General features: G+C 43.4%; 3 protein-coding genes and 2 long non-coding RNA genes across 11 annotated transcripts in view; 2 read left to right on the forward strand and 3 right to left on the reverse strand.

The window, feature by feature from the left end:
* Window positions 1–3610: 3610 nt before the first annotated feature.
* On the reverse strand, window positions 3611–13105 carry LOC148687509 (uncharacterized). The gene is made up of 2 exons (XR_015947891.1): window positions 12967–13105; window positions 3611–5445 (listed from the first exon to the last, which is right to left on the reverse strand). It is a non-coding gene; the product is annotated as an uncharacterized LOC148687509 (long non-coding RNA).
* An 83-nt stretch (window positions 13106–13188) lies between these two features.
* On the forward strand, window positions 13189–72980 carry DPP4 (dipeptidyl peptidase 4). The gene is made up of 26 exons (XM_035132551.3): window positions 13189–13411; window positions 14426–14513; window positions 23828–23917; window positions 25288–25379; window positions 25889–25963; window positions 27927–27979; window positions 28187–28259; window positions 29365–29485; window positions 31331–31491; window positions 32468–32571; window positions 33190–33325; window positions 33535–33579; window positions 37568–37678; window positions 37767–37834; window positions 39039–39092; window positions 40976–41094; window positions 42249–42296; window positions 44350–44448; window positions 47813–47888; window positions 54965–55159; window positions 55614–55668; window positions 56309–56408; window positions 62007–62071; window positions 69860–69932; window positions 70173–70246; window positions 71691–72980. The coding sequence occupies exons 1-26, from the start codon at window positions 13406–13408 to the stop codon at window positions 71787–71789; spliced, it is 2280 nt and encodes a 759-aa protein (XP_034988442.1). The 5' UTR covers window positions 13189–13405; the 3' UTR covers window positions 71790–72980.
* A 601-nt stretch (window positions 72981–73581) lies between these two features.
* SLC4A10 (solute carrier family 4 member 10) lies at window positions 73582–239061 on the reverse strand. Of its 5 annotated transcripts, none has more exons than XM_088661094.1 (26): window positions 238685–239061; window positions 173866–173947; window positions 158232–158372; window positions 148904–149042; window positions 144752–144912; window positions 136129–136317; window positions 132186–132277; window positions 121768–121925; window positions 121007–121094; window positions 120540–120686; window positions 119027–119127; window positions 117990–118164; window positions 117309–117442; window positions 116589–116834; window positions 105877–105982; window positions 98131–98292; window positions 97305–97418; window positions 96360–96521; window positions 93029–93280; window positions 91387–91455; window positions 89814–89987; window positions 87681–87803; window positions 85050–85117; window positions 83499–83615; window positions 81638–81676; window positions 73582–77780 (listed from the first exon to the last, which is right to left on the reverse strand). In XM_088661094.1, the coding sequence occupies exons 1-25, from the start codon at window positions 238730–238732 to the stop codon at window positions 81664–81666; spliced, it is 3261 nt and encodes a 1086-aa protein (XP_088517220.1). In that variant the 5' UTR covers window positions 238733–239061; the 3' UTR covers window positions 73582–77780; window positions 81638–81663. The 5 variants fall into 5 exon arrangements, with proteins under 5 accessions (XP_088517220.1, XP_034988413.1, XP_088517228.1 ...); XM_088661102.1 differs by lacking the exon at window positions 81638–81676 and adding an exon at window positions 129395–129493 and having other exon boundaries at window positions 76249–77780; window positions 132186–132274; XM_035132522.3 differs by lacking the exon at window positions 81638–81676 and having other exon boundaries at window positions 75571–77780; window positions 132186–132274.
* LOC148687510 (uncharacterized) lies at window positions 147105–148988 on the forward strand. Its single transcript, XR_015947892.1, has 3 exons — window positions 147105–147225; window positions 148154–148205; window positions 148851–148988. It is a non-coding gene; the product is annotated as an uncharacterized LOC148687510 (long non-coding RNA).
* Window positions 239062–281449: 42388 nt separating the features above from the next.
* Window positions 281450–288358, reverse strand: part of TBR1 (T-box brain transcription factor 1) — an 11306-nt gene continuing 4397 nt past the window's right edge. For 2 of the 3 annotated variants that reach the window (XM_035130690.3, XM_088656471.1), the window contains 2 exons: window positions 287777–287838; window positions 281450–282410 (listed from right to left, as the gene is read on the reverse strand). In XM_035130690.3, the coding sequence (XP_034986581.3) occupies window positions 281450–282410; window positions 287777–287838 (1023 nt within the window). Of the gene's footprint in view, window positions 282411–284539; window positions 284621–287776; window positions 287839–288358 lie in introns of all 3 variants that reach the window. The other variant, XM_088656470.1, reaches the window with a different exon arrangement.

The following is a 288358-nucleotide window of genomic DNA, read 5'->3' on the forward strand; positions in this document are numbered from 1 at the left end:
TGCTACTATCATGTGCCCAAGGAGCACAGACACAAACTTGATTCCAGAGCGAAGGCAGGGATCCTAGTTGGGTACGCTTCTGGAGGAAAAGGATATAGAGTCTTGGATCCGCAAACTGGCAAGACAAGTTCGCAGCATGTAATTTACTTCGATGAGCAAGGCAAAGTTGATACAAAGGACACTGCCATTGATTGTTCCAAGGAGCCACAGGATGAGGAATTTGTGATTTTTCCTTTTGAACCAATACAAAGTACTAATCCAACTTCTAGTGTCGTAGCACCCCCTATAGGTGACACCCGAGAAGACGTGGAGGTCCAGGCCCCTGGCAGCACCAGAGACGAAGATGATGACGAGCAGCTGTATGGGGATATGCCACTGCTGGAGGAGGATGAGGAAGCTGATGCGGTCGAAAGACCAGAGGTCAGACGCTCATCCAGAACCAACAGAGGTGTTCCACCATTACGGCTGTCCTACCTTACAAGGTCGGCGTCTCCACAGGAACCTTCCAAATGGGAAGAGATAGAGAGGATGCCACCAGATGAAGCCAGTCTCTGGAGGAAAGCTGCTCAGGAGGAGATAGATGCACTTCATCGGAACAGGACCTGGACACTCACAGAACTACCTCCTGGTAAGGAAGCAATTGGAAGTAAATGGGTGTTCAAGGTTAAAAAGGGTTCAGAAGGGGAGGTGCAACGCTACAAAGCTAGGCTTGTGGCACAAGGTTTTTCCCAGAAGTATGGAGAGGATTACGATCAAGTGTTTGCACCGACAGTTCGATACAGCAGTGTCAGACTACTTTTAAGTATTGCAGCATCTAAGCAAATGTCAGTTTACCATATTGACATTGCGACAGCCTTTCTTCACGGCGAAATTTCTGAGCAGATTTATATGAAGCAGCCCAAAGGTTTCATTAAACCAAATGAGGCACATCTAGTGTGCAAGCTGCAGAAAGGACTTTATGGTTTGAAGCAAGCAGCGAGGGCTTGGAACCAGAAACTCCATGAGATGCTGGTGCAGCTTGGGTACAAGCAAGGGACTGCTGATAAGTGCTTGTACACCAAACAAAGGAATGGACAGTTTTCGTACATTTTAGCCTTTGTTGACGACCTTTTAATTTCTACGTCAAATGAGAAAGACTATAAAGACATAGTCAAACACCTCAACAGGGAAGTAGAGGTCAAGGAACTTGGAAAAGTGAAATACTACTTGGGAATTCAAGTTGAGAGAGAAGAGGATGGATCGTTCTTACTCAGCCAAAGGCAAAAGATAACTGAACTGATTGAAAGCATGCAGATGCAGGACGCACACCCAGTTGCGACACCGATGGCCACAGACTTCTTGAAGAATCAACAAGGTTCGAAGTTGCTGCCAAACAACACGCAATACAGGTCAGCGGTCGGCAAACTTTTGTATTTGGTTACCACATGCAGACCTGACCTGGCAAGTGCAGTGGGGATCCTAAGTAGGAAAGTAAGTTGTCCCACTGAGCATGATTGGGCTGGAGTTAAGAGGGTTGTTCGTTATCTAAAGGGAACCATGGACTGTAAATTAAAACTGCCAGCTGTCAGAGACCCTAAACTGCTTGGGTACACTGATGCGGATTGGGCTGGGGACAATAAGGATTATAAATCCACAAGTGGCTATGTTTTTATGTATGGGGACGGAGCTATTGCATGGGGCAGCTATAAACAGAAATGTGTAGCTTTATCGTCCACAGAATCTGAGTACATTGCGGCTTCGGAAGCTTGCAGAGAGATCCCCTGGCTGGATCAGCTCCTGAAGGACTTTGGCGTGCCAAGAACGGGACCTGTCAGCTTGATGGAGGACAATCAGAGCAGTATGAAGCTGACACAAAGTGAAAAGTTCCTTGCACGCACCAAACACATTGGGGTCAGGTACCACTACATACGCCAGGTGATCGAGGATGGACTTGTTGAAATGTGTTACTGCAACACTGACCAGATGACTGCAGATGTCCTAACAAAGCCCCTGCCAAGAGAGAAGTTCCAGGATCTTCGTGGCAAGCTGGGACTCTTGGGTGGTTGATTAAAGTTATTTATGTATGTTTTTGTGTATGTTGTGAATTGCCTGAGAAGGGGTTTGTGGGATGCAAAGGGTTAAGTGCAGTCAAGTCACAACAATCCCTAGATAGTCCACTTGGAGGACTGAGGAGGAGGATATGACTAAGCGTAGTTTCCTCTTCCTTCACATGCAAATGAGTTGAGGAAGTGGCAGATAAATCCTGAAGGAAACAGCCATTTTCCCTCTCTTGGACCAGACCTCTTGGACTACACACATCTTAGTGAGTCTCTCCCTCAAGGCCTCCAGCCTAGAGAGAGAGATGAGATGGAGTCTCACTTCTTATAAGTGAACTTCACAATGTATATATTACCTTTTAACTAAGCAAGTCTACCTCTTGAGTGTGCTGTACCTCGAGATGCTTGTAAGTAAACATCTTTTATACTTTTAAGAGCATTGTGTTGTGTCTTTTCTTTTAAGAGGGAAAAAGGGGAAATACCAGGAAAATACACTTTATTTTAGTGGCTTAAATCAAGCCTGCGCAAACGTTCTTCTGCTGTGTATTTTGCAAAAGGGGAATGTTTTACTCTGCTAAAGTTTTGTGCTTGCTAGCGCAAGCGGGGATAGGATATATTAAACAATATCTCCTCATCCACATTCCTGAACATTCCCACAAATGAAACTCGACTGTAGAGAGGCTGCAACGGAAACAAAATCTAAACCCTAGCAGTTGCCTTGAACTCATGTCAGGATTGAACACAAAACCACTTCATAATAAGCTGTTCTGTAAACTGTCTATTGACTGCAGCAAGAAAGGGCTTCTCTATCTGTGTGTGTCTCTTCTAACCTGAGAAAAGCAGTCAAATAAAGACATTATTTCCCTTGGAGAAATGCAAACAGGAACATAAGACACCAATGTCCTGTGGTTCCTTTCATTCCAAGGACAGGCTGCTCCTCCATCTGCACTCCTAGATTTACCTGGAAGTAAGTCCCATTAACATCAGTGGGTCTTACTTCTGTGTAGATGCATCTGTGAGGACTACTTTGACATTTCCTAGAGCCATACTACTAGCAATAAATGAAGCGAGGCTGAGGTTTCAGCGGAAAATGTCTGTTATCTCTTTCAGACTATGACCTCAAGCCGCTAAATTCCAGGAAGCAAACATATTGGACCTCATCTAGATCTCTTTTAATTATCAGCAAGCCTCATCAGCAAAAGTGATTGTCAGAATTTCCTTTCTAGATAAGATCAAGGTTTATCAAGTTCACCTTTCTGTGCGTCCTTTTTGCAAGTCAGATGCTCCTGGAGACTCACTCAAGGAGGTCATTCAAGAGATTCCAGAAGTGCCTGTACTTACCTAGGGCACAGTTTCCTTGGAATGATAGTCAAAGGAGACTGTAGTAAGTAGGTTTAGGATACAGGTGGTGACCATTTCGCACAAAGGTTGTGTTCCCAGCCCACTCACACATTGGTGGAATGCATATAAGTGTACCCCACTCTGGCCCTGTTCCACCCCCATTCTGCTTTCTTCCGGGTTCAAAAGGACCTGTGTGGTGGCAATCACACGTCAAATGGACACACGTCAAATGGTTGCCAGCTGTTTATGGATTTATTAACACATATATAAAACCTGATCATGGGGTGGAAAGAGTCACAGCATTAACACTCCAACAGATCTTGCTTCTCCATAAGGTTTCCAGGGAACCTGTCCACACCACAGCTTTGCAACAAGGTGCAAAGCTTTGCAAGCTTTGCAACATTTCAAGGTGCAGGAGACCATCCAGACATCCTCCATAGTCATGCCTCCAGGAAGAGTGTCAAAAGCACAAAAACAAAAACCACTCATGGAACTGTTTTCATCCATTACATTGGACTCTGGTGTCAGTTTTGGAATAGCAGGACAAACTCAGTCTCAAACTATGCTAATATATCACAGGCAACAGAAAAACATGGACGCCTCAGTATCACCTCACTCAATCAACAGGACAATGAGGGTCTTTCAGTCATCCTTGTGATGGCTTGTTCTGGAACTGCGAAGGTGCCCACCAAGTACCACGGAGAGCTCCTAGTGAGCCACTTTCTCTGACAAGGATTGGCAGTGAGCCGAGGTCTTTGGAGCCTCTGCTTCCAGTCCACCCCTCCTAGGCTCCACCACTTCAGCAGAACTAAGATCTCTGGTCTGAAGATGGGCATGTCTGCTGTGCTCTGTGGCTTTCTGCCCGGGAGCAGTTGGACTGGTGTGGTAGCATCTGGTTCCTCAGGCTCAGGGAAAGGCACCTGTGAGGGTCCTGGTTCCAGTTCAAGATGCTTGGGTGCTGCGGCATCTGTTTCAATGAATTCTGCCTGTCAGCCTCAGGTCTGGTGTTTCCCTGACCAGCAGCAGCAGGCTTAGAACCAGTAACCCGGGCTGGCTCATTAGCCAACTCAGTGCCCTGACTCCTTCTGGACTCTGGAGTCATGACAGGTGCTGCAGTATATGACATCATCATTACTGTCCAGGAGAAAGTCCTGGAACTATGTTCCTCCGTGTTGGCCCTCCTCTACATCATTACTTGTGTCAGGAACTGGGTGAGTGGTTGTGCAGTTGTTCTTACAGGGCAGAATGGAGAGGTGGCAGAGGTAGTGAAAGGTGGAACATGAGGTGACGGATTCTCGAAGCTCATACAAACAAGGAAATTTATCACTGGGAAACAAAAAATTTGTTGCATTAAAACCTGCAGTTGTTCTAACCTAATTTCAACGTGCTGGTTTCATATCCGAAGTTGGTTTTGTTCTGTAAGCTCTAGCTTTTTGTGCAGTTCATGTTTTTCACTTTTCACCATAATCTTTGTTTTTCACAATGCTAGAATCCAGTATTTTATTAAACACATAGCCAAAGTAGTACAAGATGAGTATAATGTAAGTGACTTATATAGCATTCAACATGACATGTATAGCATTGAAAATGACATGTATATCTATGTACAGTTGGAGGTATGCAAAAAAAATGTATTTCCTTGGAATACACAGTATCTACAAGCTGTTGTTATTCAGGTAAGAATTTGTGCTTGTAGTTCTTGCGTTTGTGGAGCCCATTTCTTGTCTTGGTCGCCCAGGGGAATTTCAAAATAGCTTTTATAGGCACACCTCACAAACGCTGTTATATTGTGTCTTTGACAAGGAAGTGCATAGCAGCCACATATATATTGTGTTGTAAAAAAAATCTGCCCTTATTCCCTTATGGGGTACACAAGAGCCCTTATAGAGTCCTTTGTAGGTTCTCCATCGGTAGGAGAGAATAACAGAGACCAACCAGAGAATATTGAGAAGCAAAGCAGCTAGTAAGGGCAGGCCGCCGGCCAGCCTGGGTAGGCCAGGTCGTCCTCTTATATACCTGCTGGGATTGATAAGGCCAGGTCATCCTCCACAGTTTTGGAAGCAGCTCCCTACAAAAAGTACAGAACATAATCTGTTAGTTTGCAAACAAAGGATTCAGTGATCCCAACTGAAATGTCAGGATGCCTATTTTTCTGGAGCTTTGCCATTAATATCAGTGAAGAAGAGGAAACAGTTTGACCTTTGGCTCTTGCATTTTTTGCAGACCTGCAGAAATCTCTTCCATGATAAAGGGAAACAATTGACCCTTGTTTGACTGCTGCTGCCCCCAGCCTCATTTTTTGCATTAAAACATGGGAACACCATGAAAAATGCAGCAAGGCATTACCTGGAATGTTTCATTTCATAAAGCTGGTGGCAGTTAAAGAAAATCTCACTAAAAATATTTCCCACAAAAGATGTTTTTTTTCCACATTATGCCTTTACATCTGGAGCATTCCTCTGCCTCTTATGTTCCTTCTTTCTGGGTTTTTATCCTCAACGTATATTTCAATACTAATGTGCTTCTTTCCCCCTTTAAGCCATTATTTATCCTGCATCTTTTCGGAGATAAGCGCTTTTGCTTCGTTTTTGTTCAGACATTTTATAGTGCCTTTATATATGCCTGTCTACTCAGAAGCAAGCTGCATTTAGTTCAGTGGGATGAGCTTCCAGGCCAGTGTGTAAAGGTTAGTTGCCAGATTTACCAAGGCTTTGTGCTATTTTGTAGTGGATGATACCTGCTACCATTCTGTTGTGAATGAAAGAGTGAAATGACATTTGAGTAGCAACCCTTGAAAGCAGATTTAAGCAAGCATCTATCTGAACTGGTTTACGGTTCTGCTTAAGAGTAAGGGGACAAGTGATGAGCCTGTAACAATGTACTGTATTTCCCGTTCCAATTTTTATGGCTCAAGCACTGGACAGATAGCAGAAAAGCAGGACATGGCATATGCACCCACCATTTCTAAAAAATGCATAATTTCTGAAACTTGAAAAATTAGAGAAAATGCTTTTCATTTTACTAAAACTCAGTAAAAATTGCACAGGTATTCACTTCAGTTGCCCTGAAACTTGCTCATTAGGAAATACAGTGTGTATCTCATAGGGTTATTTTTTGGTAGTGTTTGACAAGAAATGTATTTTGATAATCAAAAAAGTAACCACAGCAGAGGTTTTATATTAGAGACACATTTATCTCACGGAGCTCCTGGATGACTAAAACCATTGTTGTCACTGATATGAAACAAATGGAGCATGCTGATCTTCTGTAAAGTGTGGAGAAATCACATTTCCTCTAGGTTCATTTGCAAAACCGGTTTATCATCAACACCTGTCTATTACTGTGCATTCACTTCTATACCACAAACTCATATTAAAAAATATCAGCGTTGTGCAGAATCTCAATTAAAAGCAAAGCAACATAAATTAAGCAGAATATTTTAAAGACACAGAAAGAGAAAAATGGATCAACTTACAATGAGGTTATAAAAATAATGTATCATTTTTATAAGAAGGCTCTCTTGTCTCGAGCTCATTGCAGGTGATTTCATTAAGGTGAGTGTTACATAAACCCTGTTTCACTGTACTAAATGATCCCTTGTTGGTGACAGTCTGATGCTGCCAGGTGCCATCGAAATGTACCTCTGTGGCAGATTGAAAGATCAAAGTGCAGCATTAAAAATGGGGCTGCATACACAAGAACCTGCTTGCAATACAAAAATGTAGCTTTTCTCAATCTGGAATCATTCATGCTCATTTTCAACATACCTGCTTTCAATCTAGGTTGATTCTAAATCAGGCTTCCTCAACCTCGGCCCTCCAGATGTTTTTGGCCTACAACTCCCATTATCCCTAGCTAGCAGGACCAGTGGTCAGGGATGATGGGAATTGTAGTCCCAAAACATCTGGAGGGCCGAGGTTGAGGAAGCCTGTTCTAGATCCTGCCATCCACACAGGTGCTTGTGGTTTTCTGATACATATTTGAAAAACCTCCCTTTGATTTGGTGATGTCTTTTTCTCCCTGCACATGCCACAGGTGAATGAAGTCAGGACTGTGAGCTTGGAATACGACCACATCATTGGGCAGGTGTGGGTACATCCACAATTGCTGGGACCACCTAAACTTTCTAAGTGTAAAGAAATGATGTTTTAAAATGCCATGCCACATTATGCAAGCACTGGACTCAATATATTGTCATAGCTGCCAAGTTATCCCTTTTTTTAAGGGATTTCCCCTTATGCTGAATAGGCTTCCTCGCGAGAAAAGGGAAAACTTGGCAGCTATGTATATTGTTCTCCTGTACAAGGATATGAGTGTGGCTGTATGTCCAGAAGAATAAGAACCTTCTTCCTTCTTCTTCTTTGTCCACTTCTTAGGGATTTTCACATTGTACATTCAACAAGTGTACAATATGTGTACACAAATACTTGAGCTGTACATTTGTATGGCTATTCACATGCAGTGTTCAATTACTGTGTGTGGGTGTGTGTGCAAAATAGCTGAGCTGAACAAATCAGTAAGTGTACTCTCTTTCACACAAACACTTGTACATGTGTAGCTAGTGAGTTTTGAAATAAATCACACTTTTGTGTCTCTTCATAGCATTTTGAATACCAGTTATTGTTTTCAGGTAATTAAATGAAATGGAAAACTCTTTAAAGCTTCTCCATGATAGATTTGCAATAGATTTTAGTTCTCGTTATCAGAATGTGTTCTAAATATTTTTCTTCTTCTCATTATTAAATCCTGAGTTCTCAGAGTTTTGTTTTTTTTAGACATATGCTTATTTCCTGGCAATGAACATTTGTGCCTATGCCTTGAATATATGGGTGCTTGCTTTGAAAGCTTTTAAGGGTGCAGGAAATTGTGCTTTTTGTTTACCCACATTTTTCCTATCCATTTGGGCATTATTAAAAAAAATTCGTACATGCCTTCCCTCATAATGAACACATTATCAGGTTCGGACATGGAAAAAATAATCAGCCCTTTGTCATAACTTTTTGGCAGGGTGAGGTGGATGGGGGAACGAGAAACAACAATCGGTGCAGAGGTAAGAGAAGAAATCTCGAACTTGCTGAAAGATTTATTGCGGCTGAAACAAACCAACTTTCCTTCCTGTTGGCGCTTATTATCAAATTGCAGGGCCAATACAGCTCTGACCAGAAAGCAGCTGCTTCCACTCCTGTTTTTTAAAGGCTGATCATGATGGCGACTGTTAAACAGAAATTTTATAAAAACCACCAGGCATAACGTTGACCTTAATCTGTTTAGCTACCATACCCTCACAAGGCATGATTAGCCAGTATGACATAGAATCATAGAGTTGGAAGAGACCACAAGGGCCATCCAGTCCAACCCCCTGCCAAGCAGGAAACACCATCAAAGCATTCTTGACATATGCCTGTCAAGCCTCTGCTTAAAGACCTCCAAAGAAGGAGACTCCACCACACTCCTTGGTAGCAAATTCCACTGCCGAACAGCTCTTACTGTCAGGAAGTTCTTCCTAATGTTTAGGTGGAATCTTCTTTCTTGTAGTTTGAATCCATTGCTCCGTGTCCGCTTCTCTGGAGCAGCAGAAAACAATATTTCTCCCTCCTCTATATGACATCCTTTTATATATTTGAACATGGCTATCATATCACCCCTTAACCTTCTCTTCTCCAGGCTAAATATACCCAGCTCCCTAAGCGGTTCCTCATAAGGCATCGTTTCCAGGCCTTTGACCATTTTGGTTGCCCTCTTCTGGACATGTTCCAGCTTATGTGTATCCTTCTTGAACTGTGGTGCCCAGAACTGGACACAGTACTCCAGGTGAGGTCTGACCAGAGCAGAATACAGTGGTACTATTACTTCCCTTGATCTAGATGCTATACTCCTATTGATGCAGCCCAGAATTGCATTGGCTTTTTTAGCTGCTGCATCACACTGCTGACTCATGTCAAGTTTGTGGTCTACCAAGACTCCTAGATCCTTTTCACGTGTACTTCTCTCAAGCCAGGTGTCTCCAATCCTGTATTTGTGCCTTTCATTTTTTTTGCCCAAGTGTACTACTTTACATAAAATGTTCAAGACAATCCCATATTTTCTTTATGCCTAACTGAATAGCATCTGTCCATGGTATTTCAAGCTGGTCTACTTATAGAGGTTGATTACAAGGCAACTTAAGGCAGGTGCAACTATTATGGCAATGGTAAGAAACCAAAAACAAGCCCCCAGAGGCTTTCTACCTGGCCCCTGGTTCCAAGATTCTCATCATCTTACAATTATTATGCACCTTGGTGGCTTTCTCTCAAATGGACACAAGCAAAAGGAATCTGCTGGTGCCCTTTCAACCCTTCCTCAGCTGAAAATATGCCCATATTATAAACTTAGTTGCCTATTAAGGATTTATGTCCATTTCTTGTCCACCAGGGTCATAGGTAAAGGTAAAGGGACCCCTGACCATTAGGTCCAGTCGTGACCGACTCTGGGGTTGCGCGCTCATCTCGCATTATTGGCCGAGGGAGCCGGCGTATAGCTTCCAGGTCATGTGGCCAGCATGACAAAGCCACTTCTGGCAAACCAGAGCAGCACATGGAAACGCCGTTTACCTTCCCGCTGTAGCAGGAGCTGGGACCAAGCAATGGGAGCTCACCCCGTCACAGGGATTCGAACCGCCGACCTTCTAATCAGCAAGCCCTAGGCTCAGTGGTTTAACCACAGCGCCACCTGGGTCCCACCAGGGTCATAGCTGCACCTTAATTATGGTGTACCCTCCCAAGAGGGGCTTGCCCTACATAGTGGTCCTTCTCTGTGCTGGCTAGAGACTTCATTTTCTCAAGATTTCAATTACATGCTTTTAGGCTGTAATGCTGTACACACGTCGCTGGAAGAAAGACCCTCTAAATTCAATGGAACTGTATGGAACTGCAATTTTATCTATTGGCACTTATTGCTTTCCCCTCTGGCGGGTTTTTAGGCAGCATTATATTCTGTGCTTGCTTTAAAAACATACAAAAATACCACAAACTTTTAACGAGTAAAAAAAGGAGAGGATTCTTAAACTCGTTTTGCTGCTGCTTTCTAATTTTATCTGGGCTGTAATAATATATGAGGGTGGCACTGTGGTCTAAACCACAGAACCTAGGGCTTGCCAATCAGAAGGTCGGCGGATGAGCTCCCTTTGCTCGGTCCCTGCTCCTGCCAACCTAGCAGTTTGCACATCAAAGTCCAAGTAGATAAATAGGTACTGCTCTGGCAGGAAGGTAAATGATGTTTCCATGCGCTGTTCTGATTCGCCAGAAGCGGATTAGTCATGCTGGCCACATGACCAGCTGTACGGTGGCTCCCTTGGCCAGTAAAGCGAGATGAGCGCCACAACCCCTGAGTTGTCTGTGACTGGACCCTTTACCTTTACCTTAATAACATATGGTCTACTATCATATTGTGTTGTGACCCACTCAGAAGACTTAATTGAATGGTCAGTATACTAAGGTCATGTCATGTCATGTCAAAAATAATGTGACAAATAGCTGCCAACCCCATGTCAGCTTTTTAATGTCACAGCACTCCTGACTAAACAATATCCTTTTGCTTGCACAAGTGCTAGATGCAAATACACAAACTTACAAATGAGGATTATAATCTATGTTCTATGGTAGTTATTAGAATAGGAACAGGGGGTGCATTGATCAATTAATGTGTGTAAAACATGATCTTACATATGTCACTTTCATCACTCTTCCATGTCACTTTGCATATGTCATTTATTTCACACGTGCCATTTCTGGTTATATAACCATTTCTTGCATGTGTCATTTTTTATAGACTTTTCAATGTGGTATATAATACATTATCTTGCATATATCATCCCACAAAGTTCTTCTGAAAAACGTACCTGGTTTTTATACTTTTCTTTTCAAGCTCATCCCCATTCAGAGGCTTGTGTTCTGTTAACATTTCCCAGGTATCTCAACTACTACCGTACTTTCAGGGAACTTCACACCCTTGGACTCTGAAATTTGGAATATCTATCCCGTACAACTCAAATAAGGTGCATTTCAGGAGGGGGAAATCCAAAGACAAAGATCATTTTAATGTTTCTGCTTCTGAAAGTTGAAGAACTGAAGGTTGTGCTTCTGTGTTTGCTTAGTGCAGGCATCCCCAAACTTCGGCCCTCCAGATGTTTTGGACTACAATTCCTATCTTCCCCGACCACTGGTCTTGTTAGCTAGGGATCATGGGAGTTGTAGGCCAAGACATCTGGAGGGCCGCAGTTTGGGGATGCCTGGCTTAGTGCAACCAAAATCCAATGTCATAATGAGACAGATTCATGCAGCATAAAAATCAAAGAACTTCCTCTGTGATTCAGTACATGGATTCTGTTTCCAGTGGAAAGAAGTATGCAGCCTCTTTTTAATTATTTACCTTCTAACTTCCTCTATGCTAATCTGCCACAACATAATAAAAAAAACCCTTGAAGGTCTTGTTATCATCTGAACCACTGGCTAGAGCAAGGTTTCCCAAACGTAGGTCTCCGACTGTTTTGGACTACAATTCCCATCATCCCTGCTAGCTAGGGATGGCAAGAGTTGTAGTCCAAGAACAGCTGGAGACCCAAGTTTGGGAATCTCTGGGCTAGAGCAAGGTGAATCTCTCACTCACCTGGAGCTCTGGCCAAGAACACATAGTTTCTGGGGGGGGGGGTAGGAACCGCCAGGAGTTGCACTCCCCTATTTTCCCCTCCACTACATCACAGCATTTTGGGAGGCAGGTGGTGCTGTGGTCTAAACCAGTAAGCCTCTTGGGCTTGCTGATCAGAAGGTTGGCGGTTCAAATCCGCATAATGGGGTGAGCTCCCGTTGCTCTGTCCCAGCTCTTGCCAACCTAGCACTTGAAAGCACGCAAGTGCAAGTTGATAAATAAACTGTGACGGGAAAATAAACGGCATTTCTGTGCGCTCTGGCTTCTATTGCACCAGAAGCGGTTTAGTCATGCTGACCACATGACCTGGAAACCTGTCTGTGGACAAACACCAGCTCCCTCGGCCTGAAAGCAAGATGAGCGCCACAACCCCATTGTCGCCTTTGACTGGACTTAACCGTCTAGAGGTCCTTTACCTTTTCCCCATGACAGCCTCTACCTCCATGATCATTCAATTGCCCATGAAGAAGCAACTGAACTGAGCTCAGAAGAATGGCTTCTTAGTGCCATGCTAGCCAAGTCTATTCATGCGTAAGTCCCATGGGGCTTACTCCTGAGTGGGTGGAGGAGTGGAGCCTAAAGAGAAATGAAAAAGAGAAAAATTGTCCAGTAGCACCTTATAGACCAACTAAGTTTGTTCTGGTATAAGCTTTCGTGTGCGTGCACACTTCTTCAGATACACATACCTGAAGAAGTGTGCATGCACACCAAAGCTTATACCACAACAAACTTAGTTGGTCTACGGTGCTACTGGACAATTATTTATTTTATTTCGATTTCGATTGCGTCAGACGACGGCTACCTACCTGAATCTGAAAAAAGGGAAGTCAGCCAGGCCCTCCCACCTCATTTTGGAAACCGAACGCAGGGGCGTGGCCTAGTCGCCTGCGCAGAGACTTGCGCCTACCTTCAACTCGCGCGCGAAATCCGGGCTTCCCTCACCTCAGCGCCCGCACTTTGAGGTCCTCCGCTTCGCACAAGCTCTTCTCTTGCTTTACCTCAGGCCAGCTGGACTGGCGCCCACGGGGGGAGAGACTATATCCCGCCCAAGCGCTCTCTGACCGCCTCGCCTGCCTGGGATTCCCCGCCCCGCCCCGCCGGGCTCCTCCCTCCGTCCCGTGCGCCTGGCTCCCTGTCCCGACCCGAGCGTGTTTGTGTGGCAGCCGGGAGGTTTTTGCTCCTTGCTTGGAAACCTCACTAATATTTAACGGGGCGCCGCCACTGCTGCTGACGGAGAACTTCTGCATATCCGGGAGCAAAGTCTTGCGCACTCGAGGCGAAACCGTGCACTTCTAGCGCTTCCCGACCTCAGCAGCTGCTGTTTCGCCCCTCGTCAAGCTCCCGCAATGAAGGTGAGTAGGCAGCGAGCCGTGTGGCTCTGGGGGCAAGTTTGGCCGCTTCTCTGGCGCGCGGGGCGACGGGAACTCGCCTCGGCCGCCTGACGAGGCTGTTCTTGTGCGAAGGCGGCGGCGGCGGCTCGGGCGCGCCTGGAGTTTGCTCCATTCCGGGCGCCTCGTGTATCTACGCGCGCGCGCACTCCCCCCCCCCCCCGGCTCCCTGGAAAGAGATGCTGGCTCACAGACGTACGGTCCTCGTTTTTCTTTCTCGCCAATGAAAACGCAAGGTTTCCCGTGGTCGCTCGTGGGGCTGGGCTGCGGGTGCGGATTCAAGAGCGGAGCTTTGGGCAGTGGTGGAAGTTGCTTGCCTTCCCATCTGTTCTGATGCGATTTCAGGCGCGTGAAACACAAATAACCCCGAAAGTCTGCAGAGAGGGGCTGGGATGTTTATACTTCTGAAGTAAACATCAGGGGAAACGTTCTGAAAATAACAGCTGTTGGGACAGAGGTTGGATGACCATCTGTCATGGATGCTTTAGCTGAGATTCCTGCATGGCAAGGACTAGAGATGTGTGAAGACCTGGGGGGGGGGGCGATGGAAGATATGCGTCCAAAACCCAAGTCGAAGAGCCTCCACTAGTTACAGTAGGGATGCAGTTCGAAAGCACATCAGTGCAAGTAGATAAATAGGTACTGCTGCAGCTGGAAAGTAAACGGCATTTTTGTGTGCTCTGGTTTCCGTCATGGTGTTCTGATGCACCAGAAGTGGTTTAGTCATGCTGGCCACATTAATAAGTAAATGTGAACTAAAAAGCGTTGCATCATATTCAATGTGGTGCTAATGTGAATCAGCATAAAGATATATTTTCTTTAAAAAGACACAACTCTTTAAGAAGGCACCATATATGGTAGGCCAGTTGTGGGTTGGATTTGATGCATGGGCATAATTGTCTATGATTGCCATGAAAATATATGTGCTCTTTATGCACATTACAAACTTCTTAACTTCTTTCTTTTTTCCCTTCCCAGACCATAGTGAAGTATCTGTTGGGATTTCTTGGTGTTGCAGTTCTCATTACAGCCATTGCTGTTCCTGTAGCTTTACTGACAAACCAAAGTAAGTTTGCAGCGTTAATTGTCTCTTGGTCGGTGATAGGAAGCAATTTGATACTCCAAGTGGCATGGAAAACCATAGGAGAGATCAGAATGTATGCCATTTCGTATCATATGAATGTATAACTTGAAAGTTAATATTCTCCAGGCATCATTTCAATTTAATGTTTCCGTCATTCAGTAAAAGGGTAGAGGTAATTTGGTCTGTTTGGGATGCTCTTAATGGCCTCACCTACAGCTTGTTTCCCTAAAATTCATCACCCTGGGCTCTTTTCTTCTCAACCTAAATCTGATCCTGCACTCAGTTAGGAGAAAAGCACTTGGAAAGAGCAGCTGTGGTGGAGAGGGAGGGGATAGGATAGAGGCAACTCCCCATTTATGCTGATACACCATGTGTATCAGCGGAAGCCATGTAAGCCCACTCCATTCCGCCCCCTTATGCCCTTGTCCCGTTCCACCCCTGCCCCTTCCCCCTTCCAGTGCCAAAAGCAGCATGCACGTCAGTGGTTGTGTGCATGCTGAGTGTGTGCAAACGGGGAGTTGCCCGTGCATTTTGCACCATGGTTGTGAATGATGGAGGCAAGTGGCATCCCATGAACTGATTTATTATAGCCTAAACTTGCATATGGGATGCGGGTGGCACTGTGGTCTAAACCACAGAGCCTAGGGCTTGCTGATCAGAACGTTGGCAGTCTGAATTCCCGCGACAGGGTGAGCTCCTGCTCGGTCCCAGCTCCTGCCAACCTAGCAGTTCGAAAGCACGTCAAAGTGCAAGTAGATAAATAGGTACCACTCCGGCGGGAAGGTAAACGATGTTTCTGTGTGCTGCTCTAGTTTTGCCAGAAGTGGCTTGGTCATGCTGGCCATGCTGGCATGGTGCTGCATGCTCTCTCCTTACTTTGTGATAGATTCAGTGGGCCATTCTTTTGGAAGCTACGCATTAGATTGCATTTGCAAAAAGTACAAAGTAAAAAAAAAAATCCTTCCTTACAAATGAAAATTTCATGACTTTCTTGACAGCAAACTTGCTGGAATGTATGGCTTTGTACATTTCTAGAATTTGTGGATCGAAGCAAGGTTGTAAAAAGGACCGAGACTGTAATTGGAGATAAATATTTTTAACGTTATAGAGGTCAAGCAGCAAACGATGCATGTGTATGCTTATAAAGAATGTGTAATTTTCTTTACCCTTTGTGCACTTCGTAATAAATATATTTTACAGTGCAGTGCCAAACATGGAGATGAAAGGCAGTTGCAATTTGTAGCTGATTTAAGGAAGTTTGTACTTTGTAGATTCAGAGAGAAAGTTTATATAGATACATAATGTTTTACACACACTAGCATTTGATGGTTTAAGAGCAATTACTTGATACATCTTTTAAACAATGTTTCCATATGAAAAAGTGAAGTGGAGTAAGAATATATGCTATAGTTTGCATAGTGGTCTTGGTGTGCAGACTACTAAACTTGTTCACATGGTTCCAAATGCTGGCTTTAGGCATTGGAATTCTGAAATTGCAGGAACATCAATATTTCTCCTGTAACCTTTGACAGTTTACACATTTTGGACAATGTCTATTTCAGTAAATTGGCTACAGATGTAATTACATATAATTGAAACAATTTTTTTATTTATTTTGGCAGTTAAAAATTATGGCAGCTAATGAGTTGCTAGGAAGTTCATAGCACTGTTAATTAACTCCTGGAAAGCTTTCCTTCTGAAGGCCAAGCTGGTTGTGATCGTGCCAGATCCGGGTGGTCACAATGAGCCCACTTGCACCCCAATCCTGTAAGAATGTGGGTGAGTGGTCCCCTTTCTGATAGCAAAAGGCATGTGGGGGGTATGGGAGTCCATCCTCTTTTATAAGTCTGAATACTCAGATTTTTCCTTAACCATTCAGCTGAACAAGCACTCATTAAATAACAGATACACTGACATATAGTTGTGTTTTCAGCTGTGTAACAAGCCTCCATTGATGTGAATAGGGAACCCCAGCTGCTTCGCCTGCATATCAGTCTGCTTGCAGATTTCTAGGCAATGAGCATGGTGTGTTGCAGGGCTGTAAAAAATTATTTTAAAATGTAAATTGCACATATTTTGAAAAACAACAACAACAACAAATAATATCCACTGAAGAGCAAACAGGAGACAAAACAAAATAAGAATCTTGGGTGTGTGTGTGTGATATTTGTGGGCAAGCCAAACCAATCCAGATAACCTGGAACACATTCCACCCTTTGAACATTGGTCCAATGTTCTTGATTAAATCAAGGTTAAAAATGCAGCTGTAATCTCAAACAAGCCTTAAGTAGGATCAAAGTCCAGTCTAATTATGTTTGGTACAGCTTTTCAGTTTAAACGTTTTACTCTGCTTTATAAGAAATTAAAGCACTGAGTCCAAAAATTGCGAAGGAAAAAACCCACATGTGTCACAGGGGCGTTAACGGCTACTCTAGAGTAACGACTCTTCCACTCGTGGCCTTTTCATGATTTTATTGGTGCTGAGTATTTACAGTGCAGAGCAGTGCTATGTACATGATGTCAGTTATTTTTCTTCCAGCAAAATAGTCTCGGGATACTGAATCTCTGCCCCCGCCGTTTCCGGCGCAATTCTGGGGTTGGTGGGATGGGCCTTCCCCCCCCTTGCCTCCCACTTCCCATCTCCCGCTGGGCATGGGCTCCGCTACCTTGCCTGAGCCTCGGACCCCACTTCCTGAGTCACCGCTTGAGCTATCCCCCTCCCCACTACTACTGGCGCTGGGCGATGAGCTGGTGTGCAGAATGGGAGGGACCTGCCTGTATCTCTTGTCCCTCACAACATGGTTTTGCTAAAAGAAATAATCCTCTAGAAAAACAGAGACACTTCCTCTAGGATAAATTTCAGACTGTAGTCAATCGTGGCTTGAAGGCAAGTGCACGTAGAAGAATAGGATTTACTCTCCTGTAAGTATGGATATTTGGGACGCGGGTGGCACTGTGGTCTAAACCACAGAGCCTAGGGCTTGCCGATTGGAAGGTCAGTGGTTCGAATCCCTGCAACGGGGTGAGCTCCTGTGGCTTGGTCCCAGCTCCTGCCAACCTCAGAAGTGGCAGAGCTTCATGCTCTGGCACAGCGGACGGAGAGCAGGCGGGGGCAGGGCTGGCACGCGTCCTGGGGGCGTGGCATGCAGCCTAGTACGGGCGAGGGCGCAACTGCGATGGCACCCACTGGGATCGCGCTGTCGGGGGCAGTGCACTCCCCCCGCACTCCTCTTCCTCCACCAGTGTCCCTTGGCCAGTGAAGTAAGATGAACGCCACAACCCCAGAGTCGTTCATGACTGGACTCAACTGTCAGGGGTCCATTACCTTTTAAGTATGGATAGGAGTGTATCCTGAATCATGTAGAGTCGCAGTGGGCAACTGCCTTTGTGTGAGTGCATACTTGTGGCTCGCAGGGGCTGTCAGTAAGTTAATTTCTCAGAGTGTGCACAGTGACAGACTCCAGTGGCTTTTCTGTTTTAAGATCAGTTTTAACTGCTGCTTCTCTGTTTCTCTTCACTGCTAGTTGAGTTTGTTGCTGATTGTTTAATTTCTGCTGGATGTTATTATGTGAAACTATGATAAGTTGCCCTCTCCATCCTGTAGCTGTGGTCTGCAGAAGTTTCAGGGTGGATATACTGCCGCAGTGCTAGAGATGTGAAGGGCTTGGGCCAGTGTGGTGTAGTGGTTAAGAGCAGTAGACTCGTAATCTGGTGAATTGAGTTTGGGTCTCCGCTCCTCCACATGCAGCTGCTGGGTGACCTTGGGCTAGTCACACTTCTTTGAAGTCTCTCAGCCCCATTCACCTCACAGAGTGTTTGTTGTGGGGGAGGAAGGGAAAGGAGAATGTTAGCCGCTTGGAGACTCCTCCGGGTATCAAATTGGGATATAAAGCGGGATATCAAATCCAAACTTCTTCTTCTTCTTCGGGGTGTGTGTGTTGAAATAATTGTGTGTACTGGGGAAGTTTTCCAGTATAAATACACTACTAATGCACTGTTATCACATCAGTAACATGTTACAGGTGCCCTGCTACGAGTCTTCATTGGGCATTCATTCTGTTTTGTTTGTGGGGAGGTTACACAATAATTAGCATTCATCCTGATTTGCTTACAGGATGTTTATACATCCTGTGTATTCCCATTATTCATTCATTCCACACTTCTCTGTGCATGTACACATCACTTTCTGAGAAGGATTGTGTCTGTTTCTTTTTTAAAGTGGAATCTGAAGGCAGCCCTGTATAGGGAAGTTTTTTAAGGTTTAATGTTTTGTTATGTTATATATATAGAATGTTGGAATCCCCCCCAGAGTGGCTGGGGAAACCTAGTCAGAGGGGCAGGATCTAAATAAAAAAAAATGTTGTTGTTGTGCTCCTAGAGGGATGGAGTGCTGTAATCCACTTGAATTGTGCAAACCTTAATTTCCTGGTGTGTGCTTGAATCATTTCTGTGAAATGCTGTCAATCTGGAGATGTGCTAGGCTTTGGGAAGATTAAGAACAGTCTAATATGAAATGTGCTTCCTATCAAAGGAGGGTTCTGATTTAGTACAAGGGGAAGTAAGTTTAAGTTCATGGCCACAGAGACGTGTGTGTGCAAGCCTCAGACTATGTAAGGCATTGGTAATTATACCTTAATGCTGTTTTGTAGATTTACAGCACCATAAGTGCATGTAAGATTGCATGAATACTTGAAAAAGTGAAACACACTGAAGGAACATTAAGGCTGTAATCCTTTGCCCACTTACCTGGTAGTTAGGTAAAGGGGCCCCTGACCATCAGGTCCAGTCATGTCCGGCTCTGGGGTTGCGGCGCTCATCTCGCTCTCAGGGCTGGTGGGTCCATTTAGGCGAACTAGGCAGTTGCCTAGAGCGCGTAAATGGAGGGGGCGCAAAACCTCGCAAAAACCCCACGCCGCCGCCGCCCCACGGCGCACGCTCGCGCTCCTCCCGCCAATGGAGGTCCTATGGAGCGCGAGCCAAAAGGAGCGCTCAGCGCCCTCCCGCCTATGGAGGGGACGCTGTGAGCTCCTCAGCGGCTGCAACGGTGAGCGGTGGCGGTTCAGCTATGGGCGCTGCTGCCCACCGCCGCTCGGTCGCTTGCTGCAACTGCCGCTGAGGAGCTCACAGCATGCCCTCCATAGGCGGGAGGGCGCTGAGCTCTCCTTTTGGCTTGCGCTCCTCCCGCCTATGGAGGGGACACAGGGGCGCCAGGAGGTGATTTTGCCTAGGGCGCAAAAAGCCCTAGCACTGGCCCTGCTTGCTCTATAGGCCGAGGAAACCGGCGTTTGTCCACAGACAGCTTCCGGGTCATGTGGCCAGCATGACAAAGCTGCTTCTGGTGAACCAGAGCAGCGCACGGAAACGCCGTTTACCTTCCCGCCGGAGCGGTCCCTATTTATCTACTTGCACTTTGATGTGCTTTCGAATTGCTAGGTGGGCAAGAGCTGGGCTCACCCCGTTGCAGGGATTTGAACCGCCAACCTTCTGATCAGCAAGCCCTAGACTCTGTGGTTTAACCCACAGTGCCACCTGAGTTCAATGGGTTAGGCCCATTGAAATAACTTCAGAGTAGATGTGTATAGGTGTTAACTATAAAAGACTGCAAATTGTATACTGATGATGTCAATAATATGCTGCCCATATGACCGGGTTACCCCAGCCGCTCTAGGTGGCTCCCAGCAAAATATTAAAAACACAATAAAACACCAAACATTAACAATTATATGTTCAGATATTGCTATTTTGTTAACAATTTGTTATTTGTCCTTTAATTGGTGTGCCGTTGCTGTTAGAAGACTTAGATGGTGCAGAGATACCTAGTGTTATATAATAATGTAACATGTTATTACTTTAAATTGAGATAACACTCTATCTACCTCACTATGGCAACCGTGACTTGTAATGGCTAATCAGAATTTCGGTTGCATCCTTTCCTAGCTCATCTACTTGAGATTCCTTACCTGATATTTCCAAAACCTGAACCTGGGAGCTTTTGTGTGCATTATATTATGGAGCCCCACTGTGCATGTCTTCTCACTCCCATATACGAAGTGCTGCTATAACCAAGTCAGAAAAGTTTAGCTTTGCAGCTACCAACTCCAGCTGATGGCACCTCCACAAGGCAGGGGCCTTATCCCATGAAGCTATCATAAAAGGAACCTGAAATACATTTTGGGAGTCGCACTTCTGTGTTCACAGACAGTAGAGACAGTAGATAATACATTTCAGGTGCTACTTGCTAGCCAGTTCTTGGTGCTCTGCTCAGAACAGCCTTCCTGTTTTCTGATTGTGCAGTGAATTGTTGACATGGCATTAAAAAAAATAGAAGAAAGATATGAGTGACAAATATGTACATTATGTAGAGTAGAACATTTGCATCTTACAGTGCTTTAAAGCTGTGTTTTGAGTATGCAGTTTTGTGTGAGGCATCTCCTACTACACCACTTCTCCTTATTTTTGGTATCAGTTCCTCACACAAATGTTCTTAATTTCCTGCAATGGGTGGGGCGGAAGAATGAAAAATGAGAGAGAAATAGTAATCAGCTGAATGCTAATACAAATTAGGATGCAATCAAAGGCATAGTACAGAGGTGCTCTGGTGCTCTCTTTCACCCGATAAACATCATATTTTTGAGGTCAGTGTCCTAAACAGACTTGCTTAGGAATAAATTTGCTTGACAGTGAGATTTCTTAGGTATCCTTTACCATGAAGTGCCAGTTAGTCACCAAACAAAGAAATTATAAAAACAGTTTAAAACTCTTCTATAATTAAGAAAACAGCTTAAGTAGTTCCAATTCAGATGCAGACTGGAATACGTTACACTGAACCGACTAGACATTCGGATAATTGGGCAAATGCAACAACAGACAGAGTTCTTGCACCTTTAATAGTTGAATAGAAGACGAAATTTCAGTTTGCAGCTGCTGAAATCTTCTCTTCTATACAAATGTTAAAGGTGCAAGAAGCCTGACCATTTGCACAAGACTACTCTATTTTCTTTACTTTACAGATTTTATTTACTTTCCAGATCGGTGTCACAGATAAAATCCAGGAATCAATATCTGAGATAAAATTCAGAACTCAGGTATGCAATATGTGCATAAGCAGACTGGACTTTCCATAGTTCAAACCATGCTCATGGTGGCACACACACACACACACACGGAGAGAGATAGAGTATGCAATAACTATGTATGTTTTGGTAGCCTGCAAAATATCAACACAGAAACTAAACATAGTACCAGACAACAAAACAAAATGGCACAGGCTTAACCATAAAAAGACAAACAAACCTCAATCAGGATGAAATGCCAATTTAAATATAAGATGCTAATCTTATATTTGCATCCCAGTTGAGTAGGAATATCGCTGCAGCTCATGATGTATTGATTAAATTTAAGATGCCTTGTATTGTTTACCTGGTATTGTAAGACCATTTAAAACTTAAAAGCTTGGTTGGCACTAGTTGTAGCCAGTGAAGAGCTGCTACCTGTTTATTCAAGTTGGAATTGGTGTTCTGATTTAGGTAAGCAGCTAAGCTTGTTTGGTTTTGGTAATCGTGTGAGTTGCTCGCTCTCTTGAGGGTGCTATCTACTATCAGAGAAGCTCAAGTAGGGATGGTAGTAGACTAAGAGAATGTGCTTGCTGCTTCAAGAAGAGCCATGGAGGGTCCTGATTGCTGGGTGATCTGGTCACACGGTATTGCCACAACATAAGATGATGCACTGTGGATGGGATGCAATATACTTTCATTTTCTCATGACCTACACTAGGAGAAAACTGAATATTTCTAGGCAACCCTTCTCTCTCTCTCTCTCTTTTTGCTATAATAATATCTGATGTAGGATGCTGAACTGCAAAGGTACCAGTAGTTCTTTGTAATTCTTTCTGCTACTCCACACCTGGGGCAATATTATCTGCCAAATATCTAGTGGTACTTAAATATTGCAACCAAATTTTTAAGGATGGTTCCTTATATCAGAGAGCAACTGCGGCCCGCCCCCTTCCACCCAGCTAAAGGCTACTTTGAATCAGTATGGTGGACTGAACCTTTCAAGTCTGCATGGACTTTAACCAAATTATGCATGATGGTTCTTGAGATCAAAGAGCAGGTTTTTGTCTGTGTTTGGAAACAACTCAACACCATTTGGAATCAAGATAGCAGACTGAACGTTTTCAAAACTGCACTGATTTTTTTTTGGTGTCTTAGAATTCCCAAGCAGCACTGAGTACAGTACAAGACTGCTAGCCATCTATAAATAGCAGAGAGTGCCCAGCTCTACTTGGGAATTAGTAGGAGAAAAAAGTGACTTGAATAATTTTTGAGTTTGGACCTAACATAGCAGACTGAAGCTTTCAAAACTGATTTCTTGGTTTCTTAGAGTTCTTAAGCAACACCATATATGACATCTCATTACTAGCAGCCTCACATGCTCATATTAAGCATAAAGTTTAATGGCAGCAGAATTTATATGAAAAATGGGTATAAACAGATTTGCATGTTTTTCTGCTGCACTATACTTTTGTCCTTATCTTAGTCCAAAGTAGTTATAACCTTTAGTACTTCAAAATAGTGCTGTGCTACTCATCACATTTTTGCCTTGCTATCTAGAAATGCTAGGTGATTTTACTATTCTTGGAATAATTAATGAAGGAGAGGGAAGTTGAACCTATAGATTATTAAAATTCCTTCAGTAGCACCTTAAAGACCAACTAAGTTTTTATTTTGGTATGAGCTTTCATGTGCATGCACACTTCATCAGATACCTGGACTTCCATTTCATGTGGCTCAATGTGGTGCCTTCCATAGTTCTAGTTACAGGTAGGTAGCCATGTTGGTCTGAGTCGAAGCAAAATAAAAAAATTCCTTCAGTAGCACCTTAAAGACCAACTAAGTTTTTATTTTGGTATGAGCTTTCGTGTGCATGCACACTTCGTCAGATATACCATATACCAGCTCATACCAAAATAAAAACTTAGTTGGTCTTTAAGGTGCTACTGAAGGAATTTTTTTATTTTGCTTCGACTCAGACCAACACGGCTACCTACCTGTAACTAGAACTATAGATTTTTCTTTGACTTTTTCAATAATGCTTTTTTTTTTTTTTGGTGGGGTTCAATCATGAGAGACCATAGTGATGGTGCAAACCACAAATCTCAAATCATTGTTGCAAGCATGATTGTAATCAAGGCATTTTATTTGCAAATAGTATATTCTGTATTGGGCTATAAACAGATTCACTTTTGATGATGATATCGAACACAAGCAATCTTGCCTTTTTCCTTTTATACACAGGTTCTCCTGACCCCCGCAGGACATTTACTCTACAAGATTATTTAAGTGGCAATTTTCAATACAAATCTTTCAACTTACAGTGGATTTCAGGTAATGGGCATGCATTTCTTGTCTGCATTAGGGCTACTAATGATACATGATACAAAGAAAAAAAGTTGTTTGCAAAATATGTGCAAACACAGAGAATGGGTACTGGGGCATATTTTTACTTCTGAATACATTAACTATGTATTCAGATACAATGTTAGTATTTATGATAATACTTTTCATGTTTATACTGCCTTTACTCCAACAGGAGGCTAGGGTAGGGAACAACACAAAAATACTAACCATGAGATCCAATAATTAAAAACATCTAAAAATATATAGAATCTAAAATAGAATAAAAAACAATGCTAGCTGATGACATTCCAATAAACATTCATGTATCAAATGCTTGGGCAAACAGGTAGTGTCTTTAAGTTGAAGCAGCATCAACACACTTCCCCAGGAAACAAGAAGTAGGCATGGAGAACTTTGTGCCCCATGAGTACTACTCATCACTGAGTCTTACTGAATGGCTTCCTATGTTTTCCCTTGTTGTTGTTGTTTAGTCATGTCCAACTCTTCGTGACCCCATGGACCAGAGCACGCCAGGCACTCCTGTCTTTCACTGCCTCCCGCAGTTTGGTCAGACTCATGTTAGTAGCTTTGAGAACACTGTCCAACCATCTCATCCTCTGTCGTCCCCTTCTCCTTGTGCCCTCCATCTTTCCCAACATCAGGGTCTTTTCCAGGGAGTCTTCTCTTCTCATGAGGTGGCCAAAGTATTGGAGCCTCAGCTTCACAATCTGTCCTTCCAGTGAGCACTCAGGGCTGATTTCCTTAAGAATGGATAGGTTTGATCTTCTTGCAGTCCATGGGACTCTCAAGAGTCTCATCCAGCACCATAATTCAAAAGCATAAATTCTTTGGTGATCAGCCTTCTTTCTGGTCCAGCTCTCACTTCCATACATCACTACTGGGGAAACCAAAGCTTTATCTATACCAGGCATCCCCAAACTTCGGCCCTCCAGATGTTTTGGACTACAATTCCCATCTTCCCCAACCACTGGTCCTGTTAGCTAGGAATCATGGGAGTTGTAGGCCAAAACATCTGGAGGGCCGCAGTTTGGGGATGCCTGATCTATACAGACCTTTGTCGGCAAGGTGATGTCTCTGCTTTTTAAGATGCTGTCTAGGTTTGTCATTGCTTTTCTCTCAAGAAGCAGACGTCTTTTAATTTCGTAACTGCTGTCACCATCTGCAGTGATCATGGAACCCAAGAAAGTAAAATCTCTCACTGCCTCCATTTCTTCCCCTTCTATTTGCCAGGAGGTGATGGGATTAGTTTTTTTGATGTTGAGCTTCAGACCATATTTTGTGCTCTACTCTTTCACCCTCATTAAAAGGTTCTTTAATTCCTCCTCACTTTCCCTTAGGAAATCAGTATCTCCACACAGCAGAAAACAACCTTTTACTCTTCAATGCTGATGATGGAACAGAATCTGAAATATTGTCAAATGCCACCTTAGTAAGTATCACAGTCCTTGTTTGTCTACTTCTGATAAACTAGTACCACAGCCATTCTGTCTTTAAGGCTTTTATTTTGCCTGATATTTACAATGTGATTCAGTATCAAGAATACATGTCCTATCAGTCTGACGAAGATTATCCCAATGCCTGGCGTCTGCTCCTCCCCCAGCATAGTAAGCGTGGGATTCCTGCCCTCCTCCCTTTGTGCCTGCACACCTTGGAATGTCTTAAGTCAGGCATGAACTTAAAAGGGTGAGGCATCTCCCCGCTGGACACTTCCCCTGATCCCTCCCCCTGATGTCCTGTCTGAGGTTGCAGTAAGGGCTCTAGGATGCTGCCTGAGCCAGGGTGCCTCTCTTCTGCGATTGTCAGGGAATGCTCACTGCTAGAACAATCCCTGACAGTAAGTTTTTATGAATACCACACACTTCTTCCACTCAAAACAGCTACAGTTTGAGTATTTTTTTAATGTGTCTTTCTATTAATGCCTTTTTCTTTCATCAACAGACCTATTACAATAGTTCAGAGATCATATTGTCCCCTGACCGAAAATTTGCTCTTCTGCGATACAATTATGAGAAGGTACCAGAGACAGCCTACTTTTCTCTTTTGTTTCATCTCTTTCATATTAGTAGAAAAGTTCCAGGTTTTGTATAATATCGATTCACTTGGGCCTTTTGGTATATCAGGACTAGGGAAATGTTTTTAATGCCAACATGCTTGGGCCAGTTACTTTGCATTGCACACATCCTGCAGTGTAGTCCAGTGTTGGATATTTGTTTTGATTTTTTGGGGAAATGCAGTTGGGAGGGATGTTTATTGTAGTAGCAACAAGAGGGTGACTAATTGCTTTCTCGTTCATTGGGAAAATAGGGGGATTCTTTGGGGTGGGCTGTTGCTGCTGGCATAAACAATTAAATGAATATATTTACTTCAAAAATACAAATCAATTTTGCTAAAAAGGGTGGGGGGGTGGTTGCTGATAATACAGCTGCAGCTATGAAAAGGTATAAATAATCATTAAGTGCAAGAAGCACGGGCAACTAAACCTTAGTTGCTAAAAAGCTTATTGTCTCTTTTGACCCACACCTCTAGACATCTATCTGTATGCTTGATTTTGCACTGAATGTCACACTGCTATTTTAAGATTAACATATTACCAGCAATAACACAAAGGACCCATACCTGTCTCTCCAGCTCCATGATAGGATAGGCAGGGGGTACAGAATCATTCTTGTCAAGCTCATCTTCATAGTCTAGTAGCGTAAGGAGGTGGGGAACAACCAGCACAAGTCTTTAAATTGTACAGTCATACCTTAGAAGTCGAACAGAATCCATTCCGGAAGTCCATTCAACTTCCAAAGCATTCGACTTCCAAAGTGCAGCTTCAGAAGCCCCGTTGGACGTTCAGCTTCCAGAAGAATGTCCAAAAACCAGAACAGTCACTTCCGGGTTTCAGTCGTTCAAGAGCCAAAACATTCGAGAACTAGGCTGTTCAAAAACCAAGGTACGACTGTACTCACAGAATAGGCACATTTGGTAGTGGGGGAATAACCTAACAGAATGTAATAATAGACAGTACAGGTAAAGGGACCCCTGACTGTTAGGTCCAGTCATGGACGTCTCTGGGGTTGCGGCGCTCATCTTGCTTTACTGGCCGAGGGAGCTGGCGTACAGCTTCCGGGTCATGTGGCCAGCATGACTAAGCCGCTTCTGGCAAACCAGAGCAGTGCAGGGAAACGCTGCTTACCTTCCCGCCGGAGTGGTACCAGCTTGACTAAGCCACTTCTGGCAAACCAGAGCAGTGCATGGAAACACCGTTTACCTTCCCACCGGAGCGGTACCTATTTATCTACTTGCACTTTGACATGCTTTCGAACTGCTAGGTTGGCAGGAGCAGGGACCAAGCAACGGGAGCTCACCCTGTCATGGGGATTTGAACTGCCAACCTTCCAATCGGCAAGCCCTAGGCTCTGTGGTTTAGACCACAGCGCCACCCGCATACGGAGCCATTGTACAGCCATTGGTGCTAGATTACTCTGACCACCCTATGAAAGCTTTGGGTTGTGTGGGCAAATACACTTACAGCCCTTAGATGAGAAACCTGTTCCAGCTTGAGGGCCACATTCCAGTGGTGCGAAGGGCCAGAGGCATAAGCAAGCAGAGAAATGAATGTGAAATGTTGTATTTGTACAGTAGGCTAGTTTCAACACACACTCATGCATCCCTCCACCCTCCAGCCAGACAAGCAAGAGTCTTACTCAGAGTTCAAGAGCTCATCAAAGACAGGTAAACCAAAGCACAAGGGGTGCAAAGCAGGGCTGGTGGTAGGGTGTTGCCCTGGGGCAAGGCCTGGTCAGTGTTATGAGGGCCAGATAATGTTGCCTGGAGGTCTGCATGCAGCCCCTGCCAGAGACTTTGGTTTTAAGATTGTTAAATAAAATGTAGATAAGAACATGATTAGGAAAAGGATTTTGAATGCCAGCTTGGTGTGCCTTCCAGCTTGTCTTGGTGCTTTCCTTATGTGCAAACATTTCTCTTGCAGGTGTGGAGGCATTCATACAATGCGTCATACTACATCTATGATGTATCTGCTAGGTCAGTACTACTACTACAACAACTGTGTTATCAAAGTGCTGTTGTTACCCTACAAAGGGTTTTTTAGTTCATGCCAGGCTAGCCAGACTATAACAGTATTATTATTATTATTATTATTATTATTATTAGTAGTAGTAGTAGTAGTAGTAGTAGTATGGTTGCTTTCCCCCTTTTTCTTTTACCCTTTGTGTTTTTCTTTTCTTGTAGTACCTTAGTACAGGTCAACCCAATTCCCGAGGAGATCCAGTACATATCCTGGGCACCTGTTGGTCACAAACTGGTTAGTGAAACACTTGTAGCCAAACCCATACCATAAAAGTTAAGTGGCAAAATTCCCATTGATTTTTTTTAATGGCTCTGGGTTGCACCCAAGAGCCTTTGCATATTGGCAGCAATGTTTTAAATATTTCAGGTCCACATATTTCTTTAAAAATAAAAGGGTTCACATATCTATATTCTGTACATTAGTTACTTTTCTGAGAATGTTGTACGTTCTCTGCTGGATCTTGTCCTTGACAGCAGATTGTACAGATTAAGGGCATTTTCATGAATTTTACTTCCTTTATATAGCATTCTTTTATATTTCAGGTTTTGAAGAATTAAGGTTTTTTTGGGAGGGAAAAGAAAAGGACAGGGTGAGGGAGATTAAGCAAGGGGAGAAGGAAACGACATGGTCATTGGTCAGTAACCATTGTAGGACACACTAGCTTCATTCAGATATGCCTAAATTATACCGAAGTCAACAATGTTCATATGTGTGATAGTAGTTTTCGTATTGTCACCATGTAGCCTAGACTATCAATTAGTTAAGCAGATGGCAGATTTGCATTTGAGCTGCATTCAGTTGCCTTGAATCATAACAGCTTAAGAAGAGCTTGCTGGATCAGGCCAAAGGCCTGTTTTGTCCAGTATCCTGTTCTCATAGTGGCCAACCAGGTGTGCCTTTGGAAAGCCCCAAAGCAGGACTTGAGTACAATAACACACTCCCCAGTTGTGAGTCCCAGCAACTGGATTCTGGAAGCATACAGTCTCTGATATTGTCCGGGAGCCACTGGCATCTTTATCCTCTGTGAAATTATATAATCTTCATGAAAATGATTCAGGCGACTCTTTTCTCTTCTTCCTGAAAATGATTATCAGAACTAATGGTGCTCATTAAACTGTTCAGCGGGGGAGAGTGTGGTTTGACCCTAAATGGCAGCTTATAAATATTTTAAATAAATCATTAGGTGGTGGGTGGGGGGAAACCAATCAGTGTGTCTACAAATGTGTCAGATGAAAGGGAGAAAAGTCATTCGGTTGATAAAAAGTGAAGAGCTATGCAGCTAGCGTTATCTGACGGTGGTTTGTTTTTTTTAAAAAAAAATGTTTTTGTTTAATGGCAGGCTTATGTTTGGCATAACAACATTTATGTGAAAACAGCACCAGATGCCCTCGCTGTGCAGATCACTAAAAATGGAGAAGAAAACAAAATTTTTAATGGAATACCAGACTGGGTTTATGAAGGTAATTGCCATATTATAACCTAAATACAGAATTTATAAGAGGCAGTGACTATATTCAGATGCAACCATGGTTGTCTTTAATGAGAATGAGCTGCTGTGACCCTCAACCTCATGTTCTCCCCACTCATCCTCACACAAGTGGGGGAGATCAGAAGCTTTTGTTTTTAAATTTGTGGCAACTCATAGCATGCGATAAAATAACCCCAGTCATGCTTTGGGTTTGCTTGTTTGGCGAAAGAGCAACTATGGTTTGCCTCGGATTGGAAACGGAAACTTCTAATCTACTTGCACTTGTCTGTACTGCTTATCAGGAGGGGAATGGGGTGATTCAGCAGATCAGGACTGCACAGGCGCACCAAAAGAGCCCAATCACACAGCCATGAATTTGCTACCCACTTCACCTTGCCCCCACTTCTCTGAATAAGCGGCACTGCTGCTGCTGCTACTGCAAATAGACTGTTGCTGTGCTGCTGAGCAGGAAGGGAGAGAAGGAAGGACACTGTTGTGATCCTCCACACCATTGTTCAAAGTGTTATTTGAAATGAATCTTGCATGATTTACTGACATCCAGTGGTTCCGATGCATTCGCCACATTTCATGTACACGGGGATACCTCACTCACTACTGTCAGTAGTGATTTGGCACTCGTTATTAGTCACTTCAAGAAGCATCTTTAATTTACTAGACCTTGTGATGCACCTTGTGTTTGTATTACACACACACACACACACACACACACACACCAAAGCTGCCAAGTTTTCCCTTTTCTCACGAGGAAGCCTATTCAGCATAAGGGAAAATCCCTTTAAAAAAGGGATAACTTAGCAGCTATGACACACACCGGGGAGGGGTGGTAAGATAAAACAGTGCAGCATCCATGTAAACAATTTTGCAAGCATTATCTTTGTTCCTATCCATCCTTTGGAGATAGAAAATACTCAATGAAAATCTGTTGTGTCCCCCAATTTTTTGGTATTGGCAAATTCTGTTCCAAATGAATGCTGAGTTTAATTGCAAAGCACATTTCTAAACATTTTGGGCAATCTTCACTCAGGCCTAAACTACAGATGTGGCAGTGGCTCTGTTTTTAAATACCTGTTAATTCCGTTCCATGATGCCTTTTCTGTTTTGCTGGCTTCTGAGATAAATATAACTGAGAAAGAAAAGTGTTGGTGGTAGAGGGGCTGCGGAGAAGTCAACAGGTGGAAAAGAGAGTTGAACACCATTTCTCCTGCACATCCCTTCAACGTTTTTAGTAGAGCCATATATGTGATCCCATCTAATGCCAGGGGTCTTGCATTTTTACTCAGCTGTTTACTCTGAAAAGACTCCCAAGGCAACTTGGATGGGATCAATACACAAAAAATGCCCCCCCCCCCTGTGCAGGATTACAATCTAAAAGACATAATAGGGAAGAAGAAGATAATGTCTGGTATTTCCCTTACGTTTTAAAAATGTTTGGCTTATAACTGGCACTAGAACTGTTTTCTTCTCATTTGACTGTGCCTTATTTGGAAGGCTGCATGTGGAAATGTTATAGACTAGGAAAGAAACAATTGTCTTTGGTAAACTGTTTGGATTTTCAGTGTCAGAATACATGATGATTTTGAGTGCTAGAATTTACATTAATTATTGAAGCCAGATTATTATGACACATTTATTTCTGTAAAAAGGCATTTCTGAGGCTTTGGTTATTGTGTTGGTCGCAAGACAGGGCAAGGCACCTGAACGTTAGCAGCTACAGTTCCATCTGAAATTGTATACAAATTAATAAGAACAATGTTTCAGAGGCAGAAGCCAACTCAGCGACTATTGCTTCAAAAGAACACATTTGCATCTTTTTCAGAGGAAATGTTTGGCACCCATTCTGCTCTGTGGTGGTCTCCAAATGGCAGCTTTTTAGCATATGCAGAGATTAACGATACTGGAGTTCCTGTTATTGAGTATTCATTTTATTCAGAAGATACACTGCAATATCCAAAGACCATTAAAATCCCATATCCTAAGGTCTGTGTTATTTATTAAACATAGTTGTTGAGCATTTTGATTAAGAGAATACTCACATTTAATCAGTTGCTGCTAACTAAAATATTGTCTGTCTCTCCTCAACAGCTTGCTGTGATTACTGCGACTTAAGTCAATAGCATCTGGCAGCATTGAAGTATTTTATTATCTCTAGGGAAACAGGAAATAAATGCAATTTAAGACTTTGGAATTTAAGTTTCTGAAATGGCTTGTCTTGGGGCGGAGTAGGAATGTGATAAGGGCAGATCTTCATTGGGTGTTAGGTCTGTTACCTTCGGCAAATGCATTTGAATGGTCATTAGAAAAGAAGGAGAGGGAGAGAGCTTCCTTACTCCTCCTCCAGGATTCTGGGGCACTCATCTTTTGCATTTAAAATAGTTGGGGATATTTGAGACCTCTGTATTAACATGAAACTGGGCTTAGATCATCATATTGTCCTATTTACTACTTGGGATTGCATGCCTGAATGTGTTTGGCAATAAGTAGCTGGAGGCTTTTTCCTTTTTCAGTAAAATTGACTGTTATAGGGCATAAGCTACATGCTAGTTTGAATTGTGTGTGTGGTTCCAATGATAATAGCATCCCCACAAGCCCCACATAGCTGTTATTTCTCTCAAGAGAAAAAACTCAGAAAAAATAAATGAATAAATAAAAATGTCTGGCTGCACACAAAAAAGGAGGGGTGATATTGCCATGCCTCCTTTTTTGGAATGGAACAAAGCTTTCATGTTTTCTAAGATCAGAAAGAGATAAGGGAGACACATTCACCTGTAGAACCTCAAAATTCTGTAAATCCGTAACTTACCTGGCATATTTCTGAATACCATGCTATTCTGAATTCTAACATTTAAATGTTGAGCTGAAGAATAATTATTTTTAAGCTTGCTGTGCTTTAATAAACGAGCATTGCTGTTATGTACAGATGTTATCATGATATAAAATGTATTAATTCTTTCAGGCAGGTGCAAAAAACCCAACCATAAGGCTATTTGTTGTGAATACCCAGTCTCTTCCCCAGATCAAGTCCGATGAAATTATTGCGCCGAGTAGCATATCATCTGAGTGAGTCCAAATAATGTAACAAGCCTTGCTTTTGAAACTGTTATAGTGCTGTTTCCTTTTTTGAGCAACAATATATAATAAAGCAGAACACTGATTAAAGACAGCAACGTAAATGTAGTAAAAACTATTTCTGGCAGAAGTTTTATATGTAAGAGTTGTCTTTTCAACATTTTTTATAGTTCCATGTTATTAATACTATAGCAAGCCATTATTCTGCCACAAGAGGTTTCCTATAAATAGTGATTCCTATTGCTATAATTGGAATTTCAGCTTATCTATTTCAACATGCTGGAGCAAATCTGCACACATTTTTTTAATGGCTCTGAAACACTTAAGCTAGCATTTAAATGTGCAAGAAGGAAAATATAACCCTTTTTAGCATCCTCTTTTGAATTGTGAGAATGTCAACAATCCTTGTTCAGTGTTTTGAAACGTGCAGCCTAAGACTAGGAGATACTGTTTTAAGAGTTGCAGCCTAATGTCAAGGGTCTGTAGCCAGTATTGCAATTGCGATAGTATTTGATGCTCAGGTAAATACAAATGGTAGCTATGAGTTTTTAGAATTCAAGCTTGTGTACGCATATCAATAGATGCCTAGCACCATCTTATCCTTTCTAGGGATCACTACCTGAGTGTTGTAACATGGGTGACCAATGAGAGACTCTGTCTGCAGTGGCTCAAAAGAATTCAAAATTTTTCAGTTCTTGGAATCTGTGACTACCACACACAGAGTGGAGCATGGCAATGTCCACAGGTATGAAAGGGTAGGGTGGGAGTCAACTTTCCTTAGGAAGCCATTGGGCAAAGAAAATCCTGTAACTATTTACATTAGAGTAGGGGAGGGGGTCACGAAGAGTCGGACACGACTAAACGACTAAACAACAACAGGGGAGGGGCAAGAAGGGTATTGCTTGGTAGGCACCTATTATAATGGTGGATATTTCTTTTCTCTTCCCCTTTCAGGACAAAGAGCGTCGCTTTGAGAGTAAAACTGGCTGGGTTGGCAGAGTAAGTACTGTATTTTGGGGAGCCAAACTACATGCTACACTGCAGCCATGTGCAATGATATCTCCATGGGTCCTTTTCCATTGCAAAGCATAGTTAAGAAGGTGCTTTTTGCAATGAGGAAAAGGGAAAAGATAGACTTAATTGCTGTCTTGCCAGCTGTTTTCTTCCTGAAACTTTCCCCGGCTTTTTTTGTCCCCTGGTGGAGTCCCAAGGCCCATATTTGTACCTTAAACATGGGTCCAGAACAGTAGTGGAGCTAATAGCAACTGGGAACTTGCATGTTCCAGATGGAAGGACAACTTTGTCTGCTGCTGCTTCATGTATTGGTGGACCTTATGCCGATCCTCCCGCAGTGGACACCCTGCAAGACTGTGCAGCCCAGTGCACTGGTTCAGGAACAGAACTTCAGGAACAGTAACTTGGGTTCCAGTTGCTTTTATTATATACAGAAGAGCAAAACCAAAAGCAAAGTATTTACAAGTTACCATACACAGCTTTCTCATCTAACACACACCAACTATCTCCAGACTCCCTCAAAACTCCCCAACAACGACCTTGCAGTATCATGCTGCTTATCAGGGAACTTTCATCATCCAATCACAGCCTGTTGCTAGGCCTTTCAGTTGCTGCGCAAACTTTAGTCATGTAGTCCAGCCAATTTGGCTGCTTGCCAGCTTTCTAATTGCTTCTCCAAAGCTGCCTTACTTTCTCAGACTTTAACATCATGACATGCAGTTTAATAATCAATTACATATTACATCTATAGGAAGGCTGGTCCATTCCACCTCCGCCCCGCAGGTGGAACACTAAGGATTCTTTCCAAGTTTCTTCAGGATTGTCATTGGTCTACAAGGACTGGAAGGGTGTAGCTTAGAAGTAGGAAACGGGTGACCCTCCAGATGCTATTGGACTCCCAACCCTATACATATCTCCTCAAATGTATTTCCAATAGATTTAATGAGACTTACTCCCAAATAAGTGTAAATGGGATTGCATCACTTTTCCTAACAGTGGAAAATAGAATAATAACCCTTCAGGTGCGTAGTTAGATGAGACCATTGGGAGACACCCATTCCAAATAACTGAGACAACAACACTTTAAATGATATTGCCACTTTTGTTCTATCGAGAGGCCACATCTGTGGCCTTATGTGCCCAACTTCTCTCTTTTTTGGGGGGGGGGGGCTGGAATTGAGGCTGGTAAGATTACAAAATGCATGTGATATTTCAAGCTTTCCCATGCATATTTACAATTTTTAAATTCCTCTCGTCCCCTCCCCCCTGGCAAAAAAAAAAAGAGCTTTCAAGAAACACAGTGAGGAAGGAGACAGCAGGGATAAAAAAAAAACCTACCCTACAAAGATGGGAGATAATCCCACCTGCTGTCAAACTTGATCAGGAAGACCTTACAGCTAACACATTTTGCTTCTATATCGTACAGTATCAGTAAGTAAAGTGATGAGCAGACTGCATTTGCGGCGAACAGTTATGCAAAAGGAAGGTGGGGAAAAAAACGAGCGTGAGTGTAATATAAACTAGAAAGGAGGGAGGGGAATTGATTACCCCACCATTGTTGGATAATGTTCTTCTGCACTCCAGCTGACAGCAGTTCATCAGCAAAGCACAGCTAAATTTCACTACGATATATCAAAGGTTGCTTTCATGCCACAGGGGCAGGCAACTGTTTCTAGCTGGCAGAGCCCTCAACCCTTGCAAGCCATTTCAAAATCAATGCACACTGGTAAAGGCTGAACACTTGGCAGGCACCAGCCATCAGCTGACCAGTGGCACTTGCAAAGTTGCAACAGGGCTTTAAAGCTGCAGCCTATTGGCTAATTCGCAAGCCTTGCTTTCATTCATTCCTTTAAAAAAACCTCCAGTTATATAGATTCTCCACCAATGGCTTTGCATAATACCTTTGAATGTACAGCTATGGATAACAACAAGATTTATTACAGGAATGTTGTGGAGGCTGCTTAGAAATAATGGGAAACCTTGGACAGCTATGCTAATGAATATTTTCCTTAGAGCAAATAAGGGGAACTTCCAGATGTTGGACTTGGTCGGCTCCAGCCAGTAAAGTCAATAGTTGGGGATGATGGAAGCTGTCGTATGACAGCATCTGATTGGCTGCAGGTTCTGCATCCCTGCCTTAGAGCAATGGATCCAGGTTGCCAGACATGTTATTGAATGCCACTTGCTGCTGTATGGATCTGCTTTTTTGGACCCTAGAAATGCAGCTGCCAACATTCTTTGGAATGTGCATAACTTGGTTCTTAGGAGGGGTATACCGAATGGTGGTGGTGCATTTTGTATTGTTCAAGTCAGGGCACTTGATTTTCACTTATCCCGCCTACCTTGCGGACTTCTCTTTATCATATCCTGCTCTGGAGCATCAGCTTATTCCTCAGCAGCAGTTTTTCAGAGGGGATGGTAGCTGAGGATGGTAGCTTAAGGGGCTTACTAGCAGAGATCAGTGAAAACTTGGTTCCCTGACTTGCAAGAATTAAAGGTATTCCTACTGAGGTAAAGGCACATTGGAGGCAACCTGGAGTGATTTTGGATAATAAAATACGTTAGCAAAGGGAAAGTTGTGTTTGCATTGTTTTATGAATAGGGTCTTTTTGCTTTCATATTGAAAACAGGATGTTTTGCCATAAAAAAGATCTAGTCGTTTTATTGAACTAGCAACAAAACTTGCTGATGCTGTATGTTACTATTAATATTTCATCCATTTGCATTCCTTTTGTCACCGCACATAATAGACTAATATTTTGTCAGTTTTAGCAGTGTGTGTGGACATAAATATTAGGTGCCGATTGTGTAATCCAGTTAAATAGGCTCTCTGGTAGATGGGAGTGCACTGCAAAGAAGCAATTCCCCTATTGATCACTTGCTTGACATAACTAAAACAATTATCTCTAGTAGTTTTTGACAAATGACTCCTTATTAAATAATTTGTGCCACACATGAACAATGCTGTAGCCAGGAGACACTTCGGGAGCATTAAAATAAATAGAAGTCATAAACAGAAGTATAATTTGCCTGCTCAACTCAATGCAAGGCAGTACTATTTATTTGCAATTACTCCCCTGCCAGGACAGCCTCCTTCATCTAGAACACAGCATTTCAATAAGATGATAAATCTAATTGCTTAGGGCTCATTATGAAATATCTTGGAATAATATTGCTACCAGAATAGGTCTTGTTTGAGGGGGTGAAGCCAGGTTATAAATCATAACTCACTTAAAACTTTAGCCATGATATATAAATCCGATTTTGTTCTGCTGACACTTTAAGACACTAGCCTTGAAGAATAAAAACAGATTCTTCCATCATGAACTGCAAAAACTGCTGCATTTTCCAGAAACCCTTGATCACTATTCAATGAATAATAATAATATTTTTATTATTTATACCCCATCTGGCTAGGTTTTCCCAGCCACTCTGGGTGGCTCCCAACAGAACACTAAAAACAGAATAAATCATTTAAAACTTTCCTAAACAGGGCTGCCTTCAGATGTATTCTGAATGTCGGGTAGTTGTTTATTTCCTTCTGATGGGAGGGCATTCCACAAGGTAGGTGCCGCTACCGAGAAGGCCCTCTGCCTGATTCCCTGTAACCTCACTTCTCTCAGTGAGGGAACCACCAGAAGGCCCTTGGAGCTGGACCTCAGTTTCCAGGCTGAAAAATGGGAGTGGAGGCACTCCTTCAGATATACTGGGCCAAGGCTGTTTAGGGCTTTAAAAGTCAACACCAACACCTAATTGTGTTCAGAAACGTACTGGGAGCCAATGTAGGTCTTTAATGAAGCTGAATATTTAAAGGATTCCCAAAGTTTATATTATTTATTGAATTTATTGCTCCTTTTTTAAAAAAAGAAAAGTGACCCAAAGCAACTTACAAAATGATATAAACAATAAAGTCATTTTTTAAAAAATCAACCTTGTTTATCTACTGTAAACTTTTGGTTGTTGGTTTCCCCAGTTTCAACCTTCTGAGCCTTACTTTGCACCTGACGGTGATAGCTACTACAAAATCATCAGCAACGCAGATGGCTATAAGCATATCCACCACATTGGTATCAATAGCACAGGGGTAAGTAACAGATATATAAATAAATCATTATGGATTTAGGTTCTTGTATCATATAATTCCATTTTTATCTACCCATTTTATATGTTAGGAAATGAAGCCCATTACATCTGGAAAATGGGAAGTAATCAGCATAGCTGCTTTAACGAATAACTTCATGTGAGTATTCATCAAATTTAGTTTTAAGTTTAGTGGAGAAAGGGAGGGTAATGTTTAAAAAGCCTATTATGGTTTCTTAGTATCTGCTGTAGTGATGTCTCTTAATTAGAAGCAGAAATTACCTCTGCATTTATTTATCTGCAACATTTGCATGCAGCCCTATAACAACATTGGCGGCTTCCAATGAAGAAGGAGGTAACTGCAAATACAAATAGCACATGAAATTATAAAACTAAAAGCAAAAATGGAACAAAAACCCATGGTACCCTTGAAGTTTACACAAAGCTTTAAAAACTGGCCAACATTAGTTATTTTAAAAGGCCTGGATGGCCTCTGAGATGCAAAGTTAGTGGGAACAGATGTAAAGTTTCTATGAGGAAGGGGAACCAAGTAGTATAGGGGATTTTGTGCAAGAATCCCTTTTCTAGCCTGTACCATACTAATTCTGCATGCCCCAAGTCTTCCCATTTGGATTAGCAGGAGCCATCTTGGAAACCAACTCAGTTGCCTAGCAGATAATGTCTTTCAGATAGGCTGAACGTGGATGTCCCTTGATGGGTTTTTTTTTTGGTGGTGTTTCAAAGCCCTCTAGCCAGATGTAGCTAAAGACAGGGATATGTTAAATTGCAATTGACTTAAGCACATTGATTTCAGTGAGGTTTAAGTACCACTAACCTTTATTGAATTTGGAGCTTTTGTGTTGAATCTATTTCACCTAAGCTTAGTATTATGCTGGAACATGGATCACTGAATGTTACGGAGACCCAATGCTTAACATAGCATTTCTCTCTCTTTTGGAAGTGCCCTATTGGCTCACAGACTCCTTTCTCCATCCACTATTCAGTGAGATTCATGGAGATCAGTGAGTGCTGGAAATTACTTATTAAATAAGTCATGCAGTTTTGTTTTGTTTTGGATCTGCTGCATTCCTTATGGGATCTGGTGCAGTCCTTTCTTTATTCCCAGGTTAGAATTACCTTAGCAATGATAAAAACAAACTTTGCCAATGCAAGTTAGTCTTACAGCATTGCTATGGTTAGGTATTATATGTAGGTTGATTTTATAGCTGTCTTTTGTATCTGCTTGTGCATTTGAATAATTTCATATTTTGTGTGTCACCTCAGGCAATTTTTAAAATTGGAATGGTGATTCCACGATTTATTGATCAGTCAATCAGTTGGTAACTTGTTTGCTTGTTTCACAGATACTTTATTAGTAATGAATTTGAAAATACGCCAGGAGGAAGACACCTGTATAAGTAAGATTCTGCTTCGCCACATTTTTATTGTAATCCAATACGATATTTTTTCTTTAAGACAATATCATATTTTTAGTTTTTAAGTGTTATTTTTAGCATTAAGCCAAGATAGCTTGTTTTGTCTTGCTATTTTTGAAGCTGTGGTAATGATCTGAGAATGTTTTGAAGTTTACTCCATCTGCTCTACAGAACATCAGTTAAAGAGCTTGGGATATACGCAGAAGGCTGTTAACCACTGAGGCCTGGCGATGCTCAGAATGGGGTATTGATTGATTTATTATTACGGTTCTTGACCAGCACACATAAATATGCAATACATAAAAACAATAAAAGAAAACAAGAATATCTAAAAATAGACAATAAGTATAAGTTTTAACAATTGGTTAAAAGAAAACTAATTAAAAGAGTATTACTACTTGGAGAGGTAGACTACAGCAGTTAATATCACTGGGGTATTTTACGATCCTCTGGTCTGGCCAGTCAGTGGGTTTGATCTAGAAATACCCAAGAAGTGGAAGATTTCATGCAACACATACTTGATGGATCTTCAGACTCTATACAAGACTCTGTGCAATATTTTGTGCAAAGCTTTCTTGCACTAATAGAAAGCTTCTGCTCGATTTCAGTTCCCTTTTCTCATGGAACGATCTGACAGTACATCAGAAAAAAGCCCACCCTGTGCAAAGAGGCCTTCCACTCACAGAAGAGCACCTCTGAACACAACCCTATATTTCTGATAGCCAAATAGGGTTTGCCTTTGGAATGCGTTCAGTTATAAATGTAACAGCATATGGTGTCAAGATTTGATGGACTTTGCATAATGGGAAATTGTACGGCTGTTTTTGCTTCATTTTGCTGGATGTGTAGGATCTGAGTGATGAGGTTTATCATGACACAGTCATAGGGTAGCTAGCCAAATATGTGCTGTGATGAACTGCTAGCAGACGGGTGCATGGCTATCTTAGAAATCCACATTTTCCATGTAGTAATGGAGTGATCTTCAATGGGAAGAAGGTTGCTGTAGCTCTTAAATGATTCATCAAAGGAATAAAAAGTATGTTTACTGTGATACAGATGGCACAACATGGAGGAACTTGGAACACCATGGAGACAGAAAGTTCTTCATGCAGCTGAAAATAATATAGCAAAACTTTGAAAGAAAAGCATGCAAAAAGAGATATGCATGCAAAACCAGAAATTATTCAGTGTGAAAGAAGCCAGCTAGCTTTCAGGGGCCCACTCTATGGCACCAGGAGGCAGTCTCCTTGTTTTCTTTACTGTAGGACCAAGGGCTGGGAACCAATCCTGGGAGATCCCCTGCCCACCATGGGTGTGAACCTTTCCTACCCTGGATGTTGGACTTCCGGAAATAATTTCTTGCTCTTTTATGTATCCTTGTGGAGGTGCTGTCCTGGCCTTTCTGGGTTTGGCATAGGTCTTCCTGTGCCTTTGCTGTCTCCGGATTGATAAGCAAGGAGGACAATAATCTGCTGGCAAGTGAGGGGACAATTTGCATCTCAATCAAGGCACAGGGCAGAAAGGCTTAAACTTCTCAGCACATTTCAGCACTGTGTGTATGTGTGTGTTTTTGCTGTAGCCCCCCAAATCAGTGGGTGTTGGAAGGGGCATAAAATTTGCTTTAGGGAGCCAGATTATCCCATGGAGATTAGCCACTCCTGTTATAATGGAACAGTTGTGCTATAGTAGTTAATTCTTACTTTAATATCTAGTTGAAAACAGGACGAGATAGAAAGAAGTGTTGCCAGTTGTGTAACCTTTTAAACTGAAATAAAGTTAATCCAAGCCAATTTGGGTGGAGTTCTTCATAATTGCGATTTAATGAAACTAACTTCAAGTTAATCTGTTTTTTATCTTTTTTGCAGAATAGCATTAAATGATTTTAAACAAACATGCATAAGCTGTAATCTAAACAAAGAAAGATGTCAGTATTATTCAGCATCCTTCAGCAGAAATGCAAGATACTATACCCTGAATTGCCATGGTGAGTACAGCCTACCCCATCTGATATAAGTGTGACTTGATACCTGGACCCCAGTGCTTATACCAGGCCTACAACTCCCATTATCCATAGCTAGCAGGACCAGTGGTCAGGGATGATGGGAATTGTAGTCTCAAAACATCTGGAGGGCCAAGTTTGAGGAAGCCTGATTTATATTAATCATAAGAAGAAAAAGCAAATTGGTTGTTCTTTAGCCTTAATAGAAGAAAGAAAAACATTCAACTAGACATATAGCACCAAAAAAGGACAGAGCTCTTGCACCTGTTTGACAGTAGAACAGACTTCCATGAGAAGTCATATGGTAGAATCGCAGAATTGTAGAGTTGGAATGGGTCAAAGGGGTCATCTAGTCCAACCCCCTTCAGTGCAGGAATAGTTTGCCCAATGTGGGGCTTGGATCCACAACCCTGAGATGAAGAGTCTCATGCTCTATCTACTGATCTATTGGTGGGCTTGCCTTCCTTGGAGGTTTTCAAGCAGAAGTTGGATGGCCATCTGTCATGTATGATCTAATTGAGATTCCTTCTTTGCTGGGAGATGGGACTAGAGCACCCTCAGGGTCCCTTCCAATGCAATGATTCTATGGTTCTATGAATAATTGTGTAGGAGCCTTATCATTTTTTCTTTTCTTTTTTTTTGCATCTGGTTACCCTAGCTCAATTTTGTTATACTGATAATATTGTCATGAATTTAACTAGCTGTACAGTGTTACCCCAACACACACTTCCACACAGATTGCCAAAGCAAATGCTGCATATTTCCCCAGGATTCAACCTACAACACATTTCGTTGGCTAATGTGCACCTTGGACATCATTTCTAAAAAAAAGTGCTGAGCAATGAGAAGAGCTACCCAGTGAACTGTTGTTTCTCCTCCTGCTGCCTAGAATGGGAAAAAAAGATTGAGATACAAATTTTGGGAAGCAGAAAAAAGGCTAAAGGGAAATTGTTGCCTTGAAACTTCAGGCAGCGAGTACTGGAAAAAGTACTTGAGGCAAAGTTTCCCTCACTCTATCTTTCCCCCCAGAATAGGCCCCTGCCTGAGCAAAGGGTTTGGCTTAAGTTGCGTAAAACTCTCCATTAATGCCTTGATTTAAAAGAAAATAACTTGAGTTTTTAACACTCTGTTCATAACAGGTCCTGGTGTGCCATCTTTCACCTTGCTCAACAGCAGTACAGATGCAGGTACTTTTCTGTTTTTGCTTTAGACATCTGCAAATGCATAGAAATCTGTGGATGTTTACCACCTGCTGGTAGAATGAGTTGGGCTGTAATCCTATGCATACTTATCTGGGGTTAATCAAACATAATGGTCTTGCTTTTGAGTACAGAAGCGACAAACAAAGTCAGTGGGACCAGTAACATACCCTGTTTCTCATATTTTAAGACATACCCATAAAATAAGCCATAGCAGGATTTTAAGCATTCAAGGAATATAAGCCATACCCCGAAAATAAGACATAGTGATAGGCGCAGCAGCAATGCCGGCCGCGGCAGGAGGAGGAGGAAAAAAATAAGACATCCCTTGAAAATAAGCCATAGTGTGTTTTTTTGAGGGAAAAATAAATATAAGACATGTCTTATAATATGAGAAACAGGGTAGAATTAGAGACAATCACTGCAGTCGAATAGATATAACAATACAGCAGTGGTGCATAAGAACACTTTTGCAATACACCAATGCGTGGTGGGGTAGAGCTGCAATGCTAGCTTCCTGGCCGTGGTGTTACCCCAAATGGAACAGAGGGAGGGATGAGGCAATGGTGAGGTTGGGGCTCTGCAAGCCCACAAGCCCACTGGCAGAGCCAGCCTGATTCTCCTGCCTGTGTGGCTGCATGCTCCTTGCCTCTCCCTCTCTCCACCCTGGTAGGCGGTGGCAACACCACTGCCAAGAAGCCGGCACTGTAGCTCCACCCCACTGGGCAAGCTGCTTCTATTGAAATGCACTCATATTACAACATATGGGGAACAGGCTCACATGGTAATGGGGGAAACAAAACTACTAATAGGGAACCTTTGCAGGGGTGGGTGTTGCAGGTTGGGTGGGACCAGAGGCAAGAGTGGGTGGAGCAATGGAGGTGACATGTATTCAGCCACACATAAATCAGATGTTTCTGCTCTCTGGTGGATCTTTCCATTCTGCATTCAGGCAGGAAACAGTCATCATAACAGCAAGACACACTAGAGGCCACTTGAAGGAGGACCTGGAGTCCTCCAGCACCAGTGAAGTCTGTGGCCTGGGGAGGAGGCATGGCATAGGGAGAGTCCTAGGGGCTGCATAGAGAGCTCCATAGGGCTACATATGGCACCGAGATCTGAGGTTCTCTAGCATCTGGTTTAATCCAATGCATGTTGGTTTGGAAGTTTGATGGGATTTTGTTCTCAAGGAACTTTCATTAGGACTGCATTCTTAGAGGTGTAAATCTAGTGATATAATATGATTTGTCTCAAGAGGAAGTGCCCAACTTGGCAACTTTCCTTTTTGATGGCCTATTGGTGGCATAACCAGAAGATATGGGTTGGGAAAGGAAACTGGCAGAGTGATAAATCCCTTTTAGTGTACAGTGGTACCTCGCAAGACGAATGCCCTGCAAGACTAATTTTTCGCAAGACGAATGCATCTTGCGATCTGAAGGTGACTCGCAAGACAAATTCGTTTTGCAAAAAATTCATCTTGCGAATCGCGGTTTCCCATAAGAATGCATTGAAATTTAATCAATGCGTTCCTATGGGCAAAAAAAGAAATTTCAATGCATTCCTATGGGTAACCACGATTCACAAGACGATTTTTTTTTGCGGAATGAATTAAATTCGTCTTGCGAGGCACCACTGTAGCTCATGTGGGGAACTCCTGTATATTTGGGTGCTAGGATGGAGTGACGAAATAATATATACCACATACTGGCACAGAGACTGATAGCAATTAACAAAGTGGACAGGGAGAAGTGACTGTGGGGGAAATCCCTTTATGTGTGAACTGGCAAGCTGGGATGGTTGCCAGTTAGGCTCATATTTGTGAGCCTGTTCCTTAGATCTTGAATGCTCTAGGAATGGGTAAGGAAGGGGGTCGTATTGGTAGGAAGGAGTTCAGATCGTTCTTTCTGTTGCTAATTCCTCTGCCCCTGGTTTCATAGACACACCTTATTGTACTGCTCTCCAGTACAGTAGAACTTGGGATTTTAAAAGTATTTTGTCTATATGTAAACTCATCTCCCGTATTCATCTGTTTCATGTGTAGTTATTAAGGACCTGGAAAACAATACTGAATTTGATAATATGCAGAAGAATGTCCAGATGCCCTCTAAAATACTAAAGAACATCACATTGCATGAAGAAAGTAAGTTTACAAACCAGTTGTAACTTTGATTGTGGATTTTTTTGTTTTGTTTTTTTACTTCTTCAGATTTATCATGAAATAGATGTGCATTCAGAATTTCGGAGGTCCTAATTTTGCAATGTATTTATCAGTCACTTTTGTTAAAAACAACTCATTTGCATTTAATGCTCAGTGCTGTTTCTGAAGAGAAGGTGAAGCTGCATTTCCTCATTTGACGTGGAACTAGGTATGAGAGTTTGAATTTAAAGCCAAATTTGCACTTTCTGAAGCAATATGAGAACCAAAACAGCCTTCCTTTGAAATGTGCACTTATCTGAATTTTTTGGTGAAGTCCTTCAACATTTACAAAAGTGCATATATTACGGTTGCATAAAAATGAATATGTTAGTGAAAATAACATAAAGAAGTACATTATATTAACAACATTTGCTTGCAAAAATGTGTACATTAGTCAAAATTGCATACAAAAATGTGTTGATTAGGAAAAATTCACAGTAAAATGTATGCTCAACTTTACCTTATCCTTCTTTATCTTACTGCTACCACCTCTCCAGGGTAGAAGCTAATGGGTAAGATAAATTTCTTTGCTTTCCTACACAGGTCCAGACATTTGAGCTCAGCATGTTTTCAGTTACGGTAACTTTCCAGTAGAAAGATAGCCAAGGATCCTATTTAGAGAAAAAATGTTGCTCTCTCCTAGATTTCAGACCACATAAAATTACTCCAAAGGAGCATTTCTATATTTCTGAACAAATAAATTGTTCTGCATTGTAAATGACTATTTTTATTCCCTTTGCTAAAAATAAATAAATGGGGGAGGTGGCTGTTTCATCTGTCTTTATAATTCCTCCAACTATCCCACACACTTTTAAAATACAGAGTTCAATTACATCTTGGCTATATAAAACAAAAACTTTTATATCTTTAGTTTATTTACCCATACCCCCACCTCCACTGAAAAAGTACTGTTTTTAATTTATACCAGAATTTATATCCTGCTATCACCTCCAGAAGGAGTCACTCGGAGATGCTAACAAAACGTAAAACAATGTTAAAAATCAAAACAACATTAATCCCATTGTTTTAAGCAATTACGCCTAACAACCCAGAAATAAAAGCATTTTTAAAAAGGAGGGACCTTTGAAGGGCAAAGCTTGACAACAAATAAATTAATCAGCAGCCCAGTGCCAAATGGAAGTTTTTAGGTGGTTTTTGATGGCAATCCTACATCTACCAAGCCAAGCACATGACATTTGTCCAATCAAGGTGTATTTGGGTCACGTCTGAGCATACTAGGAATTTGTAAACGGCCCAGTAGACCTCCACCCCCATCGTTCAGCCAGGAAACTGAGGTCCAGCGCTGAGGGCCTTCTGGTGGTTCCCTCACTGCGAGAAGCCAAGTTGCAGGGAACCAGGCAGAGGGCCTTCTTAACAGAGGCGCCCACCTTGTGGAATGCCCTCCCACCAGAGGTCAAGGAAATAAGCAACTATCTGACTTTTCGAAGACATCTGAAAGCAGCCCTGTTTAGGGAAGCTTTTTATGTTTGAAGTTTTATTCTGTTTTTAATGTTCTGTTGAAAGCTGCCCAGAGCGGCTGGGAAAACCCAGCCAGATGGGCTGGGTAGAAATATATTATTATTATTATTACTACTACTACTACTACTACTACTACTACTACTACTACTACTACTATGCTTTTCAAGTTGTTATATCACCTAAGCATAACTTAAAGCTTATTTTCATGTTGCATGCCCAGTCATGATTTTCCAGGGTGGGGGTGGGTTTGTGTTGTGACAGACAAAAACTTTATCCATACTGTATAAACATTCTCTTAGTCTGCACATGATCCGTTTCTGAAACACCCATTCATAGCATCAATTCAGTAGCTTGCACAACTCCCCTCCCCCAAATTGAATTCAGTAAATTTACTTCTGAGTAGACATGGGTAGGACTGCAGCTTTAATGTTCTTTTTGGGGGTTTTAAAATTGGGTTATTGTTTTTTGGTTTGATTTAATATGTTGCGGTCTTGTTTGTGAACTGCCATGAGACCTCCGGGTATAGGGCGGTGTATAAATTGAATAAATAATAATGCTATTTAAAAAATCTGTTAAATAAAATGGCACCCACTTCAAATGTTCTATTGAACATGTCCTGGGCTGTGATAGGTTTGATTTCCCGATACAGCAAAACTCCAACCTTTTTCATAAGAAGGAAGAGTCATGCCGAAGAGATCTACGCCTGTGGAGATTATGCTACTTTTCCATTTTGGAAAATTTCAGACTTTCTATGGTCTGAGGAAAGATGCTGATGATTGCATAATTGTGTCATGTAGATGTCCCCTAAAAATGTAGGTGAATGAATTACCCTTGATATCTTATTCTATCTTGAAGGCATTTCCATGCATGGAAATGGCTCTAATGATGAGGTTGCAGAATCTGTGGGCAGTATTCAGTGCTAAGTTTTACCTGACCCATTGAAATGAAGGAACCTGACTTGGTTATGTTCAATACCACCCTGTGTGTTTACAGGTACTGAAGCATTGGCATAACGTATCTTGGGTCAGTTTGACCTGTATTACAGTTCTTGGACATATAAAAATATGAGGAGGCTAGATTTTTCTCATATTGTCCCAATAGCCTTGTCACGATTTTTAGGCATAGGGCTTTCAAATAACTTTTGATGGTTGTCCCTGTTTTAGAATGAAATACAAGTGAAGACGCGGGTGGCCCTGTGTTCTAAACCACAGAGCCTAGGGCTTGCCAATCAGAAGGTTGGCGGTTCGAATCCCCACGACGGGGTGAGCTCCTATTGTTCGGTCCCAGCTCCTGCCCACCTAGCAGTTCGAAAGCACGTCAAAGTGCAAGTATATAAATAGGTACCACTCTGGAGGGAAAGTAAATGGCATTTCCATGTGCTGCTCTGGTTCGCTAGAAGCAGTTTAGTCATGCTGGCCACATGACCCGGAAGCTGTCTGCGGACAAACGCTGGCTCCCTCAGTCTATAGAGCGAGATGAGCGCCACAACCCCAGAGTCGTCCGCAACTGGACCTAATGTCAGGGGTACCTTTACCTTTACCTTACAGGTGAAGAACAGTGCTGTAGTAGTTTAGAACACTCCGATTCTCCTATAAAAGAAGAAATGTTAGGGCATTGTCAAACAAAATTGGAAACTCACTGCCAAATTAATAGTTTGCTCAATCTGTAGTAAGTATGCTTTGCCCAAATGCTTATATCTAAGAATGTAGGCTTTTGCTTCAAGCCAGAATTGGAACTCACTCTAAACCAGAGTCCACTCTTTTATATGAGTGCATCTTTCAGTTATTAGTTACTTGCATCAGTGAAATGTTTTCATTCCTGTTTTCAGCATTCTGGTATCAGATGATCTTACCTCCTCACTTTGATTCGTCTTCATCAAAGAAGTATCCTCTACTTATTGATGTGTAAGTTGAAGTACTTGAGCATATTATACTTTATTACTTGTCCAACTGGGTTCTGTATGAAGGTGAAACGAAACAGCAAACGCAATTGTTCTTATGATCATCAGCTTGACTTGATATGGTTCAGGGAGGCGAGGAGCCATTTAGTCAGGCCAGTGGAGTTGTCCCTGCTGCTGTCACTAGGTGAAATGGCTAATAGTAGATGACTATTTAGGGAGAAGAGGAGCTAAATAGTTTACTAGCAACCCTTTCAAAGACTATCATATAAACATAAATAACAATTTTGGCCTTTTAAACAACAACTACCCACCAAATTTTCATGTACTGTAGTCAGATTGTCTTATTTCATGGTATCAGCATAGCTGTCAAGTTTTCCCTTTTCTCGTGAGGAAGCCTATTCAGCTTAATGGAATTTCCCTTAAAAAAAGGGAGAACTTGACAGCTATAGGTATTAGTGACCTACGAAGCCCCATGGGATCCTTGCTACGAAGATACTGCTACTCAAGATCAGCAGCAATCGCCAGGAAGGCCTCTCAGCCTTCCCAAACTAGGTGTATGGATGAAGAGAAACCAAGAGAGAATCTTTGGTTAATTTGAGAGTTCACATTATTCTTTATAAGCTTTTTATTTGTGCTGCTGCTAAGTAGTTTTTATGGCTGTTTCTTTCATCAAGATTGGGGAAATGCATAAGAAAATATTTTCTAAATAATCCAAAACAAAAACAAAAATGGGTTATCCCCATCAACTACAGAAAAGAAATGTTAAGATGTGAGCAAAATCTTGTATATTCTGATGTACGGTGATAATATTTCCCTTGAAAACTGCATGCTCTACAGCAAGGGAAGAAATCTTGGTCTACATCAGAGGTCAGCATCCTAAGGCCCATGGGCCGGAAGCGAGCCACCCGCTCGGCGAGTCCCCGCGCACTGCACTAAACCGGCACAGCATGGCGAGGTGACTCTCTTCCGCAGCTCCGGAAATCGCTTCAGCGCATGCCGGAAACCATGTCTGCACATGTCCGTGGCACCAGAAATTGCTTCTGTGCATGCCCAGACACTGGAAATCGCACCTGTGCAGAAGCTATTTTCGGCATCTGGGCATGCGCAGAAGTGATTTCCGGCGCTGCGGACATGCGCAGACGTGATTTCCAGAGTCGCATTGCACCAGCCCGGCCCACAGAGGATCCCTGCAGGAGTGATCTGGCCCATGCCGGGTAAGCCTTGCCGACCCCTGGTCTACATGCACTCAAATGTCTTTGTAATCAAATACCTAGTTGTTGCAGATACAGGAAGAACACTCTACTGTTATATGCCTTCTATCAGGCTATTGAGGCTCCTTCAGAGCTTCCACATCTTGGAGAAATGGTGGCTATGTTGCTTCCTGGCTTTTACATCTAAAGTATTGGCAGAAGATGTTGTTTCCCCTCCTTACCATGCAATAAATAAATAAATAGTCTAAATATTGTTGAACATATCAGAACAAAATATTTGGTTGAGTTCCAAGCAATTGAACTCTGGCCTTCCTACTCTTGGGAGAATATTCCAACTCTCCCTGGTGTCTCTAAGACAGGGGTTCCCAACAAAATTTTCTCGAGGACCCCTCATCGAGCCGCTATTGTGACAAGGACCCCCATTAATTCCTAATCCTAAAATTAAAAAGTGAGAGCCAAATTAAGAGTCTTTTTAGTTACAACAGAGTACTCCAGTTAGTTTAAATTTTCAGTTCTTAATGAGTTGAGTTAAATCTCTCCTTTGAGTCCATTATTTCTGAAATATTAGGCTCCAAACTTGAAACTTTCACTCTGAAATCCGACTGCATGTCGAGCCGATTCCTATATTTGTTTTTCATGAAACACATGGAAGAAAATGCTTGCTCACACCGATATGTGGTTGCAAATAGAAGGATCTTTTTCATTGCCTTATCTCCAAGTTTCTTGTACTCCTTGCGTGCTGATGCCCAGAAGTCTGTAATTTTATCACTGATGAAAATGTTTTTCATCGTACCACAGCTGGACAGATCCACAAGTTGACCTCGCTCTTCTTTTTTTGTGTATATCTTCACAGCTGAAGGGATTTCGAATCCATCTGTCCTCAGGGTCAGGTTCAGGGAAATACTCTCTAAAAGTGGTGGCTAGGCTGCGTAGATGCTCGGCTACATTGATCTTGATCTGGTCAGGCAAACTCTCCTCTGATGACTCCAAGAATTGTTTTAAAGTAGAAAAGTTAGTTAGTGACTTGTTTTCTATCCTTGATGCCCAGATCTGACACTTTTTGACCATAGCACTAATCTTATCCTCAACTTTGAACATGTCTACATTTTTTCCTTGTAAACTCAAGTTTAACACATTCAAGTGTTCAAACACATCAGCTAAGTACGCAACTGAGCAAAGCCAAGAGAAGTTAGTGAGAAAATCTGCGTACTTTGTGTCAAGAAGGAAGAGACGAACCTCGTCTCTAAGTTCAAAAAATCTTGACAAGATCCTACCTCGAGAAAGCCATCTTACTTCCGTATGAATAAGAAGTTGCTCATGCTCACTGCTGATCTGTTTACACAACAAAGAAAATAATCTGGATTGTAGAGGTCGAGTTTTAATGTAGTTGATGATTTGAACTACTTCTTTAAGTATCTTTTGCAAGTCTACACAAATCCAGACTGGAGTCCCTGAGACGGTGGGATAGTGTCTTGCACACTTCCTTCTGGCAACTCCTGCCGCCCAACTGGTGCCAAATGTATTGCTCGGCTTTCCTTTGGACCACATCAGCGAGGCTGAAAAGGGGGTGTCTTATAATTTGGGCAGCCCAGGACCTCCATATACACAAAGTGACCCCCAGGGAGGTCACTTTGGTGCAGAGGCACACTCCATTGCCTCTTGATACAAATGGATGCCAACAACAACAATTAATTATAATATTGCATTTTATTGTATTACACTTTGAATACTATGGAAGTAAAAGAAGCAAAGAAAAATACAATTAAGGAATTATACAGCATATCACAATTTCTACAACTGCAATAAAATTTACTAAGTGTTCCCCCAAGACCGTCAGCAATATTAAGGTGGTCTGTTGGCACATCGCCCCAAGGAATCCTGGGAATTGTAATTTGTTAAGGATGCTGGGAAATTGTAGCTCTGCTATGGGTAAACTAGAGCTCCCATAATTTTTTGGGGGGTGGGGGATCGTGTTTTGAATCTGCTGTAAAGGTATGTATCATGTTTCACAATGGGCAAAATGAATGCTTGCTTTTTTGGGGGGGGGAGTAATATCCATTTCCATTTGGTTTTTTAAAAAATGTTTTTAATACTGAAATATTGCACACAGTGATATTTCTGTAACAAAGGCTGCCAAGACCTCTTTATATATAAAAAAGAATTGTGGCCCGTATTAGTTAGTACAGTATGATGGGCGTTCCTTTTCGAATTGGATATTTTACATCAGGCTCCAACATGTCTTGGGCCTGACCTGATCCCACCCAGATCAAAGCTCCATCCCATTGACCCACACAGCCTGTTTGCTGTCACTTTCCTCGCTGGGCAACATTTGCTGGAACTGGGGGAGCTGGAGGCACGAGGGAAGCGGCTGGAGGAGGAGGGGGAGGTCCTGATTGTTCCTGCGTCTTTGTGTGTGTGTGGAGAGAGAGAGATGTGTCGTCGGCTTCTCTTCTCCTTTTGAGAGGCTCCTGAGTTGCAAGGTGCGACGTGAGCCGCAGACAATGGGCGCTTTGAGAAAGGAGGCGGGGAAGCGGTGCGCGCTTTGGGTCTGGCGATCTCCAAAAGCTACGGCGCAGGGCCGAGTCAGAAAAAAACTTTATAAAACACCTTTGCATCCATTTAAACACCACTGCATTCCGTTGATTCAAGCTACAGGACCGTGACAGAACTCTAACAGTGACAGAACGCTAACAGAACTCTTCCAACAGAGCAAAGCCTCTTCTCCCTCCTCCCTATGTCCCAGTGAGGGAGAGGGTGGCAGCGGCAGCGCGTTCGGGGGCCCTCCGATGTGGGCTTCAGCGCGCTCGGAGGCTCGGGGGCTCTCTTTCTCCACCGGAGCGTCGGCACTCCGCGATGTAGCCTGCCCCAAGCCCCAAGGCCACGGCCGGGCGTCCTCGGCGCCGATCTGGCGCGGTCGCTGGGGGGGGGGTTAGGCTAACAACGCAGCAGCGGCTGCGGTTTGGGTTGCTTTTTACCGTTTGGGGGCTGATTTGGTGGCGCTGGCACGTTGGTTGAGTTTAGGAGCTCCACGCCAGCGTGCCTGCCGCCATCTTGCCTCGCCGGAAGGCCCCGTTGCGGACCCCTCCGGCATAGCTCGCGGACCCCTGGGGGTCCGCGGACCACCAGTTGGGAACCTAGGCTCTAAGAGACAAAAGGAAAAAAGGGATGCAGGGACTGTGTGAGGCTGTTGCTGTTTTTGCTAAGCTTGCCTTTGTGTCAGCAATATATAGTGCCTGCCAATAACAAAGAACAATGAGAAGTAGCCTCAGGTAAGTTCTTAAATGTGACATTCCTAGAAGGTGTTGCTTTTCCATTGCACTCACTGCTATCATTAGGAAACAAAGTACACAGGAGGTGCTCATTAGCTTTGAGGACAAGAAGTCAGGATTCTGCTGAAAACAGCTGGTTTGTTAATTCTCTTGAGAAGTAGACCTGAGCTTATTGAAATCAATTGAAACATTCTTACTGACATCAAGATATGACCTCTAGATCAAGCCACTGTGTGCAGTAGGAAAAACTCTTAACTAGAAAACAATTGCCAACTGATAGTTACTTTAAAAAAAAGAATATGTGGACTAGGAAATACTATTGTATGTTGCACAATTGGTTAAAAAATCAGTCTCCCATACTTATCCTGAACCTGCAAAGGCAGGTCAGAAATATAACAAAGGCACATTCACTGGATCTTGAACATATGCTCTTGGTTGCTTTCTTTCTCCACACATCTCTGCACATATTAATGTATTTGCATTAATTACCCTGCCTCTTCTAATTGTGGATTACAAAAAAAATTGCTTTTCATAGTACAATAAAAGCAAAAATACTGCATTTGCTGAGAATTGACTCTCTGAGGGAATATACATTAGTTGTAACTGGGTTTTCTATGATCCTATTGATTTGCATTTTTAAAGCTTAATGGTGTTACATAATTATCACTGGAATTATTAATTATTCGCCTACTTAAAATTTCAATGAGCAGTAATGAGCAAGGCCTTTTGCTTTTTAAAAAGTGGTCCTTGTTAACTAATCTGAAGTCTGTTCTATAGTTTTTTAGGACAACATGTGGAAAGAATAATGTGGCGGTGATTTTTAGATGGCTGGCATGTTTTAATTGCAGAAACTTCAGAAAGGTGCATAAAAGCAAATCTAGAACTAGTTGGTACTACTTCAGTACAAGCAAGAATAGTTCTTCCATCTTCTTCTTTGGTGATCACTCATAGCCGAGTAAGATTGTCTTCCATGACCATGGTTTTAACAGTGAGTCCATAAGTCACTGTGGAGGCCAGTTCTGGATCCGCACGTCCCTCCACAGTGGGGATGTAGGTTTCCAGGCGGGAGGTGAACACAGTGATGGTTTGCCAAAAATGCCTTCCTCTTAGCACGTTTCTCCCTTTTGTCCTGAGTTTGAGCGTTTCCAAAGCCCATGACACCTTTGGGAAAGGCTGTTCTTCCATTGGAGCACTCAAAGGCCAGTGTTTTCCAGTTGTTGGTGTTTACACTACTTTTTTATAGATTTGCCTTGAGAGAGTCTTTAAACCTCTTTTGTTGACCACCAGAATTATGCTTTCCATTTATAAGTTCGGAATAGAGTAGTTGCTTTGGAAGACAATAATCAGGCATCCATACAACATGACCAGTCCATCAAAGTTGATGTTGAAGAATCATTGCTTCGAAAGGAGCATAAAAGCAAATCTAGTAGTAGTCTGGTACTACTTCAGTACAAGCAAGAATAGTTCTTCCATGAATATACTACTAGATTCCAGAACTTTCCGGGGCTTATAGCTACTGGCCTTGTGAATCGTTATTTTGAGTGCACTGTCAAAGAGCCAGTAGGCACAAGGTGATCACATGGAAGTATTCATGGTAGCCTCTACCACTAATCCTTTGACACAGTGAGTTCTTGGTGGTAGTAGCAATTCCCAAGTCTCATTTGACAATTAGGGTCAGTGCTAAGCTTCAGTGGAACTTTGACATTCTGCCATTGCTGGTGCACCTGATGGCTGAGCTGCGCCCCACCTGCCATGGTTACTGCCACCTGCTGCTCCTCAAGCCCCCCAATGGGATTGCAGTTTTTAGTCACTCACCTCCTCCTTCTGGATAGGCTTACCTGGTAGCCATGTTCTCAGGGAATGGGGGGGGGTGGAGAATCAAATTGTTAATAATTTATATATTAAGTGAAAACTTAAAAACAAAAGATGCTTTGTTTTGCAGCAGGAACAAACTAGTGCACATTGAAAGGTAACTAAATGCAAGTACTATTGTACTTGTTCAAAGACTAAAAGTGACTTAGGTAAGAAACATAGTTGCTGAATATTAGGGTTCCACTGGATCTGGGCCAATGAAGCATATTATTTTACAACAGAAAGATTGAACAGAGGGCAAAAAGCAAGCTAAGCTAAAATTCTGACCCACAGAGTTCATAAATTGGTACATGTATTAGCACAGAAATGCCATATTGTTCAACCTCCATTTTTATTATATTTCACTATATTTAACATGATGGTAGCGTTGTTTTAAATAGTGCACAACACTGGGGTCTTCTGTATAAATGCATTTTAAAACAAATCGAGAGCTGTCATTCTCAAATTACTCTTCATTGCTTCGGTTGGATTTCTCCTTTGACTCGTTACAATTAAATAAAAACTTCATAAAAACCCTTCAGTAAAATACTTAGAAAACTAAAATCCCTCCACCCCTGTATGACACTAGCTGTTGAAAGCAAATGACAATTTCCTAGAGTGCACAGACAAACCAAGCAGTTCGTGAAATCTTAAATTCCAGTTGTATTTTCCTGTTTGTTTAGAAATTTAGTAATGCTGAAACAAATATAAAGCAGCATGCGAAAGCTTACCTTCGACTCATTTTACAGGTATGGAGGACCCTGTAGTCAGAAGGCAGACTATGCGTACCGGATTAATTGGGCAACATACCTTGCAAGCACAGAAGAGATTATTGTGGCTAGTTTTGATGGCAGGGGAAGTGGCTACCGAGGAGACAAAATCATGCATGCAATATATCGAAGACTTGGAACCTATGAAGTTGAAGATCAGATCGAGGCAGCCCGGTAAGCACACCTCAACCCTTTCATTTTAATGCTGCATATTTAAGTAATCTTGTTGTGGGAAAGTGACTTTTGTATGTTATTATGTACTTATTATGCTATGCTACTATGAAATTGTTACTTTGTTAGTGTTTGTTTGAAATGCATTCCTGTTTCTTAGCTGTAAGCTGCTTTGAGCAAGATTTTGTTTGTGGGAAAGTGGCGAACAAATAAAAGTAATGAATGAATGAGTGCAAATGTTGGGGAACAAGTAATACAAAAATAAACTTGGGCAGTGAAGGATTTGTTCCATAGAAATACATACCAAATCTTAAAATTTATTATGTTCGTAATTTATCTGGGAACAAAGGGCAGGTGAGTTAAAAACTGCTTGGGAAGCAATTGAGGGGCAGAATAAGTGGTGCTTTCTCCTGGGTCTCTATGTACCTCATTTATTTATTTTCTGTCTTTTTCTTAGAGCATTTGCTAAATTAAGCTATGTTGATGAGAGCAGAATAGCTATTTGGGGCTGGGTAAGTATTAAAGTTAACCCTATTTATAATCACCAAGTTAAATGATTAAAGAGATTCTGATGTAACTACGAGAAACATTTACACTTACTGGGCCACTCTTATCTTGAGAAATAGAAAACTATTATGGATCTTTTGCTGCAGCTATGCCCTATTAAGCATTAGCTTGGCTGCAAGTGTCCTTTATTTCAACCATTATTACTTAGAACTTTGTTTCATTTAATATATTTATATGCTGCTTTTCATAAAATGTTACAAAGTGGTATACAAAAGGTGATGCAAAATACGCAATCACAAAATGCTAATAAAAGAACTGTACTATTAGAAAATTCAACTCATAAGGACATTGGCAATATTGGGGGCGGGGGGATATAATACTCCAGCCCATCATTTTTATCCCATTCCTCCTCCAGAAGGAGACTAGAGTAATCATGAACAAGAATCTGCCATAAATATAACAAATGACAAGTCTGCTAAAAATATTGGGTACCAAATGCCAGGAAGAATAAGAACGTTTTCAGAGGTGTGTGTGTGTGTGTGTGTGTGTGTGTGTGTGTGTGTGTGTGTGTGTGATATCAGGCTATAAGAATAACAACAATGGGCTCTTGATGTGTTTTAAGCAATAGGATTTATTTTCTCCTAGTCATATGGTGGTTATGTGACCTCCATGGTGCTCGGATCTGGAAGTGGTGTGTTCAAATGTGGAATAGCTGTTGCCCCCGTGTCACGATGGCAATTTTACGGTATGTTCTGTTTCGAAATAAAATAGATAATTCCTCTGTAAAGCATTGCAAAATCATACTTGTTTTTTTTTTTAATATTTTTATTAATTTTCCAATTAAAACCAATTATATCACATTCAATATTTCAAATTATACACATATATATATCAATCAAACCGAATGTTATGCCAAATCATCTAAAGAATTTTTTATTTGGGTTCCCATGCTTCAAGAAATTGGGAATTCCTCGCAACTGTCCACTGCCGTCTTTTTTCTAAAGTTCAAATCGTCCTCCAAGTTCATAATAATCCAGATCTTCCCCTTACAGTCACATAGATGTTTTCCACTTTCATCCGATTGTTTCCCAGCTGCTGAGATAAATATCAAACAAAGTTTCACAGATGTTCTTTCTCCTGTGTGAGTTAATCAGTCCAGCCTCCCCATAAATCTTCTTAATGGAGCTCCCTGTTGCGTCGAAGCAGCTCGAAGTAGCGCCATCTTAAAAAACTCAAATCACTTTCGTTTTCTCTCATAGCCATGAAGATTTACGATCTTTATAGAATTTACAGCTTTTTCAGGCAGGAGACCCAAACATCAAACCATAAACTCTTGGTAAATTAATGGATCTCCTTGCCCTATAGCTGAACTTAGCTTCAGGTCGCTGCTCCAATTTAAAGTGCGTCACAGCTCATAAATCCTCCGAACGCGTCCAGAACTCCTTCCGTCCGACTAGGGGGGGGGCTTTTCTCATCGGCAACTCCACATCTTTAAAAAATATGCTCAGTAACAACAGTTATAAAGTTCAACTCACACAGTCTTTTGCTTCTCTTTCACTCCAAACAAGCCAGGACATCGCGTCCGGGAAGGTACGAGGCAACAATATGAAGAAAAAAAAATAAAAACTCACTTCCCTTATCGCTCCGTCCCCATCAATCCTTCTTCCAGATGCAGTACAGTCTTTGACTCCTCATAAATTTCTCAGCAGTAAATTTCTCAGCAGTAAACAGCGCTTCTTCCCCTCCTTCTGAAGTATGTCCATAGATTTAAGCCTAATTATCTTCTTTAACCATGGAAATCCCCGCCATGCAGATTAGCGTCCGGGAGTCCTGGCCCTTGTAAGTGCTCAGCCCAAGCTCCCCCCACTCCAAAAACAGTCGGAGTGGGTCTGGGGGCATCGCGGGCCAGCGGCCCCTCTCCGTAACCCCCGGAGAGGGTAGGGGGTTGCCATTTACTCCCCTAGCAACCGCCAAATTCCTTACGAAGGTCAGAGAGATGGAAAACAGGTCCGCCATTCCTGCAGGCGGAAACCGGAACCTCGCAAAATCATACTTGCAGCTGCTATATATATTCATAGGTATATTATCTTACTAAATTTGTATACTGTACTCCCCTTCATTTTCACAACAGAAAAATTAAAAGTGCCATGAACTCATGTGAGGTATTAACACAGTGTCTCCAGATCATAATTTCCATTAATAAAAAATAAAAAAGCAACTTGGATGTGGAAGAGGGAAAAAAAAATCTGCTTAACCTTTAAAAAGCACAAAATCACTTAATATTTGAAATTTTACTATAATGCAAATGCCTGCATTTGCATTCCTCAAAACTGCCATGTGTTCCAAAGTGTTTCAGGATCATTTCTGAATGTCATAAAATTCATTGGCACGGCTACTAACTTACTTCTACTTCCAGTGAGCTCTAAAAAGAGGGGTCATTATATTTAATCCTTGTCTGCTAGGAAATTTATCACTGCTGATTTAATATGGTATTAGGGTTTTTTTAAAAAAAAAAATTGTAAAAAATTATCTACCAAAGCAGAGTTGGGGAACTTATTGCCCTGTTGTACCTATGTCTTTAACTCTAGTATTCAAATTGTGGGATAGCCAAAGGGGTTCCATTTCCTTAGCTTTGGGTTTTTGTTTCTTTTTAGAAATCTAGGGAAGAGGAGGATTTGGCTAAATTTGTTGGGAGATGGGGCTTGTGAGTTTTTTTAAAGTGTTCCCTACCTTTCCCCCTTACATAAGCACTATTTAAACTCTCTCCCCACTTCAGCAGAGAGTAAGGAGGGGGCAGAATGGCGGCAACACCATCCCAGGTTACAGAATGACAGAAAGCTTCAAAGCATCAAATCAGAGGAGCTCAGGGTTGGTACCAGTGGTGTACGCCAACCCAGAGCTCCCCTGGTTATGCCACTGTCCCCGTGAGAGGCAGCACCAATTGGAGGGCACCTCAGTGCACTACTGCTGTATAGAGTAGCATTTACTACTACCGTGTTTCCCCCTTTTTAAGACGTAGCCATAATATAAGACATAGCAGGATTTCTAAGCAGTTGCGCGATATAAGCCATAACCCGAAAATAAGACATAGTGATAGACCCTTCCCCCCTCCCGCCAGCCAACTCTCCCCCATAAAAATCTCTCCCCATTTTACTGTCGCTCCAAAGACACGCATTTCTTTTAAAAGCTTGTAAAAATGCACCGTAGAGCCGTTCCTGCAGCCTCGTGATTCCCCCTCCTGTTTCTGTAAGCATTTTTTAAAATACCTGTAAAAGGATTCCAAAATATTTTTTTTTAGCTAGGCTGTGTGAGCTCTGCTTGCTTGGTGAAGAGGAGAAAAGTGGCATTTGCGGTGGGGAGAAGATGAAAGCACGAGGGAAAAAAGAGGGGCGATTGAAGACGCTGCCTTCCCCTTTAGGGAGAGACTCTGTGTGCGCGTCTCTCTCTCTCTCCCCCCCCCCCGCCTCTCTCTCTCTCTCTCTCTCTCTCACACACACACACACACAGCCCACCTCTCGCTTCCCCCCACCTTTCCCCCTTTTAATAGCCTTTTAAAAAGTGAGGATTCTTTTTTCTTTCCATTGCTTGTCTGTAGAGCTTCCCCTTTAAGGATTTGTACCGGTACCGGGATCGCTGCCGGTGGCGCAGTCCTTGCCTTGGGGATTAAGGACTTTCCCCTTCTCGCTGTTTAGGAGCTGCTAAACACTGCCCTACACCCTACACAAAAGTTAACATTTTGTGGGTAAGAGAAACACGGACGGGTTGTTAGGACCAGCAGATTATCTCACCCCGCTTTCTGCTGGCTCAATTGCTACTTAATTGCTACCATTTACCATCTTAATTGCTGCTCAGCTGGCTGCTTTGTTTTCTACAGTATCTCAGCCGGTAGCCTCTTTGCTATCAGTGCTACAAAGTGCTACATTGTTGGAACTTTCGCTCTTAAGTCTTGGGCAGTTGGCTGGCTGGTAGAGATCCTTATTTGCTTTAGTATAGGCTACTGCTACGACTGCATCACACAGATAGATTCCATTATACTGTACTGGTTTAAATTTAAGAAGCTCCAGTGTAGCAGATTGCTATTAAGTGAGTCCCCACCTGTGAGGGGAGAGAGAGAGAGCAGCCCTTCGGAGGAGCTCCTTCCCTCCCTCACGAACATCCCAGGGCCAGGGAGAGAGGGCTGGGCCAGCGATGCACACACCTCCCTTCCCTCAGACTCCCTCTCATGGAGCTTGGTGGTGGCTGTTGCCCGTCATTTTCTTTCAGTCAAGAGTCCTGCCCCGCAGGGAGACAGGGAGCAAGAGGGGCACTGCTCCTGATGTAATAAAAATACCGGTAAGACATTCCCTGAAAATAAGCCACCCAGTGTTTTTTTGAGGAAAAAAAGTGATAAGACGGTGTCTTAAAATGTGGGAAAGACGGTAGGTGGGTGGGAGCGAATTCAACCCGCAAACATTTTAGGACACTTCATTTCTCATATAATTGCATGTGCTTACACAGTACAATCAGGGTACCATTAGTTGAAATTTCTGAAGTTGGAGTACTCCAAATGTGGTATTGTGTTTGTGCAGACCAGAGACGGTCAGTCTTTTTAAAAATAAAATTGAAAGAGGTTTGACCTCCTGTGGTGTGATCATGCACAGCTTTCTTTGCCCTGCTGATACCTCTGTCAAAAAAGATTTTCCAGGTTTTTGAAACAATACCAAAACCTGTTCAGCAGGTGTGAAAAGCAGCATGACTGAACAAGCAACAATTCACTCCTTCAAATTGCCCACAATTGTTTCCACCTTTTGGAATTTACTGAAACTCGAGAACTTCCCCACCTCCAAATAAGACACATCTGGCAAATGCTGGTGTAGGGCAGAAACCTACTGGCCCAGGTGACCTGTGTCTCTACCCTTAAGGAAAAGGCAAGAGCTAGCAGCTTGGCATCATGGTAGCAGGGTAGAGTGAAGGGTCCAATATCTATTAGTAAGCTTTAGCATATGAAGACTTGACTGGGAACATTTGTAGGGTAAAAGCAGTGCTGTGCTGAAACCTGCCCTCCAAAGCTTTCCTGGTCAGTAAAAGAGGCTTTTGGTTTTTCTTCTGTTTATTTGTTTTGCATGGAGTGCTTTGGAATTCATATTTTACCATTATGAGGTTATCGGATAGTGTGCATGTGTATTTATTCTTCTTACCGCTGAACATTTTCCAGCTCTTCTGAAGCATTCCCAGCAGCCTATGATCTCAAAAAAAGCCCTATGACAGGTGTTGCCTTATGCTGTTCCAGGTGTTTTCAACTGAAATATGGAATACTGGGGAGGGTGGATACTGAATACCTGAGGTCAATCTACTCACTGATTTTAAGGGAAGCCTTTCATTTTAGCCTTTCTTTCTGCAATGAATGGCAATAGGCAAGTACCCTGCCTTCTTATAGGAAAGCCCAGCTGAGGATGTCAGGAAGTTTTCAGGAAATGTGGGGAACCTAGGAAAGTTGCTGAGTGCAGGCTACTGTAGAGATGATTTGTAGAATGATAGAAAGGACGCTCATGAACAGCTCTTAACCACCTCAAAAGTAAGATACGTTCAACAAAAACTCCACCCCACCCATCAGAATTTCACTGAAATTTTATCTCCCATTTGATATTTTCTGGATATAAATTAGTTCCTTATTAATTAATGGGGAAAGTTCAGGGGGGAGGGATGAAAGAGAATTTTTTGGCACACCGCTAGATATTGATCGCTTGCTTTTGCAACAACAACAAAACCTTAAGTGACCATCTGCTGTGTATGTATAGACACTTAACTGTTCTGCTTGTTCTTGATTGCTACAATAGCCTGGGAAAGTGGAGGCCTCCATCTTCTCCCAGTCATGAGGACAAAGTGGCAAAAGTAGAGGAAATGGCTTGTTATGAGCCTATGTATCAGGTTAGGAGGCCAGAAAGCAGAAGGGTTAACTGCCTATATATGATACATGACATCTCTTTTTTCCCCAGGTGAAGTTTTCTGACAAAAATGGAAATATATCAAGGCAATAAAATGTGCATGTATAGTATGAATGAGTTGGGTTTGTGTAACTGGGTTAATAAGTTCATAAGAGCCTGGGAGGGCCAAAGGGTGTTGACCGTGAAAAAATAATGATTTATCATTACATCTGGTAATTTTGCTGATTAGAAATTGGTGTCTACTGACATCTGATTTCCTGATCAGGGGTTACTCGCCCGACTTGTTTCCATTTTCTTCTTTGGTTTATCTTGTTTGTTTCTTCTTTTTCTCCTCAACCTGCATGTTGTATGCAAAACTGCCCTTAAAATAATATCATTTTACAATATTTATTCGCATTTTCTCCTCTCCCCCCCCCCAGATTCTATATATACTGAACGCTACATGGGTCTTCCTGAAAAAAGTGATAACCTGCCTAACTATGAGGTAAGCATGTAACCCATGGCAAACCCTAGTCCTTCCCACCTCATGCAGCTACTAAGCTCCATTTTCACCTTCCTATCCCCATTTCTGAAGCCACTTCTCTTTCCTATTCTGCAGTCCCCCTTTCAGCCCTGTTTTAATCTTCACACCACAACCTTGCACATAGAGCACCATCATGTTAACTGCCTGGATCTTCCTCCCTCCCCCAATTCTGAAGCCATCCCTCCTATTCCGCAACCCTCTTTGTATTCCCATTTGTACGTTCACTTCCACTGAAGAGACAATCCATTGTTTGTTTGTCTGTGAAAAAAACTTGAGGTTAGTTAAACAATGGTTTAGTGTTATGTGTGAAGCAGACCAACACTGGCATGTAGAGTTTAGTTCTCACCAAAGATTGAAAGTGAGAGATGTGGGGCAGAGCCCAGGGCTAGAAGGTACTGCTAAACATTCACCCAAACAACTGTGATGCTATCATGGTAAAACTGGTATCTGTTTTTATTAAAGGACTCATTATACTACTAAAAACCACGAAGTAGAACAAATTACTGGGTGGCTTTGGGCAAGTTTTTCCCACACCCCCACACCCTGTCTGAGGTTAAGATAATGAAATAATCCTGCATGCTCTGCCCTAATCTCATTTGGGTGCAAATGGGATGCTAATAAATACCAGGAGAGTAAATAGTATTAGGTGCAGACTGCACAAACTACAATAATAATAATAATAATAATAATAATAATAATAATTTATTATTTATACCCCGCCCATCTGGTCGGGTTCCCCCAGCCACTCTGGGCGGCTTCCAACAAAACAGAAATTCTAAAATACAGAAATCCATCAAACATTAAAATACAGAGATCCATCAAACATTAAAAGCTTCCCTAAACAGGGCTGCCTTGAGATGCCCTCTAAAGGTCTGGTAATTGTTGTTCTCTTTGACCTCTAGTGGGAGGGCATTCCACAGGGTGGGAGCCACTACCGAAAAGGCCCTCTGCCTGGTTCCCTGTAACTTGGCTTCTCGTAGTGAGGGAACCGCCAGAAGGCCCTCGGAGCTGGACCTCAGTGTCCGGGCAGAACGATGGGGGTGGAGACGCTCCTTCAGGTATACCGGACCGAGGCCGTTTAGGGCTTTAAAGGTCAACACCAACACTTTGAATTGTGCTCGGAAACGTACTGGGAGCCAATGTAGGTCTTTCAGGACCGGTGTTATGTGGTCTCGGCGGCCGCTCCCAGTCACCAGTCTAGCTGCCGCATTCTGGATTAGTTGTAGTTTCCGGGTCACCTTCAAAGGTAGCCCCACGTAGAGCGCATTGCAGTAGTCCAAGCGGGAGATAACTAGAGCATGCACCACTCTGGAGAGACAGTCAGTGGGCAGGTAGGGACTCAGCCTGCGTACCAGGTGGAGCTGATAAACAGCTGCCTTGGACACAGAGTTGACCTGTGCCTCCATGGACAGCTGTGAGTCTAAAATGACTCCCAGGCTGCGCACCTGGTCTTTCAGGGGCACAGTTACCCCATTCAGGACCAGGGAGTCCACAAGCCAGAACAAAATGCGCACAAATCTGGATAAATCCACATAAAAGTATGCACTTGAGATCTCAAGTCTGATAGTCGTATGGGCCTCTTTTTTTGCCCTTTTCAGGAGATAAAATAACAAAAAGGGTGGGGAATCCTTGATACAGTAAAATGAGTTTTGGACCTTTTTGCTGCCTCACCTTCTCTCAGTGATTTATGGACTCTGTGTAAACTTCCTCATCCAAATAGTTTTGACGTATCACCACCTTCCTCCCTGCTCCCAACCCCAGTCCTTATTACTTTTCTATTTTGACTTCCTGTTTGCTGAACATCTTGGGGTTCTGTTCAGGCAGCCTGAGGGGTAGCAGATCCGCACGGCAATTTTGCAAATGAAAAGTCTCTTAACTTGCTACAGATTGAAATGTTAGTGCTCTGGGTGCACAATGTCACTCTGCAACTTCACGGCACAGATGGCACCAGAGGACTGTATAATCCTTTTCTGCCAGGAGTCGAGTTTTCTTGGCGCGGCATCTATTGCTGGCAGTGTCCACGTTGAAACTGCCAGTACCAAAGAGCTAAAGGTTTCCAATGTGTTACTCAGAGGATTAAATTGGAGAGGCTGCAAACTAGGAGGAGGGAGGGGTACATATACTGATTTGACTGTTTCAGTGCACTTTGTTCAACTCATGTTACAAGAGTCAAGTGGGAGGGGGAATGACTCTTCTTGCCATAGGAAGTTAACTAGGGTGGATTTCTCTTTTCTCCTCCATGACCCCCAGTATCTTTGTTCTAAGAAAACAACGTTTCTGCCTCCCCCTCCAACTAAGCAGGTCATCATGTTTAGGATTATATCCCTCCTCTATTAAAGAATTAAACATGGGGATGAATTTGATTCAGTTCACATTTCAAAGCTAATCTATCCAATTTGCAATTTCTGAAACAACAAGCAACCCTAAACATAGCCACCTTTTGAAATTTGCCCTTCCTTAAAATTTTGCAATGTGGTTCTCCGGAGAAATAATGAGTTCCAAAATGCATATACTAGGGTAAACGGTGCATGAAAATGCATTTATTTGTGAAAATAGCAAACAAAAAGACATTATATTAAGGGGAAACTGCTTTGGGGAAATAATGTTTGCATTGGGCAAAATGTGTATGAGAGGAGAAACTCACATAAAAATACTGATAAATTTTCACGAGGTGTGTGTGTGTGTGTGTGTGTGTGTGTGTGTGTGTGTATGGCAGACCAATGCAGAGCACAGAAAAATGAGAAATGAAGAGAAAACAAGATTGACTAGGGATGGGTAAATCTGTCAAACATGGTTTTTTAGGTGGCAGTTGCTTCTAAAGGCAATCAAGGAAGAGTCCAGTCAGATGGATTAATTGTAGCACAGTTGCACTTTAGTTGCTGTGGCTAACCATACCAGAGAGGCAAAAAAGAGGCACCTGGCCATGGCCGTCTCTAGGCCCGGGTCCGGTGGTGCAGGGCACCAGGGGTGCAGCTGCGCCCGCTGAGAGGCACGGCGGAGGCTGCCCCAGGCGCACCTCTCAGCTTCAGGCCGCTCTCCGGAGGCGTGCGGGCCTGGGGCCGCCTCTGCGCGCAGGGGCATCGCAACAGGGCCCAGGGCCAGCCCTACGGCCAGACTGGGTTGCGCAGGGCTCCGGCCCTCTAGGCGGCAGCCACGCTGCGCCCGCCGGCCGCGCTGGGAAATGGGGCAGGGTGGGGGTGCCGGAGGGATCCGTCGCGCCAGGGCGCCAGGTATGCTTAAGACGGCCCTGCACCTGGCATTATTTTACCTGGCCATTTCATTTGTTCTTGGCTTTCCCCAAGATCCATAGGATTCAATGGTTCAGTGGTGTGGTGTGGGGCAAGTAGCAGTTCAGCAATGGCAAGGTACTGGGAATGGAAATAGGATCTGATCCTTCATAGCTGGACTAAAGAGTCAGGGCTCTTAATCCCCAGTTGTCTGTCATCTCATTGCAAACTGCCAGGGAATGGGACTGGACTGCATGCCAGTACAAGGAACACAAACAAGGCAAAAGTTTGACCTTTTTAAAAAAGAAAAAAGTGAAAGCCTGTGACAATGACATTACCAGTTCTCTTGGAACCTAAATTAACTGAGGAAGTGTGCTGCAGGGTGACAGTCTAGTCCAGGTATCCCCTAACTATAATAATAATAATAATAATAATAATAATAATAATAATAATAATAATATAATTATTATCATTATCATTATTATTTATTTATACCCCGCCCATCTGGCTGGTTTTCCCCAGCCACTCTGGGCAGCTTCCAACAGAAAAATACAATACAATAATGGATTAAACATTAAAAGCCTCCCTAAAGAGGGCTGCCTTCAGATGTCTTCTAAAAGTCTGGTAGTTGTTTTTCTCTTTGGCATTTGATGGGAGGGCGTTCCACAGGGCGGGTGCCACTACCAAGAAGGCCCTCTGCATAGTTCCCTGCAACTTGGCTTCTCGTAACGAGGGAACCGCCAGAAGGCCCTCGGTGCTGGACCTCAGTGTCTGGGCAAAATGATTGGGGTGGAGACGCTTCTTCAGGTATACTGGACCGAGGCCATTTAGGGCTTTAAAGGTCAGCACCAACACTTTGAACTGTGCTCGGAAACGTACTGGGAGCCAATGTAGATCTTTCAAGACCGGTGTTATGTGGTCTTGGCGGCCGCTCCCAGTCACCACTCTAGCTGCCGCATTCTGTATTAATTTTGGCCTACAACTCCCATGATCCCTAGCTAACAGGACCAGTGGTCGAGGAAGATGGGAAATGTAGTCCAAAACATCTGGAGGGCCAAAGTTTGGGGATGCCTGGTCTAGTCGAGGCATCCTCAACCTTCGGCCCTCCAGATGTTTTGGACTACAATTCCAATCATCCCTGACCACTGGTCCTGTTAGCTAGGGATTATGGGAGTTGTAGGCCAAAACATCTGGAGGGCCGCAGGTTGGGGATCCCTGGTCTAGCCACATTTATTTTCATGTCTTCTTTTTTTTAAAAAAAAAAAATCAAGCCACAGCATAAAATGCAAGACCTGTATAAGTGTTCAGAAGAAGAACAAAAGAACAAAAATCGAGGCATGCCAAATTTCAGTTTTGTATACATTCTTGAATTCAGGAAAGAAAATGGATCCAAGTGATAAGATTGTCTTTTATTCTTCCCACTGCTACTCCTATCCCCAGCCTTGGCCATATATCAACCTTCTCTTCAGCTATCCAACTAAACCAAATAAGTAGTAACTCGAAGCTGGTACTGGTGAGGCAGTATCAGTGCCAGAATAAGCTTACTCCGTTTTGACTGTATGTGCCCTCACCTGGGGTTTCCCCTCCCCCATTAAGCCAGCTTTGAGAGTAAATACACATCGGGCTGAACTAAACAAGTACAAGTTTTAAGTTGTCTATTATAGACAGTGTAATAATGGTATGGTTATTGTAATCTAATAGTTACAGAGGCAGAAGTCGTTTCTGTGAAGGTGTCACTTTCCCTCTCAGCAACCAGCAGTAAACCACCTCTGTGTTGTTGTTAAATGGGTTCTCTGCTTAGATGAATACGCGAGGGCATCTTCAGGCAATCTTCCCTAACCTGGTGCCCTCCAGATGTTGTTGGAGCTACAACTACCATCAGCCCTGCTCAGTGTCCAGGTTGGCTGCAGCTGATGGGAGTTGTCTAAAACACCTGGAGGGCACCAGGTTGGGAAGGGACGTAACAAGAGCCCCTGCTGGATCAGGCCAAATGTCTGTCTGCTCCAACACTGTTCCCAAAGTAGCCAACCAGCTGCCCGTGGGAAGCCAGAGAACAGAACCCGAGTGTAACGGCAGCCTCCCTACCTGTGATAGCCAGCAACTGTTATTGAGAGGTGGAGGAGGTAGAATATAGCCTAAAAGGCTGATCTAGGACCTGGTTCACACATGCACGTGCATCACTTGATTAACATGCACTTGATGCCTGGCCACTGAGTGTGTGAACTTCCATTGGAAGCCATTCTTGTTTTGAGATGATGTAGGGTGTTGTGACAATTCTGTCTGTGGTGTGATTATCTGAGATGGCCTTTTTGCATGTGCAAGTCATAGCTTGATATGGCAGTTATCAGATGACAAAACATGTGTGAACCAGCCCTAGGAGAAGAGCAGGCTTGCTGTTAATCTTAACAGGATGCTTACCCTCTTTAACGCACAAAAAAACCTGCACTTGTGCTGAAACACCAGCAGTAATAAGGCCTGATATTTTGTATGTATCCATAGGCTTGCATGTGCCTAAGAAGGTTAAACCTAAATTGCAGCCCTGTCCACATTAAGCAGCTTTGTAAAAGAGAGGAAGGTGATGAGAAAGGTCAGTTGCGGTGTTGTGTAGAAAAAGCAAGGAAGGACACAAAAAAACAGTAAAAACTGTGTAAACCATCCCAGAAAAAAGAGAATGCCTGAAGGAAACTGGACTGACATGTTAAGAGCTGGAGGGGAGGGGGAGACAAAGCTGATGATTTGGGGAGGGGAGGAGATGGTGATGTCATAGGCTACCAGGAGAGCGTGCACCGGGGGGGGGGGACTGTTAAACTTGTGAAAGAGGTTGTTTTGCAGCTCTCTCTGAATTTGAAATGCTGTTGGCAAGTATTTGAAGCAGTCATAGATTTGGCAATCTTCTGCTAGCAGATTTGAAATGTTCAGTCCTCAAGAACTGCTGCATCATTAGGTTATGCAAAACAGGGTACAATTTTGTAAATATGCCATCTTGTACTGATATGACATTTGTTCTATTATCCAAGAAATATGCCGAAGGGAGAGAGACCTTCAGATTCCAGCCAAATGTTAACTTGTTTGTTGAGTGCTGATAAAATGTTGACTGCTGTGTGATCTTTTCACAAAGCCAGTTCCCCTTGCAGTGGCCTTACAACTAAGTGTAGCAAAGGGCAACGGAGAATTTCTGCACTTGGGTTCATGCAAACTATATAACCATGCAACAAGATTTTTCCCTACAAAAGATTCGATTTCACTGCATCCCTTGTAACTCTTGGTTTGGAGCATGGAGCTCAGTTCCCTCCTTGTAACTATGGTGTAGTTTATTCCATAAACAAACACTGTGTTAAACTCATCAGGTTCTGCTTAATGACTAAGACCTGGGAATGGTGACTGAATTTTTGTGTTACTTGATTTTTGGGAGCTACCTGTACAAGAGTTTGCTGACTGTCAAGAAGTGAGAAAAATGAGGTCAGAGACTGAATAGTTGTTTGCATGTGTTTTTATTATTTTATTGTTATTTTGTCTTAGATGCTCTAGATTACTGCACCATTTCCCATCCAAAGCACAGCTTCACTAAGTCCACACGAGGGACCATCAGGGAACCATATGGGAAGGCAGTGCAAAAACACCTGCGTAATACCTTTTTTTTGCAGAGATGCTCAGTACAACATGAGAGAATGAATGATGTGTTTATGTATCTGTGACTGCAGCCTGGGGAAAAAATAGGCCACACTGAAGAGATGGTCAGCATACCATGCTTTGACAACACTGGCTTTTAGCTTTGGGGATAGATTCCATATTTGCTCTTTCCCCTTTGACAATGGGATTGGTGCCATCAAGCTCAGCAGGTGGATCACTGAAGATTCAGGTGCATGATTTCCAGCCCAACAGTAGATCCTAGAATAGGCTGACAAGTGAAATCAGGCATTTGGTGGCCCATTTTAATGCTAACAGCAGGTGTGGAGAGAATCTGCTGGAGGATGTGATATCTGAATTTCGTTTCTCATGCAATGTACCATTTCTTACACAGTGGTACCTCCGGTTGCAGGTGGGATCTGTTCTGGAGGTCTGGCCGGATCCCGAGGCTTTCGCAACCATAGAGACTACTTCTGCGCACGCACGTGTGGTGGTAGAGCGCTTCTGTGTGTGCACACATGACAAAAACCCGGAAATATACTTTCGGATTTGCTTACGTATCCCGAAGTTTACGTAACCAGAGGGATACGTAAGCGGAGGTACCACTGTATGCAGGCTTGCATCAGGGCCACCCTACCATTAGGCAAAGTGAGACAGCTGCCTCAGATGGCAGATGTGGAGGGCCGGACAGTAGCCCCCCGTTTTCCCCCTAGGAACTGTAAACTAGACTGCTGTTCCCAGGTGGAGATCCTGTGGAAGATACTGTCTTGGTACCATTGTTAAGACTCTGCTTCTAGTCCTGTTGGATTCTATCCATGGAATGAGAGGGTGCCACCTTGCCCTTGGAACCACTCAAAGGCAGACTATAACTGAAACTTCTGGTTGTTTGTTTTAGAATTCCACAGTTATGGCAAGAGCTGAAAAGTTCCGAGAAGTTGAGTACCTCCTGATCCACGGAACAGCAGATGGTGAGCTGCTCTTAATTCGATATCATTATATATCATACATTTGTAGTTCTGCCCCTGACAAATCAGAAGCACAATGGAGCAGCATAACAATGCAACCTTAAGGACAGTTCTGTTAGTCTGTGCATGTTTATTAGCTGGGCTGGAGAGCTGTGGTCCAGCTCTGGTCATTGGGTTCCCTGCCCTATGGCTTTGCAGATGATATTTTGCATTTATCTGTGGTATTTTCTCTGTCCTTCCCAGATAATGTTCACTTTCAACAAGCAGCCCAAATTTCAAAAGCTCTGGTTGACGCAGAGGTGGATTTCCAAGCAATGGTACGTGTTAAGCGTTCCCAAGATGCTTGCTAGGCATACTGTTTGCCTTCTAAACTGCAGTGGTACCTCTGGTTACGAAATTAATTCATTCTGGAGGTCCATTCTTAACCTGAAACTGTTCTTAACCTGAGGTACCACTTTAGCTAATGGGGCCTCCTGCTGCCGCCGCACAATTTCTGTTCTCTTAACCCGAGGTACTACTTCCGGGTTAGCGGAGTCTGTAACCTGAAGTATTTGTAACCCAAAGTGTTTGTAACCTGAGGTACACTGTATATAGTTGTAAACTGTATGTGTTTACAAAGCGTGTATTGAACTACTCACCCTGAACTAAACTGGAATACATGGGGACACCCATATTCTTCCCCACAATGGAATTTCCTAGAAACAACAATGCACCATGATGTAGCATTTGTTAGGGCGCACCTGAGATATTTTGCCGCTGTAGGCAAAATGCTCCAATGCCAGCCCTGCCCCCACCCACAGATCCAGACCTCCGACCCCTCCCTGCCCCACTGTTGTACCCATGCTGCCGCTGGCCCCACCACTAACTGTAGCATCACCTGCAGCTCTGCCTATGCTGCTGCCAGAATGCAGTGGTGAGGTGGGGAGGAAGCGGATCTGCTGTCTGAAGCAAATGGATTTGCTTTGTCTCATTGATAGGCCTCCCCTGAGCATTGCTCTCACAAAACCAGGAGGCAAGCTTTTTGTTTTGAAAATGAGAAATTTTCTTTTGAATTCCCCTCCTCTATTACTGAGTGTTCCTTGCCAGCACTTACTATTTCCAGTTACCAGGGGGGGAAACCCAATTTAACATATGGGGACTTTTGTCCTCTTTCTTTCTTTCTTTCTTTCTTTCTTTCTTTCTTTCTTTCTTTCTAAGAGGAGGGAACTTGCTACTTTATTTTCAGTCTTCCAGCCTCCTGAGAGTGAGAACTGGCATATCCATTCACTCATAACCAATTAAACTAACTTTTCTTCAAAACGTTATGTTAGAATAGTCATGTTGAAGCCAACTGGGAAGTCAGATCTGCAAGAAAACAATGTAATCCACATCCTACGGAAGCCAGTGGCAAGGTGACCCATATACCCTTAATAATGGGCACAATTTCGTAAGTCAGACTGGATTTAAGCACGCTTAGCCTAGACACACAGGGCATTTGACCAACTTTTGACATTTCAAGTAATTTCACTGTAACCTTGAAAGGAATCTTGCCATTTGGTTTCAGTACCAACAAAAGCTTCATTTCTGTTTATCCATCTGAAACTGGTAGCCTATTTTATGCCGTATTGTGAAATGTATTTTCTGCTCTGATCATAAGGCTCCAGGGGTTGGGGGTTGGAAATAGAAGTAAGAGCAGCAGCATCAACAGAAACCTATTGCAGCGCTGCATAAATTGTGTTTCATACTATATCTTTCTCTCTCTCTCTCTCTCTCTCTCTCCAGTGGTATACGGATAAAGATCATGGGATTGGAGGATTGGCTCATAACCATATTTACACCCATATGACCCACTTCATCAAGCAGTGTTTTGTGCTGTCATAAGACTGGGGAGCCACTTTGCTTTGCTCATGCTGATAACCGGTTTGTGAAGTTATTTCTGGGGTAGGTGGGAAAAGAGAGCACTTTCCTAATGTGTTGTCTTCATCTTTCATTGAGCTTAAGACAGTAGAATTGGATTTCTATGGATACTTGAATGAGATAATCATTTTTGCAATTCCTTTATAGCACAGTCCATTGAATATGAACCAAAGATCTGCAGGTCTCTTGTCACACAAGCAGGAGCTGACCTGACCTCCCCCCACTCCCTTCTCTGTCTTCTGTGTCTCAATTAGACACAGTGAGGGGAGCAAGAGTTTCCCTTGTGCAAAGCTTAGGGCGCCAGGCATGTGTGCCAGAACTGTTGGAAGTGCTGTAGTCTCAGTTTCTTCTTAAGTGACTGTTGCTCTATTGAATCAGATTAAATTGGATTTACACATTATTTCATTACAATAGGAGGGGGGGGAATTCTTTAATTTCTGCTTGATTGTCATACACAGTCAAGACTGGAGTCAGTAATTTCAAAGCTGAAGTATTTGATGGAAACTCAGAACTTTTAAGGCACACACTTTTTAAACATCAACACCACATGGGAAATAATCTAGAATAGCTCTAAAGCAAATTCTAGAATCAGCGCCACCACATTGTGCTTCTTCCAGAACTTTTTTTTATATTACAAACAAGACATCTTTCCATACTAAGTAGTATATAAATTTATAAACTGTCATCATTTGGTAACAACCCTCTAAAAATTGAATTATTGCTGGCTGCCCCTCCTGCATTCAGACCCAGGAGCGGCTCATCTGTTCCTTACACCTCTTTTCTAGTGAATGAAGCCAGATCCCACAAGTTGGCGATGGCAGAACACTTTTGAGTATCAGGAACAAGTGCTTATTTATAAAGAAGAGCTCCCATCCAATTGTTTTAGGTACCATCAGCATCATTTTTTCAAAGGACCAACTCATTGCAACAAAAACGTGATCATACCTATGTGCCTTAGATTTTGAAAACACGACAATGCAAGTGATTTTACCAAGAGCAGTATTCTGGGTAGCAATCTTCTTGATAATACCAGGGCTTGAGTTTTGTGAAACTTCATGCCAATGTGCCATAAAATCATGGTTCCCCCCCCCCATTTTATATGCAAGGTAAATTGTCGACACCTGGTCTTAAATGTAATAAAGTCATATTGTGATACCCGGGTCTATTTCTTGTGGGAGTTTTTTTGGACGTTAGCCATCATATATATTAATCATTTATTTGTTAACACAGTAAAATATTAAGAACATTCTATAATTGTGACAGTTCCTATTTGTTACTTTAGCAAAGTGTATCACAAGTGCATTATGTTAGTATCAGCTCCACTTGCTACGTGTGGCTGTTAGTGACATTAGGTGTGAATTCAAAACAGGCAAGAATGGGAGGTGAGGGGACCCCCCGGCACTGAGAAGAAAAACCAAAGCTCTGGGGAGGCACAGCACAGAAGAAAATGCATCCTTATAACATTAAATAAAGCCAACATTGATGAATTTAACATCTACCTTTTCTTTCTGTCTGTCTATATTAAGGCAAGAGTGGGGGAAGATCAGTAGCACATGGTATTTTCTATACTAGCTATATTCCCAGAATAAACTTGAATTTGGATGCCTGGATTTTAAAGAACAAACCGTGGTGATCATAGGGCAGACCCATACCTTTTTCCATTCATGGCTTGCTTTCACTAGATCAGGATAACTGTACTCTGCCTGCACAGTGGGTAAAAAGCAGCAAGCATCATAAATATAAGCATAGAGAATAGTTAGGATAAATATTTTATTTCCATGTAACAGCTCTTAAGATGTGAAAAACACAAGTGATTCTATTCACATATACACTTTACTTAAACTTTTGTAATAAATTACATCCAAGAAATTCAGCAGTTGTGGCCAGGAAATATGAAATTAAAAGTAAATAGAACACTACCATTTGCATTTTATTATTACTTCTTTGTGTGATTTCAGAATGTTGGGATTAACATTGGAATAGCAAAATTCACGCAAAACCAGAATATGTAAATAATAATTTTAAAAAAACAAACCTCAAAAATGCTGAACGAAAAATGAAGGGTGCCATTAAATACGCTGATTTGTTAGTATCAAGGAAACTATTCAGAGGAAATTTCTGATTTTCCTTTGATCAGCAACTTATTAAAAACACCAGCAGTCTCTTTCCAGTAACAAATTGTTTTGCCTTGCTATGCTAGACTCACCTTACCACAACTGGATTGCTACAACTACACTAACAAAACACTTTATTCTTAATGTGACTTCTCTAAATTTACATATACAATTGTATTAAACTAAACTTTTGTTTGGGGTGGGTGGGGGGGAGTAGCACAATTTGCATCATATGAAATTGGATTATGCTAAGCAGAATCTGATAAGAGAACAAGCTGCGGTCCAAAAATAGCATTAGAAGCAATGCTTTCTGTTATGTCCATCTGATTTAGCCTAATTTTGGCACAAGAGCAGCTGGCGTAATGTTACTGTTTGAAGTAGAAGGCATATGGAGATGGAAAGCCCAGATTCACACTCTGCAGTCATTGAACAATGACAGCTTGTGCAGATGCGTGCGGTGCATTTCTCAGGCCCTGCCCTGCCGAAGATGACCCTCTTCAGTTTCCGCTGGTGCTGTGGTTTGCTGCCTGTGCAGATGCTTGCTTGCCCAAGTGTGCACTGACAAACTATAGGCCTCTTTCCAGATGCAACACTGCTGTTGTTTGCACCGCGTTAACCCCCCGGGGGCTGGTGTTCCATGCAAATCCTGTCTGCTATCTGCACATGGATGGCAGTTGTCATGTCACCTTAACCTTTAGCTCTGCATTTACAGCAGGAATAATGCTCTCTCGCAGAGACAAATAGGGGGGGAAAGCTCCATTAGAAAAGTGTACTCTACCAAAGGCCCAGGATTATTTTCTTCAGGACTCCCTAGTACTCACTACAATTGCCATCCAGTTTTTGTCATCTGATGAACCAGCAGCAGCTAGCATGGGCTGAAGCATCCAGTAGGCCAGGCATCCCCAAACTTCGGCCCCCCAGATGTTTTGGACTACAATCCCCCTCTTCCCCGACCACTGGTCCTGTTAGCTAGGGATCATGGGAGTTGTAGGCTAAAACATCTGGAGGGCTGCAGTTTGGGGATGCCTGCAGTAGGCAAACTTGCATGGATCTGATGTGGAGAAATGGGATCCCTTCAGATGGTGGGCTATAAGTCCCACCATCCCAGACCATTTGGCTACACTGCCTGGGGCTGATGGAAGTTTGAGTCTACCACCACCAGATAAGCAACAAGTTAGGGTTAAAGCCATTTCCAAGTTGCCTCCATAAAATGGAACCATGTCCCATTTGGCTCTAGGAATTGTTGCATGCTTGTGCACACATGCACACACACAAGGCCTTGAAATTCAACCAATGAGAGAAAGACACACAGTCTTCTGTACACACGAGATTGAGCTCTGGCACATGTGAGCTGCCCAGACACTTCGTAGAAGAGCCTGGTTTCACATGTGCAAGAGCTTTGAGTGCCAGTACAAGCTGAACGGGGTCTTCAAGGGGGCCGATTTTCACTCCCCACTAATGTTGCACAGAATTCCCTGTATAGTTCTGCTGCTACAAGCTGTGTAGAGCCATGCACACGACTGCAGAACTCCGCTAAGGATTAGGTTAGGCAACTTTGAAGGTACAAAAAGCAGCCATTCTGAGATCTGCAGCAATTCCCTCGACACAGAAAGCCCAAAGGAATTTGTTCCTGGTATTCAAAAGCACTGGTGCATTTATAAGATCTGATTTTGCGTGGAATAATCAATCAGCATGCCTCCAACAACAACAACAACAAAAACAAAAACACAAGCCTGTTAAAAACTAAAGACATATAAAAAATATATAATACTGTCCCGCTTTTATTCCACCTTCTCCCACCCTTGCTTGCAGCCCACTTCTGCCCTTCTCTCCCAGGGAAGCACAGTGGGATGGCCAGTTGCCTAGTTTTATATAGATGCAGACAGTCGGCTCTGCTCTGTCGACATTCTACTCCAGCATGAGTACCTGTGCACACGGTCATGGGGGCAAGCCAGATCTACCGAGGGGAAGTGTGATTGCCTACTCAATTGAAGGCAAGGGATGGGTGCCTTTCTGCCCCCCTGGCTCTCTGTGTCAATAGCTAAAACTGGCCAGGGGTAGGCTCCACTGAGTCCTACTGGTATCCTTTCCCAGCATATGAAGCTGCATGTGGGAGAGGAGATGGATCCTGCCCAGGGTTTATTCTTGCTATTTGGCTGCTAATACAAATTTTAGGACCATAATAAAATCTACACAGTCTATTTTTTTATTTAAAAAATGTCTTCATTCCAAACATACGGAAATGCATGCCTTTTGTTTAGAAATTTAGCTAAACAACTAACAAAGGCCAAGTTCCTTTTTTTTCTTTTGGCAAAACAGGGGCTTTATGCCAATAAGCTTGCCCTCTGAAAATTAGGGTCAGAATTCCCATTCACTTCAATGGGATCGTGATATCAAAGTTAATTGACAGCGGCAGACAATTCAGCCAAGTTTGGAGCACATTACAGTCTGGTTGATATGAACGGAAGAGTTAAGCAGACTCCTTCCTCTTCCCCTGAAATCAATATGACTTATAAGTGCTTAACTTTGCCTAGATTTTTGTCTAGAATTTATTGGAGAGAAAAAAAGCAGCATTTTTAAAAAAATTTAAAATAATAATAACAATACTAGCATGCATTTGATGACAGAATGAAAAGAACCCCCTAGCAAAAATATAGGTAGGATTTATACCTGGATAAACTCAATACCTGCCTATGACTAGACAAGTGTATAACATCGCATAGGAATTGAAGGGCAAGTATTCAGAGGTGTCAAGCAATGGCCCAAAGACCATCCTTGATGAGGGAGTGGAAATCTTACTCCCCATCTCTGTAAAGAATTATAATACAGTAAGCTAGGGGGGGGGACCCGTGGATTTACCACCACAATGCAGCTGTTGGACTAACCACTGCAACATTTAGTACAGTACAGTATAAGATATTGTAATAACAGCTTGCATTCACAACAAATACTGTATGGATATTGCACATCAATGGATGTGGCATTCCCCGCCCCCGCCCCCCAACAAGATGAGAGCATGTTAACGATATCCTATATAACTTTATATATTATATTACTTTATCTTTCCAGTTACATATAAATTTAAATATTAAATATCCAGTATTAAATCAAGGAAAATTGCACAAATATAGGGTCCGATCCTGAAAGTCACACACGCATACACACCCACACACATACACCCACACATACATACATACAAGCCATGATATTTAACGGAGTGGGGGCGGGACTTCTGGTTTCTTCTGGTTAAAGAGTCCGCAGGGTTGAGCCACATCTCGTTTAAAAATAACTCTCAAAGCTAACATTTCTTTTGTTATCTCGGATCTCCTCAAATAGCTGGCTGAAAGCTAAGCTATAAGAAGAACAGGACGGGGCTGGGGGCGGGGAGCTGTTTTCAAGTTTGTTTGTCTGCTGAGATGGAGAAGCTATGAAAATATGTTGCATGAGCAAAGAATGAAAAATGCAGTCCAAGGCTACTGAACAGATAGAAAGAGACACTGTTCACTTCTTGAATGGATGACATAGGTTGAATCAGCTGGACCCCACCCCCAAGCATGGAGGGTACAGGATTCTCACTGGCTAGAGTTAATTTCTGCACAGATTAGGGCCCGGGCAATAAGCAGACAGCGAACCAAAGCACGTATTGCACTACTTACATTACCAGTGCTACTTTGGGATGAAAGACAGGTTGTACAACGAAAGGATCAAATCGCGTACAGGTTTATGATTGTGGCACTCCTCACATCTGTTTATAAAAATAAACTGAAGAGCAAGTCATAGACAAGTCTCGCGGTCCACACCTTTCCCTGAGTCCGCTTTCTTCTCTTTTCGGCTTTCAGTGCTAGGTTGGAGGGAGGGAAAGGAGAAAAAAAGAGAGGAAAAGTCTTGCTGTTGCACAGTGCCACCCATCACATTTGCTTTTTAAAAAAATAATGGAGGGAGGGGCTGGGGAAGGATCCACCACTCAAGCCATACTGTTTGCCTTAGCTTTTCATGCTGCCATGTACAGCCTGGGGGAGCGAGAGCAGAAATGCCACTGTTAGGTATGCATGTATGGTCATGAAGAACGCTGGCCAACATCAGCAGGAAGGCAAAGAAGAGAAGAACAACAACAACCACAGAGATACCAAACTCAAGATTGATTGGGCGTACGAATCTGTGAGCATGCAAGCGAGAGAGAGATCACGACACGGTTTAAAGGGCACCCGTTTCCTTTGCAAATAATAACCAGTCATGTGCTTTAATGCCGGCATTTTATGTTGCACAAACAAGAAGATGGGTAATTGGTTGGTTGTACTGTCATCTGCACAGTCATGGGCAAACACATGACTTGGACTGAGCTTGCCTACACATAGGGTTTGGAAGACATACTTCTGAGCACCCAGCATATGCGCCCAAATGTTAAAGAGGTGCACCATCAGCTAGTATGCACACCTTTTACTTACGCCTTCCAAAACAAAACTCAAACCACCACCCGCCTCTCTCAAAAGGCTTAGGCTGCATCTTCACCTCATTTCCCTTTTACTTCATTTTCATTCAGACCATGTGGGTCCCCCTCTGCTGCTTCCCATGGGTTTGCAGAAGGCACCACTGAGTGCAACACAAGATTTCCTTGTAAGGGCAGGATGCCTGCTTTCAACAGTTCTGCTGCTCCTTCCAAGCAGCCCATATGCACTGTTCCCCTTCTCCCACAACATGGCAGCCACTTCAGAATGTTTGGGGAGAACATGTGAATTAAACCAGATGGGTGTTTCTCACCCAGTCAACAATGCCATGGTAAGGAAGATGACAATCAGGTGAGGAGGACCTATGCTATGGACTGCAGTGCCCATCAGCCACAGCAAGCAAAGCCAATGGCCACGGAGTATGAGAACTGTAGGTGGGCACCAGGTTGGCTATCATAGTTGGCTTTACCATCCTTGAATACATGGTTGCTGTGATAAATCTAAATCCTTTCCCTCTGGCTAGTCACAGGAGAACAGCATTGCTCTAAGACAGAAAGCACTATAGCAGGCATCCCCAAACTTTGGGCCTCCAGATGTTTTGGACTACAATTCCCATCATCCCTGACCACTGGTCCTGTTAGCTAGGGATCATGGGTGTTGTAGGCCAAAACATCTGGAGGGCCGCAGTTTGGGGATGCCTGCACTATAGTCAACGCACCCTGGGGTGAACAATATCCCTCTTTCGAATCTTAAATTTATTAATCAACCTTAAATTCATGGAGACCATGAGCCTAACAGTGGCAGGTTTTTAAAGCCAGATTAGAAGATCCACATTTACCCTACTGGTGGGCGCTGGGGGGGGGGGGCAGGGTACAGAATAAAAATGAGAAAAACTGAACCATAGCAAAAGCTGCACAACATTTTTGTAGCACGTCAGTGATTGTTCTGCACAGTAACAGATTTCACTGCGGATCTCCCGGCATCTTGGCATGCCCTGTCGCAAGGAACAGATCTCCCAAATGGTGGGGGTACTTCCCAGGTGGGTACCTTCTCTGGCCACTGCCATAACAGCCTTGCTGCCTCAGGCCAAAGGGGAGGTAGGCGAGTCCACCATCCTCTTCTCACAGCAGCCAACCAGATACATCTGGGAAGTCTGCAAATAGGACCTGAGTACTCTCCCCACTTCTGATTCCCAGAAACTGGTATTCAGAAACGTTCTGCCTCCAGCAGGTGGAGGTAGGACACAACCACTGATTACTTTATCCCTCCGTGGATTTTTCTAAACCTCTTTCAAAGCTGTCAGAGGAGTTGATCCATCACTACACTTTCTCTGCTGTCTATCCCCAGTTGCAAACCACAATGGTTTGATGTACCACAGTGGGAACAATCATTATGCAGCACCTTCAGATTAACAAACCTGCCTTTTTACTGTTTGATGATGTTCAATAAAACACACAATATTTCTTGTCATTCGGAAGTAATCCTTTTTGCATTTAATTGTGTACGCTTAATTCTATTCACAGCAAAGTGCTGGTGAGGAAACCCCCAAAGCCTATTTAAAAACAACAACCCATGGGGTGGGGGGGTGGGGGGGAGGATGACAAATACGGGCTTAATGCATGTCTCTACAGGTGCACTTCAGGGTAATTCAGGATTTGCTCAGATTCTTGATTTATTTTGATTTCAGTATGACTATTTCCCACTCATGTTGCAAACATGGGCATGGATTTCTCACATGGACTAAGGCTTGGGCTCCCCCCCCCTACAGTCCCCAGACAGTTCTGGGGTGGGTCAGGAGAAACCCCAGGACAGCACACAATGGGAGGGTGCGGGTCATTCCATATGGCAAGCTGAAACAGTCACCACAGCACCATGTTGAATTCCACCACAAGTCCCAAAATGGTGCATATTTTACTTTTACTCACCTCCCCTTTAAAATGGGTGTGACATGCTCTTTTAAAACAACAGTGGAGCGGGTGGAGCTAGGCCAGTCTTTCCCAACCATGCTCCTCCCAGATCAGGCATCCCCAAACTTCGGCCCTCCAGATGTTTTGGACTACAATCCCCCTCTTCCCCGACCACTGGTCCTGTTAGCTAGGGATCATGGGAGTTGTAGGCCAAAACATCTGGAGGGCCGTAGTTTGGGGATGCCTGTCCCAGATGTTCTGAACTTGAAGCTTCCAAGGCCTTGCTGGCTGGGGCTGATGGGAATTGTATGGAAGGCACCAGGTTGGGGATTGCCGAGCTAGATTCTGCATGACCCAAAGGCTTGCAAGAAGTGTAGGGAAGGTGTTGAGAAACCCATCTAGATTTGGAAAGGGAGGCTATCTGTGTGGGGAGAGGAGGGGGAAGCTCTGTTGCACAAGTGTCAGTCCCTGTGAAGGGCTTCCGTTGACAGGGAAATCCCGCCCAGGGGTCTTGCAAACATTGCCCCATTTCATACAATCAGCAGCCACAAGCGACATTGAAGTACTGGCCTGGAAGGTCAGCAACATCTGCATAACAATGCAACTGCACAGAAGTCCAGTCTGTATAATTCTTACTATCTTAATAATTTTAAAAAGTGACAATCTTGTGAACTGAGCCTCTGCTCTGCATCATACAGGGGTTGTATTGTACTGGGCCATAGCAGTGGCATTCCAGCCGAACATGTGGACTGGGGAAGGGTTTATCAACTCACAAACAGATCAAGGTTGTCAGCTCCAGGTTTTGGACTGCTCTTTGGCAATATACACCCTCTACAAGCTCCTACTTCCTCTGTAACGTGACCCCCACCCTTCACTGCGAGGACCCCTCGCTGGAATGTAAGGACATTTGACACCAGTCCTGATTGATCATCTTGTTTATGCTGCTCGGGGAGAGGAAGAACATTGCAAAAGCAACATGCCATTTTGGGGTGACAAAATGTCAGAAGTCGAACAGAGATTCTTTGTTTCAGTTAATTCGCTGGAGTTCAATAACTATGGCTAAAGTTGGCATATGTAATGAGTGCATCTGATATCTCCAGGAGATTGCTAGGGTTCTGAAGTTTGCCTGAATTACAGTGTTTAGAAAATGAATGCATTTGTGGCATCCGATCTCAGAATAACAGATAGGCGTGTTTTCCAAGCGGCCTTCAAAACATGCATTCCGTACCCTTCTAGTAAATTTTGTCTCCCCAAAATTTACACACAGTAAGTTAGAGAGGTTTCCAAAAGACGCCATTTAGTAGTGGGGAAGGAATCAAGGCAGAGGTTCAGGGGCAGGGTCTTACCTTTGGGGAATCAGCTTCAAGAGAGATTAGGTAGGGGAGCTTATAGTAGAAATGTGATAATGGAACAATTAAGTAGAAAAATCATGTTAATTCAAAAGGAATGGCAATTGGGGGAAATAGTGGTTAAACACAGTTGCATGTATACTCAGTTAAACGTATCAAATAGAGATGCCACCATAAAAATGGCCATCTGCTTTTACAGTTTCACAATTAATTTAAGATAGAAGCTAGCCAATACTTGAATGCAACTTGACACAGGGGCTTAACAGTGTCCTGCTCTCCCCCCTGCTCAGTGTACAATATATGTCTACACACACACCTCAGGAATCCCCAACCAGACTCCCCTTTTGACCCGGGCTCAAACTACTAGGAAACAGCTACAGCTCAGTGGCTGGGAATATGCTTTGCCCACAAACAGTCCCGGGTTCAATCCTTGGGAACTTCCTAGCGAGCTGCTGCCAGTCATTGCAGACAATACTGAATTTGATGGACCAATAATCTGGCTTGATATAAAGTAGCATCCTCTGTCCCAGATTGTGATGAAAAGGGGAGAGCAAGGCTCTGTCCAGCCCTAGGCCAACCTCTGGGTCTGCAGGTAGCTGCACCTGCACGGGAATTAATCATGCCTTCAATAATCGTTCAGTTCTTCTAAACAGTACTACTCTGAGCAGTCAGATTTTAATCAAGCCTCCATTTTGAAAGGGGTGTATGTGTGGCAGGAATGCAAATATGATTTATTTATTTTTTACTGTAGCTAATGTGAGCTGAATATGCTGATTCATCTTCTTACCCACAGAGTTGGAACAGAACAGCCACAGACGATCCTCAGTTTGTTATGTTTGGTGTACATGCTGTAAGCTATCTGAATTGCTCTTGTTTACAATAGCCTAGTTCGCCCTGAAAAGAGCGTGAAGTCAAGCATGATCCAATAGGGACCTGTGTTGTCTGAGAAACTCGCATGTAGGCTAAGAAGCACACCTACAGTCCTAGTTCTGCAAATCCAGTATAGTACAAAGCTAGGATTACAAATCATGTACGAGGCGCCTCAAACACGAGATGCTGTACCATAATTAAGAGACGAGCTCTCTTATGGATCCAGAAAGACCAGAGCATTAGGAATTATTATTATTACTATTATTATTATTATTAATTCATTTATTTATACCCCGCCCATCTGGCTGGGTTTCCCCGGCCACTCTGGAAAGGAACAGAACAGAGAATGCACTTGACAAGGATGTCAAAACATCTTCTCTCTCTCTCTCTCTTTTTTACCAGGAGTGGGAAGATTTATTTGCAGCCCACCACTAGTAAAGTTTAGTTTAGTTAGTAAGCTATTAAATTTATATCCTGCCCTTTCTCCCAAACTGCTCCCATATGGAGGAGGCATCATTAAGTGATGGACATGAATATCTACGCAGGGACTGAGCTGACACCTTTGGCTATTCCTGTTAGTCCATGGTGATTCCTGCTGGCCTAAGGAGAAAAGAAAGGGCCAGTTTGGATGACAGGTTGGCTCTGGAAACATCTTCAGAGACCTGGGGATTCTAGAGGCTCTGCTGGTGCAGCAGCTGAGAGTGTGGACTTGTGTAACGTGTGAATCCATACACTCTCCCCTCTGCTGTGATATTATGCTATTGGCTTCTACCTACAATCCCTGCAGCAGAATGGACTGAATGTGTTCATAAGATTCTCATTATCTGCCTTCAAAATTAAGTAGCTCAGCATTTTTATTTATTTTCTTCATCATCATCATCATCATCATCATCATAAATATTCTGCAGGCAACTATTTATCACTGAACTATTATGGTAAAAATATAGGATAATTTTTAAATAATAATAATAATAATAATATAAAAAACCTTTTAGAAGGAAAGCTGGACTCCTTATCCTTGGTATTGTCTGACGATATCAACAGTGTCTTCCACACAGCTGTTTTTGACATTTCATCAGAAATATTTATTACAGATGGGTCATCTCTAGAACAGAATGAGCACACAGAGAGAGGCAACCGGAATTTATTTTCTGCAGTACTGTGCAAACAAGGAACTAAAATAAACTCACTGATCGGCTTTAAAGTAGCCATAATGCAATATTTAGCCGATAATTTAGGCAATTCAGTCAATGGAGCATGAGGCTTCAAGGGAAAGGTCCATAACTCCATGAAAGAGCATGTGGTTTGCACAGGAAGAGCTACCAGGAACAATCCCTGGCATCATACAGCTTGATTGGAAGAGACCCCTGTTTGAAACTCTATAGCAGGCATCCCCAAACTTCGGCCCTCCAGATGTTTTGGACTACAATTCCCATCATCCCTGACCAGTGGTCCTGTTAGCTAGGGATCATGGGAGTTGTAGGCCAAAACATCTGGAGGGCCGCAGTTTGGGGATGCCTTCTCTATAGTTACTTACAGACCAAGAAATGGTTCAACCTTGATACATTGATTTAATAGTGGCTTCAGAATGTCTGTGCCCCGCTTTCCCAGCTCTCTATGCACTAATACAAAACAAACTAAGAGCTCCAGCCCAATAAAGTTCCCCTATTCATTTCAGGGGAGTAGGTAGGGCATCTATACATGTAAAGCTTATATAGACTGTAAAGCTGGGGGCAGAGGTTGCTCTGTTTTTTTTTTTCTGCTCTGTAAAATTCTCAGGGGGCGGGGCTTTCAATTGAATAGAGGCAAAAATGCTTTAAACAAATAATGTGCAACAAAATTGGTTGTGAGATAGGTGGGTGCCATTGCCAGTGGGCTAAAAGGATGTTTTAAAGGTACAGTGCAAACTAAGAGCCAAAACGGATGTGATGTAGACCAGTGTTTCCCAACCTTGTGCCTCCAGCTGTTTTCGGACTACAATTCCCATCATTCCTGACCACTGGTCTTGCTAGCTAGGGATGATGGGAATTGTAGTCTCAAAACATCTAGAGGCACAAGGTTGGGAAACACTGATGTAGAAGATCTGTGAGCAGTCTCTCAATTTATTTATTTTTTAATTTTAAAGCGACTGTAGAATTAGAATTAGAAAAGGAGCAACAATGCTGTGGGGGGCAGTTTTCCCCCAATTAATATACAACCACCGGTACCACCAGAAGATGCTTTTAATCCTGCTGGCACAAAGAGGGAAGTATCTGCAGTGCTATTTTTCTAGAAAAAGAGGTGCTCACCATGAACACCACCCTTGTTTTCTTAGAATGTCAATGGTGCCCACCTGAAAGGTGACGGAACTGAGTTCCGGCTAAAAGAAGCCCTGAGTATCTTTATTGTGTGATTTTTTTTTGCAGGGTGTGTGCTAATAGTTGGGTGATCTGATCATGAATGCGCAACTTCACATTTCTTTCAGCTCCAATATGCCAAGGACAAACACAAGGCCCATTTGAACTTTGACCAGGGACAATTTTGTATCCCAGTGGTTTACCTGTAATGTGCATCTAGCGGTAACTGAACTGTGCCTTCCTCTTCCATCGCTAACATGCTTTGTTCCTCCTAGAGTGGGGAAAAACACAATAACTCAGATAGGAGCAAACACCACTCAGCTGCAATTGTTTCCACACACTTATAGATTCAGTCACGAGAAAGGAAAACAAGGTAATATCTTCTCTCTCTCTCTCTCTCTCTCTCTCTCTCTCTCTCTCTCTCTCTCTCTCTCTCTCTCTCTCTCTCCTCCCAAATTGTTTTACTCAAATTTTCCATAGCATGTCATCTTTCCTGTTAACTATTTTGTGAGTAAAAAAACAGGTGCCAAAGAGGGAGCTAATTTTCAGGGTGGAAAATTGTTCTCTCTAGGAAGGAAGGAAGTTAGCTAGTTAGTTTGGGGCATTTGTCCACGGTGTGAGCTCACCTGTGCACCTGCGTTACAAATGCCTAAATGGCCTGCAATCCAAGTAATAATTTTAATAATAATAATTTTATTATTTGTACCCCGCCCAGCTGAGCCTATGGCCAACTGGGTAGCAAAGACCCACACAGATGTGATAGTAGTGCATATCCTACAACTGTGTATACAACCCCCCAAGCTGAAAAGGGTTTCTTTGCTCCTTCTCTAGAGGCTCTTAGTACAGAAGCTACATCTTCACTCCATGTTCCAAGTGCCCATTGGCAGGCAATCTGAACAATATAACACAACACAATGGCCAATAACAATGGCACTAAACACTATTTATAGACTAATACAAATGATCAGAAATTACAACCAAAGTCTCTAAATCTTCTTTACCAGTCGCGGTAGAATAATTGAATGAAGCATTGAATGAAACAGACTGGTTATCTGGAAACTCTGCTCTGGCGATATTTAGTGACAGATTATGTATATATCGAACTTTTGAATTATTCTTATTGTTATTGGCCATCGTGTTGTGTTATATTGTTCAGCTCGTCTATATTGCAACACAGAGGTTTGTTCATTGGCAGGCAATGGCAGTACAATGAAACTGGCCTCAGAATATTTAGAAATAAAATATGGACCAGTGGCAGAACAGACTAGCCTACCCCGCAGGTTGTTGTGAGGATGAAATGGGGAGGAAGAGAACTACATATGTCACCTCACACACCCCTTGAAGAAAATATGGGATACAAATGCAATCAATCAACAGACTGTGAATAAATATAATTTCTTGTCTCGACGCTGACTGCTCATCACAGATGGGATTTTCCTCTCTTATGTTGAAAAGCAAGTTGCAAAATTAAAATCTTGATCCAATCCAAGCAGCACCTTTAAAATATCCTGTCAGCTTCATTTCTATTTGTACAAAGAGCCCATTTCTATTTTTAAAGCCAGCATAATGGTGACTTTCCAATTACATTCCAGAGGCGCCGCTTCATATATATATTTATTTATTTTTATTCCTAGCTAATTTTGTCATTTCCAGGCTTCACAGCTGCCCAGGATTTTGACAGTTGAACAGGTTTAATAATAGCCTCAAATATTTAGCAATGCCCATAATATGTATAAAAAAAAAACCTGATAATAACTCCTCAAAAAAGACAGCGATTGAAAATAAAAAAGTAGGTTTTATTTATTTATATATATTTTTAAAAGGTGTACATTCCTAGTTTTGTTTTTCTGTCACCATTCAGGTCTAAAAAGAAAAGAAAAAACAAGGGAAATACCAGACTGAAAAGCAAAGGACTCCTGCAACGATTGCGAAAAACACACCCATCTCCCTTGAGTCGCTTCTGCATTATGAGGGACAGAACATATCACTTGGTAGAAAGTCCTATATGGCTGTGCCGTGGGGGGAAAGGATGCACAACTGAATCAATTTCCAGAAGGAAAAGGTGGATGGAGAGTAGAAAGGGGGCAAGTCATTACACGCTGCAAAGCCCTTATTCCCCTATCCTTGATGTCCAGGCCTGCCCTCCACTAGACACAGGTTATTGGGGTCACTAATGAGATAACGCTCCTAGAAAGTGATTAACTGTGGGCGGTGGGTTCAGTAGTGCAGTGGAGCAGAAATGCAGACTGGGGTGAGTTTGCTGGCTCCCTCTCCAGTACCTTTCTCCTCTCTGAGGAGCGATGGTTATCATCTGGTATCTGCTAGTGTTGTAAGCTTGGGCAAGGAGGTTAGAAGGTGGGTGTGGCCTGGTATATGATGCCATTTATTTGGCAGGGTAGGGTTGGTAGGCAGAATCCCATGTCAGGTGAGCGGACTTCTGCTTGCACACTGGGATACCACCTTCTTCTTTTCCCCTACTCCTGCAACCCCACGTGAGCAGATTTTGAGGGCATGCAGGGGGAGGAGAGGAAGGCGAAGTCCTATTGAGGAATCAGAAGTCCGTTCCGCTCGTGCAAGGATAGCGCAGGATACAACTCAATCGTTTCAAAGATGTGTGCATGAGCACCTGAGCCTGGGTTAAAACTTTGCTTCTGTGGGCAAAGTTCCCAGAGACACTTAGATTCGCTGCATGAAAGCATTCTCATATTTCACAGAGATAAGCTTAGGCTGTAAATTTCATGCTGTATTCATTTGATCAAGTGTGAAAAGAAAGAAAGAAAGAAAGAAAGAAAGAAAGAAAGAAAGAAAGAAAGAAAGAAAGAAAGAAAACGTACCTCTTTTTCAGCATCCTCCAACTTCTTTTTCTTGCTCTCTGGCATCAAATCATCCAACCAGCTGAGCTCCCGTTTCGTGAAAAATAAGTCCATGAGTTTTCTAACAAACACCAGGGCCAAGACCTGTTCAAAGATGTTTATAATATGGTAAGATATCGTGGACAGCTGTAAAAGGTATGTTTCTTAAAAGACAAAGTCCAAAAGAAACAGAGGCCTAATCCTAAAATGGCAAAATTTGTGGGTACGAAACTAAAGTAACACCGCTAGGGTTGTCATATGTCTGGAATTTCCCAGACATATCCGGAATACTGCAGTCGGCAGCAGTGTCTGGGCGGAAATCGGGAAAATGTCCGGGAAAATCCGGAGATGTAGCAACCCATGTCAGCAGTGTCATTTTTGCCAATTTCCCATAAAAATAACCCACAGACGTCAATTTCTTTTTTGCCACCTTTGCCAAAAAAGGCTTAACAACTTTTCTGTCCAGATTTTCACTGTTTGAAATATAGCAACCCTTAACCCCACCGAGTTCAAAAGCAGTTTTATATTAGTATTCTTTTATTTTCAATTCATGTAAAATTATGTATGGGATTAAATTTGCAGATTTCAATTTTTTAATGGTCCTGACTTCTTATATTTTGCCTCATATTCAGTGACCCATCTGGCTAAACATGGCCTTGAATGAGAGCTGATAGTTTCAACAAAACCCAGAGGAATGAAAGAATGGTTTTTAGCAGGGGAGCCTAAGTATGGGAATATAACAACCAGCACACCAGAAAATATGATCTTCTCTTCGTCCTGGTTCCATTCTGCCTTTTTTCCAGCCCCATGCTCACAGAAGCAAAACAGGAAACAAAAATCATGAACATGGCTGATAAGTCTATAATTATTACTCAGAGACTTTACAATGTCAAATTACAACAAGAAGTTGCCTTACTCCCAGAGAATTATAGATGCCTAAAATCGTGGCCTAATTTTACAGCTGCCCCTTACTTATCTAACATCACTAACGAAGCTTATAGATGGGTCTACTCTAGAGCCCGCTTAGAGGCAATGCCCTCAGCGGTGCTGTAAAGCAAATTTATGCGGGTACCAATTCATGAGCACCTTTGCCCTTGCATGTCTAACAAGGTAGAATCTGTCACTCACATTCTTTTATTTTGTGAATTTTATAGTGAAGAACGAGCTCGACTTTTTAAATCAAAATTTACACCCTTACAATAGTATTTGGAATTTCCCCCGTAATCTTATGAGAATTCCTTCTGGAAGATTCCTCAAGCCCAGTGTCACATGACGTGGCCAAATTCTGCACTTTAGCTATTAAGAAACATAACTCCCTTCTATTGAATGACACATTGGAAATTCCTTCTGTGTAATTGTTCTATTTCTGGTGATGTTATTGCTGATTTTCTTTTGTTTGGAAATATGATATTCTGTATTGCTGGCTTTTGCTGTAATAAAAATTGAACTTGAACTTGCTGATAGGTCTTTAAAAAAAGTATTGATAGTTTCTGGGCAGACTTGAACCATTTATTTTTATGAGGTGAAAATAAAACACCACTGTCTAGAAGGTACAGTGGAAAGATTCCTATCTGAGCAGTAACCAAATTGTTTTTTTCCTTCACATAGACAAGCCTATTTTAATCTGGTAAAGGCACTGATTCAATTTAGAGGTGAACAGTAATGCTAAGGTTTAGGGAGGCTTTTAATGTTTAATAGATTATTGTATTTTATTTTTCTGTTGGAAGCTGCCCAGAGTGGCTGGGGAAACCCAGCCAGATGGGCGGGGTATAAATAAAAATTATTATTATCATCATCATCATCATCATTATCATGTGTTTTTATCTAGATTAGCCTATTTTGAACAAGCAATTATTTAAGAGAAACTTGGCATTTGCAGTTTTTTTAAAAAGCAAAAAATCCTCTTCGTTGAAGATAAGCAGGTCTGGGTCTGATCCTGCAAAAATAAAGCGGGGTAAAGAAGAACCTATTGATAAATAGCTTCCAACCATCTCCATGGACTTTCTCCCCTGAAGGGCACCTTTTGACTCTCTGTAAGCTTAGTTAATATCAGTTATTCAATTTTGCTTTTATGGATTGCCTGGACCTTCTAGACTCCAGAAAACGGATCCATACCATCATAGGAAAGACAATGGCAGCTCTTGAAGCCTTGATAACCCACAGCAGCACAAGACAGCTCAGCTGGATGACGGTGAAGAGGTGGACTTTTCGGAGCGGGACATGCCTCAGGTAGATGAAGTCAGGCTGGTGTTTGGCAGGCATCCAGAATAACTTGATTCTGTCAAAAAGCTGAGGAAGGAAAAGAAATCTGGGAGGCAGGGAAATGCAAGTCATTCCTCTACAGACCCTCTACAGATGAAACATTTAAAAGAGGAAGGATAAATGGCTGTAACAAAGGGAATTCGGAAGGTAAAGACACAAGCATAGCTGTCTTCAGGACACCACATTAATTCTCTGTGTTGAGTCGCCCCATCCTCCTCTCATCACATATGCTGAATATCCCCAAGGACACAAGCACAACATGAGCATCTGCAGAGGCAGCCTTTGCACATACAACTGTAGCATGAGGGCTACTGTGTGACCTAAAGGTGTTTCCATGGCCCAAAAGCCTCCGCACAAACATCTATATGCAGGAAGGCCCCATCTCTGCAGGTGGCTGTGCTAGAGACACAAATGTCATGGGCAGGACTACTCAGCCCTACTCCCGGCTCCCGCGTTGCCATACATGGAAGCAACAACACCTGAATTGAATAACACAACAAGCACCAGCAAGAGGATGTGTGCAAGTGAGCCAGCTACACAAGTGTTGTGCAACCATGATTCAGTTCCTCGTTAGGCTGCTTAAGGATAGCCTGCGGTTTTAAATAGGGAACATGATGTGTTAGTATTTGTATTGTATTTGCATTATAAATGTATTTCACAAAGAATAAACGGTATTGGGGCAGTTGGAAGTTGCTTGCTTATTCTGTTAGTTCTGTCTTTGTGAATGTGAGAGGTGTGGGGACTTCATGCAGATGCTCTCTGGAGGATGCTGTGAGGACAGGCAAGCTATGGATTGTAAGTTATGCACTGCCACAAATGCGTTTTGAAAGGGGAAAAAAAAAGACTAAGCCCTCTCTTGGGCTCAAGGGAGAGAAATGCATTGCATTCATTAATGTATATGTAAATAATACTTGTTGTTCAACTGTTGCCATACTGACAAGTTAAATACTTGTCTTCAACTATTTGTGTAAGGCATACATTTTTATCACAAATAGCTAACATGATGCACATTGGTGTAAAACAGCGGCAGGCAGTCATGTAGGCAAGTGTGCGCCATGGCAAGTCTAAAGTATTGTGCCACTGAAGTAGACACTATGGTAAATGGGCATGGCTTCATTGACCAATGCAGTGGCTTGGCCTGTAGTTTACTGAACAGCAGGTCGTGTTCAGTATCGAAAAAGCAGCCCAGCAAGCAGGACTGTAAGCCTAGCTCTGTGCCAGATGCAGATGATGGCCGCCTCCTCTTCCCTCTGCTGAGGGGCACGCCGCAAATTCCTGCTGCCAGTGACACTGAAAGTTGCAGGGCTCCATTTCGTATTGGTTGCACCTTTCCAATATCTCTGTGAAACTCAGCAATGCGTATAATGCAAGCAAGGGGCATATGAAAGGCGTAACAAGAGCCGCACAAAAAATATATTTCACTAACCTGAATTCCTTTTAGAGAAGAGGCACCCATGTAAAGAAATACACCATAAAGCACTGGCATAGGGATAAACTGGAAAGAGGAGAAAGAAGGTCAACATTAAAAAATTGGGTCTCAGTTCACTGGCAGATAAGACAGGCAGAAAAGGCATTCGACAAAGGCGAATGACTACCAGGGTCTCATATGGGAAGGAGTGTTTGATGGTGAATTTTCACTGCTTCATCTGCACCCAGCAGGGACTGCACACATCCTGGTTTGGTGGTGGTGGTGGGGGGTGTCTTCAGACTTTCTGAACTTCAGTCCCTGTTTCCCCCCCCCTAAATTCTTCTGTCCAAACCAACCCAGCAGTATAGTAGCAGGCATGCAACCTACTGTTAAAAGCACAGATCTGTGGATTTGGACATTTATCCAGCACTAGCATTACCTGTGGGATATTAAAAAGCTCTCCCTGACATTCCCCTTAAAAGTTGGCCTGTCCTTACCTTCAAATCAAGGGTGACTGACCATTTGGGGAAAGGGAGCTCACCCTGGCTTTTACACTGACAACATCAAAACAAAGTAATTGTTCGTCTCTGCATTAGATTTCTCTCAACCAGTCCCTGCCTTTCTGCCATATGGTGGCCAGGGCTTGTAACAGTAATAAAATACGAAGTAAAATGCATAATAACAATTGAAAACATAAGAATGCCTGCTTATTACTTGACCATTAAAAAGCTGGCAGATCTCATCAGCAGGTGGACCGTTTCTGTTGTTGTTCATGTGGAGCACTAAGACATCAGTCTGTGAAAATGCCTTCCACCGAGTCAGACTATTAGCCCATCTAGTCCAGTGTGCCCCACTCCAAAGAACAACAGCGCCCCCAAATCTCATGCAGAGTTCCTTCCAATCATCTGCAGTCTGAGATCCAATTTTTCGGTTTGTTTGTTTTCGTAAACTGGGGAAGCCAAGCATTGAACCTGGGCTCCTTGGTGTGTGATCTGTGGTGTGGTCAGGATAGCTCAGTTTGTTTGAGCCTTTCTTGTATTAGGCAATAAGAAAAGGCTCAAACAAACTGAGCTATCCAGTCTGTTAGTATTTTAGCTCTCCTTAGCTGCTACAGCAAGGATTGGTGTGATGAGTTTAAATCACATGAGTGTCTGAGAAAGTGTGGGAATGGAAGTCTGTCTTATCTTTTCCGCCTGAGTGTTGATTATTGTATGTTAGTTTCACTTCTGATGTGTTGCAGTTCAGTACTGTTGTTCGAAGAACACAGACGTGAGTTATGAAGTCTCTGTATATAAACTGTTAAATAAAGTAGTTTTAGAACTACAGGTGAGTCTCTCTTCTAGCACTACAAGATGCTGAAAGACCTGCATGCTCTTTTCATGAGGAAAGAGTCGCATATTCCTGGCGCTCTGGACTGAAGGGACATGCCAGCCAGAGAAGGCCATGGAGAAATGCTCCGGAGTATTGGGGAGCATGCCGTTGCCCCAAGAGTGTTTTTCCAACACAGCCCACATCACAGATCACATACCAAGGAACCCAGCACCGCATCAAGAAACATAAATCCATGCGTTAAAAAAACAAGAACATTTGTGCTAGAATTTAAATCCTTAGTAGTGCTGTTTTACTTTTCCCTTGGTTTCCCCTCAAAGCATGAGCCTACCTTAAGAACTCTGGTCAGAAAAACGGACGAGCCCATCAGGATGAATATCATGAGTCCTGTGACCCGCTGCTCGCGGATGCCAAGGAATTTGGGCTGCTCTCCTGGAGCAGAGCACTCCGACTCCAGCTTCAAGCTGTTCACGTGAGAGATGGAGAGAACGGTGGCAGCCACAAACCACGGCAGGCCCATGAGGGAGCACACGCCCAGCATGAGAGCCACCATCAGCAGGTCCAGGTGATAACCGCAGCCCTTCTGTTGAAGGCAACAAACCAAAGAAGGCAATAAGCAACATGGCTGGGGCAGAAGCCGGCATCCTGCAAGACCCTTCTGAATGACCGGCAGCCCCAATTAGCAGCTAGTCTAACGATGCATGCACGAGGTACGTGAACTGTTAGGCAATGGCTGTGCTGCTGCAGGTTAACTTTGTTCTTCGGCCTTGCTTGTGGTATAACATACGTGGTTGGATTTGAGCCTTTCTTGTATTAGGCATACACACTTCTGCTTCAATTCAATGCATTGCATTTGTGAGACTGCTCTGATGAACATCAAGAGCTCCCTTACCCGAGAGGCTGTCCCATTCATTTCTGTTTATATTCCTGCCAAATGCACCCAAACAAGTCCCATGCATCGAAAGGAGCTTGCTGGATTATTGGCCTATGAACCCATTCTTAAGTAATTTTCACCCTGGCCCTACAATGACTTACAAAATTTTGAAATGCAGCAGAAGAAATTCAAAACAGAGCGCAAGTTCCAGTTAGGAACAACACACTCAGATCTGTCCTCTACGGATGCAATATGTGGAGCTGGGGAACAGCATGTTAAAAGCCTTTTTGCCATAGCTTGGTCATGGGCACCATAGCAGCAGAGGGACAATTATTTTTATTAGTAGTATGGAAGTAGTAATAGTAGTATAATACCACCCAGAATCCAAAGATCCCAGGGCAATTCAAAACAGATTACACAGCACAGGACAAAAGCATCAGAGATGCGTAAACACAGGGACAAGCCATGTCCTCATAGCCACTTCAAGGAGCTGGTGCCTCACAGAATGTGCAATCTGTACTTCTTTTAAACATCTGGCCTTATGCCTGCTGACTTTTCCAAAAGTCAAAAGGGGTGAAATTGCTGTTAAGTGCAAGTACGCTGCTTCCAACAGTGTCTGGGTTTCAGCTTTCCTCACATTCGCATAGAAGCCCGAGGAAAGTGACATATGGGAGAGAAAGGAGGCATGGCAACAGGTGATGATGCTACATCAGACCCGAGCAAGGGAAAAAAAATATATGAATATGCAGCAAAGCAAGAGGGCAGCCAGGAAGACCATCTGACTCCCACATGCCACTGCTGAAATGAAAGGGGGGGCACATTCTAAAGCTTGGCAGGAACTCCCTGCATCTGTCAAGTTAACCGCACGAACACTACGGATTGACACAAGGAGCCTGACTGACAAAGAGGGCAGGGGAGGGAGGGAGGGAAGCAACCCACGGAAAGTTGGGGGGGGGAACCATTCACAGCAACCAAGAAGTTGCAGTGTGAAAAGGAGGCTGAAAATGCATTTGTAATGACTGTGTTGCCGTTTCCCAAAGAGTCAAAGAAGCTGAAAATGCATTTGTAATGACTGTGTTGCCGTTTCCCAAAGAGTCAAAGAAGCTGAAAAATCTGGGCACGCACGCGGACAAGCTGGTTCCTGAAACTTCTTCCAACCTTTTTTTTTGGTCCGAAAAGTGATGAACCTTGTTTCATTCCCACCCCCCATCTGTTGGAAGGGTTCCACTGCAAATGTGTCTTTTTGGAACCCAGCAATTCTAAGCGCTCAATTGCTGCAGTTTTCCACAACGGGACTAAAAAGGGTGGAACAGACAGTTGTGTGGAAAGTTGGAAGACACTAGAAAACTTTAAGCTTTGGCAAGACAGGAGGCGGGTAGGAAAACATCGAGGGACGACTAGCACATTTATTGTGGCATGAGCTTACACCACCAGGTGCCTTTATCGCAATTATGTTGTGTTTATGAATTAGCCCCTTGTCTTGTGGCTAGTTTCCAGGCAACCAGTAAGGAAAGTTTTTATAAAGCAGGAAAAGATGGGGCTCTCGCTTTTATTATTATTATTATTTACTTATTTAGTGCAGGTCATCAGAACCGATCTCAGGGCAGGGCACAAAAGAAATTATAACTCAGTCTGTCACGTATAAGAAAACCACTTAACAAGAAGGAAGCAGATACAATTAAGCTGTAAAGGACAACCCTTAGCCTAGGGTCAAGCTATGACTTTCAGTCAGTAAGCTAATGAAAATTAATACCCTACAACAAATTACAAATGAAGAAGGCTGGAGACCAGCATTCTTTTCTTAGGAGAGCTGTTTAAAAGAAAGCATTGCTTGTGTGGTGCGTGCTAATTCCACTGTTAGCGCTCATGAACAGGTCTTGCGGGTTTTAGCATTGCAAAAAATTGCAAAACCTGTTAGACAATGGTGGAACAATACATCTGCACCCCATGGGAAACAAAGCCTTCTTTAATCTTCCTGTGCATCTTTTCAAAAAAACCATTTGCATCCAGCCTATCGCAGAAATGTGCAAGCTCATATCTTCTGTGGATATTCACAAGACTGAATTACATTCCCCCAGAATGATATGGTAATACTATTAGATGGCGGCTTTTTCAGGTGGTAGAAAACAGGGGACAAACCCACGAAGCAGCGAGACTGGACTTACTACTAAACAAGGATTTATTACAACAAACTTAAAGCAAGTAGGTGTTCACTCTCTGCAGGGAAATTCACACTGCAACTGCTCCTTCAGCACAAAACAGCAGCCAAACAGTACTACGGAACTTAACAGAAGCAATTCTTAAAGCTACAAGCACCTTTTCTGTTTCTTTGCAGAATGATTCCTAACAAATACTGTCAGATTTTTTTAAATATCTGCAGTTTCTTATTCCCTGCATTTTCAGTTGCCTGCATCATATGCCTGGGACTTCTGCAAGTTCCCTCCCATACATTCAAGTTAACGATGGTTTGGCATTTCCTGGCATGCATCAAACTGCTTGCACAAAATCACACACATTTCACATTGGACTGGGGAAAGTGTGAAAATATCATTATCTGGTATTTGGTATCTGAAGAAGTGTGCATGCACACGAAAGCTCATACCAAAATAAAAACTTAGTTGGTCTTTAAGGTGCTACTGAAGGAATTTTTTTATTTTACTGTGAAAATATCAGTATTCTAAATGCCTTTCTTTTTTAAAAAAACAAAACTGCATTTTTGAAGTGAGGGGGGGGGGCTTGCATTGAAGAAAATGCTGGAATGCTAACCAGAAAGATCAAAACACCTTACCTTTAGTTTATGTTCTTTTCTGTTTATAATAACAGCTGTAATCTGCTGGTCCATAAATATCAGAATAGTACAAAGCAAAGCCGGGATTAGCGCAGCCAGCACTGTCCACCAAGGATTGGTCCCCAAAGGCGAAATGAACCAGCCACGATCATCTCTGGTGGGCTAAAAGAACAAGAGCAAAAAAAATTTTTTTTGGGGGGGGGGGGGTATTTCATCACTGTGGAGGCCTGCAGGATAATGTAAACATTTGAATGTAAACATTCAAAATCCAAGGTAAGATGCTGTTTTAAGAAGGACACATAAAATATCAAATATGATAAATGGAAGTGGCAACCCTAAAATTTCTTAGAAGCCAGAGGATCACACTGGAGGCCTAAGGAAGAAACAACTGGGAATTGAGGTGGGGTAAACACATTTATTAAACTAACCCAGGGTTTCCCAAACTTGGGTCTCCAGCGGATTTTGGACTACAATTCCCATCATCCCTGACCATTGGTCCTGCTAAATAGGGTTGCCATATGTCCTCTTTTTCCAGGACATCTCCTCTTTTTCATGGGTACAGTCTTCATAGCGATCCATAGTTAAAAGTAGAAGTTGGCAAATATGTCCTCTTTTTTGCTCTTCAAAATATGGCAACCCTGGATGGGAGTTGGGTCTCCAGCTGCTTTTGGACTACAGATTTGGGTGAAACTTGAACTAACCTATTCTTATTAGACCAGTCTAAATCACTTTACAGCAACATCTTGTTTTGTTTTTGTTTTTCAAAAAATCCTTTTGAATTTAACTTTTCTGATTTATTAGTTTTCTCAGACAATACGTACCTCCACTTTTGTGTCATTATTTTGATCCATTCAGAAAGAAACAACAACTGGTTTGAAAACCTATTTGTTTTTGGCAAATTTCACTTTTCACACCAAGCCAGGTACGACTGGTGCCAGGAATTACCTTGAAAGCATTGGGAACTTGGAGCTTTGGTGATGGGATCCCAAGGGCATAGTCGATTAAAACCATGGACAGGATGGTGAGAAAGACGGCAAAGTCACTCACGACAGACCGCACCTGGAAACATTGAGCCAATGGTCAGTACACACACATATATACTGGTGGTAGAAGATTTGCACGGACATCCTTTTATGAGCCCAACAAGATTTGGCACACAGGCCAAACCTCTGTGCCCAGTTTCTTGCAGCCGAGTCATTTCATCTGGGCGAACTGCATCACTCTATGATGATGCCCAGCTGCTATGCTAAAATTAAGCAAAGGCTTGTATTCTTCAGGACAATGCTAGTTGTTCTTTCTGGAGAGAAACCCTGGCTGAGAAATCAGTAACGAAGCTCAGCCAGGTGCTGCTGATCGATAACAGCACACCGCATAATTTACAGGGACTGTCTTCTAAGGAAGGAACAGGAAGCTATCTCCTGTCTCTGTCTGCCATTTTAAAAAAATCAGCTCAGGCCCACAGTAGGGCCTGACATTTTGACATTACGGTCCAGGGGCAAAAAAAATGCCTAAAGCCAACCTGTTAATTTGGAGTAGCTTTCTACTCTGACAATCACAGTCTGCCATACACATTTACATTTCTAACCGTACTGAGTCTATTGTGCTTGATGTATTCTGCTGCAAACTGCTCCCTGAAAATGCCATGACACAGTATACCAGTGCAATCTCAGTGCTGCTGGCGAGTTCAGGTTTTTATTTCTGCTGAGGTAGACTTGTATCCTGCATTTGCAAAACAATTTATTTTTATTTATTTTTAAGATATTCAAGTTACCTTGGTCGGGAAGTATCGGCTGGTTTTGAACTGCTTAAGCGTGGATGACAGTGTCACTGTAGAAAAGAATAAGATGACTGACCAGAAGAGAACATCTGGGACGTAAGGACCATGGTGTCCACAGGCGTGTCCTACAAATGCCCCTTGCCAGTCCTTACATTCCTAACATGGAAAGCAAAAGCACATTTTTATATCCTTGCAACTGATCCTATTCACAGAGAAACAAAAGACTGGTCTGCGCATTCCATTATTACTACTGACCTGAAAGGCTTTCAATTTATCTGTCCAAATCCTGACACTTAAGGCGACTTCATACGTTGCATTTTTAAGGAAGGAATAGGCAAATGTGGTACCGTACAAATATTGTTGGACTACAACTCCCATCATCCCTTGCCATTGGCCACGCTAGCTGGGCTGATGGGAGCTGCAGTCAACAGCATCTGGTGGGCAACACATTGGTCACCCTGCAAGGAATGTAGCGCAAGATGTTGAAGTTGTGCACCTAACAACAGCGAAACACAGCATAATCTACAGAGGTAGCTTTACCATGAAGCAATGTGGTTTCCATCTTTGTATACCTTTTAAAAATGGTCCACTGTAGGGAATAGCATTTGCACTACAGTGGAACCTCGGGTTGCGGACGTAATCCGTGACGGAGACGCGCCTGCAACCCGGAGCGTTTGCATTGCAACCCACAGCGCCACGTCTGCGCACACATGTGACACGATTTGGCACTTCTGCGCATGCGCAAGCGGCGAAACCTAGAAGTAACCCTTTCCTGTACTTCTGGGTTTCTCGCAGTACGCAACCTGAAAACGCGTGCCCCGAAGCGTCTGTAACCCGAGGTACCACTGTATTGCCTTCAGCTGCAAACATGTCTGAGTTCAATGGGTTAATTTGTGCATGTTTGAAAACATATGTATCATGCTAGAGAACACTCCTCAGCTATCTAGGAATGGTTAAAGCGCTCTGCTGAGCAAATATCTGACAGAATACCAAAGTTTGCTGTTACATAGTGCCCCAACATTTCACAGGAAGTACTGTGGCCTTTCCATTTCTTTGTGTCTGGAAGTGCTGAAAAACAGATAAAGCTAGTATCTGCATTAAAAATAAAAGCCCTTCTGATCCACAGAAGCTAAGCCAAAGGGAACCCAAAACAGTAATAACAAAATCTGTCTATATTAGTAAATTCTATGTCATGAAATACTGTACACGGCTACTTATAGAGGCTGGAACATGCACGATATGTGCACTCAAGACTTTCGCCATAATCTCAAACCATCACATTCATTGGCCTGCTTCAGATGTGCAAGATGCATGGAGTCTTTCTTGGCTACTAAGCTATGATTTAGCATATGTAGATACCAGAAACCTCAAAGCTTCAGCAAGTGTTCACTAAAGACAACCTCGAATGCAGGTATCAATAGTTCTGTGATGTTTTTCCAGTGCATATCACACGGGGGGCCCAATCACAACTGCTATGGCTGCCATACATCTGGACATTTCCCATAAATATATTTTTGGGGCGTTTTTGTACACAAAACACACACCTCGCTTTTATTGTCCCCTGCCCCAACAACCCCCAATGCATTACAATAACACACCCTTTTTGACTGGTTCTGTTCTTTCTCTCATTATGTTGGTGAGTTACATTTCAATATAGTGGTTTTCCCTCCCGTACAGCTGCAACTAATTGAGAATTTTAGAGGAAATTAGTTAAAAACGAAGGTTTATATGAATAACGTGCCTACTTCATGCAGGAAAAGTTGGATGTAATTCACAGCTAAAATCCTGAAACCACTTTATCTAAATTAGTGCTGAGTTAATAAGAGTTTCAAGATCAATGTCCAAATCTGATGTTATGTAAAACATCAGCTCAGAGAATTCAAACTATTCCTTCTATAATGTGAAGAAACAGTTTCCTTTTGCCACAAGGTGGCAATAGACTCCACAAAATTGTTTGCATTTAGGCTATAACAACATTGATTGCAGAAGAAGCTGTTTATGATCAAATTTGGCACCCAGAAGAAGCAAAATTTGGGGGCATGGGTCCAAAGAACTATGAACTGTGCTTCAGGCTTCCCCCCCAAAATGGAACTTGCTGGAACAGAGTTCTGGCACCCCTCAGGTGGGCATTATGGCCATTATGAGAGAACAAGGGAGGCGTTCAGGCTGAGTTCCAGCACCTCTTTTTCTAGAAAAATAGCACTGATTGCATTCCACATGGCCTCGGAAGTCTGCTCCGAAGGGAACGTGGACCTCAGGGTGAAATAATTTTCCATTCCCTGCTTGGGTGTCTCTGCACTGAGGTTATCCTTCTCTTCCTCTGGCTGAACTGATGATTGGCAGGGAGGTGCAGAGACATTTCCCCTCTCTAGCAGGCTCCATGAGCACCTCTCATTTGGGTCCCGTTCCACACATGCAAGTGAAATGCATGGGGTTCCCTACCACAGACCCTTCATGTAAGGATTTTCGTTCCATGCTCTGAGGGCACACGGATAAATGAATACGTACTTGATTGGGCCAGTGTGAATAAATGTGAACCTTAACACCAAGCGGTTGACTAGTCAATGACAAACCAACCATCTGGAGGGCTTTGTTTTTTGTATGTTTCAACCTCAACATCTTCTGTCAGTCTTGGGTTTTAAAGGCTAGAGCACGCCAAATCTGTTATGATTACAAAAGCTTTTCAGGAGCTTCTCTTGTAAGCCTGTTGTTTTTCCAATGAGAGAAAAACAACAAGCTCATATTTAAAACTGCGACTGAAAGTTTTAATCAATATAATAGGTACCAACTAAAGCTTGGGGGCAATTTTTTTTATCCATTGGTCTGAGGCTGAAGGACACAATTTGACATGAGGTCTGCAGGGGAGGCCCTTTTTGTTGTACCCCTGCTAAATAAAGCCTGGGGTTACTGGAAATTCTTGGTGGTAGCATCAGTTGTGGAATAATTCTTCCCTCTGAGGTGGGCAGCTGCCAACAATGGCTAGCTTTCAGGACCTTTTCCACCAGTCTGGCCTTTTGTTGAGGGAAGATACCCTATATACACGAAGCTAGAACTTGAATTTTAGATGTTTTGATGTTTTTTTATGACAGCTTTATACATTTTTACATGTGCCCTGCGATCCTTTTATGAGGAGCTGAGATATAATTTTTACATATAAAACAAGAACGGAATTTATTATTATTATTTAACATTTCTTTGGGAAGCTGTTTTGGCTCCAGCATTGCTCCAAATAATGAGTGAAGAAGAAAGTAGTAAAAAAGACAAAAAAAAATGTTTTATAACCAACAGTCAGTTTCATTTAACAAACTGCAAATTCCCATGTTATAAAAAAAGAAAAGAAATTCATATTGAAATTTGCTAGCATAACAATGCATTTAAATGCCATTGATACCTCATTTGATGGTTAGCCAACAGTGCAATCCTATACAGGTTTACTCAGAAGCAAGACTCATTGCATTTAGTGTGACTTACTCCCAGGTAAGAACTGGAGCCTAAAAGTATTAGGCGAAAGGCCATAGTTCAGTGGTAGAGTACATGTTATGCATTTAAGAGGTCTCGGCTTCAATCCCCACCATGCTGAGAAACTTCCATCCAAAAAACACAGAGAACTGCACTTGGCATAGGCCATAATGAATTAGATTGACAAATGCAAAACGGAATGTTTTAAACAAAAACGATAAAACATCTCTAATTAGTGTTGATTTTTAAAGCTTTATTTTAGCAGGAAAAAATACATATTTCCCAAGTTCTATTGCATGTGTGTGTGTGTGTGTGTGTGTGTGTGTGTATCAACAGCATCTTGATTCTAGCCTAAATAAATTAGAAAAAGCTAGCAGGGCTTTATAAACTCTGAAAAAATAACCATCAACTTCCATAAAAGGAACAGCATTGTCCTAATGCAAACAATATGTATTTGTGAGCTATTTTACAACATGGGTGACAGCTTGGGTTTTAAAGGTTTTTTCCATGTTGCAGCTTTCTGTTCTGGACTGGAATGTTTTGCTGCTGCTATATTAGTTCAATGTATGTTATATTTGTGTATATTTTACATTATCATTATTAATATTAATAGAAGAAAACAAAGCAAAGCATGTTATCTTCAATGGAAGATACGTCCTATTTTCTTCTAACAATATGGTGATTATGTTTCCTTTGTATATCAAGTTACAAGATTCCAATTTTTTAAGCATCCCTAACACAAAATAGGCTATTTATATCCTAGCTAGATTTGCCACTGAATTTTGCGTACTGTGAAATTTTAAGGTGTTGGGTGTTTGGTTTTTGTTTTTTCTTTTGCTAAGGTGACATTTCGGGGGAATCTCAAGGGAAATCAACAGAAAATTTCTCAGCAGTACCCTCCCTTTCTTTCTTGTCATTCATTTGAAGTTACATTAATACAGGAAAAGTTATGTCAATATGTGCGGTAGGTGTGGAAAATCTAGGAACTAAAGAATAAACTCTCCAAAAAGTCAAATAAACTGTTAAGAGTGGAACCCTCGTAGACAGAGGGTTTTGCTTAGAATGAAGTTTCAAGGCAATTGTGGAAAGCACAAGGAATTTCAATGGGGCAAGCAAGAATTCCCTGTGGGGATTCTGCACATCCCTAATCCTGGCATCACAGATTATCTATAGTATCGCAAGGATTATTCATTTATTATTTTGCATTTAAACTTCAGATATGTGAAGAGGCCGCCAGGTAATAACATAGCAAAGTTGGGAATCCAACCCCGAAAGGGGGGATGGGTGGGGGGGGGATGGAAAGATATGTGACCCACTTGCAAATGAGAACAATAATAATTGCATATTAACACTAGGACTTTTTCACGCTCACAAGAGCCACCCATTTCTGCAAAGAACCACACAGAGTGTGAGACGGCACTTCATGGATCTCAGCTACAGCCGCTTTCGTGGTCTCCAAGGTACGTTTGGAAGTGCGGCAAGTTGCCGCAGCTCAGATCCATCTGCTACTGACTTGCAAGTTACAGTCCTCAAGGGAACTTCCATGGGCAAAAAAACGTGTTCCAAACATATGAACGTAAGTGTCTCTGGATATGCAACTCCTAAGCAGAAAATAAACCCCATTATGAGCAACCCAATCCCAAAGCGCTGCAGTGGTGTAGAAATGGCACTTGTCATCGTCTGCATGACAAGTGCAATGCCGCCGCCAGCCAGCACTGTTGGGAACTCATGGGGCAGGAACCAGCCAAACAGAGCTGGGTGTATCCTGTGGCCGTGGAAGGACCTGCCTCCACAACCGGTCCATGCTTTCATCTGTATCTGTGTTGGAGTTATAGATCAGGGTTTCCCAAACTTGGGTCTTGTTTTTGGACCACAACTCCCATTATCCCTAAACTAGTGGGACCAGTGGGCAGGGATGAGGGGGATTGTCATTCAAAAATAGCTTGAGACCCAAGATTGGGAAACCCTGTCATAGGTAGTTGTCACCACAAAGGGATCCCGAGCACTGAGCAGGGTCTTTACCACAGCATGAGTGATGTCAGTGAGGGATTATTTAAATATAAAAGCCTCTACCCCAGGCATAGGCAAACTCGGCCCTCCAGATGTTTTGGGACTACAACTCCCATCATCCCTAGCTAACAGGATCAGTGGTTTGCCTATGCCTGCTCTAGCCCTTCAGCCACAGATTCATTATTTGCAGTGGGACCACAGGAAACAGTGAATCGGCAGGAAAGCTGACATGCCCTAAGAGCACTTTGCAAAACCTGAAGATCACTTTTAAGAAACACAAGGTTACGGGGCGCTACATTAGTACAGGCTATAAAGTGGTCTTTCTCACTGAACATTCCTCATGATTCTTCCATGATAGCAGGCGTGGGCTACATCAGAGCACAGAAGGTGCAGGAACAAAAGGAGAGCTGATAAAGGCCGTAGACCAAAGATGAGCAGAAGGCAGTCCTTAACCCACCAGTGGACTACAGGCCAATATCCCGTGAATGTCTCGGTGCCTGCTGGTTGGTGAGATTCTTGCTTTGAATGCTAGCTTAGGTAAACTTTGGTGTTATCCAGCAAAATGATGAGGAATAATGGAAGCTGTTGTATGCCAAGTTGAGTATGAAATGACAGGCTGGGATCAAATCTAAAATCCTATGCATGCCACCAAGCGTCTGTTAAGTATAATTTTAAATAGCAAATTATATAGTAATAAATAAGAAACATATCATTAGTAAACTCGATAAAAGAATAAACCCAGTGTCTGCACCATGTAAAAAGTGGACTGGGTGTCAAACAGGAGCTGAAACAATTAATAACTGCACTGGAAATCAAACTATAGCTAGTGACCCACTGGGTCAGGCATCCCCAAACTGCGGCCCTCCAGATGTTTTGGCCTACAACTCCCATGATCCCTAGCTAACAGGACCAGTGGTCAGGGATGATGGGAGTTGTAGTCCCAAAGGCCGAGTTTGGGGATGCCTGCACTAGGTTTTCAGATGGAAGTCTTTCCGAGGTTCTTCTGTATGTGCTCCATTACTGAGCTGCCAGTCAGATGAGACAGTACTGAGTTCAGGACAAGGCAGCTTCCTATGCTTCCTCAGGATCATTTTACAGAAAATGACTTAACTGTTATGCAATTCTGGGCATGTTCCCTTGCTCTCATAGAACTGCAGAGTTGGAAGGAAGCCTGAGGATCATCTAGTCCAAACCCCTGCAATGCAGGCATATGCGTCTTTCCCATACAGGGATTGAACCTGCAACCTTGGCGTTATCAGCACCTCGCTCTAACCAACTGAGCTATCCATATACATATAAAACTTAATTGCAGGCCATGGAGATCCTCTGGGAGCTAGGGAATAAGTAGACCATGCTTCCTGTTGCCCAGGTCACGATCTACACATCTGACAATAAAGCAACGTACAGAAAGGATGTTTTCAAACCTTCCATTTTAACTCTTTTGCTATAGATGAACATCTGGAGTGGTATTTGGGGAGAAATATAGAGCTTACATGTCCCTTTTTTCACATCGCAGCTTCAGATTTACCATCTGGTAGAATTTAGGTCAAATCTGCTGCTATTTGATGAATGCAGGCTTAATCTTAGTAATGCTCCCTGTCGCTACACAAAGTTTCTCAGAATGGTGCACACTGGCACTGGTGCTTAAAAAATAATAATACTTAACCGTGGCAAAAGGGAATGGTCGCCGCTGAAATGGAAAGGTTTATGACTTTTAGCCTCTAAGATATTCCTTAAATATTCCATATTTGCAATTGCAATTCATGGACAGATCAGGTGTTACACGTTTTCAGTACCTTTTAAGACCTTTGCAGATGACACTGCAAACACATGCGTGGGCAGGGTGTGTGTACGCTACCCCTGCATGCAGACTTCTCTCCCCACGATCAGGTTTCCAGTCACATGGATGACCCCCTACATCATAAGAGGAGCCCTGTTCGATCACGCAAAAGCTCACGCAGGCTAGAATCCTATCTCCACAGTGGTTAACCAGGGAAGCCTACATGCAGGGCAGAAATGCAACAGCACTGCCCCACACATGATCCTCAGCAACTGGTTTTCAGAAGCATGCCGCCTCGATACGAGAGGCAATAGCTATATAAAGCCATTGACTGTTCTTTGCATGCAATCTTCAGTTATTACAAAAGTGGCAAGCCTGGGGAACAGCACCTGATCCCACCATCTCCTGCACCCTGCCAACCTGTATTCGGCAGGAACACCTTTATGGTCAGAGTAAAGTTCATCTGTGATGTGTTTCAGTGGTACACTTACTGACACAGTTAAGTTTCCCCAAGGTATGTCTGATGACGACATGTTTTTGGACTGCCAGTATCGCAAAGTATTATTGCTGGGGTCATCTGGTTCCATACAGCTGCATCTGAAAGGCGGGGGGGGGGGGAGAGGGAAAAAAAGCCTGATCATTTATAATCTTAAAACTGGCAAGTTGCACCATCGGAATTCCCTAGGAAGTCTGGGACGATAACATACAAGATAACATAAAGGTGGCGGAAGCCCAGTCCTTGGGAATGCCATTGTACCTTTCAGAGTAGAACACTGAATTACACCATGCGCAGCTCTCCACACCACCATGATGCCAAAGCAGGTGGATCTCCTTTCCATGAAATACCATTGATAGTACAAGGAGCCGTCTCTCTAAGTTTTGACCTGGCATCTCTAGACTGATGCATGCTTTTAGATTGCAAAGTGTCCTGAGTCTGGGCAATGTTAAGCTGATGGGCCTTCCCCAACTACTGCCACACTCTGAAGGAGGACGTTCAATCAATGGGGTTTTGTCTTCCACAGCCTCTGAAGGTGAAGAAAGCCATGGCCCTCTCAAATACGGTAAAGCCAAAATGCACTTTTGGGGCATGGGCATCAAGACTTCCTCTCTAGTCCAGTCTCTCTATTTTTTCTCTCTAGCCTCTTCTCCGACTGGCAGTAGCCCTCCAAGGTGTTAAGCCAGAAAAGGCTCTTTCCCAGAATAATCATCTCTGATCCTTTTAACTGTAGATAAAAGTGTGGATTATCAACATCTGAGGGACATGTGGCAATGCTAAAAGGAAAGTATGGGGATTAAAAGAAAAATGGATACCACAGAAATTGGATCTATAATGGGAAATATGGAAATTGTACAAGAAGGGTCAGCCCAATAAAGATATCTTTCACCAGAAAATGCAAATGTTCCGCTTACAACAATATATGACAAAATTGCTGCCACTCAGCAGTATTCTAATTCCTCCACCAGAGGCAGCCATGCCATTCTATGTATAAGGAACATAGTAAATATTAAAAACTAAACTACCGGTACACTTCAAAAATACCCACTGAATATTGTAATATTCTTTTTTACACTTTGGTGTGGAAGGTGGCTTACCATTCCATAAAAGGTGGCCAGGGTTTTCTCTGCTTTTTGTTAAATCCTTTTTATAAAAAAAAAAAGTTTTGTTGCCACTTGATGTGGAGGTAGAGCAACCTAGTGGTTTTCCTTTCTACTTTATTATTATTATCGGTATTATTATTATTATTATTATTATTATTATTATTATTAACGTGATGTATGTTGCTTGGAGACCTTTGGGTAGCAAGTGATTAACATTTCAAATAAGAAAAACAGTAATAATATAATAGTAATAATCAGTGCTTTTTTCTATAAAAAAATATGTTTAGGGGTACTCTCATTTTCCTACTCATATTGAAATACTGCCCCTCAATGAGGCCAAACTTAGATACACAAAATGTTTAGGGGTATGTGTACCCCCCCAAAAAAAAAGGACTGGTAATAATAAAATTACTTTTATTATCATTATTATTTATTCTACTTATTAATCACTTGTTACTCTAAGGTCTCCAAGCCACATGCAACACATTTATACAAATAAATACACTTACCATTTAAAAACATCATACTAAACATATACAATGGGATGCCCCAGTGGGAACAATACAATAGCACAATGTCATTCCCAGGGATGCACTTTGGGGAATGGAAAGATGGCTACCAACAATTCCCAATGGAATGATAAATTCTCCTCAAACATTTCTGAATATCCCCCACCCTTTTCTTGAGGAAGAATTGGTCCCATGGAGGAAAATATTCAGCTCAGCTTTATTTATTTATTTTTAAAAAACCCACTTCTTTAGGCTGTGTTGCACAGCAATACAATTATTTTATTATTTTCCTGCTCCACAGTGGCTTCGGAAGCTTTGTGTTCATTTTGAACTGTTAGCTAAACGTAGGAATGGCAGACAAGGCTCTGTGTGGGTGTCCAAATGTTCCAAACACCAATTTAAATTAAAGCCTAAAAAGTAACTGTGGGAGGCGTGTTATTTTTCAAGGATCTGAGGAGGGAGCCTATTATTTTGTTCACCGGTCAAAAAAGAAGTAGTGAGCTGAATTACCTCTTGGAGAGCTACAGTTTCACAAGACATAAGTGCCATAAGGCACACAAAGACACACATCCACATACAAGCTCAAACTGTATGTGGAGATCTTTCAGGTTAATTCTGAGGGTAGGGGATGCGACGAACCCCCTCGCCGATGTTGCCAATAGATTATGAGATGAAAGGGTACCGGGGTAAAGCAATCCCCACTCAATTCCTTATGCCTTAAAATAAACCCCTCAGTTCTGGGCTTCTCAGTAAAGAGAGTCTAATTCCAGCTTTCGTGGTCTGATCTCACACACACTCAGGGCTATTTGAATGAACAACCTCTTGCCTACAGAACAGGGACTCCCTCAACTCAGATCCCCTCTGTATCAGTCTGCCATATCACCCAGGCAAACTTGTGGCACTCTAGGTTTTCACCATACTGCCCTTCCTGTGTGACTCTAGGACACAAACTATCCCCTTTTCCTTAGGTAAGCTTTGCCCTTTTCTGAGTCTCCACCTCTGTGAGTTTTAATACGCTGCTGGAATAACTAAGACAATACTCTTTGGCACAAAAAGAAGATGAATTTTATTTTCTTGAGGACATAGGTTTTTCTTTTCTTAACGATGCATAGGTTTACAAGCTTAGCTACAGTTATACATTAACTCTGTCAGACTTTAACTTCAAGTTATCCTAAGCCTAACCTAAACCACCACTATCCTGGCCCCACACCCTTCTTCTTCCCTCTTCGTCACCAACCTCCCACTCTCCCAACTCCCAAAACGGTTATTCCCTCCTTTTTTAAACCAGGCCCCGCCCCGCCTCCTAAAGATGCGCTGTCAGTTAAGCTGGAGGTGGCTTAACTCTTTCTAATCCAGGGTGTAATAAATCTTCCATCCTGGGGCTAATCCGTTACACGGGGCACCTCATTCTTCTAATTAACCACTGCTGCATTTCTCATAACTGTTAATTGGCTGTTCTGTCTCTTACACACCACACAAAAACACCCCTCATACATACAAAGAATGTGGAGTATGGCTTCTGCCCATGCTCCTTCCAGATGGATGTGTTTGGTTGGCCACACTACTCCGGGGCTGTGTGTTTGATATTTATACAACTGCAGGCATGTAGGGCTTCTCTACCTAAATTACTACTTAAATTACAGAAATCCATCAAACATTAAAAGCTTCCCTAAACAGGGCTGCCTTGAGATGCCTTCTAAAGGTCTGGTAATTGTTATTCTCTTTGACCTCTGGTGGGAGGGCATTCCACAGGGCGGGCGCCACTACCGAGAAGGCCCTCTGCCTGGTTCCCTGTAACTAGGCTTCTCGTAGCGAGGGAACCGCCAGAAGGCCCTCAGAGCTGGACCTCAGTGTCCTGATTGGCCCCAGAAAGGCCCAGTACTGGGCTGACCTTGGACAACAGCCAAGCAGTGTGATATCATATAAGGGTAATTAATGGAGAAGGTAGAGAGAAGTTTGAACTTAGGTTGTACATGAATGTACAATGAATGCAAGGCTAAGAGGTCAATGCCAAGCTTGGAATATTCAAGAAAGGCAGGTGAGAGGATAGTGAGATACTAACCACTGAACGCAGCGTACTTTCCATTCATTCCAATGGACCTGGCTGCCACAAAAACCTGGCTGAAATATTGGATGAGCAACAGCAGCAGCATTGTTTGGCTGACTGAATCCACTGACGTCATTCAGGCTGAACACATGTCAGAATGACATGAACTTGGCACCTTAAATACCTCTGAGAGTGGGACGTTATGCTCCCAGTTCTTAAATACATGTCATGGACAGATTGTAATATGCATATCACTATGCCAGAAGTGCTTAAAATTATTCAGCATAATCTGTTAATAATTGAGAGGCTTCTGGTAAAGAATTCTTCTTTGTTGTTGTTAGAAAACACAGATTCACCATTCACAAAGTCCAAAAAAGGTTAGGCAGAAGGGGGGGAAGTGTTTGTTTTTAAAGTGGGCAGGTCGTGAACTAATACCTGGAATATTGAGCAGAGACCATTTACTTTCACCACAAAAAACTGGCAGCATTTAAAATGATTTCACAATCCTGCTTTCCATGGAGTAAAGAGCCAGCACATTTAACTTTCATTTGCTGCTTTAGATCTCATCAGCATTTATACCTCAAATGAAAGAAGATGCAGTTTCAGCAAGGAAATATATCCCATGGTTCAATGCCTATAAGGAAACTAAACATTTTAGCTTAGTATGTTTCCAGCTATGCTATTAACACTATTAATAGGGTTTCAGTGTCTCCTCCAAACTAATAGCCTGGATGGAACATCACATTAAACCGTAGTTACAATAAACCATAGTTTGAATAACCATAGTTATTCAAAAAGTATACAAAAAACCATAGTTTGAACAAGCATAGCATGCTGCTGCACACTACCGAAATTCTCAGTGTTTTGCTCCTCTCCCACTTCTACTGTTGCCTCATTGCAGGCAACAAGCCATGGTCTGGTTTGTTGCATCACCCAAAAGCAGGCCCCTCAAAAGCCACAGAGGCCATGCAAGAACAAACCTTGTTTTCCACTTACGTTTTGTTATGAGAGGAAACAAACCGTGAGCCCAGATTCAGATGACATGGCAAATCAGACCATGGTTTGTTTCCTGGGACTGCAGCAGGAAAGCACCTACCATTTCAACAGCATGCACCAGGACACTCGTGGAACCAAAGTTGATTTCAACTATGGTTTAATGTGATGTGTGGACTATGCCACAGTAACAAATGAAGCAAAGAATTGGAGAGGCAAAAGGGGGATTGCCAGAAGAACCTATTAAACAGACAAGGACAAGACAGGAAGGGGAAAATTCATCATACAGAGGTAGGCCAAAACTTAAAAAAAAAAAAAGTTGTCAAGCAAAGTAAATATTTATGTAGGCTAGTTGCAACTAGCTGGCACTGCTATTGTGCCACTTAAAAATAATATTCACAATTGAAAGCACAGCACAAGAAATGTGAAACTAAATCCCAGTATGTTCTACTGCTCCAAGAGCTTGCAAATCAACCTGCTTAGGTGCAAAGACTGAACTTTTCCATGTTGGCTCTTAAGAAATACATCATGTGTGGGGGGAAATAAGGGAGAGACATTCTTTGTGGTAGAATACCTATTTTGAAATGCCTTTCTGAGGGAGGTGCACCCAGAGTGTGTTCTTTTTAGTACAAGATTTAAACATTTTTATTTGCCTAGCATTTTAGATATTTTTAAACTGATTGGTTTTAGTCCTCTTATTTTATTATGGATTTCTCCAAGGTTAAATTTCTTTGCATACCACCCAGGAATTCATTTCTGAGTGAATGACACTTCATGCATTTTTTTAAAAAAAGTATTGATTTATTAAGCCAATATTTGACTGCCCCAACATAAAGAAGAGGGTTCCCAATATGGTCACAGATGAACTGGCAGGTGTGCATGTACAGGTAAGCAAACCAAACATGAGTTTCAGCTTGTCTCCCTTGCCTTTCCCTGCTCACTCATTCCCTTGTCTCCAAAACCTAGCAAAGCACTCTGCAGGTATCCAGGTATCTGAAAATAAGAGGATACTTTGCTGCTTTCGGATGGGACAGGTTGTTGGCTCTTCCCATCTGGAAGCCTAAGCAACTGAGGAGGGGCAAGACTGATGGGCCTGAACCAGCGTTTGATTTGCTGGTATCCCTGTCTGACACTTCTGTTTTGAAGGCCAGTTCACAGCATGGCTAAATAACATGCTGAGAGCCTTCACTTCACATCACATCTGCCTTCTTATTTATAGTTCACGATTAACCTTTTTTATTATTCCAATGACAACCAGGCACACTAAGCAGAAATAAGCATTATTGTGGGCCGATGTTTGTTCCTATTCCCCACTCGTCCTTGAATAACTGGAAGGACGAAAAATTCAATTTTTCCTAACGCAGAACAAGAGATCTTGGGAAACAGAAGAGAAAAGAATCTTGCAATCCATTGGAATGTTTCCTCCCCTAATCAGAAGCCCAGAATGCCACCATTTCAAATTCTATTCAACTTTTTGGGCAAAGTTTCCAAAGAGGAAATTAACTGGCCTTGCCTATTAACCACATTTTATCTTCAGGTAATGTAATGATCAAGCTTTTTTGCATGGTCCACTTTGGGTAGATGCAGAGCAGGATGGAATCAGATGGCCAGCTACTGCTCCAAAACCTCCCCAACGGATAGCTGGCAGGATCCAGCCACACCATGAGGAGGGCATTACTTTATTTCACACTTTACCAGATTTCCAAATCAGTGTGAGATTGTGCAAAGGCATTGGTAGCTCCTTGCCTAGAGCCTATGTGGCTAAATAGCCTGCAAAAGGGGAGCAGGCACTAGAGAGATTTGCTCCGTTTTCTGTACAAGGAACAACACAGGAAGAAGTTACATAATCTCAGGCAATTATAACTGCAAGTTGTCAGGTGGTGTTAAAACATATGGGGAAAGTATTTGAAAGGCATTTGCCCCCTGGGGGGGCGTGATGAAGTTCTGACATTAATTAGCTAATATGACAGTCCTACTTTAAGAGAGCTCTGACCTAAAGGAATATCTGGAGGGGTAATGGCAACGTGAAGGGGGCTCTTCAGATCACTGTTGCAGATTGTCTGTTTCATGTAAGTCAATGAGGAGAAAGGGCAATTTTTTAAAAAAATCAGGGTGACACTGAAGGACAGGAGTCATGCTTACATACAAAACTCAGAAGGAATCATTCATATACAGTGGAACCTCGGTTTATGAACACCTCGTTTTATGAAGTTTCGGTTTATGAACGCCGTGGACCCATCTGGAACGGATTAATTCACTTTCCATTACTTTTAATGGGAAAGTTCGCTTCAGTTTATGAACGCTTCAGTTTATGAACAGACTTCCGGAACCAATTACACCCATGTTTCAGTTTATGAACGCTTCAGTTTAAGTACTTCGCGGACCCGTCTGGAACGGATTAATCCACTTTCCATTACTTTCAATGGGAAAGTTCGCTTCAGTTTATGAACGGTTACTCCGCGGACCGTCTGGAATGGATTAATCCACTTTCCATTACTTTCAATGGGAAAGTTCGCTTCAGTTTATGAACGCTTCAGTTTATGAACAGACTTCCGGAACCAATTGTGTTCATAAACCGAGGTACCACTGTATAGTAACACAGTGAACCCTAATGTAGAATTAGCTTCCCAAAGGGCCTCCATTGCCAAATATTCTAAAAGCCTGATGAACAAAGCAGCAACGCAAAGCAAAAGTATAGGGGAACGATCAACAGAGATTATTAAAAATGTTAGGGCTTCATAGGACAATCAGCATCATGGAATGGAATGGGGCGAGTACCAGTATGAGAAAGAGAAAGAGAAAGAGAAAGAGAGAGAGAGAGAGAGAGAGAGAGAGAGAGAGAGAGAGAGAGAGAGAGAGAGAGAGCAGGAGAACAGTAGACAAGTCTTAAAGGTAAAGGTAAAGGGACCCCTGACCATTAGGTCCAGTCGTGACCGACTCCGGGGTTGTGGTTCTCATCTCGTGTTATTGACCGAGGGAGCCGGCGTACAGCTTCCAGGTCATGTGGCCAGCATGACAAAGCCGCTTCTGGCGAACCAGAGCAGCACACGGAAACGCCGTTTACCTTCCCGCTGTAGCAGTAACTATTCATCTACTTGCACTCTGACATGCTTTTGAACTGCTAGGTTGGCAGGACAAGTCTTAGGGCCCTGATAATGGAGAGAATTGACTGAATTTCTCATTTGGGTGTTTATATAAACTCTATGCCTGACTAAAAAGCTAATGAACCCAAAGGAAAAGAAGGCGTGATAAATAAGAATAGCTACAAAGAAACTTAATTCTAATATCTGGGAAACTGTGAGGTTAATTGTGCAATCCTACACATGTTGACTTCGAAGTATGTTCCACTGTGTTCAGTGGTACTAAGACCCTGGTGTGTTTAGCCGAAATCAATTTAAGAAGTAGAAGTGTGTATACAGGGCTTCATGTTTGTGTTTGTCATTCCCCCCAAAAAAAACATTATAACCCCCCTCAAAAAATCATTATAACCCTGGAAGTTTAACAGTCTTGTATAAAGAGATAATCACATTCAAGCAAACAAAAGCTAAGACTGATAGCATCAACAATAAAGTTGGCTCTCAGGTCATTGTGATCTCTCATCTAATCATCTATTTAAGAAGCCGCTCACTAGGTATTTCAAACTAAAACTCCCAGCATCCCCTGCCAGAATGGTCAATGGTCAGGGATGGTGGGAGTTATAGCCCACAACATTTGGAGGACATGTACCCCAATCTACATGTAGATGTTAAGACACTGCAACTTCGCAGTCTATGCTTTGGCTTCAATAATTTGCAGGTAGTTGTTCAGAACTTCTTATGCAGGCAGTTTGTTGGGCTTGTTATTAATCCAGGGAGCATATGGCATATTGTCTTTCTGTTGCTATTTCCGTATTTGACTCTCCCTAAGCCAAGAGTTCATGTGAGTTGAACACAGCCATTAAAAACCATATCTGGAGGGGCTTCCTAGCCTGAAAATGCTTCTCTGGCTGCTGTCTCTATTGCTGGGGAGATGCATCATGTGCCTCAGGCAGACTGAATCTTGACATTGCCCATGAGAATACTTAGGTTTTCACATAACATAATGCACAAAAACGTACTTTTGATAGCTCAGCTCGCTTCATCCAGCAGCAGCCTTGTGAACTGAACGGTAAAACACAACCCCTCTGAGCAGTCATGTTTTTTGTCAGTTTCACTTCTCAGGCGGCAATTTTTTAAAAAAATATATAATAAAAGTCGCCTCATATGACAACTGCAATTATCCCTGGATATCTTTGGCACGTGAAACTGCTCCCATGTATCTCCTGTCATAGATCTCACTGTCACACCTTGGCTACTGCTCAGGAATGGGAGACAAGAAAGGATCTGGGAACTCAAAGCAATCTTAGCAGTTTTACACACTGAAGCTAAAATTGCATCATAGTGTCTATTGCAATGCAGCTCAGGGCAAACAGATTTAGCACTATGGTTTAGCATTTTAGCACTATGGTCAGGGTGATCCAATGCAAAAGTGAGCAAGGATCCTGCACCTTTAATTTCAGCAGGTGTGGCTTGTGTTTGCTTTTTCGGCGCAAGTATTAGGAGATGGAGGACTCCCTGCCCACCTTTTGAATCTGGTCCCCCTGGCTCCGGACTGGATCCAGACTAAGTTAGTTGAACTTAGGTTATATGGAAATCAATGGACAAATGGTTTGAGACTCCCAATTATTTCAGAAGGCTTTTGATGAAGTTCATCATGGTATGCATGTGGAGAAGCTGGTAAAATGTGGGCTGGGCCAGGTATGTGTAAGTGAATCTGTACCTGGGTGACTGACCAAACATAAACAGCGCTCACTAAATGTCCCTTGTCATTCTGGGGGAAAAAGTAATAAAGGGGGTAACACAAGGCTCTGTCCTGGGCACGTTGTTGATCAACGTCTTTATAAATGACTTGGATGAAAGAATTGAGGGGATGCTCATCAAATTTGCAGATGACACCAAACTGGGAGGGGTAGCCAATGCTGACAAAAGCAAACTCAGGATTCAAAATGACCTTCCTAAGTCCCAGAGAAAGTGAGCTGGGACTGATGGGACTTTTAATTTAAAACAAAAAACCTGGAGGGCAGCAAATTGATGAAGGTTAGCTCACACTCTATCACCAATGGGCTCACATCTAGATAACAGTGTTTGAGAATGTGATTAGAATTTTGGCTTGCATGGATATATATATATATATATATATATATATATATATATATATATATATATATATAATGGGAGGAATTCAATCTTGTGTTTAAGTGAGAGCCAGTGTGGTGTAGTGGTTAAGAGCGGTAGACTTGTAATCTGGGGAACCGGGTTCGTGTCTCCGCTCTTCCACATGCAGCTGCTGGGTGACCTTGGGCTAGTCACACTTCTCTGAAGTCTCTCAGCCCCACCCACCTCACAGGGTGTCTGTTGTGGGGGAGGAGGGGAAATAAGATTGTTAGCTGCTTTGAGACTCCTTCGGGTAGTGATAAAGCGGGATATCAAATCCAAACTCTTCTTCTTCTTCTTCTTCTTCTTCTTCTTCTTCTTCTTCTTCTTCTTCTTAAGTCAATCATTCTGTCAGGGCACCACCCCCTCCTCCACCACCCCCTCCTCCACCACCTTCCATGCCATTCCAGAGGTTCTCCCAACCCTTCCAGGCACATTTTGGGGTGGGGTATAAGGGAGGGGGGAAGCCCCATCGTGCAAGAAGAAGCGTATGGCTTCTGCTGATGGGGCTCATTAATTGAATCCCACCCTACTACTGCCTGGAGGCAGGGAGTAACAAATATTCTAACTGCTCAGATTATTTATTCAAACCCAACATGTGTGAGCCATTGCCATGACGCTCATGCTGTTGAAATGAAGCTTTCTTTTGGAAAATGTGGGGTTCTTCCTGTCAGAACTTCACAGAAGGATGCAAGCGCTAGTAAAATTATGTAAACATGAACATCCTCTTTCTATTGGGAAGCCCCTTGGCTTCCTCTCTATGGGAACAGCGCCCCGCGACAAAATGAAATCCCTTCAGGACAACGGATGGAAATCATACTTACGAGTAATGTGTCAGTTGCTCCAAACTGTTATGCATGTTGATTGGATATGTCTCGCTGAGATGAAAGAGCTTCTCTAAGGCCTCGTAAATGAAAATGATGCAGATAAGGGACGCAAAAGCTTCTTCCGTAAACCGAGTGATGTAGCACACAAGCGAACTGGCGTCGGTCGCAACAAGGATGATACACAGAGTTGCAGTCCACAAGCCAATGCTTGCTCTCAGAGAAAGGTACGACAGTCCATATTCCCTGGAAGCACATGGAGACAGGATTGCAAATGCAGAGACCCAGACCTATTAAGTTCATTGCTGTCTCGGGGGAAACATATTAATCCCCAAAATGCCTTTGCTGGAAAGCACAGCAAAGACAACGGCTGTTCATGATCATTTATCAATGTGATAAGTTAAAGCATATTTCATTAGTAAGGCAGAGAAAAGCCTTGTGAGAGGTTCTGTTGTTTAGGAATTGCAAGTTTATACTTATACCTGCTCTGCTGCTCACTATCCCTCTTTAAAAACTACTCGAACTTGCCTTAAAGTTCAGTTGACCTGGAACTGCTTGCAGAGAAATTTTTGTATAAATTTTTAATAAATAACAATCATCATCATCCCAACTTTTTAAGAGTTAAGAGTTGTCTTTCAGCTTCAGTAACCCCTCACAAGGCAAACACAACAGAGTATGGAAACAGTGAGACTCTCAAAAGAAGAAAAACGGATCACTTACTTGCAAAATTTGAACAGTATCTTTTCAAACACCAAAACTGGACCCGTGCTCCCTAGTATGGTCAGAGGCTGTCCACCAAAGAGCGAATAGGCTATGCCAGTCATAGACGCACCAAACAAAGATTCTATTGCACTCTGCAGGTGGGCGGTAAGGGAGAAATGGAAAAGTTAGACCTCTTATTTCAGCATCGAGGCGATGGATTGCAATAGTTGCCGTTTTTATCAGCTAGAACATTCCAAGCTCACACGCACGCGCACACACAGAGGCGTAGCAAGCCCAGGTGGTACCAGGTGCGGATTTTTTTTTGTCACACCCCCCCCCCACGCAGCTGCGGCTCTGGCGAAAAGTGAAAAACATGAACTGCAAAAAAACTAGAGCTTACAGAACAAAACCGACTTCAGATATGAAATCAGCATTGAAAGAACATATAAGAACAGTTGAAAAATCTCATGCAACAGAAAAAAAAAGTTCCCCAGTGCGCGTACCGAGTGTCACCCCCCCTCCAGGGTAGCACCCGGAATGAACCGCCCCCATTGGCCCCCCATGCTATGCCACTGCACACACACACACACACACACACACACACACACACACATACACACACAAAATTCATTCATAGGATGCTTTAAAAGTGCCAATCGTAAATAATAGGGAAGATTCAGATCAAAATATGACACATACTATGCGGCCATCCGTTGCTTCTCCCAGCAAACCACCAAACGTGATAACAGGAGACATACAAGCACAGTAGAGAAAGAGAAACGAAGCTAAGCACTGCAGGCTGAACGCGTCAGTGAAGTCGCTCAGAAAGAATGGCGCTTTCCTCTTGACATCTAAAACCAAGCCCCCAAAAATCCTACAGAAATGGGGGAAGAAGAAGAAGAAGAAAAAAAAGCAGAGTCAGGCTCTAAACCCAAACCTCCTCATGAATTTTGGAACTGAAAAACACCCATCACTGTTATCGAATCTAATGTGAAAGTGTGTTCTTTGCATTCACCTTTAAGAGTCAAATACGAAGCAGACGAGACCTCTCTAAAAGCATCTTAATGCCCTGAAACATTATACAGGAGAGCCAGTGTGGTATAGTGGTTAGAGCGTTTGACTAGAATGCGGGAGACCAGGGTTCAAATCCCCATTCGGCCTTGAAGGTCACTGGGTGACCTGAGGCCAGTCACTCACTCTCAACGTAACCTACCTCCCAGGGTTGTTGTACGGAGAACTATGTATTGCCACTTTGAGCTCCTTGAAGATAAAGGTGGGGTATAAATGCAACAAATAAGTAAAAAGTACATGCAAAGTGTTTAACTGAGGTGGGAAACTGACTGCACTTTAAGTAGTTCTACAGGGATTATTTTAATTGTGTAAAAATACGGCCTTTTATTAAAGGCCTCAAGGTGTAGCCTTGCCACTTTGGGGTAAGAGGCTTGGTGAATTTTCTTCACAGAGGCTCCTATCAAGGAGGAGAGGCTCAACTGCTGGGAAGCAAAATGACTTTGGAATTTTTAAATTAAAAAATATTTAAAATATGTATAACCCACTTAATAGTTAAGAAAAGCTGGCGTAAACAAGATAAAACTTTAAAATAAACTTTACAACTTTTTTTTTAAAAAATAAGCCAACCATATCTTATTAAAAAACAAACAAACAAACAAACAAAACCACAATACCTTATTTATAAATAAATAAATAAATAAATAAAACCCTGAATTATTACTAACCTTCCAGTACGTTGCAGTTCTGGTCCTGAGTGACCTCCAACTGGTGCTATGTCTCCATGAGGAGCAGTTCCATTTGGCACCCCTGGAATCTTACGCTTCTCCTACATGAGAGAAAGAGATGTGATTTGTGTTTGTGTGTGGGTTTTTTTTACATTTTTCAAATCATGGAATGGGAAAGGAAACTACTTAAGGTCAGCTAGCACGCTCCTGGTATTCCCTTTGAATTATTCCCTCCACAAGTGATGGAAATCACAGAGAGGTGCTAATCTGTAAGGACTGTTAGCACAGCAGCAATCTGACAGACTAACTTGAAACGGTAAAGAGGAGAAGCCTGCTAATCCATTAAGAACATTCCTCCTGTCTTCAAGCCCTGCCACATGGAAATCACCAGTTAGTGTTGACACCTGCTCCATTTATTAGAAATACTGGCAAGAGGATTCTAGATGGCAATCTTCCCTCCCATGAGTTCTGAAACCATATCGCCTACTCTGCTCAGGAGAGAACCACAGTTTGGGGAGTTGGTACAGCACAATGAGGCCCAAGTATAGGAACGGCTTGTGCATGATATAGAGCATATCCCTTAACTACTCGCCTACTAAGGGCCCAATAACATGTTACCATCATAGATGCAATTGCTGTCACACACACACACCCCAACATTTTCTCCCAAGTCTGTCCCCAAAGTGTTTGGTTAAAGAAGATGCCTGAGGTGATATCACTATGCTCGATGCTTCGCTCTTGCCCCACAAAATGGGGCTCTCTAAACAAGGGGTGGAAGCATATGTGCTATGCCAAAATGTGTGCTGGATTCAAAACATTTGCCTCTGTATGCTCAAAAGGGTACCACCAGTAAAAATAAATATAATGGATGCCCTGCTCTGTAAAAGCAGAAATGGTTAGTAAAACACAGGTGGGTAACCTCAAGTCCGAACACTGAATGGAGCTCCAAGGTCTCTCTTATCAGCCCTCAGGACTCTCACTGCTTTTCACCAGACTTACTCTGTGTCCACCTCAAGTGCTCTTTACTGCTTCAAATGTGCCCTTGAGCTGTGATAACTCCTTGTTTGCCTGCACAGGAGGGATAGTGTGTGTGTGTGTGTGTGTGTGTGTGTGTGTGTGTAGAGAGAGAGGGGGGCCTGTGAGTTGTGCATGGGTGGGATGTATCATACTGTACAGAGTTAAGTCACAGCCATTGCTCCACTCATATATTTTCTTTGCCTATAACACTACTCTACATTGCTGTATGGCCCCCAGAAGTCTATCCATGAGAGAATGTGGCCCCTGAGCTAACAATGTGCTCCATTGATTTTATATCAGCTATATAATCCTAAATCCTAATCACCTGTTTGCACAGGATAGGGTTTTTGCTTTGAATATCTTGAGGACTATTTCAAGAATGTTAAGATAGTGGCGGTGTGTGCAGAAGCTACAATGGAGATATACTGTTTTCCGTTCTTGTTTCAAAAAATGGTCTCTTCACATTGAAACAACACCAACAACAATGTACACATACCTGAGAGGGAACATTTTTTGGGGGCTCTATACGAATCGTTGGGTCCCATTCTCCAGGAGGGAGAACTGTCACCTGGTCGAGAAACTCATCAATCCCGGCAACCAAATCATTACGATCTTTAGCTTTGTAGGCAACATCATGAAACACCTGTCAGAGACAGAAGAAAATACATGAGACTTTTCTTATAAGGAGGGCATATAAAATCCCACATATTTACACAGCTGCTTACATACAGCATGCAACTTACTTCCCTGGTCTTCTATGTACAAAAAATACACTTTAGCATAGTAAACTCTTTGCTTATAGTTGAAGTTTGATTTAAGCAGAATGTGCAAACTGCTACCTACAATTCAAGCAAAGTGTTTTAGGTATACTTTGGAGACCAAAAAAATCCTAACACAGGTTTACTTTTAGGTTTAAACAGGTTGTTTCTAAGTAAGCTTTAACTGCTGTTAATAGATAAATACCTCATCTGTCATTAAGGTTCCAATTGACCTGCCAATCTCATGGAACTGTTGGCCTTTTCCTAGAGGTCCCAGAAGAATAAATAAAAATCTACAAACAAATGGAAAGCAAAAATATTCAAAGGACATCCAGTTACGTAGCCCTAATACGTTTAAACTAATAATGAGCAAAAAAGAAACAACCCCTACAGTTTTTCTAGCTAGACTGGATTGTGGAATTTTAAAAAATAGTGACCTAAAATGGAAGGGTTTGTTTAAAAAACAGAGGCACGAAACAAAAGCTTGATCCAAATGTGTTTTTAGCGAGACAATTAGGCCTGTTCTGAAGTCAAAGGCACCTCCTATTGGTAGCAAGTTTGGGAGAAGGCCTTAGGCTCATGTATTTCCTACCACAGGCGTTAGGGAATATTTTCCAGGTGAAGGAATGCATTCCTTCATGGGCAGCCTTCCAGGCATCACATGTCACTGGTGGATGGAGGCAAAAAAGAAGGGAAGGAAACAACAAATGGGGTTCCTAACTTTCTGCTTCAGGCTACATTTCAGCCACGTGTAAGTTAGGTTTCTAGACGGCTGTCTAGGCAAGCAACAGCCATAACCACATAGTTCGGCACTTTGTTACTGTGCTCATATGGAAATGTGTGACATATAAAATGATTTAAAGAGGCTTCCATGCAGCATTTGCAATGCCTATCTACTAGGTCCTGGCCCTTTGTTTGTTAACTGGGAAATGTGCCTTACTTTCTTGGCTCTGGTTATAAAATCACCTCGTTGGGATTGGAACCTCTGCTAGTCCCGAAAGCAGCATGGCGGGAGACAACCTAACAAAAGCCACTACAGCACGGTCCAGGAATTCCAGCTCGCCAACCAGAATGTTTGACGCTTCTGCTCCGGGAGGGATCTTTTTCATGAAATGCAGGTCAACCTGATCATGTGTAGAAAAAAGGGGAAAAAGTCACACAGAGGGGAGCGGAAACTTGTGGGAAGTAACGAGATGCCACAGATAAATGCAAAAACTTGTTTTCTTCCACTTCACTGACACAGCAAGTTTATGACATCGTTGATCACCAACCACAGAACGACTTAGCAATTGTTGATCAGTATTTGTTTATTTATTAGCAATCTCAAATATGTTAACTGCCGTGATCAATCAGTGAAAACTTTGCAGATTCAAAAAGCATATCAAGTTAATCAAGGAAGTCTTTAGCCCTATGAAACAGACTCCTTTTTGTATTCCAAAATTTTTCCATAATTTTTGCTTAATCCAGGGGCAACCCTCCAGATATTGTTGAACTTCAACTTCCATTGGCACCATCCAGCATGCCAAGGGATGCTGCAGGTTGCAGTTCAACATCTGGAGGGACGCAAGGCCTACACCCCTTCTTTACAAAGTTGGTGATTATTTCTTGTTGCTGAAGCATAGCAAATGCTGGGCTTAACTTTTAAATATTAAGTTATCTCATCAAGAAAGCTGTTGACATCATTTCGAAGCCCCGGCAATCACCTAGCTACATTTAATGTTAACGAAGTGAATACTTGGTTAATCAGCTGGATTTTTTTCACGTCAAACTCGTGTCTTAGCATTTGCCTTATAGTGCAACAGGAAGGTGGTTAGTAGTCCTTTTGTACTGAGCATATGCGATGTGTCTTGATGTGCCCTGTCCTACAGCACAAAGAGCAATGTTATCAAGGAGGTCCTGGGCGTAATTCAGCAGAGAGTTAGGCATGTTAAGATTGTTGATTCAATATGCTTAATTCTTTGCTGGATTGTGGCCATTGGCTGCAAGTCCCACAGAAATTTATGAGAATAATTTACAAGTAAATGGGATTGGGATTTGGGCTGACGCAATACATGCCAAAGCTACAATGCAACGCACTATCAACTGTTAAATGCACTGTAAAACATCCTGCAAGATGGGACAAGCCTTGTTTTTCCAGGAGCATATTTCAGGAGTGGGGAACCTGCAATCCACCAACACCTAGAAGCTCACAAGTAGCACAGGGGCCCATGCAAGGGCCTTTTCAGTGGTGGCGCCATGTCTATGGGATGCCCTCCCCACAGAGATGTGCTTAGCTACATCATTGTTTTCTTTTAGGAAACTGGTGTAGATGCAGGTTTCTGGATGAGGGGAACTGAATCGTTTGATGCTGCAGTTTCTTCTTACGAGTTGTAAACAAATATTTGTTTTTAATCCTTTGTGTTGTCTTATGTCCCTGTGGAGATAGCAGTACAGAATCGGTGGCACGTGCCCTTCTGGCTTGCAGTCTTTATAAAGACTCGAGGAATGAGATTATCATCCCTTATTATTGTCCATTCCGGGTCGCCCAACCACTGCCACAGTGTCCTTTCTCTTGGCAGATCAAGATGAGCACGTGACAGCAAAGGTTGCAGGGTTTTTAGCTGGGGCAATCAGAATAAGAGCCACTACTTGACTATTGATTAAAAGCCCTAAAATGCATTTTATTTACCGTAATTGACTTTTTATTTCTGTTCTTTGTATATCGTATTGTTGTTTTATTGCTATGGCCGATGGCTGACACAAATAAAGATCCATTCATTCATTTGTGTTGTGTGGCTACAATCTTGTTCTATGTTGCAAGCCACTCTGAGGCCTTTAGGCAAAGAGGGGTGTACATGTTTTTAAAAACTCCCTGGCACTAGCTAGGGCTGATGGGAACTAAGGTACAGCTACATCTGGAATGCCACAGGTTCTCCACCCCAAGTATATTGGTGGGAGTTTTTTGCCCAGATTACACTCACCAAAAGAAAACTGTTGTCTTTGGCTTGAATGGTTTTTCTGAAGGTTTCCCCACCAAAAGGCAGAGGAAGTTGCAGGGGAATGTGATCAAATATGCAGGGAGGGAGGAGCCATGGCTAATGTTCCTGGATCTTCTTCCTCCTAACATCTTCCACAAACTAGCCAGTATGAATTTAATAGAAATAATCAATGGGTAGTGGAAATCAGCCAGTGGCATTTCCCTTCCCTGAATGTTTGACTGTCATCTATAGTTTCCCTTGTCTGTCAGCCTTCAGATTTCTTAACGAGCGCCACCAGCATAGTGGATTATATTGGCCGCAAGTCTTTGCAATGTTGGGAAGCTGCCAACTGGCAGCCTTTGGTTATCTCTCACCACAAAACATGCTTAGAATCGAGTCTGAAGGAGGATTTTCCACCTATGCAACCTAAGAAGGTAAATTGTAAACAGAGCTCCCTAATTAGCGCCTTCTGAAGGGTAATCAGACTGAGAAATGGAAGAGCTTAGGAGCCCGTCTTGATCCCTGAACAGTAACTAGGGAAGTGGTTCTGTAACTATGCAGGGATTGACAGTGGTGCATTAGCATTTTTTTTTTAGAAAATAGGGAGGGAGTGGGGAGGAGAGCAGTCGTACTCCACAGCAATTCAGTATTATCAGCATTCAAATCCCTGGCACTCCAAAGGTCCAAAATGGTATCTAACCTTTCTACTGAGAAAAAAGTGAATGAAGGAAAGAGCCCCCCCCCTTGAAAGGAACTTCTGTGCTGATGCTCTGGCAAATGCAAATGTAAGGAAGGTAGGTACCATATTACAGCAATGGCTCTATTATGTCCTAAATTCCTCCTCCGTGTAGCCATACCAACAGCAAAATATAGGTAGTTATTCATATTAGTTGGCAGTTATGAAACTATAAGATAAATAGTTATGCCTTAATGGCATATGGCATATGTTCTGGCCATGGTATAGACCAGTTAACTAGTAATTAAAAATATCAATACTTTCTGGCCAAAGTGGGGGTTCTGTTTTGTTTTTTAAATTTTATTTATACTTTCCAGATACATACATTTCACTGACTTTACAATAATTTTGACATTTTAAAACTTGACTTCTTTTCCCTCTTTCTGTGGTTCCTTAAATTTATTTTTAATATCTTCTGCATATCCAAATTTACTTAACTTACTTATTTATTTATTTATCACACACACACACACACACACAAAAGGTAAAGGTAAAGGGACCCCTGACCATTAGGTCCAGTCGTGACCGACTCTGGGGTTACGGCGCTCATCTCGCGTTATTGGCCGAGGGAGCCGGCATACAGCTTCCGGGTCATGTGGCCAGCATGACAAAGCAGCTTCTGGCGAACCAGAGCAGCACACAGAAAAGCCGTTTACCTTCCCGCTGTAGCGATACCTATTTATCTACTTGCACTTTGATGTGCTTTCGAACTGCTAGGTTGGCAGGTGCTGGGACTGAGCAACGGGAGCTCACCCTGTCGCGGGGATTCAAACCGCTGACCTTCTGATCGGCAAGCCCTAGGCTCTGTGGTTTAACCTACAGCGCCACCCGCATCCCAATACTCTTATGTAGCTGCAGGTTATTACAAGAATCCTGCCAGTGTTTTTATCTGTTTACAATTTATCTGCAAATGTTCAATAAACCATTTCCATTTTTTTTATAAAAAGTTTGTTATCTTGATTTCTTATTCTTCCGGTAAGTTTCGCTATTTCTGGCAAAAGTGTTAACAATATGATTCGCAAATTACAATTTTGCATTTGCCTATATTCTAGAATACCTACCTTTCCTTCTCACTCTGATTACAACAGAATTGAAATCAAACTTGACTTTTCAACCAGAAGAAATTGGTTTAATAAAAGCTAAAAGTAGGCATCCCCAAACTGCGGCCCTCCAGATGTTTTGGCCTAAAACTCCCATGATCCCAAGCTAACAGGACCAGTGGTCAGGGAAGACGGGAATTGTAATCCAAAACATCTGGAGGGCCGAAGTTTGGGGATGCCTGGCTAAAAGAGTAGGCAAACAGTGTAACGATTCTCTATTGCCACTAAAATTCCTGGCTGCTAGAAGCATTAGTTCCTAGTTAGCAAAACTGGTCAAATTATGTAAAGGCTTTAAATATTTTTTTAAATATTTTAAATATTTCCCCCCTCTTGGTTTCTTTCATTGATTTCACAGTGGCAAGTGTCTGGCGTTTGTAAGCATATTCTATTTGCATTCTCCCTATAGTACCTTTCTAAATGTTATGAAGAGGAAAATACAGTGATTCACAAAACAACATGTTCAAATTGATATCACAGCTTCATATTTTGAGAATTTCAAATTGCACTACTTTCCCCCATTTGCTTTCCCATTACCAATCTAAACACAAAAACAGTGACCAAATCCAATATAAACTGTTAAAGTGACCATTTTAATGTCTATCTCGCTGCCATCTGTCAGCGCCAGTGTGCAGTGTCTTCAATACTGTTTACAAAGTTGCTTTCTTGCAAATGGCTCTGGCACATAGACAGAATTTAAGCGTAATGGAGTTGTCTCTGTCATGAAATCTCTCTCAAAACTTGAACATCTCTCCCCGCCCCGCAAAAATAAGGCCAAACAAGGCCCCTTTTCACTGTTTTGTTTTGTTTTTGCCATCTTATATACATATCCCTTATGGGGAAATAATTTTAAGCTTATATATCGATCCAGTACCAAGGAATTATCATCAAGGATCACTTAAAATTGTGACTACTTTTCAAGAAGGGGTTTGCCACAGATGGAGGAAAGCATATGTACACGCTTGGAAGGGATTTCGAGTGACTTTTGATTGAAAAGCTCTAATTGAAGACTCATATACAGTGGGAGTGCTTTTCTGTGGAGAGATTGTGTTCATAGGAGCCAACTCCTGGGGAGCGAGAGCCCTTTGCCCCCCCTCCATAAAATATTTGAGGCCCCCTCAAAAGTTGATGGGCATTGCCATTCAAATGACATGTTTCTGCCGTGTCATGTAATCGATTATGCGGGGCGGGGCTTACCTGGACACACACACACACACACACCCTAATATTTTATTCAAGTTGGCACCCCTGACTATGTGCATGTGTATACCATGCATTTCTTCATGGACACACACAGCATGCACACATGCTCCCCAATTTCCACTGATCTAAATTTGGACCAGTCCAAAAAAATGCAGGGCCTTAAGGAAGTATGTAGAAGTAGGGAAGTGCATTCTTTATTTTGTGCTTTCGTGCATAGCTGCTTCTGGGGAGGTAGTCAGCTGCTACTCCCCGAGGTGTGGACCACGGGGGAAAGCAGGAAGGTCAGCACAGAAAGAGAACGTGGCCGCATGCAGACTGGAAGGATATTTTCCTGCCAATTTTTCCTGCCCTTTGCCATGCCTGCTGGCATCTTTCCATAAAGGAGAATCTGCAGCACCTCCACCTCCAATTGCAAAAACAATTGGCCAGCAAATGAAGAAATCCCTTGAGAACCCACCCCTGATTACCACATCAATGTTTCCTCAAACATCAATGGAGGCTTATGATAAGTTATGGAGTATTTGTGACATTTCATTTATAGAGGGAAGAGGGTTTCCATAAAGCATTATGAATCAACAGTGGTCATTAGGCTTTATGACCAGCAAGTGTATTATTATTATTATTATTATTATTATTATTATTATTATTATTACTACTACTACTACTACTACTACTACTACTATTACTACTGCATTTATTGTTTGCTTTCTACAAAAAATGTCTCTCTCTCTCACACACACACACACATATGTATGTATGTACAGTGATGCCTCGCAAGATGAAATTTATTCATTCCGCAAGTCACTTCGTCTTGCGATAATTTCATCTTGCAAAGCGCGGTTTGCTGCGGCAAAAAGAAAAAAAAAACCGCAAAAAAAATTGTCTTGCAAAGCACGGCCATAGACAACTTCGTCTTGCAAGTCACCAAAAACATCGCAAAACGCTTTCGTCTTGCGAGTTTTTCATTGCGCGAGGCATCAGTCTTGCGAGGTACCACTCTACGTATTGTGTATGGCTTGTGTACGGCTTCAAGTGAAATATATGGGAGGCTTGCGGAAGTGCAATTGGGGCAATAGGATGGTGCAGTGGAGAAGCGATTCTAGCAGGAAAACCCTTGACAACCTTCGACACCTAAGATCCTCTGCTAAATGAAAGAGACACAGGGCAGCAAGTAGCACCCATGTCTTGTCTGATGCTTGCTGCAAATACAAGCTCCCAGAAAGGCGATGGCAGTCACTTTGCTTCTCCTACGACCCTGCTGCTGCAGTGAGGTAAGTCATGTTTTGGCTCAGCGCATCATCTGTGTCGGTCACCTTCAGGCAAACTGTGAACCCAAGAACAAAGCCTAAGGGCAAGACAAACCATGAGCCCTGGTTTGGACACACTAAGGCAAATGGCTTAGCTCGTGGCAGCGCAGCAGCAGGGGGACACAGCACAGGAGCAATCTCCTTTCTAGGAGTATAAATGCTCACATGTTTGAGCTAACCCACAGCTTGTTTTAGCCTGACATTTGAAGCGGGTCAGAGTGTGACTAACCCCATAACCTCTGTGGCTGAATGGAGATTTGAGCCTGGATCCAACATTCTTCGCACTACACAATATTGGCTTGTTAAATGAATGTTCATGAAACTTGAATTTTTAAATAAAGGGCTGTTTGCTACCCTCACTGCCCCACGTTTTGTACTCCCCACATGCATAGTTATGGTATGCCTGCATGCTGAAAGTCTGAGAGAGTTTTGTCAATACTCTCGAGGAGAAAGGAAGGCAATATCCTTTTGGCATGTCTGTTCAGTGGCCAGTATGATTGATGGAGGCTCTCCAGAGCCTAAATATCTCTAAATATCTTCCAGAGCTTCTACGACTTTCCTCTTTTTTTAAAAAATTGCTTTTAATTATGGTCTCTCATACCTCAAACCTATACACTCTTACCTGTGAGTAAGCCCCGCTGTACTCAATGGCACTTACTTCTGAGCAGGCATGTATAGGCTTGAACTGGAAGGTAATTATTTAGTGAGGTTCTCTTTGGGAATCTTGCAGAATTTTCTAGATGTTTGTCTGGATTTATTTGTTTGTTGTGCCCCCCCCACCGCCTTTGAATGTTCTATATATGTGGGAGCATATACAGTGGTGCCTCGCTAGACGAAATTAATTCGTTCCACGGGTCTTTTCTTATAGTGAAAAATTCGTCTAGCGAATCCCATAGGAATGCACTGAATTTTTTTCGACTTTTTTTTTGCCCATAGGAACACATTAATTGAATTTCAATGCATTCCTATGGGAAACCGCGATTCGCTAGACGAATTTTTCGTAAAACGCTTTTGTCTAGCGAGGCAAGCTCTGCTTGAAAAATCATTTCGTTAAGCGGAAATTTCGTTAAGCAGGGCATTCGTTAAGCGAGGCACCACTGTATATCCTCAGCCTTCAGAGCAGTTGATGGGTTGTGGGGTATTTTCTTTTTTAAAAAAAATGTGAATGTTGTGTACAGAATCTGTGCTTTTGCCAACTGCACTGACATAGCATGGTTTTGAACCCAGTATGGACATTTAGAAATAGACTCTGCTCGCAATCACCGTAGAAAGATAGCCAGAGTAGGTCCTCACCTCTCTCTCTCTCTCTTCCTGATGCAGGTGTCCTTTTTCATGTCTTTGTTTCATCCCAAATAGACTACTGTTATGCCCTTTTTGTTGGTCTCCTAGTCCCTGCACGCACAATTAACAGACTTCAGCTGGTACAAAAAGCTGCTTCTCATATTTTGTCTGGCACCAGATGGAGCAAGCACATAACTAGTTTCTGGCTCGGTTGCACTGGCTGGATGTCACATTCAACCACGGATTCAAATCACTGCTCGCATCAATTCCCTTAGAAGAGAATCATGGTTGGGGGGAAAATATCCTGCTACCAGTCTGCGTTCACCCCAAGCTATGGTCAGTTGAGGCCAACCAGTGTGGCTGTAACTGTCAAACCTATATCTCATGCAAATGTGCTTTCAGGGCACCTTTGTAGTGAAAACTGTCCACTCCAAAAAGAAATGGCAAGGGTTCTCAATCAGGCAAGCACTAGTTCTCCACGTTTTTCCCCTGGTACTCTTTCAATAGCCAATGCTGTGATGCATTCATTGCAGTAAGCTCTTTTAATACATCAGTGGCCATGTGATGATTTTAGTTTATAAATTTTATTATTTAATGTTTCAACTGGTATATTAAGGTGTTTCCATAGCTTTGTGCTGATTAGGTCATAGAATCATAGAATCATAGAGTTGGAAGAGACCACAAGGGTCATCCAGTCCAACCCCCTGCCAAGCAGGAAACACCATCAAAGCATTCTTGACATATGCCTGTCAAGCCTCTGCTTAAAGACCTCCAAAGAAGGAGACTCCACCACACTCCTTGGTAGCAAATTCCACTGCCGAACAGCTCTTAGGTCATGTTTTGATAATGTAAATGTTCTAAGTTTTGTACCAAATTTGTATATATTTTACTGAATTACATTGTATGCATTGCAGCAGCCTTTGGCTATAAGCAATAAACTTGATACCAATACCATTTCAGTAAGCAACAAAATATCACGGCATGGCACAGGAGCTAGGATTTAGCGTGTGGTATAAAACCTGGCTGTGATTTTGCAATCACCTGGCTTGTAGGCAAGCAGGCTAAGAAATCAAGATTGTAGCCTGATGCACAGATCTACCAGGAAAAAAACCCAAATGTAATCCAGAATCCATTTTACTCCAGAGCTGTGTACCAAAGGCAAAATGATTGCCCCAGCATAAGTGGTAACAGATTAGGACTAAGATAAAACAACTGAGCATTCCTCGCCATCGCGCACAATTTAACAACACGGGGCTGGCTTCAACAGCCACTCCTGCCTCTGAAAATGCAACATCTGAACTTGGGTTTAGCCAAGGGGTGGGTGGGGGGCTATGATTGTACGGCAGTACAAATGTTCATATAAATTTCAGCACTGAAATAATGAAATAATGAGTCCTGGGGGCAGCCAGGAAATGCGGCTCTCTAAACCAGGAATGGGGAACTGGATCCAGCTGGTGGGCCAGATCCTTACCTCTCCCACCACTCGATAAGACAACCCCTTGCCAATCACCTGATATCACAGTGATGTCAGGTGACCCACTTTTACATGATGGTGTGCACAGAAGTCCACGTGCATCCCTATGCAAGCCCCAAAGAACAGCTGAGAGGTAAAATGCTGAGATCTGCAGGGGCTGCCGACTGGTGGCACCTGCACACACCCCTTTTCCACCCAGAGGTGTCTTTTACCTGCCCCACATTTGGCAACAGGGTGTGGGGCAGGTGGGTGAGCAAGGCCTGGTGGACCTCTTCAGACCTGCAGACTGGAGTTTCTAAGCAAAGAATCCCATTGTGATGGATTCCACTTTCTTTCATTGGCTAGCTAGTCCTAGCCACACTAAGGAGTGGGCTTCATCCCAAGAACGAACGGGCAGAAGCCACTTTTGAAGGTAAGGAACATAGGAATCTGCCTTATACCATTAGGCCATTAGTCCACCTAGATTGTTATTATTGTCTATGCTGACCAGCAATGGCTGTGCAGGATTTGAGACAGAGGTCTTTCCCCGCCCAGGATTGAACCTGAGACCTTCAAGGTGGAAAGCTACATGCTCTACCACAGAGCTACAGGCAACTCAATAACAACAGGGCAGCCAATGAGAAGAAAGTGGAAGTCTAGTGCAAGAACCTTGACCAAAGAGCCCCCAGGATTCCACTGCCACAAGACTAGTTGGATCTTTAGCTCTTGGAAATGTAGGGCTGCTTTCATCGTCTAGGGCAGGCATCCCCAAACTGCGGCCCTCCAGATGTTTTGGCCTACAACTCCCATGATCCCTAGCTAACAGGACCAGTGGTCGGGGAAGATGGGAACTGTAGTCCAAAACATCTGGAGGGCCGAAGTTTGGGGATGCCTGGTCTAGGGGTTGCAGGTATTCATGGGAAGGACAAATGCATACATCTGGACGATGCTGCAGAAAGATGTTCCAAGTCTCCCTCTTGGAGCAAGAGACAAGCATTGATTCCCCCACCCCTGTTCCATTGTCAGTGATGTGACTGGCCTGAGAGCATTCTCTTGTTGCTGATTTCTCACAGGCCCTCGAAAAATCATCAAACTCAGACACTAAACAGTCTCTTCTAAAGTTTCATGATGTCTTCACAGTGGTATGGAATGAAATGACCCAACATTTCCAAGGGGGGGAAATAGTTTACTTTAAATTATTAAACATCCCCCCCTTTATTCTAAGTAAAATATGTGTGGTATGAAACAATGACCAGCGACAACTCATAACACTGAGATGAGACATGCTTTATTGAACACACCTAAACTACATCCTTACCATCCAAAGATTCAAGACGGTAAAAGTCTTACCTTGCTGAAATCAACGCTGCTGTTTTCTCTGCTCACGTCATTTTTTGTTTCAATGCTGGCTGGTGCAGACTGTGGGGAAACAAGCTGACCTGCTGGAAAAAATTGTTATTACAGAATACTAACAATTATCTGTATTATTACAATAAAAATGAAAGAGGTGTTTAAGAGTATCACGTATGCTTCATATTCTAGGCATGTGAAACATGGACTCAAAAGGTGAATGCCTTTTTTCCATACCATGTTCTCAACCCAAATTGCTTGTAGGAACAGAGCAATACATATTTTCCCCACTACCCCAAACGTTTTCCAAACAATGTGGACCAACTGGGATAATCGAACTGTGCATTGTTATCAGGGCATCTAGCTGGCCACTGTCAGAGGGCATACTTTGAGCCCTCTGAAATTATTTACAGATCCTGCAGACCAATGCTATGCATGTTTTGTTGGAAAAGAAGGCTCCACTGTGATCGATGGAGTTTACTCCCTAATAAGTGTGTTTGGGGTTGCAGCCTTAAACTGTTTAATAGCCATGCTTTCTCCCCCCAAGGGCTTTGGGAACTGTAGTTCTGTGAGGGTACGTGGAGGGCTGTCTTCAACAACTTGGTGGCCTCCCATATAATTTGAACTAAAACTCCCATCGGTCCTAGCCCAAAACATCCAGAGGACACCAGGTTGCCAAAGGCTGGAGTAAGCCCTAGCCAAACTATAATGCCCAGGAACCTTTGGAAGAAACCACGATAGTTCAATTGATATAAAATTGATGCAAGTTTATACAGTGTGAAGATACAAGATTTATTGTACGAACCACCCTGCATTTTTATTTAACCTAAATGTGTGGGGTTTTTAAAAAAAAACAACAACACAAAGAACATAAAAATAAATCATACCAACATAACACTGATTTCTACCATCTGAACAGAAATGTGTTAAGACTCTGTATGTCTCTCTCGTTTGTGTATATATATATATATATATAAAGAGTCCAACTAAGCTGGAATAGCTATTAATAACATTCTGGCAGAAACCCTGAAGATCAAGTGATTGACTAGATTAACAATGAAAAACGTCACGCTGGAAGAAACGGATGTGAAAACATGAATGAACATTTGAATTGGCCTAAAACTCATGCAAGATAGTTTTGTAGTACACTACCTCTGAACCTCCAAGGAGCTTAGAGAACCCAAAGGTTAGAAGATGAGGGAGGTAGAGAGATGAGATGAGCCTGTTAGAAGACAGATACAACAAAGACAGACCAAAATAAAGAAAGGTGAAGATGACTGACACAACAGCAGAGTTTCGATAACATACAGTTAGTTATTCATGGGCACAAACAAGAACATAGGGAGAAGAAAGGGTTCACTATGAGGTGAAGGTGATCGAGAGATTCCGTGACCTTTATTTCAAGATACTGAACTGCAAGTATTTTTTTTTAAAGAACAAAAGCAGTAAAATAGAAAATGACGAATGTACAGGGGAGTGGGGGTGGGAAATCGACTCACTACACTGAGAGGAGAGATGCCAGACTTGATCAGATGTTGCAAACATGAAATGGCCTTCAACATTCAAGGAATGCAGGACAGCAATCTTAAACAGAGATTCTAGATAGATAACATGTGACTGTTGAGTTCTAAGAAGAGATCTGCTGGAGCTGGACCCACGCAATGCGTCCTGAATATCCTAAATCTGTGGATGGGGTGGACCGTGGTTACTCGGTACCACTCTGCACATGCTGGAACATCACATTATTAATTCAGCTATTCATCAGCTATCGAACACAGTTTCTGGGAATGAATTCTCGTAAGCTTTTGGCCCATTTAAAGTCGGTGTCCTAGCACAAATCCCATTTCTTTCACTCATATATGTTCTAGCTCAGCACTTTGTGGAGCCTGGCTGCAAGTCTACTATTTGTGGTGACTGATACAAAATTGAAAATATGAATCCCAAAGAAAGAAAGACTAAATGGCTAAAACATTACAAATAAATAAAATAAACAAAAGATGACCAATATAAGAAATTTAGAACCTCAAAATGAGTAAGACTTGAGATCATGAAACACCACCTCCTAAACCTCAGTTATGTACTGCTTATTATATATACATTGGCTGTGGCCATTTATTTGAGGATGCCTCATGGTCTCAAACATTAGCAAGGCTTTTAGGCTTCTTTGAAAACAAAACTACACTAGTTTTTTTTTTTTAAATGATTGCTTCCTAAAATGGAATAAATCTAACGAACTAATTCTCACAGAGGCTGTCAAACTGTATCAAACTTGCAACACTTTAGATCGCAGGGAGCGGCTCACAAGATTCCCCTAATATAATTTTTAAAAAATCAAGCACATCAAGAAAAAAATCTAGACTAGAACACTAGAATGCTTCTCCTTTATATCTAGTTTTCTGTGTGCGGGAAATTTTTTATATGGAAGAGCACTGAATCACGTAAGCCCCATACCAGCAGTCCAAAATCGTATAGTTCAGACAAAGGCATAGGACCTCAATATAAGTAAGTTTTAAGCAATCAGCAGTTGATAATATGTAAGCATGGTACAATGGCAAGCTTCAGCATTTTGGAAAAAGCATCAATTGAAGCCCAGAGTCCTTTCACTTTAAACTTGCTTCTATTTCCGAATGCAATTTAAGAACCTGTGCTTTACATTGCTGGAAGCTTTGAAAGTACTACCAGGAAAATGCCCTCCCAGATCCAGGCTTTTGCTGTATGAATTGATCCATAGTAGTGCCCTAGTAAGACTGCCCTGCCCATTACTTGCCCAACACTTCCTACATCTGCCTAATTTTTCAGAGAATCTTTTTTTAAAAAATATATTATTATTTGTTGTAACATTGGAAATAATCACCCTTAAGGAGTAGGGATTTGAAACATCAATGGAATCATCTCTTGGCTTGTGCTATAATTTGCAATTGCATTGAAGCTAAATCACATACTTTATGAAGGCTTGTTGTATCCCTATGGAACACAGAATATGAATATACCTGTTTTGATCGTCACTCACACACCAGTGCCACTGTCAAAAAGAATCTTAGGTATAACCATATCAGCTTTAGATAGTCTGCAGACTACACCTCCAGGCATTTCAGCTGCAATCCTCAAACAGCTTACCGTACCTGGAGTTCATTGATTTCAGCTTGACTGAGGGCTTTGGCTTATGGCACAAGGACAGGCCGACTTACTTACAAAGTCTCTTAATCGAAGAGTCCCTTGAAGACAATATAATTAGGTTTCCCCTGGTCTGAAAATGCCACCCTTTCTGATCTCAGAGACTTGATGTGCCAACTCTTTCTTGCTTGGGGAATGGCGTAACTGTAGCCACGCCTGCACAACACCGCAAAACATTTGCTTGACTTTCTACTGCAAATACCTTCTCTGCTGCATCTTTACAAAACATGAAATGGCTTACAATCGAAATCAATAAAGGTACTGTATGATCCATTTGCAAGCTAAGAAAGCAAAAAAACCGAGTGTGAAACAGAATCTAATTCAACTGGAAATGGAGAAACTAATTAAACTAGAGCACATCCCTGAACACCTGGCATAAACAGAAGGACTGCGCAAGCTGCCCTGTTGGCTTTCAGTCTGCTTACCAGGTTGGCAAGCCCTATCAGGAAACTCTTCTGTAATTCCTGGGACTTTGCCAAGAAAGTCCTATTCCCATATCTCGTAGTGTTAGCTTTCCAAAGGGAAAGGACCACAGCCTGCTCTTGCTATGAGCAGAAAAGGAAAAACTATAGAGAAGAATGCTCTCTAATGTGATAGGTTATACAGGTGTTGTAGTGATGTTGCGCCAGTGACACAGGAAGAGGCAGTAGTTTTAAGGTTGGGGTGCCTATCGCTTTCAGATCTGAAGGTGTGCAATACGTGTGTTTCATTTGACAAATATTTTGCAAGAGCTGCCAGTAATTATCACTGAAATAACATGACACTTTACCATTTTTGTCCATGGAATGAGGTTCAGACTGTTTCTTGCCAATATCAGCAAAGGACCTGACTATTGGGATCCTATTGCTTAGCTTCTTCTGATTCTGATGGTGGTGCTGTTTGAGCAGAGCTTCGTGCACCCTGTGACGAACATCTTCGCTGAGTTGTCCTGAGCCTACTTGTTGATCAAGAATCATGTCTGAAAATATAAAAGGCAAATGATCTAATCACACCAGGAGCTAGGATCACAAGGAGCCAAAGAGCAGCAGCAGCAGCAACAACAACAACAGGAGAACTAGCAAGCATCACTGAGGAATTCCCAGTTCAGAAATCCAACAAAATATTTGGGCCATTGTATGTTGCCCCATAAGGGACCCAGGTGGCGCTGTGGGTTAAACCACAGAGTCTAGGGCTTGTTGATCAGAAGGTCGGCGGTTCAAATCCCTGCAACGGGGTGATCTCCCGTTGCTCGGTCCCAGCTCTTGCCCACCTAGCAGTTTGAAAGTACATCAAAGTGCAAGTAGATAAATAGGGACCGCTACAGCGGGAAGGTAAACGGCATTTCTGTGTGCTGCTCTGGTTCGCCAGAAGCAGCTTTGTCATGCTGGCCACATGACCCGGAAGCTGTCTGCGGACAAACGACGGCTCCCTCGGCCTATAGAGCGAGATGAGCGTCGCAACCCCAGAGTTGGACACGACTGGACCTGATGGTCAGGGGCCCCTTTACCTTTACCTATGTTGCCCCATAATGGCACAATGTTTTCTGGGTGAGATAGACTAACTCCCAAACCTGTCAATCTTATGAACCCAGCAAAGTTTGTTGTATATGTAGATTAACAGGTAACCAAATATGAACTTGCCTTCAGCTTTCTCATAGATTGCCCTGCAATGCACAGATGCGTGAATTTATTCTCCAACTCTTCTCCTTTCACCCCTTCCCACCAACACCCTTGGTTATTCCTAGGGCTTGGAATGTGATGCCATAAAGTTCTGCATACATAATTTTAACAGGAGACAAAAAACCCAGTCCAGATCAAAAGTCTTCGCACACCTCTGGAAACTGCTCAGGCTTGGATGAGAGCAGCTGGCTTCCAGGAAGCTGGTCTTCATAGTTATGCAACACTCACTTGCAGTCAACATTTTGTTCCCTGATGAAATGCCACAAGGTGGCTTTTCTGATGGTGGAGCTATGCATCCAGTGGATAGCATGGGTCTTAGAATTTTGCTCTCCAAACAGCTGCAAAGCAGTGGGATTAAGGGAATGATCTGAAGCAGAGAAGTGATGAGGGGAAATACGACACACCACACCACTCATCACTTCCTCCCGCAGCTGCTGGGATTCTGGAAGTCCATCAAATATTCAGATGAATAGCAATGTCCATCAAATATTCAGATGAGCTACAAAAAAAGCAGCTTTCAACATCTCTTGCTCAACAGAGTTTTCTTTGAAATCCGAATGTACATTGGCTAGGGGTGAACTTTGCTGGTCCACAATATCAGTGGCCATATAAATATTGCAAGAGAAACACAGTGGCAGTTTCAGTGCCACTTAGGGAAATGGCCTATGGGGTTTTGAAGGGATGAGGACTAGGAACTCAAGACCATGGCGAGTATTTCTCAATCGTACTTCAACGTCACGGTCAGACGCGTACCCGCTGCAGCGTTTAAAATCTGCTCTCTCTCTTTTTTAAACCAGAAGCTTTTAAAACAGGAATTCTCAGATTACTAACAAGAGCTCATCTGAGCTCAGCGAAACACATTAGGGGTGTGTGAGCACCCTGCTGGCTGCACATCATCTATCTCAGACTTAGTGCACATGTAAAATTCAGGGATAGATAATCGGCTTGGAACCCAAATACTTGAAGGAACCTCTTCCCCTCATCAGGCTGCCCATGCCCTCAGAACTTCAGAGGAGCCTCTTCCCTGCATTGGGAGAAGCTTGCTCTGCGGTGAGTGATACAGGATAGAACCTTCTCCCAAGTGCCCCCCCCCTTTCCAAGATATGATTGGTGCTGATGTTGCTATCATTTAAGCACCAGTTTCAGACTTGATTTATTTGCCCAAGCTTTTTAAGCTGTGTGAGCTGATTACTTGTTTAATCAGGCTCTGTTTGTTTTAGCTGCATTGCATGCATTGTGTTTTATTATTGGGCCGGTTGTTTTCATTTTGCATTCTCTAACCCTCCCTGGCATCCGCAGCGATGGCGTAAAAGGTTGTTAATATTTTCAAGTAACGAATAAGTAACAGGCATAATGTGTATAGAGGAAGTTCCGTGATAATAAAGTTAATATACTAGAATTAAGGTGGGGCAGCAGTGAGGAGAGACTGATGATGGAGGCTTCTCAGAGACAGTATTAAGATGTTGTCCTGTTGAGCTTTTAGAGATCTGGGAGGGGGAAGGCAGCCTTAAGGCTTAAAAGTCAAAAGCAAGTTTCTCACTAAAGCAAGCTGAGCAGCAAGGGTTTTAGCATATTCATTAGGAGAAGCCGTGCCACTCCAAACCTCTGACACAATGAAGGTTGAGTCATGGACTCTTTTGCTCGTGAGCTTTTCTTTCTCTCTGCAACCCCACGTCTCCCAGTAAGCTCTCATCATGAACCAAGAAGAGAGGACAGATACACGATTAAGGTGTCAAAAACAGTCAAGCTTTTCATCATCTTCAAGATGTGAATTTCTGCAGATGGAAAGTCTTGCACAGGGTTCCAACTCCTACAGAGGCACTGGCTTCCCCCATGCAAATACCCAGACTCAATGCACAATCGAACTGGGCGCTACTGCAGATGCCACCCATTCCACCATTAGAAGAATTCAACTGTTTAGTGTGGCAGCACCTGCACTTTGGAACTCCCTGCCACTGTACTCTTTTCAGTGCCTGCTTAAAAACATTCCTACCCAGATGCTTTAAAAGTTGAGGTAATTTTTTCATCTGTTTTAGCATTTTAACTTCTGTACGTTTTAAAGCAGGGTTGTATTTTTCTCTCTCTCTTGATTTTACTGTTTTGTTTGTAGAAACTGCTTTGGGTGGTTGTTGTTGTTGTTGACAATCAAGTGGTGTATAAATTTTATGAAATAAACAAATAACAATGCATGGAGACAGGGCTGACCTGTGGATGCAGCTTTTAAGGGGCAGGGAACATCAGCATCAACAGCAAGGTGTAGGTGGAACATACTGTGTACTTCTTGGTAAAAAAAATAAAAAAAATTCTTCACTAGTAAAAGCAAAATGTGGTGGGACTCAAGTAGTGCTCAGCAAGGTAACAAACGAAAGTGTAGACATTTCTTATGGCCAAACAACAAGTGGAATGTATCCATGCCAGTATTAAGAAAAGGTTGCTAAGAGACGCAGAATTAACCTAAGAACCTGTATAAAGGTTTGGATTTCAGGGCGTTCCCAGCACAGCAGGATTTTGGGGACCAGGGGAAAGGAAATGCTCACTGGAAATATTATTCTACCAGTCGTATTATGCAAATACACATGCACGCACGCACACACACACACACACACACACAAAAAAATTTATATCAGACTGCCATGAAAATCTATTTATTTATTTATTATTTATTTGCGGAAGCACATACATTATTGGCATGGAAAATCAAAAACAGGACTCTTACAAACTGAAAATGCAAGACTTTTAAAAATTTGTGATCCATTCTACTTTATAGAATGTTATTACTATTTTCTTACTGTTTTATGTACAATGCTTAAGGGTGAGGGTTTTTTTTATTAACAGGTTATTGTTGTTGTTGTTATTATTATTATTATTATTAAAAAATATTTTCTTTGATAAGAAATAGCTTGTGGTGTCCTTGTAAGCTGTGTGATCTCAAAATGGTCATGAAGTCATTTCCAAACATAATGTACCAGTAATGGAAATCCTAGTGTCTGTGTGTCATACTGACAAGAATGTAGGATGGAGTATTTTACCAATGAAGAAAACAGAAGTAAAAATGCACCACACTGGATCCTACGTTGGTCCTCAATTCACATATAGGAAAGGACCATTTCCACAATCTCCCCCCTCCATCTGCAGCCCCTGTAGCCTATCCCACACCATTGCCAAAGGACCAAATTTAGGAGTAGCACAGTGGGTTGCAGAGGAAAAGGGGGAAATGGGAAGTCCCTTATCAATGAATGTGAGCATTGTTTCATTCCCATAAGGTTGAATGAATGAGTGGCTCCTGTGAGAACAGGATGCTGAACTAGATGGATCATTGGCTTGGGACTCAGCTATACAGCTGCAAATACAGTGGTACCTCCAGTTGCGGATGAGATCTATTCCGGAGGTCCAGCCGGATCCTGGATACTTCCTGGTTTGCCGCTTTCGCATCCCAACGTTTACGTAACTAGAGGGTTACGTAACCGGAGATACTACTGTATAACACTTTAAGTGCATTACACAAATGTGACACTAGGTGGCACTGGTGAGCTAATGGCAAATTCCACAATTGTTAAAAAAACTTATTTTAAAAATGCATTTTCACAGCCCTTTTTTTTACATATGTGTTGTTTCTGCCTTGGTCTTCTTATGCTTTTAGAAAGGAAAATTAGGATCTAAGCAGCTAATCTAAAGTAAATATAGGGTGACATCCAATTGTGATACCCCATTTGTGCAACTGACTTCTGCTTGTGCAAATGGGACTTATTCTTTCCACCTTTCCCCTGCAGCTTGCTTTTCCTAAAATTGCTCTAGGGCAGTGGCTTTCAACCAGGGTGCTGTGGCACCCTGGGGTGCTCTGAATGATGGTCAGGGGTGCCACGGGCAATACTGGCCTCTGTCCCTCTTTCCTTCCCTCCCTCCTCTGATACCCTCTCACATCAAAGCCTTCCAAAGGCTTGTACAGCTGTTTGTTGCAGCAGCCCTGACTACAAGCTCTCCAGGCAAACAGTGCCTCTGGGGCTGGCCAGGGGAGAGAAGAAGGGAGGCTGAGGGAACACTCCACAAGGAAAGGTGTTTGAAAAGAGGTGAGGGGCTGCCGGCTTTGCAGGCAAGGGGGTGACATAACTGGGCTTCTGAGGCTCGGAGCACGTTTCCCCACAGGGGAGCCACAGAAAGAATGTACGGTAGTTGGTCAAGGGAGCCTTGAACTCAAAAAGGTTGAAAACCTCTGCTCTAGAAGGTTAGGGGGCTCTGCAGAGCAGATTGGGAAGCTGTAGCAATGGGCAAGAAAGGGAAATCCCATTTCGTCCACTGAAATGACTTATAAGGCTGAATGTGTGCAATACGACTGGACATTTGCCCAAAAGAACACAAAAAGAAAATACGCAGCCCACAACTTTACCCGTCTACCCCTGTAAGCTACAGTGGAATAATAAAAAAAACCACGTTTGATTCAAGCTAGAAAAATGGCATATTGTAAAATCCAAGAGCCATTTAAGTGGCTGCATTCAAACCAAATGATAATTTTAGAATGCATCCAAAGGAAGTAGATGAAAATATCAAAGAGAACATTTCCACCTGCCAATTTGAACTGAAATAATTGGGAGGATATAGTGTGAAATAGCTGTTTAAGGTCAAGAAGGCACATGGTGTGCTGGTCAAGTGCTGTGGACTAGGACTGAGTTCTCATTGTTTGAAGAAGGGATCAGCAATTTGGGACCTTGAGGTAGGAAACTGGGTACCTGAGAAGTACCATAACTATACGTAGGAACAACAAGTGTGATATGAAAAAAGTGTTGATTGTAGTTATGGGAATCGAGAGCAGCCAACTTTAGGAAGCAGCAATGGGATCTGTCACCCTTCACACCATCTTTGAACCAGCTCTATAATAAAATTAATGTATTGTATTGTATTGTATTGTATTGTATTGTATTTAGTGTGGTTCATAAGGTAAAGGTAAAGGTAAAGGGACCGACTCTGAGGTTGCGGCGCTCATCTCGCTCTATAGGCCGAGGGAGCCGGCGTACAACTTCCAGGTCATGTGGCCAGCATGACAAAGCCGCTTCTGGCGAACCAGAGCAGCACACAGAAATGCCGTTTACCTTCCCGCTGTAGCGGTCCCTATTTATCTACTTGCACTTTGATGTGCTTTCGAACTGCTAGGTTGGCAGGAGCTGGGACCGAGCAACGGGACTCACCCCGTCGCAAGGATTCGAACCGCCGACCTTCTGATCAGCAAGCCCTAGGCTCTGTGGTTTAACCCACAGCGCCACCTGCATCCCATATACTGTAGTGTGGTTCATATATTGCCTAATTAAAGGGAAAACCCTCCAAACAGTTTACGTAAGAGTATAAAATTTTAGCTTAAAGATCAGTGATAAAACACACCTTAAAAACCACACACATAATCAAAATATAGATAAGACCAACACTTGTAAAAGCAAATATACATAACACAGTTACATGAGCAGGCTTGCGTAAACAAAAAAGTTTTTAGGAAGCATCAGAAACAATATAGCAAAGCTGCCTGCTTTATATTAATAGGCAGGGAGTTCTAGAATATTTTTTCTCAGAAGTAAAAAAATAGATGCTGGTCCTAAGATTTAAGATTGCAGCCTAAGGCTGCAAAAATCAAATGCATGTTATATATTATATATAGGAATATGTGTGTTAATGCATTTTATTGTGGTCTACACACCTTTAAAATCATGTTTCTGTAATGTAGAAGGTTTAGCCAAGTTAAGGGAAATAGCAGCATTGTTATTTGACTGATACTGAGTGACAGTTGCCCAGCAGCCATCTAGAGAGGCCAGGACCCTGATATAGTCTGACTCACTCCTGCTGCTGGAAGATCTCTGAACTCAGCGCTAGCAATCATAACAGTGATTCCTGAGTTGCATGCAGCAGCTCCCTGAATGCTTAAGCAATTACAGCGTGGCTACAAATGATCAGGAGAAACACCTATGCCAGCAGCATCTTTGGAACTAGCAAGGAACCAATCTCTCTCCACCCCTTTCAATCTCTCCCCATCAAACACTAATTATTGAGCTGAATTCCTAAAATATCAAATTGCAGCGAGCGAGAGACAAAAGAGCAGAATCCACAATGTCAAAGCACAGCCTGTATAGAAAAGGGCAAGGAAATGTTTGGGAGGAATTCATTGCTACGCCAAGGGGATTATTCCACCAGAGAAAGCAGTTCCTCCAGCCTGCCCACCCCCACTGTTCTTGGTGTTCTCCTGACTACTACCCCCAAATCAATTTCCGGGGAGTGAGGGGTGCAGCGGAGGAGGAGGAGGAGGAGGAGGAGGAGGAGGAGGAGGAGGAGGAGGAGGAGGAGGAGGAGGAGGAAGAGGAAGAGGAAGAGGAAGAGGAAGAGGAAGAGGAAGAAGAAGAAGAAGAAGAAGAAGAAGAAGAAGAAGAAGAAGAAGAAGAAGAAGAGTAGTTTGGATTTGATATCCCACTTTATAACTACCCGAAGGAGTCTCAAAGCGGCTAACATTCTCCTTTCCCGTCTTCTCCCACAACAAACACTCTGTGAGGTGAGTGGGGCTGAGAGACTTCAAAGAAGAGTGACTAGCCCAAGGTTACTCAGCAACTGTATGTGGAAGAGCGGGGGTGCCCTTTTGAGTCACAGGGCCACATTCACTCATGAGAAACCTTCCAGGGGCCACATAACCACTGGTGAGCGGGAACAGAGGGGGCAGTGGGCAGAGTCACAGATGTGATGCTCTCCTTTGCACAGCAGGCTGTATTCTGACCACACAAACAAAAGCCAAAGGTTCCTAGACACGCCCCTATTTATATCTCCGCCCAGGCAAGCAAGAGGCATTCTAACAATTCTAAACAGGCATGCAGCTGGGGGGAGGGGGGCATGTAGCAGGACTGGTGATGGGAGTCTTCTGGGGAGAAGGATGGACACAGATAGAGAGCATGCCAGGAATGCTGGTGCAATTAAGGGACAACTAATTCCGTTGGTTTTCAGCTGGGACGTGGCAGATTATTAGCCTCCTCTGACTAAGCAGCCACAAATCAGATTAAGTGACTGATCACCTGTGCTACATTATCATCATCATATCATCATCATCAGATTTGCCTAAGGCACTAATAGTGCAATCCTTACTATGTCTACTCTACTCTGAAGGAAATCCTACTGGGGCTTACTGTAAAGTTAATAGGATTTGGGTTGCAAACTAACTCGTCACTATTTCCCCCCTTTGCCCATTTTCTCACATTCCCACATAAGAACATAATCTATGAGCTACTTGTTTTGAACATTTTTATTTTCTTCCCTTATCCCAAAAAATATTCCTACCAAGTCTATAGAAATATCTTTACAACACACACACACACTTGCATTTAACATGATTAACTTTGGGGCCCTACTGAATCTTATACATGAGAAGTAGTACTCAGCTTCTCTTCTGAATTATAACCTCCACTCTGTTCTTCAAGAAAATGGTATCTTCCGTTCAACAACAGCTACACCCCTTAACCTTCCCTTTCCACAACTTGTACATCTCTGTCTCAGTGATGATACTGGAAAGACCAACATTAATGTAGTAGAAAACATCAGGGGGAAAGGAAATGCACATTAGAATTTGGAATTTTATTTATTTGGAGTTTGAAATATATTACCACCCCATAGAGAAACATCACATCTTATGCAGGGCAGTGTGATGGTGTTGTTTTATTTTGGGGATGGAGAGAGTACTATACGATCTCTATATTGTTGTGTTAACTGCACACTTACCTGCAATTTCTTCTAAAGAATTTGCTCTCATGTCTAGCAACACAGTGCCGTTGAGGATACAACTTCTCAGTTCAAACAAGCTGTGAAGCGATAACGTGGCGACGTATGGTTTACTCCACCTCTCTCCTCCATCTTCAACATCTTCTTCAAATTTCAACCACCTAAGCAAGCAAAAGAGCTCAGTCAGTTCCTTCTGTTTGAGAACTGAAATGTCAGTCATGCAGAAGCAATAGAGAAGAAACACAAATAGTGAGATGATAGATGATAGATGATAGATGATAGATAGATAGATAGATAGATAGATAGATAGATAGATAGATAGATAGATAGATAGATAGATAGATGATAGATAGATAGATGATAGCAATTTCACAGCTCCGCTCTTTGGGTTGCATCCAACTACGTCCTGTTGTTTCATGGAAGCCTGTTTGATTGAGAGGAGGCTTCCACCAACGGAAGCAGGAGGCAATTTTTGCTACCTCCCCCTTCAGCCTCCTACACAAACAAACCCCCGAATCCACTCCAAAAGGGTTGGAAGACCTTCCATAACAGCATGCAAAGTGGAGACGAAAACTAGGAAGGCGAAAGCAGGGATTTTGTGATGATCACTTCCTTCCCAAAAACCTCTGCTTGATCCCAGAGCTTTTTCTGAATGGATACAACCCCACAGCATGGTATGTGCATAATGGTTTGCTTCCCTCGTTTCAATGCTATCCCTGTGTTTCTATAAAACTAGTGAAAAAGGATCCTCTGCTTAGGATCTCCACAATAAAAGGAAAATGGATGGATTCAGAATGAATCTTTGGGTATCTATTTTGGCTGTCAGGAATGCGAATGCAAAGCATCTTCCTGCCTGCTTTATAGGACTGAGAAATCAAAGGGTTGGATATATTTTGGGGGGCAAGCACCTGTTAATTATGACAGAGCAACTTGTTTCTATATTATGGCAAGTCAAGTATTTAAAAAACGCTGCTTTGTCTTTGATAATAACATGTTCGAAATGTGGGAAGCAGATCAAAGAGGACATCCATGAAAAGAAAAGCATTCCCCAACAATCTTTGCAGCTTTATAAAACCTCCTTCCTTAATTTAAATCTTTGTTTCTAGACCAGATCGATATCTTCCAGCAGTTAATCATCACTGGAGACCAAGCTCCTCATCCTATTTTATTTAGAAAGCTCTTGAAGTTATTAAGCGCTGTTCAAAAGTAATTAAGAAAAAACACACAGGGAGCTGTCGGGAGGCTTAGCAGCTAAAAATTGCAGACATAGAAGAGAAAAAAAGAAGGAAAGAGGGCGAGGAGCCATGAAATATGACACCTGAAGCAAAGACTGAGCGTAGGAACTCAAGTCTTCTTCAAGTTGTCTCTCCCCGCTCCGCCATGTCATCATTATGAAACAACATATTCTCCGTGTGTTGTATCCAACACAGCACTAAGGCTAAGGTTCCATCACCAAGAGGATTCCTCCTTGTACAACGGAACATTTCCCCCCTTTCCTTCCTTTGCTCACCCACTAAATCTGTTCTAGGGGATCCCCCAACCCTTTGGAAAATATCTGAGGGCAGCATTGGGGTGCATGGAGCGAGAAAGGGATAGTCCTATTGCACTAGTGGCAATCCTTGCATGCATGCATGCAACTATTTAATATAGTCTTCTATGTCCTTGTAAATTTGAAATGCTTGATGACTGATAACGTGCACTAGATGAATACCAGACTGGGTGGCTGAGCTTCAAATCTCTTTATTGGCTATGAAGCCCAAAAGGTAATCCCAAACAAGTTAGTATGTATCAACATTTGTTTCCCAACTAAAATAAGAATACTGTCCTTCCCAGGGCCAACATATAAAGAATATGCTGAGCATTGTTAACCAGTGGCGTATTTTTTAAAAAATTATAATTTTCTAACACTCAGCTGTATCACTTTTGCAGAGAATTAAATCATTATATTCAGCAAAGCAACTGAGTCTTGGACACCTCGATCCACTTGTGGAGTAACACGCTCACTATCTTCTGTGTTTACTTTCATTATATCTGCTGACTTCCCAGAGGAACTGAACTCCAGTTCACCCACACTCTCCATCAGCCTTCTGAGTAACAGAACAGCCAAGATCTTGGCAAATCTTACACCACTAAAAAGCTACAATAGCAAGAACATGGCTAGAACATTTGGTTGGATCGATAGCCTTCATTTGATGGGTCAGGGCCCACCCCCTGACCTAAGTTGAGTCACACAAGTGGCGATGCGTTTTGCTTAGGGTTTTTTCTCCTTTTTTAAGAACAAACACAAAGACATTTAGAGAGGAAGCAGATGGGCGGAAATGACAGGGTTCCTGTGCCTTTAAAGGCCATCCAGTAGAGAAAACAGCACCAATGAAAACTGTAGCAGAGAGAAAAGAAAAAGGGACGCATAGGATTTAACAAACAAAAAACACCCTGAAAGGTGAACTATGTTGCAGGCCGAGGCTAAAGGTCAGGTAAGGTCAAAGTCTACTGCGATAGACTGCATCAGGCAATATTTATTTACAGTACTGTACTGACATTAGTGACATCTATGCTATGCCCTGCCATTTCTGCAAAGAACTGAGAGGTAGTGTAGGCTGGGCAGCGCTAGCTTTATGGTACGTATAAGCTAAACAAGTTTTAGCTTAGGGCCCCACTCTCTTGGGGGGGGCCCAAAAAAATTAAAGGAAAAAAACTGGATGTACATTTCCAAAATATAAGATAAGTTCAACAGTTACTTAGATAAAATACATATTTTGTTATGTGCAAATGGCTTTAGATGCTTATTATTCCATAAATTACAATATAGCATATATTCAACACAAAAAACAGCGACCATTTGTTGTTGACAAAGGACAGCTGGACATATAAAGGGCCCCATTACCTTCAGTAGCTTAGGGCCTCATCAAACCTAAATCCAGCCCCTGGGAGGCTGGGAGATTGCAACTCGCCTAAAGGGAGCTTGCAAGCTCCATGGCTGAGCCAAGGCTTCCCACATGTAAGTTCTGCATTGTCCTGGCACTCTGCTATGCAAAATCCATTTACTATCATATTAAAATGGTGACCCATTTTCATTCAGAGGAACACGGCATTCCCAGGTAGGGATGAGCATTCCGAAAACACATCTGCAATGACAAGCTTGTTAAGCACTACTTGAAATTGTGGCACTGGTTGGATTTGGCTCTGGTCGTCCAGAAAACAAAACAAAACATCCATTTCATTGGCAGAGAATGTGGCTGTTCATCTTATTTTGGAACTTTAATTAAATATTTGTCTACCTATGAGTGAGGTCCAGGGCAAATCTAACACGATGTCTGACAGAAATAAAGTTTATTTGAGGTTTTCTTGTTGCATAACTTTCTCCTGACACATTTATTTATTGCTGTGTATTTGTTTCTCCAGTCTTCTGCAAGGAACTCAGAGCAAGAATTTGGATGCACAACAACCCTTTGAGGTAGGTTAGGCTGAAAAATATGTAAGCAGAACAGCATAGTGAGAATGCCTTTATTAAGCTGGGGGTAAGGAATGTCTCGGTACCCATTCCCCAGAGTTATCAGTAGATCAATGCCTGCTTTACTAGAACTGTGTTAAGATTTAGGATTTACCCCCAAAAGCCTATTATTTCAGGATTAGTGCTGTATAAAGCATTATGCAATGCCTCCTCATTACAGTAAACAGTAACCATTCACTATGTTACATTATCTAATCGGGAAAAAGTAAGTTCAACGAAAAGACACACAGGCAACATATCTACATCTTGAACTTTGCTATTAGGCCGAATCTCAATTTAAACCCAGTTTGCAATCAAATTGACTCCATTCTGCTTTACTCTGGAGAGGACTCTGAAATAGCTATAACATTTTCAGCAGAGAAATAAAGATCCTAGCTAACTGCATTGATCTTATTTATTTTTTGCCCATGACAGTATCTCTCCCCCCTCCTAAAAAAAACAAACAAACCATTATCTGACCTTAAAAAAATGTTGCCAACATCTGGCTCTAAGGAAAGGCATGCGAAGTAGCAATACTCGGTATATATTCAACATGTTTGGCTTAAACCTAAATAATAGGCCTTTGGGGCTTCTCTGTGTCTCTCGAAGGTTCCACTGTGTCCTTCCTTGTACATCAAATACTAAACCAAAAGGGGATTCACCTGGCTGTCTCCCTCCACTCAGCATCTTCTCCTTCGCGCCAGCAAAGTTCATCGAGCTCTGTGAAGAGGTCGTGAGGGATGTGTTCCTCGTCGTCATCTTCTGTTCCGAGAATAAACTGTACCCGCTGGGAAGGGGTGTCTATAGAAAAAACAAGAGTGGGGATATGAAGAGACCAGGGAAGTCAAATTGAAACAAGGAGAATTTCCAAAACGGCAAGAGCCACACTACAGTGATTCCACGGAGCATTACTTACATAAATACCTTTTAAGCAATTAAGCACCAGTGTTATTGGTTACAGCTGCATCCTTTAGTGTTGAACAAGTGAATGATCAGGGTGCAGTGAGACTATGCAGCTGTCTGTCATCCATAGAATTAACTTCTACAGGCAGGTATTATAGCCTGTAATAAAATAATCACAACTTGGCAACTCAGTCATGCTTTAAATGTGTGTTCTGAAACCGACACGGACCATGTTGTCACCGGTTAAGCTTTCCAGTTTAGCAAATTCCTTCTTAACAAATAAACATGTATAAAATTGATCAGACACACTCCCCTCTGCTTGGTTATATGTCCTAGAGATGTAGTTACTGCTTAAGTTTATTCTCATGCCCTGCTAAAATGAAGACAAAATATCTGCAATTGAACTGAACGCATTTTTATTCTCGCCTCCATCTACCTCCTTTCTTGGGTTGCCTTTCCTTTTTTATTTTAAACTCCTATGGGGCAGAAGACTCCTGCGAATCTGAAAAGTACCCTGGTGACATTAGAAAAACAAACAAGTGAAAACTAGGCTGATAAACACGTGTCTTTCTCAATAAGACAAGCAGTCATTGCTTTGAATCAGTTTCATTGGTGTAAAACAGTTTGTCTATTCGACTCTGTTAATTTCATCCATTTTCATCTCAGAAATGAATGGAAATTCAAAGAAAGAGGATAATCCATTCATGAAATTTGGCAAGTCTGCTCTTTGAAAGGCCAATAGGACATCTGAAAGTTTCAGCCACATTGGACTAACGAGGTCTCCCAATGAAAACATTCAGAAGCTTGTGGATTTATGTATTTGATAAATTGCCTCTACAACACAGGCCCCTTTCCCTGATCTGTCTGAAATTTGGCAGGTCTGATGCCTGGAAGAAGTGGCAGGCCTCCTTTAAATGTAGTAACAATGGGATTAAAATCAGTGAAGTTACAGACAGCAGAAGACAGAATGGATTTCCCACTGAATACGCTATTCCTAATCAGTATCAAACAGAATGTAATTAGAATGAACAAAAAACAAAATGAATGAAACTTTTAATAAGACAAAGAAATGGGGTAACTAAATGATTCCCCCCCCTCCCTTGCATATACCCTGCTGAATATTTCTCAGAAGACAATGATTAAATAAACCCCTTTTAGTGCTGGTATTTTAAGAAATATTTGAAATCCTGCATTGTGTTAGGGAAACATCATGGCTGCATTGTGCATTGGTTATATTTCAAAAAAACACAATACATTCAAGCAATCATTATAGTACTTCCTGCTTTCGGTTATTCAGCTAATGCGTTTTCTTTTATAAAAAAAATACTGTCATTATACTTTGCATCAAAAAGGCAAATCTAATTTATCATCATACTTTACTTTGCATTTCTGGAGAGCACAGAAGGATAGCTGATGTTTCTGACACTCTGCTCCACAGGTGAGAGAATAACTAGGAATATTTCTTGAGTGCACACAGAAGCCGTGTAGTCATTCAAGGGGGGCAAAAAGTATGAGCAGGCAGGAGTATTCCTGCTGGTGTAATGATTTAGCCCTGGATTCAGGGAATGCTATCTCCTCAGCTAACCATGAGATGCCTCACTCAGTTCACAGAGTTTGGTGTGCCTACAGGCTGTGTCGTGCTTTCCACATGCATTAGGGCAGGACAGGGAGCCAATGGCTAGTCAAGGACACAGAAAACTCATGACAATAATGATAAATTGCTTGATGGATACATTTCCTCTGGGGGGCATGGCTGTAAATTCAACTGCAAACAGATAAACCTCATCTGCAGTCATGTGTAGACAGAAGTCACTGTTTTATTGAGGAGGGAGGAACGCCCTCCCATCAGATGTCAAAGAAAAAAACAGCTACCAGATAAGACATCTGAAGGCAGCCCTGTTTAGGGAGGCTTTTAATGTTTAATAGATTATTTTATTTCATTTTTCTGTTGTAAGCTGCCCAGAGTGGCTGGGAAAACCCAGTCAGATGGGCGGGGTATAAATAATAAATTTATTATTATTATTATTATTATTATTATTATTATTATTATTATTCCATAAATAGAATTCCACGGTACTTCACAAAACTGGACTAAGCATTGGAAATGAATGACTTAAAGAGACCGGGCATATAAAATAGAGCTCTGAGGCAGGGCTGTCCCTAGGCCCGGGCTGGGTGGCACAAGGCGCCAGGGTGCCTGGCCATCAGGGGTGCGGAAGGGGCGCCGAACACTGGTGTCTGCCTCCACACGCCTCTGCTGTTGAGCGGCTTCAGGCAGCTCTCCAGAGGCGCGTGGGGAGCGCTGGCCTGGGGCCGCCTGAACAGCTGAGAGGCACAGCGCGGCAGCCCCAGGCTTGCGCTCCCCACGCGCCTCCGGAGCTTCTGTGAGGTGAGTGGGGCTGAGAGACTTCAGAGAAGTGTGACTGGCCCAAGGTCACTCAGCAGCTGCATGTGGAGGAGCGGAGACGCGAACCCGGTTCCCCAGATTACGAGTCTACCGCTCTTAACCACTACACCACGCTGGCTCCACTACAGGATGCGTAGGAGTCCCAGTTTATTTTACCTTGAACAGTCAGGTCTGTGATTAAAACACCTGCAGAATACTTTTTGAACAAATGTTTCAATAAAATATGAATATAGGATCATGTAATGAAATGACAGGAATATGAAAGCATTTGCTGTTGTTCTCTCCCTTAATAGAAAAGTAGGATGCTTGCTATTTAAGTTTTGAGGGTCCATTTTTCTCTCCACTCTCTCAAACATGCAGTTTAATAACTTTTCTGTACCTGACATTTATATGAGGAAGAGAGGCCAGCAGCTGAACAGTTTTTCAAGTTGCCTTCTAAACATATAACCGCCAGTTTTAAAAAAAATCTCCAAAACTGTAATCCAGAGGTCTAAATAATTCATACTTTCTCTCTGCCCTCGTAGCATTTGGGGCGATGCCACAATTTCTCAACTGACATCAAAATATGCATTTACCCATAGTGTGCGGCACAATGCTTGTTTACTTAAATGCATCAGTACCTGCTCAAATCCATCAGCAAATCAATGCATTAGGTAAGCATCCTAATCCAGATCTGGTTGCAATGGGGGGGAGCCTGTTTGTTTGTTTGTTTGTTTGTTTTGCTAGATGGTGTCTCATCCAATTTGGCCTTGAATCTCACTTGAGTTTGCAAGGGATGATAACATATTTAAATGTGACTATAGAAACAGAATATTTGAAACAGTCTTCCCCCTCCTCCGCCCAGAAGGTACAAGGACAGGTGGATCATTCCAGAACACAGAATGCAGATGATGACAAAGCCTCTTCACACAAAAACAGCATTACATAAATCTGGTTCATGGTTGCTCCAGCCCTGCCCCACATCCAACTATCCTTCCCCTCTAACTGCAACCCTCCTACGAATGAAGATCTTTATGTGTGAGACAGCTGCATAGCATGAATGGTGCACACAGAGAAGGACTTAGAACAGGGTGAAATAAAAAAATTAAGGTCTTATATATATACTAGCTGGCCGTGCCACGCGTTGCTGTGGGTTATTTGTGTGATTTCCCCTACCCTGTGCCAATCCATGACGTATCCCTGTGATTCCCCCACTCACTCCTCCCCTCACACACACCCGGCTTTGCCCCCTCATCCCCCTCCCTCATCCCTGTGAATCCCCCAACTCTGTCCTGATCCATGACCTATTATGCCCCCTCTTCCCCCACCCCGGTTTATCCCTGTGATTTCCCCCCCTCTCCTCCCCCTACCCCCCCCACTTACCCCTGTGATTTCCCTCCTCTCCTCCGCCCAACCTCCCCCCCCCCCGGGTTATCCCTGTGACCTGTTCATTTTGAACACAATCATTCCCCCAATGCGCGTTCTGTAAAATTTTGCCCTGCCCCAACCCTGACTCCCCTACCTACGTGTGTTACATGAAATCACATGTATTCTACCCAAAGGCATGGCCCTGTAAAAGGCCCATATTCAGTTGATTCTATGCTGCAGCCTATTCAGCCCCCCCATCCCCCACCCAGGCAGACCCCTAAATCCACTCAGCCTAGTCTGCAAAGCCGAGGCGAGATACTGAGGAGAGGGCAAGTTTCATCCCTGTGTCTCCCCCCACCCTGTTCTGACCCATTACCTATCCCTGCCCCCTATTCGGCCCCCCATTCCCCCCCCAGGCAGGCCCCTACCTCCACTTGGCAATGTTGGGCCTTGTTGCTGCAAAAGGCCTGTTTTCAGTTGGTTGGGCCTTGTTGCTGCAAAAGGCCTGTTTTCAGTTGGTTGCTGTGGAATTTTGTGGTGTCATCTGGCGGCACGGCTTTCGAGGCAGCAGTGGGCGATCTGCCTTTCTATTGGATGCTGCTGGAGTCTCCAGGGCTTCTGCTGGTGATGTCTAATTTGGGCGCCACTTTTTTGTGTTTAATCATTATTTTAGGTATGAAAGGTTTGTTTTTTTGGATTTTTTTTATGACAGATCCCTTACTGATGGGCATGGAACATTGTGGCCAAATTTGTTACAGCAGTTACGGAGAAAGGCTGTGACCTCTGCGCACGCAATGCCTACATTTTTATATATATAGATAATAACTGTCCGTCATCGTACCAGGCAGACACGTACACGGGTGTGAGGGCCATGTATGTGGGGCAGCGCAGGGGGACAGCCCTGAGGCCATTTTGGCTCCCTGACAAAGTGTTTCTTTGCAAGGAGAGGGAGGTAGGGAACCTTCCCATTGTCTCAGGAATTAAGGTGATTACCATCTCAAAGGAATGGCCAAACTACCAGGAAGGGCAATCAGAGGAGGCATTATCAGCCAATCAGCCAAGTGGGTAAAATTCCTGCCGTGCCCCCGTCCCAACAACAGGCGACACACGACGGCATAGCGGGGTCAAGTGCAAACCCTAAATATAGGGAGAGGTGGGCGGGTCTTCCGATGCACTGGGCCCAAAAGAGGACACTCAGGGACACGTGCAGCGGTTAAATAGTGGTCCTTCAATCGCTTTGACTGGCGTCCCTCAGGCCCAATTGCTCCCAAGATCGAGGGACCACCAATAAGGTGTTGTGGCCGCTCCAATGTTCCCACCCACAACACAGGGTCAGGTTGCCAGGTCCCACCGCAATATGTGCCCTCTTGTTAGGGAGGACCCGATTTGCAATGCCCTCCCCATTACTCATCAGACCAATGTCTCATCATCTCTATTGCTCTTTCGGTGCCTATTGAAGACTTTCCTCCTTCAACAAGCCTTTTAAGTTGGGACCTTTATCCCAGCCTGTATCTGCACTGGAGATAAATAAATTGTTTTTACATATTAAATTGCTTTTTATATATGGAACTGAGATATTTTATGAGAAGCAACTCATAAATAGAATCCAAATAAACAAATAAAATGCCGGCTTTCTATTGTTGTTTTTATCTGATAGCAGTTGTGCATGTGATTATCATTCTCCTTGCTTTGAGTTTCGTAAGCCACCTTGAAATAACTGATAGAAAGTGGTATATAAATGTTTTAAATAAATAAAGTATTTATTTATCACTAGGCAGTGGGGAGATCAGCAACTACTCAGGGATCATCTATAGTTTGTTTAAAAACAAGTTGTTCCAAATAATAACTTATAGTAGCTCTGAGACTAATTTGTAAGCCCCTTGTTGACACTGATTTTCCATATTTTCCTAAACTCCGTGGCTGCATTTAAACAGTTCAAGTGTTTATCCTCAGAATACAAATGACTCTTTCCAGCTCCCTGATTGGATGAGGGGCATGCGGGGAGCATGCCATGAGCTCATGCTGGGGGCTCATCCATGCCCATGGAACCCAAATCAGGCAAATCATGCTTAGTGCTAACCAGCTATTTATTGTCTTTAAGTGGGTTTTGCAAGCCATGCTTTGGAGACAAGGCCCTGCACAGTGCTCCCAGTCTGCTTCATTCAGAAGTCATAGCAAATTATGGGCATTGCAAAACAAATCAAGAGAGGAATCAATCCCAGCGGAAAAGAAGGAAGGGGTGGAGGGTGGTAGGATGATGGAGTGTACAGGTCCATGAGACATTCCCAATCCTCAAAATCATGCTATGGAGGATTGGAATAGGATGCTCGAAGTTAGCTAATCTGTGCAAACTAAGCTAATACACACCACCTTTCAGCAAAGAATCATAATATGTTGACAGGTAAATTTATCTGTCATAGATAAAAGTACTACAGTACTGCTAACATCCATGATTCATCGCTAGCCCTGATAGCTCATCGGCAACACTGATGAGTAATACAACAATCACAACAGATGCTTTACAAAGCCTTTCTGGTCTCCATGACCGCGAGTTGTCTGTGCGCATGTTGCAATGCGTGCATGCACATACCAAGTTTAACCTAAAATACAGCTGATTTGCTTAGAAACGTGATTCGAGCCCAAATCCACCAAGGCGTGCATGCTCCTCATGAGCAGCGGTAGACAAGTGCAATTAAAACGTTAAAAATAATACTCAGTAGCCAAGCTCCCAAGTGACGTGGATTCGATTATGAAAGGGAAGCTTAACAATAAGTGGCATGAAAGAGGATTAAGTCAAGTTGGGAGTAGAGCACAGTGTGCTTGATTGTGCCAAAATATCCACGCCCCTCTGCTTCCATCAACAAGTGTACCATAACACCCAGTGCCTCCTTTATAGAATCTGTGAAAGTACTAACATAGCAAGTACTCCTGGGACATTGGGAGAAAGCTCTGCAAGCTGAGGTGTAAAGGAGTAGAAATCTTCAAGGATTTTGCCTTTACAAAATCAAAATGCCGGGGAACAGTCATGTGCTTTGTGATGTCACCAATCAAATCAACCAGGCCTCTGGCTGATTTGATTGACAGGACCTATGCCCTTTTAAAAGCAATGACAAACCTAGACAGCATCTTAAAAAGCAGAGACATCACCTTGCCGACAAAGGTCCATATAGTTAAAGCTATGGTTTTCCCAGTAGTGATGTATGGAAGTGAGAGCTGGACCATAAAGAAGGCTGATCGCCGAAGAATTGATGCTTTTGAATTATGGTGCTGGAGGAGACTCTTGAGAGTCCCATGGACTGCAAGAAGATCAAACCTATCCATTCTTAAGGAAATCAGCCCTGAGTGCTCCCTGGAAGGACAGATCGTGAAGCTGAGGCTCCAATACTTTGGCCACCTCATGAGAAGAGAAGAATCCTTGGAAAAGACCCTGATGTTGGGAAAGATTGAGGGCACTAGGAGAAGGGGACGACAGAGGACAAGATGGTTGGACAGTGTTCTCGAAGCTACGAACATGAGTTTGACCAAACTGCGGGAGGCAGTGCAAGACAGGAGTGCCTGGCGTGCTATGGTCCATGGGGTCACGAAGAGTCGGACACGACTAAACGACTAAACAACAACAACATGCCCTTTTAAAATGTGGGTTTGGGGGAGGGCTATTGGGTTGTTTTTATTTTTATTTTTATTAGATATTTTGTGGTTTTATATTTTGATTTTATTCTGTGAACTGCCCTGAGACCTCCAGTATATAATAATAATAATAATAATAATAATAATAATAATAATAATAATAATAATAATAATTTAATAATAATGTCACCACTGCTTACCAGGAGGCTTAAGTGACAGTGAGATTGGAGAAAGTTGGTGGGGAAACGGTGTCCTTGTGATAGAAGTTTTAAAGTACTGTGATGCCTAATGACAATTTCTTTTTGCTGAAAACACTGTAATAGAACATGTTTACCTGTTACACGGATTAAAAACACAGATAAGATACTTTAGAATAACAAAACAAACAATGGATTATCAGCATCTGCTTCTCAGTGATCTGAAACGTGTTTCTCTTCCTACTTTAGCATCTTGGAATAAGCACAACCTGTCCAAAATAGATGCAGCTAAGTCATTTGGTTTCACATGAGTATTCATTCTGTGCGACCCAATCTTAATCCTCTTAATACCAACTGAACTCCTATTTCTGAAGACATTTCTATAAATTTCATCCACCTTACATTTTTCTGCAAGAGATTTTAAGGATTTCAAGCATTTTTCTAAAGCCTCAGCCTTCATAGCACCTTCCTTCCACACTTTCAGTGCATATAATTTAAAATCCAATCTAAAGGTATTACAATGACTACTCCACAACCTAAAATTATACTGGCATTTACATTTTTTAAAAGAATCTAAAATATTCTTTTCTACTGCAGCATGGTGCGATAAGGCATCCTGCCAGTGTTTTCATTATAGTCTCTCTGCTTATTATAACTTTGAAGTATTTTCGTCTTAGATGCACCTTTTTACATCAACGCAGTAAGTTATATTATTACTCAATTAGGAAATAACTTCCCATCAGTGAAGTACACAAGTCTAATGCTCTTATTTTAATGCCATCTCGTGCTGGGGTTGTTGTTGTTGTTGTTGTTGTTGTTGTTGTTGTTGTTGTTGTTGTTGTTGTTGTTGTTGTTTGAGTTCCAGTTCGTCAGCAGCTCTGTAGTCAAAACTGGACCACCACACACAACTAGAGGAAGGTACCTCCATTCTTGGGTGAATCCCAAGGTATTCACACTTTTTTTTAAAAAAAGGAGAGGACCAGAAGAAAGAAACACGCCCCCACCCAAAGACACCAAGGAAAATGGAGTGCATGTATGCCGTACAAGCTAGAGTCTTCCTTCTCCCCTAGCATTTTAATATGTTTGGAGACCAGGGTTCACATTGGCTAAACAGCCATTGCTGAGGCTTCTGGTGCAGGACACAAACAAGGGGAATGAGATATGGTGGAAAGAGGCAAATTAGCAGGTAAGAGGGAAGCAGCTGGAAGCAGAGGTGGCAAAAGAGAATGACAGAACAAACAAGAGAAGAGAGGCAAGGGAAAAGGAGAAACTTTAAAGTGGGAGGAAAATCATGGCGTGAGAAAGAGAAAGCCAGAGTCAGGAAGGGGCAACAAAGTTAAGAGACGGAAGTGAGGAGGCACTACTTGAAATGCCTACTGTAATGTGCTCTGTGTGGAAAAGAAATTGGAAATTACAGCAGGGCAAGAATGGGGCAGGACATGTCCCTTGCATGCACCATTTACACAAATTGTCTAACATCCCGTTAAATTTAAAACAAACAAACCTTACCAAATGAAGGAGACTCTCTGCCATCTTCTAAACCTGAATCCCGTTCTCTGTCTCTCTTTCTGTGTTTGTGCCGTCGATGGCGTCGATGGCTTTTCCTTCCTCCCAGCGGCACATGAACTCCAATAAACAAAGTTCTGTGACCTAGAGAGCAGAAAACAGTTTGGGTAAGTAGATTTGAAAAGAAACAACACATATTCAACACTGAATCATTGGCCCAATGCCCTATTCCTATGTGAAGGCAGCTCCTAAAAAATAAAGAAAGAAAAGGGGGGAGATGGAGGGGGAAATCTCTGGTACCCACAGAGCCAGTGTAGGGTAGAGCAGAGCTTTCCAAATTTTTCATGTTGGTGACAAACATTTTAGACATGCATCATTTCACGACACAGTAATTCCGTTTTACTAGCAAATTGGAGGTTAAACTAACCCCTTTCCAGCCCCAGGAGAAGCGTGGGGAGCACACCTACACACTGCAGCTGACACACTAACGTGTCACGACACACAGTTTGGAAAGCTCTGGGTTAGAGTGTCAGTCTAAGACCTGGGAGACCAGGGTTCAAATCCCTACTCAGCCACGAAGCTCACTGGGTGACCTTGGGCCAATCACTGCCTCTCAGCCTAACTCAACTCTCAGGATTGTTGTGAGGGTTAAATGAGGACGAGGGGAACCTTGAGCTCATGGAGCGGGGGGAAGGTGGGATATAAATGCAATAACTAAATAAAATGAACAACAATAAAATGTGGATACTATGCTGTAAGCATAAACTGAAGGGTTGAAAATGTTCTAGCATAAATAAAATACCTAATGGACTGATGAAGCCGCTGAAATAAATGTGATAAAATGCTAACCCAACTTGCATGGCAGAGCACTATCCTTATTAGGCCCAAGCCTAATTCTAATTTGCTCATATTTTCTTATCAACTCTTTACTGGTTGTGGCATAAGATATGACTGCCTGGATGGACTAACATCAAAATGGAGGCACAATTCCATTCTGACACCCCTGAGACATAGCTGTCAAGTACCCCGTTTTCCCTGGGAAACCCCCGTATTTTCTTACCGTTTCCCGCAGGTGTCCCGAATGGCAAAATACCCCGTATTCCCCAGATTACGGAGCTCCTGCCAGCGGCCATGTTCTTCTGGTGCCGCGCCGGCACCAAAAGTCGCTTCTACACACTTCCGGACATGCGTAGAAGCGACTTCCGATGCCTCTGTGCCCATTTCCAAAATGTCCGCAGCGCCAGAAGTTGCTTCTACGCACTTCCGGACATGCATAGAAGCGACTTCCGATGCCGCAGTGCTGCTGATCCCGGATTTTTCAATCCAGAACTTGGCACCTATGCCCTGAGAAGGTATGGGTTTGAGTGTAAAGAGGAGTAACTGGATCACACATTAGTGCTTCTTGGGCACAATTGTGCACAGCTGTTACAATAACTGGCATCATGGTTTAAAAGTGTTATTAAAAGGTAGCTTCCGTGTATTAGGTAGCACAAAGACTTGTCCAACTGCAGTCTCCAGTTATTATCTTCTGGCTATTGGAACAGCCGCAACGTAGCAAATAAATATTTCCAGCTTCTCTAGAACCGGATGTGTCAACCCAGGAACCCCACCCCCTCAAAATAAAGGTCGGCTATATGAAGCTGAAACCCTGTGTGACCTCCAATCTTGACCTCCAGCAAGGGCAAAAAGCAGAGCAGAGCAGCATTTGTCATAAAACGTCAAAGAAATTTGGAATTGACACTAATTCTCTGCAGAAGCAGATAGAAACAACTCCTAGCATGTCAGTAAAAAAAAACACCATGCAGATCTTGTTCCGTCATCCTTGCCTTCCCACCCTATCCTGCTTTAAAGTGTTGAGCAAAATGGATTTGGATTACACTGCTGTGTCATCTAGTCCAACTCCCTGAAATTCAGGAATTTTTTTGCCCAATGTGGGGCTCAAACCCACAACCCTGAGATGAAGAGTCTCATGCTCTGCCAACTGAGCCATTCTGCTTGCTCATGGATCGCTTCTTAAGGCCATTTGCTAAATAGGCTGCAATGCTCACAAAATAGGTTAAGAAATGGTATGTTAAACAGTTAAAGCATCTCAAGCACAGAGAGTGCACAACAAAAACAAACTATCCCAAGCCAACCATACCATTAGGCCTCAGGCATCTGATTTTCAGTGTCGCAAAATAGCAGCCAAATGTTAAAAGTTATTTAATTTATTGTTGCTGAATGTTTACTCCCAGAAAGAAGCAGTTCTGGGATTTTCTCCCTCAGTCTTGGGTAGCGTGCACCTTGCCTTGCAGGTGGGAAAAGGTCACAAGCTGCTCTTCCTCCTCAGGTGACAACATGTATTGGGTGGACACTGCCCAAAGTGCGTTTTTAAAATTAAGGCACAGAAACATTAATTTACATATATTGAATTTACATATATTTGTAAATTGAAAAATTTACAAATATTGAAATAGTAATGTTAATAATTAATACCCCGCCCATCTGGCTGGGTTTCCTCAGCCACTCTGGATGGCTTCCAACAAAATATTAAAATACTGTAGTCCGTCAAACATTAAAATGAAAAAAAAATGGGAGCTGTTTCATTACATTTTCCAAGTACTACCAGAAGCTGAAAAGCAATTGTTTTTTTTATTAAATAAGTTAAATCAATCCCTTCTACTTTGTGCAAGAAGTGGGAGAAATGATTTCAGAGCTGCTCACAGAAGCAGACTTAGGAGAACGTGACTTGTTAGCCTGCACTGGGTGCCGGGCCAAAAAAGCGGCACAACAATGAAGAACAACGGAAGGCAAGAGGCGGAGGAGCACTGAATGTTGAAAGCCCAAAGTCTACCACTGCTGCTCATCACATTATTTAGCATGACAGGGCCGTCTTAAGCACCTCTGGCGCCCTGGCGCTGTGCTGCGACGGATCCCTCCGGCGCCCCCCCACCCCGTTTCCCAGCACGTCGGGCAGGCGGGCGCAGCGCACAGCGTGGCTGCAGGCAGGCGCTGCTGCGCGGCGGGCGGGCAAGCTCAGCGCAGCTGCTGAGGGCGCTGCTGCGCGGAGGAGCGGCCAGCGGGCGCAGCTGCATGGCGCCCCCCCCTGGCGGGCTGGCGCCATGGCGCCCTGCGCCACCCAGCCTGGCCCTAGGGCCAGCCCTGTAGCATGAGGTGGTGCAATTCTTGAGTGGAGCTTACACATGGCTAAGAAAGAGGGAAGGATCGGAAATCTACTGCTATGGATTTAACAGCTTTGTTATATTGTTGATACTGCGGTGCTTTTTATTCTCTTAGTTCCTGACTTTCATGCTGTATTTCATGTCGTATGATCCACAAAGCAGACACCAGAAAGCAACCCAGTCACGGCATTTTTCACCTAAATGTAGTGACTGTATACAGTCATACCTTGGATCTCGAATGGCTTAGTTACTGAACATTTTGGCTCCTGAACAATTTAAAACCAGAAGTGGGTGTTTTTTTGGAAGCCGAACATCTAATGGAGCTTCCGAACGTTTGGTGTCCGTTTGACTTCCAAGGTACGTCTGTGCTCTTCAAGGACAGCCAACAATTACCCTGTGACCTACATGGGATTCAAACCTGCATTCCATCAGTCCTTGCCCAGACCTCTAATTGCTTACACCACACCAACCTTTGAGAGAGCTCACCACCTTTTACTTTGATTCAGCCCTCCAGGTAAAGAGGAGAAAAGAAGCCTCATCAGGAAAACATGGACTGTTAACTCATTATGTTCGGTGCAAGCATGAGTTTTTACAAAATCACATTTTGTTGTGTTTAGTCGTGTCCGACTCTTCGTAGCCCCATGGACCAGAGCACGCCAGGCACTCCTGTCTTCCACTGCCTCCCGCAGTTTGGTCAGACTCATGTTGGTGGCTTCAAGAACACTGTCCAAACATCTCATCCTCTGTCGTCCCCTTCTCCTTGTGCCTTCAATCTTTCCCAACACGAGGTGGCCAAAGTATTGGAGCCTCAGCTTCAGGATCTGTCCTTCCAGTAAGCACTCGGGGTTGATTTCCTTCAGAATGGATAGGTTTGATCTTCTTGCAGTCCATGGGACTCTCAAGAGTCTCCTCCTCCAACACCATAATTCAAAAGCATCAATTCTTCGGCGATCAGCCTTCTTTATGGTCCAGCTCTCACTTCCATACATCACTACTGGGAAAAACATAGCGTTAACTATACGGACCTTTGTCGGCAAGGTGATGTCTCTGCTTTTTAAGATGCTGTCTAGGTTTGTCATTGCTTTTCTCCCAAGAAGTAGGCGTCTTTTAATTTCGTGACTGCTGTCACCATCTGCAGTGATCATGGAACCCAAGACAGTAAAATCTCTCACTGCCTCCATTTCTTCCCCTTCTATTTGCCAGGAGGTGATGGGACCAGTGGCCATGATCTTGGGTTTTTTGATGTTGAGCTTCAGACCCTATTTTGCACTCTCTTCTTTCACCCTCATTAAAAGGTTCTTTAATTCCTCCTCACTTTCTGCCATCAAGGTTGTGCCATCAGCATATCTGAGGTTGTTGGTATTTCTTCCGGCAATCTTAATTCCAGTTTGGGATTCATCCAGTCCAGCGTTTCACATGATGAATTCTGCATATAAGTTAAATAAGCAGGGAGACAATATACAACCTTTTCGTACTCCTTTCCCAATTTTGAACCAATCAGTTGTTCCATATCCAGTTCTAACTGTAGCTTCTTGTCCCACATAGAGATTTCTCAGGAGACAGATGAGGTGATCAGGCACTCCCATTTCTTTAAGTTTGCTGTGGTTGACACAGTCAAATGCTTTTGCGTAGTCAATGAAGCAGAAGTAGATGTTTTTCTGGAACTCTCTAGTTTTTTTCCATATTCCAGCGCATGATTGCAATTTGGTCTCTGGTTCCTCTGCCCCTTCGAAATCAAGCTCACATTGGGTTACGCTATATGCAAGATCACATTGGGTTACACTATATACTTGGCAGAATTCTAAATAAAAATAAAGGATCAGAAAACTCCCAAAGGATGTTTGCAGATATAGGGCAAAGCAGACCTGACTTACAGAAGACAGAAGAAAGGAAGGGGTGGAGGGGAAGCAGAACATCTGTGAACAACGGATTCAAACTCTGGGTTCCTGAATGATAAATTACAGCACAGAAACCAATAATTTAGGACAAAACAGGGAAATTAAAGGATTCTAATGGGCCATCGACTACTCAAGAGAAGACAGAACAGGAATAAACAGGAAGAATGAGGGCTAATGTGCACTGAGGTGATAAATCTTGTCTGGGGATGTACCATTTCAGATTGCAAGCAGGGAGGGTATCTTTCATTGATTGTGTTTACTGTAATTGGTTTTAGTACAGGTGAAACTCGGAAAATTAGAATATCATCGAAAAGTGCATTTATTTCAGTAATGCAACTTATTATTTATTATTTTTCTTTTAATTTTTACAAATGCTTTCTTTTGGAAATTCCACAGTAATAAAACAAATAGTTACAATAATACAAAAATAAACATCGCTATTACATTTCATTAATTACATTCCATTTATAATTGACCCGCCTAACAAAAAATAATTAAAATTACAACAAATAAAGGCTTGACATATCTTGCTTTGCATGTCATGCATCTATCTCATATATTGGTTTCACCTTTTAAGTTGCACTACTGAAATAAATGCACTTTTCGACGATATTCTAATTTTCCGAGTTTCACCTGTATTTCTGTTGCGTTTGTAAATAGCTTTGAGCTTCAGTCAATAAAGCAACTAATAAATATAAATAATAATAAAAACAATCAATGCTCCTAATAACAACTGATATATTAGTTAATTAATTAATCACTTGCAGAGTGTAGCAGCAACTACTGTATTCTATTATTACAACCCTGAAGCAGTGGGATGAGTTTCCTGAGAAGGAAATTTCCCTATCATATAAAGTGTGACTATTTAATTATATAGCATATGATTATGAAATAATGGATACTATTTATTTAATCCATATACTAATACTGATCAGTCTTCCTGTGGTTTTGCTTATGTAGACTTGTCAAACTTTGCAAGCCAATTCAAGCACACAATTGCATGTGGAAGCCTCAGGCTTTCCTGACTTGCATGCAGATTGGCTACAAATTTAAATTTTCAAAACTTTTTTTTTAAAAAAAAAATCCACATGAAATAAGGCCCAGGTTAGAGCAGGAACCCCAGTCTACCTTATATTTTCAATCCTCCTCAGTCCATAGCTGCCAAGTTTTCCCTTTTCTCGCGAGGAAGCCTATTCAGCATAAGGGAAAATCCCTTAAAAAAAGGGATAACTTGGCAGCTATGCCTCAGTCACAAACTGTGGCATACACATACACACCAGGGATATATTGCTGCAGCATTTTGTTGCAGGGCATCACTTTCCTTTTATATCAAGAGTTGGTAACATTTTGTGGTGGTGGCGGCAAGCTTTCCGACGCCATGAAAAAAGCTCTTCAAAGCAAACTAAAGCAGTGTGGTGAGAAAGTGGTGTTTCTCTCATATCTCTGCCAAGTGGACTAACGTGGGTTGCCAGGGCCATGCGGAGGGGTGGGTGGGAGGGAAGGAAATGGATGGAGTACGCATGCGCATTCAACTGCGTAAAGCGTCCACATCACCCAGGAGATCACAGCCACAGAGATAAGAAAAGAGAAAGATTTTTAACTGTTGTTTGTTTGTTTGTTTGTTTGTTTAAGCCTTTTAGGGCCACGTTTCCTTCAACAGGATCACTCTCACAAGAATTATAAATGGGTGAATAATTTTGTAAGTTGTTATATTAATGTATTATGAATGTAATGTACAGCTAGACAGGCTAGTCACAAAGTATATTAGCTGAAAGCTAAGGAAGCTCTTCTCATTTCCATATATTTGTGGGTCGGTCTGTCAGAAGTGGAAACCTCTGCTCAGATCCAGTCCCCCGCTGAAATAGCAAAGTTGAAAAAGATCAGATTCATGCAAGGAACTTCCCCAGCTTCTGCGTATATTATCATTCAAACCCCCTCTATCCCTCAGGCTTTATTTGCCATTCATTCGCACTTTTCCTTATGGCAGCAAAAAATATATTATTGAGTGCTGCAAGTCTCACACAGGTATGGCCTTCCATTGATGCTGTAACATCAATGAATGGAGGACTGGCCATTAATGAACGAGATTGGGAATGCATATCTGATGTTTCTCCTTCTTTATCAAAAGGCAATGAAGAAGATGATACTATCAGCTGAAATTCACATGTGAATAATAAGGCGAATACAGTTTTCCCATCCCACAAGCAATTAGTTGGAAATTGTATTCACAGGTCTCAATCCAGAGAAGTCTGAATACAGCAGAAGGCCACGCATCTGCTCCCACGCTCATGCGCTCCACTTTCCTCTGCTAAACAGACGATGAGCGCTGTCAGCTCAGAATGAATAGCAATGGAGTCAAGGGCATTTGCAAATATGTCAGACTGAGACCAAACCAGCCGCTAATGGACCTTGTCTTTTTGAACAGCATTCTCCCCTAATTCCTTTGCTTCCATTCCCCGCTAAATCTCCTCATTTGGGACACTGCAGGTAGCAAAAAAAGGTGTTAAAACTGAACTGACTTGATCAGTGCCTCACCAGTCCTAGATACGGTTATATGTTTTTCCCCAAGTCGTAAGAAGTCCGGGGAGTTTTACCTTTCTTTTGAATGAGGAGCAGAGGGGACACTTAATGATGCTCCTGTGATGTCCTTTTATTTACAGGCAGTGGCATAGAGTGGGGGGGCATGGGTGTCGGGCCCCAGGTGCACAATCGGGGGCACCCCCCCCAAGACCCCCTCACTCCCTGCCAGCGGCAGGGGCTGGAGAGCACAGAGGGTGAAGACCACCCTCTGCATGCCCTGCCCCCACCTGGCACACCCAGCCACAGCTCTCCCTTCCCAGGGTCAATCCTGACTCAGGGGCGGAAAGCAGCTGCGATGCCCGGCACACCTAGCCACAACTCCGCAGAGCAGCTGCGGCGTGTCCGGATGAGGGTCCTCCTTCCCTGGATCAAGGCTCAGCTGGGGGGTGGAGAGCGGCTGCGACGCCCCGGCGGCAACTCCTTCATCCCAGGGTCAAGACCAACCCATGGGCAGACTGCAGCTGTGGTGCCCGACATGCCTGGCCAAAGCTCCTCCTTGCCCAGGTCAATCCTGACTCAAGGAAGGAGAGTGGCTGTGACGCCCAGCTACAACTCCCCCTTCAGAAGGAGAGCAGCTGTGGCACGCACACCCAAGCTTCTACTTCCCAGGGCCAAGCCTGACCCAAGGGATGGAGAGAGGCTGTGGCTCTTGCTTCCTCACAGCCAGCCTGCAGCTCTGGCGGAGAGAAGGGAGTGGGCAGCAACATTGCTGCCCACTCTCCTGGATTGGGGTGTGAAAATACACCCCAGCGTTGGTGCCGCAGCAGGTTCTCTCCATGCCCTGCCCCCTTTGGTGGCGCAACGCAAGCACTATTTAGATACGCTCCGCCACTGTTTACAGATACATGGGCCAGGCATGGGAAACCAGTCCAGCACCCAGTGACACGAGAGTACTATTGTCTAAAGCAGAATCGGTTCTGCCTTCCGCCTGCCCCACGGAAAGAAAACAGCACCCTCCTAGAACCTGTCACGTACACTTTTTCAAGCCAGTTGCAAAACCCCCTTGCTATTTTGGAGCTCTCTAAATGGTTTGCTCTCCTCCACATGCTGAGCGCGTGGAATTTTAGCTCTTTCAAGACCATCTTTCAACCAGTTAGACAATATCAACTGATTATCATCACCAAATTCTAACAAGCAATGCCTCTTTCCTTGCTGTAGCATGTATGTTATAATATCTTCCTAGATCTTGGCCATTTCACTTGACCTTTAATTATTGTCTTTATCAATGAGATTGTATCCAAGTGGCCAGATCCCTATATTGTGGTCTGTTTGCAGAGAATAAACTGAGAATTATGACGAAGGATGTACCCAATAGGGCACAAATAGGTGTATAGGTGCTATTGGCCAATTCCCATCAGCCCCAGCCAGCATGGGGGATGGTCAGGGATGTTGGGGGTTGGAGTCTAGCAATATCTGGAGCACCATAGGTACCCCATTCCTGCAAAAGAGAAACCACCAATGCATCTTAATTTCAGATTGAACTGTACTTGGGAAAACATATTTCTTCCTTTATTAGAGAGACACATTGCTGCAAAATCAGAGAGTTCTCCTTCGATTCCAGTTACCTGCTAGCATTAGTTCTGAAGGCAAAGGCAAAAACAAAAAAAGCCCATGCCCCATTCTCCACCCACCCCAGCTTTAAGCACCTATGCAAACAATTGCTGAACATTTTGCTTTAATATGTTGATCTGAGCAACCATCTGTTCTGCCTGGATGATAGATCTGGATGTTGCTACCAGATCTATCTGCCAAAATGGTGACTACACAAGAAGACCAAATAAAAGCACAAAGGCCTCAATCTGCAATGAAATATCTCGCTCAGTTTGGTGCACTGTTAATTTTCCCAGCGTAATGTCAATAAGTAGTCATGCTTTCTTCAATTAAATTTAACATCCTATAAACCCCATTTCTTTAACAGCCAATTGTCCGTCATGCATTCTACTCCATACGCAGGGTAGGAAAGAATAAATCTGAATTTATTTTTTTCAAATGTTGATGGCTTCAGGTTTGAGGACACCTTGAAACAGGGGTAGCTAATGTTGTGGCTTTGCGGGTGCTGCTGGAGTCAAGCCCAATCAGCAAATAGACAATGGTCAAAGGAATAAAAAAAACTCCAGCAATAACTGGAGGAACAAAGCCATCCCTGCCTCGCCTTGAGGTTTCGTAAGTCAACAAATCCCACTTGATATAATTTGACATGGAACTATTCATCTCACAAGATTAATCAAGACATCTCAGACAATGAAGAAAGCTCTAAACATATAAGGTAGGTGCTGTAAAGGCTTCGTGATTTTACAACTATTGAAGGAAGTCACGAGGTTGTTCAGATTTGCAGATAATGCTTTCACATTAATCATTATGCTTTGCATTGTATAGACTGCACAGGAGGGGGCAAATCTGAGAAACAGGCAGCAGAGATTTGTGGTTCTCCTGGGGTAGAGCCAGAAGGGCCTAGGAAGCTAACAACAATGGCATGTGCTAGTTTTTGGTTTTTTCATACCTTGGATCCATTTTTTTTTTTTTTGCCAACATGCACCACTGGGCCCACTTACAATTTTTTTTACCGTGGGCTTCTCTCTTTTTCTCCTTCCTATCTTCCTCCCTTCTAGCTTTCTCTCTCTCTCCCTCTCTCTCTCTCTCTCTCTCCTTGTCTCTTTGCTTTAAAAAAAAGTAAATATGAATATAAAAGAAGGTCAGTGCTGGTGCAACCCACTATGTTCCTGCAACTGAAAACCAGCATCATGCATCAAGAATGGGGAACCTTCAGATGTTGTGGGACTCCATCAGCCCCAGCCAAATATCAGAAATGATGGAAGCTGTAGTCTAATAGCATCTGAAGGGCCACTGGTTTCCTAGCCCTGGCATAGACTGATGGTGACATTATGGCATGCTTCTCCCATAATATCCCATTGCCTCCTCTCTAACACAACAGGAAGGAAAGGCAAAATCTCACCAAAGCAAAGCGGCTTACACTAGAGGTGCCCGGTGCAACAGAACTGCACTATTGACTACTTGAATTTTGAATGTCTGGCACATTAACAAGCAAATTTAGCCACTCCTGGATACTTTTAGGATTAAGAAGGTTTAGCTGAACTGGCAAGACTGAAATAAATATAAAATGCAGTTTTTTACAGGATAGTTTGTGGGGTGTGTGTGTGTGTGTGTGTGTGTTATACAATTGCTTGACAGAAACAGTTCATCGCAGGAAAAAAATGTGTTTTCTCACATGCACACAAACTTTGTGAGCCATATCTGTACTTCAGAAAAGCTGAAGGGCCCGCTGTTACAAAAATTGGGGGAAATTAACACCAGCTGAAAACAACAAGCTTCAAATTCAATGTAAAACAAAAGCTCATGAAAACCAAAAGGTGATATCCAATGATGGTCATACTCAAGAGCTGTAGAATCATAGAATTGGTAGAGTTTGAAGGGACTCTGAGGATCACCTAGTCCAAACCCCTGCAATGCAGGAGTAGGCAGCTGTCTCATATAGGGATCGAACTTGCAACCTTGGCATTATCAGCACAATGTTCTATCCAACTGAGTCACTGGAGGCTGGTTTGTTAGGGCAAGCGGGGCAGTGCCCCACCAACTTCAATCTGCTCCTACCAAGTCACCTGCCTGCCTTTTTGCTTAAAACCAGTCCAGGGACTTGTGGCCCTCCTTTTCAGCTTCCTTTTCCTGAGTCTCAGCATTTCACCTTCTAAATCTCAACAGGGAGGGTGGTGGGAACAACACTAGAATACGTTACCTCCGCCTGTCTTTGGTTCTGGCTCTGCTTACTGTTTGAGCTTCCTGCTTTCTGCCCCATGAGTCTTGAAAGGTGCCAATCACCACTGCTCAGAGTAGACCCATTCAAATCAATGTACTTAAACTACATTGTTGTTGTTTAGTCGTTTAGTCGTGTCCGACTCTTCGTGACCCCATGGACCATAGCACGCCAGGCACTCCTGTCTTGCACTGCCTCCCGCAATTTGGTCAAACTCATGTTCGTAGCTTCGAGAACACTGTCCAACCATCTTGTCCTCTGTCGTCCCCTTCTCCTAGTGCCCTCAATCTTTCCCAACATCAGGGTCTTTTCCAAGGATTCTTCTCTTCTCATGAGGTGGCCAAAGTATTGGAGCCTCAGCTTCACGATCTGTCCTTCCAGGGAGCACTCAGGGCTGATTTCCTTAAGAATGGATAGGTTTGATCTTCTTGCAGTCCATGGGACTCTCAAGAGTCTCCTCCAGCACCATAATTCAAAAGCATCAATTCTTCGGCGATCAGCCTTCTTTATGGTCCAGCTCTCACTTCCATACATCACTACTGGGAAAGTAGTGATGTATGGAAGTAAACTTAACTTAACTTAAACTTAACTTAACTTAAACTACATAGTCCACTGATTTCAATGGCTCTTCCCTGAGCATGAGGAGCAGTGGACATCACGCAAAGTGAGCTTATTCCTGCCCTGACCTACCTGGAAAATTTATTAACAGGGCTTTCAAGTGGGTGGCCCAAAGCCAGAATTAATTTATCTTCTTCTTTTAAACTCATGATTCTTTGGAAGAAGCCCCACAAGTTTCAGAAAGCCTCGTGTGCCATAGACAGCAATATCTCATTCTTCAGGGGAAATATTGTTCATGGAGCTCAGAGTGCACAAAGTTGTCACCAGGGAATACTGGTGCAAGGAAGAGACAAATAATTTATGTTTTTCAGTTGCAACCTGGCAGATCATTAGTCTCCTCTAGCTTAAAATAAAAACAAGCATAAGTCAAATTCTAGATGTAACCCTATTGGAGGAAAAAAAATGGATTCCCTGTTGCACTAAAATCAGCACACCGTGGTAGAATGTTGTGCAGCCCCTGCTTTTTTCAACTAAGAATCTATACACTTGCATCAACTTTTATTCAATCATTAAGGGCCTTCTCGGTGGTGCCGCCTGCCCTGTGGAACGCCCTCCCAACAGATGTCAAAGAGCAGGCATCCCCAAACTGCGGCCCTCCAGATGTTTTGGCCTACAACTCCCAGGATCCCTAGCTAAGAGGACCAGTGGTTAGGGATGATGGGAATTGTAGTCCAAAATATCTGGAAGGCCGAAGTTTGGGGATGCCTGTCAAAGAGGAAAACAACTACCAGACTTTTAGAATACATCTGAAGGCAGCCCTGTTCAGGGAGGCTTTTAATGTTTAATAGATTACTGTGTTTTATTTTTCTATTGGAAGCCGCCCAGAGTGGCTGGGGAAACCCAGCCAGATGGGCGGGGTATAAATAATAAATTATTATTATTATTATTATTATTATTATTATTATTATTATTATTATTAAAAATGTCTGCAGGTTTAAGCTCTCTAATTGTTGGCTCAAAGTCTACAAAGCTGGGAAAGTGGTGATCAGTTGTCCAATGTCTTAGAACTTACCCTCCTTGAACCCATACTTTTCCTTGGTGTTTCAGGCCCAAATCCAGATGAGTAAGATGCTCACTGAATTTCCCTGGTTCTTGAAAGGGAAATCTATTTAAATACTAGGTTCTATTAAACATGTGTGTATGTTGTTATGTGTGCGGGAGTTGCAGTCTAAGTGAGAGGGGGTTCAGAGTGGGGCTGCAGTGTGTGCACCAAAATGTAGGGTTCAGTGTAGGGTAGGTGGGCTCAGGGTATATGGTAAAGTGGGGTGTGTGAAAGTAGGCTGTGGGGTTCAGTGTGGGTTAGTTCCAGTGGGATTGTTGTTGTTGTTGTTTAGTCGTGTCCGACTCTTCGTGACCCCATGGACCATAGCACGCCAGGCACTCCTGTCTTCCACTGCCTCCCGCAGTTTGGTCCAGTGGGATATGTAGAGGCATTTCAGTGTGAGGCAAAATGTTCAGGAGCTGGCAGTGGGAAATGCAGGTGTGGTTCTGAGGTGTTGTCCACCCTGACAATTCTTCAGGTTTCCAAGTGTGCCCACAGGCCCAAAAAGGATAGTGGGCCCTTATCCTGCCACCGGTCAAAACCTCACCACACCAGTACAGGATTGCCTTCCTCAGTAAGCCTGACTAAAGTACACCAGTACTTTAAAAACTGGAGCAAAGAGAGTCTGTCCATTTTCAGCACTTTGAAACTTACTGTACTGTACTTTAATAGACACACATTATTATCTTGTGATATTATCTGATAAGACATTATCTGGTGATAAATCCCTCCAAATCAAGCTTTACTCATATCCAACACACTTTTGTCAGCCTCCAATTTTTTAAAAAACCAAAAAGCTCAAAAGGCAAGAGGAGGTAGAATAAAGATTCTGCTATTCCATTGTGCCTTCCCTGCTCACAACTCATTTTACTATATCAAAACACCCATACTCAGCATTGTCACAAGAAGAGGACAATGCTGAGTAAAGGCCACCAACAAGAAATGGCAATGATTGCTTCCCATGAACAGTACAGCTTTAGTCGGATCATACACAGCAAGCCTAAGACATCTCACAGGTTGGAAAGCAGTGAGAACCCCACCCTCTGCAGCCTCCTTCTGGGAACAAAGCCCTAGAGGAAGCAGACTCACTTCACATAGTGCACCTGAAGAGCAAGGAGGCTGCCCTTCTCCCTGCCCACCCCCCTGTGTGACATCAAGATATCATGATCACAGCTAATAATAATAATAAATTTATATCCTGCCCTCCCCAGCCAAAGCCGGGCTCAGAGTGGCTAACAACAAGTAACGGATGAAAAATTCAACTAAGTACTTGTTGGAGGCTAATCTATCAAATTCACACTATCCGAAGCAATATGCAAACTAAAACGCAGTCATCCTCCGAAATCCACACTTATCTGAATTTTGCAATGCAGTTCTCCAACTCAATTTTACAAAAAGGCATAGATTAGGGGAAAGTGTACCTCAAGATGAAGATATCTGTGAAAATCGTTATAGTGGGGGAAACTGCTTGCAAAAATGTGTGCATTGGTCCAACCTGCATATAAAAACGTGTTAGGAGAAATTCATGCTAATAAACAGTGCTGATGAATTTGTGTGAGGATTCCTTAAAAATAAAAATAAAAGCACAAACTGCTACAAAATGTGGAGAACTGAATTTCAGAGAAACTGAGAGAATAAAACTGACAGATCCTTCCATCCTTAATCATAGCCCTTCTACTACCATCCAACTTGCCCATTGAGTGCCACAGAGGGCAAAGGTGGGGGCGTCACCGATCTTGTTACTTCCCACAAGGCTTCCAGAATGTAATGAAGCAGGACAGCAATCAGTTTTCATTCATAGGTTAATTTGGAGACCCTGCTAATGGGGTTTCAGTTTCCACTTGAAACAGGAATAAATGCCTTCAAACAAGCAAGGAAACAAACAAACAAACAAATGGAACCCTATAGTATGGACTATACCATAGTTGAGACTGATCAGATAAAGGGAGGAGTTCTCACCAGGGAGGGGAAAAGGAGGAAAAGGAGGAGGAAGAGGAAGAATGAAAAGGTTACAGGTGAAGAATATGGTAAAGTAGGGTTGTCATATTTCAAGAAGTAAAAAATCCAGACACAAAAAGTTGTTGAACCCAGACATTTTGACAATTCCCCGAAATTCCCCCCAGATGCTGATTCCATCATTGGAATCACATATGGCAACCCTAGGTGAAGAGATCAGCAGAATCTTCGCTGGGCCTACATCATGACATTTCTTAAACAATTTATTATTCTTTTTCTTTTAATGAAATAGAAAGTTACAAACTCATAGCCTCAAAGTCCAGGCATCAATTGTTTCAGGTAATATAGACTGAAGTTCTTATTCTGTATACTTTTTACCACTCAATAAAAGGGTACCCATTTCAGCACCCATCCAGTGAGCACTATCAGTGCATACGGTAATTCATTAAGGATATACATCCATGCAAGAACAGAGCTTGAGGTTTTGATAATGGGAAAATTATTTTCACCAACAGACCCACCACACATGTGACCTCACAGACTTTTTGAACATGAATTAGGTTGATGCTTTTGAAAGACACAAGTCTGTGAATCATGAAGCGCATGTTCTCACCTTCTAAGTCTTCCTTTTCGAAATGTGTTTTGAGAAGGGAGCGTGTTCCACCCGTGTCCACCACTGCCTCCTCATCATTCCTCTGCAAAATAAAATAAAATAAAAAATACATCAGCTTTTCACTGTGCTGTCAGCGTCAGACTTGAGCAATACAAGGTGACAAGCATTTTAGCAAGATACCTTTTTTTTCCCATCAGCAAAAAAAGAAATGCAAAGAATGCTTCTGCTTTGCATGAAGTATCCTTTTTAAATTTGGCATTTACAGAAATAAAATCCAGCTCCATTTCAGCAAATCTGAAATGGATGATGGATCCATTGAGAGAAATAATAAACTGAGAGGTGTGTCTCCTTCAGAAGAGCATTCCATTGGTTGAGGGCCAACCTTGTAAAGGACTGTTCCCATGTGACTACCCTCTGCACTTCCTTCAGGATAGAGAATAGTCTCCGGTGAAGGTTGCAAGGTCCAAGCTGGTTTATATGGGGAGAGGCGGTCCTCAAAATATAACTGTCCTAAGCCACATAGGACTCTAAAGAGCAAAACCAGCGCTCTGAATTCAGCTAGGAAACCAGGCAGTAACCAATGCAGTCAGGCCAGAATTAGTATAATACATTCAGACATTCTGCTCCCCCAATATCCCCCAACCTGGTTGCTGAATTCTGCACTAGCGGAGGTTTCTGAACTATCTTCAAAGGCAGTCCCACGTATAATACATTGCAGCAATCTAACCTAGGCATTACCTAACAACGGCACACGTCTGGCACCACCAAGCATGGAGTGAGATCACTAGATGTCCCTGTGGTAGTGCATGGGGGCACACTATGCACACAGGCCTCCATCCCAGATAATGACTGGAGCATTTCACTGTACTTCGCCTTACGCGTGACTGAACAAACCCAGTACCAGGAGGTAGAAAGGATGGGTTCCACTGAGCCCTATGGGGAAATATTCCCATGCTGACAGAGGCACCTAGAGAAGGAGATGCACTGCACACTTTATATAGGAAAGTGTGCATGTGCAAAAGGTCTTTGTGAGTGCCAACCATATTTATTGTCTTTAAGAAACGTATGCTTACAATACAGCCTTTGACTTGCAAGAAAAATATAGCCATGGAGGTAATTACTCTAGGATACTGCATGTGCTTTTGTCAGATACCCAAAACATTTGGGGCTGGGGGGGTTAGGGTGGATACTTACTGAAATGCTCTAAAGAATTACCGGTAGGTAGCATGTAGGATAAATTACTGTTCCACATTTTCTATAGTGAAATACCAGACTTTCCCTTCAGCATACAGTACTGTATTTTTAAATAAATGTAAAGGTAAAGGGCCCCCTGACCATCAGGTCCAGTCGTGTCCGACTCTGGGGTTGCGGCGCTCATCTCGCTCTATAGGCCGAGAGAGCCGGCGTTTGTCCGCAGACAGCTTCCGGGTCATGTGGCCAGCATGACAAAGCTGCTTCTGGCAAACCAGAGCGGCGCACGGAAACGCCGTTTACCTTCCCACCAGAGTGGTACCTATTTATCTACTTGCACTTTGATGTGCTTTCGAACTGCTAGGTGGGCAGGAGCTGGGACTGAGTAACGGGAGCTCACCCCGTTGCAGGGGTTGAAACCGCTGACCTTCTGATGAGCAAGCCCTAGGCTCTGTGGTTTAACCCACAGCACTACCTGGGTCCATTCGTATTTTTAAATACCAACACGTAAAAGCCCACACCTCTGTTTCATTGCAAATTTGACACTTTCAGGATTGTCAGAATGCAGCCTCAAGTATCATCAAGTACGAGCCACACATGGTATGCTCTATACTCCTGCTAATGTTCACCTTGACATTTATAAGAATGGTTGTACTGAAGCAAAAGAATGACAAGCCTACTCTCTGAACATAAGGGCTAAGAATACAGACAGAAACACAGCTTTTCAAAGATTGTTAGAAGCGTTCTCCGCTGCTGGGACAAAGAGAACTCTGATTATTGCCTTGCTCAGCTCCTCTCACTGAAGGGTCCTTGCGATGACACAGTCATCCAAAATTGGTTTACTGCTCCTAACGTTTATCTACACATTTGAAGCCACTGTCACCCTTCTTCCCTGCTTGAATGTCTTGCTGCATTCAAAACAGGGCAGCTGAGGAAAGCGCTCTGAATTTTATCTGCATAAAATAAACCCTTCCCTCTTCAATGAGCAGTCGAGGATTTGTTTTATTTTTTAGGAAACAAGGCAATTAAGTCCAGATTCTCCAAAGTATTATTTTAAAACCACCTCTATTATTATTATTATTATTATTATTATTATTATTATTATTATTAGAATCTGACTGCATTAATGAATAGATGTTCTCCTTTTGGCCAGCCCTGTACCACACAGTACAGGATGTGCAACAAAGTAGAAAGCAATTAGTTTTCATTCCAGATTTATATCTTCCCCAAGGCAGCGTGTCATATGCATGAGGACAGCTCTGCCCTCCCTCCCTCCCTTTTGATAGAAAAAACTAAGAGAACACTCAAACACACGCCTGCGATGATGCTAAAATTTGCACCAATCAGCTTTAGCTTGGGCAGACCTATGTCCCAGTCAGTTCCAGCCAGACATATATTTAATGCAGCAAGTGTGCAACATTTGAAAAGGGGCACCATTCTTAGCATTAAATCTAAAGCAACAAACAAAATGTTTAAAAATTGCATGGCACTAAATGTGCCTTAGAAAGAGAGAAAGCAGCAGAAAGCAGGATAAATACTGGAAATGAATAAGGGCTTATAACAACATTTTAATGCCCTGTTCGGCTATATATTGTTGACTTAAGCAGTGGCTTCACTCCAGTGTATACCTTTGGCACTGCCGGAACTGAAGCATATTAAATGTACTACAATCAATTGAGCTGGATCGATTCTGCATCACTGCATTAAGCTGACACTGGTTTTATTCGCTAAAGAGTAAGTGAGTTATTTTTAAAACCATCCATGCATTGAGTGATGCAAAACAGAAGTACTTTTTAAAATATTGCTCTCCCCACACCCCACATTTCTGCAATTCTGAGAATCGTATATTCCCATCTGCATTATACATTTAAAATAGTAATCATACCACTTTAAACAGTCATGGTTTCCCCCCAAAGGATTCTGGGAGCTGTAGTTTGTTAGGAAAGCTGAGTGTTGTTAGGATGCCCCTATTCCCTACAATTGTCAGGGTTTCCAAAGAGAAGCAAGAGATGCACTTTTGATCAGTGGGCTGGCACTGAAATATACCTGCCTGCTACCAGAGCTGGATTTAAGTTTGATGAGGCCCTAAGCTACTGAAGGTAATGGGGCCCCTTTATATGTCCAGCTGTCCTTTTTCAACAACAAATGGACGCTGTTTTTTGTGTTGAATATATGCTATATGGTAATTTATGGACCTAATAGGTATCTAAAGCCATTTGCACATAACAAAATATGTAATTTATCAAAGTAATTGTTGAACTGAAATACAATTAAGAACAAGTATATTGGGGGGGGGCTCCAAGAGAGTGGGGCCCTAAGCTACCCATCTTCTGGTACACATGCCTGTGTGCATATATTATTATTGATTTATTGATTTGCCAAATTACAATGGGGGAATGGGAATAAGAACCATAAACACAGGAAACATATACAGTAGCCGTACTAGGATGATGGCTGTCACTGGAAACAGCAAAGGAGGTTTCAAGGGACATTGTGGTAGAACGGGGGAGAGGAGGGAGGCTGCTTTGTCCCATCTGTTAAGGATCAGGTTTTCCATGGTTCAAAATATGAGCTCACTGAAGCCTCACAGATCATGGTACTTCAGAAATCATTTCCCTCCTCTATCCCAAAATGATAGTGCTACCTGATGTAAGGCATATATGTTCACAGGTTATGTAAGGACCAAGATATGCCCTGAGACCTGTGGGTATAGGGCAGTATATAAACTTAATAATAATATAAATGACAAATAAATAATCCTCACCAAACTTAGCAAAAAGTGAGTTCAAGAATCAGCTGAGCTACACATTACACTTGCCATGTGATCATCAGTCCAGCTTAGGTCTATTCAAAACTTTGAAAGCTCGCTTTGTTGTTGTTGTTTAGTCGTTTAGTTGTGTCCGACTCCTCGTGACCCCATGGACCATAGCACGCCAGGCACTCCTGTCTTGCACTGCCTCCCGCAGTTTGGTCAAACTCATGTTCGTAGCTTCGAGAACACTGTCCAACCATCTTGTCCTCTGTCGTCCCCTTCTCCTAGTGCCCTCCATCTTTCCCAACATCAGGGTCTTTTCCAAGGATTCTTCTCTTCTCATGAGGTGGCCAAAGTATTGGAGCCTCAGCTTCACGATCTGTCCTTCCAGGGAGCACTCAGGGCTGATTTCCTTAAGAATGGATAGGTTTGATCTTCTAGCAGTCCATGGGACTCTCAAGAGTCTCCTCCAGCACTATAATTCAAGATTACTTGGGGAATAGATTACAGAGAAGATTACTTGGGGAATAGAGAAGCCTTCTGCAGCTTCTCCTTCAAAGTGACTCTGGTTTACTTGTCTGTATGGAAGGAACCTTAAAAGTTCTGAAACTCAGCCACTTTTCAAGCGCAACAGGTAGCCCAGGAACAGGGAATGTGTGGCCGTCAGATGTTGCTAGACTGCAACATCCATCTCTTCAGTCCATTGGTCATTCTGGCTGGAGCAGATGGAAGAAAGTGGCTTCAACATCTCGAGAGAAACTGGTTCCCCAGCCCAGATACAGCCTGTCCCTCATTTCAGCATTAACCTATTGATAACTATGAAGATAATTTCTTCTAAATATTAGCAAAAAATAATTGCGAAGATCCAGTCTTCTTTATCAGGTTCTCATGTTAGCAATCCCCCCCCCCAACTGAAGATCAACGCTGGCCATACTCAAGAGTCTGGTACACTTTATACGTGGCAACGTGGTGAGGCCATCATTTAACCATGTCAGTTTTCACCCTCACAATGAAATGAGTAATTTCTCAGACTGTAATATGCATTCAATATGCCACACAATCACATAATTAAACCTTGCACAGAGAACAACGGTGGTGTGCTACAGCTAAGCCCCATTAAAACCAATGGCATTTCCATATAAATGCTTTGTGGAGATAAGGTTGAGTCATATATTTCTAATTTATACAGCTGCCATTTTACATACCCATTTTAAACTTACATGTTAGCAAAGTTACTCCAGAATGCCGGATGACTGAAATACTGGTGGAATGGCATATTGAATTTAAACACCATTCTAAGTACCAGTGAATCAAAGTTTGAAATAAGGTTTGTGTAGAAAATCTACACAGGATTTGCAGGCCTTTTCCCCACCTGGCCTGGAGTAGCAGCATCCTGGCTTTCTAAACCCTTATCCATGCCTATGTTCTCAACATGCACAGGGTTGCCTGCCAAACTATTTCACAGTTCCAATGTTTAGCATTGCAGGGAATGGATGGATGGAGCCAGTTTCCGTTTCACTCGGTTTCTCATTTTTCCAGTCTTAAATTTAGTCACACACACACACACACACACACACACACACACACCTATTTCTGCATGCATTTGCAATTAAAATAAAAAGTCAAGCTAAAAACATGCATGCGTTTTCATGTATCTCCTAATGTGCACATTTCCATAATCCATTTTGCCTAGCATATGACAAACCCAGACAACATCTTAAAAAGCAGAGACATCACTTTGCCAACAAAGGTCCGTATAGTTAAAGCTATGGTTTTCCCAGTAGTGATGTATGGAAGTGAGAGCTGGACCATAAAGAAGGCTGATCGTCGAAGAATTGATGCTTTTGAATTATGGTGCTGGAGGAGACTCTTGAGAGTCCCATGGACTGCAAGAAGATCAAACCTATCCATTCTGAAGGAAATCAGCCCCGAGTGCTTACTGGAAGGACAGATCCTGAAGCTGAAGCTACAATACTTTAGCCACCTCATGAGAAGAGAAGACTCCCTGGAAAAGACCCTGATGTTGGGAAAGATGGAGGGCACAAGGAGAAGGGGATGACAGAGGACGAGATGGCTGGACAGTGTTCTCAAAGCTACAAACATGAGTTTGACCAAACTGCGGGAGGCAGTGGAAGACAGGAGTGCCTGGCGTGCTCTGGTCCATGGGGTCACGAAGAGTCGGACACGACTAAACGACTAAACAACAACAATGCATTTTTGCAAGCAGCTTTATCCCAACAAAACGTGATTGTGTACATTACATTCACTGTTATACACGTTTTGGCTTCCAATTTTTACAAAACAAAAAACCCTCCCACTCTTTCAGCACACATTCTTTGGCTGGAGATCTGCACTGAAAAAGTCAGAGAAGTGTGGATTCCAAGGGCTTGTTGCTTGGGTTTGCCTATTAGTTCGACAAGTGCAATTTGGTAGCTCCATATTAAAAGGTGAACCAAATGAAATTTCTCCCTCATCCCCATGGTTCGGTAACAATCACAGCTTACAGGCTACACTGTAAGTGTACAAGTGTACCAAGTGCCTGGTAAACTTACAGAGTGTACAAGAAAACTTGGGTGACGTTTGTGCAGTCATGACAGGGTTTAATCACCATACATATGGGTCATAAAATAACTGCAGTAATGACCTTTGTAGTTCATCTAAAATCTGAGAAATGCTCTCTAAATCATTCTCTCATTGAACTCGAGATTTACAGAGAGAATGCCAAAAAAGCTTGAAAGGCAGTTGAGTCCATCCTTTTAGTGAACCAAAAAGGCAGTTAAGTCCAAGCCCTTTTCCCCATCCTCTCTCGTTTATCAGCCTACAGATCATCCACCCCAGGGTTGGTGTTCCAGGCATGGAGAGACCCTCAGGAAAGTGCCCTCTAGTGGTTCCCCTCTTATGTCAATGCACCATAGCTGTGGGCTTACCTGGCAGTAGACGTAGGAAACTATGAGCAACTCTTAAATAGCCATGGCACGTATTCATTATTCATTATCACTCTAGGGCACTGTGGGAAATGAAAAGAGCAGCTCCCACTGGGGGTCATAATTTACATTTCTCATAATGCCCTGAAGCAAAGGCTGGCTACTCGCTAGTCCCACCCCCACCACCTCTCTCACACACAAACACACTATTACCTCTTACAAGCAATGCCAGTACTTGGCCCCTTTCCATCAACCCGCCAATACACTGGGGTTTCTATCTTTGTTCTAGCATCATTAGCAGTGTTCTCGCAAGGTACTTAAGACTAGGGGGCACAGGGCCTAGACACAAATTTGTATACAGTAAAAGTCTATTTTTAGACATCAGGCAAAGACTTTTCTCTTTACATAAGTTTTTGCCCTTTGTTTGAAGGCTGGCATTTTGGCCTCTTCCAGCGGGGTAGGATCCTCAAGTCTTACCCTTTCATCTGTATAGTTGAGTTTTTAGATTTTTATTCAGTGTTCTTAATCGATGATTTTGTGGTAAGCAGCTTGAGGTCACTCTGAGAAAACAAGTAATGCATATGCATCATCATTATCATTAATGTACTGAGTAGGACGCAGGTGGCGCTGTGGGTTAAACCACAGAGCCTAGGGCTTGCTGATCAGAAGGTCGGCGGTTCGAATCCCTGTGACGGGGTGAGCTCCCGTTGCTTGGTCCCAGCTCCTGCCCACCTAGCAGTTCAAAAGCACGTCAAAATGCAAGTAGATAAATAGGAACCGCTACAGCGGGAAGGTAAACAGTGTTTCCATGCACTGCTCTGGTTCGCCAGAAGCAACTTTGTCATGCTGGCCACATGACCTGGAAGCTGTACGCTGGCTCCCTCGGCCAATAACGTGAGATAAGTGTCGCAACCCCAGAGTCGGTCACGACTGGACCTAATGGTCAGGGGTCCCTTTACCTTTACCTTTACTGAGTAGTTCTGGGCATGCCAAGATGGCAGGCTGCTGGGGTCTCAATGGCAGTGGACTTTGCAGCAGGCCAGCTACCCATTTTTAACTTGTTTCTTAAAGGGGGAAATGGGCAAGGGATCTAGGGCCTGGCACAAAGGATCAAGAGAATAACACCCCTGGGTCATCAAACTTCTGCACTCAAACGTACATCCAGTCCATGCTCACCCCAAATATATCCCTTCCCAGCTTTCATATTAATCCTTCCCTTCTACGGGACTCCTCCTACATTGATTTATTAGCATTTCTCTGCCCAAAATTAAGTACAAATGGGAGTTTTAACAATCCTACAGGATTTCAGATTGTGAGTGTACCAACATGTTCGGGAAGGCTGGAACATTTCCAACCAAATATTGACAGGCAGACTTCTCTGTTTAAAAAAAAGGCAACTGTGATTTGGCCAAGAACCAGTGATTTACACTGATACCTGCAGAGATCTGAGTAAGTTTCCACATTTTATTTAAAACTCCAACTAGATGGTTGCTGTTGCGTCTCCCCACACACCGATAATACGTGTGTTTGCATGTGTATGCACAGAGACAAAATGAAACTAACATCATTGCCAAAAGAGAAATCTATTATCTTTTCCATTTGTTTTTCAAATTATGCTGTAGAAAAGCTTACCTAATCTTAGACAACTCATTTAGCTATTTGTCCATTAGGTAAAGGTAAAGGGACCCCTGACCATTAGGTCCAGTCGTGACCGACTCTGGGGTTGCGCGCTCATCTCGCATTATTGGCCGAGGGAGCCGGCGTATAGCTTCCAGGTCATGTGGCCAGCATGACAAAGCCGCTTCTGGCAAACCAGAGCAGCACATGGAAACACCGTTTACCTTCCCGCTGTAGCGGTTCCTATTTATCTACTTGCATTTTGACATGCTTTCGAACTGCTAGGTTGGCAGGAGCTGGGACCAAGCAACAGGAGCTCACCCCGTCACAGGGATTCGAACCGCCGACCTTCTGATCAGCAAGCCCTAGGCTCAGTGGTTTACAATGGGTATAATTAACATGTGTGCTGCAGAATCCTATGCATCCTTCCTCAGAAGTAAGGCCCACTGTGTTTCATGGGGCTTCCTTTCACAAAAGGTTTAGGTTTGCAGCCTTAGAACATGAACACACACACACACACACACACGGGGGGGGGAATTGTATTGGATAACAGTTCTTCTGGCTTTTCCATGCACAAGTGCATATACGGAAGAGAAAAAACCCTCAGCGCCAGTAAAAAAGAAGCTAAGGTTTAAAAATAAACTGGTATGAGTCATGCACTCCAGGCTATCTTAATTCCAAATTAAAATGCTCTGACTGCATAAGGAGAATGCAACTTGGTGCAGCTTATGTTTGCTCAAAAACAGTGATTTGCTGCTGTACCACAGTCTTCAGAATTGAAGAATTCTCTAGCACTGCTTACTTTATACAATTATCCATTTGTAGAAATTATTCATTTAATATCATAACATTCTTGGGAAGAAGTATATTATTCCCTTTACTAATGAGTAACTGATGAGAGCTAGGAAGTTGTCCAAAGCTCTTTTTGGTGATTTGAACCTCATTCCTCCAGATATAAACCCAGCAACAAGTCTGGTTTATATTTACATGCACACTAGGAACTTCATAGAATCATAGAGTTGGAGTTGGAAGAGACCACAAGGGCCATCCAGTCCAGCCCCCTGCCAAGGACTTCACTGAGAAGTCTGTTGATGTAGATTTCACAGTTTGCATGTACCCTTTTATAACATTTGTTAAGTTGTAGACCACCAATACTATTATGAATCTGTCTTCATAAATTTGTGAGACTATCCACATCATCTCTGTTACATGGTCTTTTTGATGGCGCATGCTAGGAATCAAATCTGGGACACCACACACACAGTATTAGCACTGCCACCAAGCTAATCTCATTTACCACCCCCTACCTTCCTTCTGAAGGACCCAGGTGGCGCTGTGGTTAAACCACTGAGCCTAGGGCTTGCTGATCAGAAGGTCAGCGGTTCGAATCCCTGTGACGGTGTGAGCTCCCGTTGCTTGGTCCCAGCTCCTGCCAACCTAGCAGTTCGAAAGCACGTCAAAATGCAAGTAGATAAATAGGAACCGCTACAGCGGGAAGGTAAACGGCGTTTCCATGTGCTGCTCTGGTTTGCCAGAAGCGGCTTTGTCATGCTGGCCACATGACCTGGAAGCTATACGCTGGCTCCCTCGGCCAATAATGCGAGATGAGCGCGCAACCCCAGAGTCGGTCACGACTGGACCTAATGGTCAGGGGTCCCTTTACCTCTTTACCTTCCTTCTGGCTAGGTCAGTTTAATCTTGGAATGCTACAAAATATTACAGGCAGATAAAATAAGCTCTGAAAAGCTACGCTGCTAGATCAACACAATAAATTCTCACAACAGCACCATGCTTTCACAGGTCAATGGGGCACAAGACAAATTTCCTTTAGAAAGTCCTTTCCATGTAGAAATGTCTACAAACCCTACATGCATCAAGTACATGTAGCATTTGTGTCAGTTCTGTTATGGGTAAATGTGGCAAGAGTAAAGATAAGTACCCAGAGTACTAGATTCCACAGCAGAATATATACCTGTGCCGTTGAGAACTATGCATGGAATTTATGCAACAGGCCACATATCAGCATGCAGTTTCTGAGTAGTAGGTTTAATGACTGAAAGAATCTGGGATCCCAAAATGTTTCATGAGCGTGATTGGCCATACATCTTCCTCCTTTGCATTTTCAATTTTGGAGCATGCAAGCAACATGGCTCCCTGCAGGACAGAGCAACACGTTTAAGACAGCCCCAAACTAACCCATTGAAATCATTGGGCATGGCTAACTTCAGTCTATTTGTTCCAAGGAGTCTACTCTTTGAGCTTCATTTCATTCATTCGTTTGTTTTATTTGTATGCTGCTTTTCCACACACATGAAATTGTGCTCAAGGCGGATTACAACAAAGAAGCAGGGGTGCATTTCAAACAAACGCTACAAAAACCATTTCATAATAGCATGGCAAAGCAATAACATAGCAACGATTTTGTAGCACAGCAAAACAACAGCAATTTTGTAACAGCATGGCAAAGCAACAGCAAATATAATAGCATACAGGAAAAAGCCACATTCCAATTCTATACATATAACATTATTACGTAAACAACATGCAGCATCCAATAGCAAAAATAATAAGGAAGGTTCATAGTTGCACCTTGGTGCTAGAAACATGCCTCCCATGATATTGCTCATCGTCCTCTCCTTGTCTTAAGTTTGTCTTAACTGGATCCTAACCTCAATTTTTGATAGACTAGAAAAGAAATAAGGTCATAAACTGTAGTTTTATCTTTCTATATATATAGGCAAAAAGTGCACTGCCACTCATATGTTGTTGTTGTTGTTGTTGTTGTTGTTGTTGTTGTTACACTCCCTCCTGCCCTTCCTCTCAAAGGAACCCAGAGCAGCATGTCAAGCTTCATTAAGTGATACAACTTCCAATCTCCTTTTATTGAATCTTCATTATGTCTGAATTGTTCTTGTTTTTTAATCCTGCCACGGTGAATGACAATAGCCTTTTATTGTATCTGCATTCAATACTTTGAATTGGAGACATGCCAGATACATCTTCAGTGACTGAGTAACTCTGATTTACAAGATATGGGACCCAAGGCTGACGACTGACTGGAGAAATGGGGAGACCACATTTAAAGAGAGTGTCTGAGCTGGGGCTTTGGAGGAAAACTGCTGTCCGGGGGTTCTGCACAGAGCTGACACTGCAGACAGAGGAGAAATGCCAAACACTAATGAAGACTGAAGTAGCCTCAGCAAATACCGGTAGCTAAGTGATGCAACTGTGAAGATGAGGACCAAGAAAGGCATGGATCCAAGCAGCAGACTGAGAGCCTTTACACTACCTAATGTCTGTTCCAAACTTAGTAGTCTGTGCCTGAGAGTTCCATGCCTTGCGCATGATACGTGACCCTTTGGCTCTGGTTGGTTATGTTGTTTTATTGCTGTTTCTGTTCACAATATAGACAGGCAGAAAATTCCTTTTGACACATTGCCTGAACTCAGATGCACATTGTGTATGCATCACATTTATTGGACTGATCTAGCAAGTAATTCAGAAGGCTGTTTCTATGGATCTTTGTAGCTCATTCAGGGCAAGAAAGTGGGGGGCGAGGCCCACTTTTTATTGTATTTATTTACCCGTTTACATAAAATTAGCAGAACAGTAAGCATCAATGAAGTCTCTATATATCTGAGCCCTGGCATCAGAAGCAGCTCACCAAATGGGAGTGGACACACTCTGCTAGCTTTCCAGCTGGTGCTTTTTGGGAGGGGTAAGGAGGTCAGCACAAAGTCTCAATGTACCAGCAAAAACAAACTGTCCTTCCTGCCAGTGCAGTTGCACCTTGCTGGTCTTCCCACCACCTCACCCTTCCCAGTAAGGCGGGAAGCAGGCGTAATGGCTTCAACCCCACTCAGCAAGCCACTTCTGTCTGGCATTGCAATTCCGGGCTGAGCTTTAGAATGGAACCTTAGGCATGCCTATTCAAAAGTAAGTGTCAACATGGCTTAGTCCAAGGGAAGTGTGCTGTCAGTCACTTCTACCTCCAGCAAAGGTGGGACCCAGGTGTTACAGGAGGTTTAAAAGAAGGGATCCAAGTTCAACAGGTTTGAGAGACACAGCCACGCACGAAAAAAGAATGTGCCCATCATGGCAGAAAGCCATCTTGCTCTGGTGAATTAGATTCATTCTCCCCAGAGGTGCCAGAATGATTTCTGCAAAGCAGCTGGGGAAATATTTATGGCTCACAGAAGTGTCACAAGGTTCATTAATGCTTAATAACATTCATGCATGGTTTGCTGTTACAGCAGAGTGCCTATAGGAAGACATATTGATGAGCTGCCCTTAGAACAGCAACCTTCCATTACAGATTACTAGATGGACCAATAGTGTTGCCGGGGGGGGGGGGGGGAATAAGCACATGACTGATATAACAGACTGAAGACCTGCAGCCAAAGATTTGTCTTGTTAGTGCAAATCAATATGTGAAATTCACAATTTCTCCATTTCCTCTGACATCTGCTGCTTCAACCTCCACGGCTTCCTTGCCACACTATTTTCATCCTGTCCAAAGCAGAAAGGCCCAATTATTCCCAAATCCCGTTTGAGGTTTTCCTCCATGTCCTAACCTTGTCTTCCACCCATTTCCCTCATAACTCTTATCTTTTGACCATTGTTCCTTCACATTTCTGCTAGCTGTCCTCTCTTCCCTTCTCCCTTCATTCCCTATGCATCTAGGTCATGCTCCCAACTGTACTTCCAAACCAAAGCTTCCTTGCTCATCCAGCATCCCAGCTCCAAACAACCGCATGCCGTGTCTGCTTTCCAGACAACAGTAGACGGTCCCTCGTATCTCTGCACCTCTGCCCTTTACCCTTCTCTCACGGGAAGTGTATTACATATCCACATTCCTTCTGGACCATTAGAACATTTATTAACGTTGCCGTCCCATGGCATCATAGTAGCTGAACTGGTTGCTAGAGAGGGGGTTCAAAGCAAGCAGACAACGCAAGGCAGGTATTAATCCTTGTAGGTTGTTGTTCAGATGTTCAAAAGTTGCTCAGATGCTCAAAAGTATGTATGTGGGCTTAAAATGTGAAGGAGGTGCACACATAACATCTGCCCCATCATCTCTGTGCATGTCAGTTCTTTGACTCTAACTACATTTAGTTAAGCACATTTAGCCTCCTCCCTATGAACCAGAACTCTGTATAATTAGCTTCTCAATAGACGTGAGGAGTCTAACCGCATTCATATGAATGCAGGTTGAATCTTCCTGCATGTTCAGTATGCAAAGGTTGGGAGAGGAAGGTGAAGAACACTTAAGATATTTCGGAAATGGTGTGCTCACTATCTAATAGGAGTGCTCATGCATTCATTTGCATTTGCCATTTCATGAACTGTATGACAATATGCAGGAAATGAAATCATAAAATGCTATTTTTAAAAACCAGTGCATTACAATCATTCAAAGGACTGGCTAATCAAGAATGTTTTAAACAACTGCACAGACCTGCCAGCATAAAAAAGGTCTTCAAGGAAGTCAAATGTGAGGATGCCTGCGGAATCTCTGCTGGAGAAGCCTGAAGTGGGCTTCTGTTGTTACAGCTTAGCCCTCTTTTTCCAATTATTCCAGTGTACAGGGCACTGATTCCCCCCCCCCCCCAAAAAAAGAAGAAACACTCAGTTCTGACACTCAGTTTGCATTTTCAAATCACTTCATAGAGATCCCACAACTTCTTTAATCGCTTGTAAACAATTTGTTTGTTTTGAAAAAACTAGCCAGCCAAATGCAACAGGCTTGGAAAATACAGGGTCTCTGGTCAATGGTTGCCATTGGAAGCCCATTCCCCAGTTCTACAAATCCTCCGAAACCCCTGGCCCTGCTCCCCTTCACTGTTGCTGCCTGTTCACTTGCCTTGTGGAAGCAGAAACAAGAGCAAAGAAGAGGAGCCTCCACACAGAAGCAGCTCACCTGGTGGGATGGAGCTGCAACTGTCCCTTCCTGGGACAGAGTGAGAAACAGAGGAGAAGATCAGCATCGTGTGGGAACATTGTTGGAAGCAGTGGTTGGGTTGGAGACTGAAACTCGGAGCCTCAGAGAGCGAGAGCGAGTAATGGATTGCTTTGAAGTCATTTCTGCACCGGGTAAAGTAATTTTTAGCCCCACAGCATGTCCTATATTTTGCCCAAACTGTCCTTTATTTTGCCTGATCAAAGGTGACAACCCTAGAGTTATATTAAGACATATGGTAAAGAAAAGAAAACAAGGAAAACTGTCAACAATGGGAGAGACAGAAGATACCAAGTTCTGATGGAAAGACACAGTCTTGATGTTTTATAAAATAAGACATTGACATATCAGAACTTGAGTTTTCCTCTAAGATTCAAAGCTATGTAAAGCAAGAAATGGTTTATAATTAATAATTGTTCACGTTGCCAATGCTTAAGTCCTACTAAGCATTCAATCAATTTATATTATTTCCATTCTACTCTGAACACATTTGATTCTTTTAAGAGCCTTCTCAAAGTGTGGATACTGTATGTGCTAACAGTTGTTTTATTGCTGCTTCCAACAAGCAAACAAACCATTACTCTCTTAATGTACATAATATCCTTTTAATAAACTATCTTAGTTAATAGCTCATTCTGTCTCCAGTGGTGCTATCAATCTCACTTAAGCCTATTATACAAAGCTACTTGGAGGTTTCACAAGCATTTGTGCTTATTATTGCCGGTATTATTGTATTTTATTACTGCATCAACAAAAACATATCAGCATTCACAATAAACCATGGTTTCACTTAATGTGACTTGCAAACCAGGCCAGTGGATCATCAAGTCCTTTCTGGAGGCCTGAAATGGAATAGCCTTACAGGGGAAAGATGGTAGAGAATTCTAAAATCGAGGGGCCACCACAGAGAAAGCCTTCTCCTTGTGCTCACCAATCTCATAATGGGCAATTGAGAAGAGCCTACATCATTGATTTTAACATGCATGCAGGTTTGAGAACAGACAGTTAATGCCACTGGCTACTGAATGCCACTGGCTTTCCTGTTTGAAAGCCATCTAGGTTGGTGGGCGTCAACACATCTTGAATTAGCAAAATGTATACTTGTCTGCTGTGTAAATAACTACTTCCTCTTGTCTATCCCGAATCTTCTACCACTTGGCTCCACTGGATGACCCTGGGTTCTATTAACATGCAAAATGGGGAGAATTTTATTTATTTATTGCATAACTTTCTCTGCACCATGCACAGTGCCCCTCCTATTTGTCTTTTTTCCTAAAGAAAATAAATCCAAACCTTTCCTCATAGAGGAGTTGCTCGAGACCACTTATCCTCCTGGCTGCCATTTTCTGAACCTTTTCCACCTCTACCATATTCATTTTGAGATGACCTGTTCCTCATGAAGAAGAAAAAATTCAAAACTAGCCTGAAAGATCACCAGAATACCTAAACTCACAGGAATTTCAGGCAGCTGCCAAGAAACGGAATGTACTCCTTGCATTAAAATTCTCCAAAACTCAATTCTGAAAGATGATTAAACATGGTTTGTAGCAACTGTAAAAGTTAACATTAAACCCATTCCAAAACTAATCAAGCTTAAGAATGTGTTCATCTCCCCTACTGTTAATCAAAACATAAGCTGGATAAGTAGACCAGGAAACATATCAATTTTAGTTACAAGCCACAAAACAAATATTGTTTTAATATATGTTTTTAATTAAAAATGATTGACCAGATTCCTGGGTGAGCCCTAGCTTTAGACCTCTGCCAGGGTCTCCAACATGCATTTCTAAGAAAGTAAGCAACCAGAGAAACAAATTAATACATGTCAAAAAATTTATAAAAAAAATAACCAAACCACTGAACTTTTTATATATCTGCCTTCTGAATTATAAACATATTGACCCTTTAAAAATCCGTGAGCCTTCCAGGGTCAGAAAACACCCACCTCCTGGACCAATCTGAGCATCACTTGCAGAAACTGAACATCAACTGTACATGAAATGCTACAGGAATATAACCAATATTGCCCTTTATATTATTGTCACTAAAACAGGGCTCCCCAAAGTGTGGTGGATGGACCACCAGTGGTCAGCTGATCTGCAGTCAGGTGATCTGCGTATATCAGGTCATCTGCGGTTTAGTGACTGAAGACAGGAGATGGCACAACCACCCCATTAAACAGTCACCCAGATTTTAATTGGGTTTTTCAATTGCTTCTTTTATTTCTTATCATAGTGCAGTCCAAATTCCATGGAATTCAACAAAACAAATAAAAGCAGCAATGAAAACTCAGCTTAAAAACAAAAAACATCTAGCTCAGCTTAAAAACAAAAAACAAAAAACTCAGCTTAAAAACAAAAAGCAGCAATGAAAACTCAGCTTAAAAACCTTACGATTGCTATAACAGGAAGAAAAATCATTAAATGGTCCCAATTCCTTAGCAATGGTCTGGCGGGTGAGGGGGTGGGAAGTTTAATAACCACTGCTTCATGACATATCCTAACAGGTTACCATGGAAATGTCCAGCAAACAAGTCAGAAGCATTTAAGTTGATATTCAAAGCCATTGCCAGAGAGAGAGAGAGAGAGAGAGAGAAAGGAATCACATTTGTGTCTACTTTTAGACATAATCTCCTTACACACTATGAGCGATGCGCAAGCAAGAGCCCCTACCTTTGGCTATTCAGCGCCATTTGCAATGAACATGGTTAAGCTGATTATACTGTTTTCAATTTCTTTGCCCGCCCCCCACCGCCCGCCCCTAGCACATCAAAATAGGCTGCTGGAGACACTATGGTGGTTGAAAGGTTATATAAAATACAGACCCAGCCGCTTCCCATTCCTGAAACTTTGCTTCAGGTTTCATAAAGCCTGTGATAGCAATGGGATGGGTGAGGGCTGAATGCAAAAAAAAAGGAATGCTACAGTAAAAATATATAAAATTTGAAATATTTTAAATATTTTAAATATTCAATATTTTAAAATCAAGCCCCACCTCAGCTTCTCAAGCCATTTGTGTGTGCTTTTCTCAACAAAAGTTGTTAGGGGGAAAAGAGCCTTGCACTCTTCAGAGGAGCAAGCCAGCTGCTTGAAATGTAAACAACAAACCTTGGAAAAAGAATCAAACCTATATCTACTCATAGCTGCCAAGTTATCCCTTTTTTTCAGGGATTTTCCATTATGCTGAATAGGCTTCCTCACGAGAAAAGGGAAAACTTGGCAGCTATGCATCTACTATTTTTAAAAAATATGCCTTATGCAGAATGGCTTATCCCCAGCCTTGATTGTGATAGGCTGTTTTCAGCCCACTTTTCATAAAACAGGATAGTTCACAATGTGCTTTCATGAAAAGGATGTGCAAGCCTATTTAACATGCCACTGTGCGAATGACCTTGTATAGTCAGCCCAACAAGCAGTACAAACCTCCAAATTCATGCTATGAGCTAGTCCACGGTTCTGATGTTTTCTTCCATGGAACTGGTGGTGCATATGTTTCACCAGACATGAGCAGAACAACATCTATACACTGAATATTTGCTGTCTCTTTTAAAATACCCTTAAGACTTTTGATTCCTAATGCAAACGCACATAACCCCCCCAAAAAAAAAACCATATACCTCCTTGCATTTTAAGACAAGCTGCCAGTAGTCTAAATCCTGCATGGAATCCAGCATTTTAAAAAAAACATGACGAACCAGAAAAAGAAATGCAAAACGAACCAGAAAAGAAATGCAAAAGGCAGTGTTTGAAATAATAATGCAAGCCACAAATATGAATATAAACCACAAGGCCATACCTGGTGACTGGTTAGAGACTGGAATGGCTCCCCGATCCCAAGATGCATGACCTTTCTATTCCCAGAAAGCATCCCCTGCCTTGTAACAATGCATCACTCTATCTCTCTATCTCTCAGGCATCTTCTGGGCCAGCAAGGAAAACATCAGGTTTCTCCATTTAGCAAATGATGAGCGAGCTCCTTTCGAAAGATCGGATCTCAAAGATAGTTCCCTTGCCCCCACCCCACCCCCACCCCGTGTGCAGTTCCAGTCATCTAGTAGCGAAAGAGGCTGGCACAGCTACATCAACGATGCTGCTAATGTTTTCAGAAAACACTAAGCTTGCCGCTTAGAGCAATCCCGCATCATCGAAACAGAGTAAGCCACATCCTTCAACTCTCCACGCACGTTACTATAAATCCTCGGGTTGCCATTATAGAGAACGATGATTTGGTTGCTGCTTAATCTCAAGGCAATTAAAGGTGAAAACAGCCATTATGCAACACACATTGCTTTGAAACAGAGCGACAGAGAGAGAGAGAGAGAAAGCCAGGCAAAATGACATATCCAGGTTATCTCAATTTGCTTGCATGACCACTTCTTAACATGCAACGCTGCCGTTCTGAGTGAAAAGCTCCACAGTATGAGGTGACGGGAAAATTACCAGAAAGAAATCATATGCAATTCAGAAGCAGGAGGACACTTAAGATCCTCTGGAATCATATCAATTGAACTGAAAACACCAATGAGATTAAAATATGCATCATATATATATATATATGGCTGTGCTCATTTTCACAAAGCTGTATCCTTCTTGCATTTTGTGCACTGCTCCCTGGCAGCAACCCAGACGTCAACATACCTTGAAAAGATGCCAGTATTATGACAGGGCAAATGTATTTGGGTACCAAACAGAGTGATCACATGCCTGTATTTCTGTTCTTGTAGCCCATTTCACTCCATCAGAAATCGTATTGCTCTCTTCTGAAGAGCTGTGAACAATCCATTAACAAGACACAAGAGTAGCAGGTTATCTCTCATAATATTTTAGCAGAAATCACTCTGTGCCATTTTGAATTGTGATCCCAGTGAATCAAATGCTCTGTTTGTTTGTTTTTAAAAACTGATCCTCAAGACCAATGCTATTGTTTTCAGTGGTATTGCTCCCAATGGTTTTAAGAGGATTGTGATAACTTGTTGTTGTTGTTTTCAGAATTGCAGGTGATCATATTATTTTCAGAAAATCGCAAATGTGTGTGTGTGTGTGTGTGTGTGTGTGTGTGTGTGTGTGTGTGTAGTCATATCAGAGCCATACTCCAATTCTGAAAAAGGCTCAGTGGTAGCTCAGCATGTGACATTGGCCATACAGACAAAAATAAGGACACTCTTGTGCATGAGCGGGTGGAACTGATGGTGTAATCTGGCAGCCCAACAGTGGTGAGGCCAGCAAAATCCTGGCTCAAATGTGCCACAAGAAAATGGATGAGCATGCATGCAGTTGGTTCCCAGTGGCAAAAGCATCAACTCCATCTATCTATATAAAAATGTTCCCACTGCATGTGCAGATGAGACAGCCGTTCCCCGTAACCGCTGAACCAAATTGTATCAAATTAGGACAAAGCGTACCTTGCCCATCAGGGAGGGATCTTGCATAAAAATTTTTTTCCAAAAAAGTACACCTTTCATACCTAAAATAATGATTAAACACAAAAAAGTGGCGCTGAAATTAGACATCACCAGCAGAAGCTCTGAAGACTCCAGCAGCATCTAATAGAAAGGCAGGTCTGAAACTAATTCCTTTTTTTAATGAACTTTCCAAGCAATGTTACATATTTTCGTTAAAAGACCAGCTATTTAAGAGCTCTCAGGTGGGTACCATTCAGACCCCATGATAGAATAGTTCTAAATTTGTCAATAAAGTAAATCTTTTGTCTCCTGTCACCATTATGTAAAAAGAAAAAAGAAAGGCAGGTCGTGCACTGTCACCAGCAAAAGCTCTGAAGGGCGGTGCCAAATAATGACGTCATCAACCGAGCAACTGAAACCACCAAGGCGGCCATTACCAGACAACCCACAGAGTCAGGCCGAGGCCAAGGAATGGAGATACAGGGCGGAGGCCTCGGCTCGCATTTAAATACACCAAGGCGGCCATTACCAGACAACCCACAGAGTCAGACCAGGGTCAAGGAATGAAGATACAGGATGGAGGCCTTGGCTCACATTTAAATACTAGCCCAGGCCGACAGACTAGGCCTCGCCTCTCCTTTGAAGCCTACAAACTAGGCCTCGGTTCTACTTTACAGCCTACAGACTAGGCCTCGGCTCTACTTTACAGCCTAGAGACTAGGCCTCAGCTCTACTTTACAGCCTACAGACTAGGCCTCGGCTCCACTTTACAGACTAGGCCTCAGCTCTACAGCCTACAAACTAGGCCTCTACTCTATTTTAAATACTATCCCAAGTGGAGCCCGGGTTGGGGGAGGGGCCCGAATAGGTCATGGGCTGACGCAGGCACAGCAAACAATAATTAAAACAACAAATCCAAGGACAAAGTTCATACATCTGGAAAAGCATATCACATCAAAACACTAACCAAAAACAAGTTATGCAACCATTACCATTCAAAACACAAATGACATCAATACTCCCCCCCCCAAAAAAAACCCACAGCAACGCGTGGCCGGGTCAGCTAGTAGCATATAAAATAGTACATGGAATGCATGTATATGCACTGTACTACATTTATACCATTTAGAGACCATTTCGGTCCCATTTTACAGCTGCCGAACACTGAGGCACAGAATAAGTGACTAGCCCAAGATCCGCCAATGAATGAATGAAATTTCCCCCTAACCTTTACTGTGTTAGGAGGACAGAGATGGGTTACAGGAACACTCATCATCTGAACAAGTTCATTTATCCAACATAGAAGAGCATTTGCCTTTGCTTAAATCCAAAGAGGTTCTTTGTGGGTGATACGAAATGATGAACATTGACAGATACATTTGCTATTGCACCTAATTAGAATGTCAGTTTTACAAAAAAAGGAACTACCATAAAGCACTTACCTGTATTTTTTCTAGCAAAACGAGAGAGATCCTATCTAGAGAATATGTCATCTATTCAAACAGGAGCTGAGAAGGGGACACTTTCTCAGGGTCCAGACACAGAGGTGGGGGACATACCAGGCTGTAACCTGAGGCTACTCTGCAATTATTCATTGATAATAGTTGTTACTTTGCAGCTGTTTTGCACTCACACTATTACTACTTACACAAACCAATACCGGTTCCAAGTTTGTTTTTGTGAGGAATTAAAACAAATGAATCCCTGTGGACCCACATTTATGGGTGAACAACAAAATAATTGGCTGGGTACCAGGATTCAAAACAAGTGGCTTGCACACCGAGAGCCCCAGTAGCAGAGTATTAAACTCACAAAGATAAGCAGCACAGTAAAGAATTAAGAATATAGGTTGCCAGACCTTTTCATCCCATTCAACTGCACACAGCAGCTGACCTCTTTCTACCCTTCCCACCATGAGCTGACCACACTCTTAAGTAAGTTTAAAATCCTTTACTTACAGATACAAGGTCTCAGTCATGCATTGTTCCATGCAGCAGCGAGGACAAGACAGACAAGACAGGGTAGAAAATACAGCATATAATTCCAGACACATGCTGGGAGCCTGGGAGCAAGATCACACACATAAGAGACTGCTTAGAATGAATCAGACCATTGGTCCATCTAGTACAGTGCTGTCTACAACAACTGGCAGCAGCACTCCAAGGTTTCAGACTGGGGCCATTCCTAGCCCTATCAGGAGATGCCAGGGATTGAACCAGGGACCTTTCAGATGCAAGGCAAATTGTCTACTAGTGAGCCAGGAGGCAGCCACAGAGTCCATCTTTTGCATGCAGTTGAATCTCAAGTTCCATACCTGGTATCTCCAGGTAAAACTTGGGAAAGACTCTAGTCTGGAGAGCTACTGCCAATTGGTTTCAACAATACTAAGCTAGATGGACCCATGAGCAAAGCAAGGGAATAGATGGCAGCCTTACACCATGTGTCAGTACAATCATGGCACCAGACTTAAAGCAGCTGCTTTAATACTAGAGAGCAGTGACTAAGAACCTGCCTGAACATATGCTTTGCCCCTCTAGAGAACGAGAAGTCAGTCGGCCTGGTTTTAAATTTAGTTGATATTTCACCTAACCTACTTCAACACAAAATGTTCTTATGAAATATGCCACATTTTTTAAAAAGAAGAAGAAGAAATGGAAATTATGATACGGAGATCAAGAATACTACACATCTATTGGTCAGCTAAAAAAACACACAAAAAAACCACTGAGTAGAGAGAAAACAGCATTATATAACAGCTTGCACAAAAATTCTTTTTCTCATGCAGCAGTCTAGTGCAGTTCCCCCCTCCAGCAGATTTTAGGGGGGATTGCAACTCCCATCAATCTCATGGCAGTGCTAACTGCGGCAGATGGAGAGTTGTAGTCCAAAACATCTGCACACCCACCAGGTTGATGGGGATGCTCTTCTAGTGCAAGACCTAAAACAGACACGCCATGGACCAGGAGATTCCCTTCCACACACAACTCCTGCGACCCTGCAGGTAGCTGGAGCTCGACAAACCTGAGAGTTGAGACCCTACATGACCCACAGACTGTGCAACCAGCACCCGTGTTGATGTACCGCCAAGCAAAGCAGAACAATGCTACCAGTTACTGCAAGGCCATTAGACTGTATGAGATCTCAACTCTGGGATTGCTAGCTTAGAATCCAGGGAACATGCCTACAGCTTGACATCTGCCCTGCCTCCTGCAATTTCAGGAGCTTAATAAGGTACATGTATGATGGTTGAAGAACATCCACAGTGCCATGCTCAGCTCCCAGTGATTCATGACAGCCACCTGACTGATGCTGATCAAAGAGCTAGCCTTTCAATTTCCCAGAATGCCCATCAGAGTCATTGTGGGGAATTAAAATGGGAGGTTCCCAGACCCAGCCACCTGAAAAAGGGTCCAGAGCAAGCAGCTGTAATGAGCCCTGCTGGGACCTTGACAGCTTCCCAAGGTACTCTGTGCTGATGCTGGGTCTGCAGAAACATTCTCTGGCTTTCAACCTGGCAACCATGTTCAGTTCCCAGGTATACATGTGGTTCATCAAAGGCTCCTTACACTGGCCCTTCTGGTGCCACACAATGGGATAGAGCACCGCACCATCACCAATATACAGGGCATAACAGGGCATGTGGTATAGTGGTTGGAGCATTCCAACTAGAGCATTCCAACTAGAACCATGAAGCTCACCAAGTGAGCTTGTGCCATTCACCACCTCTCAGCCTAGGCTACATTCACAGGGTTGTTGTGAGAGAGAGAGAGAAAACTATGTATGCCATCTTGAAGGAAAGGTGGCATATGAAAATAAAATAATAATAACATTCCCCAACATGCCAAATATTCATCTGTTGCTCTGGCCTTTCACATTATCTGCTATGATAGTTTTAGAAATGATTTAGATGCTTCCACCTTCCTTTGATTTACAGTCCATCCTGAGGCAGAGCACAGAAAAGGAACCCAGCCATGAAGCTTGTGAAACTCTGAGCCAATTTTAATGAATCCCACATCCAAAATGTGCAATTAGTAAATAAAACACCACTGTGAGCCAGTTTGCGAGTTTATGATGCTGGTGTTTGCAAGAGAGTTATTTAACGTTTTAAAAATTACACGATGGCATAATTCAGCATTCAGTGATATCAGTATATAGCCCATGAATGAAAACTGTCAAGGCCTATTTTCTTCAACAAGATCAATGACAGTATCAGAAGAGGAATGGCACTCAGGAAAGGGAACAACACCAGGAATGCTTCCACCAGACAAGCTCTGGCCTGTGGATGTAGTGTTGCCAGAATCTCTCCACTGGAGTAGAAGACTACTGGACCAAGCTGGGCCCCTCTAACCTCAGTGTGGGTGAATTGGAATATAGCTGCTGCAACTATATAGGGTTCAGTATCAGTCTGGTTGTTGCTGAAGCAACATTGCTCTTTCCCCGCAACAACCATTGCCCCTTCGCAGTAACCCAAGGATAAGAAAGGCTAACTGTAGAGATTAGCAGCCTTTCTCAACCTTGGGTGCCCAGGTGTTGTTAGACTTCAACTCCAATCATTCCTAGCTAGCAAGGCCAGTTGTCAGGGATGATGGGCGTTCAAGAACATCTGGGGACCCAAGATTGAGAAAGGCTGGGTTTGGAGTGTTAGACTGGTAAAGTCTAGGTCCACATCTCCATTCAGCCACAAGCTCACTAGCCGACATTGGGTTGATTTGTTTCTTTCTGTCTGTGTCAGTCTCTGTCTCACAGGGTTGTTGCAAGTATAAAGAACCATGCATATTGCCCTGATCTCCTTGGAAGGAGGGAGAGACAAAAATGTACTAGATAAAATAAATGCTCAAAACATAGCATGGTCTGCTGTATCTAAGTAAACATTATGTCAGCTTAAAGAAACAAGCAGCATATTTGTTAATTGGAAACTGCCACAGTTTTAGAATCTGAGCCCCAAGTATCTTGGGGGCAGCCAATAAATCAGGGCATGCAATCATTACAGTTGCTTAGCCACTGCAAAGATACAAAGTGAATGCCTCGCCCCCTTAAGATGATTTTGCATGGGATATAAACATTTATCAGAAAGAATATTCTGCTGAGTTACTATCTAAGGTCACATCCTCACCATACATTTAAAGCACTATCATGCCACTTTAACAGCCATGGCTTCCCTTAAGGTATCCTGGGAAATGTAGTTTGGTAGGGCAAGAATTGTTAGGAGACCCCTGTATATTTTGAAACCAAAGCAGCACATTGGTTGCCCAATGTTGAATATACTGGCATTATTTTTGGCTCTCCTGCTTCCCACGATGGTGGCTGTGTCCTACCTCTGATTTCAGAGACAATATGGGTTCCTTGGGGAATCCTAAGTGGTGAGAGAGTGCTGTTGTGCTCATGACCAGCTTGCAGGCTTCTCACAGGCTTGTGAGAGAACAGGTTGCTGGACTAGAAGGGTCACTAGCCTGATGCAACAGGCTCATATTATGTCCTTAGGAACGTTTGTGGTCTACAAGCCTGCTCTAAGCCTGAAAATATATCTTAGCAAAAAAGAGATCAGCCATTTTGGATCCAGAAAGAGCAAATAACACCATGCGGTGGGGGGGGGGGCACTGAAGAGGAGCAAACAATTTGCTTTTATCTAAAAATGCCTCTAACCGTTCAAGTGGTTTGAACTGAAAGCTTTGATATCTATGAAGAGTTCAGTCACCAGGCTGTAGCTTAAAATATATAAACACATATACTGTACCTACATGTCCTGTAGATGCTCAAGGAAAATTATTTCCTTAAGCTACAGCCATAAACCTTAAATTGCTTAGTAACTTTTCCCCATGTTATCTTAGTGAATTCCAACATTAACCTTTCAAGTTTCCCCCTGCCAAATGATATCTATGAAACATGATGTAAAAATACAGAGTTATGCATAAAAGGAGTTTTCTGAGCAGGCAATGGGGGTGGGTTCTCTCTTTTCTCTTCAACACAAGGGGAACTTGTGTGCCAATTACTCCTGCACTGGCAAGAAGGTGTCATGTCAAGGCAGGCTAATAATATAGATCAGTGTCTACTCAAGGAAGTGACTCACCTGGAGCTGGCTTTCAAACCATGTCCACAGCCAATAGTTGAGTAGGAACAGAGTTTTATCTCTCTGTAAAAGCATCCCCTCAGTGTTCAGATTACTTCCTAAGGTTGAACACAATGGCTAATGGGAAAACTGTCGGTGACTCACTAAACCTGAGTCACACACATACAAAAAAGGACCAAAGTGGGCAAAGGTGAATTGTTGTACAGTAGTTTTTTTTACAAGCGAGTCATCAGCATCAAGAATCTGGGAAGATGAGACATCCATGGCACAAGATAGTGAGGAAGGATGCAAAGACTTATTTCACTACAAATTGCATAAATCATGTGAGGCCATTCACACATAGAATTATCACAACGGCAGCATGCCTGCTAACTCTACATGCAAACACATTGTTAGTGTGTTTAGTGCATGGAACACTAATGTGGGCAAGGGCGTTGCTGTTCCAAGTATGATTTTTTTAAATAAATAAATGACACAACAATGTTTCAGCATCTGAAAAGACACCACAGCCCAGTACTATCCATTGTGTTCTTAAAACTGCAAGTTTGTATGTCTTTATTTAAGAGATGTATACCCTGCTTACTAAGAGACATTCTTCACAAAGTGGCACAGGGTTATGACCAACTCAGAGTGGTCCCATTTAAATGAATGAATCTAAGTTAGTCATGTCTAGTAACTTCAGTTGGGCTGCTCCAAGCAGGTCTTGCACTGGATACCACTTGTACAAAATAAACATTAAAAAAATGTAACCAACGCAATGTACAGTCGTACCTTGGTTGCCGAATGCCTTGGAACTCGTACGTTTCGGCTCCCGAACGATCAAAAACCAGAAGTGAGTGTTCCAGTTTTTGAACAGTTTTCAGAAGCCAAACATCCAGCACAGCTTCTGCAACTTCTGATTGGCTGCAGGGCGCTCCTGCAGCCAATCGGGAGCCACATATTGGTTTTCAAATAGACTCCCAGAATGCATTCTGTTCGAGAACCAAGGTACCGTATGACTGTAATTTAATGCCATTTAAAACATCCACTGCTAAAAGCTAGCAAAGGAGCTACACATTGTCCAGCATAACATAAGCATACCAAAAAAAAAAGACAACAACAATTTCTACAGCTTAATTTACAACTAGCCACCAAAGGCCATGACAACAAGGCCCAGTCTCATGTCGCTGAAATCCACTGTGGGACCATTTCTAAGAAGGCCCTGTTCCATGTATCTGACAGTCTACTTGTCTTTATAGGTGTGCACCTAAGTAGGCCCTCTGGAGTGAATCTTAAGGCGTAGATAAGTTGATACAGGTGTCACTCAGTTCTTTTAATTAATCCAGTCCCAAAAGATTCATTGTTTTCAAAGTCATCACCAGCACCTTAAATTAAGCTGGCAATGCACTGAATATGTACCAAAACCACCTGAAGTATAGGTTATATAAATCTAAAAACCAACACACCAAGACAACATATCTTCATCTCATTGACAAAACCTAAACTTTTCAGCAGACACTCCACATAAATTCACAGCCTAAAATGGTCTAGTCAGACATCTCATTCATTCATTCAGAATCCATCAGAAGTGTTCAACGATGCCTCTCAGAACTGACCATATAATAGCCAGAATGAGAGGATGGTGCCCACGTTAGTCATTTCACTCTTAGCTGGGAATACAAACACATCAAGACTACTGCACTCCCACGGTCCTATATAAAATAGCTTGTGCCAGGAATACAGATGAAGCACCATAGAAAATGCTTTAAAATATTATTGGGGCTCGGGGTATTATCAGCCAGCAGGCACATCAACCTATACATCTTGATATATAGCATAATCAGGAGTTAAGGTAAAGGTAAAGGGACCCCTGACCATTAGGTCCAGTCGTGACCGACTCTGGGGTTGCGGCGCTCATCTCGCGTTATTGGCCGAGGGAGCTGGCATACAGCTTCCAGGTCATGTGACCAGCATGACTTAGCCGCTTCTGGCAAACCAGAGCAGCACACAGAAACGCCGTTTACCTTCCCGCTGTACCTTCCCTATTTATCTACTTGCACTCTGACATGCTTTTGAACTGCTAGGTTGGCAGGACAAGTCTTAGGGCCCTGATAATGGAGAGAATTGACTGAATTTCTCATTTGGGTGTTTATATAAACTCTATGCCTGACTAAAAAGCTAATGAACCCAAAGGAAAAGAAGGCATGATAAATAAGAATAGCTACAAAGAAACTTAATTATAATATCTGGGAAACTGTGGGGTTAATTGTGCAATCCTACACATGTTGACTTCGAAGTATGTCTCACTGTGTTCAGTGGTACTAAGACGTGCTTTCGAACTGCTAGGTTGGCAGGTGCTGGGACTGAGCAACGGGAGCTCACCCTGTCGCGGGGATTCAAACTGCCAACCTTCTGATCGGCAACCCCTAGGCTCTGTGGTTTAACCCACAGCGCCACCCACGTCTCTAATCAGGAGTTACCGTGTATAAATATTGCAGTGCCATTTCTAGCTGTTCCCTTCAGTTAAAAATACATCCTTGTGGCCAAGAGTGTTATACTCTGGTGCTGCAGCCCCTCATAAAGGCTGCCATCTGTCTGAACTGTAACTTTTTTTCCCATGAAAGAGGAACAACAGTTCAGTCACCATACATGATTATTCCCAGGGTTGGTCAGGTTGGTCTTACCATGAAGTGACATGAAGACGTGGCATTTTGGCAGTAGATTCCAGAGGGGGCACCATTTTCCTGCCTCCAATCTTCATCTCTGTGCTCGATTAAAAACTGCATGGGAGGAGGGGTGTCATTTTAACATTTTTGCTTTATTTGCTCAAAATAAACCAGAGGGAAGCATTGTCAAGTCCACAGATGATGGTGCATTATATGAGTTCAACAAAGAACAAGACTAGAGGTAAACAAATGGTGGATTTTGTTTAAGTGGTTATTCTGGCATTGACAAAACAACTGACAAAATGACTCCATAGTTATCAGCTTTCTAAATGTTACCTGCATAGTTATTAACAAGACACAAAACCTGCTGTTTCTGTTTCAGTGGGTAATAATAGAGAACACATACAGGCTGTATTCATACTTAATTTAGTGTTACAAAGATATAAAAATATAATAATAATAATAATAATAATAATAATAATAATAATAATATATTTATACTCCGCCCATCCCAGCCACTCTGGGCAGCTTCCAACAAAATATTTAAAATACGCTAAAACATTAAAAACTTCCCTAAACAGGGCTGCCTTCAGATGTCTTCTAAAAGTCAGATAGCTGTTTATTTCCTTGACATCTGATGGGAGGGAATTCCACAGGGCGGGCACCACTACCGAGAAGGCCCTGTGCCTGGTTCCCTGTAACTTTGCTTCTCACGGTGAGGGAACCACCAGAAGGCCCTCAGCGATGGACCTCAGTGTCCAGGATGAACAATGGGGGTGGAGATGCTCCTTCAGGTCTACTGGGCTGAGGCCGTTTAGGGCTTTAAAGGTCAGATTATGTGTCGCCCTTCCCCTCTCTTCTTCCAGGTATGACTACGAAGAAAAGATTGTAAACTTCTTCCTCCATGTTAGATTAACCACCATTTACTGTTATGCCTAAGCCCTAAACTATAGTTATGAATTGTTGAAACAAGCTAGCGTCACAAATTGTGGTTTGAACTACTGTTTGAACAAATCACTACAAGGATTAGACAAAGTCTGCCCAGACATGAAAGTCGCAACAAGGCATGATCAATCTAAAACAAAAGAAAAACACTCCAAACACCTCCTTGAAGGTGTACCAAAGGGGAAAGAGGAAGCATGAGAGCCTGTAGCTCACTGCAGCTCATAACACTAAAACATGGTTTAATGCAGCCCTGCAGCCCTTCAAATATTGCTGGACTGCAGCTCTCATTCTCTATGACCTATGGTTATGCTAGCTGCAGTTGATGGGAGTTGGAGTCCAACAACATATGGAGGGCCACAGCTTCCCTACCCGAGTTAATGTTATGTACGAATGCAGCCATTATGTGGTACTGAACGGTGAATGAAATTCTCAGCTTTAATCTGAAAAGCAGTCTAAGTTTCTAGTCCTTGTGGCAGCAAATGTATGCTTGAAAATACATGGTCAATGCCTACTGTAATTTCAGGAGTTAAAAAGGAATCTGAATCAGATTCTCAGAGGGTGGACTATGAGGCTTCAATGTCTATTGCCTTTTCAATGAACCAGTAAGTACCTAAAATATATTTTTTTTAAAATGCCAGAAGAAAGATTGCAAAATAAAATTATGCAAACTGAGCTCAGCTTGCATAATGTACACAGGTTGCAGAATTCATCTTTTCTTCTATTTGCCTCGATGCAATTTTTCCATTATTTCACCAATGAGTACACAAATCCCTGACAATACACCATCATCTTGTTGGGTTGGTCTTGTGCTTCTTTCTGTATTGTGGTAATACAACAATTCTACACTTTCCTCTACAAAATTATACTGATATTTCCACAGCAAACATATAAAAGGAAGGTGTCCCATCAACATCCTTATGTACACATCTATAAGCATCAGTGAGCCCAGGCCCAATCAGGGTTTTGAAGCTCATGGGCTTATATATTTTTGCACAGCACCCCAGCCCACGAGCGCTGAGAAATTCCAGGGGTTCGAGACACTTACCTAGGATTTGTGCTTCCTTTTGAAATGAGGCACAGTGGAGGCTGCAGTGTCTTTATAATATATAGTTTATTATGAACTCAAGAAAGTGTTGAAAAACCACATTTGTTAAGAAACCAGAAGCATTTCTAGTGGGCATTGTAGGGAAGGAGATTCCAATGAAGAATGTATCATTTTTTATGTATGCTATGACAGCAGCGAGACTTTTGATTGCCAAGAACTGTAAACTACAAATACTACCAACGATCAATGACTGGCAGATGAAGATGATGGAGTTTATGGAACTGGCTGAGATGACCGGAAGAATCCGCAACCAGGGAGGGGAAGGGATGGAAGAAGAATGGAAAGATTTTAAACTGTATTTAAAAAAATATGCTAAAGTAACATATTAGATCAGAAATTAAGTTGTAAATAAACTGTGGAATTTAGGAATAAGTAATATCAAAGGAAGAAAATAAGGTTATATAAGGTGATTAAAATGATGTAGAATTTGCTAAACATAAATGTGTTAAAGAACCACAGAGAGGGAAACCCGAGGAGGTCCCATTATACCATGTGAAGTAATATGAGAGTTGTTACTGTATTTGTTTTCTTTTTCTTTTCTTCTTTTTTGTATCTTTTTTCTTTTTTTCTTTATATATTGTTGCTATTTTTGTGAAAATACTAATAAAAATATTTTTTAAAAAAATATAATATATAGTTTATTTACATATATATACAACCTGACCCTGTGATGGGTGGTTCACAGCATTAACACCCCAGTAGAGTCTTGTTTCACCCCCCCCCAAAAAAAAGCCACAGCCTTGGATTCAAACAGAAATCAATCCCTGCCCAGACTCTCTCTCCAGCTTTTCTTTTGGCCCACATCACAGCAACTCAACTCCAACCTTTGGCTTAACTAACCGTGAGCTGGGGGAGGGGCACCACCCATTTGCCATCTCACACAGAGCCCCTTTCCTTTGTTTCCCTTAATGGCCCATCACCCAGGCTATCACCCCAGTGAAGGAAGCTAGCCTGACTTACCTATATTGTAACACTTGCTGAATGGAGGTGTTAGAAGGATCTTGAATACAGCCTACTTCCTCCCCCCAAAAAACTTTTAACACTGTGTGTTACACACAGAGAGACATACACGGTAAAGATCAGGACGACATGGGGTTGGGGGGCCAACTCCCATCTCTTGCGGGGGCTCAATTAGTGTCAGCCTTCTGTCAGGAGCCCGGTCTCGGCCAGGGAGGGCGGAGTATAAAAATATTATTATTATTATTATTATTATTATTATTATTATTATTATTATTATTATTATTATTAAGGTTGGCCTTAACCACAGTGCTGATGACATAACACTTAATCACAATTTTGGTGGGTGGTGAAATCTGCACTCCAGATGCACTCACAGCCTTTTTTTAGTACCGTAGCTTAATCAGAACCAAAGATTCATAAGAACATAGGAAAGCACATAGTATCAGGTCAGACTAACCATCTAGTCCAGTGTTTTCTATCTAAATGGCAGAGGGTCTCCTGTGTCTCTGAACAGAGGTCTCTCCCCTCATCTGCTACCTGATTCTTTTCACTTGAGACATCAGGACTCGAACTCAGCGCCTTCGTCACACAGCACGTGTCACGTGCTCCACCCACCAAGTCCATTTCCTCCACTCAGGAGCATTATGACTGCACCAGCCTTCCAAGTCTAAAATCTGTTTCTGCCATTCTCAGAATGTGCAGAAACAGAGATTTCTGTTCTATTCTAAACTAAACTCTCAGCTTGATGTCACATTTCTAAACAACTGAATTTTTATTTTTATTTTAAGCAATCAGCATTCAGAGACATGGGGAGGGCATTTTACAAAAAAGGTACTCTGCAGCCCCTGAAAGCATGTTGGCATTGACTCAGACAATGGAAGCTTATATATCCCCTAAAAGAAGTCAAGAGAGGCTTGTTAGCTGGTAGTGAAATAAACAGCCCCCAGAATTTTCAGGCAGAGTTATTGATAAATCTTTTAGTGAGCCAGAGCGGAACTTTGCAGTTGTCAAAAGAACAACCTGGGCTGGCCATCCATTGCAGTGCCAATGTATAGGGTACAGGGTGTGGGTGTGTTATGATCACATGAAATGGACACACATAAGAAGTGTCTCCCACTAGGCTGAAGCATTGCTGCGACTGCACTTATTTGAAAACATGGGTCTCTTGAGAGGCCTTGCAGCATCTTCTGTGACCCATTAGGCAGCCAACCACGGGGCTATTGAGCGGAAAGTATTTCTCTCGGGAGGATTTCATGCAGAGAAAAACACACACGTCACAGCAATGGAGAAAATTTCTAGAACTGAGACACCAAGGATTGTAACCGTGGCCTTCTGCACACAAGCAAATGCTCTACTGCTGGGTTATGACCGTTCCCCTAGACCAGGCATCCCCAGACTTCAGCCCTCCAGATGTTTTGGACTACAATTCCCATCGTCCATGACCACTGGTCCTATTAGCTAGGGATCATGGGAGTTGTAGGCCAAAATATCTGGAGGGCCGCAGTTTGGGAATCCCTGCCCTAGACTATGACCATATTTTATTATATTATAATTGTTGCTGCTGTTATTTCATCCATGAAATAAAAAATAAAGAAATTTGCAACATATCAACATATATAGAAGAGTTACATGTATAAAAACTGTTCAAACAATTTAACTTTTACATATTTATATACAATACCTGCTGCTTGTATAACAATCTCTGTAAGTCCGCTTCCTGTCTAAACAACATATGGGTACAAAATTATAAATATAAAAAAAGAGTTTAAAACAACAGCCTATACATAAAATCTATTCGAATCTATTCAAGACTATTTTTTATGTGTTTAAAAAAATAAAGAATAAAAAAGACTACTTCCAAGGACTTCTTTTTTTAATTCTGATAAACCCTAATAGCTCCAATATTCGATAAATTTATATCAGAAATCTAACCAGTAGTGTGTGTGTGTGTGTGCATGCACACATACCGGTATACACATACAGTTTTATATTTCCAGAACTTCGTATTTGATACTCCCTGACCAGGCAAATGTGGAAGGTCGGGCTCCTAGTATCTATTTAGCAGTGTCTGACCAGTTCTGAGGCATCACCTTGCACCTCTCTATACTCTTCTGGACCTGAAGAGGCCTGAGTACATGTACTCTATGATATTTCACTAACCTAAGTCCTTGAAAGATCCCGCTATCTTCCTAAATTGCAGCTTTATATACAGTGGGGACACCAGAACAAGGGCAAGGTTTGCACAGCCTCCCTCACCCATGTGTAGAACCTTTACTTCACGCAACCTTAAGAGTGCTGCTGGATCAGAGCAGTGGCCTATCTAGCCCAGCATCCTGTTCTCACAGTGACCAACTGGGGAAACCTACAAGCGAAACTTGAGCACAACAGCTACTGCTGCAGTTCCCAGCAAGTTGGCATTCATCCTGCCTCCGGTCTTCTGGTGCCAACCTTCTCCGATAGCTTTTCTCTACACCACTGAACCTTGCAGTTCAGTGTTGCAAAGCTCTGCACCCTCGCTCTCTGCCTTTGTCAAACCCTCCTCCAAATCTGAGGCAGCGAAGTCAGATTATTGGTGTTGCTAAGCTGCTGCCTTCACCTGCTATTTCTCCCCAGAAAGGCAGTTTCCTTGCTCTTCAGCTGAACTTCTGTGAGCCTGAGCTGGGGACATCCCCCCCCCTTTGTGCCACCTTAGGAGTTTGAGCTGCTTCAACAAAGGAAGGCAAACATGGCCTTGCACTGCACTGTTGAAGCTTGGAGGCGGGGGGGGGGGGGGAGAGAAATCTGCCTTTAGCAGCAGCCTCTGCATAAATTTCAGTGTTGCACAGGCTCCAAATGCAGATTTCTAAAGCCACTCTTGCCTGCCTGTTGGGAAGATTTTCTAAGCTGGGAAGATCTGAGAATTCTTTGCTGAGTGGATCTTGAACTTGGGTTAGTGTAATAATGCAACAACAATAATGCATCTTAGAAAGGGCAGAGGAGCAGTTAGAAAGTAAAAGGCCTTGCCTCCAAGTCCAAAGATGCCAGATAAAAAAACTGTAAACCACCACTTCAGTCATATTTATTTCCTATAATTATATACCACTTAATTTCAGAGCAGTCTCTAAGTGATTTACAATAGATAGCAGGGCCGGCCCACACATGAGGCAAGGTGGGACGACAGCAGGGCCGGCTCTAAGGCAAGGCTAGGTGGCGCAATGCGCCGGGCCGCCAAGGGGAGCGCCGCGCAGCTGTGCCCGTGGAAGCCGAGCAGCGCCCGCCAGACAGCCGCGCTGCGAAACGGGGCGGGGGGGCACCGGAGGGATACACTTAAGACGGCCCTGGACGACTGCCTCAGGCAGCACATTCCACAGGGGCAGTGGATCCCGATTTAGATTTTTATTCCCCTTTTGTTCCTGCTGCCAATCTTTGCTCCCTGCTTCTTCACTGGCGGAGAGGAGAGGGTGCCATTTTGTGCTTTGCCTCAAGTGCCAAAATGGCTTTGGCAGACCAAGATAGATAGATAGATGATAGATAGATAGATAGATAGATAGATAGATAGATAGATAGATAGATGTGTGTGTTTGTGCGTGCGTGCGCAGAAAGCACAGACATGCATGCAACTCATTCTGGCTAAAATCCTAAATACACTTTCTAGGGAGGGAGTAAGACCTACTGAACACAGTGGGACTTGCTTCTGAGTAAGCGTATGCAAGAAAACACTGTCAATGTTGTAAGCATGCAGTCTTGTGCTACTGGGGAAGCTGTGTGAATCATCTTGGAAGACTGCATGGTAGGTGACAAATGCCAGCCAAAATGAGAGCTCGGTTAAAGAGGCAGAGAGAGGATTTATCCCAGGAGCGTGCATCAGATGTATGCAGGGCAGACAAAGTGGATGCAAAGAAGTCGAAAAGGTTGGGGACAGCAAAACAACAACAACAACAACAACAACAACAACAACAACAACAACAACAAATGGATGCCCAATGCAGCCCAAAAATCCCTTAACAGCACAATTTTCTATGTGTATTGACTTGGAAGTCCTACTGAGCTCAATAGGAAGATGAACAGTGTAGAGATTATCTCAGAAATCAACACACAAAACAATGGATTAAAGAAAAATGGAACAGGGACATAAGGCAATTCATTATCTTTAAAAGCATGACAAACAATTCGCAGTGAACAGCTTCAAAATTCAAATATTGTATAAATAATGCTCCTGAGGAAAAGACTACACTGGAATCTGAACTGCAGAAATAAAGCCAGTTGCTCAGCTGGAATCACAGGCTTGATACACTTGAGAGACAGTGTGGTGCAGTGGTTGGAGTGTTGGACTAGGAGCTGGGAGACCAGGGTTCAAATCCCCACAAAGCCACTAAGTTCACTGGGGGACCTGGAACCAGTCACGGCCTCTCAGCCTAGCCTACCTCACAGAGTTGCTATGGGGAGGGGGGTGTTAAAATGAGGGGAGAGAGAAACATGTAGGCCACCTCAAGCTCCTTGGAGAAAAAAATAGATTATTTTTTTAAAAAATGTGAAGTTAATGTGATCAAAATCAAGCCCAATTAGCATTTTTCAAAGTGGGATGTGGATTCCCACTGGACCTATAAAACACAGTGAGGTTACAATCCTTAAAACACATAGGTAAAGGTAAAAAAAGGTAAAGGACCCCTGGATGGTTAAGTCCAGTCAAAGGCGACTATGGGGTGCAGCGCTCATCTCGCTTTTCAGGCTGAGGGAGCCGGCGTTTGTCCACTGACAGCTTTCTGCGTCATGTGAGCAGCATGACTAAACCGCTTCTGGTGCAACGGGACACAGTGACGGAAACCAGAGTGCACGGAAACGCTGTTTACCTTCCTGCCACGGCGGTACCTATTTATCTACTTTCACAGGCATGCTTTCAAATTGATAGGCTGACCAGTTGCCGGGTTGACTGGGGCTGATGAGGGTTGCACTCCAACACCTGGAGATGGAAGCCCACAGGTGTCTTGTACTTGGTGTCCACACAAAAAAGGGGTGCCTGAGTTACTCAACCAATTCGTCAACTAACTCAGAGGTTCTATAACTGTTCTACAGCCCAACAATGGTCCGTCCGCAAGCTTCATTCAGGTGTGCCCTGCAACTACAACAATTGAAGTGCCCGACAACTTCAATTTGAAGGAGTTCTATCACATTCAAATTGCAATACAATAAGATACAAGGTAAGAAAGAAGCATTAAAAAATACAATTAAAAATCATGCAGCTTCTAGCACATTGCATTGCAATTGCTGCAACAGGCAAAAAAATCATGATGTGGTCTGCCAGGAAACTCAGAAATCCCCCCCTTCTTTCTTTTTTTTGAAATAATTTTTATTCACAAGCGAAAGGATATAACAGTACCAGATACATAACCATATATAGAGATTTCTCTGAATCTCCCGACTTTCCACGCTCCCCTCCATGGGTCCCATCGTCAACATCTTCAACTGCATATTAAACAACATGTGGAGGAACCTCAGAAATCTATGGCGGGGTGGAGTTTCAGAATTACTGAACTAAAACTTTACAGTGCAACCCTAACAATATCTACTCAGAAGTAAGTCTTATTGAATTCAATGGAGCTTACTCCCAGCTAAGTGGAGTTAGGACTCCAGCCCTCCCGTTAATTAACTCGGCAATTTTATATACAATATGTGAAATTCCTTCATATGAAAAGAAACAACCATGAAAACAGGAAGAGAGAGGAAGTATACTGTCGAGCAGAACAACCTGAGCTCCAAAAGTGTTCCTAACATCGTACAGTCTAGTACTACCATATGGCACTTTTGTTCACATTGAAATGTACTGGAGGCAGAACTAATGAATCCATCGTTTTATTGGCAGAGGAACCAAGCCTATTAATAAAGGCCTCAATCAGAATAGGTTTGCAGAGCAATTCCCAAAAGATGGTTAAGGCTTGACAGACGGCTGTGGGAGGCTTGTCGGTGAATTGTCAGGGACTGCCAGAAGTGCGTCTGGGGAACAGCATTGAAAAAGAAACTTTGGAACAGTCTCTTCCAGGTCATAAGGGGCAGTTAACAAGTGATGGTTGCTAAACAAAGGCAACAATTCCCCGTGTGTGAGAGTGATTCTTTAGAAAGGTTTCAGACAATATCTGATCTAAAATGTCTACATGAGAAGCCACTGCCACCATCACAATGAAAGGGGGGAAGAAGTCAGGGGTACAATTAGTGCAGCATCTTGGATTGACACAAAATATATTTAAATTAGTGTTTCTGAAGTAGATTATGTCTTAGCTGGTTGAATGTTTCTAATCTTTCTATATATATATATATATATATATATATATATATATATATATATATATAAATGTAGGCATTGCGTGCGCGGAAGTCACAGCCTTTCTCCGTAACCGCTGAACTGTAATGTAACAAATTTGGCCACAACGTTCCATGCCCATCAGTGAGGGATCTGGCATCAAAAATTTTCCAAAAAAGCAAACCTTTCATACCTAAAATAATGATTAAACAAAAAAAAAGTAGCACCCAAATTAGACTTCACCAGCAGAAGCTCTGAAGACTCCAGCAGCATCCAACAGAAAGGTAGATTGCCCACTGCTGCCTCCAAAGCCGCGCCACCAGATGACATCACAAAATTCCACAGCAACCAACTGAAAACAGGCCTTTTGCAGCAACAAGGCCCAACATTGCCAAGTGGAGGTAGGGACCTGCCTGGGGGGGATGGGGGAGCCGAATAGGGGGCAGGGATAGGTAATGGGTCAGAACTCTCCACAGTATCTTGCCTCGGCTTTGCAGACTAGGCTGAGTGGATTTAGGGGCCTGCCGGGGGGGGATTGGGGGGGCCGAATAGGCCGCAGCATAGAATCAACTGAATATGGGCCTTTTACAGGGGGCCTTTGGGTAGAATAAATGTTATTTCACATAACACACGTGAGTAGGGGAGTCAGGGTTGGGACAGGGCAAAATTTTACAGAACACGCGCATTGGGGAAATGATTGTGTGAAAAATGAACAGGTCACATAACCCGGGGGGTGAGGGGAGGAGTGGGGGAATCACAGGGATACGTCATGGATCAGCATAGGGTAGGGGAAATCACACAAATAACTCACAGCAAAGTGTGGCAGGGCCAGCTAGTACTTTTATGAAAACATATGTAAAGAATCCCTTGGCAAATAACAAATTCATGTTGGCAAGAAAGGTAAATGTGTGTTAATGACATATGTTTGGTTATGTTGGGTGAGAGTCAACCAGTGTTAGAAACTCATATATATAAGCCAAGTGCCAAACAGCTCCTTAAACCAGGGTTATAGTCGCCAAAACAGAATGCCTAGTTGCCATTTTTCAGTCAGATGGCTCCTAAGTCAGATTTTTCAATATTACTTTTTGGTTCCTGAAATTCTTTCTGATTGTACACATAAAATATAACAGATAGAATTCTATAGGATATTTTGCTAGTGTGTGAAAACCAAGGATCCCCAAGCATGCACCTCCAGATGGTGGAGATATCAGGCTCCATCCTGGTGTCCAGGCATCTTCACTTGGTCACAACTGGCCGATGGCCAGGTGCAAAATGTGACTGTGAATTTCAAATGCTGAACCTGCAAAAGGACTTCTGCTTGAGCAACACACACCCATGCCCCCACCCAATTTGCTCAGTGGGTGTGAGGAGAACCCCTGAAAGAGTGGGGGGATAGAAAGAGGGGATGGTTATGTCTGGGAAGCTAAAACACTTGTCCAAAATGAATAAACACCTTAGCATGACACTGATTCCTTCCTTCATTATTACTAGCATTATTTATTCAATTTGTGAGTTGCCTGACATGTAGAAAGTCTTCAGGCAATCTACAAAATTTAAAAATGTAAGGAATGGCATGGAATTAGGAGAACAATGCATTGCACCATGCTAAACTTATTTACTTGGAAATAAGTACCATTGTAATGAGGACCAGTTGAGGAAGTTAGCTATGTTTAGCCTGGAGAAGAGAAGACCGAGAGGTGATATGACAGTCATCTTCAAATATCTGAAGGACTATCACATGAGAAGATGGAGTGAGCTTGTTTACTGCTGCTCCAGAGAGCAGGACCCAAACCAATGGATTCAAATGACAAGAAAAGAGTTTCCAACTAAACATCAGGAAGAACTTTCGGGTGGTAACAGCTGTTTGATAGTAGGATGGGCCACCTGGGAAGGTGTAGGGCTCACCTTCGTTGGAGGTTTTTAAGCAGAGGGTGGAAGGCCATCTGTCAGGGATTTGCTAGCTGTGATTCCTGGATTGGGGCAGGGGGGTTGAACCTATGAGTACCTTTTACTTCAGCATAAATGCGTATTTGGATTAGAATGTTATGAACATGAACTAGCATCTCTCCAAAGTACCTCCCCCTCTCCACAGCAAAAGCCTTCTGCAACGGGTTAATCCTGTTACTCATTGTGATAAACATATTTTTCATTATAGAGAGTAGTACATTAGGTGAGAAAGGTCACTCTAGCTATATTTTCAAGTAATGCAATGGCATCCACAAGCCATCAGAGAAGCAAACTGTGGGGGGAAATAAATGTATTCTGTTCTTACCGTCTTGATCTTTCGGAAATCACTTTGCAAAGCTTCATCATCATGATCCTTATATTTGCTCTGCTCCATGGAAAAGAGTAGGTAAACCTTGTTCAAATCCACCAGCTCTCTGCCATATATAAATTGGGAACAGGCAGCTTCTCAACCTAAGACTTGCCAACGACCACTTAAATAACGAGTAGCTAGCTACAAGGAGTTGCAGAAGGAAAGATAGGTGGATATGGGTTCCTAATCACTTAGTGACAACACTCTGAGTGTATCATCATGACAGATTTAAACAATAATTTCTTCTCCCCAAGAAAATCTGGATGCTGCTTTTTCTTAAGCAGGGGGGATGGGCATTTCATATACAGAGTGCTTGTCACCTTCACCAGTTCCCATTATTCTTTGGGAACATGGCAGTTAAATCGGTATGCAACCATTATAAATTTGGATGGGCCCACACATAAAAAGAAAGGTGGGCGTGTTGGCATAAGCACATGTTCCCCTACTGCCACCAGAAGGCCAATCACTGAGAAGGGTTTATGTGTCCTGGCTCCAACACAAGGAGACCCACTCTCTTACTTATATAAGGAAGAGGTGTTTATTCAGGCAAGTAACACTACAGCCTTGGCAGCAGACACAGGGCTCAGGAATCACAGTTCCGGAGTTTGAGAGCAGGGCAAGAACTTCAGAACTGGACGGACATGACAAAGATGTCCCAACAAGTATCCCTGTCCTTCCCATCAGCTTTCAAAGATGACGCAAGGTGTGCTCACTTGCAAGACGCTCTTGCCTTCTGGGAACGTCTAGATTGCAGACACACACTCCATAGGGGCAGATGCAAAAGTGGCATCTAGTTTGAGTGTACCTGCCAGTCGAGGCACACCCCTCAGCTGATCAAAGCCCTCCCCAGCCTCCACTGAGGCTCTCTGCTCCACAGGAAGGCTGGAGGGGGGGAGCTGGAACCCCTGCTCCCCCTTCTGCAACAGCTGAAGTCAGGGTGGGAAGGGGAGGTTCCCCCCTCCTCCAAACTATGCTCCCACCATTCAGCCACCTCCTCTCCTTCCTCTGCCTCCTCAGTCAGAGCTTGCCAACCCAAGACTGATCCTGACCACACTGCGGAATGTATGATGTCACCCTCCAGGACAAGCTTGCAACTGCTGCATAGCAAAAGAGGCAGGAGGGGGAGAGCTGCAGCTGCGGGGGAGCTTCAAGATGACATATGAGTCAATTCTACCCAGCTTTAACAGGAGCCAAATTAGAAAACCATTGTGGGAATGAGTGCGCTTTGGGAATAACATCTTCATGGGTGACAGAATTGCTGCCTACTATGCATTTCCAAATTCTTAATTTAGCTACCAAACATTTTCCAGAGTGATGCAGTAGTCAGTGAGTGTCTTGAAACTGAAATTATAGGCCATGGAGTGTGCATACCAATTATAGTGCCAAATGGGCTAGCAAGGCTGGAAAGCCGGTGATAAAGGAAATTCCCCATTTGCATTGCCTCAACAAATGCCTGATTATTCAATAAGTGACAACAAGTACAAAATATGGCAATACTTTTCAAGCAGGCATGTAAATAGCTAGCTGGACAATCACCTGTGATGAGTAAGAATCTCTTCTGGTCAGACAAGCATGGAGGCTTTTGCAAACTGGAAAGTACCTCATGTGTCTTTCCTTCTCCCTTTTGGTCTTTAGGTTCTCAAGATTCTACAAACAGAAGCAGTGCGGTGTAATGATCAGTATTTGACTAGGGCCTGGGAGACCTGGGTTCAAAATCCTTGCTCAGTCACTTTCTTTCAGCCTCACCAACTTCACAGGGCTGCTGTGAGAATCAAATGAGGAGGGATAGAAGCATGTATGCCACCCTGAGCTCCTCACAGGAAAGGTGAGATATACAGTAAATGTAACAACTAATAAGCAAATAAATAATTAACATCAGCATTTATGGACTAGTAAAAAAATGCACTGACCATTTTGAGGACTTGCACAGCTGTCTTGAAGAGAAGCTCATAGAAATATGTAGCATTTATGAACGCACTGAGAAATGTATTTCTTATTGCACAGCAACCACAGCAACATTTCTAGGCGTGGAGGAACATCCCCTTCAAAGACCTCAACACATTGAAAGATTCAGAAGAAGAGTGTTGCAGTAGCAGCCTTGGACCAAGAGTAACCAGAGCTCCTGGCCAATCTTGAGCATTCCTCATTGTTGGCTTGACTATATTGTTTGTTTGTTTTTTTAAAAAAATAATTTTAAAAATAACTTTATTAGCATAATAATTTACATGAAATATACAAAAAAAATTAGCACCCACACATACTTACATACTTACATATCTCTATGCCTGTTAGCTCCTGTAATTTGATTTTTTCCTTTTTCCATTTTTTTTTGCCAATATTCCACGTTTTCCACAATTTATTTTGAAACTTGCCAATTTTCCAAATTGATTTATCTTTTTAATAGCTTTTGGTATACTTTTTACTGGGTTCTCGGTTGTTACAATTATATCGTCTGCAAATGCCTGCACTTTGTACCTATTTTTCCCTACCTTGACCCTTTCGATTTCTTTATCCTCCCTGATGCTTTTCAATAATGGTTCCAAAACAATTATAAATAATAGAGGTGACAGAGGACATCCTTGTCTAGTTCCCTTATGAATTTTTATCTCCTCTGATAATTTTCCATTTATTACTATTTTTGCATTTTGATTCTGATAAATGATCCCAATTGCTTTTGTTATTTTCTCTCCTAATTCCAATTCTCCTAACACCTTTTCTAGAAAACACCAAGACACATTATCAAATGCCTTCTCGGCATCCACTGACATAATTGCTGCACTTTTTCCTCTATCATTTTCCAGATATTCCAAAATATTAATTATATTTCTTATATTATCCTTTGTCTGCCTCCCCTTTACGAACCCCGCCTGATTTTCATGAATTACATCATCCAGAATTAAATTTATTCTTTTTGCTAGAACCCCTGGATATATTTTATAGTCGCAATTCAATAGCGATATTGGTCTATAATTGTTTGGTAGTTCCGGGTCTAGATTTGGCTTTGGCAACAGGGTAATCGTGGCTTCCCTCCAGCTCTTTGGCATTCCTTCTTTTATTGGGCTCTCATTCATTAATCTTCGTAAGGGAGTTATTATAATTTCCCCTAATTCTTTATAATATTCTACTGGGATGCCGTCCGGGCCCGGCGATTTTCCATTTATCATTTTTTGGATCACCTCTCTAATTTCTTCATCTGTGAAGGGTTCATTTAATAATCTTATTTTTTTCCTTTGATACATTTGGTAATTTATACTTATTTACAAATTCTTTAGCTTCTTGTTCATTAATTTCTTCCTTCTGGTATAAATTAATATAAAATTTTTCAAATATTTTCCTTATTTCTTTTGGTTTCTCTATAATTTTGTCTCCTATTTTTATTTTGTTAATTAATCTTTCATTTCCCCTTTTTTCACTTGCCACACCAGGAGTTTCCCTGGCTTATTGGCCCAATCATAATTCCTATACTTCCAAAACTCCAATTGCCTATTTATCTCGTCCTCTATTATCTAATAAAAATAAATTGAGACCCTGCCCAGAGTCTCACAGTCCTTTGCTATACATTGAAGGTTGTGTGTGGCAGTATTATTTGTGTTGTTGTTTAGTCGTTTAGTCGTGTCCGACTCTTCGTGACCCCATGGACCATAGCACGCCAGGCACTCCTGTCTTGCACTGCCTCCCGCAGTTTGGTCAAACTCATGTTCGTAGCTTCGAGAACACTGTCCAACCATCTTGTCCTCTGTCGTCCCCTTCTCCTAGTGCCCTCAATCTTTCCCAACATCAGGGTCTTTTCCAAGGATTCTTCTCTTCTCATGAGGTGGCCAAAGTATTGGAGCCTCAGCTTCGCGATCTGTCCTTCCAGGGAGCACTCAGGGCTGATTTCCTTAAGAATGGATAGGTTTGGTCTTCTTGCAGTCCATGGGACTCTCAAGAGTCTCTACCAGCACCATAATTCAAAAGCATCAATTCTTCGGTGATCAGCCTTCTTTATGGTCCAGCTCTCACTTCCATACATCGCTACTGGGAAAACCATACCTTTAACTATACGGACCTTTGTCGGCAAGGTGATGTCTCTGCTTTTTAAGATGCTGTCTAGGTTTGTCATTGCTTTTCTCCCAAGAAGCAGGCGTCTTTTAATTTCGTAACTGCTGTCACCATCTGCAGTGATCAAGGAGCCCAAGAAAGTAAAATCTCTCACTGCCTCCATTTCTTCCCCTTCTATTTGCCAGGAGGTGATGGGACCAGTGGCCATGATCTTGGTTTTTTTGATGTTGAGCTTCAGACCATATTTTGCGCTCTCCTCTTTCACCCTCATTAAAAGGTTCTTTAATTCCTCCTCGCTTTCTGCCATCAAGGTTGTGTCATCTGCATATCTGAGGTTGTTGATATTTCTTCTGGCAATCTTAATTCCGGCTTGGGATTCATCTAGTCCAGCCTTTCGCATGATGAATTCTGCATATAAGTTAAATAAGCAGGGAGACAATATACAACCTTGTCGTACTCCTTTCCCAATTTTGGACCAACTTTTATATGCCTGTTGTCTTTGTCCATGGAGTTTTCTTGGCAGGGATACTGGAGTGGCTTGCCAGTTCCTTCTCCAGGTGGATCACGTTTAGTCAAAACTCTCCACTATGACCTGTCCATCTTGGGTGGCCCTGCATGGCATAGCTCATAGCTTCTCTGAGTTATTCAAGCCCCTTCGCCACGACAAGGCATTGATCCATGAAGGGTTATTTGTACCCACATGAATCAGAAGAAAGGGGTAACAATCAATGGGCTTTATAAGACTTGGCAACTTCTGTCACATTGTGAATCTTTGCACTTGGAAGACAGCACACCTCCCTGGACATCCTGTTTCCTCCGCACTTGGGAAGGAGGGGGAAATAGCTTTATTACAAAGCACAGCAGGATCATGTCTGCTCATTCAAACACACACACAAAAAAAGAGAAGATACAATAAAAACAAGACAAAAACAACCTATCAATTTACAAATTCTATCAAATTGCATGTAACCTTTTATAAAAAGCCAAAGTTCTAACACAAGCATTAGCCAAGAACAATTGCAGTTTAGTTCCTGGTAAAGTTTTGAACTCTTTAAAACAAAAAACAGGGGGGAAATAAATTATAGCTCACAATTATTTAACTAAAGTGTCTCAAGAAAAACATGGAAGGTTAAGTAACAAAAAGCTTTTGACAGTATTTGTATTACAACTTAGATTTGAACTTTTTTCAGTGTCTTGCTTATAACTTGATATCATTTGTGAACTGATGAGTTTTTTTAACATATTGAATAGGACTATTCCAGAGTAAACAGCATCAGCTGGGAAACAGCTGAACTGAATGTTCAGAACAATTTGCAAATTTCACATAGTTACACAAACCTACGTGATGAGAACTTGGATCTAAAGTGCTGTTTAAAAATGCAAACTTTGCACTGTAGAGTACAGAACCTGTCATCTGGTATTTATGAATTTAGCTAATTATACACAGTCAGCTATTAAATTTGAATTTGCATTCAATATTTAGCACCTGATACATGTAAATCACAAGCAAGTTGGCACTGCCATCCAAAGAGCAGCATGGTTTCCTAAAGTTTATAGATCAAATTAAACGTTTATGGAAAAAAACATTACGTTCCAATAGAAAGCATATAAGTTGGCAGAATTTGCAGTTGGACTCAAAGCTAACTGGGTTCTTTCAGGTCAGTATAGAGAGGAAGGAAAAATATGAAGCAAAGCAATCAAAACACATTTCAGGTTTGTTTCAAAATACCTTACTCACAGCACTCACTCTACCACCTTGCTGAGAAACTGTATGTAAGATATAGCATGATAAGAGCAAATATTGCATTATAATTCTCTAACCCATCAAAGGGGAATCTGTGACTCTCCAGATCTTGTTTGGGTGCTACTTCCATAAGTCCTAGCCCACATGGTCAATAATCATTGATGATGGGAGCTGTAAGATCTGCAGGGTTACAGGTTCCCCATCCCTGCTCAGGTAATTACCCTCTTTTGGTACAGATGGACTCCCATCTCTCCTCCAGATATGTGCTGGTTCCCTCCAGCTGGTTCCCTCAGTTAAATTTTACAAGAATCACGGCACATGCATCTCTCCAGGCTCCTTGTAAGCCAGCACTCTTTGGCCTTGACCCTGGCCTGTGATAAATTCTGCCTTCCAGATTGACCCTCTGCTACATTTGCATGTTTCTTCCTTCCTAAACACTGTATAAACCAGGGACGGAGGGGGCTGTGGTCCTCCCGATGTTGCTGGATTACAACTCCCATCATCCCTGACTACTGGGCTCGATGGGAGTCCAGGAGCACACACAAGCCCTCCTGTGGGATCTGCCCCAACAGTCCTGACTCTAGAACCAATCCTAGGACATACATTCATAGTTCCATGTTTGGCTGCATATGGCTCACAGTATTGACAATGGGTGCAGCAGACTGCATACATTCAACCATGTTTAAAAGATGCATTTACTGTGCAATCCTATGCATGTTTACTCAGAAGTGAATTCTACTGAATGCTTACTCCCAAATAAGCACACAGAAGATTACAATGATCACTCTCTTCAGAGAGGCTGCTACTGTACAGCTGATATGAAGGAAACACCTAAAAATTTCTCCCCAGATAGAAGGAATAGACACACGTGGGAAGAGTACGTCTATCACACTTCTTATTACTTAACCATTATTGCATGTCACACTAGCTATAAAAAAGCAGACACCTTTCAACTTCTCCTTCCCCTATGAATTGGGAGTGCAATGTGTGTGAAGTAGCCATGAGGATCTGTGATAATGCTTTCAAATTAACAGATGCTGTGGAGTCTGGGATGAATGACAACTGTGGTTGGATGCATTTTCAAGGGAATTGTAATGGAACAGTCTGGTCCCCCCCCCCGATACTTTCCTGGTGGGGTTTAGTCCCAGGGGGTGTTGCTCTCAATTGTTCTATCTCAGTGTGTATGTTGGAGCAAGTGGAAGGTGGCCTGAGCTGTTCAGCTTAACTACATGCACACGAAAGCTCATACCAAAATAAAAACTTAGTTGGTCTTTAAGGTGCTACTGAAGGAATTTTTTTATTTTGCTTCGACTCAGACCAACACGGCTACCTACCTGTAACTACAGTAAAGGAAGGTTGCTATGTGAGTTTGTAATCAGGATAAGCTGTTTATAAACCTACTTGCCTCTTCTGCGAGCAGGACCAATTGGGACATGGAAGCCCGAGTAAGGACTCTAGTTCTGAGACCCACACAGAAAGGAGGAATGTTATAGCAGCTTGATGAATGCAACATATGAATGGGGATCTACACACCCCAGCAGGATTATTTTTTTCAGTCTGTGAGAAACTGGACATAGGAGGAAATGTTGAAAGAAAATAGGCTTGTTCAACCATTTCTCCCTGGTTTGCATGACCATTCCACAAACTTTTGCAGATGCCCGTTGGGTAGACACATCCTAAGTAGCCTAAGAGCTATGGAAATCACACTAACTAATGTCTTACTCTGAGGTGGCATCTCAGCATTATGGTGGTATCATGAAATCATAATCTTGCTAAGCCCCCCCTACATGCACATACTTGTGTGTGCATGCACACATACATACACAACTGAAGTTACATTTCTCTTCCTTTTTCTCTTCTGTTTCTTCAAGGAAAGGATCACAAACCGAGAAGACGAAGGCACGTGCACACACACATACCCAAATGCATACTATCCAACTTTTGCAGAACAAAAAAAACATGGGGCGTGCATCTTCCAGGACCCAGACCACGATCTTGCCCTGAAAAAATGTGTTTCTTTCAAGGCAAGAATGCAGCACTCAAAATGGCTCCTGCAATCTCACATGAAAAAAACAGGACGTTCCATTTTTTCCAATTGGCGGGTATGCAAATGACCATTCTCCATCAACATGCATGCATTAATTTATCAAAACTACTTTACTGTGCTGTAAATGAGATGCTGAAACCGACATTTTACTTAAGTCAACCTTCTGTGTTCCCCAGACTTGAGCTATAAATCCCCCACAAAAAATTACATTGCAGGCCAAAAAAACTCAGTAATTTAAGCCTGCAGGGAGAGAACAATGACTCATACAGAGATGCACTAAGCAGCCTCCTACCAGAGGCTCCTTTGGGTGCTTTTCATCATTTAATGGTCATGATCCCTCGCTCATAGCCTACTAGTGACCTCTCATGACCTGTACCCAGCTATGCATTGCAGTGACTTAGTCTGGGGTTCCATTTCGCAGGAGAGGGGGAGGATGTGACCCACCCCTGGTCCCTGTCTGTTCCCCCCCCCCATATAAAGTATTCATAGTTTGGGGAGGGTCTGTGAGGGTCCCCCGGTGGATCCCGGTGGGCGAGGGGGTAGGGGGTACCTGCAGGTTATGTTGGTGAGGGTCTCCCGTTTCCCGCACGGCGGAGGTGGTCTCAGGCCGTGGCCTGAGTCTGGAGGGTCAGGCTGATTCTCGAGTCCCGGCCTGGGTGTGGAGGTGGTATGGGCAGAGGTGGTGGCAGGATCTGGCGTGCCTGCCTCTCATGCTGTCGTCGGTTGTGGCTGAGGCGGTTTCGGGACCTAGCGTGGGCCTGGAGGTCCGGCCTGGGTCTCCAGGCCCAGCCTGGCTGTGGAGGTGGCATTGGCGCTGGGGGGGGGGAGGGGCCGTTCTGGTGAGGTAGGAGGAGGAGGAGAGGGGTGGGTGGGGTGTGGCAGCACTACAGAAATGGAGTCTGTTCCTTTGCTGTCCACTGGAGGGAGCTATTTTTTCACAAATTCATGTTTTTACCTGTGGCAGGTGTCACATCTGTGTAATCTAAGTTTATGCAAACACTCGCATATTGGACTGGAACGTTGTGTCCAAATTTGAACTCAACCGGTCAAGCGGTTTTGGAGAAAGGTCATGACACACAAACATGGACCTTTTACATATATATATAGTCATTTCTCTTGTGGCATGTTGTTGTTTAGTCATTTAGTCGTGTCCGACTCTTCGTGACCCCATGGACCATAGCACGGTCTTGTGGCATACTCTCTTCTTAAAAATAAATCCCTGTGTGTTGCCTATCTCTTGCTCCTAGCATTGTTTTCTCAAAGTTTTGCTGGCTATGCAAGGAAACTACTGCAGTTAAGTCTCTTTGTGCATAGATTAGCATGCTAGAGACTTCTGAACATCCTTCCCAAACTGCAGTTGCTGGCAGCATTTCTTCCAGTGTTTCATAAACAACTATTTGCACAATGCTGACTATATTAAGACAGTTGCTGTACTCAGGCATACGGTAAAGCTAAATTGCAAACATGAAGCTGCATTGTACTAAATTGGATCATTGGTCCATTGATCTCTACTCCAGGAATAAGGAACCTGTAGCACTCCATTATTGCTCCATTATTATTAATGGGTTGATGAAAGCTAAGCCCCAAACTATTTCTTTGGCTAAGAACTAAAGCCATCAGGCTTAAACAGTCGTGGACAGCTGTGGAGTGGAGGCACTTAACTGACCTCCTAGCAAGTGAGTCATTGCCACTCACTAGAATGGTGAGACAGAGAACAGAAACGGTGGGGCTGTCAGTGCAGTGCAAACACATTGGCAGAGCCAATCTGGCACTTCTACAATTACCGTATTATTCTGCTCTTCATGAATACAAAGAAGAAGAAGGAAAATATTACATTAATATTCCAGTTCTTCCACATTATAAATGGATCCTGCCAGAACAAAGTTGACTATATTTTATCACATTATCCTATACTGCATTCTCTATGTGTCTCCAACTAAGAGTATACAGTTAATTTAATTCGATCTTGTACTTTATTATTCCAACAAGATGGGCCATGATTATATTTGAGAATTATCAATATTATTACATGCTCAAAACGCTTTTCCAAACAGACAAATTTCAGCCAAAAATAATGGCTACTTAATTAATATCATATGACTAGGATGCATTCCCCACTGAACATAAATCACTCTGAAGTCATTTCCTGATCTTAAGAACTGAAATGATTAAAAAGACAAAAGCCACTTTGAATTATGACTTCTTTCTCCCTCTCCTTCCCTCTACCCCGCCTCCCCCCGGCTGTTTCTAATTTTTTAGTCTAACTGAACAAAAAAGGTATTCAAGAAAACTAAGCAGGAAGGTGGGGAAGGAGAATCAGGTTACTGCAAAAAGATTCTGTAATTTATACCCAGATATACTGGATAAGTATTGAAATCAAAATGAAAATATGATCAAATTTGACTTGCATCGTGAAATTTCATACAGGGCATTCGTTCCTGTTATTTCTCTTGGTGAAGACTTGCGACGCTGCAGGTTCTTTTTACAGGAATTAATTCCAAATATTGTAAGCTCAGCAGCACCCTACTGTTGGCACATCACCAGCATGTGAAGAGACTGAGGGCCTAGAGAAGCTTGTCTCTTTTTCTAATAAGTCTAAATCTGGGGATATCTAATTAAAGTGATGGGCAAGAGAAGATTGAAAACAGACAAAAGGAGGTGCTGCTTCACACAGTGCATAATAAATTGATGGAGGTTGCTTGATGTTGTGACAGCAACTGCATCTACATCTTAAATGGCTTTCAAAGGTATTAGTGGCTAAAGTCATGATGGAAGACTCCCATGTTCGGAGGCCGGATGCCACTTACTAGCAACTGCAGGGGAACAACAGTAGCCATTGTTGCAAACCGGGTGCTGGACTGGGCGGGCCATTGATCTGATTCATATTATTCAGGCCTGGCTCTAGGTGTAGTCCCAGTGGCGCAGGGCGCCAGGGCGCCAGGCCAACAGGGGGGGCACTGTGCGGCGAAGCCGCACGGAAGCCATGCTGCCTGCTGCGAGGGCGGGGGCGCCGGAGCGATCTCTGTGCCTCAGCGCCAGGGCGCCCGACCTGCTTAAGAAGGCCCTGATATTATTAGCCCATGCCACAAAGATAGCCAAGGTGGTGCTCAACTCCCACCAAACCCAGACAGTATGACTAATGGTCAGAGAAGATGGGAGTTGGAGTCCACCAACATCTGGAGGGCACCACATTGGCCACCCCTGCCTTATAAAACTACAAAACTGATCTGTTAGGCAACTGCAACCTCTCCCAGAATAGGTCATACACCTAATTCCCAGACATGGGAACCACCCACCCTCAGTATTTCCATCTTATCAGGATTCAACTTCAGTTTATAGGCCCCCATCCAGTCCATCATTGCCTTCAGACACCTGTCTCCTGATTCTGCATATCAGTAGCATACTGAAGAAATGATGCTACAAATCCCTGGATGACAGTTCCCAGCTGTTAAATAGCAGAGAAGACAAAAGAGACCTTTGTGAGACCCTACAGCACAAAAGCAATGCAGCCCAGCTACAATCTCCTAGTCCAGGCATCCCCAAACTGCAGTCCTCCAGATGTTTTGGCCTACAACTCCCATGGTCCCTAGCTAACAGGACCAGTGGTTGAGGAAGATGGGAATTGTAGTCCAAAACATCTGGAGGGCCGAAGTTTGGGGATGCCTGTCCTAGTCCTATGTTCTGGCAGAGAACCTATAAGTCAGGGGTCAGCAAACTTTTCCAGCAGGGGGCCGGTCCACTGTCCCTCAGACCTTGTGGGGGACCAGACTATATTTTGGGGAGGAAATGAACAAATTCCTATACCCCACAAATAACCCAGATGTTTAAATAAAATCACACATTTTACTCCTGCAGAAACACCAGGCAGGCCCCACAAATAAGCCAGAGATGCATTTTAAATAAAAGGGCACATTTTACTCATGTAAAAACACGCTGATTCCTGGACCGCCTGCAGGCCAGATTTAGAAGGTGATTGAGCCAGATCCGGGCCCCGGGCCTTAGTTGGCCTACCCATGCTATAAGTAGCACCCTAGACTCCCAACTCCTTGAGACACTCCAGAAACACCACATTTAAACGCCAAGAGCCAGATGTTCTTGCCACATCAGTTAACTGCACAGCATGAGACACTGGAGCATGATCCGAAATAGCAATTGCATCAATACGACATGCGGCTACATATTGAAGTAGGGAAGAAGAAACCAAAAGTAATCTTAACAGAAAACAACCTTCATGTACTGATGAAAGAAAAGTCACATTCTGTTGGGTGTAGCATATGCCAAACAACCGTCAATCCAAATGCAGACATATTTGCCTTCAGCATTGACCTTACTGTAGACTGGATTTTATGGAAAGGAAGTATCCCTGTTTAAAACTGGGTCAAGAACATCATTATAATCTCTCTCAATTACCAGATGCTCATAAATCATATCACACAAGTATCTCAATCACTCTTGAAACAGTCCAAATTCGGACCATTAGCATTCACTAATTCACCAGATCAGCGGCACAGCCATGGGCACCCGCATGGCCCCACAGTATGCCAACATCTTCATGGCAGATTTAGAACAACGTTTCCTTAACTCCTACCCACTCAAACCTCTCCTGTACCTGCGATACATTGACGATATTTTTATTATCTGGACACATGGACAACAGACCCTGGAAACCTTCCACCAGACATTCAATGACTTTCACCCCACCATCAACCTAACAATGAACCAATCTATGCAAGAAATACATTTTTTGGACACTACTATAAAAATACAGGATGGACGTATAGACACCACCTTATACAGAAAACCAACTGACAGACAAACATATCTACATGCTTCTAGCTACCATCCCAAACATACCAAACAATCCATCGTATACAGCCAGGCCTTACGTTACAACCGCATCTGTTCCAACTCTACAGACAGAGAATCTCACCTAAGAGATCTACAGCAAACCTTTTTAGAACTAAAATATCCACCTGATGAAGTTAAACAACAGATCAACAGAGCCAGACAGATACCTAGAGAGAACCTGCTGCAAGACAGACCCAAAAAAGAAAATAACAGAACACCACTAGTCATCACATACAGCTCCCAAGCTAAAACAGTACAACGCATCATCAGAGATCTACAGCCTCTCCTGGACAATGACCGCTCCCTTTCTCAAGCTCTGGGAGGAAGACCTTTCATTGCCTACAGACAGCCACCCAATCTTAAACAACTCCTCACCCACAATAATACAACCACCAGACTTAACATGGACACTGGTACCAGAGCCTGCAATAAACCCAGATGCCAACTTTGCTGCCACATACACCCAGACAACACCATTACTGGCCCCAACAACATCCAACATACCATCTCAGGACTATTTAATTGCTCATCCTCTAACATTGTGTATGCCATCAAATGCCAACAGTGCCCTTCAGCTCTCTATATTGGACAAACAGGCCAAACCCTACGCCAAAGGATAAATGGACATAAATCTGACATCAGGAACCAGAAGACAGAAAAACCAGTAGGAGAACACTTCAATCTCCCAGGACATTCTATACAAGATCTCAAAGTAGCTGTCTTACTACAAAAGAATTTCAGAAATAGACTGGAAAGAGAAGTTGCTGAATTGCAACTTATCACCAAGCTCAAAACCATGGAGGGACCTGGTTTGAACAGAGATATCGGGTTCTTATCTCATTATACATGATAAGCGATCTTCAGCCATCTCAACCCTTGCTTTTTCATGCAAAACCATTTGCAGTCGTTTGCGGTCATCAACAGCTATCAGTCAGTCAATCACCCATTTCCACCACCCTTCTGAGTGATCCCCCCTCCCCATCCCCACCCCTCCCCACCCCTTCTCTACATAAGTGCCTGGAAACTTCCATTTCACTGTATCTGAAGAAGTGTGCATGCACACGAAAGCTCATACCAAAATAAAAACTTAGTTGGTCTTTAAGGTGCTACTGAAGGAATTTTTTTAATTCACTATAGCAGTTATCATATCCGAGGTCTTTGAGAACAAAATAAGGTATCACTCATCTGGAACAACTGCTGCTTGTAACACTACAAGAGGCGCATTTTATGTGTAACTATGGCCACACCCTTACATAGAAGCCAACTTGTAGAGGCCAAGGTCCCTTCACCCACCCCAATAAAATATTTGAGGGGACGAGGTCCCCTCTAAGTTGATGGGCATTGCCATTCAAATAGAGTGTGCACCATGTCTTGTGGTCAGTTATCTGGGGTGGGGCTTACTTGCCCCACCTCCATTATTTTATTCAAGTTGGCACTCTTGCACCCTTCGAATCATCAGCATAGACATCCTCTACTCAGTCTTCACAAACTGTATATTTTATCATCCACAAACAGATGTGCCTCTTGCCACATCAGCTTTGAGATTTTTAATTTTAGAAAGCACCTGTTTTCTTTAGTTACAAGAGCCCAAGCCCTTACAATTCCATGTAATAAAATTTAATGCTATTGTATGTGTGTGTGTGTGTGTGTGTGTGTGAGAGAGAGAGAGAGAGAGAGAGAGAGAGAGAGAGAGAGAGAGAGAGAGAGAATTCTTACATTTCCTTAAACCCAAGCATCTATCCCAGTGCTGCACCAACAAGTACAAAATAACCCCTCTGCAGCGCCACAAATCCAACTCAATGGTATAACATTGGAAAATGTCAAAGAAGTGTGCATGCACACAAAAGCTCATGCCTATGACAAACTTAGTTGGTCTCTAAGGTGCTACTGGAAGGATTTTTTATTTTTATTTTGACTGCATCAGACCAACACAGCTACCTACCTGTAACTTCTCCTACCTAGGCAGTTATCTTTCAACAAAGGCCAACATTGATGCTGAAATCCAGCATCGCTTGAGCTCTGCAAGTGCAGCTTTCTCCCGATTGAAGTGCAGAGTGTTTGAGGACAGGGACATTCTTTTTTTTTTTAAATATTTTTATTAATTTTCCAATTAAAACCAATTATATCACATTCAATATTTCAAATTATACACATATATATATCAATCTAACCGAATGTTATGCCAAATCATCTAAAGAATTTTTTATTTGGATTCCCATGCTTCAAGAAATTGGGAATTCCTCGCAACTGTCCACTGCCGTCTTTTTTCTAAAGTTCAAATCGCCTTCCAAGTTCATAATAATCCAGATCTTCCCCTTACAGTCACATAGATGTTTTCCACTTTCATCCGATTGTTTCCCAGCTGCTGAGATAAATATCAAACAAAGTTTCACAGATGTTCTTTCTCCTGTGTGAGTTAATCAGTCCAGCCTCCCCATAAATCTTCTTAATGGAGCTCCCTGTTGCGTCGAAGCAGCTCGAAGCAGCGCCATCTTGAAAAGCTCAAATCACTTTCGTTTTCTCTCATAGCCATGAAGATTTACGATCATTATAGAATTTACAGCTTTTCCAGGCAGGAGACCCAAACATCAAACCATAAACTCTTGGTAAATTAAGAGGACAGGGACATTCACAGGAAAACCAAAATGCTTGTTTACAAAGCTATCGTACTGCCAACCTTACTATATGCTTGTGAAACATGGACCACTTATAAACACCATCTCCAACTCCTCGAAAGATTCCATCAACGGTGTCTCCGAAAAATTTTACACATCACTTGGGAAGACAGGCGAACTAATATCAGTATACTGGAAGAAGCAAAGATCACCAGTGTTGAAGCAATGATTCTTCAACACCAACTTCGTTGGACTGGTCCTGTTGTGCGGATGCCTGATGATCGTCTTCCAAAGCAGCTACTCTATTCCAAACTTAAAAATGGAAAGCGTAATGCTGGTGGTCAACAAAAGAGGTTAAAGACTGTCTCAAGGCAAATCTTTAAAAAAATGTAGTATAAACACTGGCAACTGGGAAACACTGGCTTGCGAGCGCTCCAGTTGGAGAACAGCCTTTACCAAAGGTGTCATGGGCTTTGAAGACACTCAAACTCAGGATGCAAGGGAGAAACGTGCTAAGAGGAAGGCACGCTTGGCAAATCCACACCGTGATCAACTCCCGCCCAGAAACCAATGTCCTCACTGTGGAAGGACGTACGGATCCAGAATTGGCCTTCACAGTCACTTACAAACTCACTGTTAAAACCGTGTTTATGAAAGACAATCTTACTCGGCTACAACTGATTGCCAAAGAAGAAGAAGCTATCCCAGCTAACAAAAATTCACATAAATCATAACTTTAAAAAAAAATACCACCCAACCTATTTGTGGTATGTCCCAAGGACACGTTTCCAGGCCTCCATATTTCAGTGCTGAAAACCACAACATCTTTATAATACAAACATCTGGAGCAAAAACTCCATGCTGAACAAAGAAGTACAACAAGTATGTTGTATATACTGATGGAACTTGATAAGGCTATAAGAACCTTAAAGACGAAATGGAAAGTGGAGCAAAAACAAAGGGACTAAGAAAACAACCATCACTAAAACTTAACAGCCCTAGATGGTAGTACAACCCAACTGTCCCCCTCAGTGCTCTCCTCCCATTAGCCACCTGATTATACTTGCTAAAATTGTAGGAACACACCTGAACCCACATATAAGGCAATAAGCAACTACAGTGGTGCCTCGCTTAACGAATGCCCTGCTTAACGAAATTTCCGCTTAACGAAAGGATTTTTCGAGCGGAGGTTGCCTCGCTAGATGAATTCGTTTTATGAAAAATTCATCTAGCGAATCACGGTTTCCCATAGGAATGCATTGAAATTCAATTAATGCGTTCCTATGGGCAAAAAAAATTTCAAAAAAATTCAATGCATTCCTATGGGATTCGCTAGACAAATTTTTCGTTATAAGAAAAGACCCGTGGAATGAATTAAATTCGTCTAGCGAGGCACCACTGTATCTTACTTTTAAAATACCGGTACATCTGAAGGCAGCCCTGTTTAGGGAAGTTTTTAATGTTTAATGCTGTATTGTGTTTTAATATTTGGTTGGGAGCCGCCCAGAGTGGCTGGGGAAACCCAGCCAGATGGACAGGGTATCAATAAATTATTATTATTATTATTATTATTATTATTATTATTATATACACCAGGAGCGCCAAAACTTTTTTCAAAAAGGGCCAGATTTGATTAAGTGAACAAGCGTGACGGCCAACTGGTCGTTGACCTTTTATTAGGATTGAAGTTATTGAGCTTTTTTTAGGGTTTTACCCCAGGATTAAACCGGATTAGGCCCCCGAAACGGAATTTGGGCATGCCTGATATATACAATAGCAGTCCAGGATAAACATCGAACTAGAGGTGTGTCTTTTTCTCATATATTATGGTGGAAGTACAAAAGGCAGGCAAGAATGTAAGGAAACCGCAATGAAAAAGTTCTGAGCTAAGGATGAGCTGTCAGTCAAAATTTCACTTCAGCTACACCATAGCAACAAACATAAGCTGTAGGCACTTCAGATGTCTAAAATCCAGGAGAGACAGAGCAGAAGAAATTACTTGGGAACACTCGAGTGTCTCACTGTGCACTTGTTGAGGCCAGCACTGGATTAATTCCAGGAAGAAGTTTGTCAGGGTCTCCTGCCTTGTAAGTCGAATGCTGTTGATTGCCCACACAAAATGCAAGAAATTTTACAAAATAAATATTATTTTTCTCTCTCAAAAGTAGGCGTGTTCTGCGGAAAGTTTTCCGCAGAACACACCTACAAATCTGTTTTGTGTAAGATATGGTGCTGTTCTCTTCCCTCATTGAAGTTTCCCCTTCCCTCCAGCATGCTGTAGCAGAAACTCTTTAACCTCAAATTTTTCGCAATGAAGTGGCTCACAGAGGAGGAGCTAGTTACAGGTAGGTAGCCGTGTTGGTCTGGTATAGTCGAAACAAAATTAAAAAATTCCTTCCAGTAGCACCTTAGAGACCAACTAAGTTTGCCATTGGTATGAGCTTTCATGTGCATGCACACTTCTTCAGATACACTGCTGACACACAATGAGCTCTCTCTATATCCAGCTAGTAATCTTCCGGTAATGTTAGCACCTCTCATAAAACATCTTCAATAAACTGATCAGGCTGACTTTGCTCACTAGTATTATCAGGGATGATTGTGAGATTCAGGTTTTCTTATTCTAACCATTAGGTTCAGCTTTTGTAGTGCTGCACTATGAAAAGCACTGGTAGGGGTAGGGGGCGGGGGGAGCCCCCCGGACACGTGCTGTGCACCCCCCCTCAATGTGCCACACCCCCAGGACGCATGCCACACCCCCACGGGCAATGTGCCATGCCCCTAGGACACACACCACGTGGGGCAGCATGCCACACACCCCGGGACGCGCAACAGCCACACCCCCGCCTGCTCTCCCATCCCCACCCCCAGTGCCGGAGCATGCAGTTTCACCACTGATGAGATGCAGTGATGTTCTCCAAGTTAGAGCTTCTGACTTCTGCCTCTCTGAGTTGAAGAGCAATTTTCTCAACAGAGTCTTGAAGCTGATCAACAGAGTCTTCTTTGCCCAGCCATCTCTTTAAGAATCAACACAGCATTAGTATCTTTGTCAGTCTCCGCTGCACCAGCTGGGGGAAGAGGCTGGTGTCCGCAAGGTCTTGGCAGATGCACTTCCAAGTTACAGGAGCTTCAGTCTTCCTATCATTTCCCTTAGATGCCATAATATCACTAAGGGGAGGGGTATGCTCTTCATAATTAGCGAGCGAAGGGGGAAACTGCTTGTGGATTGCCTTGTGTAGTTTTATCTTTCCGCTGCAAGAGCATTTGATCCTCTAACAAGAATCAATGCCCTGCCATTTTCTAGATGTTGTGTTCCTTCAAAAGAAATAGTTCTTCAAAGAGCTTTAAGATCTGTGTGACCAGCCTCTCTAGTGCTGGAGTGCACATCTTGAGAACCTTGACTGCAGTTAATTTGACTGCAGTTTAGAGCCAGCGTTCGAAACTCCCATTGTTCTAGGCGTGTTCTGCAACAAGGAATTTCATTAGCACCAGCAGTTTCTGAGCTCTGGGTTGTTTGAAAAGGGGATTAAACAAATGAATGGACTATAAGGGGAATCACTGGATCGCAATCGACTTTCACTTCCGTTGTCGATTTTATTTGCGATTATTAATTTTCTGATGCTGTTTGATTTGTTTAAAAGTTTTGTTATTAACCGTGGTCAATTTGACTCCCTGGGACTCTTGAATGAAGGGTAGACTACAAATGACTCAAATATATAAATATACCTCTGGAATCAAGCGAAAAAATGTTTCCGAGTACCAGTCGCTGGGGGTTACAAGGAGGAGACAGCTACTGTCCTTATGTCCTGCTTGTTGTTTTTCCATAGGCATCTGGTTGGTCACTGTGGGAAACTTGATTTAGGACTATATAAATCTTTGAACTAATCCAGTATGGGTCTTCTTAAGTCCCTAATATGAAAGCAGGCAGGTACACAGGACAAGACATTTTCTTTCTTTCTTTACCTTGCCTCTGCAACTCTCCTGAAAAACCCCTTTTCGTCCCCTCTGCTCCTTGCCTTTCATCATCTCATGATCAGGGGGAAATTGATTTAAAATGGAATATGATCTGACATTGCTTTGTGGGTAAGAGGGAAGAAAGAATCATGTGCCGGGTTGTCTCTGGTAATTTTTGCGGTCATGTTTTGTTATGATGTGATACTTTGCTGATTTTGGATTTTTATGTATTTTGTTAGCTGCTTTGGATATTTATGTAACAAAAAAAAGCAGAATACATGTTTATTAACATATTATTGAGTCCACGTGTGTGTAAATTGGTGCAACCACAATTGCAAAAATATCTCATACTCTGGGAACAAAAAATACCGCAGATACATAAAATGTGTATGGAAAAAAATTATAGCTTTGTACGTACCTATCTGCTACCGAGTTTTTTGTTTTCGAAAATTGTCTGGTCTGATTTAGGTGTCATGTTAAACAATAGTTAGACTATGGTTGAACATAAACCAGCCACTCAAAAGTTCCAAGGTTTGTTCTTAATTGATAATGCATTACTTGGGGGGGGAAACAGACCAGACCATAAGCCCAGATTCAAACTTAATGACAAATCAGCCTTCCTTCCTGGTGCGGCAACAAGAGGAGTGTGGAAGGCGTGAAGTCCAGACTTTCAAGCATCATAAGAAGAGCCACCTCACTGGTCACTCCAAACTCATCTTGTTTATGAAAGTGTTAAAAAGCACAAGTTCCCCCCGAAAAAAAACCCTTTGTACAACGGTCCATTTATTCCTACTCTTTGCTTCCTGCAACTTAGCCCATTCAAGATTCACAGGAGGACCTTTCCTTGACTGCGGTTTACTCATGATCTCCAGAGGCTCTTAAAGGTAAAGGTAAAAGGACCCCTGACCATTAGGTCCAGTCATGACCGACTCTGGGGTTGCGCGCTCATCTCGCATTATTACCCGGGGGAGCCGGCGTATAGCTTCCAGGTCATGTGGCCAGCATGACAAAGCCGCTTCTGGCAAACCAGAGCAGCACATGGAAACACCGTTTACCTTCCCGCTGTAGCGGTTCCTATTTATCTACTTGCATTTTGACGTGCTTTCAAACTGCTAGGTTGGCAGGAGCTGGGACCAAGCAACGGGAGCTCACCCTGTCGCAGGGATTCGAACCGCCGACCTTCTGATCGGCAAGCTCTAGGCTCTGTGGTTTAACCCACAGCGCCACATGGGTCCCCTTTCAGAGGCTCTTAAGGCTTTGTAAAATTTAATTTGGACATATTTGCAATGAGATCATAGGCCCCAGCAGTCCTTATTTATATATTTATTTAGTATGTTGTAAGTCCCGCCTCTCCTCCCCCCACTACAGGAGCACAAGGTTGTGTATATGCTTCTCCCTCTCCTGTGAGGTAGGTTAGGGTGACAGGCAGTGACTGGCCCAAGGTCACCCAGTGAGTTTCATGACTTAGTGGGGATTTGAACCCTGGCATTCCAGGTCCTAGTCTGACACTCGAACCGCTGCACCATACTGGCTGTTAAAAGGAAGGAAGGAAGGAAGGAAGGAAGGAAGGAAGGAAGGAAGGAAGGAAGGAAGGAAGGAAACATCTTGCGTTAAGGATTCTCCAAGCAAGCTACCCGCATGAGAGCACAATATTGACCATAGCGCAGCAATGGGTATTTTGAAACCTCCTTCCAGGTATGCACTGCAAGCAAGCAAAACCTTATTCACTTGAAAGGGTTGCTATGGAGCTTTTGCCTGGCAGGAAACAGCCACAAAATGTTAATGAGTCGTTTCAAGTAAAAAAGTAAGGTGTGGGGATTAATAGAGATCACCTCCAGCCAACTTGAGATAGTGGTGTATCTATATCTGCTGGCTTGCTACTGCGGCAGGGGGGAGGCAGATATATTTTAAATTGAACAATGAAAGGCAAAAATTGTTTTTGTTGCCCACTGTCTCCATTCCATGATGGCAGTCAGAAGCAAAGGACTCCAATGCCGCCTTCTCCAGCGTGAACAGTAAAAGAGGCTTCAGCAGAGTTCTTGCCTTACGATGCAGCTCGCTCACTTAAGACACTAATTTCACCCCTTATGTACAAAGCGCAAGGCGCTTTCACTTTAAGGGCCTTAAATCACTTTAAAGTTTGCAATCTCACCTGAGCTGTTCACATCGAGGGGACGAGCAGCTTACAGACTCCTTTGCTTGTGGTCTTGGCTCACCTTGCTGAAAATGACTAGCAACAAAGGGGATGTTCTGGGGATATGCTGGGAACCCATTGAAAACATCTCTGTGGCCATCCTTGGTTGCCAGTTGCCTACCTCTAGGTGAGAATCATCATCCTAGCCACTGCTTTTCATGAATTCTGGAGTGGATGTGAAAGGCCCAGGGATGCCAACGATCCCTTGTCATACAGTAACTCCATTCTAGGATCAAAAAACCAATGTTAAGGCATTTACAAACTCACTCATGCCCTGAAAGCATGGAAACGTTAAGGCAACCCTCTTAACTTTTTGCACCGTGTCCCTATGGCTGCTTCTGTTGTGCTTTTTTAGCCTCCCGGTACCCACACATGTCATTGGTTTGTCAAACCCCCAGGTTGGGAAATCTTTGCAAATCCTAGATATTTCTTTCATTCATTTAGAGGAGGGTCAATCTGTTGCAGAGGCCTCTGCATGTTTATTCACAGACAGATGGCTTGCTTGCCTCCTCCTTTCTCTTGCTGACTTCATGGCCACATGATGAAGCCGGCACTTACTCCGATCGCTTTTTGAGCCAGCCACCCCCACCCCCACTGCCACCTCAGTTAAATCGGGGAGTGTGAGCTCTAGAAGCTAACCTGTAAGGGAGCACAACATCTAACTTCTGCATCCTGTGAACTAAGGATGGGGAAGCTGTGACCCTCCAAATGTTGTTTAGTTGCATGATGGGTACAACCACATCTGGAGAGCCACAGCTTCCCCATCCAAGATATAAGCAGCAAACACAGATGCTTTAACTTACAACTTTCATGTTTCATGGCATATGAACTCCTTTGTAAATGCCTCGATTTTTCTGTTCCACTGCAGCATTTTGCTCCCATGTCTGTCTAATTTTTTAAAAAGGAAATTCACTGAATTGCATCACTTCCTGGGGTGATGTTACTGTGCTGCCACTCTGTAACTGTCAACATTCATGCTGCACTTGAAAGTTTTGAAAGCACTTTGCCCGTATTTATCTCGGTAATCTTTTCATCAGTCCTGTACAGCAGGCAATTTTTACTACCATCCCCATGTTGTCTCTGGTCTTATCTCCTGGTTTGCCCACTGGTTCAAACAGTGAGCACAGCAAACCATGTAATCTGTCACTGTTCTTCCCATATTGCCCCCAGGGAAAAGTTAAGAGAAAGCTGCAATGGTGTGGGCTTGGTGACAACTGTTGAATGTAGCCATCTGTTATCATCAAAGGCTGCAAATCAAGTTAATGCAGCAGAGATCTCAAAACAGAGAGTGGGTCACTTGCGGAAGTAAGTCAAATGGAAGACTACAGTTGAAGTCATCATATGAAGTACATGGTCAAAGAATTAAACCTGTAGAAAACATCTGCACATCCTACAGATAGGGATATACAATAATTAATGTGAATTCTCTCTCTCTCTCTCTCTCTCTCTCTCTCACACACACTCTCTCTCACACACACACACACACACACACACACACTGACTCATACACAGGTCACCACCTTCCCTCTTCCACCTACTATCTTCTACAAGCCTTAGCAGCCTGGCAGCAACCATTTTTCTTTAGGGAAGAGGATCCATGCAGGAAACAACGTCTTGCAGTGAGCATGTGTGAAATAACTTGCCCTTAAATAAATGTATGTAAACAGTTTTTCACGTGAGAACTTTACCATCTGATATCTTTATTCAATATATAGCCCTTTCCCCCCATCAAATAATAAAGCGTAAGAAAGTGTAATACCCTTGCATTTTCTAAAAAGAGAATTTAAAATGGGGGGAAAGGAGAACTGAATGTTATGGGTGTGCAAAAGGAGTCAGAAAGATGGGTCTACACTTTTAATGTTGTTGGACACCTTAGAATCCTTACTCATCCATGCCACTTTTCCATAGTGTGGGGGCTAAATCATATTGATTTGATAATGTTCAGGTGTTATCGTGGGAGCCTTCCTCTCTAATTATATGGATACTCCTATGCCTATAGAAAAAGGGACATACCTCAATTTAAAGTTCTACAGAACTTATAAGAACAAAACCTTCACCCACAAGGGATGAGAAAGAAAGAGGTATCTTGAATGTATACAAGAGAGGCAAGCAACCATCCCAACAGCTGTTCTGCTTGTGTATGTGTGATGGGGCAGGGAGCATAAACCCATGAGCTAATCTATGTGGTTGTGTGTGTGTGTGTGTGTGTGTGTGTGTGAGAGAGAGAGAGAGAGAGAGAGAGAGAGAGAGAGAGAGAGAGAGAGAAGCCCAAGAGCCAGTGTGTGTGCATGTGTGTAACATGCAGAGAGAAGCCCGGCAGCCCGCCCATGCATGTGTGCTAAAGAGAAAGACCCCCAATAGTTAGTCTGCCTGCCAACCAGACTGTGTGCTTGGCCATGAGAATCCCCCACCACACAGCTGTGTGTGTGAGAGAGAGAGAGAGACAGACAGACAGACAGACAGACAGACAGACAGGAAGGGAGATGGAACCCCAACAGCCAGTCCATGCAGGTGTGCAGGGGAGAGCCCCTCAGCAGATGGCCTGTGTGTGACAGAATCAGAACCCCAGCAGCAAATTCACTCTAAGATGTACACCTGTGTAGAGCAAGAGAACCCCAACAGCCAGTTTGGGTGAGTGAGGGAGCACCACACTGGCAATCAGTGTGTGGTGTGTGTGTGTGAGTGAGAGACTGAGAGAAGAAACCCAGAGAGAAAGAGAGGAGAGGGAGAACACGCACACAGAAATTCTCTGAGGACTGCCTGTGTGCGCTCCTGCGCGTGCCTTGCAGGACTCTCATGAGGCAACCAGTGCACCACTGTCTCCAACCTGAGAGCGAGAGCAGGGGGGGACTGCCCACATCACAGGTGTGGGAGAAAGAAAGCAGCCATGGACCCGCAACCTCCTTACAGGATACAACCAATTCCTCGCGTTCTTGCCTTACTCGGCCAAAGGCTCGCCCCCCTCTCCGACCCCCGTAGGCCTCCCTCCCTCTCTCTCTCTCCACGTTCCCTCTTGGAAGGCAGCAAAGAAGAGCATTACGGGCGCAGCCTGGGCCCAGCGCACCTCTCCCCAGCCGTGGCGAGTAGAGGGCTCTCCAACTCCGCGTCGCCGGCCTGTAGAGCATCATCCACGCTCAGTTGCGACAACTGGCCTTTGCGGCACCGCTGTCCCCCCCCCAACCCTCCCTCCACCGCCTTCCGCAATCCGCAGCTCCTTACCGTGGGCAGCAGCGGCTCCATTTGCGCCCCTTGGTCTTTAATCTCCATCTTCTGCGCTCTTGGGAACGGGCACCTCTCGCGCGCGCGCGCCCTCGCCGCCTCGCTCGCTCTCTGCAGTGGCGGTCGCGGCTGCTGCTCTCTTCCTTCGGCGTGTCTCTGGCACAACCAGAGGCAGCGCCGCTCGCTCGCTCGCTCGCCTCTCTCTGCTTAGTATTCGGGTCAGGTAGCTCTGAAGCAGGAGGCAGCCGCACGCCCCGACTCACCGGCGAGTCACATGGCTCCCATTCACACCCCGAGAGGCAACGGCTGCCTCCAGGGTTGCCGGTGGGAACCCAGATTGCAGGACGGAGAAAGGTAAAAAGTGGAAAGACCGGCTTCCGGGATCGTGGAGGTGGAGGAGGAGGAAAATTCTCGGCCAAACTCTGCCCCCACCCCGCCCAATTCGATGACTATTATTGCAGCATTTACATACACGCACGCACATAAAATATTTGGTGGGCATTGCCACTCAAATGGTGTGGGTGTGCCCCATCATGTGATCAAATGGTGTGGGTGTGCCCTGTCATGGGGAGGGGGCTAACCTGCCGCCCAAATAGTTGGCACCCCTGAAACTATTTATGGATGCATTGCATTTATAACCCACCTTGCTCTCAGGGGCAGACTTTGGCAATCTTTGATAATATGGTGCACTGAGCTAGGCCAAACTTTGATGCCCTAAATGGATCTCCTCAATTTTAAATCTTTTCAATTTTGCACCCCATCTTCTTGGTGTTAAGTCCAGCACTGTTTCTCTCCATGGAGCTCAAGGGGGCATACGTGGTTCCCTCCCCATCTCATTTAATCCCCCATAACAACCCTGTAAGGTAGGATGTGCTGAGAAGCAGTGACTGGCCCACAGTCCTAGTCTGACACTCTAACCACTACACTGCATGACACATTGCATCCAGAAGGTTTGAAACGCAGTTCTAACCCATGTCAAAGAAACAATCTTCCATAGCCCAAAAGTTCCCAAATTTATCCTGATGTAAAAACAGGAACATTGAAGGATCCTGCCACATTTGATCCATAGCAGTCTTCAGATTTTGCCACTTTAGGCCCATGGAGGAAGGAAAGTGTATCCATCCACATTGGGGGGGGGGGGTTAGCCAAGTGGTCTAAGACAGTGTTTCCCAACATGTGATTCACGAAGTCTGTGAAAGAGGGTCCTAGGCTTTACAATTGTTGCTTGGATGTGTTAAGTCATGGTTTTATAAAATAGACAAACCTGCCATTACAATGCATGAAACCAAAAAGTGCCAAAAACCTAAGGTGCAAAATTCATGAGGCAATGAATGGTTGGGTCACAAGTAAATTTACAGTTGTAGGTCAGCGTACCAAGAAGGTTGGGGACCACTGGTTTAGGAAAGTCAAAACCCAGCAAGAGTCCTCTCCTATCACTGTTCTCAAATTTCTCCATCTGTCGCTCATTTTGTGACGCAATTATATTTCAAGGCACAACACATGCTTTTGTTGCCAAAACTGCAAGATTCCAGAATCGGACCCAGAAAACGTACCATAACAAAGAAGAGCACACACTTTGCACTAAATCAAGAGACTCCAACATTTTGGGGGATAAATCTACTCCATCTTTAATTTTTCTCATTTGAATTTCCTTTGTAACTGCAAGTGCTTGGAAGCTTGAAAGGCCAGTCAGCCTGTAAAGCAGGGGTGTGGAACTTGTAGCCCTCCACATATTATTGTACCCTGCTTTACAGGCCCAAGACATTTTGACACCTGAGGCAAACCATAAAAACGGTGCCATGAGGCTCTGACAGGGTCCTAGAGTCCTCCCTATTCCTTCCCAAAGCCTAGTTAGTGTTTTCAATATTGTTTTGCTGTTTTGTTTACTTATTTACTTGTTTTTATCCTGTATTTTATTCTGTGAACCGCCCTGAGATCTTATGATGAAGGCTGATATATAAATCTAATGAAGAAGAAGAAGAAGAAGAAGATATTGTTATGTGTTTATTGGACCTCTTACCCATCTTTCACCACAAGATCCCAGGGCGAGTTTCAGCAATGTAAGAATGCAATATTAAAATCATTTAAAACAATTTACAAAAAGAACAGGGTTGGTGCTAAAATCTCTCTCTGTCTCTCAGCTGTCAAAGGCCAGGGTAAAGAGGTAGGTCTTCAGCATAGAGCAGGAGCTACAGAGCAGTGATTCTGGACACACCTATGGGGGGGGGGACGGGGACTGACACCATTTTGGGAAAATGCCATCCTCTGGACAGTAGCAATTGGCAGGATGGGGCAGTGGCTTGGCAGGGCAGCCAACATCTTCAACAGTTTCCAAGGCATGGCTTATTAAATATTTTAAAGAAAACACTCTTTCCCATAGCTGAATATATACACTCATGAAACTGATCTTTTAAAACACTGCCTATTTTTTCTAATGATTTACATGTACGACTGAAATAATGTGTGTGCTTTAAGTTGTGCAACTAAACAATCGGAAGTGCAAAATTCAAGTTGATAGACCTCATAAAGGCCCAATGATAATTAAATCAAATGGGACACTTACAACTAGGAAAATAATATTAAGGCTGTAATCCTAAACATAAACTTAATAGCATGCTTGTCTATTTCTAGTTAAAGGCATATGTTGCAATATTTAGGAACGATTAGAATGTGATGAATGTGACAGATTGTTATTGCGGGGATCATTGTGGCTTACATCTGAATTCCTTTGGATTATTATTATGACTACGTAAGAAATTTCTCCTGTAATTTTGGAAATGAAAATAAATAAATAAATAAATGGGGGGAGGGAATAAAAAACAGCCTGTTGAATTCCATGAGACTTGCTTCTGATTGCATACGATCATGCCGCATGAATTGATTATCAACAACAACAACAACAACAACAACAACAACAACAACAACAACAACAACAACAACATATACCCCACCCATCTGGCTGGGTTTCCCCAGCCACTCTGGGCGGCTTCCAACAGGAGATTAAAAATACATTAAAACATCAGTCATTTAAAAACTTCCCTAAACAGGGCTGCCTGTTCTTCATATCTGCAAATCCAGGATTTCAGTGCTCAGCTGCAGTCTTTCCCTGCTTTCCCTGGTACCATGAAGCCTCTGTCTGTGCTGTTCGCATCAGCTCCAGTCATCAGGCAATGAGCATAACATGATGTACAGACAGGAACTAAGCAATCCAGTGGTTATGCTCAGATTGCATCCCTCACTTTGCTCTTCTATTTTCACTCCCACTGAGTTCTGCTGGAAGCATCCTTAATCAGCTCTGATATAAAAAAAAGAAAGAAATTTAAACAGGCCATTTTCCAGAGCCCCCATCACCACCAGTTTTCCTATTCATAAGAAATGTTGGTATTTCCTCTTTTTCAAAAACAAGGCAATTTGTGATTCAGTCCTACAACCATTTACCTAGAACTAAGTCCCATTGAAGAGGGACGCGGGTGGCGCTGTGGGTTAAACCACAGAGCCTAGGGCTTGCCGATCAGAAGGTCAGCAGTTCGAATCCCCGCAACGGGGTGAGCTCCCGTTGCTCGGTCCCTGCTCCTGCCAAGCTAGCAGTTCAAAAGCACGTTAAAGTGCAAGTAGATAAATAGGTACCACTCCAGCGGGAAGGTAAACGGCGTTTCCGTGCGCTGCTCTGGTTTGCCAGAAGCGGCTTTGTCATGCTGGCCACATGACCTGAAAGCTGTCTGCGGACAAACGTCAGCTCCCTCAGCCAGAAAAGCGAGATGAGCGCCACAACCCCAGAGTCAGTCACGACTGGACCTAATGGTCAGGGGTCCCTTTACCTTTACCTTTAAGTCCCATTGAACTCAATGAAAATGCTTTCTGAGTAGGCTTAGAATTACGCTGTTTAAACACTTTTATTGCCTATCGCCTCTAGGAATTATCCCACCAGACTTTAGTGTGCACCCTCTTTGTTTCCTGTTCTTTCTTTGTGGCTTTTGTAGGATTCAAATTGTATGCCACCTTATTTTTAAAATAAAATTGTTTGAAGTGGTAAATATGAACATCAGGCTGAACATATGCAATCAACATAAGTATCCGTAAAGCCAAAAAGCTGTGCAACCTATGTAAGTCTGAAACTAATACCGTAACATAATATTAGTTACAGGTAGGTAGCCGTGTTGCTCTGACGTAGTCAAAACAAAATTAAAAAATTCCTTCCAGCAGCACCTTAAAGACCAACTAAGGTTTTTTTTTTTTTGGTATGAGCCTTCGTGTGCATGCACACTTCTTCAGATACATAATATGACATAATATGAAAACCATGTTCGTTTTCTGTCCTAAACGTGTTTGACGACACCTTGAGACTAATTTTTAATAAGATTTTTATTACAAAATGAGCTTTCCTGGGCAACAGCCTGCTGCTTCGGATCTGAACTGGAACTTTTAAAAGGAGGTGGAAAAACAAGCTAAAAGCTGATTGGTGGGAAACATTCTATAGTTCTTAAAGGGGTAGTAATAGTACAGGTTATAAATTAAAAGTGCAAGGAAATTATAATCTCTCAAACCCTAGATTAATACGGTCCAATTACTGTATTAATTTCATACATGTATGTAACTGTGACATTTGCAACACTGTCACAGGGAGACTGACATTATTAACCACTAGGGTGATTTTTGTGTGTTTGTCTGTTCTTTGTAGCTGACTTGAATCTTTGTTATAGAGGCTTAAATGTCTGTTGCAATGTCTGTTGCAAATGGACATGTCCACTTAGAATTAAATGCACCACATCAACAGGCAGGTGGGTATGAGTGACATGGATGTGATTTATGGTACCATATGGTTCATACACATTTTTCTTTATGCTGATTACAGGACATATTTGACATTTAGGTCAGTGATTTCTTAGTGAATAGTAGCTTTTACTACTGTAACCTAGAGCAGTTTAGCATGACTTGCGGAGGTGCTCTCCATGCATGTCACAAGCTAAATATGCAACCATGCTAAATAAGACATGCTTTAGAACACATACGCTCCAACATTTCTCTGATGAAAATAGGAATGTCCTATCCATAGCTACTGTTGTTGTTGTTGTTGTTGTTGTTGTTGTTGTTGTTGTTACCGTAACTATTTATACCCCGCCCATCTGACTGGGTTGCCCCAGCCACTCTGGGCAGCTTCCAACATATATAAAAACATAATTAAACATTAAACATAAAAAACTTCCCTATATAAGGCTGCCTTCAAATGGTTTGGGGATCAGATAACTCCATACCTTCTGAAATTTCTCCAATGAAAATAGGGATGTCCTCAGAAAAAGCAGGACATTCTGGGATCAAATCAGAAACCAGGACGGCTTCTGTAAATCCAGGACTGTCCCCGGAAAACAGGGACACTTGGAGGGTCTGAGAACACAGGTTCACATGACAACAATGACTTCAAAAAACTAAACTCCAAATGTGTACATACCGTATGTGGAAATAACAAGACAAAACATTTTATAGGGACCCAGGTGGCGCTGTGGGTTAAACCATAGAGCCTAGGGCTTGCTGATCAGAAGGTCGCGGTTCGAATCCCTGCAACGGGTGAGCTCCCGTTGCTTGGTCCCAGCTCCTGCCCACCTAGCAGTTCGAAAGCACATCAAAGTGCAAGTAGATAAATAGGGACCGCTCTGGCAGGAAGGTAAACGGCGTCTCCGTGCGCTGCTCTGGTTCGCCAGAAGCAGCTTTGTCATGCTGGCCACATGACCCGGAAGCTGTCTGCGGACAAACACCGGCTCCCTTGGCCTATAGAGCGAGATGAGCGCCGCAACCCCAGAGTCAGACACGACTGGACCTGATGGTCAGGGGCCCTTTACCTTTACCTTTTTTAACATAAAGAACTCTTAAAATATTGCTTGTACACAAACAACCCGAACTGACTGTCCTAGCAGCTAAGTCAGGGGTAGCTAATGTGGTGCCTTTCAGATATTGCAGAACTGTATCTCCCAACATTGACCATATGGGGTGGAGCTGATTGGCACTGGAGTTCAGCAGCATCTAGTGTGTGCCTTGTTGGCTACCCCTGAGCTAACAAAATACAATGTATGTACAATTTGTGTACTGCCCCTAATCTGGAAAAAAAAAGTATAAAACCCTGGATGTGGAAAAGAAAATTGGCCAGCTTTCATCCCCATACTCTAATTTTCTTTAGCTGCACTTTCCTTCCTAGACTTCACAGTGACAATTCTTTTTACATCTTCTGCATCCCTTTTTCTCCCGAGAAAGGGATTGAGTGATCTAAAAATGTGCTTTAATGCTACCAAATTTGCAGCTCTATTTTCTGATGTCTTTTAATGTGAATGCTGAGGCAAGTCATTAAGGTGCTCAAGCCTATTTTGTCACTTACAATGTATGGTGGCCATTGGACTTCCTCTCAGATTATTATGATACTAAGCACTATTTTGTTTTTTAGCTAAAGCAGAAAGTTGGATCACAAAGTGGGTTTTCGTTTACTTGGAGCATAGCTTATTTGGATGCTAAGTCCTCAATTCTTTTACTCAGTAAGGAAGATTGAAACTACAAGTAGGTAATCCTTTCACAATTTAATTAGAGTAAGTCCGCCTTTATTCCAGCCAAATGTGTGTTGGGGTGGGGGTGGGGGAGAGAGAAACCGAAAACCAATGAAAACAAGAATGTTCAAGAGCCTGATCACGCAAACTCTTGTCATGTGATATTTTAACAAGACTCCTAGAAAAGCAAGAGGTTTTTTTTATATGAACAGGAGTTCCGCAGCCAAAGATCTGGTATTTAAAATCAATATAGAATCTCCAACATTCCTCATTTCTGCAGCTCCTAACGATTTACACCTCCCATTACTCTCTATTTTCTTATTAGGTTTTGCCTCTTCTCTTCATCCTTCTGCAGCACCCTCTGCATTCTCCTTTCCTAGTTCCTTCATGTTCCATTGGCCTGAATTGTGTTATGTTTAGTAGATGTATGCAAAACATCAGGATAAAACCCCAACCAAGGACCAAAGTGGAGCATTTGATGGCTGGAAGATGCTGGCCATGGCAACCTTTAAATTTGTAACTGTGGCATGTGGCTGTTTTTTTAATTGCTTTTAATGATTTTTTATTTTACTTTAAATTGTTTCGTTTCAACATTTTGGTGTTTCCTGACCTGGGCTCCTTAGGAGAGAAATGCAATAATAAATAGGATAATTAAAATCCAGACTCACAACAGCTTGATATATTGGCATCTGCGTGTGTTGGATTACGGTTTTAGTCATATTCACATTAAACCCAGTGAAAGCAATGAATTTCTAAGGAACTCTGCTCTTAGTCAAATACAATCCAATGTTTTTTCCTGGTCACAGCTTTGTAAAGTATTCCATTAAATTCTCCAGAAACAAGTTTAAAGCCATCATTAACAAATGCTTTGTCTGAGCAGTTTTTTTTTTTAAAAAAAAATGTAGCCTTTGCTTTGAAATATGCAGTAAACTAACCACGGAGGGAGAACCTGCTCTGAAAATACACATCTCCAGAAAGCTGTAATCATTATGTGATACCTTCTGACGTGGTATTTCTATTCACAGCTATACCATTAGCAGTTGCTTGAAACAGTGACAAAGGTGAGTGTAAACTAAAAGAGACTTATTTATTCTATAATTTATTTATAGAAGGAAAGGAGCAATTAACTACCATATGACTAACACAATTTTGCCTAGGTGTATCTACTGTTAATCAACTGAAAAAGTTGCTAGGAATTTAAAACCGCAGTGGAGTCTCCCATTCTTGAAGCAATGAGTTGCGTGTCAAGGCCCCCAAGCCACCCCCAGGAGAATAAAGACACAAGGACACCGAATTTTAGGTTAAATGTTAATGGGCAAAATTTAGGCCACAACTTTATTGATTACAGAATGTGAGCGGTATTGGCTTAGGCATTGGCATCAATAGTGACTTCTGCCCGCATTGCGAGGATGAAAGTGGAAGCCTGAGAGCCACACTGAGGATTAAATTGTCCCCAGCCACGCCTCCAAGTGTCTGGATTGGCTGCCTGGCATCCTGACGTGGCCGGGGTCTCCCCCAGCGGGATACGGGACACCGTCCCGCCCTGATACTGAAGAGGAGTGGCTAGGGGGACCGGACCACAACCTGGCCCCACCAGGAAGTGGACCTGACAAACAATTTTTTCCCCAACCACAATTTACAGACCTTTCACCATTCTGGTCAGCCTCCTCTGGACATAGTCCATTATTATGGCCAGACTGTGATTATAATGTTGACGCTTAAAACACTTGGAGGTGTATGACCCCTAGATGCCAATGTCATATAGACAAGCCTGCCCTGGCATAGGAGAAACTGACCGAGAGTTCTATTGGGACAACTACAGAGACAGGCAGATAGAAGGTTGGATATAGATACAGAACCTGCCTCTTCCATTACCCGCTCTTGAAAACATTCCCACAATGCATGTGGTGGAATGTGAAGGATCTGAAACATGCCCTTGGTGAGCCCTGTTCTTCTTCTTTTTCCTTCTGCTACCTCCTTCATAGCCCAGCCAAGGCAGCAAAATACATTGGCAAGGAGCAGCCACAACCTCCACAATTTCACTTGCCTGCCATCTCCTCTAGGCAGCATAGCACCAACCCAGACCATTGGTCCATTTAGCTAAGTGATGTCTACAATGACTAGCAGCAGCTCTCCATGGTTTCATGTAGGATCCTCTTTCAGCCCTACCTGGAGATGCCAGGAATTGGACCTGGGACTCTACCACTGAGCTCTGGCCCTTCTCTGAGTGGGAACTGAGTGGCTCCAGATCCCACTGGTGGTTGTGGCTGCTGCTGCTTTTCAGATGCAGCTGGTAAGGAATCAGCGCAGGTAAGGCTGCCCAAAGTGCTGGGGCCAAATCCTAATGCCTTAATGTGCTCTAAATGGAAGCATGTCATTATTAGGCTGTAAGCATTCCTTTAAAGTGCTGCGTTTTAATCTTTACAAACCCAGCATGTAGACCACAGACAGAAGCTTATATTTGAGCAGCACCTGTATGGTGTCTCTTCAGGCCTGCATACCTTATTTGACGGTCAGATTCTGCACTCGCGCAAACATTCCCTTTGATTTCCATGAGAGGAAGGAATCAGTCCCAAATGCTTCCAGCTGCCACTGTACTGTGTGTCAAGCCGCTTAATGACTTCTCTCGGCCGGTGGCTTAGAAGGAAGAAGAATAATCTAACAAGCACAGCGTGGACACTCTGCTCCTGTCCCTTTATAGGAAATTAATAACCAATAACAATGAATATACCAGCTTTGTGACAAATTCAGACTGGTCTGAATCTAGGACACTCAGGATGTGCTTGGGTATGGTAATTGGCCAGGCTATTAATATCCTTTGGCCTGCAACAGGAGCAAAGTTTTAGTTAGAAATGAAAAGAAATAATATCCCATAGGAGAAATCCGGCCACAGATGCTTCTAGTTTCGTTACCCTTGCTTTTGGAAGAGCAAGGTATGGGCTGGTACAAGCACAACAGGAAAGCAATTTTGCATCACCCACATGAGACTGCATGAGCTTCAGGCTCCTCATGTGATTGTGAGGGAGAGATTGGAAGTTTCTGGGGTTTATCTAACCACAGTTTCCTGTGACAGCCAAAGTCAGGGAGGTGTGGTATCTTTAAACTGGAGAAGGGCTCTACACACCTCCCGGTAGTCATGCCTAGAGATGGAGGAGGAATTCATTCAGCCTGCTTTTCATCACAGTTGGCTTGGTTCAACATTTGCAAGCTTGCTTGTGCCCCAGATGTCACCATCACAAGCATAGGAGGACCCCTGTGCTCACCTGACCTCTGATTGATCATGGCGCTTCTGCTCACTGAGAAGGAGAAGGTGAGGGGTGAGGTGGCAGGAAGTGTTGGTGCAGTGCAAAAGCAGCAGCGGAACCAATACAGTGCTCCTGCCAGTGCAGCTCCACCACACTAACCTCACTGCCCCCCCTGTGCCTCCCCCTGATGCAACTGACTAGAGGTCAGGTGAGTGCCACCACCCCACTATACCATCTGCTGCCGAGCATTACTTCTGATTTGTTCCCAGGGAGGTTATATGACAGTTAGCATCAAGCAGTCGTTATTCCACCACTTTCCAGTGCAAAGGTGGAGGGAGGAGTTGGTTTGTTGCTGTAGAGCTCCAAATCCGCATTATTGCACAGTCTAAGTGTGCCACTGTGAATCCCACCCACAAAACAGCAACCATCAGGAAGCACCCAAAGAGATCTTCTCCCTCAATTTGTTGTATTGCTTATTTATCACTGGCCATATATTACATTACATCCGGAGTGTGGCCTTAGGCAACCTCCTGGTATCATCTGCCTGTCTGCAAAATGCAAGTAATAGTACTGTCCTGCTATTGTAAGTAAGACTACGTTTCGTGTATGTGAAGCACAGCTGTATATAAATGCTAAGTACTGTCATTGTGTTATTTCATTTCTCATACAGCTGTGCCTACATGAAAGGGATATGGAAGCAGCATTTTTATCAGGCTGCATTCTCTGCCTCAGATAAAAAAATTTCCTTGACCCACTACTTAACGCTATCAAAGAAATGCCTTCAGAAAACTTCATCCTACTTTAGAACAAGTCTTAACGTTTTGGTTGCCAGGGCTGCAGTGCCACTTGGTGGGCACTAGGCACAACTGCAAGGCAACGATTTATGCTAAGATTGCACAAGTGGGACTTGTTCAGAGTTCCAGCCAATCTGCTTTGCCATTTTTCAGGATCTTGCATTCCATTGCCTCTCCACCCCCCAGCTCAACAGTCTACGGATACTGAGCATTCTCCATCTTCATCCAGACTGCTTTGGGAGATTCCCCCACCTCCTTGGTTTCCTCCCTATTTTTATTTCCCTACTTCTGCAAACCTTGGCATTCTCCCAAGCCTGTTGATGGGTCTCTCTTGTCTGCGGATGGTGCTATTTTGGCTGCATAAAGACTGGCACTCAAATAACTGTGTTCGCTGCTAGGACTTGTGATCCTCTCCTCATGCAAAGTATTTTTGTGTTTAATTTTGCATGAGTGGCAGGGTTTGGGAGCACGCCCTAATACTGGGTGCAGCACCTGGTTGAGAAGTTATATCACAAAGGGCAGAGCATGAAAGGGCCATTTGGGGGGGGGGCATATGACGCAATTTTATTTCTTGTATCAATATTGAGGCACATGGTCACTGTGTGCCACCACTATATGCAAATATCTGGCTCATTTAAGACTATTAATGATTGAACTCACAGGTGGAGAATACTTTTATTTTTATATATCTTTCTTATTGGTAAGTGGGGCCTTTGCATGAGTTATTACTTTATTATCCCTTTGGGGGCTACACTGTATTTTTCTACTTTTTTCCTTCCAGGCAGTGATGCTTTATGGATTACATAGTTGGCTCTTTGTTTTAACAAATAAATAAATGCCTCTTCTAGTCCCCCCCCCCAAAAAAAAAAACTTCGCATGCACCATTCTCAATAAAGATATTTTAATTGAGAAATAGTCATAATACCAGTAATCTGTTTTCCCCACCCCCAAATGAATGAAGTTCTCACCACCACCTAGTTCACAACCAAATTCTGCTGTCCCATCTCTCTGTCTTCAGCCGTGCTACTTCCTGGGCCTGGAAAAACTGCCTTCCTACTTCCTATTTGACAAGTGTCTCTCCTCCTGTCAGGCTGCTAAAAACAATGGTACTTATTTCTGAGTTGACATGCACAGGATTGCATTGTTGGCCTCTTAAGTGCTCCATAGTAATAGCCATTTAAAGCCCATTTAAATCATATGGCTTCCCCCTCACCCAAAAATCCTGGGAACTGTAAGTTGTTAAAGCTGCTAGGAAATGCAGTTCCATGGGGGGGGGGGTGTTAAACTATAGTTCCCATGATTATTTGGGAGAGGCCATGGGATTTAAAGGTATAGCATGGTTTTAGATTCAAAGAATCATGTTGGAGTAGGGTGTGTGTAGGTGAACTAGCGCAGGAAATCTTAACAAGGAACGCTTTGTGAAGGGCAATCTACTAGTCTATGTATTGGCTGATTAATAAGAGCATCCTGCACAGATTGCTTCCCAGCCTTGACCTGAAGACCTCCAACCACCCCTCAAGCTGCTCTTAATATCAAAAATTCCTCCAATGCTCAACCGAAATATACCCTCCTGGCATTCAATTCTATTAGATCAATTCCTGCCCTCTGGGGCAGCAGAGAATAAGTCTTTGCCCTCTTTTGTGTCATAATTCTTTGTGCCCCACCCCCCACCCCAGTTTTCCCTCCCCTGATAGAATTAAAAACCTCAAAATTCCCCTAGGAGAAAAGAGTGACTATTAAGCCCAGAGGCAGCTGTCAAGGTGGGAGTCAGGAGCAGGCCAGCAATAACTCACAAGGTATCAGTGAAGTTAACTGTTTGACATATGAAAACAGCTCACACCTAGGGAACACAGCAACTCTTCCCAGCAGGTCTTCCCCTAATGAGGCAGTTGCAAGGAGTTGTTTAGTCGTGTCCGACTCTTCGTGACCCCATGGACCAGAGCACGCCAGGCACTCCTGTCTTCCCATGCCTCCCGCAGTTTGGTCAGACTCATGTTCGTAGCTTCGAGAACACTGTCCAACCATCTCGTCCTCTGTCGTCCCCTTCTCCTAGTACCCTCCATCTTTCCCAACATCAAGGTCTTTTCCATGGAATCTTCTCTTCTCATGAGGTGGCCAAAGTATTGGAGCCTCAGCTTCACGATCTGTCCTTCCAGTGAGCACTCAGGGCTGATTTCCTTCAGAATGGATAGGTTTGACCTTCTTGCAGTCCATGGGACTCTCAAGAGTCTCCTCCAGCACCATAATTCAAAAGCATCAATTCTTCGGCGATCAGCCTTCTTTATGGTCCAGCTCTCACTTCCATACATCACTAGTGGGAAAACCATAGCTTTAACTATACGGACCTTTGTCGGCAAGGTGATGTCTCTGCTTTTAAAGATGCTGTCTAGGTTTGTCATTGCTCCCCAGTACCTTCCTAAAATCTGAGGCTTTGTTGTCTTGCCTGTCTTTGCCCTCTTCATACCTCTTTGGGTTCTGGGAGACCAGGGGAAAGGGGAGCTGCCTGTCACAGAAGGGGGAGACACCCTGGCTTCCTTGCCAGCCTTACACCTCGCTACCTCTTGGCCCCTCTCCTCTCCAGCCTCTGATTCTGCCTCTGATTCTGGACTGCTCTCTGCCACCACCTCTTCCCGCTCACTGAACCCTGTTAACTCTTTAGCTCCCAACACCTCCTCCTCTCCGCTCCCTCTTTCCACTCATTGTCATCCCACCAGCAATCCCCAGGCTCTGTGGGGCCAAGAGCAGGTGGAGTCAGATCCAATGACAGGTGGCACCAACACATTTTAGTTTTGTCCCCATCCTCCTCCCTGCTGAATTCTACAAGGCTAACACTGAGACGAAGAAAGAGGAAGCTGGCAGGTAGTACCACCATCCCAGGCTGGTTGTGAGTAAGAAGGCAAGCAGGTGGGGGCTGGTTGAGGCAGGCTGAGGTTGGTAGGGCAGAGCTGCATTTGTCCTAATGGACCTACCTATACTGGACCGGGACATTCACAGAGAAACCAAAATGCTTTTTTACAATGCTATTGTACTGCCAACCTTACTATATGCTTGTGAAACATGGACCACTTATAAACGCCATCTCCAACTCCTCGAAAGACTCCATCAGCGGTGTCTCCAAAAAATTTTACACATCACTTGGGAAGACAGGCGAACTAATATCAGTGTACTGGAAGAAGCAAAGATCACCAGTGTTGAAGCAATGATTCTTCAACATCAACTTCATTGGACTGATTCTGTTGTGCGGATGCCTGATGATCGTCTTCCAAAGCAACTACTCTATTCCAAACTTTAAAATGGAGAGCGTAATGCTGGAGGTCAACAAAAGAGGTTTAAAGACTGTCTCAAGGCAAATCTTGAAAAATGTAGCATAAACAATGACAACTGGGAAACACTGGCCTGCAAGCGCTGCAGTTGGAGAACAGCCTTTACCAAAGGTGTCACAGGCTTTGAAGACACTCGAACTCAGGACCCAAGGCAGAAACGTGCTAAGGGGAAGGCACACTTGGCAAATCCACACCGTGAGCAACTCCCACCCGGAAACCAATGTCCCCACTGTGGAAGGATGTGTGGATCCAGAATTGGCCTCCACAGTTTATGGAAGACAATCTTACTTGGCTATGAGGGATCGCCAAAGAAGAAGAAGAAGACCTATACTGGATTTAAGCCTGTGGCAACATTAGTCCCAATGAGAAAAGAAAGGGGATGCAACAGGTAAGAGGTGCTTGATGGAAGAACCTGTGCAGACTTGACCTAGGAGCAGGGAGGGGTGAATTGGTCTATTTTGTTTCCTCTATGTCTCATTTTTTTCCAGTCTTAAGCTCGGTTCTTCACATTTCCACATCAGCATGCAATTTTTAAAAATTTGCACACAAAAATTTACCAGCATTTTAGTGAGAATTTATCTTTAATATAAACATTTGCATGTGATTTTGCGTAATGTATATATTTTGTGCGCACACACACATACCACGCCCATCTGGCTGGGTTTCCCCAGCCACTCTGGGTGGCTCCCAACATAATATTAATAATAAAAAGCGATAAAACATCAAACATTTAAAACTTGCCTAAACAGGGCTGCCTTCAAATGTCTTCCAAAAGTCATATATTTGTATATCGGGTTACAACATTAAAACACAATCTTAAAAACAGTTTTAAACAACTTGCAATCACAAACATAAGGTAGGTCTAAAAATACACACCTCAAGTATTCAAAGCCAGGGTAAATATTCTTGTACGTTATTTGCAGCAATATGTGCGTTTTAATACACATTTTACCCTTGTAAATTCATTCTTGTACACGTGACTTGGCTGGAGAACAGCACTGTAAAATCCAGAGAAGTACAAATTTCAAAAGATGATGACAACTAAAGCCGGTCCCTTCGCCCTGTTTCTGGAGAAGAGTCCCGGATGTCCCATTAGGACACAGCCACCCCATGGTAGGAAAGAGCCATAGTTCAATAATAGAGACTTGTGTGTAGAAGGTCCCAGTTTCAATCCTTCACATCTTTAGGTAGGGCTGGGAGACACCCCTGCCTGAACCCCTGGAGAGCCACTGCCAAACATTGCAGACATTATTGAGCTGGATGGACCAATGATGTGACTCAGTACAAGGCAGCTTCCTATGTTTCTGTTTACAGGTAGGTAGCCGTGTTGGTCTGCCTTAGTAGAAACAAAATAAAAAAATCCTTCCAGTAGCACCTTAGAGACCAACTAAGTTTTTCATTGGTACGAAGTGTGCATGCACACGAAAGCTCATACCAATGACAAACTTGTGTTTCTGTATTGCTCCTATGATATGTGGCTGTCTGTTTTCACATGATATAACTTTATTATAATGCACACTTCAGTTTTGGATAGGAATATAGTTGTCTCACATACTGTTGTTCTATTTACAACAGATTTGTTTCTTCCAATACTCCCATGACACCAGATTTTAGAAAACCAATGGGGCATATAGCCTTGGAATACTTTCTGACATGAAAGAAATGAAAACCCTCCAATAGGCAATTAGAGTAGCTTGCTTAAGCAAAGACGGGCTTCAACTTGTATTTCTCCTTGAGCACATTTGTGTAAACCCCCCTTCCTAATTAATACGAGTTAATTAGTTATATTTTAGGGTAGTATGCAACTGCAGCCAAAGGGAATAAACAGGTTCACCAGCTGCTATATTCCACATAGGAAGTCATATTTCTGCACGCTCAAATGCAGAATTCTTGCATTAAAAAAAAGAAGGAAAGGAAAGGAAAATGCCTCCCAATGAATAGCACAAATGTCCTATTTATTTCAGTGAGATTTCGCAAAATTTAAATGCTATGTAGTAAAAACAATATGTGTGAGCCACCTGCTTAGTATCGGATGGAGCGGATTGGCACAGAATGACAGCTGCGGCGGAGCCAACAACATTTCAGATCCTAGCTTACCTTGCCAACTGGACTTAAAATTCACGCATGAGGTTCTTTTACTAGCACTGAATGAATTTGACTGCTATTAATATGCACTGGCAACTGTTTCAGCTCACTCAGGTCACCGAGGGTCGGCGTGCACTCAAACAAAGAGAAATCTGTATCCAGTTGGAAAGGGTTGACAGAAGAAGTCGCTTTTGGGTGGAGAGGCGGAGGTAGCAGCAAAGCAAAAAATGGAGCCAGCTGGGCTCCCAATGGGGATCCACTGCCACCATGGGTTCTTTCCTAGGCCTCCAGGTGATGGAGAAGAAGGGCCAAGGGTCTAGAGAAGGAGCTTCTTGAAACCTTCCCAAGAAAAAGGACACAGCAGATGAGTTGCTTCAGTTTTTATGCCTAATACACACCTTAACTTTTCTTTCTTTTTTTTTGCCTGTCCTTTCAACTCTGCTTTTAGATTCAAGACTACAGAGCTGGCCAATGTGGTAGCCTTCCCAAATTGTTATACTGCAAGTCCCATCAGTCCCTGCCAGGATGGCTGATGGCCAGGGACAATAGGAGCAGTAGTCCAGCAACATCTGCAGGCCACTACATTGGCACAGAGTACGAGAATCACTTCACTGATCATCATTTTCAGGCATTGGAGTTTCCCTGCAATGCACTCGCGCCATTCAATTCTCAGTGGAGAAAGAGTTTCAGATACGTCTCTCTATAGATGTGCATACCTTGGACCCCTTCTGAGATGATACTTATTTTAAGATGATTCCCACCTTTCCTCCATACAACTCAGGGTTGTCTACATGATTATCCTACTCCCAACTTCCCCCACTTGGGCTGAGAAAAGGTTATTGGCCCTTGAATGAATTTGAGCTTCATGAACCAGTGGAGATCTGAATCATAGTCTTCCAGATCCTAGTCTAACCACTACACCACTCTGGCTGACCCTGCCACACAGCATGGAGGTGTGCTCATCACTGGAGGGCAGATGAAGGCAAAAAAGGGGGATCTGAATGGTACAATGTGACTTTTAGCAGAGTTGAAGGTTCTGTTTAGGCTTCCCCTTCAAGCATCTTCTAGATGCATTGGACTGGTACTGCTTTGGTGGCATGGGATTGTGCTCCCTGCACTGTTTTGATAATGTCCAGAATACAATATCACCTGCAGGGAACCAGAGGTGCAGAGGTTGATCCCATTCAAGGGTTGCTTGTGGTGTCCTTAATCTCTGATAATGCCTCTTGTCTGGATGCGGAATAGAGAGATGTGTGTGTAAGAGAGAGTATGGGGAATCCAAATAAAGGTATTGCTCCAATGTGGATTTTGGTATCTTTCTTATTGGCTAATTTGGCTACCTTTTCTTATGTACTTCCTAGAAGGGACTTGCTTGATGCAGTCATAATATCTGATGTCAAGGGGCAGAGGGCAGGAATGTGCCACAAGTCAGAGGAAACTTTCTGCCCATGTATTGAAAGAATGATGCATACATTTGCAGGATTCAGTATATACTAGGGAACCTTTGATAAATATTAAAACATGCTAAACTGTCAACTTTTATTTTACTGTACGTATAAAGTTTCAATTAGATTGTCTTGATCCTGAAATAAAAAAAAATATTAAAGATAACTTGGTCCACCAGAGGGCAGGCTGTTGTGCTACATGAGAGATTTGCATGGAATAATAACAGGTAACACAGAACTGTAATGTGGCAAGAAAAAAAGCAGTGATTTATTCTTCATAGGTTGACATTGGCCATGGGTGCTGAGGCTTCCACGATTCCTGATTCTCTACTTTGACATCACAGAGAGAGAGTGGGGAGCAAGATTGCTGGTGACTCACACACGCCCCAGTAAGACTATTTTATCTGCCGTAATATGGGATTCAAAATTGAATTCCTAATTAGCAACGCTCAGGAAACAATGAGATTGGCAGTCATTGTCTTAACATGCTCATGAGCTGGGATAGATTACATACAGAAAAGGTTTCCAAATGGCTCCCTTTCTGCACAGCACCCTGGGTTGCAAGGCTCCCTGTTCCTACAGTGGCCCCAATAATCCTGTGATGCAGAACCCCCACCCCAAGAGGATACGATTCCAAGAGGAGCAGGCAGGAGGGTCAAAGTGAGTCTGCCAGAATTCAGAATGCTGAATGATGCTAAAGGCTGCATCAAATTAGGCCCATGTAACTCTCTGCTTGCAGATCCCCACCCCAGGTTTTAAAGCAGCTGCTGGTGAAGAGAATAAACACTCTCCACCTGTGCTCACACACACACACAATTAGAATCGCATGCACCTGCCCTCCAAAGCCATTGCCAGCCACAAAGTGGAGGAAAGATGGGAATGATACAGGGACCTTTGTTTTTATGCCTCTGATGCTAATAGCCGCTTTGGGGGAAACAGTTCTAATTAGGGACACGGCACACAGGAAATGGTTACAGTCCCCTTCCAACAGGGCTGTGGCCCTGACCAATCCTCCCCACTTGTTAAAAAGAAGTGATTTTAAACATCTAAAAAGACTTCGGGATATACAATCACAGATCTCCCATGTCTCAACAAGTTTGGTCCAGATGCTGCCATGTTTTCAAAAAAACCCGATAAACAGCACCCAATTCCCATAGATCCTCAGTAGGATTTGGGGGAGCACCAGGCACTGACTCAGCTTTAATATTATTATTATTATTTAGCTGTGGGCCAGTTATCTCAAGGTGACCATTCTGTCACACACTGATCCTAACAGGGGTGTGTCACAATGGTGCCAAGGAGGGCCTCAGCCGACAAAGCTGCATTGGCAAGCTATGTAAAGGCGGTGAAGCAAATCAATTCTTTCAGAGCATAGTCCTGTTGGACTATGGATCAGGTGAGCAGGCTTGATGCAGCTCCCACTGTGGTTTCCAAAATGCCTTTAGAATGCATCATAGGTGTTCCACTCACCTTTTTGCCTCATCTAGTGGTGTTAGGGCCTAAAGCTCTTGCACAGAGCAGACCTACGCTGTTGCACCCGCATGACGTTGCTCAGATGCAGTAGCTTTTGTTGGAATATGTACACCTATTTGACAGTGCCCTGTCCCTGGCAGAACTTAGCAGTGTCGGGAACTACAGCTGTGGGTCACAAAAGTTAACAAATGGGGTTAGGATGCCCTCTATACTTCTTAGGCATCCAGCCATTGTAGCCTGATCCAGCACAACTTGAGTTTGCCCATCCCCTGGTATGTCCCATAGCTACAAGAAGTGGAAGAACATGGGGTACGGGGAGGGAATTATTTAATGCTGTTTTGTGGTGACCCATTTCCCCAAACAAAATTCTACTCCGGCAGTGAAACAATGCTCATCTTAATGTTTGAAAATGCATAATTAAGGAGGAAATCAGCAATCGCTGTTGCTTTTTTTTTCGTCTTCAGGAAATGAATTTGTTCTCGTTTATTTTAAGAGCCTCTTTTCCAGAAGGTCACATCACTTTACCATCTGCCCTCAGCTGCTAGCTTCCCACTCTGCCGTGTCATTCTTACACCTAGTGCTCTCTGTAACCCTTATGCCTCCTACACTAATTAGCCGACTTCCATCCCCGGAGACTGTGCACTTGCAGTTTTGCCTGGGCTCCTGCCATTGCATGGGGCTGCCTCCCTTTCAGCCTGCATGCAGCAAAGGGATCTTTCCATCTATTCAGCATCACTCTGTGCAGATTCCCTTCTTGTCATGAGGCCTCAGGTTCCGTCTTCCAGCTTTCTGCTCAATCCATTTTGGTACCTCCTGCGTGCATTTGGAATTTTCCTCTTGCATGCTGCGACACTGTATTTTTTTGGTTCTGTCTTGTTTATTTGGATTTTAATCATTGAAAACATTGATACCACACCATTCAGTCGTTGAAAGACATGAAGAAGCATTTGAGATGGCTAACAATCCATAAACACATAAATATACAGAAACAAATCCAAAGATTGTGAAACCAGCAAGAAAGGGTAAAGGAGAAGAACCCCACGTTGGATCCAGATCTGCTGTTCCATAAACAAAAGAGCTCCTTCCATTAGCAGAAGTGAATCAGATCAAGTGGAGACTCTCGCTCCACAAGGAGGACCTCCTGGGGGTGAAAGGGGATTAGGTCATTTTCGCCAAGTTTCCCTTCAGCACCACCTCTCATGCTATTCCAGAAGGTCCCACAAGTCTCTGGGCCAGATCTTCAAGGACTGGTGGCAGGGCAGATTTGGGTCTTTCAAATTCAGTGGTGCCCTGTGCAAGGCCAAAATTTAGCATCCAACCCCAGCCTCCTTCCTTCCGTTCTGCTCAATTCCCTACATCATAGTTGTGATGCCTTGCAGCGCCCCCTAGGCTTAATGTCCAGTGTGGTGGAATCAGTCACGCTGCCCTAAATCTGCCACTGCAGGTAGGGCTGTTAGAGGAGAGAGGAATCTACAAAACTTGCCTCATCCTGCCACCTGTAGGAGCATCTGGTTCATGGAGTTCCATGCAAACCCAGATCCAACCCCCTGTATGGCTTCTTGATCCACTTAGTAAGAATGTGTGGTATAAATTTTATGGATGGATGGACACACACACACAAACCACCATCATCACCATCACCACCACCATAAGAAACACAGGACTCACACATACTGTTGCTTAATGTGGATTGCAAGCTTCCTGTACCTCCATTCATTTTGCATTGTCCATATGACATTCTCCTCCACATCATTGCCTTCCCACACTTTTGCCTCCCTCAGTCCTGATTTTCTCATGCTCTCTCCTTTTTGAAGTATCTCTGGTATGAGAAAATCTGGTTTGACGGAGGGAAATTTGTGGGAAGACAGTGATGTGGAAGAGAGCACCAGAATGACAAAAAGAGAATGGATGGAGGTAAAGGAAGCTCCCCATCCTCATTAAATGGCACTATGGATGAGCCCAAACACATCACCAAGAAAGGCATGGTACCAAGATCTTTCAAAGATTCAGCCACCTTGCTGAAGCTAGGCAGCTCTGAGTCTTGTCAGGGCTCAGGTGGGAGGTTGCCTAGGAACCCTGCATAAACTGCTTTGAGATCTAGGGGGAAGCTGCATGACATTAAGTAAATAAATAAAGACACGTACCCCACAACAGCACAACCATTTGCAAATCCTATCCCCTTCGAAAGAACCATGGAACACTTTTTTATGGTTTCTTGAAGGAGTGGAGAGTGGGTGCCTGGAAGAGGGTCTGGCAGAGTCATGGGGCCACCACGGAAAAAGATCTGTTCTTCCAGGCCATTTACCTACCCTCTAAAGAAGGCAGAACACACATCTTAGAGCCTAAGATGGTAGCCTCAGTAATCAGATTCTTGTGAGAACATGTGAACTTTTAGAAACCCTGATCCTAGACCAGGCATAGGCAACCACAGCCCTCCATGTGTTTTGGTACTACAACTCCCATGATCCCTAGCTAACAGGACCAGTGGTCAGGGATGATGGGAATTGTAGTCCCAAAACATATGGAGGGCCAATGTTGCCTATGCCTGTCCTAGGCTGTTTAAAACAGGAGAAGTCATGGCCATCCAGATGCTGTTGGACTCTGACTCCCATCAACTCCAGCCAACAACCTCCTGAGGCGGAGCTAGATGCTCCGGCACCCGGAGTGGCGCACATGCCCCAGGGGGGCAGCGCAGCAATGTCAACCCCCCCCCCAAGGGATGAAACCCGGGGCGGGCCGCACCCACCGCACCCCCCTTCCTCTGGCAGTGCCTGAAGGTACCACATTGGCAGGCCCTCATCTAGTCCATGAGCTACTTAAGCAGGAACCTGTTGCCGTTTACCTATTATGAAATGTGAATTAAATGAAGCTCTATATAACTTTGGCATAAAACAATGTCTTTCAAGTCCCAGACCATCCACCGTACCCGCCATACCAAGTGAAAGTTCCCTCCATTCAAAGTTTATTAATACAGAATCACACCCACCGAAGCTTATCATTTCTTGATTATATGGTTCTTAAGACAGGAAGTAAAAAATGGTTTCTTGGCCTGCATGAGCTGCTGACAGGAGAAGTTTGCTATGCAATGTTTGATTGTTTGCTCATCATATATAGCATACGGATTCTTTTCTTATTGTATACAGATTGTGGATTGTTCACAAACATGCAGACACCCCAAGTATGCATGCTTTTTTGTGTTGTCCACATGTTGTCCTCATCCAAGTCACAGCATGCACTCTCCCACCATCACTTAAATAGGATTTTCCGGATCCATGGATAATACTATAAGAGGTGGAAAATCCATCTTAAAAATAACATGCAGCAGTGTTGCATCCTTTGACAGTGCCCGGGGTGTTATGTGCGCACACCAGCCTGGACCAGGGGCTGGATGCGAAGGGTAAACAAAACCTGCCCTGAAAACCCAACCCCCACCACCACCGGACAAACATGGGGCATGGAGGATTCATGCAGCCGTGCTGCAATGCGCTTCCAACCATGGGCGTACCCACCACGGGGCAAGTTAGGGCAGCTGCCCTACTCTAGAAGCAGGGCTGGTGGGCAGAGGCGGAGCACAGCCCGGCGGAGCGCGAGTTCGCCATTCCCGCCGCGCCGCGCCGCACCCTCCCTCCAGCTCCCCGTCGCGCCCTCAGGCAAGGCCAAGCGCAGCGGGGAACCAGGGAGCGCGGCGCGGTGGGCGGAAACGCTGAACTCGCGCTCCGCTGGGCTGGGCTCCGCCTCCGCCCACCAGCCCTGCTTCTAGGGAGGGGCACAGCCCGGCGGAGCGCGAGTTCGCCGTTCCCGCCCACTTTGTGGCCCCTCCCCTTCCGTGCCTTGGCCCCTCCCCTTGCCCCCCCCTAGTTTTGATCCTGGGTACGCCCATGCTTCCAACACATGCAGTTGGGAGCCCAGCCAGCTGTCATGTCCCTTAGCTGTCCCCCCCATGTCCCCCCAACACTGGCCAGGCAGTCATTCAGCAAGGGGGCCAGGGGCGTGGCGGCAAGGCCAGGCTGGGGGGTCTGGGGCCCAGAGATCCCCAGCAGCAGGCTACTGAAGTGCATTGTGTGAGTAGGGGTTCCCCTCCCCCAATGTATGTAATTACCTTTTTCTGTGTGCCATCTGTATGTACATACCTTACTTCAATTGGTGAGGCTCTTCTTGGTGGAATGATGGTGGAGCTGGCTGTAACACACACACACACACACACACACACACACACACACACACACATTTTTTCTTTTATAACCTGCTGTTTGGGCAAGTCTGGTATATCAGAAAACTTGTATCTAAAAAATAAAAAATAAAAATGTTGCATGCATAGGCATACTGCATGGAATATAATATCAGTATTTCCTCAAAGAAAGAATCTGATGATCTACTGAAAGGTTAATGGAAGGACCTGAGTGGTCACTGCATCTCATCCCACGGGTAGCTCAAAGGCAAAGTTAAAAGGCTTCCTGATTAGACCAGAGAAGATAGGCAAGAAGAATTGCTTAATGTTGCCAACAAAAATTACAACCAAACAAACTGAATGAAAAAGAATGAGGGGGGAGGGGAATGGAAATGATTCAATTAAAATGTCTAAGAGCTCAGAATGAATGGAGGAAGTGGAAGATAACTGTCATGGTCTGGTCGGCGGGAGGTAGCAGGCCCGCCTGAGGACGTCAGGACCGGGGGCAAGATGGGGTGTGGAAGCAGGAGCGGGGTCTGGATGGTGCAGGGCTGAGGGTCCAGCAGCAGGCAGTCGCAGGGTCAAGGAACCGAAGGTTGGGAAGCAGGGCGTCACAGAGGCGAAGGCTCGAGGGTCAAGGAGCAAGGCGGAGGTGAAGGTCCGAAGGTCGAGGAGCAAGGCGTCGGCAAGGCAAGGGTCCAAGGGTCGAGGAGCAAGGCGTAGGTCCAAGGAGCAAGGCGAAGGACCAAGGAACAGGAGGCCAGAAGCAACAAGGCAGGTATTGCGTTGCTGTGGCAAAGAGCTGAAGGGAAATGTTGAGCTTTTATCCCTCCCAGCTCTTGCCACCAGGTGCAGTGAGTTATCAAGTGGCCTCACTCCTTGCTTTTCCAGCACAAGCTGAGACAGGCCCCAGTCCTGCAAAGCACTACAGGCCCCAGAGCCTGACTCCTGCCCATACTCCTGACAATAACTGGAAGGTGGGTAGCTAAATGGAAGGGCCTGTTCTCTCTTGAGTGTGTGTGTGTCATCTGGCCATCTTACCCATAGACGCTAGTGGTGTGGGGCGCCAGGGCACTATGTTCTGGAGAGTGCCAGGCAAGAGTCCAGGGAACACCGAACAAGCGCGCTGAGTGAGTGAGGGTGCGTGCGCCGCTCCCACCAGGCGCCGGCTCATATTTTCCCTTTTAGCCTGCAGGCACCAAATTCTGCAGGGTGCCAGAAGGCTAAAAGGGAAAAAACCGAGCCAATGCTCAGTGGGAGCGGCGCACATGCCCTTGCTCGCTCGGTGCGCTCGCTTGCCCAATGGGTTGAGGCACAGGCGTAAGTGGCGCCCCTCGTGCTAGCCATCTTCATCTTCAAGCTGGGCACCAGGATCTCCATGGGGTGGGCTCCCCCAGCCCGCTCGCCGCCCTCACCCGCCTCTGCCATGCAACGCTGAAGCAGCTCCGCGCCCAGAGCCTCCGCCTGCCGTGGCCACTGCAGCACGAAGTGGCCAGCTGAGCTGAGAGGTGTCCAGTCTCCACCTCTTCCCCACCGAAGGAGCCACCCTCAAGCCGCTGCCTGCCTCCTCCAGCCCCTAGAAAGTGACACTCTTCCTGTCCATCTTAAGTGACTGGGAAAGCCTTAAGCAGAGAAGAGATCCATGCATGCTTTGTGGTGCACATGAAGCGCTGGATGAAATGATTGGAACAAAATTTGATGGGTTAACTCTAGATTCACTGAGGATACTTTGAGACAACCTGCTTATTGTTCATTCATTCTGATTTGTTGGTGGGAGATTACATGATGTTGCTTTGAGCAAGTGTGTCGTTATCATTATGATAATGATTATACTTTTCTCCAAGGAATTCAAGGCAGTGTACACACTTTTTTTTCCTCTCCTTTTTTCCTCACAACAACCCTGTGGGGTAGGTTAGGCTGAGATACAGTAACAGGCTCAAAATCACCCAGTAGGCTTCATGGCTCAGAGGGGATTTGAACCCTAGTCTCCCCGCTGCTAGTCCAGCACTCTTAACCACTACCCCACCCTAGCTCTCCCATAATTTCTACTGCATGTAGCTCACACTTTCTAGTGCATTTCCCCCCATCACTTTCATTACTGCAAACAGTTTAATATTGAGGGGGGAGCAGGTTTGCTGTGCAAGACCTCCCAATGAACAGGAATTGCACAACCTGGATTTCCTGGCATGTGATTGAATCACATCCAAAAACAGTGGCAGTCTGGAAGCTCCTTGAGATGCTACACTGCACCATCATCATGCAAATGGGATGTCCTTTGATAACCAGGACTTCCAAGGCTTGAAAGAAAAGCATCACGACTGCTTGGATACAGCAGGTTAGGAAGGGCTGGTATAATGTAAAGCTGCATTAGTTTAAAGCCTACATTGGAAATGTGTTCCCAAACTTAATTTGCAAATCGGCCAGATGGCGATTAGTGTGGAGGTGTACTTTGTGCAGCTTTCCTTAGAGGACAGGTTGCATTTTACCAAAGGAGATTGTTGCCAGTTAGGAAAGGGTAAAAAAGATTTGGGCTTGGGTGTTGTTGTTTTTTTTTAAGTCAGACCCCTCGTTTATAACAATCATGAAAACCGCTTGTGATCTACTCTCGTGAGACCAGTAAACCGGAATTGAAGCAGGGGGTGGGGGCTGGAAAGGAGTCAGACAGATAAAGGGTCAAAATGCTGTTGAAGTACATAATGCAAGCAAATCCACTTGAGGTTTGCTGTAACACATCCAATAATGAGCTTCCCATATTTAGACACATTGGACGGCAAATTCAAACCCCTCGGAAAGAATGTGATAGAGCTGCAGAACATCACACATGACGCTGCCTGCCGCTTTGTTGGTACCTAGAAGTCCCCCCTTGGGGTCCGTAGGAAACTTGATATGATCGTCTATGAACCATGATACACAGAAATGCTCCAAGACAGCAAACTGATTGAATGATTAGATCACTTGCAACACCACAGAAAATCCATCCATTTTGAATGAGGCTTAACCATACACTAAAAAAAACAGCAACAGATAAAGAAATCTTTCCATATCAGTCTTCCCTGCACCCCCATCTCCTACTGAGTTCACGTTTTTAGATAGATATTTTTTCCCTTATGTATATAAACCCCCCTAAAAAAAAATCTACTAGTCGATACATAAGATAGGATACATATTGTCGAGGAGAAGTTGTTAAAGTGAATTTGAAATGTGCTTCCCAAAATATCATTTACACATTTACCAGATGGTAAAATAAACATGTAAATTGTTATCAAGTATACACCAACTTTATCCTGCAATTTTTAGGCACTAGAGGGATGGTGCAAAAATTGTTGCATATTGTGTTACTTGTTCATTTAATAGTTTATTAGCATTTTAAAGTAAATATGAAGAATGATTTCCTTAATTTAAAAAGGGGGGGAGTTGAGGCTTTAAAAGTAATTCTTAGCAACTTAACACTTTTCTGCTTATATTGCAGTTCCAAGCCTCAGCGTGTAAAAACTAAAGGACACAACTAGATTTGTGGATTGGATCGATATTATCGGGGCTGTTGGGTTATGAAAGATGGAGCTTCCATTATGTTCAGCAAGGAATCCGTTTTGTGGAATAAGGACCACACGTTCAGACTGTGATAATGCACATTTTGCAACATCAGAGGAAGGTGAAAAAAGTGAGATGGCTTGTGTATCATTTGCCAGTTCAGGAAGGTAGATGGACAATATTAGCCCAAAATGCTTTAGTACCTGAGAGAGAGAAATTCAGATGCAGTTGTATTTACAGTATGTTTATGTTTTTAACTGGTAAGTCACTTAGAGAGCCTGGTAACAAATAACTAATAAATTTAATCAGTATTAATAATAGCTCTCTGTTCATTCAGCAAATCAAAACCTTCATTCTTCAATCCTTACAGTCTTACTTTATGTGTTTGTTACAGTTATTTATATCTCACCTTTCAAGATAGAAATATTTCCAAGGTAACTGAGAAGAAGCAATAAACTGACTTCAAACAAATAAATAAACACTACAATATGTAATATAAAAATATAAAAAGCCACAAGCTTCCTTCCCACAATCCCCGGGGTGGGGGAGTTGGGGGGTTAGCCCAGCTGGAGCAGGTTCTGACGTAGCTTTTGCTTGCCCTTCCCTCCATACAGGGAAAAACAACACAAGATCATGCCTCATTCGATTGTAACAAAACTGCCAATTGCCCTGTCCCCTTCCTTAACTGTGTAATGTAACATCGGGACCACAAAAGTCATCCCTCACCGGTCCAGCCATGATGATAGGGATGTTCACACATCATGTGCAGGATATGATATAAATGATTGCTGTTGTTGTTGTTCCAAAGAGTGTACAGTCTATGGATCTGTGTACACAAACCACTGGGCTGCATCTTCATACAGTTACTCACATGTAAGATTCAAAGAGTGTACAGCCTGACAATCCTGACCCGTGTAGACTCTTCCATGCAGACACTTGTACCTGTGCAGAGACAGCTCATGCCAACCTTCAGTCTAATATGTAAACAAGCTTAATGACTGTTGTGGACTGGAGTTGAGTTGTATTTGTCCTTGAGCCTTGGGAAGATGCAGCTGTTATGGCAGCAGGCGGCTTCCTAGGACTGTGCTAGATTAGGCATGGCATATATCATCAAAATCAGAGCAGAGGCAAACCAAGGAGCATCCAGGTAAGGCAGACCAAGGATGGGGAATCTTGACCCTGCAGGTGTTACTGGACAACAACTCCCATCATCCTTGATTGGCTGGGTCTGATGGAAGTCCTCTCCAGAGCCATGGGTTCTGCAGGCCTGAGGGAGACGTCTGTGGGAAGTAGGCTTTCTTAGGAGACCTTCCCAAGCATGTGGTGCCCTTAGCCTTTTGGCACAAAGACTCCCACCACTGAGCTGTCTTAGGCAGCGTCCTCCTGCGCATTGAGTCACTGGATTTGAGGCTCTGAAACTTTCTATTAAAATTACCCAGGCAGATGTGTAGCCATCCACACCACTATTCTGGTCACTGTGCTCATAGAAATCACTGAATTCTAAGCAACAGGATTGTCTGCTTGCTTCGTAGAGGGTTAGGGTGGTCACTCGTCACAACTTCACCCAACCTCTTGTAGTCATGATGGCAAAGGCACAGCTAACTGATGGTGATTATGCCGGGCAAAGTCTCCCCACTTCAGACCATGGTGGGCCAGGGCACTTTTAAATGGCCTGAGGGGACCCTCAGCTGTGTTCTCACTTTTTCACAAGGTGCCTCCTTGTCTAGAGCCCCAGACAGATTTCCACACTTCTGGGTCAGGCTGCGTGCCCCACTGGAAGGAAAAGCCTAACCAAGTTTTGAGGGGCTGTCAGGAATACAGGTTCATCCTCAGGTCAGTAAGAGGACTCGAGACATGAAGTACATTCAGCTTTTATTCACAATAGTAAATAAAACACAACAGAGTTCATCTAGGCTAATCTGCCCTAGTCGAAGCCATTGCTGGGACTGACGTCTGGCCCCTCCTTCCCTCTCTGGCCCTCTCTCTCTCTGGACTCCTCCCAAGAAGCCGTAAATTCTGACATGCAAGGCTCTTCATGATCTGGGTGTTAGTGGAGGAAGAAGAGCTAGCTGAAGAGAGGCTGTCCTGCTGCTGGGCAACTGAAGTAACACCTGGCTCCTCTCTGTCCCAGTCTGCACTCACACCGTGACCCTTGGCACACAGTCCTGTCCCGGAATAGCTTTCTACTTCAGACTCCCAGTGTCCACCTGAACCTCCTGCTTCTATCACCTCCCAGCTTGTCCCTTCCACAGACCATTCCTCAATGTCCCACCACCACTGTCCTGGGTCTAAGTCTCCTTCCTCTGTATCATCCCTGGGGGGTTCTTGGGCAGGCTTCTCCCACCACTCTTATCTTCAATGCCCATCCCTGACATCAAGGCTCCTCTGTGGTGGCCTACGAACCTAAGAAATGCCCAGCTGGATCAGACCAAAGGCCCCCCTAGTCCAGCATCCTGTTCTAACCAGATGCCTATGGGAAGCGCCCAAGCAAGACCCAAGCACAAGGGCATTCTTGACACCTGTAGCCCAGCAACTGGTGTTCAGAAGCAGACTGCATCCCAAGGTGGAGGTGGAGCTTAGCCACCATGACTATTAACCATCAATAGCCTTATCCTCCATAGTAGCGCTGGCTGGTGCCCATTGTGACTGGTGAAAGGCAGAGCCAATGCCAATGACAGGCAGAGCCAGATAATTCTAGTTTTGTCCCCATCTTACTTCTCCCAGCTTAGTACCACAAGGGCATTTTTGAGACGAAGAGGAGGAAGCAGACAGCCCGTGTCCCTCTTCTGGACTGGTTGTATGAAGGCAGACAGGTAGGACTGGCAGAGGGCAGTCCATTTCTCCATAGGCTATATAACAATGATTTGGAAGTGACTTGAGTCATGTGCTGCTGCTGCTGCTGCTGCTGCTGCTGCTGCTGCTGCTGCTGCTGCTGCTGCCGCCACCTTTCTGGCTACAAGTCTCTGGGCCCATTACAGAGGACTAGCTGTATGGATCAGGGGTGAGAGCAAGATAAGGGTGTAGGGAATTCCATTCCTCCCGTGCTGCAGACAGATGTGTGCGATTGTTACATGCCACATGTCTGTTTACATTCCAGCACCGATTGTTGGAGACTCGTGAGTGGAAATTTAGATATGCTGTTTCCGCTCTGTATAGCTTTTGCAGTCTCTCTCCGAGGAAGAAAGACAGAGAAAGGAGCCATGTTTTCTTTGTTCTGTTACGTTTGATTTAATTTGCAATAAATTAGGCTTAGATGTTACTCCTCAAAGCTGAGCTTCTGCTTTGAATTCTGCTTGTCGTGTGCTCATATTCCTGGATATGGGCCACATCAGAGTGACAGGAGACCGGAGTGATGAATCCCGGGCGACGCTGCATTGGGGGGAGGCACCAGGCCTCGGCGTTATCACCCAACAAAGGGGTGGTCCTGGGGAACAACTGTCTTGCACTGAAGCAAATAGACTAATAGAGTGTGTGCAGCAATGTGCATGCGTTATCTCAGTCATTCTTATGGTAACTCAATACTGTCACCCCCACATTGTAGAAGCAGGGGGCCAAAAATAAGGACACCCATGCAAATTTGAAAGGACTGCAGTCCCACCCAACCTGAATGAGCAGTATTAAATTGAGAGCTACCATTTGCCATTACATTCTGAGCTCCTGTCTCTATAGGTATCTCTATGGCTGAAAGTCCTATATGCCTTGCATGTGTTATTAGAGTAGCAAGTAGTTCAATTTCATAGGAATTCAAACAAATACCAGAAGTGCCAGTAAAGGTTGTGTTGGGACTGTACCTGCTTGAGGTCTCTTGGTCCTAGTGAGGTCTCGGTTGAGGAGTCTATGGCAGAATTCAGGGACTTCCTGTCCCATAGCTCACACTGCTCATCACAGACCTTAGAGTTGTGTGACTTACTTTAATGTCTGTTCCACCTCATTCTCCAGATTCAGAGTACCATAAGACACAGGACACAGGAAGACCTGGCAAAACAACTATTTGTCTTTATTAATGAGCTTTTTTAAAAAAAAAATGCATTGAAATCTCATGTGATTAACATGAAAAAGGATAGCTAGTATCAGCTTTAATTGTTACTATACAGCCTCTTTATAATCACTGCATCAAAAGTACTGTAAATGGCAAGAACCATTTAAGGCTGAAATGCAGATTGCAGTTACTCATGCATAAATCCAAGTGAATTCAATGTTACTTACACACATGTAATTAATAGCAAATTGCTCCCAAGAAATTAAATTAAAGCATTAACATTAGGAACACAGCACCTTCCGCCATGAGTGTTAATGAGAAGAGAAAACTGGAGCCAAAAGTTGGTGAAGTGTATTTGTTAATATAAGCTATGAGATGGAATATAACAGTTCAAATCTCACCTCAGCCATGAACTCATTAAATGGCCTTAGGCAAGCCCAAATTCTCTTGGGCTCAGCCTACCCATCTGCAAAATGGATATAATAACAATATAGGTCCAGATTACATAACCATTGGATAATATGTCTGCAATGTATTGGACGTTTGTGTGTGTGGTAATTACTTGGTAGCAAAACAATGTAAGTTCAGCACACCCATATTTTCCACTGGGCTTGAATCCATTTGACTTCGATAGAAAGCACCCCTCCTGTCAGTTTTCTCAAAAGATTTCTGGAAATGCATCACACACTAAAATAGGCCTGTCTCCCGCATCCTGTGTGTTTTGCGAATATGGGGGTTGCCTTCATCTACAGTAGATCTGAAATTAACCTTTTGTCTATGCTGGATATTCAGCAAAGTTTGAACCCTGTTTCTCACCCCAAATACATACATTTCGCTTTAGCCCCCAGGGGTGCCAACTTGAATAAAATGTGGGGGTGGGACAGGTAAGCCCTGCCCCACATAATCAATCACAAAATGTGGCACGCACACATACCATTTAAATGACAATGCCTGTCAACTTGGCGGGGGGGGGCTCAAATATTTTATTGGGGGTGCAAAGGGACATCAGCCCCTAGGAGTTGTCTCCTATATTAGCCTGTATCCTGTAACCTAGAGGTGGAGAACTAGATAGACCTGGGAGCCTCTCTACTTAGTGATATCCATCTGGCCCTTGGGATTCTCCCCAGGCCACACTGCTCACTGATTCTGTTTTACACCAGAAATGTTTTTGCCTGGCTGGAATGTGTCCTTGAAGTCTGATTACGCCTCTTGCTTGACTGATGCGAGGATAGAGAGTGTGTGAGTCTGTGTAGAAACTAGCCTACTGAACAAAGGCAAAATTCTACCTTTGTTGCTCCACCCATTTTTGCCTCTGGGACCACCCACCACTGACAGGTGGCCCCCAGATAGGAATGTGGGCCTCTAGTTGGAAGAGCTTCTCCACCCCTGCTGTAATGGTATCTCTTTCTTTCTCCTTATCAAACAGTGAGGGGCACCACAGCCAAGATGACTTGGTCATTGCAGAATCTGAACTATATTTCTTCATGGTAGCCTGTGGAGTGATGGTCAGAGCCATTTCTGTCCCTGCCACATTTGTAGGTCAACAAACAAAAGCAGGCAGTCATCATTTGAGTGCTACCAAACACCCCAATCTTCTGGGCTGGTTTGGGCTCCCAGGAGATGGAGTTCAAGTTAGTCTGGAATATCCCTGTTATTCATATTTTAAACTTTCCTGGTTAAGAGATTGAAAAAACTTTGACTAAGAATTTTTTTTAACCACTTCCTATAACTAAAGTAGCGTGTACTGTATATGGGTCACTGGATATTGGGGGCTGTGGCTGCAATATTGTACTCCTTTACCTGGGAGTAAAGGCCCTAGAACTCAGTGGACTTGCTTCTGAGTAAGTACATATAAAATTGCATTTTATTGCATGCTAATTATTAGAACCAGGCTATTCAGCACTTGATCGGTGGATAGCGGAATTGAGACCTGTCTTTACTAGGATTGTGTTAAGAGTGAGGAAATATAAAAATTGATTTTGCAGCAGTTTAATCAGTGACGGCACGTTCACATGTGCAAGCCGTAATTTGATGCTCCCATCTAGGAGCTACGCACCTGCGAACCTGCTCTTAGACTCCGCCAGGCATTGAAGAGTTTTGCTGCTCCGAGAAATGCTCGTTCTGCAATCAGCCTAACATTTTGCACAGCGTGAAACGAAGAAGCGTGGCGTATGCTTTCAGAAATACCAATCCGCGCCTCGTGGGAGAGACTCGCCGGACAGACAGAGAAGCCTAACATTTCCTCCAGCGCGCTGATTATGCGGAAGGGGCAACTGGCAGAAGTCCTGTTCATTTGCTCAACAGTTCCTACCGCGTACTTTTATGTTCTTCTTTAATCCAGGCCATGTGCTGCTGCTGTAGCTGTGGCCAGCTCCTGAGCCTATTTACGGAGTCCCCCCTAAGTTTAATGGGACTTATTATTCCTAAGCATAGCATTGCCCCACTAGCCCTATTTAAGGGAGCGAATTATTCCGTGACAATTTTACCCTGAGAGGTTGGAATATCCCGGTGAATACCCCAGTGATCCCACAATGTGGTAGTAAATCCTCCTCTAAGTCCTGTTTTCCTGGAAATTAAGGCTGCAAGCATAGCCACAATCACCTGCGGGTAGGCCCTACGAAATGCAACTGGCCTTACTTTCGAGGAAACCTACCTTGGCTAGAGCTATAAATCTCCTTCATGTCAATCATCCTGCACCAGGAGTTGAGTGGAGATGAGATAAGGAGGACCCTGAAAAGGGGTGGATAGGGGAAGAAAGGTATTCAAAGGCCTTACACCACAGGGCCTAGGTAAAGGTAAAGGGCCCCTGACCTTTAAGTCCAGTAGCAGCGCTCCTCTTGCTTTACTGGCCGAGGGAGCGGATGTTTGTCTGCAGACAGCTTCCGGGTATGTCCATAGGCCCGGAGTACAGGTAATTATTTAATATTATTTAATTATTTAATATTATTTAATTATTTAATATTATTAATTAATTATTAGGAACGAGAATTATTAGGAACGAGAGAAGACCCATTTCTGACGCCAAGCTAGAAAAGCATCTATTCAACTTCCTCCAGAGCTAAGACTCTCCTAATTTCAGAGAGCTGGAGGTGTCATGATAATATCTGAATTTCTTCTAACTTAACTGGGGCTTGAGCTTTCTTGCCTCCTCCTCCGTCCCGAAACTTTTTCCATCTGTGTCATGTTGTTTTAGATTGTGGGCCTTAAGGTCTGTAAATCTCTGAGAGCCTTCTTGGATACAGGGGTGGAAAGCAAATTCTTTAAGTAAGTGTATAAGCAAACATACTAGGCATCGTTGCCATTTGTACGGACCCTGCTCGCTGCAGTTGCTCAATCAGGCTGTGTCATTTGAGTAGCCCTGTGGACCAAAAGCCAATAAAGTGATGCAAAACGGTGTACTGTACCTTCAACCCTCTCTTCCTTCTTTCTCTCTCTTAACTTCATCACTCTCCCCCGCCCCGCCCACAAAAAGGTCAGTGTCTTTTGTCTATATGCTTTGCTGTTAAAGGCGCATGAAATGAGCCTCTCGGGGCCCCGTTTCAAGTGCAACGAAAGATGCCCGAATCGATAACAGGAGCACAACTCAAAGGTCACCCTGGTTCTTCTTCCGTAGATAACTTCGCATCTGATTTACAGATTCTGTGAGGAATCGCATCAGAAGGATCGAGAGAAGTGAACAGGGCTGGGTAGGAAGCACAAAATCCGTGGCAAGACTGATGGAAGGGGCGGCGGGGGCAAGGGACAAAAAGGACTGCTTTAAACGGTGCCAAATATATCTTTCTCTCCCCCACACCAGGCTCCTTGCTACCAGCAGTCACCGCCCCTTCACCGGCGGTAGATGTCAATGGTCTGTCAAACGCAGCCTCCTGCCCTTCCTCCTCTCCCACCCGAGACGCCGACATTCAAGAGCATCACTTCGCCTCTTTCATCGGTGATTCAAAAAGCCTTCCAAAAATATGCGGGTTCTTCTCCAAGACGCACAAGGGCCGGTGTGTGTGTGTGAGCCTTAGACATGTAATAGCATTATTCACGTGAAATGAGATCCAGGCAGCCCGTCACTACTTGCAGCAGTTTGTTTTGCGAGGGGGCCTTGTCAGTTTCAGGCGGTGTCGTCTGCTTTAGTTTATTTTAGTCCTGTTTTTTTGGGGGGGGTTGAACCTCACCCCACCCACGCACCCCCTACCCCGGAACAGTTGAACAGTAGCCTAAATCAAACTGAGCCCGGATTGAGTTATGTTCAGGCAGCCTTAGGCAAAATCCAAGCGATCTGTTTCTTGCCTCGGAAATTCCGGGCACATCGCCGGGTTTGCATTCACCAAGCAGGCATAGCCACGTCTATATATTTTAATCCTCATTGGGGCCGAGCATTCGGGATATATGAATGGACTAAGTGCAGGAATAAGTAAATTTGAAAACTACTCATACTCGAGTTGCAAGCCCCTGCACATTTTCTAGGGAGGAAATGCCATCAAAATCTATTGGGGGGGGGGAGGCTTTCAGGTTAATGTGCATAGGATCGCAGCCCTGCACTACAATCCTCTAAGCCGCTACCGAGAAATAAGTCCGACTGAGTTCATTTTGACTCATTCCGAGGTGTGTATAAGATTGCAGACGCAGTCAGCTTCCTTCAAACCCAGTTGTTATCAGGAAATAACAGGTGTGCATAAAAGTAGGGGAAAATAAAAATAATCCAAACACTTGACAATTGCCAATGTACAGTTTTGTACACCTGGACAATTAAGGTCACACACAAATCGACAATCTAAACAGAAGTCTATAAACTCTCCTAACCCAGCAGCTGCTGCTGCCAACTCATTAGGCGTAATTTACTTACCCAGCAAGTCTATCTAGTACTGTATGCTGGTGTCTCTTTCAGCCATTCCCCGTAAACAGTCTTGCTCTTTTGCTGATAGCGGAAACGCTGCTTGACTCGGGGTGAGTTTTTGTTTTGAAAAGGCAGAAACCCCGATTTAGGTTCTGTTTAACAAGAGATTGGATATAAGAGGGCTATACTCAAAATACTTCTTTTCTGACATAGGGATGTTCCACAGATTTACAAAGCTTATTATTGTATATATTGGTAGGACCTTTATTGCTGGGAAGATCGCCACCACCCTGTGTTTCTGTTGTTTAATTCTTGCCCATGCCAGTTCCACCTACCTATCTCCAACCTTCAAGCGCACATGGGAGCTTCACATTGTCCTAGGCTAGGGAGGAAAAGAGGGAAAGTAAGAAAACCTACAAAGTTGAGGACCGCATCAGAGGCAAGGTAAGCTCGCCCACGCAGTGGGCCCTGGAGTTCTTATACTGACCACGTGCCCAGCGAGGCCCTGGATATCCCGTGACCTTTCTAGCCGCCTAGTAACAGACCAGAAAGTTAAGAATCGTCCCTTCCCAGCTAGAAACCGCAGCGAAGCCTCTAGGATTTGCGGGAACTTGGCAGGATACCTCTCTGGCTTCGAAACGAAAAGGAAGGGGTGAAATTGCTTCTAAAACACAGCGAAACGGGTTACTGGTCTAAAGACATTGGCGGACCGGTGCACTAATTTCGCCAAGCTTTATTAACACCCATTGCACCTGGCACTGCGCTGTCCCAGGTCCTGAAAATCTCCTTAAGGCAAAGAATAGACCCTTTCTGGCCTTGTGCAAAGTCGGCAATGAACAAGGGCACAAATTCTGTCCTTAAGAGAGGAGCTGGATGTCTAATATATAGTTTGAGGCAATGCTTACTCAATATGCTGGTCTGCAGATTAGTACCGGTTTACGAACTTTCACCCGCTGTCCTTGGAGATTCCACCACAGCTCGGGTTGGCTGGGCACCCTGGGGTTGGAGGAATTGCCACCACGTCAGATGGAGAAGCACTGGTTTCACCGATGTTAGGTGTACAGGGCAACTGGGGGTACCTTCTAACTCAAAGGTTCCTGTGATATAAAACCCAACTGAGCAACAGCAACAACAACAAAAATCCAACTACCTCCAGGTGAATTGGGGTGAGGAAATGACATTTGCCCGGGGAAAAGGACAAGCCAGGTGGACCAACACAACACCCTCTAGGCCTGTGTGTAGCAGGAGGCCAAGGGCCCTTTCCAATTGTTGCCCTGCAGCTTTCACTGTGATGCATATTTTGCAAGACAGATGCCATCCTCCCCCGGAAGTTTAGGAGAGCAACATTTCAAGAAGAGGGAAATATCGGGTCTGCACCTCTTTATCTTGCCGCAGCGAAAAGACATCTCCCTCAACCCCATATTATTTGCCTTGGGAAGATTCCGCCTAGCCAGACATTTTGGAGCACTCGCAAAAGCGGGCATATCTCTCTCTCCCTCCCTCCCTCCCTCCCTCCCTCCCTCCCTCTCTCTCTCTCTTTGCCCCCCTCTCCCCGTTCTTAATTGCTGGTCCTTCCTGACCAGCTCCCTGAGTTTATTTTTAAGCACTCTTCTTTGCCCAGAGCACAGAGTTCTTATTCAGAGAAAAGCCAGTTAAAGGGCGATTTGCTTTGGATTCAGGTCTATAGCTAAGAAAAAGGAGGAGCAGGAGAACTGACTGCACCCGCCTTTGGCGTGGCACTCCTTTCATCTTAAAAACAGTAACAAGAAAACAACGAAAAACACCAAGCCTCAGACAAAAATGGATTTCACTATGCTGTTCAACCATTCACTGTAACAATTATTTTACTCATTAACAAAGATAAACATTTTTTTATATAACAATCATGTACTCATTCTTAAAGGTGAACCTATTCTCTCTGGTGTACCTCCCTCAAGGTATGAATTTCATTTGGGTATTACTGTCCGAACAGCAAATGGCACCACGTTAGGCACATTTGCTGCAACAGGCTACCATATACTACCACAAACACGTCTGATTTGAGTCAGAATATCTGTTGCACTAAAGAAGTGCATCTTGTTAGTTTGGATCTTTTTTTAACAACAACAAATCAGAACCCCAAAGGCTCCTGCTTTTCCTCCTTAATGCTACCCGCAATATCAGCGTCACTAACAAAGCAGGCAGCCACCTCGCCACCACCTCCTCCTCTTCCAGCATGTGGCCTGCAATTTGGAGAGCGGCAGTGTTTGAACAAGAGTGAGGCTGGATTCCGACAAGCGCTTCAGACCTGGAAGTACCAGGCGCGTTTTATGAAAGCCACTTCCTCTGTGCTTATTGACAAAGTGGAACAAAGGTCACTGACTTCATCGTAAGGGCATGCAAGATAAAGCCTCGTGGTGCTTTTACACACCATGAATCACCTGCTGCAATAGGATTATTAAGTTCAAGCGATGTGCAATTTAAGAATGCTGTCACAAACTATCCTTAGCCCTTGAGATATAGCTAGACGACAACAACAGAACAAGTATCAATAATAGCAGTTAAGCGAATTGCTTATTATAATTATTGTTAATAATGTAACAACTGCAACGGTATAATTCTAAACAGCTGTGGCGCTCCCTGTTTTCTGTCGTTTCTGGACTGCAGAAAATACTTTCCTGAAATATCTGTGACGGTTTAGAATACCTGGTCTCTGGTAAATAATATAACACATTTTTAAGCAGGGTGTGGGGAGAGTGTTCCACTGTTGCTCTATTTAAATATGGCCTTTCATTAACAGTAATAACATCCTGCGCTTCGTTACAAACTAGCTATATTAACCAAGCAGAGCCGCCTAGTGGCCAGTCGTAGCATCGCTGGAAACTTCCCAGCAGCCGAAGTCTCTGACTCGCTCGAGGTTCTGTTTACATCTTTGATTATATATATTTTCCTCAAATGTTATAGAGTTTTCTGGTTTATATAAGACAAATAGTTCCTGGGAGTATTCAGGTGGCCTGAAATCTAGGAAACCAGGTAGGTTTGCCAATCGGTGAAGCAGCAAGATAGCCTCAAGTTGTTGAGGATATTTATAACTCTCGGAAGGGGATGCGCAGTGGAAGGAAGGAGACGGATCCGGGCCTTTTCAGATGCTTTCCGAGTGCGGTTCAAAAATCTGCATAGAAACAGACACGCCTTTTGCCTTCTTTCTCAGAGCCTTGGGCTGAGAGACTTTTGAGCCAGACGAGTCGGCCGTGTCTCTAGCATAGAAAAGGGGGGAAGAAGACCACTCTAGTCTAAACGAACGAAACTTCTTCCAACCAGTGGGATATAGAAGGGAAAACCGAGACAGATTGCTGACTAACAACCTTTGCACCACGCTCTCTTATCCAAGCAGCGTTACCCCATCAGCACAATCTGCATCTTGCTGGATGGAACCAATGGCAACTGAGTTCAATGGCTCCTGGCATTCTATTTAAAGACAAGAAAACAAAACATCCGGCAGCAACATCAGAATCATATTTTCCCCTAAAAGTCACTGACTTCCTGATTCATATCAAACCCCACCACTCTTTTCCTAACTGCAGGAGAAATTACTTGCGCGGCGGGGCAGAAAACCAAGCTATTTGCCCCAGTAGCAGCATGTAAAACTGAGACTGTAGAAGTTGAGGAGGACAAAAACAAGTTAATTTTCGATGTCGAAAAAGAGGCCGGAGGTGGGATAGGAAACAACTTGAGAGGAGCAGAGATCGGACGCCTCTACTACACCTTTCCTTGCTCGACTTGCCAAAATTTCCTAAAAAGGCAGCTTGTTGTGTTCAAAGACCGTCTTAACGTTTTGCCAGGTTTTATTATGCTTGTTGTATACACAGACAATACAAACGGGCGAAAAACCAAAACATTTTTTTCCAGTGGAGTTCGCAACTTGTAGAAATAAGTATTCAAGTGCACAGACATAACAGGAACAAATATTGTTTTTGTTTTCTTTCCTTTTTTGTTTGCTTGTTTTTTTTAAAAAAAATTCACAACAATCATTTACAGAAGAGCAAAAATATATACACACGGTTAAAACCCTGAATTTCTATTTGGGAACTTTTCCCGCCCCTCTGTCGATTGAAATCTAAAGTACATTGTTTTGCCTGATGCATATTTCAAGGTTCTTTCCCTTCCCACCCCCATTTTTTTTAATTAAAAAAAAGGTATAGATTTCCTACACAAAATTCGAAGACTGGCTACTCTACATCAACAAGGGTCTTAGGTGGGTGGGTGGGATTCGGTCAGGTATTAAATGCTCGAATTAACAGGATTTTTTCTTTTAAAATAAAAGAAAAATACTCTTAACTGGCACCACCTAGTCTATTATTCCCCAGGAAGGCTGTTTTCAGGTACTTACTTTTCCATTAAAAATATAAATAAAATTAAAATTTAACAAAAATCCAAACTAAATGCAATTTTAAAATGTACAGCTCACGAAGTCATCTTCACTGGACTACACTATGGGTACCAACAAGTCAGTCGTCTATTATCGGTTGTAGCTTGTTCATTACAAAGATTTACAGCAATAGAAATCAACTGGAGCGGGGTGAAGGGAGGACGAGAATGGAGAGAGAGAGAGAGAGAGAGAGAGAGAGATTGAATGGCCTCTCTAGGCGAACCAGCAATTGACTCGGGAGGAAGAGCAGGCAGAGAGGAGGCAGACGGAGAAAAGAACAGTGGTGCATGTAAATATGGATTAAAATTCAGATGATCAGTGGGATAAGTTTACAACGAATCCCCCCATTCATTCACTGATTGTCTGCTTGAAAAGTGGGCATTTAGATCGGTCTTAAATTAATCTGAGCTAACTTTACTTGAAGGAGTGCTCACATTTATAAAGCGCTCCCTAAACAAACTAAAATCTTAATAGGGTTTATGTCCAGGCGTTGGATTACGCCGTAGATCCCAAAGATTTCACTGACAGAGTTAAGCACATGCTTAGCTCGCCCCTCCCCGCGCATTAGAATCAACTTGATGTTAAACAATTGATTTAATTTACAGCACACTCCTATCCATCGCTACAAGACAGAAATCCCACCGATTTCAAATAAACATTGCTTCCGTGTAAGGGTGCGCAAAAGAATAGACTTGAGCTGAATCGTGTTCTTAATCTTTATTTCCAGTACCCTAGTCCTAAACATGCCCAGGGAAGGAAATTCGGGGAGAAGCGCGCTCAAGATTGAAATCCGGGGCCGTTTATAAATGCTGCAATCCTAAACATGTTTACTACGGAGTTAGAATGCATTGGACTGAAGAGGAATTTGCCGGCTATAATCCTTTACACACTTGCCCGGAAGTAGGTTTCATTGACCTCCGTGGGACTTATTTCTGGATAAGCCCCGTATAAGATTGCACTGTTGCTTTCTAATAGAGTATAGGATCTGCCTGTTGTTAGGCCCATTGATTTATTAATCGAGGTTTGAAAGCACCTAACAATTGTTTCGAGACTGCACTCACTATGTGAAAGGAAGCCCCACCGATACTTTTTATAATTAGTATTATACATTTGGTGGTGGTTAGTATTGTTGTGATTTGGCCACCTGTGTACATAACGCTTTACAAACTGCGATCCTAGTAACACAGAATCGGAGAAAACTCTTTGGAAAGCATTTACTATTCAACCTGTTCATGATCCGAGTGTAACTTCTGCAACAGATAATAGATGGGTTGTAGCCACACTTTAGATCCATCCATCCACATCCTATGCGTAGTTACACGAAAGGAAATCTCGCTAAATTCAATGGGTCTTACTTCCAAGTAAGTGCACACAGGATTGCGAACTAAAGAGTCCCATTGATTTCAATTAGAGGGATGTAAGCGAATTATTCTTTGCAGCCTATGCACCTCCATAAGAGGGAAGTGAAATTTACACCCGAGTAAGTATAACTAGGATTGCGCTGTAAACGTGACTAGATCGCACCCAAAGAAGTTATTATGCATCTCCCACCAATATAGCAGTCCTATAAATTCGATAGTCCTTTCCTCTTCTGCGAAACTTACTTTCACGGAAGTACTACGGTAGGGTGTTAACTGAATTTCTGGATCCATTCATATGAACTTTAATTAATGCCTAGTTGTGTTCATTTCATTGTTGTAGTTTAATTCCCTTCACACTGTTTTCGAAATCCGCTTCCAGCTCACGTTAGAAAAGAGGAAGGTGACTTTTTAAATATACAGGTATATAAAAAATAATTTGTCAGAATATTAAATACAGGCAAGTATGTCTCAACTAAGGACAAGACGTTTCCCACTAAATCCACTTTCTTCTAGAAAGTTTTGAGTCCCTTTTCTTTTTCTTCCACGTTACGAAATAGGCTAAACTGGTGGGCTTAGTCTGCAGACTCAAAACCATCGGCAGATTTGTCTTTTCAGCCGCGTTTGCCGGCTAAAGTACCAGGACCCTTCCTAAAGACGCTTAGGATTGCAGCCTTAACAGCATTAAATTTGGATAAGCAACTGGAGGGCGCTGTGAGAACCCTAACAGAAGTTAGCTTTAATGGCACGGGAAAGGTCCCATTGTGCTTCGAGCTTGATACTCCACAGAATAACTGTTACCTGGGCGGGTTGATATCCAAACCACTGGCCAGTGCGATCCTAACTCAGGATGCAGACCAGTTCGCATCACCTGGGAGTAAGCCAAATGAGCACAGTGTACTGACTTCCGAACAAAATATTCCTAGGCTTCCTAGGCTTGAGCGGCGAGGAAGGGGTTTCCTCCCATACAAAGCTGTATGCATAGGACTGCAGTTTTAGGGTGAAGGTTAGGACGCGGACTCTCAGCCTTTAACCATCTTTACTGCAAGGACCAGTTGAGATGGCTAAAGGGGATCACGATTCTCGTTGCCTTGATCCGAATGGGTTACCCCTTAAGTGGAGTCACTTAATACGGATCAAGGAAAGGTCTTACTTCTCCCTGCAGGAGTTTGGGGACCTGGGTACAAACAACTGGGGGGGGGAGCTGGGGAGCGTTCCCTATGTTCCCTTTGCTTTTGCCAGGGGCGAAGCGATTAAAATCACCACTTCAGATGGGAAAGAGATATGGAGAGAGAGAAAACGATTTCTCGTCGCGGGGGCCGAGCCCAACCCCCACTGCGAAGCTAAAGTGGGTTCCGAGCGCGGATGTGCCGCTCGCGCCCTAACACGCGTGCGTGAGTGAGAGAAAGCGGAAGGGGAGCGAAAGAGAGGGTGCTTGACTGCGCGTGCGCAGGGCCCGGAGAAAGAGAGGCGCTCGAGTGACGCGCCTAACTAAGCGCCTAGCCCCTCGCGCAGGCGCCGAAGCTTGGCGGGAAGGAATTGGCGGGAAGGGAGAACCGTTGAGGGGAGGGGGAGGAGTATGGGGGGGGTAAAGGGCCGCCTCTCTAGCTGTGCGAGTAGAAGCCGTAGTAGCCGATGTCCTTGGCGCAGGTCTTGTCGCAGTCCCTGGGCGTCAGGGCGGGCTCGCTCTTGAGCGGCGAGGAGCTCTCGGAGGCCGGCGTGCCCACCGGAGAGAGCCGCCGGCGTTTGGCCTGCTCGTAAATCCCAGAGTCGGTCGAGTCGATGGACTTGATGGACGATGGCGTCTCGATCCAGCTCGAGTCGGACAAGTCCTTCGGAGGCTTCGAGTCCTCGGGGGGCTGCCCGGCCGAGGGAGGAGGTGGTGGAGGCGCCACCAAGGGGGAGCGCTCGGGGGGAGCCAGGCTGTCAGGCTCCTCGCCGCCGCCACCACCCCCTGTGGGCAAATAGGGGTTGCCCCCCGCGCGGGCGCTGCTCCCTCCGCCTCCGTTGGGCCAGCACGACAAGGCCTTGGCGCAATACTGAGGCGGGCTGCGCGCTCCCCAGCCCGACGGGTCCGGGTAGTAGCTGAGGGGCCGCGCAGTGCAGCCGGCGGCCTGCAGGGGGAGCGCCTTGACTCCGGCCGCCGCGTAGGACAACAGGGTGGCGGCGTTTCCCGCCAAATCGCCCGCCGGGTCGTAGGCCGAGGCTGCCGCTGCGGCGGCGAAGTCCAGCCTGTTGTTGGCGGGCGTGACGAACCAACGCTGAGGGGAGGGAGCGCCGGGCTCCTCGGCTTGCTGAGGGGACAGCAGCCCGTTGGGGTGAGGCACCCCCCGCTCCGGAACCGGCCCTCCGGGGCCCACGCCGGCTCCTGCGCCGGCCCCCGGGTGGTGGTGGTGGTGGTGGTGGAAGCCGCGGGACTTGGCGTAGTTGCTGACGAACTGGTCCTGCAGGAAAGAGCCGGCCGCCGCGGCCGCCATGGCGTAGCGGGCGCCCGGCACGATCTGCGAGCGAGGGGAGTCGTTGGGCGACGGGGTCAGGCGGTCCATGTCGCAGCCCGTGTAGATCCTGAGGGGAAGGGGAGAGCGGGAAGGAGGAAGAGAGACATGTGGGTGACGGGTCAGTCGGAGGGAGAGAAGACGCAGAGCATCGCAGCCGCCCTTTAAGCGCTGCCCTCCCCCAAAAAACAACTTCAAGAGAGCCGCTTCAGAGCTCAAATCCTTGCTCAACTCACTGGGCGTCACTGTCGTCAGGGGTACCAACTTGAATAAAATATTGAGGGGCCTGCATAATCGATTATGTGAATATGGTGCATGCACACAATTTGAATGGCAATGCCCATCAACTTTGGGGAAGTGGCCCCCCAAATATTTTTGGGGGGTGAAGACCCCTCAGCTCCTAGGAGTTGGCTCCTATGCCTGTCGGGGCACCTCAGGCCTACCCAACAGGGTTGTGGTTAAAAGGGTGTGTGTGCATGCCTCTCTGAAGTCTTAATGATCAGCATCGTATGCATGACTAGTGTTCAACCTATGGAATTCTAGTGTCCCTCCTGTAGTAGAGGAGGCAGCAGCCCTACAGGTGCTTCAAGACCCCCAATTCCTATCAGTCCCAGCCAGCGTGGCTATTGGTCAGTACTGATGGAAAAAATTGGAGGGGGGGGAGGTGTCACAAATTTCCAATCCCTGGATTAGGCTAATCTCATAAATCAAGTCGTCGAGGCATCTGAGCATGCGTCAAGTTCCTCTGCAGCCACACCACCACCACGCACATAAAGGAGAAGAGCAGTTAGGTGACAACGTGACTTCCCAGGCGGGCTTTGTGCTAAGGTTGCTGCTCTCCTCTCTTTTAACAAGGGGAGGACAATCAACCTCCGTTCCACAGCAGTAAATGGGGGTAACGCTCATTTCTTCTCATCTGGTTTAAAAAGAAAAAGAAAAATGTGGGGCTGCAGCTCAGGCGCCTCCTTAAGTTATAAAAAGTCAAACACCAGACTCTGCTCTAAAATGAAGAAATCGGGCCAGTTAAGAACCGTTGGGTTCCAAAAAGAAATAAATACAATGGTCAGATCTTGGAATGATTGGGTTCTCACTCCCCAAATTTCCTGTAAATGATGGTTGGGCTGGAGATAATAGGAGGGTCTTGGGAAGGATGGGGAAGTTCACCGCTATTATTCCTAGGGCAGCCTTCCCCAACCTAGGGCTGATGGGAGTTGTGGTCCAAAGCATCTGGAAGAGGCTGTCCTACGCAAATAAGGACCACAAATAAGGGAGAGTAAGACTGCAATGACTTCAGGACCTTGGACAAGGACCTCTCTAGGGCCGCTTGTCTCTAGACTCTTGACAAGTATAAGGCTCTGAGCGAGCTATCGGCAGAACAAAACACGTGTGCTTGGGACTCGAGGAAACCAGAGATTAAACCTCAGAAGGCATCCAGGGGCAGTAGTTCTATAACCATTCTGGGGTAGAGCTAGATTTTGTAGAGTAAGGAGAAATCCGCTACACAAGCTCTAAGAAAGCACCTGCTATTCTATTATATTCTATTCTATTCTAGTCATAATACAGAAGGATCCATGAAATGAACAATCCAAAAACCTTTGATTCGAGAACCTGAAGCTGCAATCCTAAACACGGGTACTGGAGAAACAAGTCCCCATTAACCTCAACGGGACTTAGTTCTGAGGACTGCAGTAAGCAACAGCTGGACAGAGGAGCCCAGGAAGAGTCAGTGCTAAAAACTGCAGGGTCAGAAGGGACTAGGTAAGTGACGTGACCAGATTACTCGGGGGGGGGCTGCTTACTCTAGATAATCACAATTCTCATTCAAAAGAGCTACAAGCTTCAAATCACGATGGGCAATTTTTTTTTACTGCAAAACACCACAATTTTATACAGTGCAAGGAATCTCCCTTTCCAGAAAACGGTATTTTAGGACGTCTCTTAATCTTGATCCAGCAACTTCACTGGACAGTCAAATGCTTGGGAGAGGGGACCCAGTGGGGTTATTTCGCGGAGAGAAACTAGCACAAGGGAAGTCTACATTTCTGCCCCGTGGATCTAAGAAACTAAACAAACCCGAGGGACCCGAAACCCTTAAAGTAACCTGGAACCACCCCACGAAAAGGCAGCATTCCTAACCCCTTAAATCAATGGAGCCCCGTGGATAACGAGAAGCCTAGAGCTTCAGACAAGGCAGCGCACCTGGAGATCCAGAGAGGAAGAGGATCGCTGCCTGGCTTGGAGCCCAGAATCCAATCAACTGAGTCCTCGTCTGCTTGATAACTAACCCAGACAAGGAAACATTGGATTATGTCAGATTCACTAAAGTACACGTACGACTTTTGTTTTAAAAGGCGTCCTTTTTTAAAGAGGGCGGGTGGGGTGGGGAGAACTAGACTGGGCTTTTTTTTTCTTCCCCTGGCCAGATTTATTTATTACCATAAAAACGAAAAAGGAAACCAACAGCGTGCAAAAGGTTAAGACCGGTTTTTCATTTTATTTTAAACAAGGCACCCCACCCGTCCTGCAAGAATAAGCCTGCCAGTGGGGTAAATCGACGCAGGCCCAAATACACGCAACAGGTACTCCGGGGCCATTTGTAGCTAACAGCAGGCGAGGCAGCCTCTGAGCGGTTCCCTGAATAAGCTGCTTAACGAGCTAAGCGCCAGCGGCTGTGCGAGCAGAGACCAGCCAGGCGGCGTTCAATTGCAACCGCTCCGATCATCTGAGGGGGCAGGCACACGATCACACCCTTTTATTCTCTTCCCGAGGTTGCTAATAAACGGTGGATCGCGGAGCAACGGAAAAGGAGATCTATAGCGCGGGAAGCCAGCAAGAACCAAGTTCCGCGCGCTGCTGTTGCCCCTATACGATGGCTTTGTGCACGACTCTGTCGCCGTAATTGAGGGAAGGGCCCGCACTGATTAACTCTTGCTAACTTGCCACCTGTTTCTTTGGATGACCTTGCGGTCGAGGCTGTTTACATTACGCATGGATTTAAATCTCTAGGAACTTTCGAAATAAATCCTGCATTGTAAGTCAGAGGAGAGGAGAGAGCGGGGATGGTTGGAGAGTGTTAAGGGATAGTTGTCCCCTGCCGCTGCGGAAAATTGCTATTGTGCGCCTGGAGAAAGGGCAAATAAAGCCTTTAGTGGCAAATACCCTTCACCATATGCAAGGAACTATTTATACATTCTCGGTCAGATTTGGGCTTTAGGGAACTTCCTGCTCCGCCCAGAAAGGAGCGATGCAACATCTGTTTCCAACAAATTTCAGTACCATGGAGAGTGACTTCAGTTTTGCTTGCACTAGGCTAGCTCCCCCATTGACTTTACCCATCCGGATTTGCACTCCCTCTCGAAAGCTGTTTGTGGATTGAGGTCTTAAAAGGTTGCTTCTAAATCGCCACTGAAGAAGGACGAAGGAGCCGAGGAAAAGGGTCCTTTCAGGCCCCAGGCAAGGCACATTTCTCCAACACATGTCTGAAAGGCTGGGTAAACCTTTCCAAAAGCCAGGCCCAAGGAACACAGGCAGGGTCAGCATACTTTTTTCCTCTACAGCCCTGAGGACCTCGGGGTCACCTGGTGACTAGCCTCCATCAACCTGCCATCCTCTGCACGTTTACATGGGAGAAACCCCACTGCGCACAGTGGGAATTACTCCCGAGTAACACGCACGCGCGCACACATGGGGCTGCGCTGCTGGCCTTACGGGGTCCTCTTGGGTCTCCAGCATCAGCCCCAGACGGCCTTCTCCCATCACAGATGGTGCTTTTGCTTTCCCAAAGGTCTAAGACTTGCAATGGCAGCCCCTCTCGCAACATTGCCCCCTTTACCAACACCAGTCCACAGAACTGCGTGTTGTTGATGTCTTCCCGACAGAGGAGGAAGGTCGAGGATGAGTCAGGATCTTGAGGGGGGAGTGCTGTTTTTTGAGAGGGGAGGAGGATCACACAGCTGTGGTGATGGGGGGGGGGTCACAGGAAGCAGCAAAGAGTCAGGTTGTTTCTTTCTAAATCGATTTCGCTGATGCGAAGCCTAGAGGTGAAATCAGGGCGCTTGGGAAGTCACCGACAGCTTTGCGAAAAGTCTAAAAGAGCACATCTCACAATTTGAGGCAAAACTCGTGATAATTGGTGGCTCTAGGAACAGAGACAAGCAAACATCAGCCGAGGGTCTTCTTCCGGGGGCAGCCTTTGTCCCTGTGGGAACAGGCGAACTCTAAAGCTATTCTTCAGGGCCGCCGGCTGAGAAATTTGGGGTACTGTATCTCGAAAACCTGGCTAAGCGCATCACCTATTTTGTAGCTATTTCTTCTATCGCGTTTGTTAACACTCCTTTTCCTTTGACTTGTAGTTAGGTGGGGTGGGGGGAGTGGGGACAATCTTACTTGGCAAACTTATGATTAGATAAAATTCTAGTACTGGGTCCACCGAATTTTCCCTTTGTTTGGAAATGAATACGTCGCACACCTCATCAATTTATCTGTACAAGGGGCACTCCGGTATCAGCCAAATATCAAAGCAATGACTACAGTCAGCTGTTTTAGACAGCAAAATCCAAGGGGTGTCAGAGAATGGGGGTGTTGTTGTTTTAAAGACAGGTGATAACTTTTTGGGTTTTAAAAGCTCGCCTGCAAGCGCGTTAACTTCGATTCTAAGTAAGTCCCATTTGATTGCCTTGAATAGAACTTATTATCTAGAAAGGAAGCTTGCGATCACTGCATTTGGCTCAAGTCAAACTTTAGGATCACTCAGTGAATTCCCTAAGTTCGCAGGGCCCTCTCTCGCGATCTCCTTTGCCTAACCTGCCTCACAAGGTTGTTGAGTGATTGGAGGAAGAGCGGGATACGAAGGTGATTCGGTAGTTAGGTCGATATTTATTTCTAACACAAAGCACTCGGGATAGTTTAAAGAGCCATTTCTTCGCACAAGTAACCTGCCCCTTCTTTCACAAGTCTTGTGTCAATAAGCACAGCGCACCCTCCTGCGGGAAAACCCACAGAACTGAAGTCACGCCTCCCAAAGTGCAACTGTTACAATTGGGAATCGGGTAAGCAAAGGAGATGAGGCTGCACTCCCTACCCCCCCCCCTTCCTCGTGCACCAAAATATGAGCTGGACGACCAAACTGCGTGTGCCCACCTGCGCGCACTTTTGGGAGCATCATTCGCACGACCTACTCTGCCAGCGTCTACTAGGGGTGCGGAAGATTCCCAAAGTCCTAGTTCTATAGCAGCCACGCCAAAGGGGGTGGGGGAGAGAAACGGAATGGATTCCAGGAGCGCAGGGTTAGTTCCTCTTTGGGGAAGCCGGAAAAAGGCAACGAACATTTAACTGAGCCGTTCTTTTCAATGGAGGTGAAGAAGGCTACCCGATCTAAACATTTTCCTACTACTAGCCAGCAGAGAATAAAAAGACTCAAGTCTACAGTTGACTTACGTGTCATAGTTATCTCGGAAGCCTTTTGCAAAAGGGTTGTGATCTATTTTCAGCTGTGTGATCTGTGGAGGGGAGGGAAAGCAAGAGTCAGAGGTGCTTCATTGGATAGCACATTTCATACTTTAGGATTAGGACTACCAATAAAAATAAAACCCACCCAACACCACCATCATTTAAAGCGGGGATTCTGTTGTTTCATTTTGGGATTGCCACGCTAACAGGAACGGGAATAATAGTCATAGCAATGGTAATAATATAGTACCAGCAGCCCTAAAGAACACGCCAACACGCTTACATATCCTCCCACCGAAGAATTTCATTACTCTGATGGGCTAAAATGTTCTAAATTAACTTTCAAATGCAGTTTTTTTGCAACTCAGCCTAGAAACGCTACACTTCCCTTTTTTTCAACCGGTGTGATCCCGCGTTTCAGCCGTTCAAACGACTTATCTTCGCGCGCGGATCGGGGCTCCCTCACTTCAGCAAGTGCCCCACTGAACTCAGGGGGACCGACTTCCCAGTAAACTCGGCTCAGGATCGGACTGCAAAAGCAGCTCACTTCGAGCCACGTGCTTTATTTTA

This window comes from Zootoca vivipara, chromosome 1, assembly GCF_965207765.1.
Source record: "Zootoca vivipara chromosome 1, rZooViv2.hap1.1, whole genome shotgun sequence".
Lineage (NCBI taxonomy): Eukaryota > Metazoa > Chordata > Lepidosauria > Squamata > Lacertidae > Zootoca > Zootoca vivipara.

Excerpts from the sequence above, each read along its gene's own strand:
- SLC4A10 (XM_088661102.1), bottom strand. The coding sequence starts at position 238,732 with ATGGAGATTAAAGACCAAGGGGCGCAAATGGAGCCGCTGCTGCCCACG. Across the intron at positions 158,373-173,865 it reads CGAAAAGGAAGACTTAGAAG|GTCACAGAACTTTGTTTATT; the intron begins GTGAGAACATGC and ends TCTGCTCTCTAG. Across the intron at positions 121,095-121,767 it reads GAGGTTCCAATCCCAACGAG|ATTTTTATTTATTCTTCTGG; the intron begins GTGATTTTATAA and ends ATTTGTTTGTAG.
- DPP4 (XM_035132551.3), top strand. Across the intron at positions 25,964-27,926 it reads TGCGATACAATTATGAGAAG|GTGTGGAGGCATTCATACAA; the intron begins GTACCAGAGACA and ends TTTCTCTTGCAG. Across the intron at positions 33,326-33,534 it reads GAGCATGGCAATGTCCACAG|GACAAAGAGCGTCGCTTTGA; the intron begins GTATGAAAGGGT and ends TTCCCCTTTCAG.